The following is a 288,358-nucleotide window of genomic DNA, read 5'->3' as shown; positions in this document are numbered from 1 at the left end:
GGTCAGTCACATTCCACATCACACCTTTCAGAAGCTTCACCAGAGGTGCAGAGAACCCAGAGAGGGTGGGTCTCCCACACTTGGTGGGAGGGGAACCTTGCTGGTTGGGCAAGGAAACCAACAGCGGGCTCCAAGCCATGTGAATCAAGCACAAATTCCTTGATGACTCCAGCCAGGCTGTATAGTGCACAAGTTTTGGGTAGTGAAATTCAGGGAGAAAAGGACCAATGTAGACTGTTGTCCTCACCCTCCACTGCACACTCACCCCACATGGGGACCTGAAAAGTCTCCATGCCCAGCCCTGGCCCCAGACCATGACATCAGAAGCTCTATAGCAAGGACCTGGCTTCAGAATTTTAACATCTCACCTGGTGATTTCAAGATGTCCCAAAGTTGAAGAACAACCAAAGAGTGATAAGTTTCAAATGCTCTGTGCCTATCCCTCCCTCGAGATCTTGTTAAATGTAGTTTTTTAACTGGGGGGTCTAGGGACCATTAAGTTTCTGCATTACTTTCCAGCCCTCAGCCTGCTGCTGGTCTGTGGACCACACTATAAGTAGCAGGAAAATAGAACCATAATTCTCAGTCTTATCTTTTCCTTTTTGTCTAACTCTGCACCTTCATAAAAATCTCATATCTTCCTTTAATATGATTTAAAACTGGCACAGGAAATCAGTGCTAAACCCAAACCAATTCTCAGTACTTGAGGATAAAGCTCTGCTATGTCTTCACATCACACCTCTGGCCTGCCTGGGGCGGAGCCCCCACACCCAGGATCTGGGGAAACAGCCTGGTGCAAAAACAACACAGAGGTCCCAGCAGCTGGGCGGCCCAGCTCACGCCCCCTCGTGAGGCCTTGTTCCCCCATCACCAACTGAGAGAGTGGGCAGGTGACCTTGAAGGGCCTTTCCAATATGACTGGAAATTTTCATTTTAAATCATCTTTATAATCTTTTCCATTACATCGCCAAAGGATCTTTGGCTTGCTCTATGACTTCCAGGAAAGAGGCAGGCTTCCAGGGGTACTTTGCACCAGGGACACCCCTGCCAGGGGACTTTTCTGACGAGAGCGGGAACAGGCATACCGGGTTGGAGACCATGCCACAGATACTGGAAGGGTTAAAGGCCCAGACCAGGGGTCAGGAACTCTATTGCTTGCTTCCCTGGTGGCTCAGAGGGTAAAGTGTCTGCCTGCAATGCGGGAGACCGGAGTTCAATCCCTGGGGTGGGAAGATCCCTGGAGAAGGAAATGGCAACCCACTTCAGTACTCTTGCCTGGAAAATCCCATGGACAGAGGAGCCTGGTAGGCTACAGCCCACGGGGTCGCAAAGAGTCAGACACAACTGAGCGACTTCACTTTTAAGCCTTAAGTTCTTCATGAAAGAGCCATGGGCAGAGCCATAGATAATATGTAACAAATAGGTCTGGTCGTGCTTCAATAAAACTTTATTCAAAAACCCAGCAGTAGGCAGGATTTGGCTCACAAGCTGTAGTTTGCTGGCCCCTTGCCTAGAGCAGTGTTCCTCAAACTTTCGTGGCTGAAGATCGCCTGGGGAGCTTGCTAAAATTAAGATTCTAAGTCAGCAGGTGTGCGCACTGTGCTGTCCAGTAGAAGTACCATGGGAGTCACATGTGTAATTTAAAATTTCCTGGTGACAACATATTTTTAAGTTAAAAGAAGCAGGTGAAATTCATCTTAACAGGATATTTTATTTAACTTAGAATGTTTCAAATATTATTTTTCCCCTCTGTGGCATGAGCCGCATTTCAAGTGCCCATTAGCCAAGTGTGATTGGTGACTGGGTTCATAGATGGCAGTTTAGCTCAAGGCCTAAAAATCTACATTTATGACAAGCTCCCAAGTAATGTTGACTTTGGTGCCTAAGAGCACTATCCTCTACCTGGGCAGCTTTGCCACAATTTTCTGCAGAAGATTTGGCAAATTTTGTACCTATTCTTGGGGCTTCCCAGGTGGCTCAGTGGTAAAGAATCTGCCTGCCAAGCAGGAGACGCAAGTTCGATCCCTGGGTTGGGAAGATCCCATGGAGGAGGAAATATTTATATTAATAGGAACCCATTCCAGTATTCTTGTCAGGTGAATCCCTGAGGGATTAACAGTCTATAGGCAGTCTTCAGGAAGGTTACAGTCTATAGGGTCACCAAAGGTGGGACATGACTGAGCCTCTGAGCATGTACCTATTCTAAATGCTTGAAGTCATATCTTAAGGAATATCCAGCTCCAAGTTTATTGATACTATCACTGTGTGTTATTCCAAGCAGCATTCTCAAATGCTGTCCTCCGTTGGTTTTATGCAAAGGCCAATTAAACAGAGACCCGGACTCCTCCACATCCTACAGAGGGGAAGATGTGTTGATAGAGACTGCAGAACCCAGATTACGGTCATCCATGTGGAAAGCCCTATATCAGGCCCTTTGCATCATATATTTGTCAGGATTCTGTAGAGAAACAGAACCCACGAGAGAAAGATGGTAGATAGATAGATAGATAGATAGATAGACAGGTATAGATAGACAGACATATGATTTATTATGAGGAATTGGCCCATATGATTATAGAGGCTCAGAAGTCCCCAGTTCTGCTGTCTGCATGCCGGAGATCCAGGAAAGCTGGTGGTGTGCTTCTAAAAATGGAAGGGCTGAGGGTTCAGGTTCCAGTGTGAAGGCAGGAGACCGATGTCAAAGCTCAAGCAGCCAGGCAGAGAAATGGGCACATTCTCCCTTCCTCCACATTTTGTTCTATTCAAGCCTTCAACTGATTAGATGAGGCCCACCACACTGAGGGGGCTTCCCCAGTAGCTCAAATGATAAAGAATCCACCTGCAATGCAGGAGACCTGGGTTCGATCCCTGGGTCAGGAATATCCCCTAGAGAAGGGCATGGCAACTCATTCCAATATTCTTGCCTGGAGAATTCCATTGACAGAGGAGCCTGGCACTCTCTAGTCCATGGGGGTTGCAGAGTCAGACAAGACTGAGTGACTACCACACTGGGGATGAAAATCTGCTTTACTCCATCCACCAATTCAAATGCTAATCTCATCTGAAATCACCCCACAGACACGCCCAGAATCATGTTTACCAAGTATCTGGACACTTGGCAACCCAGGGAAGTTGACAAAATTAGCCATCACTCATGGTTATCTCTATGAAGTTCACAGCTCTGTGAATAACGTTCAAGATTAAGAAGCTGCAGCTGACAACAGGCAAAGCTGTGCCTGGGATCCATTTCCCTTTTGAGGTCATACTCAAAGGGTGGAGTTCAAAACAACTTTTAGGTATCAACACACAGAGATTGATATTTCAATAATTTTAACAATATAGCTTCAGCTTGGCTATCTGCATAATTTCAGACTTGAGATATTTTTTTTTAAGTTATTTTTCAAGGAAACAAACTGTGATGTAATCCTGTGGCAAAATGTGTAAAAATGATACTCAGAAGAAAGAAAGATCCAGGAAACAGCCAGTGAATGTTCCTTGGTCATTTCAGCCTTTTGGAGCCTTGCTTTAAAGATCATAGTACCCCCAGAGTCACATTCACATGCCACTGACCACCGAGAGTCCTTCCTGATTTTCACTCAGGCATTTCCAATTTTCCTATCCCAAAGTAAACTCTAGGAGCCTCTTCTGGTCTCAACAATCCACCTACATCCTAGCCTTAACCCAGTTTCTCAAACCAAAAGTGGTGGCCTTCCCAGCCTTCACCTTCTTCCTTGCTCCCTCACATCCAAGTCTGTTCTTGCTGCCTCAGACAGGAAGCCCCCTTTGCCTATGCTTCTCACCCCAGACACCCCGCCGCTCCTGTCCCCATCCAGGTTCTCAGAGACTCCCTTATAGACAGACAGGACCTACGTTATATACTGCCTGCCCCTCGCATACCTCCCCTGTAGCTCAAATGGTAAAGAATCTGCCTGCCATACAGGAGACCAGGGTTCGATCCTTGGCTCGGGAAGTTCTTCTGGAGAAGGGAATGGCAATCCGCTCCAGTATCCTTGCCTGGAGAATTCCGTGGACAGGGAAGTCTGGCGGGTTACAGTCTGTGGGGTCGCAAAGAGTCTGGCAGGACTGAGCAACTAACACACAGTCCTCACATCCAAAATAAGGGTTTGTCCTGTGTCCTGCTTCCCTCTCTGACATCATCTAGCCTCACCCCCACCAGGGTCACCTTATTTCCAGCTGGCTCCCTGGCATTGTCTTTGCACATCTGTCATCTGTCCATCAGGGAACCCCTACTTGGTTTGCTGTCCTCCTTCCCTTCTTTGGGGAGGAGCCCAAGGGGACCCCACTGAGCTTTGCACCACGCCTCCCCCATCACTGCTTTGCTTCTGCCCTCTAATCCATCTTGCAGTCCATAATCACCTACTTACTAATGCATGTCCTCCCTATGACTTCTCCCACCAGAGGGGATGTGGACCACGCTGTGGTCTCAGTGTTCACCCAGCCCAGCCTGGAGAGGGCTGAGTGCTCAGCGAACATTTGGAGACAAATCCAGGTATCAGGATAGGAGTAAACAAACAAAGATCCAAAGCCTGGAAGCAACAGTGAAGGGCGGATCCATCCCATCCCAACCAACTCATAAAGGCCATTATCCTGCTTTGAGAAACTAGCAATCCATTTGGCAAGGTTTTATTCATAGGGATTCTGACATAAAGAAAAATACCTGAGAGTCTCTTTTTCCAGCCAGAGTTCTGCTCCAAGCAAGAGGCCTGAGAAATGATCCTGCCCACCTAGTAAATAACCCGTGAATCCCAGGTTCCCTGAGCCTCAGACCTAGAGCACCCCTCACCACAGCACACACCTTCCTGAGGAAGGCCCATCCCCCAGGGCCTGGTCAGGCTTGGCCCGTTCTTCTCCCACTAAATTCCTCTCACACTCAGCCCAGGCCCCACTCTGTGTCTACAGGACCCCAGTGTTCATTCTCACACTTGAGCCTTTTGCATCCTGCCTTCCATGGACATGCTCGCTCAAAGCTCACTGTTCAAGGCTCTGCCTGGTTTCCCTAAAGGCGAGGAGCAGGGTGGCCTGAGGTTCCCTAGAGGCAGGTCCTGAGATGAGCGTTCATTTAAGAGAGTGATGAGGCAGGACTCCCAAGAGAGACTGGGATGGGAGGGCAGAGTAGGGCATAGACAGAGAAGAACCAAGCCAGGGGAAATCTGGGCCAGTCCCCAGGGAGTGGAGAAGCTTTCATCCTGACCTTTGGGAGACCCACAGCAGAAGTGGCACCCCACAAGCTTCACTGGTCGAGGCCATGGGTCGGGGCAGGGAGGAGGGGCATGTAGGGGTGGAGACCTCAACTCCTGGGCCCTTCCAACAAAACAGCTCCAGCAGCTCAAGGGCAATTCAAGAACAGCTCAAGGGCAACCCCCTACGGTAAGTGCTGGCCAGGAATACCAAAGCACACAGAAGCCCAAAGCAAGGTGTAGAAGCAGTAACCCAGCCAAAGGGGCCCTGGCTAGAGCCCCCACAGTCAAGAACCTCCCAGGACCCAGCTGATGGGGGAACCAGAAGAAGCTCTCCTGTGCTTTATTTTGCCCTTGGTCCCTGCACTTTGCCACCACACCTCCTCTGACTCACACTCAGATCCTAGGAGCTGGCAGCTCATCCACCTCTGTGAATATCTCTCTGTGAGGCCCGACATCCAAGCCTGCACCATGCTCCCCAGTCCATCACCCCTCTGATGTCGATGTCACAATCCAGAGAACTTGGCTTCTTGTCATTAAACATCTTTATCTCAGCAGAGGGATCAAAACCTTTCCTCCTGGCAAAATGATTCATTGAAAATATCAGAGTCTTGTGACATCACCTTGGGGGATGACCACCTGAGATGCAATCAGTGCTCATGGCTGGGCTGCCCTTGCCTGGCTGTCCTCCCAGACAGGGGCAGAGCAGAAAGCCACCCTGTTCCAAGGTTCAGGGTCCCAAGTGTCCCCCCAAGCTGCTGGGTACTGTACTGGGTTGAACCTCCAGGCACCTTCTGCTCTGCTAGGCAGCCTCTCTGTCCCTCCCATTATTGTTGAAGTTTGTTCATTTCTTTTTCTGCACTTTGGGTCTCTTCCTTCTCTATCTGCAGCCAGACTATGGGCCTCAGGTTGCCAGTGGGAACCCAGGGCAGGATGACAGTAGGAGTAGCTGGCAAGAGGGACAGGCATGGGCCTCCCACTCACCTCCCAACATCAGCATACCAATGACTCTGCAGCCTGTGAACCCCAGTGCTTCAGGCCCAGGCATCTGGTGGCCTTGAGGCAATCCAAGACAGAGGTGGATGTCACACTATGGTTTCAGGGGAAGAGGCAATGTTGGGCACATGCACCAGTTCCCACCCAGAGGAGGTGCCCAGTGGGCAAGCTGCAGCCTAGGGAGCCTCACAAGGGCTGTGTGCTGCAGGCGCTGCAACACCTGAGGGCTGACTGAGGGAATGAACTCAGTGTCTCTGAGAAATGTGGAGGAAAGGTGACAAATGAGTGGCTCCCTCTGACTGTAACTCAGTGATCTAGAAACTTGTACCCGTCCCCCACTGACCTAGAAAAAGCAGAGATATCATTTTCTGACAAAAGTCCAGCTAGTCAAGACTATGGTCTTTCCAATAGTCATGCATAGATGTGAGAGTTGTACCATAAAGAAAGCTGAACACAGAAAAATTGATTCTGAATTGTGGTGGTAGGGAAGACGCTTGAGAGTCCCTTGGACAGCAAGGAGATCAAATTAGTCAATCTTAAAGGAAATCAACCCTGAATATTCATTGGAGGTACTGATGGTAAAGCTGAAGCTGAAGCTCCAATACTTTGGCCACCTGATGCAAAGAGCCAACTCTTTAGAAAAGACCCTGATGCTGGGAAAGATTGAGAGCAGGAGAAGGGGGCAACAGAGGATGAGATGGTTGGATGGTATCATCTACTCAACAGACATGAGTTTGAGCAAAGACCAGGAGATAATGAAGGACAGGGAAGCCTAGTATGCTGCAGTCCATGACTCTTTGCAGTCCAAAGAGTCAGACATGACTTAGCAACAGAACAACAACAGCAAGGAGAATGTCACCAGGCACTGGGCTGGTCATCGGGGGCTGCAGGGTCCAGCTTGGACAGACTCCTTAAGCTCAGGTGGCTGCTTGAGAAAAAGACCTGCCCTACATACCTGCCCCCTCAGCAAGAACTGGGAAGACACACCCACACCTAAAACCCCTGTTGAAAAATTGCGTTTCTTGCCATCCCTAACTGTGCCGGTAAACAGCTCTCTGAGAAAGGAAGAGGGTGGGGAACAATTTGATTCCTGGTGTTGGCTGATTTGCTTGGGGTAAATTTCGGCACCTTGGCCGATCTCAAGCTTCCCCCTCAGAAAACTTCGAATATTCCTTCAGCTCCTGGCTCTCCTGAGCCTGAGGACCATGGCTCTGTGGTTTAGGGAAGATATGCATCGTAGGTGTTACTGACTCATCTGCACCTCTTCTTAGGACAACCTGTGTTTCACAGACATTTACTGAATGTTAAAGAATTCTTTGTGGTCGATTTCCTCAAATACAGGAAGCTGACTTTTCTCAGCAGTGAACTTCACTTATCAACCTACCAGAGAAAATCATCTTGGCAAATGAGACGTTAACATTACCCATCACCCTGCATGGCCAGCGACTCATTCTCTACTCTTAGGCAAACAGAAGTTTCCTTTACTCTCTTTCCCAGTTACTAATTCTCAGTAAACAGTCGTTTGGCATCCTAGCAGTGAAGGATACAGATCCAAGAGCACTCCATGTCTTAGAAACATGCGTCTGGAAAGGACACTGGCATCGTGCTCACTGACCCAGCCGACAGCAGAAGTGGCCCCGGGTCTCTCTGTCCCCTCTGAAGGGGAGCACCCCCTCCTCTTGCCAGAGTCCCTGTGAGACTTACACTAACCTGAGAGAAAGCTAACGTGTTAGCCACAAGGCTCTACACCACATACTATTGATTTTCTATCCTCAGGTAGAAATAGAGAGAAGTTCAGAACTGTTTGCTGATGCTGTTAGTTGCAAAAATCAAAGAGTAAAAAATACCAACTGCTATTGATCAAGCAGTTACTCTATGTTGGCACCATGCCACAGGCTTTATATATAACGTTACACATTTAACCCTCATAAAACCCCTGCAAGAGAAGTGTTAGAAGTCCATTTACAGATACGACCACAGCGGCTGTGGGGGTGACATATCTGAGCTGAGGTGGCTCAGACCAGAGCAGCCTGCAGCCCCCAGCGTAGTTCTTACCTGTAAGGTGCCCACGCTCCTCTCTGACAGGAGAGAGGAACCAGGCTAATGTTCTTCTCATTTCTGTGCAATATTTCATCTGCTCTAGTGTCCATCCCTGGCTTCCCTGGTAGCTCAGACAGTAAAGAAAATGCCTGCAATGCAGGAGACCTGGGTTCAACTCCTGGGTTGGGAAGATCCTCTGGAGAAGGGAATGACAGGAGAAGTGTTCTTGCCTGGAGAACTCCATGGACAGAGGAGCCTGGTGGGCCACAGTCCATGGAGTTGCAAAGATTCGAACCCAACTGAGCGGCTAACACGAACATGCATACGGTGTTTATCCCACCATCTTCCCTCCCTGACCCCAAATCCCCTACCTTCAGGATTCTCAGATGTTAGCCCGGGTTGCCCAAGCTGACCCAGATCCTGGAGCTGACTCTTGCTTATTCAGTCCTTCCTCCCTTGCTGTCTTCCTACTGCTTCAGAAGAAATAAATGTATGATGTGAGCATCTCTCTTCTCACTTGCCCATCTTACTCTTCTGCCTAGCCCTGTGTCTTTCTCTATAAGGGTGATGACAGAGGCTTCACTGGCCACCTTCTGGAGTCCAGGCTTGCCGTCCAGAGCAGCCTGTGGCCTTCTGTCTCTGCTTCTAGAAGCTGTGGTCTTGCCAGGGTGGGATTTTCCCTTCTGATTAAATCACCTCCGAGTCCTTCCGTCACAGAGACCTGGCAGTGCAAATATATCTTGGGCGACCCCATAAACCCTCTCAGCCCATAAAAAGGGGAAGGGACTCAGTCAATGGGCTGCGGCTGGCGGTGGACACAGACTTCCTGCAAGCCCTCCCCACAGCCAGGTGCCCCTGGAGAGATCCGTCAGACAGAGGCCTGTCTCTGGCAGCCCTCACATTGTGAGAGGCCTGAGCTGGAGGACAGTCCAGGCTGAATTCCCACTTGCCTCCCATCGTGTGCAGGGACCAGCAAAGAGAGAATAAGAACAGCGTGCCAGCATTCAGAAGGAAGGGCACAACCCAGACTCTGAAACCACAGCCCTGTTCTAGGAGCAGGGTAGTATATTTAGCAAAGCAGGATGTTTGTGGGTAAATCAACACTTTGCTGTAAATAAAATTCTGCAAACTATGGAGTTTAAGCTGAGGATGGCAGAAACTTATTTTACCACATTTTCCTAAAACAAGCTCAGTGAGACCCTTGTTTCAAAGACACCCTTCACACCGAGGGCTTGGGTGACTTAGGGATACTGTCAGGAGCTTGAACCAGAGCATGAAGAGCTGGGAGAAGCTTCTCCCTGGGTAGGCCAGCCAAGCTGACCCTATTCCTCTTCAAGCTCTTGTGGCGTGTCCCCACTGACCCACCTGAACCCCAACAACCTGGATGAAATCTTTTTCTGCCAGGCTGTCACTCCAAACAGTTCCATTAAATGGGGCTCACAAGTTCTTGAAATCAAGAGCTCCCACAGATGGTTGACCTCACACTTTGAGGCTGGCCAGTGAATGGTTTATTTCAAACCTTGTTACATACACAATAAATACACATCACATGTAAGGTGCTTCTGTGTGTCTCCCAATCTGTCTTTCCCCTGCTTTTGCTGAACCGTATTGACTCATCCTTTCAGTCAACGAACATGTGTGAGCAGGTGCCGGGCACTGAGCTTGGAGGCAGCCCTGCAGAAGACGGCCCACCAGCCAGAGCGGATCCTTGGTGGAAAGATGGCTATGCTGTGGTCACATGTATAAGAAGAAATGTGGCCACACATTCTCTGCTGCTTCCAGCACTGAGAGGTGGAGTCCAAGTCCCTTCCCCTTGGATCTGGACTCCAAGCTCTTATTCCTCTGGTTCAAGCCCTTGTCTCTTTGAGTAACAGGGGTAAGGGTAGGTTTAGGGTTAGGGCTAATAGAAATGAGATATACGCGATGTGTGGAAGTTCTAGACCGGGTAAGAAAAAGATCTGAGGCTTCTGTGTATGTCTCTCTGAACACTTGTTCTCAGACACCCTTCCTAGAATCCAGGTTCCACGTGGGAGGAAGCCCCAACCATGAGCAAGGCCAGCTGTGGGTTCTCCAATCAAAGCCTGGCCTGAGCTTCTAGACTCCAGTCAGCAATGTGAGGGTGCCCTTACGGACAGACACCAGATGAATGCACCCAGCCCAGCCCTTCCCAAAGTCCTGACCTGAGGAATTGGGAGGAAAATAAAATGGTTGTTTTAAGACACCCAATTACTCACAAAACCAGTCTGAATGATATTCTGACTGGTTTTGTGCTGCAATAAATGACCAAAGTACTATAAAGCAAATATCAGGGACATCTCACTGGGAGGCTAAAAGGGGAAATTCCAGGAAGGCTTCCCGGAAGAAGTAGTATCTCAGGTGGTGAGATGGAAGTGTCTTCTTGGGAAGACATAACAGTGCCAGTGAACTGTCAGTAGGGATGTGCAGTCTATGGAAGGAGAGGGGAAAGACCGTGAAGATTTAGCAGAGATGAGCTTGTACCAGAGATACTGAGTCCCAGCCTATGGGTCCAAGTTCCAATCTAATGTACGTGGTTTCAAAAGGTCTGTTATTCAAGAATCCAAGAATTCAGACCCTGTGACTGGAGAAGCACCACCATGGGTGGAGGGCACAGGGAAGTCTAGTTCCAAGACTTGGCCAACAAAGGTGCTAATTTGGGGTTTAGAATCTGTAAGAGCCACACTGTGCAACTTCAGGACAGCTGTTTCTCAAACTTTAATAAGCGCCAACTCACCCAGGGATCAAACTGAAGTGTAGATTCTGCAGTCGGAGGCCTGAGATGCAGCCTGAGATTCTGAGTTCCTAACAAGTTCCTAGGTGATGTCCACCCTGCTGCTGGTTTCTAGGAGCCACGCTTTAAGCAGCAAGAATTTAGAGGCATTCTCCCAAGAAGATAGGTTCCCTGGTGGTTCATACGGTAAAGAATCTGCCTGCAATACAGGAGACCAGGTTCAGTCCCTGTGTTTGGAAGATCCCCTGGAGAAGGAAATGGCCCCCCACTACAGTATCCTTGCCTGAAGAATCCTATGGATAGAGAAGCCTGGCAGATTATAGTCCATGCAGTTGCAAAGAGTCGGACACAAGACAGGACTGAGCGACTAACACTTTCTCTCAAGAAGATAAGTCATAATTTACTTGCGTGCTACCAACAGCTCAGAAAATGTAGACCTTATCCACAACCAAAAAAAAAAGAAAAAGGATCGCATTCATTATTCCATAAAATAGTAATAAAACTGGGAACATGCTTATCAAATGGTTTATTACTATGATTGGGTTATCGTTAATGTGTATTTGGGTTCTATTATTGCACAACAACTAACCATGAGCTTAGCAACTTCAGAATACACCCATTTATGATTCTCAGCTCTGTGGGTCAGAAGTCCAGGCAGGCTGTTAAGCATCTCAGCTTAGCATCTCTCAAGGGCAAGGGCATGGTCAAGGATCTTGTCTGGAGGCTCTGAGAGGAATCACTGCCAGGCTTGTCCATTCCTTATAGCTGCAGGAGAGAACATCCTGCTTTCTCTAGAAACCATGCACAGGTCCTTGTCCCCTGCTATGCCATCTCAAAGCCCTCAACAGGGAACCTCCTTCCTGTCAAATTCTTTAACTCACCTTCTTCTACCACATACCCACCCTCCCACTTTCGGGTGACCAGCCAAAGAAAATTTTCTGCTCTTCCAGTCTCTCGGATTAGTTGAGTCCCACCTTGATCGTCTATTTTCAGGCCAATTGATGAGCACCCTTTACTATATCTGCTAGTTCCTTTTTGCTATGTAAAGAAACATAACCCCAGGAATGCCACCAGGGGGCTCAGGTCCTGGGACCATCCTAGAATTCTGTAGCACAAACAGGAAATAGTGTCTCCAGCAAAAACTGTCCAACAGCAACGCAAAAGCAAAGGAAAGTGGGCAATCTTTCATCACATGATCAGAAAAGACCCAGAGACCAATTTTCCACTCAACAAAAAGGAGCCAACAAAAGGTAGGATCTCATACTTTAGCAATGCAAACTAAAAAGTCCAAAGTCAATTTGCAGGAACCCTAGAATATACTTACTTCCCTGGTGGCTCAGATGGTAAAGAATATGCCTGCAATGCAGGAGACCCGGGTTCGATCCCTGGATCAGGAAAATCCTCTGGAGAAGGAAATGGCAACCTGAGTCAGTATTCTTGCCTGGGAAATCCCATGGACAGAGGAGCCTGGCAGACTACAGTCCATGGGATTGCAAAGAGTTGGACATAACTGAGCGACCAACATTTCATCTTAGAATATATTAGCAACTATCCTGAGATACCAATTGAACCCTAAAGAGATGCATATTTCATTGCTGTTGTTATTCATTGCTCAATTGTGTCTCACTCTTTGTGACCCCATAGACTGCAGCACCCCAGGCTTGCCTGTCCTTCACTATCTCCTGGAGTTTGCTCAAACTCATGTCCATTGTATTGGTGATGCCATCCAACTATCTCATCCTCTGTGATCCCCTTCGCCTCATTCCTTCAATCTTTCCCAGCATCAGGGTATTTTCCAATGAGTCTCGACTCTTTCACATCAGGTGGCCAAAATATTGGAGCTTCAGCTTTAGCATCAGTCCTTCCAGATTTCATACCCTTTTATTGGGTCATGCCATTATGAGCAAATCCAATGGATGAAAATTAATTCAAAAGAATAGAAGTTTTCTTTACAGGAAAAAAAAAAAAAAACCTGTTGAAAACTTGTAGGAATTAACCTTGGCCTAAACAGTGTTCTTGCCTGGAGAATCCCAGGGACGGTGGAGCCTGGTGGGCTGCCGTCTATGGGGTCGCACACAGTCGGACACGACTGAAGCAACTTAGCAGCAGCAGCAGCAGCAGCAGAACACTACTCAGTGTAGTTCATTTCTGATGGTTAACTAAGACTTTTCCTTCTTTTATTGAGGTATGAAATTTACATATTACAGTGAGTGAAATGCACTGATCTCAGGTTACACTCCAATGAATCCATGTGTACATGGGTACATTTGTGTATGTAACCATGCTGCCACCACCCAGCTTTTCCAGGGTTCTTGTTCTCCATTCAAGTCCTTGGTCATCCCCACCTGAGGTGGAGTACCTTTTTCAAAACTTGACTGAGGGTATGATTTATATCCAATAAACTGCACCCTTTTAAAGTTTACAGTCTAAGGACTTTTGAGATGCACCCTCTCAGAATCAAGGTCACAGTCAGGAGATAGGACATTCTCAGCATCTCCAGGAGAGTCCTAGAGCTTCTCTGAAGCCCCTCTGTTTACCCTTGGCTTCAGGCCACCACTGATCTGAGTTTTGTCCCTGTAGATTAGTTTGCATTTTAAAATTTGTATATCAAAGGAATCATAAAGTATATACAATCTGGCTTTGCTCACTCTGCATAATGAGTTTGAGATTCATTTATGTTGTGTCAAGAGTTCGTTACATTCTATTACTGAATGGTTTCCCACTAAATGCATGTACCTTGTTTGTTTTACTATTTTTCAATTCATGGCACCTCTCAAGATATTGTGCTTCTTACAAATTGAAGGTTTGTGGCAACCCTGCATCCAGCAAGTCGATTGACACCATTTTTTCAATAGCTTTTGCTCTCTTCATGTGTCTTTATGTTGGGGCTTCCCAGGTGGTTCAGTGCTAAAGATCCGCCCACCAACGCAGGAGACCCAATCAACACAAATTCAGTAACTGGGTCGGGAAGATCCCCTGAGTGGAAACCCACTCCAGTATTCTTGCCTGGAAAATTCCATGGACAGAGGATCTTGGAGGGCTATAGGCCATGGGGTCCCAGAGAGTTGGACACAACTGATCAAAACTGCTGGTAATTCCTGCAATATTTTAAATTTTTCATTATTACTCTATTTGTTATGGTGACTGTGATCTGTGACCTTTGATGTTACTATTATAGATGTTTTGTTTTGTATTTTTAAATTCAGGTATGCATATTGTGTTCTTCCCTGGTGGTTTGGATGGTAAAGCATCTGCCTATAATGCGGGAGACCTAGGTTCAATCCCTGGGTTGGGAAGATCTCCTAGAGGAGGAAATGGCAACCCATTCCAGTATTCTTCCTTGGAAAATCCCTTGGATGGAGGAACCTGGTAGGTTACAGTCCATGGGGTTGCAAAGAGTCAGACACAACTGAGCGACTTCACCTTCACTTTCACAGGCATATTGTGCTTTGTAGCAATGACACTACTGTATGCTTAATAGACTTCAGCATAGTATAAACACAACTATTATAGCAATACACGAACCATGAACTTCCAGATGTTCAAGCTGGTTTTAGAAAAGGCAGAGGAACCAGAGATCAAATTCCCAACATCCGCTGGATCATCAAAAAAGCAAGAGAGTTCCAGAAAAACATCTATTTCTGCTTTATTGACTTGCCAAAGCCTTTGACTGTGTGGATCACAATAAACTGTGGAAAATTCTGAAAGAGATGGGAATACCAGACCACCTGACCTGCCTCTTGAGAAACCTCTATGCAGGTCAGGAAGCAATAGTTAGAACTGGACATGGAACAACAGACTGGTTCCAAATAGGAAAAGGAGTATGTCAAGGCTGTATATTGTCACTCTGCTTATTTAACTTATATGCAGAATACATCATGAGAAACGCTGGACTGGAAGAAACACAAGCTGGAATCAAGATTGCTGGGAAAAATATCTATAACCTCAGATATGCAGATGACACCACCCTTATGGCAGAAAGTGAAGAAGAACTAAAGAGCCTCTTGATGAAAGTGAAAGTGGAGAGTGAAAAAGTTGGCTTAAAGCTCAACATTCAGAGACCTAAGATCATGGCATCCGGTCCCATCACTTCATGGCAAATAGATGGGGAAACACTGGCTGACTTTATTGTTTGGGGCTCCAAAATCACTGCAGATCGTGATTGCAGCCATGAAATTAAAATACGTTTACTCCTTGGAAGGAAAGTTGTGACCAACCTAGACAGCATATTGAAAAGCAGAGACATTACTTTGTCAACAAATGTCTGTCTAGTCAAGGCTATGGTTTTTCCAGTAGTCATGTATGGATGTGAGAGTTGGACTATTAAAAAAGCTGAGCACTGAAGAACTGATGCTTTTGAACTGTGGTGTTGGAGAAGACTTTTGAGAGTCCCTTGGACTGCAAAGAGATCCAACCAGTCCATCCTAAAGGAGATCAGTCCTGGGTGTTCATTGGAAGGACTGATGTTGAAGCTGAAACTCCAATACTTTGGCCACCTGATGTGAAGAGATGATTCATTTGAAAAGATCTTGATGCTGGGAAAGATTGAGGGCAGGAGGAGAAGGGGACGACAGAGGATGAGATGGTTGGATGGCATCACTGCCTCAATGGACATGGGTTTGGGTAGACTCCGGGAGTTGGTGATGGACAGGGAGGCCTGGCATGCTGCAGTTCATGGGTTCGCAAAGAGTCGGACACGACTGAGTGACTGAACTGAACTGAACTTTTATATGCACTAGGAAACTAAAAAATTCATATGACTTTCTTTATAATTATAATTGCTTTATTAATCTGGAACCAAGCCTGCAGTATCTCCAAGGGGCCCTGTACTGCAAAGTGGTGATTCAAGCTGCTATGGACAAGCTATTGTGAATGAAGCTACTAGGAACATTCACATACAGTTCTTTGTGTGGACATTCATCTTCATTTATTTGGATAAATATCTAGAAGTGGAAAAATTGGGCCATATGACAGATATTTTAAGAAACTGTCAGCAATGTTGGCACCATTTTGCATTTCTACCAAGACTGGCTTAATTTTAGCCGTCCTAGTGGGTGTTTAGTGGTATCACCTTGTAGTTTTGTTTGCATTTCCCAGACTCAATGTTGAGCATCTTTCTGTGTGTTTATCAGTCATTTATATGTCATTTTTGAAAAAGTGTTCAAATCATTTTCCCATTTATAATTGTAATGTTTGCTCTTTTACTAATGAAATTTATATTCTGTTTGCAAAATATGTTTACAAGTCATGTATTAGATATAGGCCTTGCTAATATTTTCTCCTTTTCTGAACTGGTATCTATCTGTATTTTCTTAATGATATATTTCAAAGAACAAAAGTTTAAATTTTGACAAACCTGGCATATCATTTTTAATTGTATTTTTTATGTGTGTTCTATGAAAAATATTTGCTTTTATTGAATTGAGTGGGCATCATTGTTAAAAATTAACTGACCATCTTTGCTTGGGTCTCTGTTACATCCAATTGGTGGGTATGTTTGTTCTGGCTTTAATGCCATACTACTTGCTTACTGCAGCTTTGTAGGAATTCATAACTCAAATACTGCCTTTCTTCCAACTTTGAAAAAAATTGCTTTGACCATTCTAGGGCCTCTGTATTTTCAAGGAAATTTTAGAATTAGCTTTGCTATATCTACACAAAACCCTGCAGCAATTTTGACTGGAGTCATATTGAAGTTGTAAATCAACTTGAGGAGAATTGATGTCTCAGCATTACTGAGAATTCCAATCCATGAACATGGTACATCTCTCTGTGAATTCAGATCATTTTAAATGTTCCTCTCAGCAATGTTCTGTTGATTTCTATGAACAGGATCTGTATGTCTTTTGTTAAATGCATTTTAAGTATTCTATTTGATATTACAAATGAAAATTTTAAATAAACATCATTTCCAGTTCCTTGCTGTTAATATATACACAGGCAATTAATTTTTTACATTAACATGTATCCTGCAACTAATACAAGTGGTTTTGTAGATTTATTGATATCTCTATGTAAACAATCATGCCACATTCAAATACAGTTTTATTTCTTCCCCACCAGTTTATGCCTTTTACATCTTCTTGTTCTACTGCCATAGCTAGATTCTCAGTGCAATGTTGACCACAAATGATGAGAGAAAACATACTTCCTTATCTTGCTCCTGATCTTAGAGAGAAAGTATTCAGTATTTCAACAGTATAGACAGTATTGTGTTAACCCTAGGTTTCTCACAGATGCCCTGTATCAGATGAAAAGTCCCTTTCTCTGCTTAGTTTTCTGAAGAAAGAAGCAATCATAGTAAGAGATTTACCATTCATTTCTCAGCAATTTATTTTACTTATTTATTTATTTATGGCTGTGCCGGGTCTTCATTGCTTTGCATGGACTTCCTCTGGCTGTGGTGAGTGGGGGTTGTCCTCCTTGGTGTGTGCAGGCTTCTCGCTGTGATGGCTTCTCTTATGGAGCACAGGCTTCAGCAGCTGCCGCACATGGACTCAGTAGTTGCAGTGTATGGGCTTACTTGCTCCACGGCATGTGGGATCTTCCCAGATCAGGGACTGAACTCATGTCTCCTGCATTGGCAGGCAGATCCTTACCCACTGCACCACCAGGGAAGTCCTCTTGGCAATTTATTGATCAATTAGAAAAAAACATCAGTAGATACAGAGAGGAGCTGAACATCATTATTTATTTTAACCTAATTTCTATTTATACATCATTAGATAGTCTTTTCAAATACACATAGAAAATTACACATAATGATAATGTAAAATTTCAAAAAAAGTAAAAGATCTGAAAATATACGAAGTAAATTCTCTTACTACAAAGTAATTAAATTAGAAATCAAAAACAATAAGATAAATAAGGAAACCTCTAATATTTAGAAATTAAACTACCCACTTCTAAATCGTTCATGTTTCAAAACAAGAAATCAGAAATAATTCAGAAAATATTTCAAACTGAATGATAGTGAAAAAACAGCATATTAAAAATGTACACTATACAGCTCAAGCAGTGGCTAAAGGGAAGTTTCAGCTTTAAATACGTATGTTAGGAAACAAGAAATGTCCACCCCAAGAAACTAAAAAAAGAAGAAGAGCAAAGTAAACCCAAAGTAAGTGGAAGGAAAGAAGTAATAAAGAGCAGAAATCAAAAAAATAGAAAATAAACAATGCCAAGAAATTGCAAAGCTAAATCCTAGTCTTTTAAAAACAACAAAATAGATAAACTCAATTAAAAATTCATAACAGAACATCTCATCAATATCAAGAATGAAAGATTGGTAATCATTTTAGATATTCTAGATATTAGAAGGATAAGAAGCCAATTTTTTTTTAAGCTCCAATTTTCTTTAACATTTATTTATTTGGCTGCATCGGGCCTTAGTTGCAGTACACTGGATCTTTCATTACAGAGTGTGTCCTTCTCTAGCGGCATGCGGGATCTAGTTTCTCTGCGGCACGCGGGATCTTTGTTTCCTGACCACGGAAACAATCCACATCCCTTGCATTGGAAGACAGATTCTTAACCACTGACTATCAAGATGTCTCTAAGCCAATTTTGTAAACAACTGTTTGCTAAGCACTTTGGCAACTGAATAAAATGGGCAAACTCCTTGAAAACTACAGCTTACCAAAATTTACACAAGATGAAGGAGAAAATGGAAATAGCCCTATATTTACAAAAAAAGTTGAGTTTGTCATCACAAACCTCCCCACCAAGGAAACTCCAGACCCAGACTCCAAACAAAACCCACCAGGTATCATAAGAGAAACCTGTCAAATATTCAAAGTATCAACATCAATAGTGCACAAACTCTTTCAGGAAATAGGAGGCGGAGGGAACACTTCCCGACATGCTTTCTGAGTAAAGCATGACATCAGCACTATAACGTAACAAAAAATGACCTCTAAAAAAGGACCTTTTTTAAAGCATCAAGTTAACAAACTAACACTTTCATTAGAATTTCAAAATCGAAGTCAGCTCCACTGTAACAGAAATGACTAATTCAAGCCACTAAGAACCAACTTCAACTCCCATTGTAATATTAAACTTCATTTCATGATGTCTTTTAAGATCTTGCAGTGTTTGGTAATAAATGATTGCTTCAAAAGAAAACAATAAAATGAACTTTGGGCAAAGAAATCCAGAAAACCAAATTACTGGTTTAGCAGAAACCCAAATATAGTACTCGAACCCTGGAAAAACTATATGTGTTTTGAAGGGAACGTTATAGAAAAATCCAGGAAGCAAATGGGCCTATGCTCCTAGTAACTGGCATGTTCAGCAGAACTTATAAACCTGTAAATGTGAATTCTTTGAAGAAAGCATCGCAGTTTCTATTTTGACAGATGTTCTTGTGGTTTTTCACTGTGTAGCTAAAGTGACCTTCCTGCTCAGAAGATCTGTGATAATGAGAAGTGAGAACTTCTTTAGCTAGTTATTAAGAACCAGCTTGCTACCTAGAGGATAAAACTGAGTTCAAACAGTGACTCTGACCAAGTGAACATGCCCAGGGGTCATTCAACATGGCCAAGCATCCCTCCACAGAATAATTTCATTAGGATTTCCCGGAGAGAGAAATACACACAGCTATAGAAAACCAACAGTGACTACATTTCCCAATTGAAAATTCGGGGTCTACATTCTGACAAAAGACTTTGTGGCTGGCAGCCTGACAGTACTGGTGGTTTATAAGAACAATATAAAGCTTGTTCATGATTGAAATAGGAACACAGAGAATCTGGGGCGTTGGGCTGCCAGCATGATTCCAGTGTGGTCTGCAGCCTTGGCCCATTTGCAAGCTGCTCATCTTGCTCCATGTCAGGGACATTGAAAGCAAAGAGTGAGTGTTTAGAACTTTTATAGCAATCTGAACTCTGACCACATCCAATGTGTGCCCATTTTTCACTAATTCATGCTTATTGCTTCTTAGAAAAATGCTAGTCCAAAAGAGATTGAGAACAACTAAAATGATGCAGTCCTTCACCAAAGATTGTGTGTGATGCACTGTCCTAGAAGAGTCTCTAGGAAGTGTGATTTTACAGCTGTCAGTTCTGGTGGGAATTGCAATTAATTAGCTACTGATAAGTGGCTTCCACAGCGGCACATTGGTAAAGAATCCACCTGCCAATGTAGAGGACGCAAGAGACGCTGGTTCAATCCCTGGGTCAAGAAGATCTCCTGGAGAAGGAAATGCCAACCCACTCCAGTATTCTGGCCTGGGAAATCCCACTTCAGAGGAGCCACAGTCCATGGGGTTGCAAAGAGGTGGACACGATTGAGCACAAGCATTAGCTACTGATGAGAGTAGTTCTGATGACACTCAGGGTGTCAAACTTCCCAGATGATGTTTAAAAAAGACATGAATGAGGAATTCCCTGGCAATCCAGTGGTTAGACTCCCTTGCATTCACTGCCAAAGACTCAGGTTCAATCCCTGGTCAGGAAACTAAGATCCCGCAATCTGTGCTGCACAGCCTAAATAAATAAATGAATAGATAAGTAAATAGACATGAATGAATGCAAGATTATCTCTGCTGATCTAGTCACATCCTCCACCTTCCCCTGTGCTTCTGGAGAGAAAAGTGGGGATGGTGTCTCGGTCTTTGTGCCTAGAAATACCAGGTCTGAGACGTGCCTGGCAGCCTGATCTGCATGTGAGATCATTCCTGGAGTGATGACAAAGTGGGAGAAGGATTCTGGCCCCAAACAAGGAGCAGGAACTTTCCCGCAACTCCCGGGCTGAGAAATTTCTTGCTTCAGAGCAGAAGCCCCGCCCCATAACCACTCCTGAGTGTTTGCAGGGCAGACAGCAGTGTCCTCAGCTGGACGCTGACAGCACAGAGGCTTGGGTCGCCTCACATCTTCCAAGAGTGCTGGAAGCTCCTCCGTTTTTCTGAGTCAGCCCCAAGCTTCACCTCAGTGTGGTTACTTCTAGATGCAAACTGGAAATGATGTGGCCCTTTCTTGTTCTGCAGCCTCCACAGTGAATGTGTGTCCCGTGTCCTGGGATCCCATCATCACTGGTGATCCCTTTATTTTCTTTTCTTTTAAAAAATTGTATTGGAGTATAATTGCTTTACAATGTTGTTATAGTTTCTACTGCACAACAAAGTGAACCAGCTATATGCATACATACATCCCCTCCCTCTTGAGCCTCCCTCCCCCGCTCCATCCCACCCCTCTAGGTCATCAAAGAACGCTGAGCTGAGCTTCCTATGCTGTACAGCAGCTTTCAACTAGCTATTCATTTTACGTATGGTGGTGTATATACGTCAATGCTACCATCCCGCTTCGTCCAATCCTCCTCCGTCTCCCACTGTGTCCACATGTCCATTCTTTGTCTGCAGCTCCATTCCTGTCTTGCAAATAGGTTCATCTGCATCATTTTTCTAGATTCCATTCTATGAGTGCATGCTCAGTCATGTCTGAGTCTGTGCAACCTCATGGACTGTAGCCCGCCAGGCTCTTCTATCCATGGAACTTTCGAAGCAAGAATACTGAAGTGGATTGCTCTTTCCTGCTCGAGGGGATCTTCCCGACCCAGTGGTCGAACTGCTGCATCTCCTGCAGTGGCGGGTGGATTCTTTACCACTGTGCCACCTGGGAAGCCCTAGATTCTGAATATATGCATTAATATTCAACATCTGTTTTTCACTTTCTCACTTCACTCTGTATGACAGATTCCTTTAATTTTCCATGTAGCTGAGGTTTTATTTTACAGAGTTAACAGTCTGCAACCTGCTTACACTGCTCTGAAGGAGGCTGACCCCATTTACCCTCACATTTTAAGGACAATCAAAAAATTCCAGTGTGATATTTGATTTCATGATAAACCCATCTTGTGGCTCATCAAGTTTGCCTGCAGAAGGTGTGTTTGCCAGGGAACAAGCCGAGTATTTTTTCTGTGGTTTGGCAGGGAAAATTTCTGAGGTGGATAAATTTGGGGACACAGGGAACAGAACTCAGGCCATGAGAGGGTCCAGCTGAATATGAAGGGGCACTGGGGAGGGGTCTGGAGCTCAGAGAGGCAAAGCAGAAGCCAGCAGAGATGTGGACAGCAGCTGGGGCCTGGCTGGAGACTCTGAACATTACACACATGCTTCTCAGCAAGGCCCTGGCTACATGGCTCTGCTCCGCAATCCCATCAGCCTTGGGCTAAACATCCCACAGAAGGGAGAGCTGAGCTATTCAGGGTGTGAAGTGGGTAGAGGAATGGAGGCAGCCACCAAACATTGGCCTGTGTCCCTGGGGGCCCACACCTGCTACGTGCCCCACCTGACACTTGGGATTGACTTGTTACTGCTTCTTCACCTGGATGGGCCTCTCGGACCTGCCAGCATTTTTAGGGTGATCCATGGCCACACCACAGGCCCATTTCAGGAGATGAAGGCAAGTTCTTGCCACTCTCCTTGGCAGAGGGCCAGACGTCAGGTCAGCCGATAGGGGACCTTGTTTATGACAACCAGTGAGGTACTGGGCAACAGCCCAAGGCTCACAGTTACCTAGGAGCAGTCAGGGATCTCATGAGAGTTGCTTGAAATCAACATTATTTGTGTAATTTTATGCAGATAAAGTGGGCTTTCCAGGTGGCACTAGTGGTAAAGAACCCACTTGCCACTGCAGGGAATACAAGAGATGTGAGTTTGATCACTGGGTCAGGAAGATCCCCTGAAGGAGGCCATGGCAATCCACTCCAGTATTCTTGCCTGGAGAATCCCATGGACAGAGGAGCCCAGCAGGCTACAGTCCAGGAGGGTGCAGAGAGTCGGACATGACTAAGCACGCCTGCACACGTGCACATAAAGTGAGCCATCAACTGGAGGACGAGAGTCGCTGGAAGTCTCCAGGGGGTCTCAGACCCTTCCGCGCCAACCGTGCCATCTGAGGACAACTGTGAATTCTTCCACACAGGGGCAACTCTGTCCCTCACCCTGACCCCTAGGTGGCCGCTGGCCCATTCGTCACACAGGTGGAGCAAGCTTTCAGCAGTGGGTGTGCAGGCCTGGGTGGGAACTTTGAAGGTGACAGAGACATGGATTTGTTTAGATGTGGCCCTCAAGGAGCTTAGGGAAATCAATCACTACAGATGGTCACAAAACAAGGGGAGAGTAAGAAGGTCCAAACTAGCAGGTGGGCAGCCCGGGCTGGGCCTCCACAGCTTGTGAAGATCCACATGGGCAGTTTTCTATGGGTCCAGGGTCGGGTTGGTGAGTTTTATCCTCCCAGCATCTGTCCACTTGGCCCCTCTTTCCAATCATCCCAGCGCCCCCAAGTTCACTGTCCCCCATTAGGCATTTCTCCTCCAATCTCTCTGGCCCCGGACTCTTCACAGCATCCACCTAATCTCCCTAACTCTGCATGATTTGGGGGAAAGGTCAAGGTAGACATGGCCTACCGCTCTGCACTGTTGTGGGCCCTGCATCCCTCACTCCAGCCTCCCTGGCTGGTATATAGTTCCCCATAAGGACCCACACACTCTTCAGGGTGGTTGACACTGTAAGACTAACCAGTGCAGATCTGGCCTGGTCAGCAGTGGCTCTGCTTGACTCACTCCTTGACTCACAGGAGTGGGCCATGGTGATATGCACTGCCCTCTTTGTCTGGATGCCCCCTCCTACCACCCTTGCCCAGAGAATCAGTACATGTCCATCCAAGGGGTTCTTTCCTGTGGTCAGCTGAACAAGCCCCCAGAACCATCCACTCCTAATCCTGGAACCTGTGAAGTTCACCTCATACGACAAAAGGGACTTTGCTGGTGTGATTAAGGATTTTGGGGTGGGCCCAATATAATCACATAGTTCCTTACCCAGGGGGAGACCGACAGCAGAAAGGAAGAGGATGTGATGGTGGCAGAAAAGCCTGGAAAGATGCATCCTGAAGATGGAGGAAGGAGCCAAGAGCCAAGGAACACAGGTGGCTTCTAGAAGCTCAAACAACCAACGAAATGCATTCTTCCCCAGATACCATGGCTTCAGCCTGGTGAAACTCTTCTGGCCTCTAGAAGAGAAAAGGGATAGAACTGTGCTGTTTTAAGCCATACATTGGTGACAATTAGTTACAGCAGCCCAGGAAACTAACACACTTCCCAATCACTACCTTGGAAGGCCTTCCAGCACAGGCACCACGAGAGAAGGGTGGGGCCTCGCACAACCCCCATGTCAGTGGCCCCACAGCTCCCCAAAGGCCACAGTGACCACCACAGTGCTGGGCTTTGCAGACATCCGTGAATTGTTCCCTGAGGATGTGGGGAATTGAACCCTAGCCACATGGTTCAGCAACAATGCCATCTATAAGCATGGCCCCATTCGTGACTGACTGGCTGGCCTGGTGACAACTACCACCTGCTTGGTCAGAGATAAGGACTGGCTGAGGAAAAGCCCCTAAAGTTCTTCTGGGGTATTTCAGCTTGGAGCTGAGGGTGCAGGGCCAGCCTTCACTGACTAGTGTGAGAGGCAGGCCAGAGAGCCAGGTGCAGGCTCAAGGCTGGTCCCTGTAGGCCCTCTGGGCAACCCTGACTCCTGGCTTGCCCTTGCCAGACCCAGTGAGTCCAGAGATGCTGGCTGTGTGTGTACATATTCAAAGCAGTGTGAGTCTGATTAGCCATACTTCCTACTTGGAGCGTCCCTCGGAGAAAGGCAGGAAGAGTGGGCCAGCACCCAGGGGCTGGGCTTCATTCTCTCACCTGTATAGAAAAGAGCTCCAGTGCCTCGGACATGTCATCGGCCCATCATGCCTTGTAGCCTCCAGGGCATCAGGAGGGAAGGACCATCTGTCTTCTTGCATATATGTTCTCCATCACAGCCTGGGTGTGGGGGTGGGGGCCGGGGCCATGAAGCAAGTTGGGAACCCCAACCCAAGACTCCACCCAGAGCAGCCACCTCCTGTCTTGGGGCCCACATCTCAGTTCCCACTTTATCTGGGATAGATCATAAATTCCACACAACAGGCTCTTAAAAAAATTTGTTTACTGATGTAACCTAAATACCTAAAAACATTATGACACACACACATAGATAGGGACTTAGTGATCACTTTTTGGAGGAATGACAGCTCATGATAGATTTGGTTTGTAAGGATGAGCACTTCAAAAATATTACAATTGGAAACAATGTCAAGGTTCCAAATTTAGAACTCTTCTTTACCTAAATGTGCTAATTTGGCAAATTACAGGCTTGAGTAAATTGTGGATTGTCATGTCCGTACATGGGTTTTTGTTGTTGTCGTTTGTAGAAAAAAGGATCAGCTATAAAACAGTGAAGGCCAAAGAATATATTGACACTGTTCAGAACGGTATTTGCACGTTGCACGAGACAAATGAGAGGCCATCACACAAATAATGACTACAGAAATGCAAATTAAAATAAGGACAGCATTTCTCAATGATTGGGTTGGCAGAGCCCAGGGCTCTGTCCACTCCCATGATGAAGTGGAAAGAGAGGCCTCCACCATCAGGGGGAATGGAAACCGGCACAAATCTTGGTGAGTAATTAAAATTATGTATCCCCAACCCAGGCCAAGCCTTGCATGTGTGACAGAGAAACCTCAGAACAACCACGTGCCCACCAGGAGAGGAGCGGCAGCCCTGGAGGAAGGCAGACCTCCTGGGAAAAAATTCGTGATTATTGTGAGGGGAAAATAAGAGCAAACTGCAACCCCACATGGAGAGTGTGATGCTATCGCTTGTGGGAAAAAGTGTGTGTGTGTCCACAAGTCTGTGTGTGTGTCTGTGCATGTGTGTGAGTGTTCATATGCCTGTAGTTGTGCATATGTGTTTGTCGCATGTGTGTGCATGTGTCTACTTTTTTAAGCATAAGGTGCAGTCAGGAATAATGGTGATCATCATAGTTAATCAATTTTCACCCTGTGCCAGGTGCTGTTCTAAGCGCTTCACACTTATTCATGCATTGAATTCTCCTAACAATCCTACAAGGGGGTTACAATTGTTACCTCTGCTTTACAGGCTAGGAAACTGAAGTAAGGAATAGCCACATGACCTCCCTAAGGTCCCGTGACCTCGTAGGCAGCAAATCTGAACCCAAGTGGCCCGGTTCCAAAACCCAGACCAGAATCACTTTGTTCTGCTGCAAGCCCAAAATATGAGAGGCAGAGCAGGTTATTGAACATTTTAAGGACTATAGATGTTTTTCAGTTTCCTATTGTACTTTTAAATTATTTTTAGATTTAAAGTTATTCCTTTAAAAAAGGAAAAGAGTGACACCTTTTCCCTCACAGTAGAAGAGTGCTGTGAGATTCCTCCTCCTCCTCCTCCTCCTCCTCCTGAGATGATGTAAGTGTGCTTGATGGAGAAACATGGGTAATATCATGCAGTTATGCAATCAGGTGTACATTTCACATGAATTACAGTGCACCTGGAGACACTGATGAAATCCTGGATGCCTAGAGCTGTCAAATGCGGTTTTTCAAAAAAAAGGAATACACCAGCCCACACCCTGACTTCACAACCTATAATTAATTAGGGAAAGAAAGAGAGATCTGTCTGGTTTTGTGACTTCAACTTTCCACCTGAAATATAAAGTTCTAAGAATATCATTTGGCTCTGCTCATTGCTGCCTTTGCTTCTTGCTCTAACTTCCAGACTTTTTTATTTCTATTTTCAGTGCTGCTACCAAAATGAGAATGCAAATATATTCTGCATAATTCATAAGCTATACTATGAATGTTCAAGTGCTACTACTTGTGTCACAGCCACAAACGTAAGCACAAGTACGTCCAGACAGCTGCTCTGTCTCTCACTCTGGAGCCAGCCAATAGAGCCTGGAGTTAAACCCAAGACTTGTCCGCAATTCCGGTCTCAAATTCTATGTTTACTTAATTAACTAGAAAAGGCTAAGCTGTTCATCTCACGTGCTAAATAAGTGTGAACAACTTTGCTGGTGGAAAGCACAGCAATGTTTGTGCCAGACTGGTACCCCATACACTGTACCCTTTCCCATTTCTGGTACCAAGTATCTTTCTTGTCTGCAGTTAGGTTTAAAAAAAAAAGTACACATTGATTGAAATTCTAGGCACAAGTCCATTCATGAAATCAATGACTGCTATTTGTGGGTTGACCAGGACAATAACTTGTATCCCACCTCCAGAGATCCTGATCTAGTAGCCTAGGTGGGCTCAGGCATGTGGAGTTTAAAAACTTCCCAGGAGATCACAGTAGGGAGTCAAGTTTTGAGCTTCCACACAAAAGAGCTCCTTGAATAAATCCTATCCCCAGAAAGAGAAGCACCAAGGATGTGTGGTTGTGTCCATCAAGCACATGCTGCATACACCCCACATGCAAGCTCCCTAGGACAGAATGGACACAAGGGAACTACCATGGACACCAGCTGAGGACCAAAGCGGGTCACAGAAATGAAAACACCGCTGTGTGGGGAATACTGATCAATATTGGCACATGCTGCTCTTTGTCCAAATATAATCTCATTGAATTCCTGCTCTGGCTCACAGGCTTAGAGTCACTTCCTCTTCCCTTGAAACTGGACTGGCCAGTCTATTGCTCTGACCACAGACTGCGGCAGAAATGACCTTCTGAGATTTTTGCATCCAGTCCTTAAGAAGGTTTGTACTACTTTCTCCCAAGTAATGTCAGCTCACTGTGCTACCAGGAGGTCCAGGCTGGACAAATGAGTGACCAAAGGCCCCCAGGAGAGGCCCTGGAGATGAGACACCATTTGGGACATTCCAGCTGGTAGAGCTCTCAGTTGAACACAGCCGCAGGAGACCACAGATCCCAGCTGATGTCAAGTGGAGAAGAGCTGGCCCTGCAGAGCCCTGTCCGAACACTGATCCACAGAATTCTGAGCAATAAAATATAGTGTGGTGCTGAGCACCAAATATGGAGGTTTGTTACTTGGCAATAACTAAACCACACTAAATCTCCTCTGTATTACTGAGGCTCTGCTAACCTATAGTGCCCAGGGCATAGACACACATGTCCCTTGAGGAGGCTTGCAAGGTGGAGGTGCTTGGTCGAGCCAGATGCTGGGAATATATTCACTGAGTGATCTTTTTATGAAATGTCTCCAGTGGTCTGAGGTGACCTGTCCTTACCCAGCCAAGGTGAGGGGCCCGTAGGGACCTGGGGGAAGAAGCTGACACTCCACACTGGATGTGCAGCTCTTTACTGATTACCCGGATCCCAGACTCATTTTCTGTCCTGCTTTGTGTCCTCAGAGGTTGCCCCTTGGAACTCTCATGCCTTGTGAGAGTCAGGTGTAGGTCAGTAAGTGCAGGAGACTGGAGGGCGCATCCTCAGGGCATGCAGGGCTTTCTTTGGTGCCACAGTCGGGAGAGGCTAGGGCATCTGAGATGCAGTGATGCAGCTTCCTGCTTCTTTTCCAAGCTGTGGTGTACCACCCAGATCCCCTTCAAGACAGCAAGGTCTATTCCCCTGTGTAGGGAGGTTTGCACAATTTCACTCACCTCACATGCTAGCAAAGTAATGTTCAAAATTCTCCAAGCGAGGCTTTAATAGTACGTGAACCAAGAACTTCCAGATCTCCAAGCTGGGTTTAGAAAAGGCAGAGGAACCAGAGATCAAATTGCCAACAACCGTTGGATCATAGAAAGAGCAAGAGAATCCCAGAAAAATATCTACTTCTGCTTCATTGACTGCACTAAAGCCTTTGACTGTGTGGATGACAACAAAATGTGTAAAATCCTTAAAGAGATGGGAATACCAGACCACGTTACCTGCCTCCTGAGAAACCTGTATGCAGGTCAAGAATCAATAGTTAGAACCAAACATGGAACAATGGACTGGTTAAAAATTGGGAAAGGAGTACATTAAGGCTGTATATTGTCACCATGTTTATTTAGCTTCTATGAAGAGTACCTTATGTGAAATGTGGGCTGGATGAATCACAAGCTGGAATCAAGATTGCCAGGAGCAGTATCAATAACCTCAGATATGCAGATGACACCAGCCTAATGGCAGAGAGTGAAGAGAAACTGAAGAGCCTCTTTATGAAGGCGAAAGAGGAGAGTTTACAAGCTGGCTTGAAAACTCAGCATTCAGAAAATGAAGATCATGACAGCTGGTCCCATCACTTCGTGGCAAATAAATGGGAAAACAATGGAAACAGTGACTAGACTTTATTTTCTTGGGCTCCAAAATCACTGCAGATGGTGACTGTAGCCATTAAGTTAATAGTTGCTTCTTGGAAGAAAAGCTATGACCAAACATAGACAGCTTATTAAAAAGCAGAGACATTATTTTGCCAACAAAGGTCCATATAGTCAAAGTTATGGTTTTTCCAATAGTCATGGATGGATGCGAGAGTTGAACCGTAAAGAAGGCTGAGTGACAAAGTATTGATGCTTTTCAACTATGGTGTTGGAGAAGAATCTTGAGAGTCCCTTGGTCTGCAAGGAGGTCAAACCAGTCAATCCTAAAGGAAATCAGTCCTGAATATTCATTGGTGGGACTGATGCTGAGGCTAAAGTTCCAAAAGTTTGGCCACCTAATGCAAAAAACTGACTCACTGGAAAAAAATCCTGATGCTGGGAAATACTGAAGGCAGGAAGAGTAGGGCCCAACAGAGGATGAGATGGTTGGATGGCATCACCTGCTCAATGGACATGAGTTTGAGCAAGCTCCAGGAGATGGTGAAGGACAGGGAAGCCTGGCATGCTGCAGTCCATGTGGTCACAAACAGTCAGAGAAGACTGAGTGACTGAACAACAGGGAGGTCCCTGTCCCAAAATCACATCCCTCCAGGCAGCTGACATCCAATGACTGGTCAGCACAGAGTGGAAAGCCTTGAGCCTCTGCCCAAAGTCAGGGATGCTTTGAAGGATACTCCAACTGGGGGTCAGCTGAGGTCACTGTTGACGTTAGCTCTGTTCAGGCCTCCCTCTGTCCCACACTGCTCCCTTCCACCAGCCGTCTCCTCCAAGCCCCCCTAATTCAGCTCTCCCCCCAACTCCTCCCTCCAGGCCCATCCCCTCCCTCACCACCTCTGTTCCTCTCTCAGGTGCAGATCCCCTGGATCCATCTGGGTGGCAGCCAGCTCCTGTACATTACAGTGTGTTGTCCCTGCAGTCTGAGGTCATGTTATTATCACCCCCTTTTCACAAGGAGAGAAAGAAGGAAGGAAGGGGTGGAGGAGGAAAGAAAAAGAAAAGGAACTGGAGAATCAGAGAGACACGAAACTGACCAAGCCATCCACTGGTAGATGAGGCAGGTTTAACTTCCATCCATCTGGTTCCAAAATCCATGTGACTGTTAGGGGAAGCTGGCTGATTGAAACTGCCCACCCTGGCCAGGCACCATAGTAACCATTTGCATGAGTTGTTTTATGACAGGAGATCCTGATAAGGAATATGGAACTAATAAGCCACCACCAACCGGAAGAGTTCAGGAAAGGTCTAAAGGAGACACCACGTGTCCGTTCACTTCCCGGAATCCCTCTTGCTAGCATCCATCTTGGCTGAGCGATGCGTGTGCCACCAGGAAAGACTCTGAATTAGAATGATTGGCCAAAGACCACCCGGAAACTAATCCAATCATCATAAAACCCGAGACTGCGAGCCACACGGCAGAGCAGTTCTCCTGGGTTCGCTTACCCTACTGCTCTCCACCCGGGTGCCCTTTCCCAATAAAATCTCTTGCTTTGTCAGCACATGTGTCTCCTTGGACAATTCATTTCTGAGTGTTAGACAAGAGCCCAGTTTCGGGCCCTAGAATGGGTCCCCCTTCCTACAACATGACCAAGGTATTTATTTGATTGTAAAGAGAGTGGCCCTTCTTAGCCTGTCAACTGAGGAACAGAGTTGTAACTCTCTGAGGTGAATTTCATTTCTAAAAGTAGAGGAATAAGAAAATAATTTTTAAGTTTTCCTTTTAATGTGTGAGAAATATGCCTTCTCTCACATGAGTGGAGGAAGCTGTAGGAACCAAGTGAACAGAGGGCCACCATGATGATGGAGTTATTGGGAAATGCAGAAAGAGAGAAATGAAACCTTGGGGACAAGCTTGTCACCCTACTCCTGACGTCACCTCCACAAAGGCTTCTCTTGGATCAAAACTCTCCTCTGCCCCCGAATGATGGATCAGCTCTCTTCCAAAGTAGAAAGATGTATGCTAACAAAACCTTCTTCCCCTGAACCTCACACAGTCAATTTCCACAGAAGAGCAACAGCAGAAAATAAAATACCACCTACACTCAAAGTAAGAAAGGGGAAACCACACATTAACTTAGAGATAGCCAGTCAGGGCATCTGGGCACAGTGCCCAGCTCTGACTCCTTTGCTTGTACACACAACACACATACACACCCAACGCATACAACACATGCACAACACAAAGCAGAAACAACACATAAAACATATACAACAGACAATATACACAACCCATACAGCACACAACACACATACACCCCATCACACATACATAACACAACACATACACCCCACTGTACACAATACACACAACACATACAACATACACACAACACACATAACCCACAAAACAGAGAAACACACCACACAAAGCATATACAACAGACAACACAACACAAAATATACACAACACACACACAATAACAGAGAACACACACAATACACATACACACACTTTTGAGCAATCCAGTGGGAAGAAGCAAAGTAGATATGCCCTGACCACCAGAAACAAGGAGATCCCAGGTGGAGTGATGGAGCCTCTCAAGGGGCCAACTCAGTGGCCAGGTTTCCCCCCTGGGGACCCTTTGGTGGGAGGGATGCTGGCAGGTGAAGGCCAGCCACTTAGGGACTTTTCCAAGGAGAAGATGAAGCAAGGGAAACACAACCAGAGCCCTGGATGGCCCAGGAGCTAATTCAAGTCAAACACCACATTCTAAGGGTCCCTTTGACCGTGGAAGAGTCACAGCTATGTTAAACCTTCAGGGTCCTCTGCCCTTTCCTTCTCAGGCTGTAAAGGGAGTTAGAGTACTGGGTGCAGCCCAGAAACCCACTGGGGACCAGCAAGCTCTCAAGAGGGAAGGCCTAGTCTCTCCCTAAAATGGTGCATTTCTTTTTTTTAAATTTTTGTCCATGCTCTGCAGTATGTGGGATCTTAGTTCTCTGACTAGTGATCGAACTCATTCTCCCTGCTTCGGCAGCTCAGAGTCTTAATCACTAGACCACCACAGAAATCCCCAGTGCACACTTTGGATTTTTTAACTCAGCTCAGATTTGAATGGGTGAAGACAGAGGAGGTCCCAACAACAGACTGTTTGTGTTTTCTAGTGCAACATTGAGGGGCTTATGATGACATCTACAGAACATTAGTCAGGGGGGATCTTAATAGCAGCATTTACTGCCACCAGCAAAAGGAAGTCTCCTGGAGGATACAAGAGGGAAATTAGTGAGCCCAGGGCTTCCCCAGTGGCCCAATGGTAAAGAATCTGCAAGCAATGTAGAAGCTGCAGGAGCTGCAGGAGCTGCGTGTTCAGTTCTTTGGTCTGGAAGATCCCCTGGAGGAAGGTATGGCAAGTTCAGTTCAGTTCAATTCAGTCACTCAGTTGGGTCCGACTCTTGGTGACCCCATGGACTGCAGCACACCAGGTTTCCCTGTCCATCACCAACTCCCGAAGCTTCCTCAAACTCATGTCCATCGAGTCGGAGATGCCACACAACCATCTCATTTTCTGTCATCCCTTTCTCCTCCCACCTTCAATCTTTCCCAGCATCAGGGTTTTTGCCAGTGAGTCAGTTCTTCACATCAGGTGGCCAAAGTATTGGAGTTTCAGCTTCAGCATCAGTCCTTCCAATGAATATTCAGGAATAATTTCGTTTAGAATTGACTGGTGGATCTCCTTGCAGTCCAAGGGACTCTCAAGAGTCTTCTCCAACACCACAGTTCAAAAACATCAATTCTTCAGCGCTCAGCTTTCTTTATAGTCCAACTCTCATATCCATACATGATTACTGGAAAAGCCATTGCTTTGACTAGATGGACGTTTGTTGGCAAAGTAATGTCTCTGCTTTTTAATAAGCTGTCTAGGTTTGTCATAGCTTTTCTTCCAAGGAGCAAACATCTTTTCATTTCATGGCTACAGTCAACATTTGCAGTGATTTTGGAGCCCCAAACAATAAAGTCTGTCACTGTTTCCATTGTTTCCCCATCTATTTGCCATGAAGTGATGGGATCAGATGTCATTATCTTAGTTTTCTGAATGTTGAGTTTTAAGCCAATTTTTTCACTTTTCTCTTTCACTTTCATCAAGAGGCTCTGTAGTTCTTCTTCACTTTCTGCCATAAGAGTGGTGTCATCTGCATATCTGAGTTTTTTGATATTTCTCCTGGTAATCTTGATACCACCTTGTGCTTCATCCAGCCCAGCATTTCGCATGAGGTACTCTGTATATAAATTAAATAAGCAGGGTGACAATATACAGCCTTGATGTATGCCTTTCCTGATTTGGAACCAGTCTGTTGTTCCATGTCCAGTTCTAACTGTTACCTCTCGACCTGCATACAGATTTCTCAGGAGGCAGGCAAGGTGATCTGGTATTCCTATCTCTTTCAGAATTTTCCAGTTTGTTGTGATCCACACAGTCAAAGGCTTTGGCATAGTCAATAAAGCAGGAGCAGATGTTTTTCTGGAGCTCTCTTGATTTTTCTATGATCCAACAGTGTTAGCAATTTGACCTCTAGTTCCTCTACCTTTTCTAAATCCAGCTTGAACATCTGGAAGTTCGTGGTTCACATGCTGTTGATGCCTGACTTAGAGAATTTTGAACATTACTTTGCTAGCCTGTGAGATGAGTACAAGTATACAGTATTTTGAGCATTCTTTGGCAATGCCTTTCTTTAGGATTGGAATGAAAACTGACCTTTTCTAGTCCTGTGGCCACTACTGAGTTTTCCAAATTTGCTGACATATTGAGTGCAGCATTCACAGAATCATCTTTTATGATTTGAAATAGCTCAACTGGAATTCCATCACCTCCACTAGCTTTGTTCATAGTGATGCTTCCTAAGGCCTGTCTGACTTCACATTCCAAGATGTCTGGCTCTAGGTAAGTGATCACACTATTATGATTATCTGGGTCATGAAGATCTTTTTTGTGTAATTCTTCTGTGTATTCTTATCACCTCTTCTAAATATCTTCTTCTTCTCTTAGGTCCATACTGTTTCTGTCCTTTATTGTGCCCATCTTTGCATGAAATATTCCCTTGGTATCTCTAATTTTCTTGAAGAGGTCTCTAGTCTTTCCCATTCTATTGCCTTCCTCTATTTTTTTGCACTGATCACTGAGGAAGCCTTTCTTACCTGGGCATGGCAACCCACTCCAGTATTCTTGCCTGGAGAATCCCATGGACAGAGGATCCAGCCCATGGGGTCGCAAAGAGTAGGAAACAAGTGGAGTGACTTTTCACAGCACAGCATTGTGTTGTGATGAGCAGAATACTGTCCCCCTCAAAGATGTCTGTGTCCTAAGCTCTGGAACCTATAAATACATTAGGCTACATGACAAAGGAGGATTAGGATAGCAGGTGAAATGAAGGAAATTAAAATGAAGGATGCTAAGTAGCTGACCTTAAAATAGGGAGATTTTCCTGGACAGCTGAGTGCATCCAACATGGTCTCAGGTCCCAGCTGTGGGTGAGGACACGAGAGACCAGAGGTGTGGGAAAAGAACTTGATCTGCTGTTGCTACTCTGAAGGAGTGAGGACATGATCCCAGGGATGCAGATGACCACCAGCTGCTGGAAAGGCTCCCTGCAGCCTCCAGACAGAATTGCCACACTAACTCCTTGCTCTGAGCCCCAGGAGACCCGTGTCAACCATCTGGACTACTAAAGTGTGAGATAACAGATGTATGTTGTCTGAAGTCACCAGGTTTGTGATGATTTGTTACAGCCACAGTAGGAAACTAATGTGTGTGTGTTAGTTGCTCAGGTGTGTCCAACTCTTTGCAATCCCATGGACCGTAATCTGCCAGGTTCGCCTGTCTATGGAATTCTTCAGGCAAGAATACTGGAGTAGATTGCCATTCTCTTCTCCAGGGGATCTTCCCAACCCAGGGATCGAACCTGGGGGCATTGCAGGCAAATTCTTTACCATCTGAGCCACCAGGGAAGCCCTAGAAAACTAATACAACTGCAGAAAAATTAGGAAAGGTATTATATTGCATGAAAATTGAACCATATTACATGGACTGAATTGTAACCTTTTTTTTTCATATAACAGCACACAGAAAATGTTCTTCTTTGACAATCATATACACACTTCTACAACACAGTCTCAGTACATGGAGTACATGTGCTAGAATGTGTTTTTTCCACCCCTATTGTTACGGTTGTTTGTTTCAGAGGTTAACAGTCTGTGTGCACATCCTTGATTAGTATCTCAGGACAAATCCCTAGAACTTCAACTACTTTGCAAAGAATGAGAACTTTCTTTTTAAATGTGTGGCTTTGGATTTTCAACATCATTGCTATGACACACCACCCCTCCTTTGGCCCCAGACCTTGCTGACACAGGGCATTGACCGTATATCTTCTTGATCGTTTCTTCTGAGAGGTACTCCCTCCACCTCCTTTCTTTACCGCCAGACACTTTATCTTTGGGATCACATCGCCAGAGGCTGTGACTGGGTGAGCTGAAGCCATGGCTCTCTGGACTACAGGTAGCAGCCCAAGGGTAGGACAGATGTTCTTCCAAGGTTTAAAGACCATTAAGTTTCATTGATCTGCTCCACTTAATTTTTGAAGTACTTTGTCCTTTCTATTCCTCTTAAAGCTTTTTCTTTTTTTATATAAAAGTTAAATTTATTTATTTTAATTTGAGGCTAATTACAATATTGTATTGGTTTTGTCATACATCAACATGAATTCTCCACAAGTGTACATGTGTTCCCAATCCTGAATTCCCCTCCCACCTCCCTCCCCATACCATCCCTCTGGGTCATCCCAGTGCACCAGCCCCAAGCATTCTGTATCCTGCATCGAACCTGGACTGGCGATTCGTTTCACATATGATATTATACATGTTTCAATGCCATTCTCCCAAATCATCCCACCCTTGCCCTCTCCCACAGAGTCCAAAAGACTGTTCTATATATCTGTGTCTCTTTTGCTGTCTCGCATACGGGGTTATCATTACCATCTTTCTAAATTCCATATATATGCATTAGTATACTGTATTGGTGTTTTTCTTTCTGGCTTACTTCACTCTGTATAATCAGCTCCAGTTTCATCCACCTCATTAGAACGGATTCAAATGTATTCTTTTTAATGGCTGAGTAATACTCCATTGTGTATATGTACCACAGCTTTCTTATCCATTCATCTGCTGATGGACATCTAGGTTGCTTCCATGTCCTGGCTATTATAAACAGTGCTGTGATGAACATTGCAGTACTCGTGTCTCTTTCAGTTCTGGTTTCCTCAGTGTGTATGCCCAGCAGTGGGATTGCTGGGTCATAAGGCAGTTCTATTTGTAGTTTTTTAAGGAATCTCCACATTGTTCTCCATAGTGGCTGTACTAGTTTTCATTCCCACCAACAGTGTAAGAGGGTTCCCTTTTCTCCACACCCTCTCCAGCATTTATTGCTTGTAGACTTTTGGATCGCAGCCATTCTGACTGGCGTGAAATGGTACCTCATTGTGGTTTTGATTTGCATTTCTCTGATAATGAGTGATGTTGAGCATCTTTACATGTGTTTGTTAGCCATCTGTATGTCTTCTTTGGAGACATGTCTGTTTAGTTCTTTGGCCCATTTGTTGATTGGGTCCTTTATTTTTCTGGAATTGAGCTGCATAAGTTGCTTGTATATTTTTGAGATTAGTTGTTTGTCAGTTGCTTCATTTGCTATTATTTTCTCCCATTCTGAAGGCTGTCTTTTCACCTTGCTTATAGTTTCTTTTGTTGTGCAGAAGCTTTTAACTTTAATTAAGTCCCATTTGTTTATTTTTGCTTTTATTTCCAGTATTCTGGGAGGTGGGTCATAGAGGATCCTGCTGTGATTTATGTCAGAGAGTGTTTTGCCTGTGTTCTCCTCTAACAGTTTTATAGCTTCTGGTCTTACGTTTAGACCTTTAATCCATTTTGAGTTTACTTTTGTGTATGATGTTAGAAAGTGTTCTAGTTTCATTCTTTTACAAGTGGTTGACCAGCTTTCCCAGCACCACTTGTTAAAGAGATTGTCTTTTCTCCATAGCATATTCTTTCCTCTTTGTCAAAGATAAGGTGTCCATAGGTGTGTGGGTTTATCTCTGGGCTTTCTATTTTGTTCCACTGATCTATATTTCTGTCTTTGTGCCAGTACCATTCTGTCTTGATGACTGTGGCTTTGTAGTAGAGCCTGAAGTCTCCATTCTTCTTTCTCAAGATTGCTTTGACTATTCGAGGTGTTTTGTATTTCCATACAAATTGTGAAATTATTTGTTCTAGCTCTGCGAAAAATACCATTGGTAACTTGATAGGGATTGCATTGAATCTATAGATTGCTTTGGGTAGTATACTCATTTTCACTATATTGATTCTTTCGATCCATGAACATAGTATATTTCTCCATCTATTAGTGTCCTATTTGATTTCTTTCACCAGTGTTTTACAGTTTTCTATATATAGGTCTTTAGTTTCTTTAGACAGATACATTCCTAAGTATTTTATTCTTTTCATTGCAATGGTGAATGGGATTGTTTCCTTAATTTCTCTTTCTATTTTCTCATTATTAGTGTATAGGAATGCAAGGGTTTTCTGTGTGTTGATTTTATATCCTGCAACTTTACTATATTCATTGATTAGCTCTAGTAATTTTCTGGTGGAGTCTTTAGGGTTTTCTACGTAGAGGATCATGTCATCTGCAAACAGTGAGTTTTACTTCTTCTTTTCCAATTTGGATTCCTTTTATTTCTTTTTCTGCTCCGATTGCTGTGGCCAAAACTTCCAAAACTATGTTGAATAGTAGTGGTGAAAGTGGGCACCCTTGTCTTGTTCCTGACTTTAGGGGAAATGCTTTCAATTTTTCACCACTGAAGATAATGTTTGCTGTGGGTTTGTCATATATAGTTTTTATTATGTTGAGGTATGTTCCTTCTATTCCTGCTTTCTGGAGAGTTTTTATCATAAACGGATGTTGAATTTTGTCAAAGGCTTTCTCTGCATCTATTGAGATAATCATATGGTTTTTATTTTTCAATTTGTTAATGTGTATTGCATTGATTGATTTGCGTATATTGAAGAATCCTTGCATCCCTGGGTAAAGCCCACTTGGTCATGGTGTATGATCTTTTTAATGTGTTGTTGGATTCTGATTGCTAGAATTTTGTTAAGGATTTTTGCATCTATGCTCATCAGTGATATTGGCCTGTAGTTTTCTTTTTTTGTGGCATCTTTGTCAGGTTTTGGTATTAGGGTGATGGTGGCCTCATAGAATGAGTTTGGAAGTTTACCTTCTTCTGTAATTTTCTGGAAGAGTTTGAGTAGGATAGGTGTTAGTTTTTCTCTAAATTTTTGGTAGAATTCAGCTGTGAAACCATCTGGACCTGGGCTTTTGTTTGCTGGAAGATTTCTGATTACAGTTTCAATTTCCGTGCTTGTGATGGGTCTGTTAAGATTTTCTATTTCTTCCTGGTTCAGTTTTGGAAAGTTGTACCTTTCCAAAAATTTGTCCATTTCTTCCACGTTGTCCATTTTATTGGCATACAATTGCTGATAGTAGTCTCTAATGATCCTTTGTATTCCTGTCTTGTCTGTTGTGATCTCTCCATTTTCATTTCTAATTTTATTGATTTTATTTTTATCCCTTTGTTTCTTGATGAGTCTGGCTAATGGTGTGTCAATTTTATTTATCCTTTCAGAAAACCAGCTTTTGGCTTTGTTGATTTTTGCTATGGTCTCTTTGTTTCTTTTGCAGTTATTTCTGCCCTAATTTTAAAGATTTCTTTCCTTCTACTAACTCTGGGGTTCTTCATTTCTTCCTTTTATAGTTCTTTAGGTGTAGAGTTAGGTTATTTATTTGACTTTTTTATTTTTTCTTGAAGTATGCCTGTATTGCTATGAACTTTCCCCTTAGCACTGCTTTTACAGTGTCCCACAGGTTTTGGGTTGTTGTGTTTTCATTGCCATTCATTTCTATGCATATTTTGATTTCATTTTTGATTTCTTCTTTGATTTCTTGGTTATTCAGAAGCGTGTTGTTCAGCCTCCATATGTTGGGATTTATAATAGTTTTTCTCCTGTAATTGAGATCTAATCTTACTGCATTATGGTCAGAAAAGATGCTTGGAATGATTTCAATTTTTTTGAATTTACCAAGGCTAGGTTTATGGTCCAGGATGTTATCTATCCTGGAGAAGGTTCCGTGTGCACTTGAGAAAAAGGTGAAATTCATTGTTTTGGGGTGAAATGTACTATAGATATCAATTAAGTCTAACTGGTCTATTGTATCATTTAAAGTTTGTGTTTCTTTGTTAATTTTCTGTTTAGTTGATCTATCCATAGGTGTGAGTGGGGTATTAAAGTCTCCCACTATTATTGTGTTATTGTTAATTTCCCCTTCATACTTGTTAGCATTTGTCTTACATATTGTGGTGCTCCTATGTTGGGTGCATATATATTTATAATTGTTATATCTTCTTCTTGGATTGATCCTTTGATCATTATGTAGTGGCCTTCTTTGTCTCATTTCATAGCCTTTGTTTTAAAGTCTATTTTATCTGATATGAGTATTGCTACTCCTGCTTTCTTTTGGTCTCCATTTGCTTGGAATATCTTTTTCAAGCCCTTCACTTTCAGTCTGTATGTGTCCCTTGTTTTGAGGTGGGTCTCTTGTAGACAACATATATAAGGGTCTTGTTTTTGTATCTATTCAGCCAGTCTTTGTCTTTTGGTTGGGGCATTCAACCCATTTATGTTTAAGGTAATTATTGATAAGTATGATCCTGTTGCCATTTACTTTATTGTTTTGGGTTTGAGTTTATACACCCCTTTTGTGTTTCCTGTCTAGAGAATATCCTTTAGCATTTGCTGGAGAGCTGGTTTGGTGGTGCTGAATTCACTCAGCTTTTGCTTGTCTGTAAAGCTTTTTATTTCTCCTTCATATTTGAATGAGATCCTTGCTGGGTACAGTAATCCGGGCTGTAGGTTATTTTCTTTCATCACTTTAAGTATGTCCTGCCATTCCCTCCTGGCCTGAAGAGTTTCTATTGAAAGATCAGCTGTTATCTTTATGGGAATCCCCTTGTGTGTTATTTGTTGTTTTTTCCTTGCTGCTTTTAATATTTGTTCTTTGTGTTTGATCTTTGTTAATTTGATTAATATGTGTCTTGGGGTGTTTCACCTTGGGTTTATCCTGTTTGGGGCTCTCTGGGTTTCTTGGACTTGGGTGATTATTTCCTTCCCCATTTTAGGAAGGTTTTCAACTATTATCACCTCAAGTATTTTTTCATGGTCTTTCTTTTTGTCTTCTTCTTCTGGGACTCAGGTCAGTTCAGTTCAGTCGCTCAGTCGTGTCCGACTCTTTGCAACCCCATGAATTGCAGCACGCCAGGCCTCCCTGTCCATCACCAACTCCCGGAGTTCATTCAGACTCACATCCATCAAGTCAGTGATGCCATCCAGCCATCTCATCCTCTTTTGTCCCCTTCTCCTCCTGCCCCCAATCTCTCCCAGCATCAGAGTCTTTTCCAATGAGTCAATCCTTCACATGAGGTGGCCAAAGTACTGCAGTTTCAGCTTCAGCATCATTTCCTCCAAAGAAATCTGAGGGCTAATCTCCTTCAGAATGGACTGGTTGGATCTCCTTGCAGTCCAAGGGACTCCTATGATTCAAATGTTGGAGCGTTTAACATTGTCCTGGAGGTCTCTGAGATTGTCCTCACTTCTTTTAATTCCTTTTTCTTTTTTACTCTTTGATTCATTTATTTCTACCATTCTATCTTTTACTTCACTAACCCTATCTTCTGCCTCCATTATTCTACTATTTGTTGCCTCCAGAGTGTTTTTGATCTCATCTATTGCATTATTCTGCAAAGGCTTGCAGAGCGCGGCCGAGAGGAGCTACTCCATGTCCGAGGTCAAGGGCAGAAGCCGGGAGGACCCCATGCCCAAGGGGCGGCAGCCGAGAGGAGCTACCCCACATCCGAGGTCAGGGGCGGTGGCTGGGTGGAGCAACCCCAAGTCCAAGGAGCGGTGGCTGCGAGGGCACAGGAGGGCCTAGAGGAGCTATTCCACGTTCAACGTCGGGAGGGGTGGCGGTGAGGAGATACCCCTCATCCAAGGTAAAGAGCAATGGCTGCGCTTTGCTGGAGTAGCCGTGAAGAGATACCCCACGCCCAAGGTAAGAGAAACCCAAGTAAGATGGTAGGTGTTGCAAGAGGGCATCAGAGGGCAGACACACTGAAACCATAATCACAGAAAACTAGCCAATCTAATCACACTAGGACCACAGCCTTGTCTAACTCAATGAAGCTAAGCCATGCCCTGTGGGGCCACCCAAGATGGGCAGGCATGGTGGAGAGGCCTGATACAATGTTGTCCACCGGAGAAGGGAATGGCAAACCACTTCAGTATTCTTGCCTTGAGAACCCCATGAACGGTATGAAAAGGCAAAATGATAGGATACTGAAAGAGGAACTCCCCAGGTCAGTAGAAGCCCGATATGCTACTGGAGATCGGTGGAGAAATAACTCCAGAAAGAATGAAGGGATGGAGCCAAAGCAAAAACAATATGCAGTTGTGGGTGTGAATGGTGAAAGAAGCAAGGTCCCATGCTGTAAAGAGCAATATTGCATAAGAACCTGGAATGTCAGGTCCATGAATCAAGGCAAATTGGAAGTGGTCAAACAAGAGATGGCAAGAGTGAACATTGACATTCTAGGAATCAGCGAACTAAAATGACTAGAATGGGTGAATTTAACTCAGATGACCATTATATCTATTACTGCGGGCAGGAATCCCTTAAAAGAACTGGAGTAGCCATCATGGTCAACAAAAGAGTCTGAAATGCAGTACTTAGATGCAATCTCAAAAACGACAGAATGATCTCTGTTCATTTCCAAGGCAAACCATTCAATATCACAGTAATCCAAGTCTATGCCCCAACCAGTAACACTGAAGAAGCTGACCTTGAACAGTTCTATGAAGACCTACCAGACCTTTTAGAACTAACACCCAAAAAAGATGTCCTTTTCATTATAGGGGACTGGAATGCAAAAGTAGGAAGTCAAGAACCACCTGGAGTAACAGGCAAATTTGGCCTTGGAATATGGAATGAAGCAAGGCAAAGACTAATAGAGTTTTGCTAAGAAAATGCACTGGTCATAGCAAACACCCTCTTCCAACAACACAAGAGAAGACCTTACACATGGACATCACCAGATGGTCAACACCGAAATCAGATTGATTATATTCTTTGCAGCCAAAGATGGAGAAGCTCTATACAGTCAACAAAAACAAGACCAGGAGCTGACTGTGGCTCAGATCATGAACTCCTTATTGCCAAATTCAGACTCAAATTGAAGAAAACAGGGAAAACCACTACACCATTCAGGTATGACCTAAATCAAATCCCTTATGATTATACAGTGGAAGTGAGAAATAGATTTAAGGGACTAGATCTGATAGATAGAGTGCTTGATGAACTATGGAATGAGGTTCGTGACATTGTACAGGAGACAGGGATCAAGACCATTCCCATGGAAAAGAAATGCAAAAAAGCAAAATGTCTGTCTGAGGAGGCCTTACAAATAGCTATGAAAAGAAGAGACGTGAAAAGCAAAGGAGAAAAGGAAAGATATAAGCATCTGAATGCAGAGTTCCTTAGAACAGCAAGAAGAGATAAGAAAGCCTTCCTCAGTGATCAATGTAAAGAAATAAAGGAAAACAGAATGGGAAAGACTAGAGATCTCTTCATGAAAATTAGAGATACCAAGGGAACATTTCATACAAAGATGGGCTCAATAAAGGACAGAAATAGTATAGACCTAACAGAAGCAGAAGATGTTAAGAAGAGGTGGCAAAAATACACAAAAGAACTGTGCAAAAAAGATCTTCATGACCCAGATAATCACCATGGGGTGATCACTCACCTAGAGCCAGACATCCTGGAATGTGAGGTCAAGTGGGCCTTAGAAAGCATCACTACGAACAAAGCTAGTGGAGGTGATAGAATTCCAGTTGAGCTACTTCAAATCCTGAAAGATGATGCTGTGAAAGTGCTGCACTCAATATGCCAGCAAATTTGGAAAACTCAGCAGTGGCCACAGGACTGGAAAAGGTCCGTTTTCATTCCAATCCCAAAGAAAGGCAATGCCAAAGAATGCTCAAACTACCACACAATTGCAGAACCAGAGATCAAATTGCCAATATCCGCTGGATCATGGAAAAAGCAGGAGAGTTCCAGAAAAACATCTATTTCTGCTTTATTGACTATGCCAAAGCCTTTGACTGTGTGGATCATAATAAACTGTGGAAAATTCTGAAAGAGATGGGAAGACCAGACCACCTGACCTGCCTCTTGAGAAATCTATATGCAGGTCAGGAAGCAATAGTTAGAACTGGACATGGAACAACAGACTGGTTCCGAATAGGTAAAGGAGTCCGTCAAGGCTGTATATTGTCACCCTGCTTATTTAACTTATATGCAGAGTACATCATGAGAAACGCTGGGCTGGAAGAAGCACAAGCTGGAATCAAGACTGCTGGGAGAAATATCAATCACCTCAGATATGCAGATGACACCTTATGGCAGAAAGTGAAGAAGAACTAAAAAGCCTCTTTATGAAAGTGAAAGTGGAGAGGAAAAAGTTTGCTTAAAGCTCAACATTCAGAAAATGAACATCATGGCATCTGGTCCCATCACTTCATGGGAAATGGATGGGGAAACAGTAGAAACAGTGTCAGACTTTATTTTGGGGGGCTCCAAAATTACTGCAGATGGTGACAGCAGCCATGAAATTAAAAGACGCTTACTCCTTGGAAGAAAAGCTATAACAACCTAGATAGCATATTGAAAAACAGAGACATTACTTTGCCAAAAAAGGTCCATCTAGGCAAGGTTATGGTTTTTCCAGTGGTCATGTATGGATGTGACAGCTGGACTGTGAAGAAGGCTGAGTGCTGAAGAATTGATGCTTTTGAACTGTGGTGTTGGAGAAGACTCTTGAGAGTCCTTTGGACTGCAAGGAGATCCAATCAGTCCATTCTAAAGGAGATCAGCCCTGGGATTTCTTTGGAGGGAATGATGCTAAAGCTGAAACTCCAGTACTTTGGCCACCTCATGCGAAGAGTTGACTCATTGGAAAAGACTCTGATGCTGGGAGTGATTGAGAGCAGGAGGAGAAGGGGACAAAAGAGGATGAGATGGCTGGATGGCATCACTGACTTGATGGACGTGAGTCTGAGTGAACTCCGGAGTTGGTGATGGACAGGGAGGCCTGGCCTGCTGCGATTCATGGGGTTGCAAAGAGTCAGACATGACTGAACCATTCAACTGAACTGATTGCATTTTTCATTATATATTGACTCTTTTTTATTTCTTCTATGTGCTTGTTAAACCTTTCTTGCATCTTCTCAATCCTTGTGTCCAGGCTACTTATCTGTGAGTCCATTTTTTTTTTTTTTTGCATTTCCCTAATAGCCAGTCATTTCATGCATTTAATTTCCATTTGCATATCCTCTCTGGTGAGTTGTCTGTTGAAGTCTTTTATTCATTTCCTAGTTGGATTGTTTGTTTTTCTTAGTTTTTTATTTTTTTAATTTTAAAATCTTTAATTCTTACATGCATTCCCAAACATGAACCCCCCTCCCACCTCCCTCCCCATAACATCTCTCTGAGTCATCCCCATGCACCAGCCCCAAGCATGCTGAATCCTGCGTCAGACATAGACTGGCGATTCGACCCTGTATGCAAGACAGCAAAAAAGACACAGATGTGTATAACGGACTTTTGGACTCAGAGGGAGAAGGAGAGGGTGGGATGATTTGGGAGAATGGCATTCTAACATGTATACTATCATGTGAGTCCATTTTGATTTCAAGATTTTGGAACATTTTCACTATCATTATTCAGAATTCTTTATCAGGTAGGTTCCCTATCTCTTCCTATTTTGTTTGGTTTGGTGGGCATTTATCCTGTTCCTTTACCTGCTGGGTATTCCTCTGTCTCTTCATCTTGTTTGTATTGCTGAGTTTGGGGTGGCCTTTCTGTATTCTGGCAGTTTGTGGAGTTCTCTTTATTGTGGAGTTTCCTCACTGTGGGTGGGGTTGTACGGGTGGGGTTGTACAGGTGGCTTGTCAAGGTTTCTTGGTTAGAGAAGCTTGTGTTGGTGTTTTGGTGGGTGGAGCTGGATTTCTTCTCTCTGGAGTGCAAGGAAGTGTCCAATAATGAGTTTGAGATGTCAGTGGTTTTGGAGTAACTTTGGGCAGCCTATATATTGAAGCTCAGGGCTGTGATCCTGTATTGCTGGAGAATTTGCATGATGTCTTGCTCTGGAACTTGTTGGCCCTTGGATGGTGCTTGGTTTCAGAGTAGGTATGGAGGCGTTTGATGAGCTCCTGTCAATTAATGTTCTCTGGAGTCAGAATTTCTCTGGTGTTCAAAGGATTTGGACTTAAGCCTCCTACTTCTGGTTTTCAGTCTTATTTTTACAGTAGTCTCAAGACTTATCCTTCTATACAGCACCGTTGATAAAACGTCTAGGTTAAAGATGAAAAGTTTCTCCATAGTGAGGGACACCCAGAGGGGTTCACAGAGTTACACGGAGAAGAGAAGAGGGAGGAGGGAGTTAGAGGTAACCCGAATGAAAGGAGGTGGAATCAAAAGAGGAGAGAGCAAGCTAGCCAGTAATCATTTCCTTATGTGCACTCCACATTCTGGACAGCTCAGAGATGTTCAAGGACTTATACAGAGAAGAGAAGAGGGAGGGACACAGAGGTGGCCAGGAAGATAAAAGGGGGGAATGAAAAGGAGAGAGACAGATCCAGCCAGTAATCAGTTCCCTAAGTGTTTTCCACTGTCTGGAACACACAGAGATTCACAGAGTTGGGTAGAGAAGAGAAGGGGGATGGATGAGACAGAGGGGACCTGGTGGTGAAAAAGGAGTCCAAAGGGGGAGAGAGCAGTCAAGCCAGTAATCTCGCTCCCAAGTAAAAGTGGGTACTGTAGATTGGGTTCTTAAAGGTACAAAATTGATAACAAATACCAAAAAGTAAAGATTAAAAATCTAGAGCAGAAGTTGGATTTTCAAAAATACAATATTAAAGAAAAGAAGAAAAAAACAAAGTCACAAAAATTATTAAAAATATATATCTATATATGAAGTTTGCTTTAAAAACTAGGGTCTTTTTTTGGAAAGTAATAGGTTATAAAAATGAAAACTAAAGGAGTAATAGAGGACTTAAAATTTTTAAAAAGTTAAAAAAAAGAAAAAAAAAGAATGATTATAAAGATAGTAAAAATATATCTAGGACTTTCTCTGGTGTTGTTGTGGGCAGTGTGGGGTCAGTTCATTTTCGGATAGTTCCTTGGTCCGGCTTATATTTCTCAAGATCTATAGGCCCCTTCCTATGTAGTTGGTACTAACTACAGGGTTTTAATCTATTGCACCTGTCACTTCCAAGGCGGTTCCCTCTGTTTTAGCTTCTGTGTGCTGGTCTCTTCAGGGTCTGATTTCCGCCCTGACACAAGGGGGGTGGTGGTGGACACTTTTTAAAGGCTCACTTGTTCAGTCGTGCTGTGGGGAGGGAGGGATGCTGCAAACAAATAACACTGGCGTGTGCGTGCAGTGTCTCAGCCACACTGGGCCTGCCCCCACTCACGGTGCATGTGCCCTCCCTGCCCACACAGCTCAGGGTCTAGGTTGCTCCACTGGGAACCGTCCAAGGCCAGCCCTGGGCTGCATGCACCTCCCAGGTCTAAGCTGCTCAGGTTCAGGAACTTGGGTAGTCCTCAGAGGCGCAGACTCCATCGGGCCTGCGTTTTGTGCCCTTCCCAGGTCTGAGCAGCTCAGGTGATGAGGTGTTTGGAAAGTGTGGTCGCTGCGACTTATCACCTGCCCCGACCCTGCCGCTCATTTTTCTGGGTGTACAACTGGCTCACTTTCTCAGGTGGATGTTGACTGTCCAGAAACCCAAGAAGTCTTAGTTAGCAAAGAAGCCTGCTTGCAGTTTGGTAGATAATGTGTCTCTGGGGCTGCGATTGCCCCCTTCTGGATCTGGCTGCCTGTCACTGCAGGGGGATGCTCTGCAGCCAGCTAGTTCTGTTCAGTCCTTTGTTCCGTGCGTTAGAGCTCTTCGCATGGTAGCTTTCCCACAGTCTGGTCTGCTAGCCCAAGTCAGTTCACTCTGATTGCCCTCAGGGCATTCAGGCCTGGTCCTTACTCTAAGCAATGCAGCCTGCGCCTCCCTGCCCAGCCCCCACTTGCTAATGGCAGGTGCAGGTGTCTGCACTGCTTCTCTGCTGGGGGAGTTACAGTTGGGCTCGTAATCTGTGGGTTTTAATTATTTATTTATTTTTCCTCCCTGTTATGTTGCCCTCTGTGCTTCCAAGGATCACCACACACTCGGCAGTGAGAGTTTTCCTGGTGTTTGGAAACTTCTCTCAAGACTCCCTTCCCGGGACAGAGCTCAGTCCCTACCTCTTTTGTCTCTTTTTGTTTGTTTGTTTGTTCTTTTATATTTTTTCCTACCTCCTTTCAAAGACAATGGGCTGCTTTTCTGGGTGCCTGATGTCCTCTGCCAGCATTCAGAAGTTGTTTTGTGGAATTTACTCAGCGTTTAAATGTTCTTGTGATGAATTTGTGGGGGAGAAAATGGTCTCCCCATCCTATTCCTCTGCCATCTTAGGACCGCCCCAAAAACTTTTTCTTTCAAGAAAATCTGGGACCTAGACCAGTCACTGGCAACCTTACAAATTGCTTTGAAATAGTCAAAATCCTTTGATTCTTCCATGTGCTTTTAGCTGGAAGAAAGGCTGTTAAGAATTGTCATACAGTGTCCAAAACACACATATATTCACCATGGTCTTTCTTAGTGTCACTCACTAGAAGCCAGGCGTGCACAGAGCACCCTTTAGTGTCCATAGGAACCTGGAGCCTCTGGTTGGCAAATGAACTGATGCTCCCTTCGAAAAAGTCTGTGCATAGAGGGGAGGTGTACGGGCTTCCATCCCAGCTCAGCCTGGGAAAATGGCTAGTGGTGAGTCTAGCTGCTCCAATTCAGAAGGCACAGGCTAAATTAACTCATGGCTAATGAGATCATTCCATCAAAACAGTTCACCAGAAACTGGATGGGAAGATTCCCAGAGTCTCCAACACTGTCCAAGACTGACCATCACCTGAGCCCTCTCAGATGGCCTGAAGGAGCCAGCCTGGAGGTTCTTAGAGCCCAGCAGCCATCTGGCACTCGCCCAGCCCAGCCTCACTCTCTCCACCCCTTTCACCACCAAGCATCTCCCTAGTCTAACTTTTTCTCCTCTGATATCCCATCTTCTCCATCCCAGGAAAAATTGCTCATCATCTCAGCAGTGTAGGTGTGTGTTTGTGGTTTGTGTGGGAGAGGGGAAGGTGTGGATTGTGTGCCCACATGACCATGGTAAAGGCTCAGCAGGGGTGTGCAGTCCCAAGAGCCTGCACTTGCTTGGGCCTAGACTGAGTGTGGGTATCACCAGCACAATTCTCCACAAGTAGAAGTGTCATTTCCAGCTTCATTTTAATTCTCAAATTCAAGCCAGTCCCTTCCAGGATGAACAAGGGCTCCACCTGCCCTTGACTTCTCTAGGTTTTACACACCCTGTTTAGTATGGGGGGAACCTCATTTCACAGACAACAATACTGTACCAAACCCCCACAAGTCTGGCGCAAATTGCCCACCAGGCAAGATAGCACCAGGTACTTTGTGAAGAAGGTGAGTGCTTGGCCATCTCAAAGCCCAGTGCTGGGGCCATCACTACCCAAGTCACGACAGGCATCAGACCACCACCCTGGACCTCACGGCTACCCCATCTCCAAGCCAAGTGTCTTCACCGCACCAAGGGGGCAACTGCTCCCAGCATCAGGCTTCATGGGATCTGGCTGACCTTGAGATACTGCAATCAGTCCCTCCAGAGGCACAGAGCTGGTCCCATCCTCAGGCCCCGTTTTCCAGATGGGCAACCTGTCTCCAGCTTCAAGTGGGGAGGAGGACTCATCAGCTTGAGACTCTCTAGAACAACAGATGGTAATTTGTTGACACTGAGAGATTTAAGGGGACTCAATTGCAGTCCTACTGAAAAAGCTTTCTCTAAAATAAGAAAGCACACAGATTCCTCAACGCACAGAAATTGCTGACAGCTTTGTTTTCAACCCAGAAGGAGTAAAAAGAAGCTGACAACTTATTTTTGCAGGTTAGGCTCATTCAAGTCTATTTTTAGATATTTTTCCTAAGTAAGTGCACCAGAATAGCATTCAGTTTGAAAAATCACCATCTGTTCCCAAGCAGTAAGCCCTGTCTGGAGGGTTCTGGGGTAGGCATGCCCGGCTGATCAGAGCCGGTGTCCCTGCAGACTAGAACAAAGGGTATTTTGTGTCCCCAGAGTAGTGCGGAGAGAATGCCCCGCAAGAGTCACTGCCGTTGTAAATGTCCATCAAACAACCCCTAATCTATCTTATTTATAAATTGAGCACCACAAAAAATGCCCTCGCCTTTTAAAAATAAGTTCAAATATTCCCTTGTATTTAAATAGATTTCTTATAAAAAGATCATTCAACCTTATCTTGGTTGTTAAGATAAAAATTAACCTACAGAAAAAGCCAACGCAGGATACTATAAAAGGCCCCTTCCCCGCCTAGATTTCCGGCTTACGAGAGCCGCTCCCTCCCACCCTAGCCAAGTTCTTTCCCAAAGCCCCACTCAGGAGTGACTCACGCTTTTCTATGAAAACGCAGTTGGTGCATGAAATAACATCATGACAGTGGGAATCTGACATATGAGTAACAGGCTCTGAGCACCTCCTGGAACTAGCGTCGGCATGTGGCACCCGGGGAGGGCCAGGGTGACGGCGGGCGGTCCCTAGGCCCACAGGCCTGATCGGGCCAGCTGGGCTCTGGCTATTTTTAGCCTCCAGTAGACTTAGTTCCCGCCACCCTTTGGAATAGCCTAGCTCTAAATGTCATTTTTCTCTTATAAGCCAGAAAAGGCCTGCAAGGAAGGCTGCAGATTTAGTTGGTCAGTACAAGCGTGGAAGGTCTGACAACCAAGATGAGAAGCCCAGCCCAGCGAGCACAGGGAAGGGCTGGTTCAGGGACCCCATGGCCACCACACAGTGCCTGTTGCTGTTTCTCAGCACAGGGTGTGTGTATGTGTGTGTGTCTCTTTGCATAGAGACCCCCAAGACCCCAAGATCCGCTCATTATTTCTGGCCTCTCTGAACAGTTTCCAAAATAATTATCAGAAGGAACTCCTGCTTGCTCACATACACTCCCTTTCTCTCTGTCTCTCTCTCTCTCCTCCTCCTCCTCTCTGTCTCTTTCCGCTCTCTCTATATACACACAGAGTCCTTCTTGGGGAAGTCACTACTAAAAAATCCTACGTGCAGTAGTTATGACATAGGATTTTGTAACTCGTAGTGAAGTTCAAGGAAACTCAAGCACAACAAGCCACCTCTTATCTAAGCCTTGTTCCAGGAAGCAGCTCTGTTCTTGTTACCACCCTCTCCAGAGCCATCAGCACGTAGGCAGCATCGGACAGCCCAGAACTGCTACCTGCACCTTTGCACCAGCTCTGGGATGACTCCAGAGTCAATGTTTACCCACCCTAGTGGCTTTCAATGAAGCCAGAGTGTGGGAAGTCACGGGGACAGGGACCTCTCCCCAGCTTGATGGTGGGCAAATGTGACCCCTTAGCAGTGAAGCTAAAACAACAGGCTCCCCTGCTGAAGTGGGACAAAAGGGCCATCAGGGTAGGACTGTAGCCTGAATTTCACACAGCTCAAGTCCCATCTCCCCGTTAAAACATTTGCCTGCCACCGCTGTCCCTCAAAGCCAAGTGCACAAGGTTATTGTACAGTCTGCTCTTTGAAGAGTAGGGGCTTGGGGCTTTGGAGAAGAGTGTATAGGCAGAGGGGTGATGGCTGGATTCCTGCTTCACCATCTTTTCCCCTTTCTCATTTTTCTCATAAGCACATGCGGCTGCCCCGTAGGCTAACTAATCTTGTATCCTTTCTAAGTGTCTCATCAAACATGCAGGCATTGTGTAAGATGTTCAGGCAAAAGAAAACCAAGCATTCTCTTCTTTAGAAGTTTTATTTAGGGAGCAGGACATGCTATTTACTTATTTCTCTCTCTTTCTTTTTCTCTCTCTTTTTTAAAGTATAGTTGATTTAGAGCTTCCCTGGTGGCTCAATGGTAAAGAACCCGCCTGCCAATGCAGGAGACATAAGAGATGCAGGTTCAGTCTCTGGATCAGGAAGATCCCCTAGAGAAGGAAATGGCAATGCACTCCAGTATTCTTGCCTGAGAAATCCCAATGGACAGATAAGGCTGGAGGGCTATGGTCCATGGAGCCGCGAAGAGTTGGACACAATTTAGTGACTGAGCATACATAGTTGATTTACAAACGTGTTGGCTTCAGATGTAAAGTGATTCAGCTATATACATATGTCTATTCTTTTAAAAATTCTTTTCCCTTATAGGTTATTACAAAACATTGAGTACAGTTCCCAGTGCTATACAGAATATATAGTAGTGTGTGTTTTTTAGGATATGTTATTTAGAAAAAGTCCACAGGTGTTGCCTAGTCATCTTGCAGCAGGAAACTGCAGAATTGCTCCAGATGCAATAAAAAAACAGGGCACCTGTGTTTCTGAGTATGGACATCATTATGTTTTGAGAGGCCCTATCTGAAAGTAACTGGGCATTTATCAATCTCTCTTAGAAAATGAATAAAATGACAAATAACAAACATGGATTGAGTGATGACTTAATATAAACCAACTTAAGATGAACCAGCACTTTATTAAACACAGCAGCTCTTACAACACTGGGGAAGCATGTGTGTACCTGTGCCAAGCTTGCTTACCCCGTTAGTGGCAACGTGGATTTGTAGACCGTTACAATAACCAAGTGGTTTCCTGAGTGTTCAACCATAGTGCAAGTGCAGAGGTGAACAAGAAAACCCATTAATAACTGGAGATATAGGCACATGGGCCTGCCCAATGATACTCCATATGTATATCTGCTGTCATTAAAACCAAGTGTGGTGGGGGTCTCCTGCATTGTATCCCCACCTCCAAGAATGGAGTCCTAATAAAGGCTGTCGATTACAGCACCTCGCCCTTGTCCCAAGTCTTCCCAAAATATAGAGGTAAGATCACTCTCCACTTTGGTTGAAAGACAGGAAGACACGACCTGGGGACCACCAGGGGCACGTCCTCTTCTGTGCGTAGGGGAGAGGGAGAGACGAGAAAAGATGGAGACCACAAGTCTAGTTGTCCCAGAAGCTGGCTGGTCAGAGAATTCTTTCCCTGCCTAATTTAGTTCAAGTTAGGTTTGTGTTTCTTGCTACCAAAAGAATTCCTTCATGGGCCTTGGTGACTTATCCTGACCATGCCCCCTCCATCACTTGACCCCTTTCCCTGACAGTGGATTATGTATCTTACCTACCTGGCTAATTTAGGTCCTCACTGATAGGGCCACATACTGGAGCACACTAGTAACCCCATCACCCTCTCCTAAGCCCTCAATATGCTATTGGTCTAAAGCAAATGCCTTTAAGCTGAAGTCTAAAGAGAGCAGAATTCCCCAAGCATAAGGCTTAGGAGGCAAAGCCCACAGATTCCATCCAATCCAGGTCCCAGACCACTCATTTAACTAGAATCACTTTATTGGTTATTAGATAATGGACCGCCTCCCCTATATTAAATTTAAGAAAAGTCAAATACAGTTTTTAGGGGTCTATTACCCAGCTCATGAAAACCTCCAGAACCTTCTAACAACACTCACAAAAGTCAATCAATGAGGGATAAAAACCCCCATGAAGAGCTTCTCTCCAATCATCCTTCAGGGGGAAAGCATATCAGCAAGAACCTGGTGAGATTACTAAGGGGCTTAATCTACTGTCAGGGAATGGGGTCAAAAATGGACTTCTGAGACCTACTAGCCCTGTCATGCATCTCCCCCTGATATGGATTTTGTGGGGACAGAAAGCTCAGTGTGCTTTGTCCCCATTTATAATTGAGTTCCCTTCCTCGCTGCATACAGTGTGCTAAGGTGACTAACTAGCATGGAGGCCACAGGCTACCTGGGTCTGAGGATGTGACCTAGAGGTATGGGGTTAGAGCTGGGCACAGTTGCTGGCAGGACCTGAGGTGGCTCTTAGCAAACACCTGTGTTTGTGGACATGCTTTAACATAAGTTGTAGACACAAAAAGAGAAAATGCCTTTAGGGCAAGTTGTGGATGGACAAGGAGGAAATGCTTTAAGGTGATTTGGGGGCATCATGGGGAATGGATGACCAATTGAGTCAAGGTTGGCCCTCAGGGGCTGCTGCGATTTTTCTGGCCAGAATAGCAGCCCTCCCTTCAGTTGGAGAGGCCTCCATCCCCCACTTGGGCCTTCCCTGGAGGCTCAGGCGGTAAAGAATCTGCCTGCAATGCAGGGGATCCAGGTTTGATCCCTGGGTTAGGAAGATCCTCTGGAGAAGGAAATAGCAACCCACTGCAGTATTCTCGCCTGGAGAATTCCATGGACAGAGGAGCCTGGCGGGCTACAGCTGATGGGGTCACAAAGAATTGGACGTGGTTGAGCGACTTAACACTTTCACTTTCTTTCACATCCCCCACTTATAATGTCCACTGCTGTGGCCACAAAGGGGACATGTGATCTACAAGGCCCACCAGAGGCCACTCCTGGGAGATTCTGAGTTAGACCTGAATGAAGAGAGTCCCCTTTCTTCCCTAGTGGTCAGGCAGGCAGAGTGGAGCTGAGACCAGCCAGAGGATGAAGCCATATGCCAGAGGACACATGACAAGAAGTGAAGAGTGTCCTGAAGCCCTGAGACCCTGGTTCCCCTGTTCTGTCCAAGTTCCATGCTGAGAATCACGAAACTCCTTTGTGCCTAAGCCACTGTAGTTGATTTCCTGACATTCATATCAAAGAGTCCTTATCCCCAAGCATGTCACACTGTACTCAATGAAGATTTACAAATTTTTTAACAAGATGCAAAATTTTAATTTACTATTTAATCATATGAAATCAATAACAAGCATCATATTAACTATCTGTCATGTTGGGGGATATGAGAGGCATAGCTTTGTGGCCCCAAAATGTTGAATAATAGCAACTGTATATTCACACTACTATATATAAAATGATAAACAGAACCTACTGCATAGCACAGAGAATGGTGCTCAATACTCCATCCTCTGTAATAACCTAAATGGGAAAAGAACTTGAGAAATAATAGATACAAAAATATGTGTTACTGAATCACTTTGCTGTACACCTGAAACACAACATTGTTAATCAACTATAATATAAAAAATGAAGAAAAAAAAAAACTATATTCAGTATTGAGCTCGTAAGATGGAGCATTGCAAAATAGATCTGATGTTTTTCATAGCAAATTAGAATACAAAAGGCAAAATTAAAACAAAATAGAAGAGTGTTCATGCATGAACCAAGCTCATGAAACCCCCTTCTCTGGACAAAATTCCCAAATAGGTTTCTCTGTTTCACTCAGTAGCTTTAAAGCAGTTGTTAATCACAGACCCATTAAGAAGCCAAAACACATTTGGTTACTTCTGAAGCACGTGATTTTGGAACTCTGTTTGAATCTTCCATAGTGGTGTGATGAGAGTTATGTCACAAAGTTAATCATTCCCAGTATGCTTGTATTCAGGGTAATGAAAAACTTGTGCAAGCAGCCATGAATCAGTGAGCGGCCCATTGCATAATGGGTTTTGAAGCACGTGTCGGGGATCCAAGCCCACGTCTGCACAATGCAGGCCAGTTTGTGCCTCCTATTGACCTTTCCTGAAGCAGAACTGGAACCATGTGATGCATCCTTCCTGCCAACAGTCACTTATTGCCAATAATTAAGTTGGATGATATGGTGAAATAGACATTTTGGTTCCTTTGGAGTTCTAAAAGGAAGACTCTTTGAAGTCACTGGTTTCTGGCACAGAGCTGTGGCTGGCTGGGATGTGTTACACTTGGTCATTACAAAAACTATCCATTAAAATGAAAATCAAATATTTTGCTCAAATAGTTCCTGGCATTTGTGTTGGAAACAATAGACATAGCCCCACTGTAAGATTATTTTATACATAAGAAAAGTAAAAGCTCAAAGATGCTAGGAGCCAAATCATACGAGTAATACATCAAATCTCAATCCATCATGTTTGATGTTCTTGAGCAATATTGTTAGCGAGAAACTATTACTTAATCTTGCCAGTATTATCCAAAGAGAACACTTGCGAAACAGGACAAACATGCTGTAATTACTACATGAATAAAGAGTCTGTGTAGCATAAACTGTTTCTGTAACATCAACACAGACTCTAGTGTAGCACACCAGTAATTAGCCATGTTAACAATGGCCAATATGTTTGAGGGGCTGTGAGAATTAACAGTGCCAGTAGAGGTGTAAGGACTCTGAAAAACTACCTGTTGTTTTCAATGACACTGTAACTAAAAAATTCTTCTGAAACTTAACCCAGGGACAATTATACATTCTAGGTACTAACTGGAATATAGCTGGTTTCCCAGCAGATATTAGAAATAATCAAATCAGTGTTATTTTCATTATACTTTTTCTTGTAGGAAAATAACTCTTGGATTCTGTCATTAACAAACTCTTACTGTATTTGAAATCTTGCCCAAGATCTAACAAGTTCAAATTAATAAGCTGCTTGGTCATTATAGTCTTCATGTTCAACAATGGAACATGAATTTAACCACATAGAAGAAAAGTTTATCTTTCTCCAAAAACATAAAACACTTATAAATGCTAGAACTGCAATAATTAACTCTTGACTTTTATTATTTGAACTCTGCATTTATGGATTGACTTGCTTTAATCTTCAGCTATCAGTTTAGCCACTGATGGATGAATGAATACAAATTCTCAGCAGACCAAGCCAACTCATGATAAGGAGTGGGCAGCCTCAGCTGGAGCAGAAAATATCTGTTTCCTGAGTCCATCTTCAGAGCATACAATTAAAAGACAACACAGCAATAAACCCTATCCTTTACTGACTGCAAATAAACTTTACATTTTGGCTGCAAATATTTGGGGCTGAAATAATAACAACAGTAAATACTATATTGGTGATAATTATTAATATATTATTAATATTGATAGTTAATGATTAATATATTATTTTTATTCAACAAACATCAGTTTATTCAATAGACATAAATTCTGATGTACCAGAGGTCAGACAGCTACTCTGAATACCTCATTTATCAATAATATCGCTTGATACACACAGTTGCATTAGAATCAGCTGGATGAGTGACATCAGTGGGAATGGTACAATGAGAATCTCCAAAAATCTCCTCCTCTATGGAAACAATAATTGTTAAAATTAAAGTTTACAGAACTTTGGAATTCAACCAAAGGCTTGCAACAATCCAAAGAACATTTAATCATGAAAGATGACTGAATCTCAGTGAGAACATTAAGCTCTGTGACTTTTTAAAGATTTATTTATTTATTTTTGGCTGTGGTGGGTCTTCATTGATGCACACAGGCTTTCTCTAGTTGTGGTGCCTGTCGTATATAGAGCCTCCTTTCTAAATCCCTTGTGTATCTTGAAAGCCAACAACCTCAAAATCAGCACAGCTATGGCCTGACTACCACGTCTATAGCCTTCCCACAGCCCTCCTCCTAGAAATTTGTATTATCTGACCTGTCTGGCAGCTCCTTGGAAAATCAATTAGTGGGAAAACCCCACTCATATCAAAAGGCTTGCTTTTATCTGACCTGACTCAGAGCTCCCTCACTGTGAACAGATTTTTTAGCAGAGTACTTGTGGAAAACAACCAGTGACAACTGTTTAGCATCCAAATAGTCTGAGGCAGTGATTACAGTTGACACAAACAAGAAACTGACCAAAACACTGAAAATGAGAAAAGGGTGAATGAGATGTCCACAAGGGGCTATGTAAAGCTCTGACATATTCCTAGTAATGTAGAATGCAATGGGCACATGCAGGACTGTATACACAATTGGGAATGACTTGAGGAGGCCCTCTTACCTCTGGTTGACCTTGAGGCTCTGCACAAATGGGAAGTGAAGACTAAACCAAAGTTGCCAATTGCCTGACCAAGCGTTCATGACATGCACTAACATGCTAGTATTGTTGCCTGGGAAATCCCTGGACAGAGGAGCCTGGTGGGGTACAGTCCATGGGGTCGCAAAAGACTCTTAGCAACTAAGAGACTTAGCAACTAAACAAGAAGAGGATAATTCAAATCCATGCAAAAAATTAGGTGTACTGATAAAACAAATTGTTATACACATATTAAAAACAGTAGAAATTATTTTTCAGTTTGTAACTTTGTCCTTCCCACTGGAATTCAGACAACTGCATAAGTTAATCTTTATAAAGCTATTCTTACAGATTTATAATGCATAAAGATTTAATTTATATGGTGATAGTAGTACAGAGGAAGAGAAGGGTACAAAGCTACATTAGAGCAGATGTTTTATGTACTATTGGAATTAAGTTGGTATTAATCCAAGATAGATTTGTAAGTTAAGGTTGCAATTTCCCAAAAAACTATTATGAATTAAAATGGTACACTGGTAATTATCTGTTGAACACAAAGAAAGCAGTAATTCAGTAAGAGAGGAACAAAAAGATGTGACATGTAGTAAACAAATAGCAAAATGGCAGATGTAAATATCACCTTATCAATAATTACATTAATTGTAAATGGTTAAACACTGCTTCAAAAGGAAGAAGGAGCAGAATGAATTAAACTAACATAATCCAACTTTGCGCTGTCTACACGAGACAGGCTTTAGATTCAAAGACATAAGTAGGTTGAAAGCAAAAGGACTGGAAAACTATACCATGCAAATTAGATAAAACAAACTTTAAGATAAAAACTCTGGGAGATAGTGAAGGACAGGGAAGCCTCGCATGCTGCGTCCATGGGGTTGCATGACTGAGTGACTGAACAAAAATAACAACAGTTGGTATAGATAAAATAAAGGAGAACACTTCATAATAATAAAATTGTTAATCCACCAAGAAGACATAATAATTATAAATATATATGCATAACAGCAAAGTTGAAAATTAATGAAGAAAAAATGACAGAACTGAAGGGAGAAATACACAATTCAACAATAATAATTGCAGACATCAATTCCTCCCTTTCTATAATGGACAGACCAACTAGACAGATGATCAAGTAGGAAATAAAAGGACAAAGCAAGACTACAAACTAATGAGATTTAATAAAACACTTCATCCACTAACGGCAGAATACACATTCTTCTCATATACACGTGAAGTCTTTTCCAGGATAGATTATGCTGCTGCTAAGTCACTTCTTTCGTGTCCGACTCTGTGCGACCCCAAGGACAGCAGTTCAGGATAGATTATGTTAGGCCATAAAACAAGTCTTATTAAAATGCCAAGAACTGAAGTTATACAACGATGTGACTGAAGTGGGTTCACCCAACAATATGAAATTAAATTCAAAATCAGTATTCTAAGGAATCTGGGATATTCACAAGGCTGTTAAAATTTAGGAACACAATCCTAAAAACCCCAAAGGGTCAAAAGACAAATAACACAAGGCAAATTATAAAATACATTGAGATGAATGAAAACAAAATTGCATGTCAGTGTCCCAATACCGTCTTCAGATTCAGTAATTCACTAGAAGGAGTCACAGGATTCAGCAAATATTAACAGCTATGGCATACTACATAATCAAAAGGATATCAAGCAAAAGCAGCAAATGAAACGAGGCAGGGGCAAAGATCAGGGGAGACGGTCACATGCTTCTGAGGGTGTTCTCCAAGCGGAGTCACACAGGATAAGTTTAACTCCTCTAGTAATAAACTATAACAATATGTGAAGTGTGTCCAACATCTCATTAGAGACTCAGAGACCAGGGTTTTTGCTGGGGAGTAATCATCTAGGCATACCCCAACTGGCAAATATCCAAACTCTGTAATCAAAAAAGGAAATCAGGTGTTTAGCATAAACCATATTGTTTGTACAAACAGTTTAGATATAATTGATCAGTTCTGCAAATGGTGGGAATTGTACATCATCTAAGCTCCCAACTGCAGACCAAGGATCAACCTTGAATCAGTACTTCCCAAGGATAGCAGTTCAGACCTATTATACTAACTTCTCCACAAACATATCAAAATTTATGGGATATAACCAAAGCATTCTTAGAGATACTTTCATAGTTGTAAATGCCTAAGTTAAGAAGATCTCAAATCAAATAACCTAACATTCTATCATAAGGAATTAGAAAAATATGAACAAACTAGACCCAAACCAAGTAGAAGAAAGGATATAATAAATATTAGGGTCAAAATAAATGAAATAGAGAACAAGAAAACAATGAAGAAAAATCAACAAAATAAAAATTTGCCTCTTTAAAAAGCAACAAAATTGACAAACCCAGACTGACATAAAAAAAAAAGAGAAGACTAAGTATTAAAATCAGTAATGAAAAAGGGTCATGTAAAGGAATACTATAAACAACTGTGTGAACAAATTAGATAACCTAAGTGAAACAGAAAAAATCCAAAAAAGACACAAACTATTGAAATGACAATATATTTCCCAACAAATACTTGTACACCCATGCTCACAGCAGCATTATTTATAACAACCAAAAAGTGGAAACGATTATAAAAAAATCATCATCAGCTGATGAATAGATAAACAAAATGTGGTATATACATACAGTAGAATATTTGCAGTCATAAAAATAAGTTAAGTATTGATACATGTTACACCATGAATACGTCTTGAAAACATTGAGTGGAATAAAATCAGACATAAAGGACGACATATTGTATAATTCTATTTATATGAAGTATTTAAAGTAGGCAAATCCAGAGACAGAAAGTAGATTAGTGATTACTAGGGGCTGGGAGGAGGGGCAATCAGGACTGACTGATAATGGGTACAGGGCTTCTTTTCAGGGTGATGAAAATATCTAGAATTAGACAGTGGTCATTGTTGTACAACTGTGAACATACTAAAATCGCAGACTTGTACACTTGAATGGGTGACCTTTATGGTATGTGAATTACAGTCCAAAGGAAAGTTTACCAAGGTGGCTTTTATCTCAATATCAATTTTAGGGCTCCAAACACAGAATCAACTCAGAAGTTACGGAGTCGAGACCCAAAAACACACCTTGGTGATGCCTTTTTCAGGTTCCAGCAGCTTTGGAAATCCTTGTCCTCAGGTTGAATGAACAGACAAGAGGAAGTCTGTTTTTTCCCTCATAGGTGTGGCCTCCATTCTGAATCTGCTGAAGACCTCAGCCAGGTAGGCCTGGTCCAGGCCAGGACTTGGCTGGCTCCTTTCCCTGGTCCCTCTAACTACAATACTCCTCATATTCACTTTCCAAGACAAGCTTATGCCTGGGGGAACTTAAAAATGCCAGGTCTGTCTAGTTTTTCAGGAAATTTGACATATATTTTCAGATCTATGCAAGCGAACATTTTTTAATACCCATAGTAAATGAGAGATCACACACTCTACCTGGCAGTAGAGTACCAGGAGTACCAGCGTCATGGATGGGCTGGGAAACACACCCTGTTAGTCTTTTTAGAAGAGTGGTTGGACAATAACAAGCCACATACACATTCCCACAAAGACCATAGCAAAAACAGTACCTTTCATATTAGATGAACACCTTTCTTTGTGTCCGGTAAGCATCTGAGTCACTGATAGGTAATATGCATAACGTGCGTAATTATACCAATCAAACCATTCCAATAATTATATTTCTTTCCCCCAAGTCAGATATGGGATGTCATTTCCCGTCTTTTATGGCACAAAACACATTTCTTGTATTTTTTAAATGCTCAAAATAAGGCCACTCATGAGCAAGTTCTAGGCTTCATAAAAAGTTTGTTTCAGAACAGTGTTAATAGACAACTCAAAAGAAATGTTACTCAATGTAGGAGAGGCGGTGAGGAGTTTGAACTTTTCTCAGTTGCCAAACTGCTCTTCACTTTCTGTAAACTGCACAAAGGATTCATTCAGAAAGGTTTAGAGGCTGAAAGTGAAAGTGACTTAGACTACTTTCAAAAAGGTCAAGAAGTGCATTTGCCCATCCCAGTGCCTCTGAAACCTTGGCCTGTGAACAGCACGACTAAAAGAACACAGTTCTTTCGTGGGCTGTCGCTTGATGCCATGGTGATTTTCACTATTTCTCTTAGAATTCAGGCCCTGCTCTGTGAAATGGGTTCATAAGAGACTGTGTTTGCAGAACATTTGACAATCAGTCTTTGAAAAGGCATTAGGACTGAATCTCGGCAGTGAGATGTGGGGAGTAGACAGGCAGCCAACCCACCATGCTCCCACGGTTCAGTGGCCATAGGGAGCAAATCTCCTAGAGTCTCCTCCGGGACAGGGAGCCCACCAGGCAGCCACATGAAAGCCAACAGGGCGACGAGAAAATGGACAATCCCCCCTCCCCGGCCCTCGAAACTGGTACTATAAGTATGGCATTCAGGCCTGAGGATGAAAGCGAAACTGGTAGGGGCTCAGTCGTGACTGACATTTTGCGACCCTGCAGACTGTAGCCCGCCAGGTTCCTCTGTCCATGAAATTCTTCAGGCAAGAGTACTGAAATGGGTAGCCATTCTCTTTTCCAGGGGATCTTCCCAACCCAGGGATCGAACCCGGGTCTCCTGCATTGCAGGCAGATTCTTTACTGTCTGAGCCCCAAGAGAAGCCTAAGGATACTTTTCTCAAAATATTAAAAGAACTACTGCTAAATTATGGATTATCCCAACGGCCAAAGTAGTTACTAAATACAGACCCACTTAGGTCACTGCTCTCGGTGCTTCTTTATGACCCAACTCGCTAGTGAGCTGTCCTTGCAGCCGCGTATTTCCCATCTCTTCAGCCTGTGTTGGGGTTGAAGGGGAGCCATTGGATGACTTCCGGGACAGAGCTGAGTTGGAGCAACTGTCCTCTGCCCCAACCCCTTGCCCACTTTCTTCTTCAACCTCAGTGGCAGGGAGCTGCTTCCGGGCCTGGGAGTATGGAAGCAGCTTCTCCTATTGATCATAGCCTTATCTCTGTGTGTGGATAAACATAGAACAGAGCAGAAGAGGAGTGTTGGGGGTGGGGACCTGTGTGGCTTCCTCTGGCCCCTGGCAGCCTCGAAGGTTCCAGTTTCACACTGTAGTTAAAAACAGTCACCAGATTTCCCCAACCTCGTTTCCTTGGTGAACATCCAGGTTCCTGAACATGACCCTGAACTGGGCGGTGGTTGTGAAATGCGCCTACCTGTTCCAACAGGTCTCTTTTGAAACATGAAAAAAATCAAACATCACCACCGCTTCTGTAGAAGATGACCTTACTGATTCCACAGCCCTTTTGCAGGGACACATCCGATCTGTCTTTGTAGGGATCACAAACAACTATTGGATTCCTTTATAGGTGAAGAAACAGGCTCAGAGGGAGGAGATGCTTTTACCAAAGGGCCTCATCACTGGTTTCAAAAGAGTTGAAACTTGGGTGAAGAACACCTGTGAGATGTGGGGAGTAGACAGGCAGCCAACCTACCATGTGCTTTCCAAAAAAGCACAAAGTGAGTCTACAAGCACCTGAAACTGTGACATTGAGAAGTGAATACAAGACTCGGGGTGGCCCTGACGTGTAGAATAAGAGCAAGAGGCTCATCATTCTTCCCCAGAAGCAGCATGGGGTGCTCTTGACCCACACGCGCTTCTTTCTGATGTGTATTCTTACCAAACACGAGTCCTCAACTCACTGTTCACAGCTGCCAAGACTGGCTCCATATCCTCCAGGTGTCATGATGAGCGTCGGGGGCTCTGAATTCAGAATGCCCGCCACAGACATAGCTCTGGCTTGAGTTTCTTAAACGATAAAATGACAAACCCATTTCCTAAGGTTTTTAAGTACTGGATGTGACCAGGTAGCCAAAGGGCTTAGTTTAGAGACACTGAGCAGGCATCGCTTTAACCATCAGTCTGCTCCTGTCTTCTGATCCCTCAATATACACACTTAGTGTCTCGCCAAGTCACAAGAAAACTAGAACCACTTTGAGCAAAGGTTGACACACATCTATTGGCAGTCTTTGGTTGTGCTGTTCAGCTGTTTTCAGGCTTAAAAGTAATGACAAGTCAACAGTCTCAAGTTCAGTCCCGGACTCCACCACCCGTCATCAAACTGTGTTCGTTTCCTGCTCTGGATCCCAGGAATAACCAGCACCTCTCCTTCCCTGGACGCTATGAAGAGTAAACAACTGCAAATGGACACACCTGGAGGTATTTAGGGCTTCGTAAGTTGTAGTCATGATCATCCTAACAATACCCAGCTCGAATTCTCGTCTCTTGCACATTAATATCCTCAATGATATTGTCAAACTGTTCCCTTGAATCCAAACATGTAATACTGTGTTTTCTATACTTCAAAATGGGATTGACACCCTGGTGGCCATGAGCTCACTTTTCTGGTCCCAGGGAAAGGTCATCTCACTGTAGCAGGGCCACCTTCCTACTTTGAAGCTGGTGCTGCATGGATGAGTGTCACAAAGGCTGGCCCTGACCACTTGGGATGTGTGTGTCTTCGAGGGTCCTTGGGGCCTTTTATTCTCTCCATCAGGTAACCAGCTCTCTCATACTACCCTGGGGTTTGGTTTGAAAAACAAACACTGTGAACCAAACTGTTTGATGATTAGGAGCCAGCCCTCTGAGGGGTAGCTGAGTTTTGGGATGTTCCCATCTGAAACAGTGAGTTTTCAGGGCTTGAGATCCACAAATATTTTAAGCAGTTTTTCATCCTCCTACCTGCCAAAATATCCCCAACCACATCTCACAATCTGTAGCCTGTTTCATCAACACAGAAGAATGGCTCTTCATTTTATCAAAATATTATCAAGTAACTTTATGCTGTTATTTTTTCTTTTGTGATGCATGTACATGTCTTGTTTAAATATGAGAACATTTCTATTGTCTTCTGATAAAATCCAATAAATGTCGATATACACATTAGTTAATATTTAACTAGGTGAGTAGACAATAACAGAAGGATTAAACATTTAAAACTGTTTGCCTGCCAGGATTTTTGGACCCCAAATCAAAAAAAATGTAGGGCCTCCCTTAACTAGAAGATGGAGTGGAGATCAAGTGAGGAAATGGGCCAGCGGGTAGCCAGCTATGAGTCCATTCGAAAAACAAGCATTTTCTGTAATTACGCTATCCACAAAATGACACCCAATTACTCTAGTCCGTATCCAGAGCGCTATTCTATGTACTGTCAGAAAGAGTCTGTATGACAAGCCAAAAAAGCACAGGAAAGCCAGGTGTTTTTTACTGAAAACAACACAATCTTGAAATGACCGTTTAAATCACAGAAAACGAATCACAGGAAATCCGAGTCTTCTCTAAGCTATGATTATAAGTCGTCTCTTGACTCAGAACCACTGTTAACTTGGATACCTCTTTTCTTTCCAGATAAGTTATAAATTAACCAGCACTACGTTACCTCAAGGCTAGTAGATCTCCTGCTCTGAGATAACACGAAATGTTTTTGCCCTGAATTGTAAAAGTGCCTGGTTAATCACCCTCCCTCTCTCTCAGCCGCCTTTAACTTCATCTGAATGTATGGCTACATCCACTGCATTTCCGGCTTACAGCGTCAACTTGACGTGGTTTCAGTTTAAGGACTTGAAAACACTCTAAGTTCTGGAGGAAAACAAAACAAGTTGGGGCTCCCCTGTGAGAGCAGGTGCTCCCTTTGGAAAAAGCAGCTCTCCTACCTCTTCCGACCACCAGCCATTGGACCTCAACCTGGATGAAGTGTTAGGATCACTTTCCAGCAAGACTGCTCTGCTAAAGGGAAAAACAAGAGAAATGCAAATATCTGTAGACAGCTGAGCAGACACGTGGAAGTTACTACAGGAGGATGTCTTTGCTTTCAGATCTACTCGTGACTTAATCAGAACTTGTTAAATGGTGTTCAATCAGCAGCAGACTACAAATCCAAGGCAGGAGAGACAAGTCACTCAGCACACTCAATTTTCCCCATGAACCTAATTATTTCCTATTCAGAAAGGAAGTGACCTTTGAATATGTCATGGACAGAGAAAAATGGTCCTGAAATGTTTAGTTCAGTTGCTCAGTCATGTCTGACTCTTTGCGACCCCATGGACTGCAGCACACCAGGCCTCCCTGTCCAACACCAACTCCCAGAGTTTACTCAAACTCACAACCATTGAGTCGGTAATGCCTTTAAAGGACCATGAGAACAAGGACCAGCACTTTATTTGCAAGTTATCCTGCAGGAAATGAAGTAGGTACAACTTTGTCAGCGAAGTGTACACACCAGCAGATACAATCACCAAAGCCGAACATGAATTTTAATAAGCTCCTTTCATACAACGCTGGTCAGCTGAGCCAACATCACAGTCTGCATAGTGTCAGTGGCAAAGGTGGCAGGGCACGGGGCTGCCCATAGCACAAGGGTGTGAGCTGTCAGCAGGCCTGCCTCTTGGCAGGCTGTCCGTCAGCCGAGGGTAAATTCATGCTTCTCTCTCTCAAGGATTTTAGAATCGAGACTGAGAGTTCAATTTCTCAAATTAAAAACTAAGTTTCGATGATTTCAAAAATTCCAAGTCTATGCTTTCCAAGAACGAAGAAGCTGCGGTGAGTGTGGAAATGCATCAAACAGGCAGTCACCCACGTGCTGAACTTGACTGCACTAAAATGAAGCACAGCCACAGTGTTTGGGGACAGTGCGGCACCCCAGAGCTGGCAAAGAACAGGAGTGGGTGGGTCCCAGAAAAGGGAGGCTTTGCCTGTGCTGCTGGACTCAGCCCTGGATGCAGCCCCAGAAAGCAGTGAACGGTTTGATAAAATGAATACAAAATAAAGGTAGCTCAGATTCATTCAGGCAGCGTACTGTTCGTCTCCCTTTTGTTGAATTACATAGCTAATTCCCACATATTTCCTATCTGCCCCCCAGGCAAGGCCATATAAACTCACATGACCCCAGAGCCCCTCCATCTCTAGGTGCTTACCTGGACAGGGTTAGAAACGTATGATGGTTGTCAGGTGGGGGAGAAAGGGTTGCCGTGCTCACCTTCTTTCCTTACTGAAATCAGGTACAAATAGCTAGGGAGAAGAAGCGAAGAGCAAACTCCGCTTCACCCTTAATCTACGACCAAGGCACTTCAATGGGCCAACCTTGGTACACCATTTTACTTCTGGGTTAGGCCAGGGAGCCAGGCCACTGGCTAGGAGGGCTTCGAGGTTGTTCCAGGCCTCCAGTTGGCTGCACAAGGCCCTTGGCCCCAATCTCTGACTGGATTAATTGTCCACCATCCACACTGTATTCTCTGACTACGTAAAGAGGTCACCTGATAGAATCAGCAATAGACAGGTGGATTCTTCTAAAATCCAACATGCAATGACTTATTCAATATAAAAAGAATGGGGTAAGAGAAAAAATTTCCAAGTTTTCTTTTCACTAATTTTATTCATATTTGGTAATTTTCACTCAGAATCCTATCAACTCCTTTTTCAGTATGATGTAAGTCTGTAGGTGCATGTATATACAATCCCTTAGAAACTTTATTTGGTATAACTTCACATTTTTGGTGTATAGAAATAAAATTTATTTTCATACTATAGCACAGGAGACATACAATCAATATTTTTTCCTAGAGTGTATAATATATAAATTATTCACATTAAAAAATTAAGAACAGAAAGCCTCATATGCAGGAGGTATTTAAAAATGTATACCTAATTTTGAATTGGTGTTTTTGACAGTACACACAACTAGCTTACAAATCTGAATGAGTATGATGATACATATTTGAACAAAGTACGCAGATGGGCCCACTCCAGATACTTAATTCAGTACAGATAACTCGTTCTTCACTTTGGTCACTGCAACTCCAGGTGCTGAGGCATATGTGGATCTGAAAGGTACTTCCAGGAGTATTATTTATTACATTGGCATTTTAAAGATTTCTGTTCCTTCTATTCTCCTTTATAGCGAGGGGTCCTTTTCTCTTTAAAAGCAAGAAGACCTTCAAGTCTGTCTTTTGTTGGAATAGTCTAAGAGAAGCAAAACAGTATGTTATCTGTGCCCAAAATGAAAAAACAACTATAAAAGTTTAATGGGCTTTATCTAAGGAAACTAATTAGAAGACGATCTAAAATGGTGAAATCATCCGAACAATTTAAATTACATGAACAAATTTATCATTCTAATTCCAATATGCTTTTTTCTTCCATTTTATTGAACATACTTCAATACAATTAAGAGTTTATTTTTTAGACAATTTTAGGTCTACTAAAAACCTAAGCAGAAAGTTCAGAGTCCCATATACTCCCCTCAAGCCCCTCACTGTTTCCCCTATTATTAACATCCTTTATTAATGTGGTATATTTGTTATGACTAGTGAGCCTATACTGACACAGTATTATTAACCAGTCCATAGTAACACTAGGGAAATTCTATGCGTTTTGACAAACACATAATGTCATGTATCCACCATTAATTACAGCATCACAGAAAACAAGTTCACTGGCTACACATCCCTAATGCTTTACCTAGTCATCCCTGACCACCCTCCCCACCACCCCATGTCTTTTCCAGAATGTCACATAGCTGGGAGTCATACAGTATGTACTTTTAAGATTCAAATTCATTATTTAGCAAGATGTATTTAAGGTTCCTTCTTGTCTTTTCCTGGCAGAGTAGCTCATTTCCTTTCACTGTTGAGTAATAAACACCCCACTGAATGGATATATTAATACCACAGCTTTTATTCATTCACCTACAGAAGGTCATCTTGGTTGTTTCCAAGTTTTACAAAACTTAGGAATAGCAGCTTTACAATAAATACCACTGTGTAGCTTTTGTGTGGACATGGGTTTTCAACTCATTTGGGTAGATGCAAACTTGCATGATCACTTTAGGTCATGCGGTAAAATTATGTAAGAAATGGCTAAACTGTGAAATCCTGTTTTTATGTGCATTTCTTAATGTCATATGATGTGGACCATATTTACTTATGCTTATCTGCCTTCTGTATACCTACTTTGGTGAGGTATCTCTTCAGACCTTATATCTTCTTTTGAATGAGTTATTTTCTTACTATTTCTTACTGTAAAAGCTATATGAGTTTTAAAAGTTCTCTTTGTATCTTGGATATAAGTCCTTTATCAGATATATTTTGCAAATATATTTTTCCCAGTCTATGGCTTATCTTTCCATTCTCTTCACAGTGTCTTTTGCAGAGTAGTAAGTTAATTTTAATAAACATAAATTCTTTTTCTTTCATGAATTACACTTTTGGCATTATATATAAAGAGCCAGTGCCAAACTTGAGGTCACCTAGAATTTCTACTATGCTAACTTCAAGAAGTTTTATAGATTTTCATTTTACATTTAAAAATAAGTCTATAGGTCATTTTCAGTTTTTATAAAAGGTATAAGGTTAATTTTTTCTTTCTTTGTAGTTGAATGTCCACATGCTTTTAGTACTATTGATTTTCAAGACTACTTTTCTTCATTGAATTGCCTTTGCTCTTTTGTCAAAGATCAGCTGACTATATTTGTATGAATCTATTTCTGAATTCCCTATTCTGTTTCATCAGCCTATTTGTCTTTATTTTTGCCAGAGCCACACTTTCTTGATTACTGCAGCTTTACTGTGAGTCTTAAAAGATGAGCAGTGTCATCCCTCCAACCTTGTTCCTTACTAGTGTGGTGGCTCATCTATGTCTCTGGACTTTACATAGAAACTTTAGAACTGGTTTGCCAGTATTAAGAAAATAGCTTTCTGGTATTTTTATTGGGATTGCACTACACGTATGATCAAATTGGGAAGAAGTGATATCTTAAAATATTGAGTCTTGCTATCCTTGAATATGAGCTATCTATTTATTTAAATAGTGATTTCTTTCACCAGAGTTCCTTCTTTAGCTTGGATTGTATTGATTTCTGAGTGCTGAACCAGCCTTGCATATCTGGGGAAAAAATATTACTTGGTTGTAGCATATAATTCCTTTTATAGATTGCTGAACTTAGTTTGCTATTATTTTGTTGAGGATTTCTATATCTATACTCATGAGAGATAGTGGTTACAGTTTTCCTTTCTTGTAATATCTTTAGTTTTGTTATGAGGGTAATACTGTCCTTGGGCTTCCCAGATGGCACTGATGGTAAAGAACCTGCCTGCCAATGCAGGAGATGTAACAGATGAAGGTTTGATCCCTGGGTTCAGAAGATCCCCTGGAGGAGAGCAAGACAACCCACTCCAGTATTCTTGCATGAAGAATCCCATGGACAGAGGAGCCTGGCAGGCTGCAGTCCACAGGGTTGCAAAGAGTCGGACACGACTTAAGTGCCAGCACTCACACATGCATTGTCCTAATGGAATAAGTTAGGAAATACTCCCTCTGCTTCTATTTTCTGGAAAGACTGTAGATAATTGGTATAATTTCTTCATTAAATGTTTGGTAGAATTCACCAGTGAAAACTATCTGGGCTTGGTGCTATTTGAGACGCTTATTAATTATTGATTTAATCTGTATAAAAAACACAGGACTATTCAGATTATCTGTTTTTCCTTGCATGAATTTTGGTATATTTTGTCTTTCAAGGAATTGGTCTATTTCATCTAGGTTATCAGATTTGTGGCCATACACAGTTCACAGTATTCTTTTATCCTTTCAGTGTCGACAGGATCGGGAATAAAAACCTTTCTTGCATTTCTGATAAACTGATTTCAGAACTTTCTTTTCTAATATACACATTTAATGCTATAAATTTCTCTCTAAACATTATTTTTTTATGTATTCCCACAAATTTTGATAAGCTGTATTTTCCTTTTGATTTAGCTCAAAATATATGTTAATTCCTCTTGAAACTTTCTCTTTGACACATGTCATTTAGAAGCACACTGTTCAATCTTATTAAAAAGATTAAATCTCACTATTAATAGGTAAGGTTCCATCTATCTTTCTTTTACTGAGTTTTAGTTTAATTCCCTTGTGGTCTGACAGACTACTTTGTATGATTCCTGTTCCTTTACATTTGATAAGGTGTGGCCAAATATGCTTTTAAAATTTTTCTTCAGACTCTGAGGTTGTCCATTTGTAAGAGGTTTGTAATTTAGTTCATTCATGGCATGTGTTCATCAATGACAGGTGGCAATTTATATACACAGACTACAGTTAACACTCTAGCTCTTGCTTCTAATTCATGATTCTGCCATGCTTAAACGGAAGCTAACACAGTTTCCGATTCTCAGAAAACCCAGAACAAAACTCTTATGCCACTTTACATGCCCTAAAACAAAATGTTATCTTGAAGAAAGGAAGGGAGGAAGGAAGATTTTTTCCTCTACAAAAAGCCCTATTAATTTGTGTATAAAAAAGAAAACTGTATGTAATTATTAGTGAACAAAATTTCAGTGGGTAGGAGAAAAGGTTCAGAACATCAGGAAAAGTCAGTGAGTCTCAAACTCTGATGTTCCCTAGAGGCACATGGTCACAGCTGCCTTCCTCCCATCTCTCTGCTCTGGAGTGAGGGTTCAAACCACACCCAGAAAACACAACATGAGCCAGAGACACATCTACAGAACAAATGCTACTAACAATTATTCCAAAGGTTTTCCAAAGCAGGTAGACAGGAGTCATCATTAAGTGAAACAGAATCAGTCACAAGAGCTGGTGATAATTGAAGAAAAGAAACAAACAATTTCAACCCATTTGTATGATTTTGTAATAAGCATGAGTAGAATCTGCTCATGATATACAATTTAGTTGACTTATACAGAAGGTAAGGGGTATCTGCACTGAATTATAGAGATTTTATCACATACCTGAGCATAACATGCTTCTTCTATGGCTAATCCTGTTACTAAATCAACCTGATAATAAAAATATAACTCATTTTAGCAAGAATTACTCTTTAAAAATATGGTATATCAAAATAAATTCAAATTTAACAAGCTTATTCCAAAAGAACAGAATTCTTTGATGTAATACAGCAAATCAGAAGTATGACCAGCATAAGAAACTTAGTTTTCCTGGGTTCAAATTCTGACTCTACTATATGCGAGCTGCGTAGCCTTGCTTACACAGGTTACTTAAGCTCTTTTGCCTCAGAGAGGTGCATCTGAACCAGTAGCTAATTATAGTATCTACCAAATGGGGTTACTGGAAGATTAAATGACTTAATCTAGGTGAAGTCTTTATAAAGTACATAAGATATATCTATATATTGCCTGGCAGCTCAGACAGCAAAGAATTTGCTTGCAATGAAAGAGACCCAGGTTTAATCCCTGGGTCAGAAATACCTCCTGGAGAAGGAAAGAATTTTTAAAACCCAATCAAATGCCTTTAAAAATTTTTTAAATGTATTTACTGCTGAAAAATTCAACCCTGTTTTACTGCTATGAAGCCCAGGAAAATATAGCACTTCTGGGGCTGTAAGGAAGAAGTATCTCTTTTAAAATTCATATAATTTATCCAAGATACAACTGCTATAATGCAAAGCCCAAAGTAAATGGGTGGCTGCATGGATCCCTTGGCCTGCTTCTCTCTCCCCTGTCCTAAGGCCTCCACTCCTTTGGACTGTATCTCCAGAGTAACCCCAGGGCTCCCTACAGGGTTTACATAGGGAAACCCTATGTAAGAAGGAGGCACATGGAGAAGTTAAAGATGGTCTCCATGCTTAGTAGGAGCTTTGGAACAGGAAGCTCTCCTTAGAACATTTTTTTTTTTTGGTAGTATGATAATGGTGCTGAGAATACACAGAATACTCTTTTGTTTTGGTTTTCTATGAACTACTAGCCAATAAGTCTATTAACTCAATGGCAAAAATAATAAGCATGTTATATGCTGCAGGGCACAAGTGAAATTACTGAATTCTGTGATTATGATACGGAATCAACTACAGCTAGAAGCAGAATGAAATCACTGATGCAGCTAAAAAACACCTCGATAGCTTTCAGTAATCACAGCAGTAAATATTTTAGAATATGAAAAAATAATGGTTCATTTAAGTTAATCTCCACTACCTAGTCCAACAAAAAGCTTAGGACACTCACCTCCATTCCTTGATTAATTGCTAATTTTGCCACTCTCATTGCAACAGGTCCCTAAAATTCAAACAAAACATATTTTAAGTATTATTTATGCAAATCATGTTGTACATCTCAGTCAAATTCAGAAATTCCCTTTGCTGGATCCATAGTATAGAAGCAACAATGGCTGTAAGACAACTGACGGAAAATTCATTTTAGGAGATTTGCAAGGCCTTTGGGCTTCCCTAATGGGGAATCACCTGCGATGTAGGAGATGCAGGCTTAATCACTGGGCTGGGAAGATCTTCCACAGGAAGAACACCAACCTACTCCAGTATTCTTGCCTGAAAAATCCCATGGCTACAGCCCAAACGGTCACAAAGAGTCGGACACAACTGAGCGACTAAGCACGCAAGCAAGGCTTTTAATTAGTAATAAATCATAATTGTAACAAACTACTGCACCACCATATGATGCAGAGCCCACAGCATGCCAGAGCACAGCATAGCACACTAGATGTTTGGAGGTCAGCAGGTGGCATGTGTCCAGTAGAGGGCTTTCCATTGTTCAGCAAATCTTCCTACAAGTTAAGTAGGAAAAAGAAAAGGAGGTAAGAGTGTTTGGTACAATTAACATACCCATCAGTGGTTTGACAGAAGGTTGGGCTGTATATTGTCACCCTGCTTATTTAACTTATATGCAGAGTACATCATGTGAAATGCCAGGCTGGATGAAGCACAAACTGGAATCAAGACTGCCAGAAGAAATATCAACAACTTCTGATATGCAGATGACATCACCCTTATGGCAGAAAGTGAAGAGAAACTAAAGAGCCTCTTGATGAAAGTGAAAGAGTGAAAGTTTAATCTGGTTTAAAACTCAACATGCAGAAAACTAAGATCATGGCATCTGATCCCATCACTTCATGGCAAATAGATGGGGAAACAATGGAAACAGCAACAGACTTTATTTTCTTAGGCTCCAAAATCACAGCAGATGGTGACTGTAGCCATGAAATTAAAAGACACTTGCCTCTTGGAAGAAAACCTATGACCAAACTAGACAGCGTATTGAAAAGCAGAGACATTACTTTGCCAACAAAGATCCGTCTAGTCAAAGCTATGGTTTTTCCAGTGGTCATGTATGGATGTGAGAGTTGGACTACAAAGAAAGCTGAGCACAGAAGAATTGATGCTTTTGAAATGGTGTTTGAGAAGACTCTTGAGAGTCCTTTGGACTGTAACAAGATCAAACCAGTCAACCCTAAAGGAAATCAGTCCTGAATATTCACTGAAAGGACTGATGCTGAAGCTGAAGCTCCAATACTTTGGTCACCTGATACAAAGAACTGACTCACTGGAAAAGACCCAGGTGCTGGGAAAGACTGAAGTCAGGAGGAGAAGGGGACGACAGAGGATGAGACGGTTGGATAGCATCACTGACTTGATGGACATGAGTTTGAGTCAGTTCCAGGAGTTGGTGATGGACAAGGAAGCCTGGCATGCTGCAGTCCATGGGGTTACAATAAGTTGGACACGACTAGAGATTGACGCTGACGGTCTTGATTAACATGGGAATGCAGATATCATCTGTTTTAGGTAGTGGATCTGTATCATTCTTCCCTGGGTATCAGTAATTCATCACAATGATGATGTGCTAGTAAAGACATGTCCTCCAGGCAGTACTCCCACATTACACAAAAGCTGCAAGTCCAAAGAGTCCTTCAAGATGTGTGAGGGTCAAAACTGAGAGTCCTCTGTGAGAAGGTTTTGTCTTAGAAAACCACAATCCTCCAGATGGAATTTATTCGATCACATTTTAAATTCCTGAAAATTGTTATGAGTGATGAATTAGAATTCATGTATAGTTTAAAGCACCTTTTGAATTAAAATGCAAGAGGCTCTAAATAAGAGGTACAACAAAGGACTCCAATAAGTGCATAAATGCATGATAAATGCATGATGGCATGAAAAATGCCTTTTTTTTTTTTTGCTATCAGTTTTAACCTATCTAAATTCTCTTCCTAAATCATATGCTGAAAAATTTTAAGACCTTGCAATTTTCTGAGACTTACGCAAGTATATTAGATAGAATTCTTTCAAATGTAATTTGTATGTGCTAGTTTTCTTTTTAAGAACAACAATTCATGAAAACACAAAATAAAACAAAACAAACAGAGTACTTTTCTCAATGAGAATTTTATCCTTTCACTTTTATCACCAGCTGACCCAGACAAATGCTGGCCAGACTTCCACATGCACACAAGTCCCCAGGTCCCTTGTTAAAACGGTGATACTGATTCAGGGGTTGGGGATGGGCTGTGCTCCCAGGGGATGCCTGGACTGCTAGTACACAGACCACTTTGGGCAGCAAGGTTTAGGAAACCGGAGAAATAGGAAAATGAAAACACTATTAGATATAACGCTTATTCAATTAGCTTCTCTTTTAAAATATGAAACCAGTGTCTCTGCTATATATACAAACCATTTTCCCCCTCAGATAGAAAAACAGAAGTAGATACACACAAATACAGAAATCACACAGATATCCTAATTGTTTAGAAGTTTCCTAATTACTTAGAGACTAATCATTTAGTAACAAGATCTTTAAAAATAAAGATTATTCCATCTCAAATTCTGTTTTGTAACGTGCATATAGTTTCACAGTTACACATTTTCCAAAGTCATCTGACATCTCCCTTCAGCTGGGGGAAAAATAATGTTAGCAATTAATGTTCTCAGAGGGGTGTCCTTCAGATAAAAGGGACGATGAGGACAGCCTGGTTTACCACATGGCAGGGTGCAGCCAGATGTCAGTTTGGAGGTGGGGAGGAGGAGGCTCTAGGGTGGGGTGGGCTGCGGGCACTGAGAGAGACAGAAAGAGAAAGAGAGAGTGGGCATGTGCGCGAGCGAGATAGCATATGAGAGCGCCAGTTCTCAGGAGTGAGACAAAGAATGGAACCACAGAGGCACCAAGGGGCTAATGAGCCACCCGCCACCCTGGCAGAGATCTGTAACAGGGAGCTGAACACTCACATCCAAGGACCATGGGAGGCTGTGAAAGGCTGTGAATCTCAGAACTGGAATTACGCCCAAACCTTCCTTAAAAACACTGCTTTATTTTAATTGAGACATGCACTGGTCGTCAAGTTTTAAGCTAGAGGAAGTTGTTAAATCTGTATGGAGTTAAACTATCACTTCTCCTGATATGTGTACACCTTTAATCTCTCTTTAGCTAGATGTTTGCTTAACATTTTGAAGAAACATTAATACTAAAGTTACAGTGAGAGCTTTTCTTAAAGTAGTGAAAGTCTTGTATTAGCTATCGATTCAGAGTATAATGCTCTGCGATACCTCATACAGGGAATGAACATATATAAGGGCCCCACCCTGAAAGAGTTTACTTAATTGAGAAGGACTGAAATAGCACCAACACTAGGCAGTGTGGCTTTAGAAACCAACTCAATTGAGAGGCCTTATCTGACAGCTTGCAGGGGACAGGTGTGCCACAGCAGACCTGGGCTCTGTCTCACAGCAAAGAACTCCAAGGATGCCTCCTGAAACTGGATACAGAACCCTGAACAAATGTGAAGGGTGCATGCATTTTTCTAGAGAGAATGATGAGAGTTCCCAAAAGAACTCATGGCCTCAAAAGAGGTTACAAATACTGTTTGCGTTAGAGAGGAAGTGATTTTGACTCCAGAAATGGTTCGGTTCAGTTCAGTTCAGTCGCTCAGTCGTGTCTGAATCTTTGCGACCCCATGAATCGCAGCATGCCAGGCCTCCTTGTCCATCACCAACTCCCAGAGTTCACTCAAACTCATGTACATCGAGTCGGTGATGCCATCCAGCCATCTCATCCTGTTGTCCCCTTCTCCCCCTGCCCCCAATCCCTCCCAGCATCAGAGTCTTTTCCAATGAGTCAACTCTTCGCATGAGGTGGCCAAAGTACTGGAGCTTCAGCTTTAGCATCATTCCTTCCAAAGAACACCCAGGGCTGATCTCCTCCAGAATGGACTGTTTGGATCTCCTTGCAGTCCAAGGGACTCTCAAGAGTCTTCTCCAACACCACAGTTCAAAAGCATCAATTCTTCAGCGCTCAGCCTTCTTCATAGTTCAACTCTCACATCCATACATGACTACTGGAAAAACCATAGCCTTGACTAGACGGACCTTTGTTGGCAAAGTAATGTCTCTGCTTGGTTGCTGCTGCTGCTACTGCTTAGTCGCTTCAGTCGTGTCTGACTCTGTGCGACCCCATAGATGGCAGCCCACCAGGCTCCCTCGTCCCTGGGATTCTCCAGGCCAAGAACACTGGGTGGGGTTGCCATTTCCTTCTCCAATGCATGAAAGTGAAAAGTGAAAGTGAAGTTGCTCAGCCATGTCTCACTCTTAACGACCCCATGGACTGAAGCCTACCAGGCTCCTCCATCCATGTGATTTTCCAGGCAGGAGTACTGGAATGGGGTGCCATTGCCTTCTCCTCTGCTTGGTTAGGGGACAATAAAAGTTTTACAATCCATTGGGAATAAAGACAAATCACTAATTGTTTACTTAGTAAAAATCCTTTAATCTATGATTTCCAAGCAAAGGACTATTTGAAAAATACTTCTGAAAGAGTGAGAGAACCAAGAGACCCTTGAAACAGGTCCCTTGACGCTCTGTTTATTATTAATACTACTGCTCACGAGGATTAAGATCTGTGAGTAAACGTGCAGTGATTCCCAGATTTGAAGTGTACTTCTGAAGAAGTGGATTGTGCACAAAGGAGTTAAAACAAGGCCTCCATCACCATGAAAACAAACACAGTAAGATAAACAAACTGGTGCTATTTAAGCAGGTTATCTCAAGTTAAGTGATCTCAATGAAAGCTCACTTGACATAATGGACTGTGGGCTCCTTATTTATTTGTGTTTCAGTTTGGGGACAATCCAGCGTGAAAGCCCATGTGTACAGTTCAGGTCAGGAGGACTAGCTGGCAAACAACTTAAGTTGCTGGGAATCTCTGTTGCATGTGATAAACACGCATGTAATATATTATCAATGTACAGCTACAGTAAGGGCCTTGAATTACCTTCAAATCTTAATTCTGAAGGCTCTTAATATTAATCCAGTATACAATTTCTAGTTTTACAGCTACCTGTACACTTCTGTACTTGGAAAGCAAGCAAAGGACATTATAGGTAGGTAAGACGATCACTGGTTTTCTCAATTTGTTGTAAGGTTATAACAAAGAGCAAAAAAAAAGAAACGTAAATACCTGAGGTAAAAACTCTCTTGCTAGGTCCAAGGCCTTTCTGTAGGCGGCGTCCCCCTCCTGGTTCTGTTCTAGAACATGGCTGATCAAGCCCACTGACTTGGCTTCTTGGCCATCAAGCACACGCGCAGAGAAGATGAGCTCTTTCGCCAGGGACATCCCAATGGCACGCGGCAGTCGCTGCGTTCCCCCTACAGCGTGGATGAGACAGAAAACGCGTGCAATGACTTGACACCCTTTCGTTTTAACATCTCAAGTTTTCATTTCTTCTACTGTAAAAACAAACCAGGGCCAGAAGTTTGTATGTTAAAATTAAGTAACTGGAAAATGAGTTCAAAATTTAATCTCATTTCTTCATTACTTTATAAAATTATTAAAACTTAAAATCACTTAAGAATCTTGTATCACTATTAAGTGATTCTGACACTGTCCATCACTGGCAACATAGTTGGCATGTTCCTGAATCCAATCCATAATCATTACTATGTCAGGAACCAAAAGATGCACAGTAGTGGAGGGGGTTGGGGGCAGCCTCCTTTCCCTTAGCTCATTCACTAAGAGGAATGACAGGTCCACCAAGCTTGGCATTTCTCCTTCAGTTTAGATAAAACATCAAATTCTGAGAAATTCAACTCGTGTACTTTTAAAGACTTATTTACGGTAAATGAACTGTAAACTAATTTTAATTTAATGAAAATAAAAACAGATAATTGCTCATGAAAACAGGCTTTGTCCCACAGTTTTATTTTTTTAAGGCAAGTGCTAATCATCCTCTGTTGCAGTGTTCTATTAGATCCATGCTCATTCCAGTATCTTTAAGTAAGGAGACTGCGATTTCATTAAATAGAAAGCTAAACACAAGCAGGTCATATTCTTATTGGTAGCTTTAATTTCTACCAACAGGAAGATGAAATAGCTGCAAATTTTAAATCTTATCCCTAAGTCTTATCCTCGAAGCGGCAGCTGGGCTGACCAGGAGGCGGAGGAAAGGCTGACTGTGAAGGTTCCAGGGAGAAAAAGAAAACTGTTGGTCACACATCTGAGTGAGCTCACTGTGTGTCTCTTTGCCCATGAAGTTTAGTCTGCATTAGTTGCCAACATTTACAAACTGAGTGGGTGATTTCATATAAAAATTAGTTTTAACCTGGAAGTTAACTGCAGCTGCACCTTTTAGATACAATGCACCCAAGCTGCCACAGCCTCCACCACTTCCTATGACTCCAATACGTAGACTGAGAGGTTTTGATTTTCTTTAAACGATTTTAAAAGGAAGGTAAAATCATTTCTTATCCACATCTCAATCAAAAGTTGGGGGTGGGGTGGGGATGAGAGGCAAGTTTCAAGAAAACATATAATCCCTTCAATAATTAAGTATATTCCTATGTGTTTAGCAAACAAAGCGCTCTGGTATTGGAAGCTTATGATGTTATTATTAAACAACTATGTTGAGAACCATGACCATGTTTTGAAAATATAGGTGATTTATTAAAAAAAGAAATAAAAACAAAGCTCAAAAGGACTGACATTTTCTATAGGGATTGTTTTTGAACATAAATGAGTTTAGGCTTCCCTGGTGGCTTAAGTTGGTAAAGAATCTGCCTGCAATGCAGGAGACCTGGGTTTGATCACGGGCTGGGAAGATCCCCTGAAAGACGGCACAGCAACCCACTCCAGTATTCTTTCCTGGAGAATCCCCATGGACAGAGAAGCCTGGCGGGCTAAAATCTATGGGGTTGCAGAGTCGGACATGACTGAGCGACTAAGTACAGCATAGCACAGAGTACTGCTTCTATAAACTGCAGCTACTTATTGCTTACACTCCCCAAGCAGTTAGAGATGGTAAGTTTAAAGGCATTTTATGCGACATGGCAAAAAACGTGTGTGAAAAATGAAGCACTGACAAATTTAAATCCAACTGTAAACAATCATGTTGCTCAGTGTAGGTCTGAGAACTTACTGCATAAACTTCATGGAAAAAGACAAGTTGTTTATGGTATTTCTAATGGCAGCTGATCAGAACAGAGAGATGCAAGTAATACAACCCAGATAGTTATATTTACTCATGGAACTGAGGAGAATTTTCAAGAGACTAAAGAACGTACAGCTATAGTATTCATAATAAGCACAACATTACAGAATGACTCTTTGTTGTGTTCTATGAAAAGTTTAACATGTGTTCTATGAAAAGTTTAACAAAATTAACATGTTACCCTCAATGGTCATTGTTAGCGTTCACTTCTTATTCAATGGAAACAGTATTTTGCAAGTCCAAAAAGCTTAAGCACATTCATCACATTATTCTGTAACAATTTAACAAAGGAACAGCATAAAACTAACCTCATGAAACAGCTGAATGGCACAGAATTCTAAACTCTCAACTTTGCTAGATGAAATTTTTGCAGACTTAATTGTCTGCTGGAGGAAATGATGTGAGGCTGAGACACCTGGTACTGAAGAGACCTTTCTGTCTGCCGAAAACAGCGCATCATAGGAGCTAAGGAAAAATCATCAACTTGGCTCATCAACAACTAACACTGCATCCAAGACTTGGCTTTTTGGTTGACATCACAAGATATCTACGTTAGGAACCTCATGTAAGTGCAGTCATACAGTATTTGTCCTTTTGTGGCTGGCTTATTTCACTTAGCAAAATGTCTTCAAGGTTCATTGATACTGTAGCATGTGTTAGAATTTCATTCCTTTACAATGCTGAATATGTTTTGTTTATTTATTCTGCTGAACATGTTTTATTTATTAATTCATTAGTTGAGGAACATATGGCTTGCTTCCACCTTTTGGCTATTAGAAATAATATTGGTATGAATATGTGTGTACCAAAACATCTCTTCAAGACCCTGCTTTCAATTTGTTTGAGTAGACGTCCATAAGTGGAACTGCTGGAAAATACAGTAAGTCTGTGTTTAATTTTTGATGAACAGCCATACTTTTTCAAAACAACTTCACCATTTTCTATTCCCACCAACCTGGCAAAAGTGTTCCAATTTCTCCACATTTCTTACCAACACTTTGTTATTTTGCTTTTTGATGGCAGTCATCTTAATGGGTATAAACTGATATCTCTTGGGCTTTTGATTTGCATTTTCCTAACAACTAGTAACCTGAGCATCTTTTTATGTGCTTATTGACCATTTGTATATCTTCTTGGAGAAAAGTCTATTTAGGTCCTTTGCCCATTTTTAACTGGGTTGTTCTGTCATTGTTGAGTTCAAAGAGTCCTTTATAAACTCTGGATATTAATCCCTTATCAGACACATGATTTGCAAATATTTTCTCCCAATTCATTGGTTGCTTTTTCACTGCTGATAGCATCCTTTGAGGCAGGCAAAATTTTTAATTTTGTGGAAATTCAATTTTTTTTTTTCTTTTGTTGTCTTTGCTTCTGATGTCGTGGCCAAGAAGTAATTGCCAAATCCAATGTCAAAAGTTTTTCCACTGTTTTCTTCTAAGAGTGCTGTGCTTTCAATACTTACATTAAGGTATCTGATTCATTTTGAGGTAATTACTGTATATGGTGTAAATGTCCAACTCCATTCTTTTGCAGGTAGGAATCCAGTTTCCCTAACACTAAGTGTCAAAACGGGCATGCTTAAATAGTTACACAAAATATGTGATTTGACTTCTTCATGCTCACCAAAACTTAATCTTCAGGAAACCTCTTTGGTAAGAAATCATCTGGTCCATGCTCATATGCTGCAATCCAGTTAGCAGAAATCAAAGACTGATAATTTGAACCATATTTTTATTTTATGGAATTAAAGGTAACTGACCCTTTACTATCCTCAAGTATATAAAATTTGTGATTTCAACCTTTATAAAGATGATATGACCTGTTTGTTTGTCTCTGTCAACTAATACTGATAGCGTGAGCAAAGAGCTGTACAAATAGAAGTGACTGAACTGCAGTCCAATACCACATAGAAAGCTAAACATGATTGATGTGGAATTTCAGATTTCTACAAATATCTCAGGAATAGTTACTCCAAACAGAAAATCTGTGATGCCAACATTCTAGTCCAATTTGGAAGTACTTCTGTTTAGGCTATTTTCTATTATGAAATAAAGCAATTAACTCATTGGAAAAGCAAGGCTCAGTGCATCACTGCATCCTGCAACCTGAGAGAGAGAATGTGCCACTGATATGCAGTGTGGAAGAAATGGCACCAGAGTTAAGTTCCAAATACAGAATGGAGTACCAGAGAGAATTATTTCAACTCACCTTTCATTAATTCTGAATATTAAACTCCAATATTAGCTCAGAGGTAAAGCGAAGATAAGTGTGTTATATTTTTCTGCCAGTTGATTTTCTTATATTGGGCTTACTTCAGCAGATCACACAACCTGCTGAGTTCCGACAGGGATTTGAGTTCAAGATGACAAAGTGCCATCTCTAGATAGTCTTAACGACTGGTGAAATTAATCAGAACTAAAAATAGGGTCATCCCCAGTGGAATTAAAATAGTTCCATTCTGACTGCTGCCCTAACATATTCAAAATCAAACAGGTCTGAGACTGATTCAGACTTACACTACTGTCCATCCCAAGAGCTTCCAGCATTGACCCCTGACTCCTTTGGGCCCTGCTCTGAGACTCACAAGAGTTTTGGTAACTTGCCCAGAGTCACAGAGTTAGGTTGCAGAAACAGAATCCAAACCTACCTCTGCCTGATTCTTATCTACTATGTGGCAAAAAAGTAAAAAGCAACTTATGAAATAAATTCATGGCTTGACTTTATTTTATAAAATAAAAGGTATGCATGGGGTATATATAAGTAGCTGCATAATATTAAGCAGGCACATACATATTTAAAATGTATCCAGAAAGCTGTCTCTGTGGGACCAGCTCATAGATAATGATCATTTTTTTATTCATTCTGCTTGTCTGTATTTCAAAAATGTTCTGCAACATATAGGTAACAGGAATAAAAGTGCTACATCATTTTTCAAGAGCACAGTACAGGAAGACAAAAGAGCTGGTCACTAGGTAAAAGCCTCTCAAGCCACTTTCTGCCTGTGTTCCTGGGAAGCTCTCCAGGCAGCGGGAAGCCTCAGGTCTCCTGGGTTGCAACGCTAATACTATGAAATCATGGTAAGAGGTTGGCCATTCATGTGACATTCTTGCAAGTATCCCACAGAACTACCAAATAGGAAGAGATATATGAACATGAGCTTTTGAGAACCCATGCAACAGCTCACAAGAATCCTGCTAAAATACAAGTAATTTAACCATTCCCAAGGGTAGTAAACTTAGAGCATGTTTTACTTCCACAAAAAACAACTATTCTTAAGTCACTTCATCACCAACCAGAAAAAGCGCTTTGTTGTGTTCCACGAATCTGCATGAAGAGCCATCAGAGTAATAAGCAGAAATAGCATACCAAAGCCACACTGCTATGTCATGAAGAAGAGGGAGCATTGTGGACAGTGACCCTCCCCTTTCTATTGTAGGCATGCTCAGAAAATGCCAGTTGTTTTCTAAGGCTTTTTTGTTTTGTCTCTGTCAACAAGGAGACTTTGATTCAGTGGGATCTGTTGATCCAGTGCTGTAAAACAAGAGGCAGGAGATGACTCATTTTTAACAGGAGACATAATTTACATAACCAAAGGAGTGCACGCCACTTTACAACAGGCACCTCAAATGCTGTATACTTGTTACTTGGGACCATTTTGGAATTTCTCTTCTGGAACTCATTTCCAAAATTACACATTTGTTCACTCATTGAAGTACTTACTCCAGCTTCCTAGTCTAGGCAGGGAGCTACAGCTGTGAACTGAACAAATCCCTGGGGTACACAGTTTAGACAGAATGGCCAAGGAGGTGACACTAGGGCAAAAACAGAAGGAATCAAGGGCATCAAGGGGTGCAGAGCACACAGATCCTGTAGGGGCTGCATCTGACTCTCAGAGCCGCACAGGAAGACCAGAACGGCGGAAGCACAGTGCGAGGGGAGCAGGCCCAGGCCCCATGGGCCCCTTGGACCTGCACGGAACTACAGCTTACTGTGTGGGTGACAGAAAGCCAAAGAGCATCTGAGAGCATCTTCTGAAAATAGTGGTGTAGGAACATTAATCACTAGTGAAGATTTGGGTCTGAGGACAAGCTATGGTCATTATGAGTCAAGAAGATGGAGGAAGTAGCAAATGTTCATATGACTTGTGGCATGGCTCCAACAGGCTCAGAGAGAAATTTCAGAACAACTTCCCAAATGCTTCAAACGTCTGTCACGTTTTGGCTGCCCAACATCCACTGTTCCCATTAAAATCCCGATCTTGCTGTTGGAGAATACCCCCCAGTCCCCGCCCCTCGCCCCCAGCCCCTGCCCCTCGCCCCCAGCCCCTGCCCCAGTTGTATACAGGCTAGGACAGTAGAGAAATCCTCCAATGGAGGCCAAGAAAACCAGACCCTTCTTCTCTCTGCCCTGGCATAGCAAAGCAGGCATCCAAGACAGGTCAGTCACTGGATGTTACTTCTTAGGACTAGGAGTCCTGAATGGATGATAAATAAAAATAAATTTTCCTTTTCATATACGGCAGCCGAAGTCAGTTTCTATTATGTGCTTTCCAACATCACGAATGATACAATGACACAGTAGGACTTTTGTTTTTCTCTCTCCTTCAAAAATGGTTAGATGGAGCTGAATGGGGGTTTATTTGTTCTACTTTTCCCAAATAAAATCCATTTGTTCAATCTCTTAATTTATTGGTCAAGTGATCAACTATGTGCTAGATGCTGTCCCAGGTGCTGAACAAATGGCAGTGAATGAGACAAGCCATCCCAGATGTTACAAAGCTTACATCTTAGAGAACAAAAGGAAAGAAAAGGGCAATTCATTTGAATCAGTTCTGATGAGATGGATGAAACTGGAGCCAATTATACAGAGTGAAGTAAGCCAGAAAGAAAAACACCAATACAGTATACTAACACATATATATGGAATTTAGGAAGATGGCAATGACGACCCTGTATGCAAGACAGGAAAAAAGACATAGATGTGTATAACGGACTTTTGGACTCAGAGGGAGAGGGAGAGGGTGGGATGATTTGGGAGAATGGGAATTCTAACATGTATACTGTCACGTAAGAATTGAATTGCCAGTCCATGTCTGACGTAGGGTGCAGCATGCTTGGGGCTGGTGCATGGGGATGACCCAGAGAGATGTTGTGGGGAGGGAGGTGGGAGGGGGGTTCATGTTTGGGAACGCATGTAAGAATTAAAGATTTTAAAATTTAAAAAAAAATAAAAAAAATAAAAAATATATATATAAAAAAATAAATTAAAAAAAATAAAGTTATTCTTTCTCCCTTAAAAAAAAAAAAGGGCAATTAAACAAGGACAAGAGAGAACTGAGGTTGTGATGAGTGTTACAAAGAGAATTTAAGGCGGGAAAAAACTGAGATAAACATTCAGTTCAATTCAGTCACTTAGTCGTGTCCGACTCTTTGCAACCCCACAGACTGCAGAACGCCAGGCTTCCCTGTCCATCACTAACTCCCGGAGCTTGCTCAAACTCATGTCCATCGAGTCACTGATGCCATCCAACCATCTCATCCTCTACTGTCCACTTTTCCTCCTGCCTTCAATCTAAAAAACTGATGAAGAACTGACGCAATCAAGTGGCCAAAGTCATTAGATGACTAACTTAGTTTGGGTGGTTGGGAAGGACCTGTTTGATAAAGACGAGGCCCATGTCTGAATGCTAACAGGGAAGCTACATGAAGATCAGACAGAACACCAGTGATGAGATCAGCCATGTAAAGAATCTATGGGGAAGCCAAGCTTAGCATGTTTGAGGAAGAGAAGGAGGCCACTGTAGCTATGGTGAGGGAAGTGGCAGAAGTGAATTTAGACAGGCAGGGTTCACATTATATAGATATAGTAGAGGTTTACATCTTATTCTATGTGTGATGTAAGTAAGACACTGGAGGGTTCTGAGTGGAAGTGACATAATTCAATTTGCATTTTAAAAGCTCCTTTGCAAGCTTGGTAGAGAACAGATTATAGGGGTAAGATCAAAGTGGGGTGTCCAGGTGGAGACCACTGCTGTCCTCCAAGTGAGACACAATGGCAGCTTGGACTGATACAGGGCAGCATAGGAAGGGATGGGGGAGGGATTTGGGGTGAGGGTCCAAACTTGCTAGTAAAATGGTGTAGGGGAAAGGGAAATCAATCTAATGCTTAGATATCTGGCTAGAGTGCAATTAGAATGAAATGTGTTTACTGACACTGGGAAAAAGGGGGTGCAGTCAAGGAAAAAGGGGGTGCAATCTGGCCATGTTATGGAGCAGTCAAGCATATGATTAGATATGCAGTCAAATGTTTATTAATAATCACTATCATACAGATGGCATTCAAGGTCAGGGGCCTGGATATGATCACCTAGGGAGACTGTTTAGATAGAAAGGAGCTGAGGAGGAGTGAGCAAAACCCTGAGAAGTGCCCACTGAAATGAGTGAATAGCAGAAATGCAGGAGGAAGGTGATGCTCAGCTGGACACCCACCCCCACCACTGCCCTAGCCTTCTTCCCATGGAAGTCAAGTTTGCAGGTGTCTTCTAGGAAAGTCTTTCCTCACTGAAATAAAGACACCCAGGAATAAACAGGCCTTCTTGGAGGATGTGTCCATGTCGACATGTGACACCTGGAGCAGTGACAGCCACCTTACAACCGTGACGGAAGCCAGCAAGGGCAGAATCTTCAAACTAAAGACTGCACAGCCGAGAGAGGTCACTAGGCTGCTGAACTTAGCAATCCTGAGACTTCCCTATTGTGACTTCTTATGATTTTCCCCGGTATTTTCTTATTGTTTAAGCTTCCTGACATGTAGGTTCTTGTTATTTGTACCAAAACTGTCTGTAACTGTGGATGAATTAAGGAAAGAAACCTGAAAATACATTTTAGACAGCAGAAAGCAAACACACTAGGAAAGTAATGGCACGACTTCTTGGCAAAATTAACTACATATTTGAGATTTGTGGTTGTGAGATGGTTAGCATGGTTTCTTCTAGTAACCCCTAGCCATTTGGGGGCAAAAATGGAGCAGGTAGATAAGCTAGAACTTCACTAGACAAATGTTAAGAAGAGACGAGGTGCTAGGCAATAGCAATGGTTGACATGTATTGAGCAGACTCTGCAATAATACCATGTCAACTATCCTAAGCACTTCACACATATTTAATTAGCTCATTTAATTCTTACAGTTCCTCTGTGAGGTTGGTGCAAAGGCAGTTAAGGTCATTTGTAAGTTGTCATATCACAAAGGACCATGAAACCTAAGTTGGGTAAAGAGAGGAAGGACTTGGCTGACAGTGAAACTGCCCATAGACTTGATGATTCAATGAGGTCCCTATCTGAAAGGTTAGGATATCACAGAGTGAGATGCAGGAAGTCTAGATTCAGAATGGAGTGGTTACTGATGATGCTGGCCCATCATTTATCATTGCACCACCTGGGAAGTCCTTGGATCACAATAAACTGTGGAAAATTCTGAAAGAGATGGGAATACCAGACCACCTGACCTGCCTCTTGAGAAATCTGTATGCAGGTCAGGAAGAAACAGTTAGAACTGGACATGGAACAACAGACTGGTTCCAAATAGGAAAAGGAGTACGTCAAGGCTATATATTGTAACCCTGCTTATTTAACTTCTATGCAGAGTACATCATGAGAAACGCTGGACTGGAGGAAACACAAGCTGGAATCAAGATTGCCGGGAGAAATATCAATAACCTCAGATATGCAGATGACACCACCCTTATGGCAGAAAGTGAAGAGGAGCTAAAAAGCCTCTTGATGAAAGTGAAAGAGGAGGGCAAAAAAGTTGGCTTAAAGCTCAACATTCAGAAAATGAAGATCATGGCATCCAGTCCCATCACTTCATGGGAAATAGATGTCAGACTTTTACACAGTAGAAACAGTGTCAGACTTTATTTTGGGGGCTCCAAAATCACTGCAGATGGTGACTGCAGCCATGAAATTAAAAGACGCTTACTCCTTGGAAGAACAGTTATGACCAACCTAGATAGTATATTCAAAAGCAGAGACATTACTTTGCCAGCTAAGGTCCGTCTAGTCAAGGCTATAGTTTTTCCTGTGGTCATGTATGGATGTGAGAGTTGGACTGTGAAGAAGGCTGAGTGCCGAAGAATTGATGCTTTTGAACTGTGGTGTTGGAGAAGACTCTTGAGAGTCCCTTGGACTGCAAGGAGATCTAATCAGTCCATTCTGAAGGAGATCAACCCTGGAATTTCTTTGGAAGGAATGATGCTAAAGCTGAAACTCCAGTACTTTGGCCACCTCATGTGAAGAGTTGACTCACTGGAAAAGACTCTGATGCTGGGAGGGATTGGGGGCAGCAGGAGAAGGGGACGACCCAGGATGAGACGGCTGGATGGCATCACAGACTCGATGGACGTGTCTGAGTGAACTCCGGGAGATGGTGATGAATGAACAGGGAGGCCTGGCGTGCTGCGATTCATGGGGTTGTAAGGAGTCGGACACAACTTAGCGACTGAACTGAACTGAACTGAACATATATTTAAATAATTTAAAGTGAGCTTTTTATTTGATATTTCATAATTAATTATAATGTAATATGTAGCCAGGAGTTGGTGATGGACAGGGAAGTCTGGCGTGTTGCAGTCCATGGGGTTGCAAAGAGACACGACTGAGCAACTGAACTGAACTGAACTGGTGGAAATAACTGAATATAATTCATGGTTTTGTATTATAAATTATGTCTTAGCAATATGAATAAGGTAGAAAATTTCAAGTTTTTCTGTTTTTGTTTCACTAAAATATAAACCTTTTAGTGTTTATATTTCCCTGTCTTACGATTTCATGAAGAAAGAAGTCATGCTAATAAAGGGCATTGTTGAAATATGTTAAGTTAAAAGTTATCTAGATGCTGCATTAAGGGCATTTTGTTGATATAATTAGAAGTGACTGCTGACTATTAAGAAGTAAGTGTCACCTTTTGATTATTTCTAAATCCCCTCTCATAAACAGAAAGCTCCACTTAAGGTTCTATTTTCCTTGAATTGTAAAGGAAACATTGCAATAAAATGTTAACATTGGGGGTTCCCTGGCGGCTCAGTGGTAAAGAATACACCTGCCAATATGCAGAAGACACAGATTTGATCCTTGATCCAGGAGGATCTCACATCCTGTGGAGCAACTTAGCCTATGTGCCACAGCTACTGAGCTTGTGCTCTAGAACTGGGGAGCTGCAATTACTGAGCCCACGTGCTGGAACTATAGAAGCCCACACATCCTAGAGCCTGTGCTTTGCAACAAGAGAAGCCACAGCAATGAGAAGCCCATGCACTGAAACTAGAGAGTAGCCTCCACTTGCCACAACTAGAGAAAAGTCTACACAGAAACGAAGATCCAGCACAGCAAAAAAAAATAAACAAAATTATTTTTTTAAAAAATGTTAACTTTGGATTAAAATGTCTGTTGCAACTGATTACTGTGAAACTCTGTCAGAGGGCTTTAGGCAAGAGTTTTCTTAACAAATCTTGGCTAGATGTTTACAAAACAGACTTCCTCTCACTTCTACAATGGAAGAGAAGTGTTTTATGTGAACTAACATGACATGTTCTCATAATAGATCATGTCACAATCATACAAAAAGCATAAAAACAACTATTTTTCAATTTGTGACCAATGTTTAGAGTGTTGTAATACTTCATATTTCCTGGGATTTTTTACTTTTTTTTTAGCATGTTTTGAAACAATGAGAAAACATAAGACAAACCAACAGACACACACACACACACACACACACACACACACACACACTTACATATAGGAACAAATAAGACAGGAATACATGTGAAGCAAAACCTGACAGTCTGGCTAAATCCCAGCAGAAACTATCTAAAATATATCAGTTTGAGCTCTGCTTGGCTTATACTAAAGGAGTACTTAGGACAAACTTTAAAACGTTCTGAGACCTGGGGCACAGAAAGAAAAACTGGACATCAAACATTTTTCTTCAAGAGCAAATTAAGCCTCCTGGCAACAAATCAAAACCTTTGTGATAAGGCCTTCATTAATATTATAGAAAGTTTTCTTGACTAATATCCAATATTCTGTTAGAGAGACAGGTTAAGAACAAAACTATACTTTTAAGTGTTTGCAAACACTTTTCCCAACAAATATCTAAAGCATAACTGTATCATTTTTTTAACTTCTGAAGAATATAATTGCTATATACTGCATGAAACAAAGCTGGTGTTCAGTGGCTCAGTTGAGTCTGACTCTTTGCGAAGCCATGGACTGCAGCATGCCAGGTTCCCCTGTCCTTTACCATTTCCCAGAGCTTAACTCAAACTCATGTCCGTTGAGTCAGTGATGCTGTCCAACCATCTCATCCTCTGTCGTCCCTTTCTTCTCCTGCTGCTGCTACTGCTAAGTCGCTTCAGTCGTGTCCGACTCTGTGCGACCCCATAGACCATAGACAGCAGTCCACCAGGCTCCGTCATCCCTGGGATTCTCCAGGCAAGAACAGCGGAGTGGTTTGCCATTTCCTTCTCCAAGGCATGAAAGTAAAAGTGAAGTCGCTCAGTCATGTCCGACTCTTAGCGACCCCATGGACTGCAGCCTACCAGGCTCCTCCGTCCATGGAATTTACTAGGCAAGAGTACTGGAGTGGGGTGCCACTGCCTTCTCCTGCCTTCCATGAAGCAAAGTGTCTTACTTTTTAAAATGATTTGTCCATTTTGAGCCACCCCATGTCCACCACCAGCACAACATGCTCCTCTACCACTCTTTGTAGCTGTGCGGGCTCTGAACTTAGGTTCCCTGGCAGCACTAAGTGGTTACTGGAGTCTTCCTTCGTGGATACCTCTCTCCCACCCCAGCACAGCTAACGGGTAGGCAAATGACTTAAATCAGACCAATCAAACTATCTCTTGCAATCTCATACATGGGGTCACAAAGTGTTGGACACAAGTTAGCAACTGAACAACAACATATGCATATATGTATACATGACAGCCTTAGAGAAAATTATTGATTAGTTTTCTTTAATACAGTGATATTTACTAAAAATACAATGTTTCACGTCTACCTCACTGGGTAAATCATGTAATATGAAATAAATAAAATTTAGCAGCTTGATATTTTTTAAAACACTGAAAACAAACCAATTGTGCAGTTAACATTCCCTAACCCAAATGGGTGGTGAATACAGTAAAGCATAAACCAGGTAGTCTGCATTTAAGAAAAAATAAGTTTCACCATTTCTAATGATTAAATAAGGACTGTATCGGTTGTTTCTTGTGCACTGCAAATCATCTCAAAACTCAGTGGCTTGAAATAACAGATATATATTCCAGGACTGGCTCTGGGTACCTCTGAGGCCACAGTCCTCTGCTTCCAGGCTCACTCACATAGTTGTTGGGAGATTCCCTTGGTCCCCTCTACATGAGTCACTCCAAAGGGCTGTTTCTTCACAAGGCAGGTGACTCTTGAGTAATTCAAGAGAGAGAATGCACAAGATGGAATCCACAGATGTCTAATAACCTATCCAAGAGGTGATTTCCCATCTCTTCTGCCATATTCTATTAGACAGAACAGAGTTTATAGCCCCAGGCTTCACGAACAGAGAAACTGCACACAGCATGAACATTTAGGGGCTGCTTACCACAAGGTCTAAGACTGATTAAGCAACACATGCTGTAAAGGTCATCTTTTCTTCTCCCCATCTTTCCTTTAACTAAAAACAAGTTTTACCAGAGCACATTCTGACTGTTTCCCAAAACTTTAAAACCACCTTTCATTTATTTCAAAATTAAGGAGGACATGAACAGAACATGTTAACCATTATCTTGAAAAAAGTAATAGAGGGGGGAAAAGTAGGGAAAATACAAAATGAAAGATGTTCCTTTGGAAAGCTCATCCCATTACAAATACAGTCTTTGCCAAATACAAGCAGCAGAGAAAATGACACCCACATATCTAGCCTTTCTATAGAGTGCACTGATTTAACTGATCAGCAAAAAGCTTGGACCCTCTGATTATATATCATAAAAACTGGACCCTAATATTTTCATTAAATGGGAGAGGGGATCTAAGAAATGGTTTAAGATTCTCAATGTTTCAAATGATTTCTCTCTGGATTATACAAAACTTCCAAACAAGTACAATTGATTAAAGAAACAATATGTATAAATATTTGACTAAATGACTAAACAATGGAGTGAACATGAAGATCTGAATATTTTTAATTTTTCTTATCAAAAGCAGGTCACATGATAAATATTTGAAAATTCTGGCAAAGCTGCATCATTATTCATAATTTACTACATATTATGCAATTTAACAAATTACTTTTTATGTTTTTTGCAAGAATCCTGAGGCCACTACTATTACTATCCTTATTTGGAAAATGAGGAAATCAGAGGCTCAGAGAAGTAAAGTGACCAGCTCATGCCCACTAGGTACACCAGTGGCTGTGAGTGAATTAGGTATGTCTGATTCTGCAGCCCACTTGATTTCCTAATGGCAAGCTACTTCCCCCTAGAAAAGACCAGATGCACAGCTCCTCAAATGGTTATTCTTCATTAGGGCAAGGCCCTGGTAGGAGTTACTATGGTGAGGTAAACATAATTGCAGTTTCAGACCATGAATTTTAAATCATGATAAAGTGAAGTCGCTCAGTTGTGTCCAACACTTTGCGACCCCATGGACCGTAGCCTACCAGGGTCCTCTGTCCATGGAATTTTCCAGGCATTTCCAGGAATTTGCCATTTCCTTTTCCAGATAAATCATGATAACTAGGCTCAAATATATCCTTATTAATCAAAATAGGAATCATTACAATCAACACATTTTTGCCAATGAGAAATAAGTTTATTCCCATAGCAAAAAATTCATGCTTCAGGATCTGACGAACTCTTGGAAAGTGTTTTCTGCCTCTTGCTGGTTGCAGGAACAGTTTGCCTGCAAAAAGTTATTGAGATGCTTGAAGAAGTGGTAGTCAAGTTGGCGAGAAGTCAAGTGAATGTGGCAGATGAATAAGATTTCCCAAACTTCAAAACTTCGTAGCCCAATTTGTTCAACTTTTGAAGCATTGGTTGTGCGACATATGGTTGGACTCTGTCATGGAGAAGAATTGAGCCCTTCCTGTTGACCAATGCTGGTTGCAGGAGTTGCAGTTTTCGGTGCATTTCATCGATTTGCTGAGTATACTTCTCATATGTAACGATTTCACCAGGAGTCAGAAAGCTGTAGAGAAGCAGATGGACAGCAGACCACCAAACTGTGACCTTGACCTTTATCTGGTACAAGTTAGGCTTTGGAGAGTGTTTTGGAGCTTCTTCTTGGTCCAACCACTGAGCTGGTCTTCACTGGTTGTTGTAAAAAATTCACTTTTCATAGCATGTCACAATCTGATCGAGAAATGGTTCGTTGCTATTGTATAGAATAAGGGATGATAACACTTCAAAATGACAGCTTTTTTAAAATTTGCGGTCAGTTCACAAGGCGTCCACCTATCGAGGTTTTTCATGTTTCCAATTTGATTCAAATGTAGAATGACCGACGTTGAGCTCTTAGTTAACTTCTTAAGTAGTTATAAGAGGATCAGCTTCAATGATGGTCTCAGTTGGTTGTTGTCAACTTCTGACGGCTGGCGACTATGCTCCTCATCTTCAAGGGTCTTGCTTTCTCTGCAAAACTTCTTGAACTAACACTGCACTGTATGTTCATTAGCAGTTCCTGGGCCAAATGTGTTGTTGATGTGATGAGTTGTCTCTGCTACTTTACAGCTGATTTTGAATTCAAATAAGAAAACTGCCTGAATTTGCTTTTTTGTTTAATATCATTTTCTTATATGTGTGTGTTTACACGCACAAATGCACACTAAATCACTTCAGTCGTGTCTGACTCTTTGCAACGCTATGGACTGTAGTCTGCCAGGTTCCTTTGTCCATGGGATTCTCCAGGCAGGAATACTGGAGTGGGCTTCCATGTCCTCCTCTAGGGGATCTTCCTGACCCAGGGATCGAAGGGGTTGGGGGGTGGGGTGGGGTAGGTGGTTAATATTAAAGAAAAAGGTCAGAAGCATAAAAGATGTGGAACTGACCGCAAGGCACAAACCCTGAGATGAAGGTGCCTGGGCCAGTGGGGCCATGCCTCCTCACCCAGACCTCCTGTGTCGAATAGCCCACTTAAAAAATTTTTTTAACTGTGAACAGAAAAACACCATAATAAGCAAAATAAATTTAAAAAAAATGATATTTCAAGTAGGCAAAACTATAAAGATGAGCTAATTAGTATTAGTTCTCATAGGGAGAACCACAAAACATTTTGTGTAATGAGTAGAAGATTTTATTATTTCTTTTTTCTTTTTCTTTCCACTTTATTTTTCACTTTACAATACTGGATTGGTTTTGCCATACATTGACATGAATCTGCCACAAGTGTACATGAGTTCCCAATCCTGAACCCCCCTCTCACCTCCCTCCTCATATTATCTCTCTGGGTCATCCCAGTGCACCAGCTCCAAGCATCCTGTATCGAACCTAGACTGGCAATTCGTTTCTTATATGATATTATACATGTTTCAATGCCATTCTCCCAAATCATCCTACCCTCTCCCACAGAGTCCAAAAGTCCATTCTATACATCTGTGTCTCTTTTGCTGTCTCGCATATAGCGAGATAGTAAATAGTAAATTCCATATACATGTGTTAGTATACTGTATTGGTGTTTTTCTTTCTGGCTCACTTCACTCTGTATAATCAGCTCCAGTTTCATCCACCTCATTAGAACTGATTCAAATGCATTCTTTTTAATGGCTGAGTAATACTCCATTGTGTATATGTACCACAGCTTTCTTATCCATTTGTCTGCTGATGGACATCTAGGTTGCTTCCATGTCCTGGCTATTGTAAACAGTGCTGCGATGAATGTTGGGGCACATGTGTCTCTTTTGATTCTGGTTTCCTCAGTGTGTATGCCCAGCAATGGGATTACTGGGTCATAAGGCAGTTCAATTTGTAGTTTTTTAAGGAATCTCCACATTGTTCTCCATAGTGGCTGTACTAGTTTGCATTCCCACCAACAGTGTAAGAGGGTTTCCTTTTCTCCACACCCTCCCCAGCATTTATTGCTTGTAGACTTTTGGATTGCAGCCATTCTGACTGGTGTGAAATGGTACCTCACTGTGGTTTGGATTTGCATTCTCTGATAATGAGTGATGTTGAGCATCTTTTCATGTGTTTATTAACCATCTGTATGTCTTCTTTGGAGACATGTCTGTTTAGTTCTTTGGCCCATTTTTTGATTGGGTCATTTATTTTTCTGGAATTGAGCTGCATAAGTGGCTTGTATATTTTTGAGATTAGTTGTTTGTCAGTTGTTTTCTCCTATTCCGGAGGCTGTCTTTTCACCTTACTTATAGTTTCCTTTGTTGTGCAGAAGCTTTTATTTTTAATTAGATCCCATTTGTTTATTTTTGCTTTTATTTCCAGTATTCTGGGAGGTGGATCATAGAGGATCCTGCTGTGATTTATGTCGGAGAGTGTTTTGCGATTTTATTATTTAGAGAACTAGTCAGCAACTGTTTCATATTAAGAAAGCAGGATAAACCATTCATTATTCAGAGCATATCCAAGCAAGATGAAGCAACTCTAACTTACTGGAAATAAATTATTTTTATAAAATACATCCAACATCTAGTCAGTTTTTCATAACTCTTAAGTCATGTCACAAAGAAAACAGAAAGCCTGTACAAAAATAATCTTCTGCCTATACCCTAAACAAAATAAAACAATCATATGCTATAAAACAACTAAAATCTCTCTCTGAAATGGGGAGATAAACTACCCCCAACATACAATGGCCACCTGTAGACTTCTTGGTTACTCATTCTGCTCGTAGTTACACAGCGTTTTCATAAATGAACAGAAACCTCAGCTGCAGTTTTAATAAACATGTTTTTTATATATTGTTTCATATTTTAAACTACATTAAGTCGCTATTGGATGTAAAATATATATGAATTTTACTTTTCTAAAGTCTGACTCTCCTTCCCTCTTACCCACATTTTACAACCAACATGCACGCTTGAGTATATGAGCAAATGACCAGGATGAGACAGGCTGGTTGCTGCCCTTTACTCCTTCTGCCATGTCCTGATTACACACCCACACATGGGAGGTTCCAGAGGCAACCCCTGCCCTCTCCCTGTTCCAGGAGAACATTTGAAGGAACTTTCACACAAAATAGGGATTAACTGCCTCCTTCTCAGCAAGAACAATGAAAGTTCTGTCACGACCACCCGATAATATGTCTTATTCAACAATGGACTGACGATGGCAATCCTGTGAAAAACTAAGTTTGAGATACAAATGTTAAAATTAAGCCATACTGTCAGTATTTTAAATGAAAAACCTCTATACACACTGGAAACATAATAGGCACTGAGGAAAAATTAATGTACACTGCAGATTTTCCTAGGGAAGATATTTGGCTAGCGTAGAGCTAATTCCTCTACTCTCTTTAAAAAGCAATAAAAATTAGTTGAAAACTCAATGAGGGAGGGAATGAGAAGAGGGGAAGGAAAGAGCAACGAGAGAGAAGTGGCACAGTCGTGGAAAAGCAGAGGCCAGGTCATGCACACAACGGATTTCAAGTATGGCCACAGCACAGTGGGACTTTGAACAAATAACACAGAAGCCATGTAGAGTAAAGATGGTAAATGGACAAAACTTTGTGTCAATACTACACAAACCCTTTCCTGTTTGGAAAAGAAACTGCTATGAAGGCACCCCCAAGAAAAAAATTTAAAACCCTGAGAGACAGGGCCCCGTTTTTCATTAGGTTGTCCTACAAAATGGAGAGGTTGCCATTCTGGTTTTTATCTGATAAGAAAACTGGAGAAAGAAGGCAGAAATTATCATGCTCATTTCACCACTAATTACCTTCAACAGTAAGGATTTAATAAAAAGCAAGGCAAAAGTAAAAATAAAGAAAAGAAGATCACAGAGATCAGGATAACCGAGCAGGGAAAAGCACACCAGTAAGCCAACCATGAGCTATCGAGTGCAGCTTTACCAACTCTCTGGAAGTAGGGTGTTCCTTCGAGACCTTCTGCAGCCAAAATGGCTTCATAAAGCAAAGAAGTGGTTACCTTCGGACACATCTTGCTAACAGACACATAAAATCAATCGAGCTCAAGCACAGACAGACACTCACAGACACAGTTCAAAGCCCTAGCAGCTTGGCGTGGAGGCGCTGAGGGTGACTGCAGGGGAAGGAGCGTGGCGGTGCCACTGCTGCCCCACGCGGAGGCACTGCCTCTGTAATGCCTACTGCAAAGCACACCCTCAACACTAGTCCTAGCTTTTGTCTCTTTTCCATAAAAGTGCAAACTCTCTTCAGATTCCTTTTGGTTAGTAAAAACAGGTACTAACGTAGGTCTTTCCTTAAAAAGTGACATGAATGGGACTTTCAAAAAGAGGGATGTGCCTGTACGTGTATACCAATGCAGGAGGTTTAAGATATGGGTTCGATCCCTGATTGGGAAGGTATCTCCCAAAGCAGGAAATGACAACCCGCTCCAGTATTCTTGCCTGGAAAATTCCATGAACAGAGGAGCCTGGCGGGCGACAGGCCATGGGGTCATAAAGAGTCAGACATGACTGGACAACTGAGCACATATCTGCATCTGCTGAGAGTAGCAAATGCCGGTGTTAGGGACTTACAAGTATCACCTCATTCAAACCTTCCAGCCTCCTTATGAAGTAGGACTATCTTTATCCTCGACTAGAAAGGACACCAGAGGCCCCACGTCAGGCCTGGCAAGGCAGGAGTCAGCATGCAAACCTGGCAGCTGCTCCACCTACAACACTCTCACTCCATGCCATCTCAGGAGTCACCCTGGGCCCCAGCCACACTCCCCGATCATACCCGCGTGCCATGTGTGGTCCCCCCACCCTTTCTATCTCAACCTGGAAACAGAATACACACAGGGTCTGGTGGGAGGGGATGGGGACAAGAGCAGAGCCACGCACACCAGGGACCTGCTGTCCTAATATTCCAAGGCCCCAACCCTAGGGGACAGAGGGTGTGTCTCATGGGACATGGCCCTGGTGGAGAGAGCCTGGGAAAGGACTCTTATAACGCTGCATTAATAGACTGCCTCCAGCCCTGGTGGGTGACGCCTGTCTCCCCTCATCCTCTCCTCTCATTCTCTGAGAAGACAGGAAAAACAAGCCACACTTAGCCCTGAACCCGCAGTTCACTCACTGTGTAACAGAACAACAATCCTAATAGAGACGATTAAAAAAAAAAAAGTGATAAAGTATGTGGATGTATTCATAATTGTATTTTTATCTGTATATTTTTGGCTAAATTCAAAATTCTTTCTAAATAATATTTAGAACACTAAAAACAAAACCAAAAAAAAAAAAAAAAAAAACACATGGTGATGAGAAAGACATGGCATTCTAACAACAGAAAAATACACCAGCATCCTCACGGCTCAAAGCAGAGCAAACAAGGCACCTTCAGAAGACAGCAAAAGCATACAACAGGCTAATGACACAATCTTTAAGGAAGCTCAGCGCAAGGACTGAGGGCAAGTTTAGACAATTTAGAGAAGACATGAAATCAACGCATAAGACAAAACTGATGATAAATTAAGAAACTGGCAATGAAAAGTGAGGTTGCAGAGCTTAGAAAAACACTGGGGAACAAAATTAACATTAATACAGAACTAACAAATGAATTGGAAATAGCACCATAAGCTAAAGGCAAAATACTTGCAAAAAAAGGTAGTATATGCACAAGAAGTTAGAAGCTAAGTAAATAAACACAGGACCCTATTTAACAAAGAAAAACACTGTTCCTAACAGAATACAAGACAACAAGGCTATGGATCAAAAGCCAGATGATCAGAATGTCAAAACAGAAAGCTCGAAAAAGTGTGGGAACCTTAAAGTGGTCCATAAGTAGCTGAACCATGCTGCCAACCGCCTTCCGCAGACTTTTTACATAAAGACACTCAAGTCCTCACTTAAACCAGGATCTCAGTCTCCTAAATCCTCCTCTGCCCTCCCCAATTCTCCAGCCTCCTCACACTGCTCTTCCCTTCTCTGCAGCCCACCTACCTTTCCCACTGCCAGAACCCTTCGGACACATTCTTGTCAGGATCCTTAACCTTACGTCTTCTCCTTAATCTTGCCATTGCCTTACTCTTTTATTGCACCAAAGTGGCAGCTGGCAACCATGGGCTAAGCCAAAGCCACCCTTTTACCTTCTTGGGATTCTGCTGCTGGACAGTGCAACACTCTGCAAGAAGTCATGAGGACCCATGGAGTGGCACCTGGAGTTCAGCCCCAGTGCCAGGGAGCAACCCCGGTCAAGAGAAGCCCTGGCAGGCAGCCAAAGCTCTTGTTCCCATACAGATGGGCCCACAAGCTAGCACTCCCTTACCCCACGTCAGCACAGGAAAGTGTCTCTCATCTTCTCTCTGGTCACACGCATGCTCCGAAGGATCTCCTCTCCCTCTTGGTCACACACACACACACACACACACACATGTAATACCTCACCCCCTAACTTCTCCATTTCCTGCCCCTTCCTCATCCACTGACATCACTGGTCTTAGAAGGAAGAAGTATTCCTTCTCCAGTCTAAAAGAATCCCTCTATTTCCTTCAGATCAGAGACCGGGAGTCACTATACCATTATCATTCTCTCTGTATTACTGACCCCCTCCTGCCTACCGTGTCTTCTTCCTCTGACCGTAAGCACACTCCCTGTGTTTCCACAGATAAAATATTCACTAAAACACAGTCTTTCAGTTATAAGAAACCTGACAAACACTTAAAACAATGGCACAAACCATTATTTCAAGGATGATTCTTGCTGGTAATGATTTTCTTCAAGAATGATTATGACAGTAATCAAAGATTTTCCTTTAAGTAACCCAGCTTACTAAAAACTAAATTCATGTATTTTATTTTTTTGATTTTTAATAAACTATTGTCATGATCGGAGAAAGCAATGGCACCCCACTCCAGTACTCTTGCCTGGAAAATCCCATGGGCGGAGGAGCCTGGTGGCTGCAGTCCATGGGGTCGCTAGGAGTCGGACACGACTGAGCGACTTCACTTTCACTTTTCACTTTTATGCATTGGACAGGGAAATGGCAACCCACTCCAGTGTTCTTGCCTGGAGAATCCCAGGGACAGGGGAGCCTGGTGGGGCTGCTGTCTCTGGGGTTGCACAGAGTCAGACACGACTGAAGCGACTCAGCAGCAGCAGCAGCAGCAGGAGCAACAGCACTGTCATGGTAACTAGACATGAGAGATACCTCAGGCTTAAAAAAAGCACCTGTTTCAGCCAAAGGAAAATGCTGGCTAAGAAAAGCTGGTTTTTAAAAAATTTAAGTTCTTCTGAAAGGTTCTCCTTCAAAATAAAGAAGTACACAATTAATTTTGGATTAAAACCAAGAATGGTAAAACAAACAAACAAAAAACAAAGAATGATGTAAAAGAAATGTTTGATAAGCGGTGTCCAAGAAAAAGAAGTAAAGTAAAAGAACTTTGGCTGCTGTCTTGAGGTTCTGAATTCAAATGGCACACCTTCCCCACCTACCCCGTTGGCCACCCACCCCAGCCAGGGGCAGTCCCATGACCTACAATTGGCCAGTGGTGCAGAAAGCAGGGGCTTCATTCACCAGCACCTGCAGGTCTCCACCTACACTCAGAACATGCTGGAACCAGTCAGCCTGTGGAGGACAGAAGATGAAGGATGGAGGGGAAAGACTTAGTCACCCTAGTTAACCCAGGGGGTCTCTCCTGGACCAAATAATTGGGCCAGCTACCAGGCCTGTGGGAGGCCCCTGCAGGAGCAGACCTGCCCAAGGCACCTAGCCTAAATCACTCACACATGGGCACAGGACCTAAATAAATGGTTATTGTTTCGAGCCACTTACTTTCCGATTGTTACACAGCATCATTGTGGCAAAGACAGCTGGCACACAGACAAAATCTCTTGGGGGAAAAATCACTAAACATAAAGAGAGGCACAACTGTATTTAATTTCTCTGAAACGTGGACTGAGAATAGAGTGAATCCACAGTTAAGTAAGGGAAGTTTTGATTCATCCTATCAGAACACAATAGATGAAGAAGACAAAACACTGGTTAGACACAGACAGAGGCCAGATCTGTACCGCTGTCTGCTCTGAACACTAAGTCTTACTGGGACACAGCCACCATGAGCAGCCAGGACAGAGACCATAAAGCCTGCAAGGCCTGATGACTTTACCATCTGGTCCTTTATAGAAAAAGTCTCCCCACCTCCCCAATATACATGATTGGATAAAATACAAATAACAAGTTTCACCTAAAGAACTCTGTACCCTATTTGTTACTTTCCAACATGCAAGCAACATGTATGAAAATAAGCTATATGCTAGGTCACAGAGTAAATCTTAACACATGCAAAGTAATTCACACCAGATAGTCTGTGTTTTTTGCATACAAAGTAACAAAGATCAGATATCAAACAAAAATAATCTCCAAAGTATCTACATTTCAACATTAAAAACATAAAGATATACATACTAAATGACAGGTAAGCATAATAAACAAGATAGTTACAAAAACCATATAAAACTTCTGAACAACTGACTTATGCATAAGAAAGTATGGTAACATGCTTCTAAAATTAATGTTTAAAAAATTTAAAAAATATGTAACAAGTTGACTACAGCTCTAAGAACTAGGCTATTTGGATCAGACGATTGTTCCCTCTGTAAACAAAGATGCAGAAAGTTAGGTTTCAAGTTAAAAAAAAAAAAAAAGACAGATAGCACTAGACATCCCAAAGAACAGCAATGACCTTCCAGGCCATTTTAGGGATGAAAATGGGAATCAAAATCACAGAAGTGAGTAGAACACAGGCACCCCTACAGTTCAGGTTCTTGTTTCAAGGCTCTAGGGCCACAGGGATACAGAAGGGAAGTCAGGGCTCAGAGCATGAACAAGGAGGCCGGAGGAGACCCACCCAATGCGCAGGTGGGACTTCAGAGGGGGCTCTTAAGGGGAAGGTAAACCAGATCTCCATCCTCATAAGCATAAAAGGCTGCTTTGGTGCTGAACAGAGCAAGAGAGGGAGGGGGAAAAGAGAGAGAAACTCCCTGCCACCGTGGAGTTCCGTATCACAGAACCTGGCTACTTTGTGGACCCTGAATGTGATCTAAGGGATCCAACTGTCACTGCTCTGGGATAAACGGCAGAACAGATGTAAATCTCTGGGGTGGGGGGAGGGGGTGAGAGACACACAGTCAACCCCCACTAGAGGCCCTATGAGTAATTTTTCATGGGGAATGGCCAGCAAGCAGCCAAAAATATTCAGACACATACACACAAAGATAAGAAGAAGAACCTACAGAGACAAGGGAGTGAAAAGACCCACGCACACTTCAGAAACTGAATGACCAGCTACATATTTTAGAGCAACTACATTTACCATATGCAAACAAATGACAAACTTGAATATATTCTCAGGGAACAGAAAACTAGAGAAAGTGACATAGCAGATTTAAAAGTGAACCAAACAGAATTTCTAGAGAGGGAAAACTTAGTAACCAAAATGGAAAACTTGACATATATTTGGCAGCAGACTGACTGAACATAGCAAAAACAAAGTATAAACAAACTGGAAAATGAATCTGAAGAATTATCCAAAATACAACACACAGAGAAGGAAAAAACAGTGATTAGGTCTAACATAAATCTGATCAGAGCATAAGAAGAAAGGAAAGAAGGAACAGGCAGAGACAATATTTCAAGAGATACGGCTGGGTACTTCCAAAATACTGAGGATATGAATTCATATATTAAGAGTGCCAGTGAATTAGGAACAAGACAAATAAAAGAAAAATTTACCTTAATGAATAAAATGGAGTTCCAGGAAGCCAGACAAGGAAAAAAAAAAAACTGTTAAAACAACCAGGCCAAAAAAAAAAAAGACAGATTATCTTCAAAGGAACAAAAGCTAGACTAGAGCCAAGTTCTTCGGTACGACAAAAGCCAGGAGAGTGGGATATCTTCACAGGGCTGAAGGAAAACAAACGCCAACCTAGAAACCTACATCCCACGAACTTACTCTTCAAAAATGAAGGCAAAAACATGAGAAAAAAGAGAAAGTTGCATTTATTTCTCTCAATATGTGTCAGGTTAAATTCCAAACAGATTGAGATCTAAAAGTAAAAAATGAAGCCATCTAAGGGCTTAAAAAAAAACAACAACACTAGAGTGAATTATTAATAATTTGGGGACTATATCTTAAAATCTATAGGTAATAAAAAAACCATTAAGGCATTAAAAAAAGAACTGCATTAAAAAAGAAAAATTCCAAGGAAAATTAAAAGATATATAAAATAGGAAAAAAATTTGCAATTGGAAAAATATCACAGCTAAAGAATGAATTCTTAATATGTAACAATACTAAAAATTGAGACTGATAATTTAATAAGAGAAAAAGGCAAGAGTTAGACAGTTAAAAATTCAACTGACCTGAAGGAGGCCAGAATATGCTACAATAAAATATCTCTTTAAAATAAGGATTACTTTGAGCTGAAGGTTAACTGAGGAACAGCAGACATAAGAAAAGACCTAAAAGTAAAGTTTTTCTTTTACAAAGGAAACATATATTTATAAAGGAAATTTCCATTTGTAAAGATGTCTCCCACTCCAGTACCAGGAAAAGGAAGACAACTTTTAACAACTCGTATAGGTGGCAACCCACTCCAGTACTCTTGCCTGGAAAATTCCATGGACAGAGGAGACTAGTAGGCTACAGTCCATGGGGTCGCAAAGAGTCAGACACGGCTGAGCGACTTCACTCTCCTTCTTTTCTTTTCTATAGGTGAAGAGCGCACAGACTTCTCTGCATTATGGGACTTTCTTGCAGTCTAGCGGCTAAGAACCCACCTGCCAGTGCAGGGGACGTGGGTTTCACCTCTGGTCGCAGATGCCAGGGGGCAACTAAGCCCATGCACCATAACTACTGACTGTGTGCTCTGTAGCCCATGCGAAACCACCACTAAAGCCCAGGAGCTCTAGAGCCTGTGCTCTGCAACAAGAGAAGCCATTGCAATGAGAAGCTTGCATACCGCAACTACAGAGCAGCCCCCATCACCGCTACAGAGAAAGTCCATGTGCATCAATGAAAGCCCAGTACAGCCCAAAATTAATTACTTAAAAAAAAAATCTGTGTGCTAAATCTTACGAAACAACCTCTGTTTACCGTGTATTTCCTAGTCCTGTTCCATAACCCACCCTACTCCCCACCAGAACCCCAAGCCCCTTTTCCTTTTTTTAGCCTAAGACAGTACGCATGTTCTCAAATTCTAACTGCGTCCCTGAGCTACTCATAACTGAGTCTCTCCACATGTATGTGTGCTGCACATGCTAACAAACTGTTCCTCTCTGACTCATCTGTCTTTTGTTAATTCCTAGCACCCCCAACAGAGAACCTAGAGGGCAGAAGAAAAGAGTTTTTCCTCCTCACAGGCCCTTAAAACATGTCAAAACTACCAACTCTGCTTATAAAGAGAAATGCAAGTTGTATAGCTTCAAAATACCCTTCCTCATCTGCTTGCTTGGCAAATATCCCAAAGATCGACAATTCTGTTAGGGAGGCTGCTGGCCTGCAAACTGTTACACCCCCGTCACAGGAAAGTTTGCCACCTATGAGTAGCTACCCCTAGCCCCAGCCACTACCTCATTTCCAGGATTTTACTCAAAGACAGTCTAGTAAAAACGTGAAATGGCATGCATGACAGACACATGTGGTTTTTCACTGTGACATTATAGGTACTTACAAAAGAACAAAAACAAGCCAAATGTTTATCATAAGACAGTCTGAGAGGATTACAGTAGCACACAATGGGGGAGGGGTGGCAGGAAGACATCTGTTTTTAATAATAACTGCTTTATATAGCATGTGTATGTGTGTGTAAACTTAGTTTTTTAAGAAAATGCCCCTGTTTTCTAAATCAGTTGTACCACTTTACATTCCTATGTGCGGTGTATCAAAGTTCCAGATATTCTACATCCTTGTCAACACTTGGTATAGTCAGATTTTTTTAATTTTTAGCTATTCTACTAGGCATTAATGGTGTTGTGGGTTTAATTTGCACTTTCCTTATGACTTTGAACACCCCTTTATGTATTTATTTGTCATACACACATCTTTGGTGAAGAGCTTTCTCAAATAACTTGACTATGATTTAATTAGAGTGTTCCGTTTTCTCACTCTTGAGTTTTCAGAGTTCTTTACATATTTTAGATACAGGTCCTTTATGAGACGTAAGATTTACATGTATTTTCTCCCAGTTCGAGACTTAAACCATCTATTCTATCAACAGTGTCTTCTGACAATTGATACTCTTCATTTTGATCAAGTCTAGTATTTCCTTTTTTTCCTCATGTGGATTATGCTTTTCGTATCTTACTTAAGAAATCATAATTTCTAACCTAAGAGCATAAGGCTTGTTTTCCTAAGTTCGCTCCTTACGTTTTATAATTTCAGTTTTCATATTTTGGCCTATGATACATTTTGAGTTCATTTTTATATATGCCAAGAAGTATGGATTGATGCTCATTGTTTGCATGAAAGCGAAAGTCGCTCAGTCGTATCTGACTCTTTGCGACCCCTTGGACTACATACGGTCCATGGAATTCTCCAGGCCAGAATACTGGAGTGGGTAGCCTTTCCCTTCTCCAGGGGATCTTCCCAAGCCAGGGACTGAACCCAGGTCTCCAAAATTGCAGGTGAGCCACAAGGGAAGCCCAAGAATACTAGAGTGGGTTCAGTTCAGTTCAGTTCAGTTCAGTTCAGTTGCTCAGTCGTGTCTGACTCTTTGTGACCCCATGAATTGCAGCACGCCAGGCCTCCCTGTCCATCACCAACTCCCGGAGTTTACCCAGACTCATGTCCATCGAGTCAGTGATGCCATCCAGCCATCTCATCCGCTGTCATCCCCTTATCCTCCTGCCCCCAGTCCCTCCCAGTATCAGAGTCTTTTCCAATGAGTCAACTCTTTGCATGAGGTGGCCAAAGGATTGGAGTTTCAGCTTTAGCATCAGTCCTTCCAAAGAAATCCCAGGGCTGATCTCCTTTAAAATGGACTGGCTGGATCTCCTTGTAGTCCAAGGGACTCTCAAGAGTCTTCTCCAACAGCACAGTTCAAAAGCATCAATTCTTCGGCGCTCAGCTTTCTTTACAGTCCAACTCTCACATCCATAACTATACCAAAGTCTTTGACTGTGTGGATCACAATAAACTGTGGAAAATTCTGAAAAAGATGGGAATACCAGACCACCTGACCTGCCTCTTGAGAAACCTCTATGCAGGTCAGGAAGCAACAGTTAGAACTGGACATGGAACATCAGACTCATTCCAAATAGGAAAAGGAGTACGTCAATGCTGTATATTGTCACCCTGCTTATTTAACTTTTATGCAGAGTACATCATGAGAAACGCTGGGGTGGAAGAAGCACAAGCTGGAATCGAGAGAGCCGGGAGAAATATCAATAACCTCAGATATGCAGATGACACCACCCTTATGGCAGAAAGTGAAGAGGAGCTAAAGAGCCTCTTGATGAAAGTAAAAGAGGAGAGTGAAAAAGTTGGCTTAAAGCTCAACATTCAGAAAACGAAGATCACGGCATCTGGTCCCATCACTTCATGGGAAATAGATGGGGAAACAGTGGAAATAGTAGCTGACTTTATTTGGGGGGGCTCCAAAATCACTGCAGATGGTGACTGCAGCCATGAAATTAAAAGACGCTTACTCGTTGGAAGGAAAGTTATGACCAACCTAGACAGCATATTAAAAAGCAGAGACTGGAGTGGGTGCCCAACCCAGGAATCGAATCGGGGTCTCTTGCATTGCAGACAGATTCTTTACCAACTGAGCTATCAGGGAAGCCCCAGTATGAACAACCAATAGTTGAAAAACCATTATTTCCCCCATGAACTACTTTTATGCCAAGCTTTATTTTTAAAGGTTTAAGTTTATATTGTTTATTATTTTTGTCTCTAAAGGATCTACTGAGAATGCCTCAAAATAAAATATATACCTCTTCTCTAAAAATGTGGAGTGTAGTGATATACTTCTATAGTAATAGAAGAAAGAAAAACCAGAAGCATAAATTCTTAACAATGTTGGGCTTTTGACAACGGACACCCTAGTGAAAAGCTGTAATACAAAGGATACCTGTGGGACCTGGGAATGGCTCCAGAGGTAGTGGACACATAGCCCAACACACTGTCATGACTATGGGTTAAGACACAGGAGTTTTAAGAGCTGCCTGGTGAGCCTTACATTCTTACCGCTTCACACTTCCACAACACTAGCTATTGTCTTCACTGCTTCACAGTAAGTGTACACCCATTAGCTACACACTTGTACTCACATGTCATAATCAGTAGGCTAGCATGGCAGGTATTTTTGCTCGTGGTCAATAATGTAACAAAGCTCTTTGTCTGTAGTGGAGAGCTCCATGTAAATGACGCAAGAAAGAAACACAGAAATAAGGCAAGAATGCAATACTTCTGAACACAGTCCTAGAGTTCTGCAAGAGCTCTCCTGGCTCTGGGAAAACTAAAGCCACAGTGGCTCTGTGACACAACTAAGGAAACAATATCTCACAAACCATCATGTCAATCCCCCTTTTCCTGTTACCTCACCCCTGCGGCTATTCTTTTAGCTGATTACACAAAAGTTGTTTGTTCAGTAGATTTTTTTTTCCCCCATAGCAGTAACATAAAATCAGCAGTGTAATATATACTTAATGCTCAAATATCATATATCTTTTTGCTCATGATTATGAATGTGACAGATAAAATATACTTAATGACCATGTTTAAAATACACTTATCAACCACTGCTTTTCTTCATTTTAAGTAAGAAAGTTATTTAAGTTTAAGAAATTCCTGGGTGCCTTGGAAGCTGTAGTCTCCACTAACATCTTCTTTTAAAAAATGAGGGAATAAAACTACTGTCTCCCTGAGAAGGTTGGCAGTACATGGCCACCCCACCTCGTAGTGATACAGGGTAGCCTTCAAAAGTCAGCCTCCTCATTGTGCCCCCACCATCCTCAGGATTGGTCTACCCCAGCCTGTCTTGGTGTGCAGCTTTTCTCACGCCTCTGTAAAACTGTTTCAATATCACAATCATATTAACCCATTCCACAAAGAGACATAAAGACTACTGTATCCCTTAGCAAACATAAGTTTTAAAGTTTATCTTCTGCCAGGTCTGCTGTAAGGATCAAAAACAACAGGAGAACTTTCTCCTCCCTATTTCCACACACAGATGGCAGTTGTGTCCCCAGACAAAACTCCCCACCATCCCCCCTGGCCTCTTTCCTCCCTGAGTTGCCGGATGCCTGACCCAAGTATGTGTTTCTAAATCACTAACTAAAAATCTAAAAGAAAGAAGTTGCATATTATACTTTTTTCTCTCCAGAAAACAGTTTCTGTAACTTAAATCTCATTAAATAGGATAAAGTTTCAAGTTTCCAATATCAAATGAATCACTGATTTTCTCCTCAAAGGTGGAGTGACAGTTTCTCTTAGGACAAGCCTATCAGAATGTGGACTGACTGTGGATTGAGACGTGCTGACGTGCAACCCAAGAGCTCTTGGCTTCTGACAACTCAAAAAGGGATACAGATTTCAGTCCTGGAGGACTCCTAATAGTATGCATCAATGTGCCCCTCTGAGTAAAAAGCATGCTGTGTCTAACAAAAAGAAGAAACCACTAGTAAACAAACTGATTCTTCCTCAGTACCTGGAGAAGTGAGTGAGCCCATCAACAGGTCTGCTCTGACCTAAGAGAAAGGGCACTGTCCCGGGTTTGGGTACCGGGGGTTCCACAGTCCCCAGAGGGATGACATTTTACTTTAGTGAATTCTAGTTTCCTCATCTATTAGGGGAGGAAGATGAATGAGCTTGCTGCTCTAAGTACTTGCAAGAAATCAAACATATCAGCTCCTGGCTCGTACCACTATGTACAGTAGCAGGGGTGTTCCAACGCCCCACAGCAACAGAAAGGGTCTCAGAAAGTTTGGAGTGCACCAAACACATGTCTAAGTGCTGGACTCTCAGCTGAGACATGAAAACGAGTTCTTCTCTCCCAACTCCATCTCCAGTACAGAACTTTCTCCTCCTCTCGTAGGTTCTTCTATAATGCAGATGCTGCCAAGGTGTCATTCTCTTTGGAGCGTAATTAGTCATAGATTTACTCATGTTGGATCTTTACTACTTACAAAGTAGCTGGGTTTCTGAGAGGAGTCACTTGAGAATGGAAAATACAAGTCTGTCACTGGCTGATCGTGTATTCACTATAAAAGTCAGAAGCTGTGGTTTCCACTGATATAAGCTCCCAATCAGCCTGTAAAAGAAAAATGAAGAGGGAGCCAAATGTCGACTGCAGGCCAGGAGAGAGCCAACCTTCCCTGTGCTCCTGCTCGTCCTCAACCACCTACTTTAACCCCTGATAATTCTACAGCCCGCGTACATTTCATTTAGCAAATCTTTTGATAAATTCTTATACTGCTCAAGCAAAGAATTAATTCATACTGCCCCACTAAGTGCCAAGATTATGTGACTGTAATTGGTAAGGGGTTATACACATTGTCACTATTCTAGTTCTTTCAAAGTCCTCTCCACTCTTACACAGTTCTCTGAGTCTAGCCGAGCCACAAACACTGCTGAAGAAATCAATCAGTCTACTAATCTTTTTCTTTTTTCCCCTTTTTCTCTACTTGGTGGGGGTGGGCGGGGGGGATGGAGTGGGTCATTAAAAAAATTTTTACATGTGATCAAGGAACAGATACATACATGGCAATAATAATGCCTTGGGAAAAAAAAGCACAAAACAGCAAGCATTTATCTAGTGCTTATTATGTGCCAGGTCCTTTCTAAGTACTTTATAAGCTGATTCAACTCCCATGCCAACTCTTGGAGAGTAGTGCTTTAACCCCTGCTTCAGGCCTCAGAGGCAATCATGAGCAGAGCAGTGTGTCTCTGGGACAGGGGCATCTGTCTCTGTGAGGCTCACAAAGACTGGGCAGCAGTCCTCATTGAATTCCAGCTCTGACTGTAGGAGAGCACAAAAGAGAGGGGACACCTGGGTTACCAAGGAGATCACATACTGGAAATAAAAAGCAAAAGAACACTTGAAGTCAACACTATTAAGAGTAAGATACCACTGGATGTGGATGTAATACATGTTTTGACTAAACTGGAACAAAGGTATCATAAAACCTTAAAGGCAAAGGAATAAAGCCAGTAAAATGGACCTTAACATGGAGCTGGCAAAACAATCTTTTAATTTTTACATTTGTACTACAGGATGAAACTCTAATCACATACGGTGCAGATGAATATTTAATAAGAACAGACTTTGTTTCTAAACAAGTTGTTATTACTAGTGGCTTTAAAAAAAATCTTTCCCTTTAAATCTACTGTATGATTTATAATTTTTAAAAGTACACTAGGGAATATTACTCTTTAGAAAATAATTCAGCATATAAACTCCTTTTCATTGTTTGAAATTATGAAGTTTACAAAGACTACAATAGACCTTCAAAAATACAGAATGAAAAGCAAGCCTGTACTGAATGGACATTTCAACCTCAGACTATATGCAAGTGATTTCTTCTCCAAGGCAAATCTGGAAAAATGAATTGGCAGGCACCATTCTCATATTCCATAGAATGCACATGTCAGGCCTCTCCACAAGGCATAATGTGAAGTAAAAAAACTGCAACTCTCAAGCTGTATCAGATAATCTGATGTTGGATATTTATACTTATACATAAATCATGACTTACATCTCCTAAAAACTAAGTCTGTAATTAATATCTTCTTCTGTATTGTTAAGTTTATAAAGACATTCCACAGAACACCTGTCAAAGCAGAAAATAAATTATGGGGGTATGATCCAAAATGCAACAGAAATCTGAGAGATTATTAATTGGATGGAGGTGGCCCTGCATGACTCCTCACCCAGAACAGGCCTCTCTCTGCTTCAGCTGAACCAGATTCTTGTCAAGTATGGTGAGGAGTTGGCTTTCATGGCTTTGCAGCTCTTCTGTGATCCTAAATCTTGGTGCTAGAGAGCCAAGGAAGACTGAGGCAGCAGGCAGCTTTGGAAGCTGCTTACTAAAGTGATTTCCTCATCCCCATGCAGGCTGCATGTGAATTAACATTCAGAACCTCTTTCTGACCAGCCAATCAGAATAAAACTTTGGGGATAAAACTATTAGGTTTTAAAACTAAGAGGTATAAATCAAGTGCTAGGTCAGGGAACAGGGAAAATCTTTCAAGAGGAAGGGGCAAAGGGGCAGTGCTGAGATGGTGAGCAAAGAGGGAGGTCATCCACCTGCAGCTCAACTCAAAGTCCACTCAACAACAGGTGAGGTTTACATGGGTCACAGAGATGAAATGGGAAGGGCGAAACTAAGAAGCAAAATTCAAGTTCCATGCCAGGATGAGTTCATGCTTCCTTTGATTAAGCAATATGAGGTAGGTACTGAAAGTTTTGGAATCAAATTAACCTGTTAAACATCGTATGGACATAAACATATCAAGAGACTAATTACAAAATACTGGATTAGCTCAGGTGGCAGGTCATGGAAATCTGAATCAACAGAGTGGCAGCAGAAACAAAAATGAATTAAAAGATGGCTAATCTAAAACAGCAAGTTGTTCAAGAATCTCTTCAGTTAATACAAAAGTAAAGACCTGTCTATACTGGTAAACAATGCAATATGTTTACACTGCAAAGATTATTTCCTGAACATGCAGCACTTCTCTTAACTAACAACAATCCTAAATGGTGGAGTAAGGTCATCAATACATCTACTAGATATAATATCCTTCATTAGTTATGTAACCCTGAAGAAGGTCCTAAGATTCAGTTTCCATATCTATGATACAGGAATAATTTACCTCTTGAGCTTGATGGTGCAATATGAGACAATGGGATAATGCCTATCCCACCTGTGGATGCCACAAACGAACCTGGAATCTAGTATAAACTCAAAGGTCAACTAAATCTGATGTTCACAGCCTGCAAACTGAAATGTTTCAAACTGTCACACAAAAGTTGCAGTGAGATTTTATATTCCAAAAGTCCCTATTTGGGCCACAGGTTTGGAATTTAGACTTCTGACAGTCTTAAATTCACTAAATGTATACACTAATATGGAAGCAATTCTCAGTACCAGAGCAAACTAATTAAATGTTGGCATGCTATTAACCCTCAGAATTAGTAAATACAGTTAAAGCCATGTAAGCTGCATGGCTGAAAACACCTAAGGGTGATAAAACAAAATCATGAGTATATCGTTTGTATGATTTCTGAAAATCTTAGTATCTTCAATTTAATTGTCCCAAAAGGGTAGCTTTTCCACGAAGGTATGAATTATATTGACATTATGTATTTCATCTAGTTCTGCAGTTTACTTGCCTTTAATTTGCTGCCCAAATGTGTAATGTGTGAATGATGGCAGCACTACAAAAGAATGTAATTTTTAAAAGAAAAAGCTTTGCACAGCTGCTTGTAATAAAATAACAAAACCTAATAGCAAGGGCTGATTAGATAAATATAGTAACACATGCATAAGTCTGAAATAGATCTGAGGAAAACTGTTACAGAGGACATTTCCTTGACTATCCTGACAAGCAATTTTAATGATTAAATGTGCCTATGCATGTATATGTACACATTTAAACACTAAAAGTTATTTAAAATACTCCCTTAAAAGAGTCAAAGTTTAATTTCTTATTTTAAACTATCAAATGCTAACTTGGTACACAGTGAAGCTATCATTTATAGAAATAACCTTTATTATTTAAAGTCAAAAGCATAATGTGAATTAGCTTAGAAAATGGCTTTTCAAAAATTTCCAAAAACAATCTAACTGCTCATGAATTAAAGCACTGTAACTTATGCAGCTCTATTTAGAAAATAAATGAAAGACAAGTTTTAAGTTCTGGCATTTAATCTGCTATTTCACAGAAACTAAATATAATTAAATTTAAGTAATGTCATACAAACATTTTGCTTCATTTTCATCTTATTTTAGAAACAATAAGGGCTGATCATTGGTAATATATGGAAGTATTTGAAATTGCTTTTGGCTAGTCTATTAAATCAGTTAGTGAGGCTTAAACTGTAAAACAAATACACATCTACCCAGATTGCAGCAATTAAGCTTATGGTTTACTTAGTGGCATAAAATAACACTTCATAAAATCTGTCCTAAAATAACATTTGCTAATAAAACTGACCAAGATTATTCTGAAATTCTATACTTCTTATAATGAGATGACAAATGGGACTCTTACTGCTGCCCCTCCCCACTTCTGTTCCCTAACCATGTATGTTTAAGTCTATTAATGGAATTTTCTATTCTGTATGTCTGTTCTCCCACAAGTATCATGCTGTCTTGATTTTTTTTATAGTATGTCTTGAAATCAGGAAGTATGATTCAGTCAACTTTGCTCTTTGCCTCTCCATAAATATTTTTAAATCACCTTGCCATTTTATATTAAAAAAATAAAGCTGCTAGGATTATAGCTAAGATCTATAACCTATAGATCACTTTGGGGAGAATGATATAATAGCAATATTGCATTTTCTGACACATGAATGTCTTATGTCTTTTCATTTACTTCAGTCTTCTTTCATTTCTCTCTACCATGTTTGATAGTTTCGAATGTACAGATTTTACACATATTTTGTTAAATGTATTCCTAAATATTTCATGTTCTTTGATGCTACTATAAATGGGAGTTTTTTATAAATTTCACTTTTCAATTTTTCAATGTAGCATTATAGTACAATTGATGTTTATACATTGACCTTGTATTCAGAGACTCTGATGAATTCAATCACTAATTCTAATAACGTTTTGGATAAACTATTTAGGATTCTCTCTGAACATGATCATATGGCACTTGTGAGTAAAGAGTTCTTCACAATCGTTTCTTCTTCTTGCCTTACTGTACTGGCTAGACCCTACAGGTAGAATGTTGGAGATGTGGTGAGAGTGGACGTTCTTGCCTTGTTTCCATTATTTGTGGGAAGGGGTTCAAGTTTTCATCACTGAAAACCTATAAGCATTTTACAAAGGCCTTTTGCCAGATTGAGGAAGCACCCTGTTATTCTAATTTGCTAAGAGTTTTTAAATCATGTATCAATACTGAAATCTATCAAATGCTTTTTCTGCAAACACTGAGATGACCACAGAATTTTTCTTTTATTCTGTTAATATGAATTATATACTTCTATAAAACAGATTAAGCCCCACTTAGTTACATTACCTTTTTAAATGAAAAAAATTTTAATGTTTGTTGACTACTGACTGATTCATGTAGAACAGTCTGTCTCTTAATTTAATAAAATGTTATGCAATTTAATCGGGGTGGATAAGTGATCGCAATATTCAAGCTCCTTTAGGATTTATTACATCAGTTCAGTCGCTCAGTCGTGTCTGACTCTTTGCAACCCCATGAACCTCAGCACGCCAGGCCTCCATGTCCATCACCAACTCCGGGAGTCCACCCAAACCCATGTCCATCGAGTTGGTGATGCCATCCAACCAACTCATCCTCTGTCGGCCCTTTCTCCTCCTGCCACCAATGCCTCCCAGTATCAGAGTCTTTTCCAAGGAGTCAACTCTTCGCATGAGGTGGCCAAAGTACTGGAGTTTCAGCTTTAGCATCAGTCCTTCCAAAGAACACCCGGGACTGATCTCCTTTAGAATGGACTGGTTGGATCTCCTTGCAGTCCAAGGGACTCTCAAGAGTCTTCTCCAACACCACAGTTCAAAAGCATCAATTCTTCAACACTCAGCTTTCTTTATAGTCCAAATTTCACATCCATACATGACAACTGGAAAAACGTAGCTTTGACAAGATGGACCTTTGTTGGCAAAGCAATGTCTCTGCTTTTTAATATGCTGTCTAGGTTGGTTATAACTTTCCTTCCAACGAGTAAGCGTCTTTTAATTTCATGGCTGCAATCACCATCTGCAGTGATTTTGGAGCCCCAAAAAATAAAGTCAGCCACTGTTTCCTGATCTATTTCCCGTGAAGTGATGGGACCGGAGGCCATGATCTTCGTTTTCTGAATGTTGAGCTTTAAGCCAACTTTTTCACTCTCCTCTTTCACTTTCATAAAGAGGCTCTTTAGCTCCTCTTCACTTTCTGCCATAAGGGTGGTGTCATCTGCATATCTGAGGTTATTGATATTTCTCCCGGCTCTCTCGATTCCAGCTTGTGCTTCTTCCAGCCCAGCGTTACTCATGATGTATTCTGCATATAAGTTAAATAAGCAGGGTGACAATATAGAGCCTTGATGTACTCCTTTTTCTATTTGGAACCAGTCTGTTGTTCCACGTCCAGTTCTAACTGTTGCTTCCTGACCTGCATATAGGTCTCAAGAGGCAGGTCAGATGGTCTGGTAATCCCATCTCTTTCAGAATTTTCCACAGTTTATTGTGATCCACACAAAGGCTTTGGTATAGTCAATAAAGCAGAAATAGATGTTTTTCTGAAACTCTCTTGCTTTTTCGATGATCGCTGCAGTCCAAGGGACTCTCAAGAGTCTTCTCCAACAGTTCAAATGCATCAATGCTTAGGCGCTCAGCTTTCTTCACAGTCCAATTCTCACATCCATACACGACCACTGGAAAAACCATAGCCTTGACCAGACAGACCTTTGTTAGCAAAGTAATGTCTCTGCTTTTCAATATGCTATCTAGGTTGGTCATAACTCATATGACCCAGCAATTCTACTCCAGGGCATACACCTGGAGAAAATCATAATTCAAAAAGATACATTCATCTCCATGTTCACTGCAGCACTATTTACAGTAGCCAGGACATGGCAGGAACCTAAATGTCCATCAACAGAAGAATAAAGGAGATGCAGTACATATATACAATGGAATATCACTTAGCCATAAAAAGGGACAAAACTGTGCCATTTACAGAGATGTGGATGGACCTAGAGACTGTGATACAGAATGAAGTAAGTCAGAAAGAGAAAAACAAATATTGTATGATGCTTATATGTGCAATCTAGACAAATGATACAGATAAAATTATTTGCAAAGCAGAAATAGTGATACAAACATAGAGAACACACATGGATATCAAGCAGTGAAAGTGGTGTGGGATGAACTGGCAGACTGGGATTGACATACATACACTACTATATATGAAATATGTAACTAATGAGCACCTACTGTATAGCACAGGGAACTCTACTCAGTGTTCTGTGGCAACCTAAATAAGAAGGAAATCCAAAAAAGGGGAATATATGTATACATATAACTGATTCACTGTTATACAGCAGAAATTAACACAACAATGTAAAGCAAATACATTCCAATAAAGATTAATCTCAAAAAGAATTTTTATGTCTGTTTTTATGAGAGATACTGGTCTGTAAATTTCTTTCTTTTCCTTTGTTTGGTTCGGTAGGAAAGAAATGAGGGAGGGCCTCATAAAATGAGTTGGCACCTGTTCTCTCCTTCTCTGTTTTCTGAAAGAACTTAGGTAGGACTGGTCACAATTCTTCCATAAATGGCCAATAAATTTTACCAGTGAAGCAAGCCATCATGCTCAGAGTTTTCCATCTGGAAAAAAATTTTAATTGCAAATTCAATTTCTTTTTTAAAAAAAAGTCGAGGTATTCAGATTCTACTTCTTATAGCCTTAATTTTCGTGATATCCTGGTATAAAGTTTTTTATGATAGTCTCTTATAATTCTTTAATAGCTGTAGGATTTGTAGTGACAACTGATCTTTTAATCCTGATATTGGTAATTTGTGTCTTTGTTTCTTGATTATCAAGTTAGCTGACAGTGCTAATGGCTTTTGGTTTTACTGATTTTTTCTCTAATTTTCTGTTTGTACAAAGTCTTTTTCACTAACTTTATCTTTATTACAAGTAGTGGTTCAGTTCACTGATTCTAGATCTTTCCTTTTGCTTTCTAATATCAACTTTTGAAACTCTAATTCCTCTCTAAAGAGCACTGCTTTAGCTACATAACACAAAATTTAATGTTGTTTTCATTTTAAGATCAGAATATTTTCTAATTTTCTCTTGTGATTTCTTCTTTGACCCATGGATTTACTTAATATTCATTTAATTTCTAAATATCTAGAGACTTTCATTCATTTTCAGTTACTGATTTTTAATTTAACTCTGCTGAGGTCAGAAAATACAGTCTGCATTATTTCAACCCTTTAAAGTTTATTAAAATTTATTTTATCGTGTTCATCTTTCTATTTTAATAATATTCCATGTACAATTTTTCTATAAACTCACTGATTTTCTTTCCATTTGCTCCAGTAATTATGAAATCTTCAGCAAAAATAGTGGATTTCTTGTGGCTCAGCTGGTAAAGAGTCCGGCTGCAATGTGGGAGACTTGGGTTTGATCCCTGGGTTGGGAAGATCCCCTGGAGAAGGGAAAGACTACCTACTCCAATGTTTTGGCCTGGAAATTTCCATGGACTGTATAGTCCATAGGGTAGCAAAGAGTTGGACACGACCGAGCAACTTTCACTTTTCCTCTCCTTTTCATTTTCACTGTATCTGCTTCCATTATTTTGAAGTTCTGTTACTTTAAAATATCCCTCATTGTTACTAGTAAGATTTCTTATTCTGCAATCTAGTTTTCTGATAGTAATATAGCTATTCCAGCTTTCTTATATATCGTTAGTATGTATATCTTCTTCGATTCTTTTAGTTTTAACCTATCTGTATCTTTATAGTTAAAGCATGACTCTTATAAACAGCATATAACTGAATCTTATTTTTTTATCCATCTGTCTTTAATGACATTATAAAGAAAATTTTACATTTAATATGATTATCAATATGGTTAGGTTTAAATTTACCATCTTGAGAGTCACTATTTTTCTCATCTGGCCTTTATTACCCATTCTTTGGATTTCCCTGGAGGCTCAGACGGTAAAGAGTCTGCCTGCAATGCATGGGACCTGGGTTCCAACCCTAGGTCAGGAAGAACCCTGGAGAAGGAAATGGCAACCCACTCCAGTATTCTTACCTGGAAAATCCCATGGATGGAGGAGCCTGGCGGGCTACAGTCCATACGGTTGCAGAGTCGGACGGGACTAAGTGACTAACACCACCTATTCTTTTATTATCTTCAAGATTTTAGCATTTTTAATATTCTAGTCTATCTTCAATACTAGTTTATTAACATTTTTTTTAATGAGTGGTAGCCTTTCTCAAGTAGGGTTTTGGGAGAGAACAAAGCTAAGAGGAAGTGACATGAGTAAGTGTTTTTAAATGTCCCAATGACAGTACCCGGCTCCTGGATGAACAAGACAGAAGTTAATTAACTATGTCAATACACTCTTCTCTATCTTTCCACAACTCACCCTGGGTCAGCTATGCTATGCTTTTTCTTTAATGATATCAACTGTAATCATTCATATCTCAAAGTCAATAGCAATCAAACCTTCTTTAACACAGACTAGTGCTAAAAGTTGAAAATCAACAACCAGCATCTACATTATGCCAGACCAAGAGGTGAGCTAAAATTACATTTCATTCTTTGTAAGTCTGATCACTCCAAGAATTATGAAAAAAAAATATATATATAGTTCTAAAATTAAATAGACCCATTTTTCTCACTGAAAAGTATGGCCTGTCCACCACATAGGTCACAAGAGGAGTTTTCCCTTGGGTTTCTAACTTTTTTCTTTCTGGGAAGTTTGGGAGGAGGTGTGACAAAGGCTATCTCCAAGCTGTCACTCCTTGCTTTCCCCATGAGTTTTATACTCCTCCCTCCAATTTGGAATGGTTACTATCAGGACCTGTTTTATTGCTATTATTCCTGGATTTGTATTGATGTCCAATTAGGTTGATTCATCTATTTCCCAAAGGCCAAGTTATTTCTTAATAAGGGTACTTGGGAAACAAATTTTCTAGCCTTTATACTCAATAGAGAATAAAGTATAAGGAAATGAAATGTCTTTATTAGGACAGTGAAAATGTCTTCATTCTGCTGTTATAACTGAATGTCAGTTTGTCAGGTATAGAGTTTTGGGTTATGTGTGTTTGTCTTTGGACTTAGTTGGCAATACTTAAAGTATCCAGGGTTAAGACTAATAAAACACTGATGTGAGTTGGAAACTTCTTCATACTTGGATAATTTTTCTTCCTCTCTGAAAATTTTTATAATCCTGTCTTATCCTTGAAACACTGAAATTTCACAAATATACACCCATGGATGACTTGTTTTCATTAACCGCGCTGGCTCTCAATCGGTCATTTTAATGTAAGGACATGTGTCTTTTCTGCCTCTGGGAATTACCTTGCCTTTCTTTTTTGATACTTTCCACCCCTCTTTTTTTCTTTTCTCTCACTTCTAATAAGTCAAAAATCAAACATCATAGATTCATTTCCTAAGCACCTCTTTTGCATTTTTCTTTTTGGGGTCTTTGTCAACTTTCTTAGATTTTCATATCAGCAATCCTTTAAAAAATACATAAATTTAAAAGCATTTCTTGTAATATCATTGCTTCTGCAGTAGCAGTTTTCTTAAGGCCCCCTTTTTTTTTTTCCTTTCATGCTGTCAATTCGTCTTATAAATTCAGTGACCCCTCTGGCTGTTTGTTCATTTAAGATGGAAATACAAGAAGATAGAACTGCTCTCCTTTTCTCTGTTAGTTGGTCTTTTTTTTTTTTTTTTTCCAGAAAGGCTTCTTTTTTAATTGGAAATTATAACTCTATGTTTAATCAGGATAGGCAGGCTTTACTTGATGTGAACAGGAATCAACCTGACTGCTGAGCAGGAAACCTCCCCCCAAAAAAGGAGGGTTTTAAAGTGATACCAAAATCCTTATCAGAAGTCTTAATTTTCTAAATTTAGTTATTAATACATATATGAAGCAGAATCAGTTTTTGCCTATTTTGCCTAATAGTACATACCAGCTTGCCTCTGTTTTAAATATGTGTGCACATATGTGAATATGTGAGCATGTGCACTGTGTATTGGGAGAGTGGGGCAGGGAGACTGATCTGTATCATTTAACAAACGCTTCAATTATATCCTGTTTTTCAAAACCTCATATCTAAATTATAACCTCTGAAACAGCTGCTGACTCTGAGCCCCTCCAAGATTCCCTTAGAAAGACTGCCTTCCATTTCTTCTGAGGCCCCCAGGCAGTATATCTAGGTTCAGTTCAGTTCAGTTCATTTGCTCAGTCATGTCCAACTCTTTGCGACCTCATGAATTGCAGCACACCAGGCCTCCCTGTCCATCACCAACTTCAGGAGTTCACTCAAACTCACGTCCATCGAGTTGGTGATGCCATCCAGCCATCTCATCCTCTGTCAGCGCCTTCTCCTCCTGCCCTCAATCCCTCCCAGCATCAGTCTTTTCCAATGAGTCAACTCTTCGCATGAGGTGGCCAAAGTACAGGAGCTTCAGCTTTAGCATCATTCCTTCCAAAGAAATCCCAGGGCTGATCTCCTCCAGAATAGACTGGCTGGATCTCCTTGCAGTCCAAGAGACTCTCAAGAGTCTTCTCCAACACCACAGTTCAAAAGCAACAATTCTTCAGCGCTCAGCTTTCTTCACAGTCCAACTCTCACATCCATACGTGACCACAGGAAAAACCATAGCATTGACTAAACGAACCTTTGTTGGCAAAGTAATGTCTCTGCTTTTGAATATGCTATCTGGGTTGGTCATAACTTTTCTTCCAAGGAGTAAGCATCTTTTAATTTCATGGCTGCAATCACCATCTGCAGTGATTTTGGGGCCCCAGAAAATAAAGTCTGACAGTTTCCACTGTTTCCCCACCTATTTGCCATGAAGTGATGAGACCAGATGCCATGATCTTCGTTTTCTGAATGTTGAGCTTTGAGCCAACATTTTCACTCTCCTCTTTCACTTTCATCAAGAGGCTTTTTAGTTCCTCTTCACTTTCTGCCATAAGGGTGGTGTCATCTGCATATCTGAGGTTATTGTTATTTCTCCCAACAATCTTGATTCCAGCTTGCGCTTTTTCCAGTCCAGCATTTCTCATGATGTACTCTGCATATAAGTTAAATAAATAGGGTAACAATATACAGCCTTGACGTACTCCTTTTCCTATTTGGAACCAGTCTGTCGTTCCATGTCTAGTTCTAACTGTTGCTTCCTGACCTGCATACAGGTTTAACAAGAGGCAGGTCAGGTGGTCTGGCATTCCCATCTCTTTCAGAATTTTCCACAGTTTATTGTGATCCACACAGTCAAAGGCTTTGGCATAGTCAATAAAGCAGAAATAGATGTTTTTCTGGAACTCTCTTGCTTTTTCCATGATCCAGCGGATGTTGGCAATCTGATCTCTGGTTCCTCTGCCTTTTCATAAAACCAGCTTGAACATCTGCAAGTTCTCAGTGCGTGTATTGCTGAAGCCTGGCTTGAAGAATTTTGAGCATTACTTTACTAGCGTGTGAGATGAATGCAATTGTATGGTAGTTTGAGCATTCTTTGGCATTGCCTTTCTTTGGGATTGGAATGAAAACGGACCTTTTCCAGTCCTGTGGCCACTGCTGAGTTTTCCAAATTTGCTGGCATATTGAGTGTAGCACTGTCAAAGCATCATCTTTCAGGATTTGAAATAGCTCAACTGGAATTCAATCACCTCCACTAGCTTTGTTCGTACTGATGCTTTCTAAGGCATGTTTAATATAAATACTTTATAGGCTAAACTGCAAACTTTACATAAAACTGTAAAATAAACTGAGATTTTAGAGAAACTATGAGCACATCACAAGCTGCTTGGGAGCCCTGAGTGCATGTGTTCCCTTCAGGTCTGCTTTAGTGGGAAATTTTAGAAGCACAAAGCTAGTCAGGAGTAAAACCAGCTCTCCCGCACCATGATGCAGATTTCTTTAGTATCAGTTCAGAGAGCAGAAAAAGAAGTGTCCCCCTAACCTGCTGCTGTATTTCTAAGAGCCAGAGCTAGCAATGCATGTGCTAGAAAGGTACCCCAACTTCCCAATGTAAAACTCCATGGAACAACTAGCATTTACATGGCACTTTGCAGCATTCAAAGCAGTTTTTAAGAAGATAACAAATCTAATAAATCTTACAACAGCTTTGTAGTAGAGATTTAGCATTACTCTCATTTCACAAGGAAAGAAAAGCTCAGAGACCTAACCTGCCAAAATTAGTAACCTGCGGCATAATTAGTAAATGACTTAAACTCAGCCTCTTTAACTCCAAAGCTTCGCGATGTAGAATAAAACCTGTGTGTCCCTTAACTGTTCACCTGCTCCTTTTTTGTGCTTTCTGGTTCTTGTTTAATGGTTGTAATAGCCAAATAGAAAAACCCAAGGTTTTCAGATGTATGTTTTCAGTTGCCTGCATTTTTTATTCCTTTGGCCCTCATCTACTTGCCCTATAAGTGTAAAGCAGATGTGAAGCTACTGCTGGGAGCATGCACCCTCCTTCCTTGGTTGTGTCTTCAACTGAGTTGATTACTGGCTTCAACTGCCATGTCCCTTTCCTGCTCTCCGGGGTTCAAGGGAGCTTGAATCTCACATGGGTAATATTTGGTCACCTCTTCTCTGCTGTAGCGGGTACTCCAGGCAGGCAGGTTAGATAAGTGATGAAAGAAATCATCTCCACCTTCCTAGTTCCTTTTTCCCTACTCTGTGAAGGCTTTCCTTCCCTAAGGCTACTACCACCTTTTCCATACTAGTTCTTAGAAGACAGATAAAAGTGCAGTTTAGCTGGTTCTAGCACCCCCATCTGTTAATACCACATTCCTGCCCAGAACTCCTATTCTTGGACTGACACGTCTGTCCCACTAACTCTAAGCTTTACCCATGAAAGCTCTGGTCACCAAACATCAACTCCAGAGCACTCTGAGGATGCCCTTCAGGAAGGTAAAATGAAGACTGTAAATCCACGGAGTCAAATCTCCTCTGGACAACATTACCATTAAAAGTTTAGTCACATATTACTATTTTCTTTACACTCAAACGTACCAAGTATTTCATCCAAACTCTGTACTAAATTACGGTTGAGTACTATCCCATGGGCCTCCTCATCCTAGGTAACATTTCTATGACAAGAACATCCTCTGGGTTAAATTCATTATAACATAATTCACTCCTGTGTCAGGAAGGGCAGAAAATTTAAAGTGCTTGCAAAACCTATGAATATGAAAAGAACACACATGTACACTTACATTGAGAAAAATATGACCCTCCATGTACATATTTTTTAAAACCCCAAGCTTCTATTTTTTATGCTGATATACCAGTTGCAACTATTTCACAGTCGTCTTTTGAAAGCTGGATACCTTTCCAGCATAAGCACTGCTACATCTGGGTCTTCTGAGGTAAATCCATATATCCTCAGTTGTGATGAGTCTATATTCAAAGCCACTGTACATAACACATCTAAGCACAGAGAAGAACAGCATATACTTAATAAACAGCATTAAGATGCTGGCCTGACTACCCTATCACCAGGTTTATCCTACACCAAGGAGACATGAATCAGATAATTAACCCTTTCCAAATGTTGGAAAAGTTCCCTAAGAGATGGATTAGCTATAGAAATGCTTACCTGTCCAGAAGGCCAAATGCAAAAGGATGTAACAATCAGAGAGTGATCTAATACAAAAACCATGTAATGACAGATCTCAATATAAATGCTCAATTTTTCATTTCACTACTTCTGAAATGAAAAGTTTCAGAAAAATAAAAATTTTTCAGAAAAATTTCTGAAATTTCATTTCATTCCAAAAATGAAAAATGACTGAAAAAATTTAATTTCTTTTCAGTATATAATTCTAGTAATGTTTTAATTTTTATAAAAAGAGATGTCTTCAATGATAAAAGTATATTTCATTCTATATGAATTTTTAAATGCTTCAAATTTAGTCATCTTCTAACTCTAAAACTGTCCCTTTGAAATTAGAAGACAGAAAATGAAGTACTTATTTACTTCACTTATCTTTTTAAAAAACCCACACTATATAAAAATTCAATGAAGCAACATTTTATTTCAGCTGCCTTTCACACAATGTCCAGTAACTAATTAATTGGCTTTAAACACTAGGGCACCTGGGTAGCATTTTTAAATACAATTCAGCAAAAAGAAAAACACTGCCAAATACCTTTATAAAGCCTGCTATCCAGATGGGTACAAACTCTGTCTACAAACACTAACCAAAAAGAGACAAAAAGTCAAGGTCTATAAGCCAAGTTTGCAGACTGTCTCTGAGCCATGGAGCTGGAAAGTGCCACCAACTGTATAACATGAGCTGGCATGACATGTTTACTAAAATTAAAATACCACTTTAGACTTGGTATCTCTGTGACTCTCTGGACTGTAGGCTCCTCTGTCCATGGAATTCTCCAGGCAAGAATACTGGAGTGGGTTGCCATTTCCTCCTCCTGGGGATCTTCCTCTCTCAGGGATTGAACCTATGTTTCAGGTCTCCTGCATTGGCAGGCGGGTTCTTTACTGCTAGTGCCACCTGGGAAGCTTTTAGACTTGAAAAGGATATGCTTTTTTTAGCCAATTAAAATTCTGGTGAAGGTGATAAGCAACTAAAATTCATTCTGCTTAGTATAAGGGAAATGAGATTTCTGGATGGATTTCAAGGAAGGCTCTGAAAGATAACAGGCACACACCTCAAGTCCATCTAAAAATGCCACAGTCAGGGTCATGCTGTGGGAGCTCCACCACCCCCTGTAGGGTCCCCTGGGAGAGCACCCACCCTGGGGGAGCTCAAGGTTACATGCCCAAGGGACAGGAGGGGGCACTCTGGTTCCCTCCTTAGTGGGAACAAGCTAGGTGATCTCCTCGTGGAAACTGGAGTGTTTTCAGAAAGGAGAATGGACACTAGGAAACCAAAAACCAACAAATGCCTACGGCAGACCATCAACAGTCTGTCAATATTAATATTTCTCAGTATAATTTGATGAAGTCAAGTCATATTTACATGGTTATGGCTCTCAGAGGATTCCAACTATTTAAACATCCCTATATAGGGCAATATAATCATGACCAAGATAATCACGATGGTGTGATCACTCACCTAGAGCCAGACATCTTGGAATGTGAAGTCAAGTGGGCCTCAGAAAGCATCACTATGAACAAAGCTAGTGGAGGTGATGGAATTCCAGTGGAGCTATTTCAAATCCTGAAAGATGATGCTTTGACAGTGCTGCACTCAATATGCCAGCAAATTTGGAAAACTCAGCAGAGCCACAGGACTGGAAAAGGTCATTTTTCATTCCAATCCCAAAGAAACGCAATGCCAAAGAATGCTTAAACTACCGCACAATTGCACTCATCTCACATGCTAGTAAAGTAATGCTCAAAATTCTCCAAGCCAGGCTTCAGCAATACATGAACAGTGAACTTCCAGATGTTCAAGCTGGGTTTAGAAAAGGCAAAGGAACCAGAGATCAAATTGCCAACATCTGCTAGATCATGGAAAAAGCAAGAGAGTTCCAGAAAAACATCTATTTCTGCTTTATTGACTATGCCAAAGCCTTTGACTGTGTGGATCACAATAAACTGTGGAAAATTCTGAAAGAGATGGGAATACCAGACCACCTGACCTGCCTCTTGAGAAATTTGTATGCAGGTCAGGAAGCAACAGTTAGAACTAGACATGGAACAACAGACTGGTTCCAAATAGGAAAAGGAGTACGTCAAGGCCGTATATTGTCACCCTGCTTATTTCACTTATATGTAGAGTACATCATGAGAAACGCTGGACTGGAAGAAGCACAAGCTGGAATCAAGATTGCCCGGAGGAATATAAATAACTTCAGATATGCAGATGACACCACCCTTATGGCAGAAAGTGAAGAGGAACTAAAAAGCCTCTTGGTGAAAATGAAAGAGGAGAGTGAAAAAGTTGGTTCAAAGCTCAACATTCAGAAAACGAAGATCATGGCATCTGGTCTCATCACTTCGTGGGAAATAGATGGGGAAACAGTAGAAACAGTGTCAGACTTTATTTTTTTGGGTTCCAAAATCACTGCAGATGGTGATTATAGCCATGAAATTAAAAGATGCTTACTCCTTGGAAGAAAAGTTATGACCAACCTAGACAGCATATTCAAAAGCAGAGACATTACTTTGCCAACAAAGGTCCATCTAGTCAAGGCTATGATTTTTCCAGTGGTCATGTATGGATGTGAGAATTGGACTGAGAAGAAAGCTGAGTACCAAAGAATTGTTGCTTTTGAACTGTGGTGTTGGAGAAGACTCTTGAGAGTCCCTTGGACTGCAAGGAGATCCAACCAGTCCATTCTAAAGGAGATCAGTCCTGGCTGTTCATTGGAAGGACTGATGCTAAAGCTGAAACTCCAGTACTTTGGCCACCTCATGAGAAGAGTTGACTGATTGGAAAAGACTCTGATGCTGGGAGGGACTGGGGGCAGGAGGAGAAGGGGAAGACAGAGGATGAGATGACTGGATGGCATCGCCAACTCGATGGACGTGAGTTTGAGTAAACTCTGAGAGTTGGTTTTGGTCAGGGAGGCCTGGCATGCTGGGATTCATGGGGTCGCAAAGAGTCGGACGCAACTGAACTGAACTGATACAAGGCAATAAAAGAATAAACACCTTCTCTTTGGGCTCCACATAGAATTTTTGTTCAATTCAGATTGTGACGAACATAAACAAAGAATCAATATGTGACAGGCTCTGGTGTTGCCATATGTGGTACCTGTCAAATCAAACACTGTAGTTATTCAGCCAGGAAAATACGCTTTAATTTCCAAATAAATTTGCAAAGTAATATTCTTTACTTTAAACAGATAATAGGTTTGCCTTAACACTTTTCAAAAGACCTAAACTTTACGAAGATGAAATATTAGTATTTATAGAAAATTCCACTGAAGGTTGCTACCTTTCAAGTAAAAAGGGTAAAATATAGAGTAAAAGTAAACACCATAATAAGATCAAACTACTGAACTGAACTGAACCGTAACAAAAACTATTAAGGTGTAAGTTAGATTTTATATATCTAGAAAAAATTAAATATTAATAGTTCAAAAAGGGTAGATACACAAACCTTTATTAAAAAATGTTTCAAAATACTTTAAAAATATTTATAAAACAATAACAATAAATAATATTTATATGCTCTCCTCAAAATACTCAGTAATATGAAATTTGAAAATATCACTTACATAGAGTACTTAGAATTTAACTGAAAGGACTGTTTGTTTGATGGAAATTATGCAAAAAATAAATCGGAAGTTATAGCAGCATTCATCCAAACCCAATCATAAAATAGTTTACAACAAATTAAATACAAAAAAGCATGCTTCCAAACGGTGGCTGCGGTATGCGCATTTGCTCAGAGACAATTAACGCATGCAGCTGGTGCTAACCTTCAGTAAGTTTCAATCAAAGCTTGACAGCCACCAGTTATACTTCACACACAAGGTAATTATAGCAAATGGCATTTAGGCTTAATGTTCTGCCATTTCTTTTTCTTTCTGGAATGTAATCAACAAGATATTAAGATTGCTTCTGCTTAGCTTTTCTTTAATCTTCACACTGACAAAAATAAATATTCAATCATAAGGCATTTAATGTGAAGTATAGGTGGGGGGAAAAGACCTGAGGTTCAGTAGAATTTTCCCTATGACAATTATTTCAACAAATGATATATTTATAGACTTTCTACATAATAAAATAATTTAGCCTTTTCATAGAGAAATACAATATCTTCACTATGCTTCTCATTTTCTACAACGCCCATATTTCTCTACATACATTGTACTCACATACAAGCATCCGTGTGAAATGCTTTTGCATGCCCACTAAGGAAAAACTACAGCAGCTCCCCAGGAGGTTATGCTGTTCTGAAACCTGTGCTTCTACATGTTCTTTGTGTGTGGTAGGACAACTAAAAAGGATGATGAGCATATGGTCTAGATTTAATAAAGCAGGTGCTTTCATTTTTATGTAAAGTATTTCAAATGCTAACTCACATGTGAATGTACTTTTTAAACTATATTCTACAAAAATTGCACATATACATATATATACACACACACAAACATATGTAACACCTCATTACATGTATACTTGCTGAAATGAATTTAGGCTGATCTTTAAAAAGTCTGCCTATCAGCTATCTATGTATCTGCCATCACTCTCCTGGACCAATCAGCACATCTTGAGAATCAAAGTGGTCCAAAAGCTATGAGTGTTCTAGGTGAGCCTTGCTCCCTTCTGGGATTCCAAACTGCTTCACTAGAAATCGCCTTTGGGTACCAGCAGTCCCTTATCACTGTTGGTAAGACGAGCAGTACATCTCATTCTAATGGCCTTTTGGTTAAGACTCCTTTTCTTCTCTCTTAATTTTTATCATTACCACATTTATCACTATCTAACAAAACTATGTTGTTTATTGTTCAGTCGCTTAGTCGTGTCCAACTCTTTGCAATCCCATGGACAACAGCATGCCAGGCTTCCCTGTTCTTTGCCATCTCCCGGAGTCTGCTCGAATTCATGACCATTGAGTCGGTGATGCAATCCAACCATCTCATCCTCTGCTGCCCCCTTTTCTTTCTGCCCTTAATCTTTCCCAGCATCAGGGTCTTTTCTAATGAGTCATCTCTTTGCATTAGGTGGCCAAAGTATTGGAGCTTCAGCTTTAGCATCAGTCCTTCCAATGAATATTCAGGGTTGATTTCCTTTAACATTGACTGGTTGGAGCGCCTTGCTGTCCAAGGGACTCTCAAGAGTCTTCTCCAGCACCAAAATTTGAAAACATCAATTCTTCAGGGCTCAGCTTTATGGTCCAACTCTCACAACTATATAAACTGGCTGTAGGTCTGTCATAGCTTTTTTTCCAAGGAGCAAGCGTTTTAAATTTTATGGTCCTAATCACCATCTGCAGTGATGTCTGGAGCCCTAGAAAATAAAATCTATCACTGTTTCCACTTTTTCCTTATTTGCCATGAAGTGATGACACTGGATGCTGTGATCTTAAGTTTTTTGAATGTTGAGTTTTAAGCCAGGCTTTTCACTTTCCTCTTTCACCCTCATCAAGAGGTTCTTTAGTTCCTCTTGACTTTCCGCCATTACAGTGGTATCATCTGCATATCTAAGGTTGCTGACATTTCTCTCAGCAATCTTGATTCTAGCTTGTGTTTCATCCAGCCTGGCATTTCACATCATGTACTCTACATATAAGTTAAATAAGCAGGGTGACAATAAGCCTTGACAAACTCCTTTCCCAATTTTGAACCAGTCTGTTGTTTCATGTTTGGTTCTAACTGTTGCTTCTTGACCTCCATACAGGTTTCTCAAGAGACAGGTAAGGTGATCTGGTATTCTCATCTCTTCAAGAATTTTACAGTTTGTTGTGATCCACACAGTCAGAGTCTTTAGAAGTAGGTCTTTTTTTGTAATTCTCTTGCTTTTTTCCTATGATCTAACAGATGCTGGCAATTTGATCTCTGATTCCTCTGCCTTTTCTAAATCCTTGTAAATCTGGAAGTTCCTGGTTCATGTACTTCTGAAGCCTAGCTTGAAGGATTTTGAGCATTACCTTGCTAGCTGTGAAATGAGCGCAATTATAAGGTAGTCTGGACATTCGCTGGCACTGCCTTTCTTTTGGACTGGAATTAATACTGACCTTTTCCAGTCCTGTGGCCACTGCTCAGTTTTCCAAATTTGTTGACATGTTGAGTGCAGCACTTTAACAGCATCATCCTTTAGGATTTGAAATAGTTCAGCAGGAGTTTCATCACCTCTACTAGCTTTGTTCGTAGTGATGCTTCCTAAGGCCCACTTGACTTCCCACTCCAGGATGTCTGGTTCTAGGTGAGTGACCACATTGTCATGGTTATCTGGGTCATTAAGACCTTTTTTGTACAATTCTTCTGTGTATTCTTGCCACCTGTTCTTAATTTCTTCTGCTTTTGTTAGGTCCTTGCCATTTCTGTCCTTTATTATCTTTGCATGAAATGTTCCCTTGGTATCTCCAATTTTCTTGAAGAACTCTCTAGTCTTTCCCATGCTACTGTTTTCCTCTATTTCTTCGCACTGTTAAGAAGGCTATATTTTATTTTTTCAAAAATCTGCCTCCTAAAACGTGAACTTCATGAATGAGAGGTTTGCTCTCTTTTATGTAAGTTAGCATAGCTTCTGGATCACTTTGATTCTCAAGATGTGCTGACGGTTCCAGGACCATGCTGGCAGATGCACAGGAAGCCGATAGGCAGGATTTTCAAAGATCAGCCTAAATTCATTTCAGCATTTTTTCAGTCGCTACAAACTCTTGGTACATAATAAGCACTCAACAAAATACCAAACAGATAAATGAATACATCTCACAGATCTATAAACCAGAAATAATACTTTACTGGGAAAATCAGGTCAGACATACTAGGCACAGAATATATTCTAAAAAAAAAAGAAAACAAAATTCTGAGTATACAACATTTGCACCTGACCATCAACTATATCTCATTGATATGGAAGTGGATAGATAGAATAATCTGTATTAGTCAGACTTCTTGCTGCTGCTGCTACGTCACTTCAGTCATGTCCAACTCTGTGTGACCCCATAGACGGCAGCCCACCAGGTTCCCCCGTCTCTGGGACTCTCCAGGCAAGAACACTGGAGTGGGTTGCCATTTCCTTCTCCAATGCGTGAAAGTGAAAAGTGAAAGTGAAGTAGCTCAATCGTGTCCGACTTTTCGTGACCCCTTGGACTGCAGCCTACCAGGCTCCTCTGAACATGGGATTTTCTAGGTAAGAGTACTGGAGTGGGTTGACATTGCCTTCTCCACACTTCTTAGCTGTTGGCAATGTAAATTAACTTTGGCTGATATGCACACAACAGAATTTACTGTAGGTTTTCTGGACCACTCCAAGAATTGCCATGAATGCTAAAGAGCTATGTTTAATAGACAGAACCATGAGTCACCATGAGCCAGGATGGCAGCTCCAGTCCACTCCAGAGAGGTTAGGACAGTAAGGACACTATCTCCCAGGATTTGGACAAAGCTCTCACCACTGCCAAAAGGACCCTTCACTGTCTCTACCTGTAAAGGTCAAGCTTCAAATTCAAAAACCTAGGCAGAAACTTTTGCTAGCAGGTACCCACAGACTTAGAAAGAGGGGTTCATAGGGTGGGAAGGCCAGAAAAAATGAAAATTAAAAAAAAAACAGATTAAAAAGGTACATTACAATAGTGGTGTAAAACAAAGCTCACTTGGTATTAATATAAATAACAAAGGAGAATGTTCTTCCCTGTAATCATGTAACTCCTAATATCTGCATTACAAAGAATTCTACTATACTTGACTTGAGTGAAATAATTATTGACGTGGCTGTTCATTAACACCGTGAGAATAGATAAAACTTCACGTATTTGAAAAATTCAGATTTCTGCAATATCACCTAGTATTAGAAATGCTATACTTATTTAAAGTGGCACAAAACAAAGGCATCAAAATGAAGTATTTTAAATCCTCTACTTCTTTGAAATGGTTTTAAGGCATCTAAAATAACAAGCATGTGTGTACATTCATGAAGCAAATCAGCAAAAAATAATTGCAGAGTGACCCAAATAATAGGGTTTGGGAGGGGCTGACTGCTCCAGTTACAGAGCAACCACTGACTCATGAAAATTCAGTTGTTTGCATTTTTAAAAGGGCCTGAGCTCTTTGAGGAACAGTAGGGTGTTTTTTTGTTTTTTGGGGGAGCAGCTTTATTTTGTGTAGCCACACACACACACACACAAACCACATGAATTTTAATCTACTTTCTTTTTTCTCTTCTTAGAGGTGTGAAAGGGCCGGTCAGGTAAGCTTGAGTTTTAGAAGACAATCTATCCCTTTCTTCTTCAGCCTCCTCTAGCTCAAATGATGGGCCTTAGAAACCTCTGTCAAGATCTGCTATTTACAGCAGGAAAAACAGTTTTTACAAGCTCCCTGGAATCCGAAGAATTTGTCCCCAAAGGGCATTGAAACATGCCTAGTTAACAACAAACTACAATAAAGAAAGTAACAGAAGCAGAAAACAAATGTACTGAACACACCGTTAACCAAAAGCACTCATCGAAAATACTTACAAACAAAATTTCTAGGTATATTGCCTAAAAATCCTAGAAATGAAACATTTTTAAAAAGCCAACTTCTTTCATTCAAGGAATATTTACTAAACACCTATCATTTCAAAACAGTGCACTACAAAGATGTTGCTGACACAAGTCAACAAAATCGACCAGTTCCTTCCCTTGTAGCACTCAGTGCTGAGGATGCAAGCTGAGGCAAGAACAGATCGCCCCAGGCTAGGCATTTACAACTGGCCTCCTGTTTACATTTCTTGGGGCGAACAAAAGATGGGCTCCAGGCCGAACACTTAAAACTAGCCTCTTGTTTCCATTTCCTGAAACAGGGGATAGGTGGGCTCCAGATTAGATATTTATAAACAGCCTCCTGTTTACTGGCTATAAAATACTAAATTCAGGGGATAAATCTTGTTTGGGCAAAGGGTCAGGAGGTCATATATTTCCCATCCTTGGTGCAAGGGAGACATTTCACATGTGCAGAAAGGCTCCTTGGAGGTCAAAAGGAGGGAGCACCACTCCATAATATGTGATGCTAAGAGTGCCCCATAGGCCTCTGGGCTGGAATCCACCTTGGAAAAAGCTGTGCACGCATGTCAGGGAGGATCCTAGGGCAGGGCAGGTGTGGAAAAAGAAATCAGACAAAAAGAACTGTCCTATATAAATGATTGAACCACCTCTTTACTGAGCTCCTCCTTCCTAGGGGGAACGCCCACACCCTTTCTCCCCAGGTGTGCATCTCTGCCTTGCTTCAGTGTTAACCGTTTCTCTGTGTGTTCTCCCATTTGGTGCAGTGCTATATCTCCAATAAACTTTGTATTTGCATTTATCATTTCTTTGCCTCAGTGAGAAATGCATTTTTCACTGGGGGCAAAGATCCAAGGAAAAATAGCTTTGAGTCTCTAGCCCTGGCTGGTCTGGTGGCTAGGATTCCTGGTTTTCATCCAGGCTACCCAGGTTCAATTCCTGGGCAGGGACTGAAGATCTCACTTCAGGCCATGGCTCACTGCTGCCTCACTGAGATCACATGGAGAACATAATGAAATGGGCAAGAGATATAAATTATTAATTAAAACAAGGAGGCCATTAGACTAAGGGACTTTAAATGCCTTGGCAGCCTATGTAAGCAAACCAAAATCTAAGTCCGTAAATGCCTCGAAGTTACAAAATCAAAACACTAAGAGTAACCAAGCACAAACATCAAGACTCTGCTATAGCCAATCAATGATTTCCTTCCTTTGCTTCGACTTTTTCTCCATAAGTCTCTCCCAAACCACCTGCTGGTGGAGTGCTCCTAACCACTTCCAGTTTCAGTTTAGTTGCTCAGTTGTGTATAGTCACTTTTGCGACTATACAGTCCATGGAATTTTCCAGGCCAGAATACTGGAGTGGATAGCCGTTTCCTTCTCCAGGGGATCTTCCCAAACCAGGGATCAAACCCAAGTCTCCCACACTGCAGACGGATTCTTTACCAGCTGAGCCACCAGGGAAGCCCAAGAATACTGGAGTGGGTAGCATAACCATTCTCCAGCAGATCTTCCCGACTCAGGAATAGAACTGGGGTCTCCTGCATTGCAGGCGGATTCTTTACCAGCTGAGCTACCAGGGAAGCGCAAGACCAACTAATCACAAACATACAGACTTTCTACTACAGCCGATCAATAATTTCTTTCCTTTGCTTTCCTTTTTTCTCCATAAAAGTCTCTCCCAAACCATCTGTTGGTGGAGTGCTCCTAACCACTTCCAGTTTCAGTTCAGTCGCTCAGCCGTGTCTGACTCTTTGCAACCCAGTCACTGCAGCACATGCCAGGCTTCCCTGTCCATCACCAACTACCGGAGCTTGCTCAAACACATGCCCATCAAGTCGGTGATGCCAGTTTGGTGCTGCCCAATTCAATTCAAATTTATTTTTGCTCAAATAAACTCTTAATATTTTAGTATGCCTCAGTTCATCTTTTAAAAATTACAAACTAGAAGAGGACAAGATATTATAAAGTTCTTATTTCAATACCTAATGATGTGATCATAATATAGGTTATATAAAAGCATTCAAATCCTTTCAGATTTTGTAACTTATTTCTCACTGAATTCTCAAAGTCGTCAAATTAATGCATGAAAAATTAACAAAACCTTTATAAGTGCAAAGTCACGTGTATGAAAACAAAGAGAATTAAGTAAATATCAAAATGGCAACTCCTTATGTTTCTGAAAAGTATTTAAATTCTATTAAATAAATCTATGTAAATTAACAATAAGATGAAAGTAGACCTTAAATAATGCTAAGAAGAAAAACATTTACTAAACAAATAATTAAACTGACACACAGAAAATATCCTAAGTCCACAAACTTCCTTACAAGCTTTGTCCTTTAATTCTAGTTTGGAAAAGCTCCAGTTCTACTGGAATACATTTCCTGAGCAGGTGAAATGATGCTATTTCTAAGACTTGCTCTCTTGGCAGAATTAAGTGAAGCATATACCCCTCCTTAAGTGGCACCCCACTCCAGTACTCCTGCCTGGAAAATCACATGGACAGAGGAGCCTGGAAGGCTGCAGTCCATGGTGTCGCTGAGGGTCAGACATGACTGAGCGACTTCACTTTCACTGTTCACTTTCATGCGTTGGAGAAGGAAATGACAACCCACTCCAGTGTTCTTGCCTGGAGAATCCCAAGGACGGGGGAGCCTAGTGGGCTGCTGTCTATGGGGTTGCACAGAGTCGGACATGACTGAAGTGACTTGGCACTGGCAACCAGATGGAATGATAATATATTAGGCAAGGAAGGGGCAGGAGTAGCAAAAGAAAGGACACTTAAAAATACAAACACATTAAAAGGATATTGATGATGATGAACATACTGCATGCTCATTATCTACCAGAAAACTTTTAATGCATGTCCATTTATTCCTTTCACCCCCACAATGCCATTATAAATTACTCATAATGATTATAACTCTTTATATATTAGGAAAGCATGGAGAAGCAAGCCATAAACCCACTCCAGAGTCCACACTCAATGAGGTTTCCTCAATCTCTTTTTGAGACACTGAACTGATACACAAATGCTTTCAAAGTAGCTCATTTTAAATATCAGGCATTTCAGGACCTACAGATAATTAATTTTAAAGCAGTCCTATAGTTACTCCTTATTTTCCAAGTACTTGCAATGGCATAGGGAACCCCCTTGACTGCATTTAAAGTTGGCCAAAGTAAGTGAAAGTGTGAAAGTGAAGTCACTCAGTCGTGTCCAACTCTTTGCGACCCCGTGGACGGTAGCCCATCAGGCTCCTCCGTCCACGGGATTCTCCAGGCAAGAATACTGGAGTGGGTTGCCATTTCCCTCTCCAGGGGATCTTCCTGACCCAGGGAACGAACCCAGGTCTCCGACATTGCAGGCAGACGCCAAAGTAAAACAGAATTCAAAATACATATATTAGAACTGAACCAGCAAATCCTACCATGCACCAGGCTAAAGTTTACTTAACAAATAGCTCCTTGTTTTTCATAAGGTATCAACTACTCCAACAAGCCAAATCTTCAAGCTGAACAGAAATCCCATAATGTATCATCTAACAGGGTGACTATGACCATTCTCAAACACTTCCTCTGCCTCTGAAATGCTGATGACCAAGTGTAACTATTAACAGGTCAAGAAATGAATTAATTCCAGGGCACTGGAAATTATGTTCATGAAATGAAAAGTGGTCTTGCTGACATTGCATCATTATTTCTAGACAGCGCACTTGAACATCAAACAAACCTGACATCACGGAGACCTGCCAAAAGCCAGTGACCTAGTTTCATTAGGGTGGGAAAGGAATAGCAATCTGTCCTTTGAGACTAGTACAAAAATAACTTCTTTAAAGAACAACTTCACACTTTTTAGCAGCTTTAAATAATCTTTCCATGCAAGGGCAAATAGAACAGCCAGAGCCAACAGCAAATAGGAATTTTGTTTATGTACCCCCATAAGTTAAGATGAACTCATTATGTTATCAATATTTCCAAAGCTTGGAAAAAATTATGGATATGTAAAATTAAATAAGAAATTGTTTTCAACATCTAGTAATTCTCTTATATCAAGTGATTATTAGACTAGGCAATTATGAGACAATCGTGGGCTTCCCAGGTGATGCCAGCAGTAAAGAACCTGCCTTGCCAAAGCAGGAGAAGCAAGACTCAGGTTTGATACCTGGGTTGGGAAAATCCCCTGGAGGAGGAATTGGCAACCCATTCCAGTATTCTTGCCTGGAAAACTCCATGGACAGAGGAGCCTAACAGGCTACAGGGCACAGGGTCACAAAGAATAGGACATGACTGAGCACAAACACACACACACACACACAGCCTAATACAGGCAATCATACCACACCAGCAGACTAAGATCATTTTTGAGAAACTCGATAAAAATAATTGGATGACTTTGCCAATGCCACAGTCAAAGAAAAATATAAGTAATAAGATACAACACTTTAAAAGAAGTATCTTTATATTACATGTGTATAGAAATTTAAAGAAATACTGAACCTATGCACAGTACCACAGAAACATTATCTGACACAATAAACACTAGCAAAAATTAAAAACAATTACTTTACGAAGAGCTGAGCCAAAAACAAGTCTAAACGATGCTGGGTCTATGAAACCTATTTACTATGGGATTTTCTTCCTGAAATAAAGAATGAGAGAAACAGGATAAAATTACCTCTTAGAAGAATTACTTGTATAGCGTCTACAAACTGTATAACGTACACAAGAGTCACACTTTAACAGAAGGAACTCAAAGGTATAGAGTAAAAAGCTGGGTAAGACACATAAGGCAAATGACGCTCAAATGAATTAGGGATTCACAGCATCATAAACAGGTAAAACAGAATTCAACATAAAAACATTTAATGGGAAAATAGGGATATGTTGTACTGATAAAGTGGTATAAACCATCGTGGAGATACATAAGACTTCTTTAGACACCAGAAAACATGGAATCGAAATATATGTATACAACTGATCCCAAAACAACACAGGTTTAAACTGTGTGGGTCCACTTAAATGAAAATTGTTTTTTTCAGGAATACTACAGTATTATACAAACTGTGGTTGCTTGAATCTGTGAATATGAAACTGGATATGGAGGGCCAACTATAAAATTATATGCAGATTTCTGACTGCATGAGGGGCTGGTACACCAAAACCTCTGAGTAGTTCAAGGGTCAAGTGTACAAGAAAATGTATGACACATGAAATACAGAAAAACTAGAAAAGAATGTAATTAAAAAAATATAGTCTATAAAACTATTTCTAAACCCTACAAACAAAAAAGATGCTTACTTTTCAGAAGCCAAGGAATATTTATATTCTCATAAAAGAAAGGCAATGCAAAGAATGCTCTAACTACCGCACAACTGCACTCATCTCACACGCTAGCAAAGTAATGCTCAAAATTCTCCAAGCCAGGCTTCAGCAATACATGAATCGTGAACTTCCAGATGTTCAAGTTGGTTTTAGAAAAGGCAGAGGAACCAGAGATCAAATTGCCAACATCTGCTGGATCGTCAAAAAAGCAAGAGAGTTTCAGAAAAACATCTATTTCTGCTTTATTGACTATGCCAAAGACTTTGACTGTTTGGATCACAATAAACTGTGGAAAATTCTGAAAGAGATGGGAATACCAGACCACCTGATTTGCCTCCTGAGAAGTCTGTATCCAGGTCAGGAAGCAACAGTTAGAACTGGACATGGAACAACAGACTGCTTCCAAATAGGAAAAGGAGTATGTCAAGACTATATATTGTCCCCCTATTTATTTAACTTATATGCAGAGTACATTATGAGAAACCCTGGGCTGGAGGAAGCACAAGCTGGAATCAAGATTGTTGGGAGAAATATCAATAACCTCAGATATGCAGATGACACCACCCTTATGGCAGAAAGGGAAGAAGAACTAAAGAGACTCTGTATGAAAGTGAAAAAGGAGAGTGAAAAGTCGGCTTAAAGCTCAACATTCAGAAAATGAAGATCATGGCATCTAGTCCCATCACTTCATGGGAAATAGATGGGGAAACAGTGGAAATAGTGTCAGACTTTATTTTTCTGGGCTCCAAAATCACCGCAGATGGTGACTGCAGCCATGAAACTAAAAGATGCTTACTCCTTGGAAGGAAAGTTATGACCAACCTAGACAGCATATTAAAAAACAGAGACATTACTTTGCCAACAAAGATCCGTCTAGTCAAGGCTATGGTTTTTCCAGTAGTCATGTATGGATATGAGAGTTAGACTGTAAAGAAAGCTGAGCACCGAAGAATTGATGCTTTTGAACTGTGGAGTTGGGGAAGACTCTTGAGAGTGCCTTGGACTGTGAGGAGATTTAACCAGTCCATCCTAAAGCAGATCAGTCCTGGGTGTTCATTGGAAGGACTGATGTTGAAGCTGAAACTCCCAACACTTTGGCCACCTGATGCAAAGAGCTGACTCATTTGAAAAGACCCTGATGCTGGAAAGATTGAGGGCAGGAGGAGAAGCGGACGACAGACAATGAGACAGTTGGATGGCATCACCGACTCAATGGACATGGGTTTGGGTAGACTCTGGGAATTGGTGACGGACAGGGAGGCCTGGGGTGCTGTGGTTCATGTGATTGCAAAGAGTGGGACAGGACTGAGCAACTGAACTGAACTCAGCTGAATGGTCAATGTAACCGTTATACAAAATGAAACCTCAATCACTTTCTAAAAGTAGTGCTACAGAAAATATTATATAAATATGTTAAAGTGAAACTAGAAATTATTAATAGGGAACACCAAAAATAACTTGGAAACTAAAAATGACAAAAACAAGCTAAAAAAAAAACACCCAAAACTCTTCTTTTGGGTTACTATTAGATAAGAATAAAACTCAAATCTGGAAAATAATGTTTGCTACATGAAAAATAAATGCTAAACAGCTAATATTAGCTTTAAAATACAAACATTTTCACCACAAAGAATAGAGATTAAACCAACTAATATTTAACTTTTTAAGTTAAATAATGAAAGCACAAAGACAGAGAAAAGATATAATTATCATAAAAGTAGAAAGTTATAAATTAGAAAAGAAAAAAATAGCAAAACGGCGGTAAAAAACCAATAAACCTAAAGAGCTGGTTCTGTGGGAAATTAAATAAGAAGTAACAGAAGAGAATAAAAATACAAATTAATGAATGAATAAGGGCAAACACCCAAATATGAAAGGAAATTAAAAGAATTATAGAATACATAATATACATGTCTATGTGAGCATATTTGAAAATCTGGGTAACAGTATTTACCAAGAACTATCAATTCTTAAAAGAAAAGTTTAAAATGTCAAAATATATAAGAATATAAAACTAAAATTAATACAAAAATTTCAAGGGTGATATTTAATTCCAGCATTACTTCCAGTATATGAGAAAGCAGATAATCAGTAAGAGTTCCAAATTTTTAAGATGTTAATATTTAATTCTACCAAAATCTCACAAGATAACATATAAAACAAAACTTCAAAATAATCTTTTCTATAGAAATGAATGGGAAAAGGATCATTTCAATATGTGTGTGTGTGTGCCCAGTCTCATCCGACTCTTTGCAATCCCATGAACTATAGCCCACCAGGCTCCTCTGTCCATGGAATTTTCCTGCCAAGAATTTTGGAGTGGGTCGCCACTTCCTCCTCCAGGGGATCTTCCAGACGAGGGATGGAACCTGCCTCACCTCTTGCGTCTCCTGTATTAGGAGGCAGACTCTTTCCAATGTGCAATCTGGGAAGCACCATTTCAATATAGGCATACAGAATTCATAAAAATCATTAAGCCTGAAAGAGTAACACACCATTACCAGAGCAGTTCATTTCAAGAAAGCTAATCTCTCAATAATAGAAAAATCTAAGTAATTTCAGTATCAAAAAATCCAACACTATCAGTATGTCAAAATATTTTCTTCATAGGATAATGAATACATATCTCAGAGTTAAAGCCAGGAGAATGCATTACGGTGAAACACCAGAAATTTTTCTACTAGAGCTATAAATAAGAAGGAAGGACAGTTATCTAAAACATGTCATTAAATCAAAAACAGCAAGTCACAGAGCAAAATGTATACATATGGTAATATTTATAGGGGAAAAAACCCTACATAGATCTGTATTAACACACTGGTAGATGCACTTTAAACCTGAAATAACATGTACAAACCATTAACAATAATCACTTATTGGGATTAACATTTTCCCTTATTATTTTTATCAAAATTATGAGACATGAGACAATGTGAAAACGTTAGACACTCAGATATGTCCAACTCTTTGCAACTCCATGGACTGTAGCCCATCAGGCTCCCCTGTCCATGTAAATTTCTAGGCAAGAATACTGGAGTGCCTAGCCATTCTTTCCCCAGGGGATCTTCCTGACCCAGGGACTGAACCCAGGTCTCCTGCATTGTGGGGAGATTGTTTACCTTCTGAGCCACCATAAGCAATTAGTGTTAAGGAATTTCAGTACAGTTCAGTCACTCAGTCGTGTCTAACTCTTTGCAACCCCATGGACTGCAGCACAGCAGGATTCCCTGTCCATCACCAACTACCAGAGCTTGCTCAAACTCATGTCCATAGAGTCAGTGATACTATCCAACCACCTCATCCTCTATCGTCCCCTTCTCCTCCTGCCCTCAATCTTTCCCGGCATCTGGGTCTTTTCAAATGAGTCAGTTCTTTGCATCAGGTGGTTAAAGTATTGAAGCTTCAGCTTCAGCATCAGTCCTTCCAATGAATATTCAGGACTGATTTCCTTTAGGATAGACTGGGTGGATCTCCTTGCAGTCCAAGGGACTCTCAATAGTCTTCTCCAACAAAACAGTTCAAAAGCATCAATTTTTCGGCACTCAGCCCTCTTCATAGTCCAACTCTCACATCCATACATGACTACTGGAAAACCACAGAATTGACTACATGGACCTTTGTTGACAAAGTAATGTCTCTGCTTTTTAATAGGCTGTCTAGGTTGGTCACAGCTTTTCTGTCAAGGAGAAGCATCTTTTAATGGCTGCAGTCACCATCTGCAGTGATTTTGGAGCCCCAAAAGATAAAGTCAGCCACTGGTTCCACTGTTTCCCCATCTATTTGCCATGACGTTATAGGACCGGATGCCATGATCTTAGTTTTCTGAATGCTGAGTTTTAAGCCAGCTTTTTCACATTCCTCTTTCACTTTCGTCAAGAGGCTCTTTTGTTCTTTGCTTTCTGCTGTAAGCGTGGTGTCATCTGCATATCTGAGGTTATTGATATGTCTCCCAGCAATCTTGATTCTAGGTTGTGTTTCATCCGTCCAGCATTTTTCATGATGTACTCTGCATATAAGTTAAATAAGCAGGGTGACAATACACAGCCTTGATACATTCCTTTCGCGATCTGGAACCACTCTGTTGTTCCATGTCTGGTTCTAATGGTTGCTTCTTGACTTCCATACAGATTTCTCAGGAGGCAGGTAAGGTGGTCTGCTATTCTCATCTCTTTAAGAATTTCCCACAGTTTGTTGTGATGGACACAGTCAAAGGCTTTGGCATTATCAATAAAGCAGAAATAGATGTTTTTCTGGAATTCTCTTGCTTTCACGATGATCCAACGGATGTTGGCAATTAGATCCCTGGTTCCTCTGTCTTTTCTACATCCAGCTTGAACATCTGGAAGTTCATGGCTCACGTATTACTGAAGCCTGGCTTGGAGAATTTTGAGCATTACTTTGCTAGCATGTGAGATGAGTGCAATTGTGTGGTAGTTTGAACATTCTTTGGCATTGCCTTCCTTTGAGATTGGAATGAAAAATGACCTTTTCCAGTCCTGTGGCTCTGCTGAGTTTTCCAAATTTGCTGGCATACTAAGTGCAGCACTTTCACAGTGTCATCTTTTAGGATTCAAAATAGCTCAGCTGGAATTCCATCACCTCCACTAGTTTTGTTTGTAGTGATGCTTCCTAAGGCCCATTTGACTTCGCATTCCAGGATGTCTGGCTCTAGGTGAGTGATCACATCATCATGGTTTTCTAGGTCTTGAGGATCTTTTTTGTATAGTTTTTCTGTGTATTCTTGCCACCTCTTCTTAATATCTTCTGCTCCTCTTAGTTCCATACCACTTCTCTCCTTTACTGTGCCCATCTTTGCATGAAATGTTCCCTTGGTATCTCTCATTTTCTTAGATGTCTAGTCTTTCCATTCTATTGTTTTCCTCTATTTCTTTGCATTGATCACTGAGAAAGCCCTTTCTTATCTCTCCTTGCTATTCTCTGGAACTCTGCATTCAAATGGGTATATCTTTCCTTTTCTCCTTTGCCTTTTGCTTCTCTTCTTTTCTCAGCTATTTGTAAGGCCTCCTCAGACAATCATTTTGCTTTTTTGCATTTCTTTTTCTTGGGGATGGTCTTGTTCACTGCCTCCTGTACAGTGTCATGAACCTCTGTCCAGTTCTTCAGGCACTCTGTCTTATCAGATCTAATCCCCTGAATCTATTTGTCACTTCCACTGTATAATCATAAGGGATTTGATTTAGGTCATACCTGGATGGTCTAGCAGTTTTCCCTACTTTCTTCAATGTAAGTCCGAATTTTGCAATAACGAGTTCATAAGCTGAGCCACAGTCAGCTCCAGCATTGTTTTGGCTGACTGTACAGAACTTATCCATCTTTGGCTGCAAAGAATATAATCAATCTGATTTCAGTATTGACAATCTGGTAATGTCCATGTGTAGAGTCTTCTCAAGTTGTTGGAAAAGGTTGTTTGCTATGACCAGTGCATTCTCTTGGCAAAAGTCTATTAGCCTTTGCCCTGCTTCATTCTGTATTCCAAAGCCAAAATTGCCTGTTATTCCAGGTATCTCTTGACTTCCTGCTTTTGCATTCCAGTCCCTATAATGAAAAGGACATCTTTTTGGGGTGTTAGTTCTAGAAGGTCTTGTAGATCTTTATAGAACCATTCAACTTCAAGTTCTTCAGTATTACTGGCTGGAACATAGACTTGGATTACTGTGATGTTAAATGGTTTGCCATGGAAAAGAACAGAGACCATTCTGTCATTTTTAAGAAGTCTGTCAACTTCTAAAAGACTAATTCAATTCTCAAAGTATAGGTGATTTTCTAATGGTGAGGTATCAGGAAAGAGACATCAGATGCCAGAAGACAAGGGGTGAAAGTATAGGAAAGGAACAAACCTGGCTTCTGGAAACTGGCTTAACATGCAACAGAATCAAGAAAGGGGCTGCCACTAAAGGTTGTCGTAACTAGCGATCACAAGTGTGAAAAAAGTATATTCATAAGATGCCACTATAAAATGTAAAAAATAAAAGCAAAAAGTGAGACATTACTATAAAAACACATGCTAGTTTAGCAGTGTAATTCTATACACAAAAAGCTTATTTCATAACAGCCAATTTTGCATACAAAGATAAGAAGTCTGAATGTTAACTGGACATTTTCAGCTCAACCACAATCATAACAGATGGTGACATCTACGAGTAACAAGGAAATATTGGCGAATCTGTTTCAAATTATAGGTGGACCTTTCAAATACCGATGCCAAACATCTTTTAAGACTGGTACTCTTAAGTTTGACTTCACTTCTGAGGGTAAAAGATCCTGGAAGCAGTTTGGGGAGATTTCAGTGAATGGTAATCTAGCAACCATCAGCCTGGGTGCATAGATCTTTTCTCACAATGCTTTCAGTAATTTGATGAAAATAATGCAACTGAGTTCTAGTTTAAGATGACAACCAGGAGGCTTCTGAATTTCTCTCTTTCATAAGACACACCAAATCTACAGCTAGGGAAGGAACAATGTCCTCTGGAGGAAACCCCAAAACTACCAGAGAGATCCCTCACATTGGGAAAATTAGGAGGAAAAAAAAAAAAACCCACACGGAAACACAGGAGAGGCTGAGCCACGATCTCATCATTAACTCCACACCCAACACAGTGACAGACAATCTGGAGGCAAGTCAAAAATCCAAACTTCTTCCAGAGGACCAAAGCATTTGAATCCAACATCAAGTGCTCCAACTTTTAAGCCCTGGACCTGAGAGATGAAGCCCCAAAATATCTAGGTGTGAAAGTCAAGAGGCTCGTCTCAATGAGAATGACAGCTATGATAAACTAAGTAGTTCTGGGTTTGACAGACTCACCTGGCTACCTCACAAACCCAGAACAGAAGCAGCTGTTTGAAAAGGGCCATCTTTCTGAGAAAGAGGCCAATTTGCTTTTAAAGCTTCAGTCCAAGGAACAAGCATTCAATTCAATACCTACCTAGAGGCCTATTGAAATACTATCTAAAGACAGCAGAGACAAGTGGATACCATGTTTTCACTCTCCTGCCTCACTCCAGTCACCAGAATCTACTAAAGATGAGCTTTTATACAAACATCTGGCACTCTGATTTTTCCCACCTAGGAAATACCCTCCTTGATCACTAGGCTCTGGAGGCCAACAGAGCTTATATTCATAGTTATACACCTGATGGCACAGTAGAGAAGTAGCTGAATAAAAGGTCTAGTATTTTTGTGAAAGAGGCCAATTAGCTTACCTTCATAACTAGGCTAGAGGGGCAGTTTCTAATTAAACATACATCAAAGGGCCTACTACAATCTTCTCTAGAGACAAAGAGCTGGGAGGTGCCATTTTCCTAACCTCCATCTGCCCTGTTCAAGTCGATGTTGCCTCTGAGAAAAATCCTTGTACACACATATGTTACCCTAGTTTTTACAGCTGCCACCTAGTGAATTGTCCCTTGATAGCCAAAATCTGTTGACCGGCTGGCCCTGTGTTTATGGTACAAAAGGACAACAAACAACTAAGAAACAGTTCTTAACTGGCTATCACCAAAGGGCCAGTGTAGAGCGAGCAAACAGAAAGACCCTCTCCTAGCCTTTCCCTGAAAGAATTATGGTTGCATGCCTTAAAAGTTGTTCCTGAAGGTCTGGCTTCTAATTGACTTGAACCCAGATGCTGAGCTCCTCCCCTCTGAGACACTGACAGGTCCTAGCACACCCTCAATTACCGAGAGCCACTAAAAATAAAGCAAGATGCTTGGACAAAACTGAAATTTTAATAGACAATAAAGAGCTAGGGCAGGGCTGAACAGTAAGTATCATCTCCAAGACTGGGAGAGGTGGCTGTTTTATCTAATGTATAAAAAAATAACATGGAAAGCCAAGGAAAATAAAGAAACACGGGAATATATATTTCCAAATAAATGAATGAGATAAAAATCTCAGAAAAAAGACATTAACAAAGGCAAGTGATTTACCTGAAAAAGAGCTCAAAATACCAGTCATAAAAATGTTCATTAAGGACAGGAAAAAAAAATGCATGAACAAAAAGGAATTTCATAAAGAGACAAAAAATTTAAGATGCAAACAGAAGTGACAAAATTAAAGACTACAATACCTGAACTGAGAAAGAGAAGAATTAATAACAGGCTAGATGAAGTAGAAAAAAGGATAAGAGAACTCAAAAGACAAAGCAGTGGAACTCATCTAATTAAAGCAACAAAAAAGAATGGAAAGGAATGAAGCTTAAGAGACTTATGGGACAACATTAAGCATACCAAAATTCCCAATATAAGGGTCCCAGAAAGAGAATAGAATGAACAAAGGGCAGGAAACTTATTTGACAATGACTAAAAATACCGCTAACCTGGTGGCTCAGTGGTAAAGAATCTGCTTGCCAATGCAGGAGACACAAGAAACCTGGGTTCAACCCCTGGGTCGGGAAGAACCCCAAGAAAGAAATGGCAACCCACTCCAGTATTTTTGCCTGGGAAATCCCATGGACAGAGTGAGAGAGTCAATTCCGAGGTAGGTTGATAAGAAGTCCAGGGTCCCTGAGCAGGAGAGGAGTCTGGAGTTCTCAAAGTGAAATGAAGTCGCTCAGTTGAATCCAACTCTTTGCGACCCCATGGACTGTAGCCTACCAGGTTCCTCTGTCCATGAGATTTTCCAGGCAAGAATACTGGAGTGGGTTGCCATTTCCTTCTCCAGGAAATCTTCCCAACCCAAGGACTGAAACCTGGTCTCCCGCATTGTAGGCAGACACTTTACCATCTGAGCCACCAGGGAAGTCCAAGGAGGAGAAAAGGACAAACTTTTTTTTTCTACATTCCTTAGTCTTCCTCACATAAAACTTTTTTTCTTTAAGCCTGGAGCTAATGATTACACAAGAAAACAACTCAGCTTAAACTCTAAGGATTATATAACAACAACGCACCCCGCTTAAGGACATGTTTCTCCTTCTTGAGAACCTTCTGACTAATCCTGCTATATTAAAATGTATACTATGGGAATGGATCTGGTAAGATCTTTCTATTGTTAGCTCTAATCCCATTATCTTAAAATGTATATTGTGGGAGTGGGTCTACTAAGCCCTTTACAATCTTGAGACATTCTTTTGATTTATTGTAATGACCAGTTTAAAAAGTATATAGCTCCCTTGCTAAGACTAGAGAGGGGGGCACTCTCTGTCCCTCTTCTGATGTCTATGTCAGAAGCTTTCTCTGTCCCTTTTTCACTTTAATAAAACTCTGCTACACAAAAGCTCCTGAGTGATCAAGCCTGGTCCCTGGCTAAATCTGCTTCTTCTGAGATCACAAATATGACATCATTCACCAGTAAGCTATCAAGAGGAGCCTCGCAGGCTACATACAGTTCATGAGGACACAAAAGAGTTGGACATGACTTGGTGACTAAACAACAGATAAAAAGTCATCAAAATCCAGGAGGCCCACAGAATTCAACTAGATTGGCCATGAAAAAAAAGTGTTAAACTTCTTTAAGTTGAAACAAAATGGCACTACTTAGTAGCAAGAAAACATATGAAAGTATAAATCTTAATAAATGACTCATTAAGCTGATATGAAAGCTAAAAGATAAACATACTTATAACTCCAATAAATTGATAATCACACACAAGCTAAAAATGTGACATGAAAAATATAAATTGTGTGGTATAAGAATAAAAATGTAGAGATTTAGAGTGTATTTAAGATATTAATACATACAGGCTTGTTAAGTTGTTTTATGTAAAATTCAGGGCAACAAAGCAAAAATCAAGAGTAGTTACATAAAAGAGAAGGAGATAAGCATATAAGCTTATCAGTAACAACAACAAAATCTCCAAATCCCAAGGAGACCAAAAAAAGAAGAAAAGAAGAAAGGAAATCTCCAATGAAAAGACACTAAATGGCTGAGTGCGTTTAAAAAACAACAAAGATTTATTTACAGGCTAACTTTAGATAAAAGACTTTAGACACAAGTATACACAGAGAGAGAAAGTCAGTTCAGTTCGGCTACTCAGTCGTGTTCCAACCCCATGGACTGCAGCACGCCAGGCTTCCCAGTCCATCAGCAACTCCTGGAGCTTACTCAAACTCATATCCAGAGAGTCAGTGATGCCATCCAACCACCTTATCCTCTGTCATCCCCTTCTCCTCATGCCTTCAATCTTTCCCAGCATCAGGGTCTTTTCCAATGAGTCCATTCTTCGCATCAGGTGGCCAAAGCATTGGGGTTTCAGCTTCAGCCTCAGTCTTTCCAATGAATATTCGGGACTGATTTCCTTTAGGATAGACTGATTGGATTTCCTTGCAGTCCAAGGAACTCTCAAGAGTTTTCTCCAACACCACAGTTCAAAAGCATCAATTCTTTCGCATTCAGCTTTCTTTATAGTCCAACTCTCACATCTATACATGACTACTAGAAAAACTACAGCTTTGACCAGATGGACCTTTGTTGGCAAAGTAACGTCTCTGCTTTTTAATATGCTATCTAGGTTGGTCATAGCTTTTCTTCCAAAGAATCTTGCTTTTTCAATGATCTAACGGATGTTGGCAATTTGATTTCTGGTTCCTCTGTCACCCTGCTTATTTAACTTATATGCCGAGTACATCATGAGAAATGCTGACTAGATAAAGCACAAGCTGGAATCAAGATTGCCAAGAGAAATATCAATAACCTCAGATATGCAGATGATACCACCTTTATGGTAGAAAGCAAAGAGGAACTAAAGATGGCATCCAGTCCCATCAGTTCATTCCAGGTTTGATCCCTGGGTCAGGAAGTTCCCCTGGAGAAGGAAACGTCAACCCACTCCAGTATTCTTGCTTGGGAAATCCCATGGACAGAACAGGTAGGCTGCAGCCCAAATGGTCACAAAGAGTTGGATGCGACTGAGCAAGTGAGCACTGTACTAAAGGGAGAAATAGATAGCAACAGTAGTGAGAGATTTTAATACCCTATTTTCATCAATGAATAGATCATTGAGACATAAAATCAATCAGGAAACACTGGTCTTAAATGACATGTTACATCAGATGGAACTAACAGATCTTCCATTTAAAAGCAGCAGAATACACTTTCTTCTCAAGCACATAAAAAACATTCTCCTAAATCATATGTTAGACTACAAAACAAATCAACAGACGTAAGAAGACCAAAATCATACCAAGCATCTATTTCAAACACCAAAATCAACAAGAATAAAACTAAAAATATATGATTAAACAACATGCTCCCAGAGCAACCAATGGGTCAAAGAAGAAATAAAAATATGTCCTGAGACAAAGGTAAATGGAAATACACATATTAAAACTTGTAAGGATGCAAGAAAATTAGTTACAATAGGAAAGTTTTTAGCAATAAATGTGTACCTTAAGAAACAATGCAGATCTCAAATGAACAATTATCAAAGAACTACAAAGAAACTTCTAATCCAAAGTTAACAGAAAAAAGGAAAAATGAAAGGTCAGAGCAGAAATTTAAAAAGATAAACCTTTCTTGAGACTCTTCAAAAAAAGAGAAAAGATTCAAACAAATAAAATAAAAACAAAAGAGAAGCTGTCACAAAACATACCACAAAATACAATGGATCATAAGAAAATGAGAAAAATTAAACACCAACAAATTGAGAAAGAAAAGAAAAAAATTCCTAGAAACATATAACCTACCAAGACTAAATCATGAAGAAACAGAAAATCTGAACAGACACAATACAAATAAGGACTGAATCTGTAATCAAAAACCTACCAATGAAAAGGACCACCAATGACATTTTTCACAGAAATAGTACAAATAATCCTAAAATATGTATAGAACCACAGACTCCAAGGCGATTCCCTGGTGGCTCAGACAGTAAACCATCTGCCTGCAATGCAGGAGACACGAGTTCAATCCCTGGGTCAGGAAGATCCCCTGCAGAAGGAAATAGCAACCCACTCCAGTACTCTTGCCTGGAAAATTCCATGGATGGAGGAGCGTGGTGAGCTACAGTTCATGGGGTCGCAAAGAGTCAGACACAACTAAGCGACTTCACTTCACTTCACTTCACAGACTCCAAATAGTCAAAGAAATTTTGAGAAAGAACAAAGCTGGAGAATGATGCTTCCTGACTTCAAATTATAATACAAAGATACAGTAATCAAAACAATATAATACTGGCATAATGATATACATATAGACGAATGGAACAGAACAGAGGACCCAGAAATAAACCTGTGCCTATATAGTCAATTCACTTATGATAAAGGATACAAGACTACGGGCTTCTCCAATAGCTCACTCATCTCCACTTGCAATGAAGGAGATGCAGGAGATACTGGTTCAAATCCTAAGGTGGGAAGCTCCCTTGGAGGAAGAAATGGCAGCCCACTAAAGTATTCTTGCTGGGAAAATTCCATAGACAGAGTAGCCTGATGGGCTACAGTTCACAGAGTTGCAAAGAGTCAGCCACACCTGAGCAAATGCACATCACACACATACAAGACTACACAAAAGAGAAAGGCCAGTCTCTTCAAAACGTGGCACTGAGAAGAATGGAGAGCCATATGCAAAGGAATCAAATTGGACCATTATCTTACCCCACATACCAAAATCAATTCAAAATGATTAGGGCATTCCCTGGTGGTCCAGTGGTTAAAACTCTATGCTCCTAATGCAGTGAGCACAGGTTTGATCTCTGGTCAGGAAATTAGGATCCAGCATGGCCAAAAAAAAAAAAAAAAAAAAAAACGGATTAAAGACTTTCATGTAAGACCTGAAAACATAAAATTTCTAGAAAAAAAGCAGTAAGGTCCCTAACATCAGTGTTGATGATTTTTTGGATCTGACACCAAAAGTAAAAGAAACAAAAGTAAAATTAAGTAAGTGGGAGCTGTTGTTTAGTTGCTACGTTGCATCTGACTCTTCTGTGACTCCATGGACTGCAACCAGCCAGGCTCCTCTGTTCATAGGGTTTCCCATACAGGAATACTGGAGTGGGTTGCCATTTCCATCTCCAGAGGTTCTTCGTGACCCAGGGATGGAAACTGCATTTTCTGCTTGGCAGGCAGATTCTTTACCACTGAGCCACTTGGGAAGCCCAAGTGGGAGTATATCACACTAAAAAGTTGCTGCACAGAAAAGGAAGCTATCAACAAAATAGGTATTTCAGAATGGAAAAAGAAAGTCAAAAATAAATGATATATCTGATAAAGGATTGCTATCCAAAATAAATAAATAACTCATACAACACAATAACAAAAAACCTAAAAAATTCCCACTGCTTAAAAAAAAAAAATGGGCAGAGAATCTGAATAGACTTTTTTCCAACAAGAACACACAGTCAACAGGTATATGAAAAAATTCTCACATCGCTAATCATCAGGGAAATGCAAAATAAACCCACAATAAGATATAAACTCACACCCATTAGAATGGCTATTACTGAAAAATAAATAGCAGCTTGTGAGGATATAGAGAAAAGGGAACCTCTGTGCAGTTGGCGGGAATGCAAATTGGTGCAGCCGCTACAGAAAACAGTATGGAAGGCCCTCAAAATATCAGAGAAATAACATATGATACAGCAATTCCACTTCTGGGTATTTATCTGTAGGAAAGGAAAACACTAACTCAGTAAGATACATGCACCTTCATATAATCTCTAGTTCACTGCACTATTATTCACAATGACCAAGACAATGGAAGCCAACACGTCCATCAACGGATGATGAATGGATAAAGAAAATGTGGTGTGTATACAAACAATGGAAGACTATTCAGTCATAAGAAGAAGAAAATCCCACCATGCTATAGCATGGATGGACTTTGAAAGCATTATGTTAAGTGAATGATCTCACTTACCTGTGGAATCTTTCAAACAACAACAACAAACTCACAGATTCAGAGCCTGATGACTGTGAGAGTCGCAGGGTGGGGGTTGGGTGAAATGGCTGAAGATGGTCAAAAGTTACAAACTTCCAACTATAAGATAAGTAATTACATTACATCTTGGGGATGTAATGTACAATATGGTGATACAGTTAATACTGCATTGTATACTTGAAAGTTGCTATGAGAATAAATCATAAAAGTTCCTATTGGAAGAAAAAATAGTAGTCCGTGTGGTGACAGACGTTAGCTAGACTTGTGATCATTTCACAACATATACACATACAGAATCATTATGTTGCATACCTGAAACTAATTTAATGTTATATGTCAGTTGTATCTAAATAAATAAAAAAAGCAAACAACTGAAAGATGGATGCACAAGTATTCATTTAAGAAATTATAGTACCTCCTTTACAACCAAGATAAAGTTGCAAAGAGTGGACTTACTTTCTGCCTGCAACAGCCAAAACCTTTTCATAATACTAGACATGAGACAACAAAGAACAGTGAAGACGGAAGATGGGAAACAAGCACGGTGAGCTCCGTGTCTGCCCAAACTTATTATCCAAAAACAGTTTCCAGAACACAGCACAGAGAGGCAGAAGCAAGTCAATCCAATGCAACTTTTCACTTGAAGACAGGCTGTAATCCCAAGAGACTCAAGTAACTAGAGAGTGCAGCACAGAGATAAGACTCTAGAAATCTGAAGAAAGGAGCTCTCACTTAGCAAAGTACTGACCATTATGCATGTGAGAAAACTCTGAGTCCAGGGAAAGAACTACCTGAAAGGATGAGAGATTCAAGAAGTTCACTAACTGCCAAGCAAAAGGACTATAAAGAAAACTACACCAAAGCACATCATAATTTAAACTGCTCTCAATCAGTGATAAAGTGATAAATAAAACTGTAAAGCAGCTAAAAAAAAAAAAAAAAAAAAAAAGAAGAGAAGAATGACAGCAGAGTCCTTGCCAGAAAAGAAAGGCAGCTATGAAAACTGTGAAGCACATTCTGAAGATACTGAAAGATAGTAAATGCCAACCTAGAATTCTATACCCAGAAAAAATATTCCCAAATACAGAGTTAAAATAAAGACCTTCTCAAATATTCAAAAGCTGAAAGACTTAAGCAGCAGCAGACAGCACTACAGCAAAGTTAAAAGAAGTCCTCCTGGAGAAGAGAATGATATCAGATGGAAGAAGAGAATGACAATACAAAGAAATAAAAGAATTAGCAAGAACCATAGATGTGAGCACAGAAGATGTTTTCCTAATTACTTAAATCTCTTTAAGGAATAACTGATTATTTAATAAGAATAATTAACCATGCTGTGTGGGTTTATAGGCTATGCTAAAAGTAAAGTATATAACAACATCAGAACAAGGGTCAGGGGAAAACAACAAATGCACTTTAATAGTAAGTCAATAAAGGTGATAAAACAGAATCATACAAAATATTCAACTAATCCAGACAAAAATGAAAAGAAAAAGGGGAACAAAAACAGAACATATAGAAAACAAATAATAAAGCAAGAGATTTATATGTATCAATATCAATCACACTGAACATAAACAGCCTCAGTTGTGACATAGGGTAAAAAAGCAAGATCCAACTATATGCTGCCTACTACAAACATATTTTAAATAAAAAGACACAAACAGGTTCAGAAGAAAAGAAGTGCAAAGACTACACCAAGCTAACACCAGTAAAAAAAAAAAAAGAAAAAAACAAAACAAAAAACCTAAAGAGCTACACAAATAGCAGTCAAGAGAATTACATAGCAAAGACATTACAAGGATTGAAAAAGATCATTTTAAGATGATAGGGGTTCAATTCATCATCAGACATGACAAAAGTAAGTATCTAAGCACTTCAATAACAGAGCCTTGAAATACATGAAGCAAATACCAGTAGAACTGAAAAGAGAAACAGAAAAATTCACAGTCACAGCTGGAGGTTTAAATTCTCTCAACAGTTGATAGAATAAGCAGAGAAAAAAATCAATAAAGACATAGAAGAATAACATTATTGGCCAACTGAATTTAATTTACATATACAGAATATTAAAAAATTATAGAGACAAAAGACCTAACAAAATATGTTAGGTCTTAGCAGACCTAACACAGGATATGCTGTGTTCATGGGTCTACAGAGTCAATAATGCCAAATTATCAAATTTCCACAAATTGATTTTCAGATTGAAAGTAATCTAAATCAAAATCACAGCAGCATATATTTATAGAAATTGACATGACTCATATGGAAATGCAAAGCATCTACATTAGACACAACAACTTTGGCAAGAGGCCTAACACACTACTTGATTTCAAGATTTACTTTAATGTTCCAGTAATGAAAATGGTACAGTATTAGTATCAAGACAGACAATTAATGAGATAGAAATGAGTCCAGATATAAAGCTACACACATATATGGACATCTCATTTTTGAGAATGATCCAAAGGCAAATAAAAGGGCAATCTTTTCAACAAGTGGCACTGTAACAACAAATGTCTATATGGAAAAGCAGCATCAACTTATACCCTCACACCATATACAAAAACTGATTCAAAATGGACCACAGACCTAAATGTTTGCCAAAAACTATACAAGTTCTAGAAGCACAGCAACCCACTCCAGTACTCTTGCCTGGAAAACCTCATGGACGGAGGAGCCTTGTAGGCTGCAGTCCATGGGGTTGCACAGAGCCGGACACAACTGAGCAACTTCACTTTCACTTTTCACTTTTATGCATTGGAGAAGGAAATGGCAACCCACTCCAGTGTTCTTGCCTGGAGAATCCAGGAACAGCGGAGCCTGGTGGGCTGTCGTCTATAGGGTTGCACAGAGTTGGACAGGACTGAAGCGAATTAGCAGCAGCAGCAGCAGAAGCACAGCAGAAAAACATTTATGTCTTCGGTTTAGGCAAAGATTTCTTAGATGCAACATTAAAATCATGAAAGAACAAAATGATAAATCAAATTTCATCAAAATTAAAACCTTCTGCTCTTTGAAAGAACTGCTAAGACAAAGACAGTCAAGTCAGATCAAAGGAAAACATTTGCAGAGCATAATTCTAAAAACGGGATTTACATCTGTAATACTCAATACTAGTAAGAACACTCTGGAGAAGGCAATGGCACCCCACTCCAGTACTCTTGCCTGGAAAATCCCATGGATGGAGGAGCCAGGTAGGCTGCAGTCCATGGGGTCGCGAAGAGTCAGACACGACTGAGCGACTTCACTTTGACTTGTCCCTTTCATGCATTGGAGAAGGAAATGGCAACCCGCTCCAGTGTTCTTGCCTGGAGAATCCCAGCGAAGGGGGAGTCTGGTGGGCTGTCGTCTATGGGGTCGCACAGAGTTGGACACTACTGAAGCGACTTAGCAGCAGCAGTAAGAACACTTATGAACAACTCGAAATTCAGTAATAAAACAACGCAGTTAAAAATGGGTGAAAAGTCTGAATAGATAGATCATCAAAGAAGGAATGCAAATGTTAAGTAGATGAAAAGATGTTCAGTATAATTAGACATTAGAGTAAGGGAAATTACAACCATAACAAGATACCATATGTCCTGGAGAAGTTCTGAACTCATACTAAGCGCTGGTGAGCTTACCAGACATCAGTTATGATGCAAAAGAAACTGGAATTCTCATTACTGCTGGTGGGAAATCTAACAGACATCTAGTCCAACCAACTTGGAAGCCACTTTGGCAGATTAAAATGTAAACATACATTTTATCATATAAAGTTATCCAGTCCTAGGCATTTACCCAAATTAACTGAAAGCATATATCCATACAAAGGCTTATATACAAATGTTCACAGCAGTTTAACTAGAAATAAACCAGGTGTCTACCCACATGCGACTAGATAATCAAACTGTGGTATATCCATACAATGTAATACCAAACAGCGATTAAAAAAAAAAATTAGGTACTGAAACTCATACATGAATGAATACCAAAAGAAATACGCTGAGTAAAAGAAGCCAGGCGAAAAGATTACATAATATATGGTATGATTAATGTAAAATTCTAGAAAATGAAACATACCTGTGTGTGTGTGTGTGTGTGTCAAAAACATGCTAAAAATACATGCAGCTTACTGTGCATCAACTGTACCTTAACACAGCTGTTAAAGATACTTTAAAAAGAAGAAAAATTACAGCAAACCACCACTCAATAACAAAACAAATATCTGTCCTGACAATGTGCCAGGTAATATTATAAGCACACGTACTATCCTTGCCAATTCTCACAACAGCCCCGTGTGTAGACATTATTTTCATTTTACAAAAGAAGAAAGTGAAATATAAAGTGCAGAAATAACTTGCCTAATAAAGACTGCTTAGTGAGGGAGGTAGAATTCAAACCCTGAGACACTCAGCCCAGAGCTCCTCCCATGAACCAGGACTTCACCTACAGGTAGAGATGGCTGCTCATCAGCCATGCAATCACAAATGCCACAGTTGAGTGAGTAAGAATGTTCAATTTGTGTAAATACAAAGAATGCAATTTTACCAGCTTTCCAAACAAGCTTTCTTGTTATCATTAGACTAGAACAAGTATTTTTATAACATAAAATGCTCAGGGTCACATACTGAGGATAAGTCTGAATGGTTCACACCCTATTTTGCATGCTATAGGCATCAGAGAGTCAAAAACCAGTTACCAAAACCAGTGATTTATGAAAAGAAAATTCAATTTTATTGTCAAAAAATGGGAGAAATGTACTACCATTCTTCCTAATTTACACATATAGTATTAATCTGCCTTTATGAATTTTTTACATATTTAATTGCTCAGCATCTGCTTTCTATACTCCTTCAAGTAATTCTTAAAACTTAGTTATTTAACTTGATACATAAACACTATAGAATATCCAAATGCAAATAAGGCTATATTGATTATAGCTGGGAAAAGGAAAGTAAGATGCTGCTCAGTAAATGAATAATCTGATTTCTTAAAATACCAAGTTATTAGTTATTAAAAAAAAAAAGAAAGCAACAGACATAAATCTGAGGTCAGCCAAAATGGCTGATTAATTCAACCTCATTATTATATAATTTGAATATATAAAGCAATAAGGTGAATTTTAATAAAGAAAAGCATGCAGTAAAAGTAAACAAAATATTTATGATTAGTAAATCTCCAATTTGCTTCATGCAATCAGTCTTTGAAGTTAATTTCCTTCTGTCTCCTCCAGGAGCAGTAAAATTAGCCCTCCCAATCCATGGATTCATCCAACCTTCTCCAACCAAGGATATTCAGGGAAAAAAAAAAAAAAAATTACAGAAAGTTCCCAAAAGCAAACTGGCAACTATAATTGGCAACTACAGTCATCCCTTGGTATGCGAGGGGTATTGGTTCCAGGACCCCTCACATATAGAAAATCTGCTGATGATCTAGAGTCTTACATAAAATGGAGTAATACAACGAATACAATTGCCCCTCTATACCCATGGATTTCACATCCCTACATTCAACCAACTTCAGGTGGAAATTTCGATACACAGTTGAATCCATGGATACAAAACCCATGAATAAAGTGAAAGTGAAAGTGAAGTCGCTCAGTCGTGTCCAACTCTTTGCAACCCCATGGACTGTGGCCTACCAGGCTCCTCCCTCCATGGGATTCTCCGGGCAAGAGTACTGGAGTGGGTTGCCATTTCCTTCTCCAGGGGATCTTCCCGACCCAGGGATCAAACCCTGGTCTCCTGCATTCCAGGCAGACACTTTAACCTCTGAGCCACCAGGGAAGTCCAATTGTATATTTACTGAAAAATATCTGCATATATAAGTGGATCCATGCAATTCAGGTCCATGTTATTCAAGGGCCAACTGTCTTTACCTAGCATTATATACAAATTGTATACACTGCATACAATTACACTGGATTTATAACTACCTACATAGCATTTGTATTATATAGGTACTATAAGAAAGCTAGTGTTAGTGCTAGTCTAACACTAATGGAATACTCAGATGATTACCAGACCTATAGTGTCAAACTGCAGGAATGAAAGAGATGGTCTCTGGCTTTATGTAGCTTCAAAGAATTTTACTGTTTTATATTTACATTTAAATTTATGATTCTGAGTTCATTTTGTACACATTGTGGGATTTAGGTCGAAGTGTTTCTTTTCTTTTGCATATGGATGTCCAATTTTTTATCACCATACTTTCTCCACTGACTTGCTTATGTGAACTATCAATTATCATCCAGCCATATCTGCACAGGTCTATTTCTAGATTCTGTTGTGTTCCACAGATCAATGTGTCTCTTTCCCCCAAATCCACACTGGGTCTTCAGACCATAAATTCTCTTAGTTTTCCTTACTCTGAGAATATTCTCATTTCATCTTCATTCCTAAAGGACATTTTTTCTAGATTTCTAGGTTGACAGTTTTCTCCTTTTAGCACTATAGAAATCCACTTATTTCTGGGCTCCACTGCTTCTGATGAAGAATCCAGTCACTCAAATCATTGTTTCCCTATCAATAATGTGCAACTTTCCTTCAATTTTAAAGATGATGATGATCTGGTCTTTAGCTTTAAGCGTTTGATTATGATGTGTCTGGTCCTGGACTTCTTTGGGCTTATCTGGCTTCGGTTCACTCACCTTTTTAAATCCTTAGTTTATGCCTTTCACCAAATTTGTGAAATCTTCAACTATTTTTTCTTCAAAAATATTTTTCTGGACCCCACTCTTTCTCCTTTCCTTCTAAGACTCCTGTGACACAGATGTTAAACATTTCAGTATCATCCTCTAGGTCCCTGAAGTCCAGTTCATTTATTCAGGTTTTTTGGTTTTCTTCTCTGATACTGAGCAACTCCCACTGGTTAATCATGAAGTTTACTCACTTTCTTCTGTTATCTCTATTCTAAAACTTTCTATACTTCCATTTGTTCCTGTGGGTAAAGTCCAAAACTAAGGCCCAATATCATGTGCTGCCTAACCCTGAGGGAAACCAAGTGAACCACAAATGACCTGACCACACGGTCTCTTACCAATCCTGTTCCAAAGGATTATTAAGTCACCTAGACAAACCACCCTCCTCATCACGAAGACTAGGCAGCGTTCCTACTTATCCCTGGAGAGGACGTTCCAGGTTCCTACCAGATTGTGAGACAACTCAAACAAAACAAATCACATCCTCCCAAAGGAACCAGGGGGCACATCACCTTCTCATCACTACAAAGCCTGCCTCCCACACTTTTCTTCGATGTTCCCGAGCACAACCTCCGTATGATCCTGTGTACCATGTGGTGGCTTCCCTTGGGCTGTGAGTACATCCAACTAAGAAACCGCTATCAATCACACCTGTCTAGTGTGTTTGGCCATCTCCAGAAACCTAGGAAAGGAGTCTCTCCTTAACCAACAAAGTGAAGAGGAGGCAACTGAAACAGTTCACCCTTACTTCTTAAAGCAGTAACTGCTTTAAAACCTTAGATAATTCCAACACCTGTCATTCTGGATGACATCTGCTTGATCATCGCTCATGTAAACTGAGACGTTCAGGTGTTCACATGCTGAGTAATTCTGGCCTGGACATTTTTGTTTCAGCATTCAATCAACTTGGCTGTACTCGGGCTGCACATTCCAGCCAGCCTTCTGTGAACTGTGGTTTCAGTGTTAGTTATGTTTGCAAGGCCTTTGGCCAGTCTCAGATCTGGGCAGTGGCTCATCACTTGGTTCAAATAGTGTCTAGTTTGCTGCTCAGCGTAAGAGACACATGCGCAGCTGAGGAATGAGTCCAGGAGCCCACTAACACATCTGTGGGGTCCCATTCCTGAGTTCCTCACTCTTTACTATTTCCCTGGTACTTTCTGGGTCCTAGAGGGCGCCCCTTTTTTGGTCCTCCAGCCAGAACATTTGAACTACAGCAACAGGCTCCTAGTAGGAATGGGTTTCTGCCTCTAACGTGGCCCTATTCATTTCTATCCTTGGTAGAGCAACCAGGCAAATCTTTGAAGGCCTAAGATCACATTACGTGCTGCGTGCTAAGTCACTCAGTTGTGTCCCATTCTTTGTGACCCCATCAACTGTAGCCCACCAGGCTCTTCCCATGGGATTCTCCAGGCAAGAACATTGGAGAGGGTTGACATTTCTTTCTCCAGGGAATCTCCCAACCCAGGGACTGAACCTGCGTCTCCTGCTTTGGCAGGCAGACTCTTTACCACTGAGCCACCTGGGAAGCCCTAAGATTGCACTGTAACTCTGCTAATAACCTGTGTGGGTCTCTCTCACTCAGGGTAACAGCTACCTCTATGCTCTGACTTCTCTGATACTCGTCAGACAGCATCTCCGACCACTCTCCTCCCATCTCTTATGGTTGCAGTGGTGGGGTGAATGTTCCAGGCATGCTCCCATCTTAGCCCTTTATCCTATATGCCCCTCTGTCTGAAATGCTCTTTTTTCCTATCTGTATGACAATTTCCTCAATTCCTATCAGTCTTAACCCCAATGTTACCTTCTCAATAAGGCTTCCTCTGAACCCTATTTTAAAGTGCAAGCTCTCATCCCTCCTCAGATCCCTTCCCCTATTTCTTTTTCTATAGCATTTTATACTTCTGCCATAATTCACAACTTCCTATTTGCCATGTCTACTGCCTGTGTCCTGGAATGTCAGCTGCAAGGCACCAGTGATCTTTCCATGTTTGTTCATGGCTATATACCCAGTGTCTACACCAGATGGCTCAACAAATATTTGCGAATTGAGTGAATAAACATACCCGGAACCTAGTGTGTGAGCAAAGGGAGCAGCAGCAGGAGAGAAGGTTTAGAGAAGTGCTGGGGACCCACAATACAGGTCTTATACACTGGGTTTATGACTGACAGAATCCACACTGTTTTCTCAAACTCACAATTCCAAGTTTCAACTGCCTTATTCCTGTTTGAGTCCAACAACTTTGTAAGAGAGCAGTTATGATGCCTGTACACGTTTAATCTCTTCTACCAGATTTCAGATGGGCACTTCAAGGGAACACTGCTGAGTCATCTATATTTATACGTGTATCTGTATCTATCTGTTTCCTCTACAACAACTAACCATATGACTTACCAACCAATAACTTCTGAAACACCGTAAACAGACAGAAAAGAGTAAAGTGGTCATTGAACAGATTTTAAAGTACAAAGAAGTGAGACTGCACAGTGTATGAAGTGTGTTCATGAATGCACTAGACTTCAGAGAGCCAAACAAGCACTGGCCTTTAGAGGTCACTAGCAATCAGTCCACTGATCCAGCAGCGCTGTCCACTGCACATAACACTGGTAAATGTTTGATATCATACAAGCCTCTTAAGAAAAGCAGTCTTATTTTTGTTGTTATGCTTTTCTTCTTCCTCAAATAGTATGACCTTATTAATCAGATTTGGCACAGAAAGGTCCTATGCTATTTTTGAAAATCAAATTCACCCTCACAGGATCAAGATGAGTCACTGTTGAAGATATTCAAAAGAATAAGGTCAGATACTGATGTAAATACTAAGATTTCAACAAAGGTTATAAACAAAACTTTCCAAAATGACTACTGTGTTCAGAACAACACACACACTGGATTTAAAAATCTGTCATTACTTCATAGACACACCTTAAAATAGAGTTCCTGGACACCATGCCAAGAGACGCCTAATTGCTAAACACAGCCTACAGTGGGACAGGCAGTGATATTTCAAACCCCTCATCCTGGGGAGGAGAAAGAGACAAAACTGGGGCCTCTTGCTCTGGTCCTGTGAAATCTGAATGCTCTCACTTCCTTCCTTCTTTTTGGTTTTTAACAGAAAATAAAATAAAAACTCGTTTTTCTTTCTTCCTTTCTTTTTTTAATTTGGGAAGCAGTCAATACCAAAAATAATTAAAGATTCTTTTCCTGTAAACCTTCCAAGAGGAGGATACTGGAAGTGTACGTACAGTTAAGTCACCACCTTAACCAAGTGATCAAAGTTACTGTCACCCAAAGTGGGACAATCTAACTCTTAAGTGCCAACACATTAGAAGAAAAGGAAATATAGAACATGGCCTACTTACTATTCTCTGCAAAAATTTTTTATCATAAACCTAAATATGAGGAAATAACTCAGTCAAATCCAGAATGTGTAAACTTCAAGAAGATAATTTGTCTGACTCTTTTTAGAAAGATTACTGTTCTAAAAAACAAAAAGAGATGGAAAACTTTTAAAAAACAAACAAAAGTGTAACCTGTGACATTTAAATAAATCCTGAATTAGAAAAGCAAAACAAACCAAAAAAAACACTATAAACAACCTTTTGAACCTGGGATAATCTGAATATTAATATTAATTTTAATACTGTTAGGTGTTACAATAGGGTTGTGGTTAGAGTCCTTTCTTATTCTTATGAAAAGCACATTGAAATATTTAAAGATTCACCTCTTAGTTTGAAATGGTTCAGCAAAAAAAAAAAAAAAAAAAGCGGGAGCGGTGGGGGGTGGGATATGCATATGAGAGAGAGACAAAGAGTGGAAGGGTCTCTCTCATGAGGAGAGACCTTGGTGAAAGGTATAAAGAGGTTCATTTCACTGCCTTTCATATTTCCTAAAGTTTGAATATTTCAAAAAAAAAAGGCTAGAGAGAATGAAAGTCAACCACAGAGCAATGGAAATACTAGACATCTTGTCCACAGTGGTGCATATCCAAGCAAAAAGCAAAGAACAGTTTTCTTAGCTATAATAAAGTTTCCTGACATATACCCCAAATCCTCTAGTAGAAGCTGTTAAACAGAGACAGGGAATAAAAGACACTGCCACTATTTTCTGTGCACATTTAACAGAAATTTTCTAAACTGTCAAATAACAGAATCCTAAGCCCCTGAACTTGTTTTATTGTGGTTTTATAAACATGTTTAAGGGCAGTATTGTTTGGGGAGCTATTTCCAAAAGATAATTTTATTTTATAGTACTGGAGCATTCTCCCAGTTAGGGAGAAGACAGGAAGTTTAGCTGCTTTCTTAAAGGTGAAAATACTGGAGAACAGATAGGGCTATTTAGTATATAAACATACCAAATATAATTTAAAATATCATAGGAAGATTCCAGGGTAACAATATTAATGACTTTTAAACTTTACATCATTAAATTTTATTTTGTATTTTTTATATTTTATAATATCTGTCTATATAAATATATATATAACAAATAAAGGTACTGGTACACTCCATTTTTATCTGACAAACTACAGCTTGAAGAAGTTCAATTTGCGTTTAGTCTGTTTCTACCTTTCTTTACATCTTACTTTTTTTTAAACTATGTAATTTTAATAGTCAAGTAAAAACTGAAATTTAGAACACTAAACCTAAAACTTATAGTGATGGTCCACTCATTAGAAATAGTACAATCACTTTAAAACAATCATTTTATAATTTAACTTGTTGCATTATAAGAAAAATTATAAAATATACCATAAAAATAATCATGTTGTTATTCAGACTCAAGTTCAAGTAGAAACAAAAACCCAAAAGTAAATAGCAGGTTTTGATCGTTTCTTAGTAAACCGTTATCATAAAAGGTTAGAAGTGATAATAATATGCAAACTAAGAGCATCAGGTTAACTCTTGCAGCTGATCAAACATACAGGAAATACGAATGGGGAGGTATAGTTTCACTTGGATTAACTTTCAAATGCTGGCCAGTATGAAACCATGAACTTGCAATAACTTAGAAGAGCATTATTTCTCAGAGTTACAGACACAGATCTTCTAGACTGAATGGAATCCATACATTTTACCCAAAAATATTTATTCCATCCATAGGATTAAAAAGGAAAGAAAAGTCTTATTTTTTTTTCCCCACAATACTCTTGCTGTATTTGAATTCTTCCTAGTTATCTTCTATCCATCTTCTATCCACAGCCACCGTTGTCTGAAACAGATGGAAGGCTGGGACCTCTGACACTGAAGACAGGCTCACTGATAAGGGTCAGGAGCACCTGGCTGCTCAATGAGCATCTACATCACGAAGCAAGTTCGGTACCACAAGGAAGGGAGAAAAAAATTCAGTGTAGCCTGCTACGTCTATTATAGTAATAAGCTCTTCATAACAGCAGCAATGTTCACAGTCCAAAAAAGAGGCAAGGGAACACCCCAGAGATCATTTTAGTCATAGAAAATCCACCAATTTAAAAACAGTTTTAAGAAAAAATAACACAGGGGACTTCCCTCCAATGCAGGGGGCGCAGGTTCAATCCCTGGCTATGGAGCGAAGATCCCAGGTGACCTGTGGCCAAAAAACCAAAACATAAAACAGAAGCAACACTGTAACAAATTCAGCAGAGACATTTTAAAAAAAGTCCACATTAAAAAAAATATATTTAAAAGCAGAAGAAAAAATAAGCAGTATTTTCATAGAAGGATCATCTAAGAGAAAGGGAAGGAGAAAAATGAAAATGGAGAAAATATTTGTGGATTAAAAAAAATTTATATGCATAAGACAGAAGAGGATTTTCTCCATAAAATTTTCAGAAATAACCCCTTTAGATATACTTTATAAAAATGCTTGCTTAAGCTATTCTGCTGTTATTAAAACAAACAAAAACAGACTTTACTTTGGGATACTTTAATAACCATAATACTAATACAACAGTGAAGCAAAAACTTCTGCATGCCCCTCTTATTATCTAAATGTGAATATGTGGCTTTATACAAAATTAGACTTTCAATAAGCTCAATATTACATAATTACATGCACTATGAACTTGAAAGCTTTATTATATTAAAGGAACAACCGACATATATTACTTCAGATTCACTTAGAAATAAAGGGAAGAAAAAAAAGACAGAAAACTATCCTTTATAAATATATGGAAAACGTTAAAATATTCCAAATTTTATAACAAATAAATTCAATAAAAATTTTTAAAATAACAGTATTTATGAGAATCCAAACTCAATCATATTACAAAACATAGGTTCTGATTAATGGATCCACTATTGCAGAAGACCCCAAAAACTGAAGTATACTGGAAAGAAAAGGCTAATTTCTGGACCTAATACGACACAGGCAGCTCCCAACAGAAGACAGAAGGAGCTAAAGCTTTATAAATCCTTTCGGCTTTTTCACAAGTCACAGTAAAAAAGAATAGCATGGTAAAACAGGTAGACAGTAAATGCTTTTACTTTCAAGAATATCACTTTTTGCACATTACCAAAGTAGAAAACTTAGTGAATCATATACATTGATCTGGGTAGTCTTTAATTTCACTGAATTATGTTTTAATTTCTATCTACACACCCTAATCAAATAAATAGTCTTATAATAAGGTTAAACAGATAATTTTAACTCAGGTACAAAAGAAGTGTTCAAACACTGCTCTAAATTTTTAATTATTATTTCATTCATAAACTAGTAAGTTATCAAGGAGTACAGCCTCAGATGAAGCCTACTTTTTGAAAGAAAAGACTTCAACAGAATGGTAATGTCTCCAAATTCTCTTCAGCAGACAAAAGAACAAAATTTTCAGATTTACCTTGTGATGAAAGATTTCATTATCAACGCTGGAAAAGTACTTTATTAATCTGCCAAAAGCAGCAGCTCAACAATCTTTTTTGTAGTAACAGAGAAGAAATAACACCTCTTCAGATCCAAATTCAGCCTACCAAACAACCCCAACCTTTGTCCAGCTGCACAGAAACACAAGCAAGCTGGCAAGAAGCCTGGGAACCTCCGCCCCCTCCTCCACTGGGGTCTGTGTGTTTAAGGCGCTGAGGACACACACATTTACATACTCACATTGAAGTTTCAAAATACAAGTGTAATCGTTCAAGAATCATGTGACGAGTGTAATAATTTTAAAGTTAAGAAATCATACAGAAAAGCACAGGACAAGCACAAAAAGAGGGCAAGACAGCAACAGGCAACGCGTCTGCAATCTCCACACCTACAGAAACCAAAAAATGCCTTTTGAATAAGGACTCTGTTACAAGCAAACAAGATCACATTAGTCTCTTTACCCAAAATGTTTGTTGCCTTTTCAACTAACACCTTTTTTCCTTATGCTCTGTTTCCAGGGACAGATCAAGATGGGCATGAACAATTCATACCTCCACCAGGAATAATTGCCAACTTTGTCTCAACCAGGCCCATTTTTGCAGAGGATGCTGAAAAGGAAAGAAGAAAATTAAGTAACATCCATATCATCAAATTCAAATACGATGACTTGAAAAAGTTAGTAAAATAAGCTAGAAATATTGTTTACTAATTAAATTTGTGTCATAAATCTTAAATCATTCCAGAAAGTATTCAGTTATGGAAATAAGTAAACATTCTAAATGATATATATTAAGAGATTCACACAACTTTTTCTGATAAAAATTGCTTGGAAGCAAATTAATTTTTGATGTAGAAAGACCAGGGGTGTTAACTACATAATTTGAGCTGATACTGCCAAGTCATGTTTGAAGGCATAGATCTCATTCATTATTCAGGATCAGGAGGGAGACTGTGTCTGACAAGTAAGAATTCTTTAGCTGCCTGAACAGTCCTCCAGATCAAATAGCTTAATATATCATATCAGATATGGCAACTCTTCAAGACCAAATCTCTAGTTACTTTTGACAAATGGTTTTACTGTTCTGACAGCTGGATAGGGTTCCTCTTTCCATGTTTGTTTTCACAGCTACTTTAAAACATCTTAATTATTTCTTTATTTGCATATCCAAATGTGCTTAGACTAAGTCCTATCTCCTAATCCCCAGAACTTGCATTCTTTCAGAAATGGATTGCATATAACTTGACTTTTCAGTTTAAAACCCAAAGATCTGGCAAGAAAATAGAAATCTAAAATAAACTGAAAAGGGAAAGTACACAGAAATTGGTAACTGCAAATTCCAAGAGCCAGTTACCATAAAATTATTAAAAACATAATTATCATGATTCTACATTTAATAGGCAGCTCCATCAGAAGAGATAGTGGGAACCAGGGAAAGAATAGTGACAAATATTTGCTGCCTGCTGCCCTCAGTCCTCTTCTGAGAGGCCCTCTTTCTCGCCCTGATGAGGGACAATGATACAGACAGCACTGTGATCATACAGAACATAGTGTCGAGGATAGCAGGGGCAGCATGCAGTACCCTAGAAGAATAACAAGAAGTGAGAGCTGTGACTTGAGACTGCCTGGGTTCAAATCCCAGCTTGGTCACTGATTTGCGGTTTGTTTCTTCACCTGTCTCAGCCCTAGCTTCCTGAAGCACCAAAAGCGTATCTATCTCACAGGGCTATTAGGCAGATTAAGTGAGCCTAAGTATATGCCAAGTATTAGGTAAGCATCGGGTCAATACTCAGCACATGGTTAGCACTGATTGTTTCCTTTATTATTTTCATAATCACCTTATCCAATTCTCAGAAAACTTTGCAGGAACAAAATGAACCTCAAAGACATTAAGTCCTTATTACCGTAGCCCTAATAATAACTAAATGGTTGGACTAGGCACATGCCGGAGATGAAATCATTTAATCTTCACAACAGAAACCTTCATTTCCCCCACTGTAGAGGAGGAAAGTGATCTAAAAATGACAGAACCTAAGATCCAAATTCAGTTCCATCTGACCCAATTCCTGTTCTCCTTTACTCCTGCTAAGACTGAAACAGATACTATAAAAGACTGTTTCCTTAACTGGGAATTTTAAATACTTCATTAAGCTCAACAGGTGACTTTTTTTACATGTTTTATTCAACAATATGTGGGAAAAAATATTTAGAATTATCTGAAGGTAAAGAATCCACCTGCCAATGCAGGATATGCAGGAGACACAGGTTCTATTCCTGATTCAGGGATAGATCCAAGGGATCTTGGAAGGGGAAATGGCAGCCCTCTCCAGTATTCTTGCCTGGAAAATCCCACGGACAGAGGAGCTTGGCAGGCCACAGTCTAGTGGGTCACAAAGAGTTGGACACAACTGAGCACACACAATAACTACAAATCTCATTTTTTAAAAGTTATGTTTTTTATTTTTTCAATTATGAAAGTATAAAAACATCTACAGAAGACTTGGAAAATAGAGAACAAAGTTACATATAGTTCCACTATATATGACAATTATTTTAAGTAGATAAAATTAAGATTTTTAGTTGGAGTTTCAATACCAAATTCTCAAAAATTAATAGAAAAAAGTTAAGTTTTAATAGGACTAATTCTCACCTGCTACTCTTATATCACACGCTAAAGCCAGTTCAAGTCCACCACCTAAAGCAAGTCCATCAATTGCTGCAATGGTTGGCACTGGAAGATTAGCTGAAACAGAAAGAAAGACTTCATGCTTCTTCAGTAAAGGTATTCTATGCAATTATTTTACATTTTTTAATGTCAATATAATTTTAAATGGAATATTATCTATAGAATTTTGTATTGCTTTTACTTTTAACTAAACATTTACATTTTAGAAAATGTAATGATCATATAGTGTTCTACCAGATAAAATATGCAGTAATATCTTTCAATCTTATCACACTATTGAAATACTTTCATAAATACTTTCTGTTGAATTAACAGAATCACAGTTCTGACTTTGTAATCTTTGAACCTAAAGTCTTTTATGAGATGTTTGGTTCATATAAATTTCAAGTTGAAATGACTTAGGTATAATGGATAATTCATGACCCTTTTACAGGTTATCTTGGTTCTTAGAATGATAGAACCCCATTCAGAGAAGTAATAATAATTACTGAAACAAGCCAGAAGCAGTCTCAGTGGTTGCCAAGGCATCAACCCAGTAGTTCTACCATTTGGTAAGAATACAATGAACACACATACACATACACACACGATGAATAATTCCTAGAAAATACCACATACTTCAGACGGAAGAGACACTCGAACCTGCCTGTAAGTATGACTGGGAAGGGATTAGCCAATCACAAACTCAAAATCAGACTTTCTTTAGTTCAGAAACAGATTACTATTTTACTGAAACTTTTATAAATTATAATATATGTTTTTTATAAATGGTTCAAAAACTGACTGGTTAATTATTATATAAAGCAGAATCCTTTCTATTAATCCTATTTTTGACCATGGGAATGTGAAGTTTAGGCTGAACAACCTTAACATATGAATAGAATGGGGATATTAAAAAGGTACCATCTCTTAATGTATTCTCACCACAAAAAAGAAATAATATTGTGTGAATGATGGAAGTGTCAGCTAATGGTACAGAGGTAATCATATCACAATATGTAAATATATCAAATCAACACATTCACCTTAAACTTACACAAGTTACATGTCAATTATGTATCAATTTAAAGTAAATAAAATAAAAATGAATAAAAATAAAATATTTAAAAGATACCATCACTAGAAGTCTATCTTCCATAGGTATTCTGATATGTGAAATTCCTCAGACAGAGATGTTTATTCAAATGTGTTGAAGTGTACTGAGTTTTATTCATACGTGAAGAAATTTATCAAATTTATTCTAAGAGAAACAGTCTGAAAAGGCTGGGATAGAGCACATATAGATGCTGCCATCTGAGGCAAAAGCACTACTGGTTGAGCAGGAATGAATGAGTCTTTGCAACAGGGCATATTTCACTGTTTGTACCTGTCTGAGCATTTTGGGGGGAGGTGGGAGCTTGAAAATACAGGGCAAATTCAAAGGTGCTCCATACAACGTGCTTTACAGCACACCTGATGAAAAAATGAACAGACAGCGATGTCAGTGTTTACAGTCAGGAAATGAATGCAATGAAATAATAAAATTTTATTTTATCTGACAAAAAAGTAAAATTGACGATGTACTATAATGGCAAATTAATCTGAGTGGTTCCCACAATCACCTCAAGCCACGACAAGTAAAATGGAATTAGTGTTACACAGGTTCCAAACCCCCTTCCTTTCTACAAAGCTAGCTATAGAAATTATCCTATTTCTAGACTCCTTCAATCTGCTACCTCCCCAATGTCCCCAGTCTCAAGTCTCTCTCATCAAAATCTTTCCTGAAGTAGGCCTCACTGTGGCCTTGGCTCATCTTCCTCTAAGATAAGCTTCTGGAGGGAAAAGAATAAACTTCCACTCACCTCCACCTCACAGTTCTAGTCCCACTCGTCTCAGACAGACTGTTTTTGCTTCACTTCCCAGTGACACTGTGATACTGTCCCATAGCCAGTGGGCACTATCCAGTCCCTATTAAACTTACTGCCTCTGAAGATCAGAGACTTTAATCCTGGACACTCCTCCTTTTAGAATTCCTCTCTTCCTTTGCCTGCTGGGTCCCTGCCCTCATCTCTCCTGCCTTTCTTTCTGCCTCTGGTTATAGAACTCAGTCTTCTTCCCCTATCAATAGAAGCTCTTCCCAGGAGGTCTGTTTCCTTTCACCATCTATAATACCAATGATATCCAAATCACCACCTGAAATCCAAACTTCTCTCTAAACTGTATCTCTATAGTTACCTGCCTGTTGGACATCTCTACTTAGATCCTTTATCATGTTCAAATCAACTTCCTGTCAGTCCTTCGAGATTCTATTTCACTTCATTCACCAAGCTACTCAAAACAGACACACAGAAGTCATCTCAAATGTCCTCTTTTCCAGGAATCTTACATCTAAATGTTTTCTAAGTCCCATCTAACAGCTCACAAATTGGCAAATCCCCCTCCCTCTGCTACAGTTAGAGTTATGGGCCCCTCATTTCTTACAAGCAGGAAGCCTCTAACAGACTTCCTTCACCTTCACAGTAAAGGACTGAATTAGTCAATCTTAAAAGAAAATCAATCCTAAATACTCGTTGGAAGGACTGATGCTGAAGCTGAAGTTCCAATACTTTGGCCACCTAACTCAAAGAGCTGACTCATTGGAAAAGATCCTGATGCTGGGAAAGATTGAGCGCAGGAAGAGAAGAGGACAGAGGATGAGATGGTTGGATGGCATCGACTCAATGATGAGTCAGACATGAGTCTGATGCTCAGACATGCATCTAAGCAAACTCCAGGAGATGGTGAATGACAGGGAGGCCTAGCACACTGCAGTCCACGGGATCACAGAGTCGGACATGATTGAGCAACTGAACAACAATCCTCAATGTGTCCCTATCATACCTTCTATATTTCTTGTAGGATAATTTTCTAAAATGCAAACATTCATGAAACTCCTCTATTTAAAATAGTACAATGATTTATTCCACATTCAAGATAAAAACAGTGAAAAATTCAGCATGGCACAGGAAACGGCTGCCCACCTACCCAACCTCACCACATACTCATGTTCCAGGCCCAAACTACTTAAGGCACCTTCAGAATCATTTACATCCAAACCTGTGTACAAGCTGCCCCTGCCTAGAATGCTAGCTAGCCCCTAATTATCCTTAGAGGTAATTATCTTTATGCTTCCTTGGTACTTTATACCTGGTTTTTCAACACAGCATTCACACCACCTTATCGCCCATTCAGAAACAAAGATTTAACATCACATAAAGCTAGTCAATAATATCCTTCTTACCACTCTGCAACAATCCTCAAGATTTTTCATTGTCTCTTCTATCTCCATTAATCCTGATATTGTCTCTCTTTTTCTCTATTGTCCTATATTGTCTCTTTTATTAACTTCTTTCATTTTATACTTAAATGGAACAATATGAATATATGCAGCCCTATGAAAGTGAAAGTGAAGTCGCTCAGTCGTGTCTGACTCTTCGCGACCCCGTGGACTGTGGCCTACCAGGCTTTTCCATCCATGGTATTCTCCAGGCAAGAATACTGGAATGGGTTGCCATTTCTTTCTCCAGGGGATCTTCCCAACCCAAGGATCAAACCCAGGCCTCCCATATTGGAGGCAGAAGACACTTTAACCTCTGAGCCACCAGGGAAGCCTGTGTTTAAATGGAACAATATGAATATATGCAGCCCTATAGAGCTACAGAAAACAAAAAAAACTGCAGAGGTCCTCAGCTGGAGAAAGCAATAGGAACGGGGGAGTGTTTTCTCCTCACTGTGGAAAACGCTGGTCAACAGTAACTGCCTTCAGGACTCACTAAATCTGCTGGAAGCTGACTCATCAGAAAATGAATTAACAGAAGTGAGTTTAAAGGGCTTTTAAAACATCAAACCTGGCTTCCCCTGTGACTTAGTGGTAAAGAATCTGCCCACTAATGCTGAAGATGCGGGTTCAATCCCTGGGTGGGAAGATCCCCTGGAGAAAGAAATGGCAACTTATTCCAGTATTCTTGCCTGGGAAATCCTAAGGACAGAGGGGCCCGGTGGGCTATGTCCACGGGGTTGCAAGGAGTCGGACAGGACCTAAGAGACTAAAATACACACAAACATACAAACCAAACCCAGGCTTGAAATATGTGTACTACCAAGTTTCAGTTTCTGAAAATTTCAACTCATGGTAAATAGGGATTATTTCAAGTTCCTTAGATTTTTTTTAAATGGGAGCAAACTGATGTGATGAATATAGCAAGAGGAATTTTTCTTCACATCAAACTGGGCACTGAAAATGTAGACTAAACAGAAGTGTAAAAGGAATAAATTAACTGTAAATTACAAAAGAATTACTTGATAACCTCGTAATCCCTAAAGCATAATGGAGAGAATACAAGAAAAGGACAATTCTTGGTCATCTATAATATTCTTAACACTGAAACACAAAGACATGATTGTCTCAAAAAGAGTTGACAAGGCTTTGCTCTACATTTTTATTAGTTAATATTCTCAAACAAATATTACACTTAAAAATCACACTTAGCTAATAGGAAGTTAAAAAGTATCATTTTTTGGTAAGTATAAAATATCATTAAAAGAAGAAAAATAAAAATGAAAATGCAATTCATGAATATGCCCTTTCCCTTCACTGTGAGAAGTCTATAAACAAATAGTTTGTTTAGTTCAATTGCTAAGTCTTGTCTGACTCTTTGCAACCCCATGAACTGCAGCACACCAGGCTCCTCTGTCTTCCACTCTCTGTCAGAGTTTGCTCAAATTCATGTCCACTGAGTCAATGATGCTATCTAACAATCTCATCCTTTGCCACCCCCTTCTCCTTTTGCCTTCAATCTCTCCCAGCATCAGCATCCTTTCTAATGAACCTGCTCTTCGCATCAGATGGCCAAAGTACTGGAGCTTTAGCTTCAGCATGAGTCCTTCCAAAGAATTTTCAGGGTTGATTTCCTTTAGGATTGACTGGTTTGATCTCTTTGCAGTTTCTTGAATGTTGCATTTTAAGTCAGCTTTTTTACCCTCCTCTTTCACCATTATCAGGAGGCTCTTTAGTTCCTCTTAACTTTGTCATTAGAGTGGTATCTTCTGCATATGTGAGGTTGTTGATATTTGTCCCAGCAATCTTGATTCCAGCTTGTGATTCATCCAGCCCTGCATTTTGCATGATTTATTCTGCACAGAAATTAGATAAGCAGGGTAACAATATACAGTCTTCCTGTACTCCTTTCACAATTTTGAACCAGTCCGTTGTTCCATGTAAGATTCTAACTGTTGCTTCTTGACCCACATATAGGTTTTTCAGGAGACAGGTAAGGTGGTCTGGTACTCCCGTCTCTTTAAAAGAGTTTTCCACAGTTTGTTGTGATCCATATAGTCAAAGATTTTCGTGTAGTTCATGAAGCAGAAGTAGATATTTTTCTGAAACTCCCTTGCTTTCTCCATGATGCAATGAGTATTGGCAATCTGACCTCTGGTTCTCTGTCTCTTCAAAACCCAGCTTGTACATCTGGAAGTTCTTGGTTCCCGAACTGCTGAAGCCTAGCTTGAAGGATTTTGAGAATAACCTTGTTAGCATGTGAAATGAGCACAGTTATAAACCAGTATGAACATTCATTGGCACTGCCCTTTTTAGGGACTGGAATGAAAACTGACAAATACTACACTATTAAAATAAAATGATGGGGGAAGGGATATGTTCAACAGACAGGTTTCAAGTTCCACAGGAGGTGAAGTATGAGGGAGCGGTTTATACAATGCAGTGGCAAGAAAAGAGAAAGAAATTAACAAATGGAAACTTGCTAACCTGGGAGATGAAAGCACTCACTGGAAGGAAGGGTTTAAAATGAATCAGCTCATGCTAAAGGCTTTCTTAATTCTGAAGTTAGAGAATGTAACACTTTTCTGTTATACACTTTAACTTTTTAGAAGTAATGAAAATTATTTTTAAATGTGAGAAGAATTTAAGATATTTACTCAGTTAAAAGTTTTTAACATTACATGTTTAACATTACAACTTCTATAAAAATATAAAGTAAAAACAAGAAATGTGGAGTCCTTAACATAAAAAAAGAACACAGAAAACAAGAGTATTAATAAGTACTATCATGTCATTAAATAGGCAAACTACTTGGTACTTTTGAATATTAATATAAATTAGCATTCCGTACAGACTTCCCTGGCAGCCCAATGGTTAAGAATCCACCTTCCAATATAGGGCACACAGGTTCAAGCCTTGGTTGGGGAACTAGGATCCCCAGCTGCTGTGGAGCAATCAAACATGCCCACCACAACAAAAGATGCCGCAATGAAGATGCCGTGGGCCACAACTAAGACCCAACATAGCCCCAAATAAGTATTTTTTTAAAAAATTAGCATTCTATAAAGCTGACTATAAAATTTTTCCTACTAAAGAATTAAGCAGAACAATTTAATCAGTATTCAATGATCAATTAAATTTCAATCATTTTATAGCCCTGAAGTTTTACATAACCCTAAATTTTCCCTGAAGGATGTTTTTCTTGTAAACTTTTTTCAGGAAAACATGAGTCATCTCAAAGTAGATGCTAGTTTCATAGTTACCTAATATGCTTGTTTTTACACACAGTATTTATTCTACTTGGGAGCACTTAATAACCTTAGAGAAAACTCAATAAAATGCACATTTAAGAAGCAGATTATCAGTTTCAAAGCATTGAGAAATATCAAATCGGCAGTTGCAGAGTGCGACGGAGTGAAACGGGAACTGCCATGAGCAGTGTCTATTCCCAATAGCAATAGGAAGAAATGATGACTCAATGTGTTATGCAACCAACAGGATCAGATTCTATTTTGAGTTTAGTACCAGGAAATGAGCCAGGTATGACAAAGAAGATAATAATCGTTTGAATGTTCCTAAAAATATAATTAAAGCAAACGATCAGAGTTTTGCTATTTTAAAAGAAAATAAATGAGCTGCAAGTGGAGGCCCTGTCTATCTGAGTCTGCAGGACATCTTCTGTGAGTATAACTAGAATCAGAGGCCATGAATGTAGGGGGAAAGGCAAGTGAGGGTCTCCTTTCAGCTCTGAGATAAATATAATACATAATGTAGGTTTTCAGATGTTTCTAGAAAAAAATAAACAATGTGATTATTAAGGGAATATGCTAATTTAAGTTATGAGTCTTAAATTTGGTTTTGCTTGAAGAACAGTGTTCTCACAGAAAATTGACTATTTCCCCAAAAAATGCCCATATAATAATACCAGAAGTCTGACTTTATTGAAATCATTCAAGAAGAGAGAAAAATATCTGACCTAAACAGACAGATTTTTCTAACAGAAAAATGTATAAGAACAGGAGATTTTTCAATCACATGAAGAAATGCTAATCAGAATTTGAAAACTTTCAAAATTATTTCCTTACAAAATTTTAAGAACAAAAAAAAGATGTTTGTTAAATAGATGAATTTTGTGATCTATCCTTTTAACATAATTACATGTATTTCAATGCAAATTCAGCCCTGTATTTACAAAGCCAAACTAAAGCTTTTGCAATTTTACTTAATCGGAAAAAAAAAAAGGCAAAGGCAACTAGAAATGACTGGCATTTTGAAGTATTCGTCTGGAAGAGCATTTACAAAAATATTATCCACATCACATAAGATTTTACTATTTAAAATTCTGGTGAAAACCTATTTTAAATATTTCTTTATCATTAGATAGAAATTCCTTCAGGTCTCAACGTTAAGAGAACTGGGCCTGCACCCTCAGTTTTTACTTCAAAGGGAACTGTAAAAATGTTTTCTAGCTCTTCATGAAGTACCTTCTAATTAGACAAAGACTGGTCATAAGTAGCTAAACACCTCTGCTCTCCAACTGTACATTCTACTGATATATGGCTAATCTGCCCAATGGAGGGCCCAGTAGTGAGGCAGCCACACCATGGAGCTGGAGCAGGGGGGTGTTAAGTTCAGGAATAAGGGCAGTTATTAGATTGAGATCATCATATGTTTGTGCATCCATGCTGACCTGCTGATGCCTAATAATAGTTAACTGCTTTCAACCTACATATCCCACACCCGAAGTGAGCAGTGGGGACTTGTAATAATGACTAATCTTTTAGAAATCTGAAAAATTCTTTAGAATAAAACGTCTCAAAGAGAGCTGTGAAGTTGTATTTTTTCCCCCTTTGAAAAGAGAAAAAGACCTAAATTTTGTTCAAGATTTTGGAGTTTTTAAAAAGAGGCTTTCTAAGAAGCTAGGAACAGTAAAGTAAGGAATTTAGTGACTCAAAATATAAATCTTCTTTCTGATCTCTACTTTAATAGAACAGCTTTCAAATGAATCTAGTACATTTTGGTTTCTTATAGAGTCTCTTTCATTAAAAAAAAGCAGAGCACAGAAGTCATCATTTAGACCACAAAGATACTCTAGTTGTGGAAAATGAAAGTACAATGGGGCAAAAGGGGAAAGCAGTATCAAACAAGTAGGGTATATTCTAATCTGTACTACTACTGATACTGCTGTAATGACCGATTTCAAGATTTACATGGCTATTAAAAACCAGCTCACAAAATTCCTGAAACTTTAACAATCCCTGAGTCCATACTATAACAGAGCGCAGTGAGCGGTAACCTTTAGCCATTGGTGTGCCTAACTCCACATTCTGTTACCAGGGAAGGGGTCCTGTTCAGCTATTGGTCAGCACATCAGTGGGCCCCACCAAAAGTAACCAATTATCAATGAGCAACCATTAGTACTGCTCAGCTACCGGCTGGCATCACAGTGGGCCCCACCCACGGGCAACCAATTGCCAATGAGTGACTATTTGTGGTCCTGCTCAGCCATTGGACAGCGCAGTAGTGGGCCCTGCCCACAAGCAACCAACTGTTAAGGAGAGACAGTGAATGAAATTCAGCCAAGGGTCAGTTGCATGGTAGTCATAAGGTAAAGCAGAGAAGGCAATGGCACCCCACTCCAGTACTCTTGCCTGGAAAATCCCATGGGTGGAGGAGCCTGGTGCGCTGCAGTCCATGGGGTCGCTAAGAGTCCGACACGACTGAGTGACTTCACTTTGACTTTTCACTTTCATGCACTGGAGAAGGAAATGGCAACCCACTCCAGTGTTCTTGCCTGGAGAATCCCAGGGACAGAGGAGCCTGGTGGGCTGCCGTCTATGGGGTCGCACAGAGTCGGACACGACTGAAACGACTTAGCAGCAGCAGCATAAGGTAAAGAGTGAGGAAATGTTGCAAGTCTGTGTGGCCAACGCACAGTGAGGCCCATCAATACTAAAACATTTGAGTTTGGAAGAGAGAAAGGTTTATTACAGATTCACACAAAGAGATGGGTGGCTCATGGAGGGCCCTGGGCACTCCAGCTTACCCACAGGCTGAAGGCTGGGTGAGCTGGAGGGCCTCCAGGAGAAGGCCTGAATCTGCCTCTTACCTCACTCACCACCTGATGACTACCACACCACCAACCAACCCTTGGCTCAATCTCTTCCCTAACAGTCGCTCACTGAAAGTTGGTTGCTTGTGGGTAGGGTCCACTGAGGCACCGACCAATGGCCGAGCAAGACCTTTTGCCTAGGAACAGGATGTGGAGTAATGAGGCACAGCAACGGCTACCTGCTAAGGCCTGTGCTCATCCTGCCCTATTACAGAAAGAGGGGGATCCCACCCTTCTCCCAGAGGCCCTCCAGCTCACTTGACCTTGGGCCAGCAGGTGATCTGGTGGGCCCAGACAACAAGCTGGGGTATGTGTCCTGCAAGGGCATCAGATTCCTCACCAAGACCACCCAACAGCGTTGGCCCGGGCCTTGAGAGAACAATGAACCTCTCCCCCATTCCTGTCTCTGCAATCTAATAGGAGCGGCAGACTGTCTGGGTTGCAGTCTGTGGGACCTGGCCCCCACCTCGTATGGACAGTCTGAGGGCCAGCTGGGTTGGACACCTGGCTCCTTCAGGGATGGCAGCTGGGCAGAGTTGGGGACTTTGCCCTTTCTTGTCAGAACAGAGTGTAACATTCATTTTACAGGAATATAGTTACCTGGCCATGACCTGACTTCAAGAACAAAGGCTTTGACTCCAAGTAGTATGCAACAAGTAACCATGCCCCTCCCTCACCTTTCCTATTTAAAACAGCTTTGCAGAAAGCTTTCAGTAACTTTGGGGTTCTTAGGGCATAAGCTATGCATGGCCCTGTAATAAACCTTTCCCTGTTCCAAACTCCAATGTTCTAGTATTGTTTGACCTCACTGTGCATCAGGCATATGGACTTGCATTTTGGGTAACAATATGAACAGGTGCCAGAACACGTGTATATGAAACAGTCCCAAGAACATAATGCTTGGGACTTCCCGGGTGGTCCAATGGTTCAGAATCTACCTTGCAATGCAAGGGATGCAAGTTCAAATCCTGGTTGGGGAACTAAGATTCCACATGCTGCAACTACTGGGCCCATGTGCTCCAAAGCCATGGAGCACCCAGAGAGCTTGGGTGCTACAACTAGAGAAGCCTGCCAGCTCTGGGCTGGAGCCGGCGTGCCACAACTAATGAGCCTGTGAGCCACAACTGGAGAGTCAGTGAGCCAGAGGAAAAGATCCCATGCGACACAATGAAGATCCTGCATGCCGCAATACAATGAAGATCTTCAAAACAAAGACCCAATGCAGCCAAATAAATAAATGATTTTTAGAAATCAATTGTATTAAAAAAAAAAAGGGAGATATTACCATGCTGAATCCTTCTCCACCATCATCCATTAACATCCACCAGACAAGCCATTTCTTCCCATGGGAAAAACAGCTCTAGGAAATCCTTCTCCACAGAGAATGAATTATGTGAGGAGAACATTAGGATGAGGACCAAGAAGAACACTGGTGGCCTATGTGCAAATCTGGTCCATAAACCAATTTTGTTTGACATCCAACGGGTATCTTCTCAATAAAAACCTTCAAACTGGAGTGGGTGCATGCTAAGTTGCTTCAGTTGTGTCCAATTCTTTGCAACCCTAAGGAGCAAAGCCTGTCAGGCTTCTCTGCCCATGTGGATTCTCCGGGTAGGAATACCAGAGTGGACTGCTATGCCGTCCCTCTACAGGATCTTTCCGACACAGGGATCGAACCTGCACCTCTTATTTCTCCTGCATTGGCAAGTGGGTTCTTTACCACCAGCACTACTGGGGAAGCCCTCAAACTGGAGATACTTTCTAAAAATCTGGAATTCTGGCTTCTCTTGAAAATAAGAAAAAGGAATATCAGCAAAAATGCAGAAAATTGTTCAAGGAATCACATAAGAAATGTTTGCAGAACTCAAGCTCTATGAAGCTACTAAAAACATTGATCTAATTTGACAAATATAGAGAATATAATGAAGCATAATAATAACAAACTACCGTAAAATCACCAAACCAAGAAACAGGACCTAATAACCTATCCCCCATTCTTTCACCTGCCTTCTTAAACCCAAAGGTAATCACCAAAGTCTGTTTACCATTTTAGTATTTTTCCCTGTATACATATGTGTATGTGATTTCATTACATTTATACACATCTCTAAACCATATGCTCTTCTGCATCTTTTAGTTTTATAAAAAATTATGTTGTTTTAATTCAATATTTTAAAGACTTCTGTTTCGTATTTAAGTTTATTTATTTGTTTGCAATACTGTCCACATGCAACTGTACAAATATACCAAAACATCTATCCATCTATTGAAATTTGGTTGTTTTCAGCTTGTTATTATGAACAATATCACTACTATAGTCTTTTTCTTATAAGTCTCCCCAGAACACACATGTCCAAAATGCCTACAGATAAGCATAGTTTCAGACTCCAAGTAGCAACTCATTCATTCAAAAAGCCAAAATCAGAAGTCTTAAAAATGAAATAGGATAGTATCAAATGCAATGCACGAAGAAAGGTAATTATTTCATGATACTTTGAGACTCATCCACCTCTATGTGTTTAATGGACCAAATTGTAAATATATTTGTTACTACAAGTCTAGTAAAAATAGTCTTAAAGATACCCTTCTAGGTAAATACCCCATAAAAATGTGAACTATTCAGTCTTTTGAGATGTGGATGCCCAACTCTAAGACAACAACAAACTTTTCTTAACTATTATACCAATTTATACTCTCATTGGAAGTATATAAAACTTTGCAGTAAGTTCCCTGCTATCTTTGGCAATGTCAGGATAAGAATTTTGGCCAACCTGGTAAACATAAAACAGCATGCTACTGTGGTATTAATTTGCATTTCTGTGACTACATATGAGATTGATCATCTTTCCATATGCTTACTCCCCATTTCTCTTTCCTCTTGTATAGAAAAATTTCTGTCTTACTGATTTCCCAGCTGCATATATGTATGCATGCATTGACCCACGTGTGCATGTATATATATACACAAAAATCCTTTGGCAGTGTTTCAAGTCTTCTCTCCCAGTTTGCGTTTTATCTTTCTACTTTCTTTACAACATCTTTTAATGAACAGATGTTCTTAAGTTTAATTTCATAGGACTTATCAACCTTTCCTTTTGCTTTGTATTCTATGTTTAAGAAATTTTTAATTCTGTCAAGATCATGCAAGTTTGTTTTACTTCATAAATGCAGTGAAGTCTGCCATCTTCCAGTGACCTCAATGACCTCTCGGTTTTGGGTCCTATATTCCACTCCACTGGTCAATCGTCTATCCCAAAGCCAATAACATTATATTATTAATTTTTAATTTTTAAAACAGGTCTTCAGTACTAATAACGTAAGGACCTTCATTTTCTCCTTCTTTAAAAATACTGACTCTTTTGAGGCCTCTCTATGCTCATCAAGTTCCTCATAATAGTAATGTATTTTTAAGTTAAATCTGTACATCAGATCATTTGTGAGAATCATTTCTTAGATACTGAATCTTCCTATTCAAGAAGATAGTACATCGGTATTTAATTTTCTAAATGCCTTTCCAAAAAGTTTCATAATTTTTCCATACAGCTTGAATATATTTTTAGATTCATTTTTTTTTCCTACTGTCAATAATATCTTTTTTTGACATATGTTTTGTCTGACTTCTATCATTTGGACTCTAAAGGCGGCCAAGCCCAGAAGAGTTGATGCTTTTGAAAAGTGGTGCTGGAGAAGACTCTTCAGAGTCCATTGGACTGCAAGGAGATCAGACAAGTCAATCCCAAAAGAAATCAACCCTGAATATTCACTGGAAGGACTGCTGCTGAAGCTGAAACTCCAATACTTTGAGTGCCTGATGCAAAGAGCTGACTCACTGAAGAAGACCCTGAGGCTGTGAAAGACTGAAGGTAAAAAGTGAAGGGGGTGGCAGAGGATGAGATGGTTAGATAGCATCACCAATTCAATGGACATGAATTTGAGCAAACTCCAGGAGATAGAGGACAGAGGAGCCTGGCGTTCTGCAGTAAGAGTTAGACACGACTTATGACTGAGGAACATCCTTTGTCTGTTCATGGTAGGAAGAAAGACAATTGATTATTTTTTTATATGAATCCTATATTCAGCTATCTTGCAAATTCTATTATTTCTAATTTGTAGATCCGTTTAGTTCGATGGAGACAATAACCACTTGAGAAAGTGTTACATTTCTTTTTTTTCAGTCATTATTTTATTTCTATTTCCTGCTTTTACATATCAGGAAAAGAAAATGTCAAGATTTTCAGAACAATGCTGAAGAGAGGTGACTGGAGGCCTCTTGTTGTTTTCCTGATTTTAGGAGATCTCTTTTACATTTTACTAACAATTGTCAGTCTAAGAAAGCTTCCTTCTAATTCCAGTTTGCCTTCAGCTTTAACTAAGATAGATTTGACATCTAATTCTTTTTATCAACCTGTTGAGAAAAACATGATTTTAATGTGCTATGTCTGTCTGATTTTGGTATCAGGGTGATACTGGCTTCACAGAAGGAGTTTGGAAGCGTTTCTTCCTTCGCAAATATTTTGGAATAGTTCACAAAGGACAGGTGTTAGCTCTTTTCTAAATGTTTGGTAGAATTCACCTGTGAAGTCATCTAGCCCTGGAGTAATCTGTTGGGAGTAATTTTATTATGGATTTAATTTCATTACTGGTAACTAATCTGCTGATAGTTTCTACTTCTTCCTGGTTCAATGCTGGGAGACTGGACATTTGTAGGAATTTTTCCATCTCTTTAAGGTTGTCCATTTTATTGGTGAGTAATGATCTTTTGTGTTTTCTGTGGTCTCAGTTATAACTTCTCAGTTCTGATTGTACTGATTTGGCCCCTCTCTTGTTTCTCTTGATGAGTTTGGCTAAAGGTTTATCAATCTTTTTTTTCCCTTTTCAAAGAATCAGCTTTTTAGATTTCTTTAATCTTTTCTTTCTTTAGGTAATGAGAGGGTAACAGGCAGGAAGGCTGGGGTCTCCAAACAGAGGAAACAGGCTGCAAGGGTCAGTCATTTTTTGTCTCTCTCTTAAGCGGCAGGAGGAAACAAATTACAAGTGTTTTTTTCCCATTTGCGTTGCCATGATGACACCTGGTTCCACCAGAACTTAACTTTTCTCAAACCTTGAGCTAACCAATGTATTTTTCTTGTGGAAATGTTTGTCTTAAACTATGTTAATGACCTATGTATTTACCCTAGACTCTGTCTTCAAGTCAGATTCCTCTAAAACTCAAAACTTTGACAAACCAGTATGATTTGCTCATATAATCGTTCTCCTAATCTATGTTAATGAATCTATATATTTACTTGGAAATCTGCCTTTCTTCAAGATTCACGTCAATCACTTTATGGCCTGGGACAGCTCACCTTGCACCAAGTTCAGTTCAGTTCAGTCGCTCAGTTGTGTCCCACTGTTTACTACCCATGAATCGCAGCACGCCAGGCCTCCCTGTCCATCACCAACTCCACGAGTTCACTCAGACCCACGTCCATCGAGTCAGTGATGCCATCCAGCCATCTCATCCTCTGTCGTCCCCTTCTCCTCCTGCCCCCAATCCCTCCCAGCATCAGAGTCTTTTCCAGTGAGTCAACTCTTCACATAAGGTGGCCAAAGTACTGGAGTTTCAGCTTTAGCATCATTCCTTCCAAAGAAATCACAGGGCTGATCTCCTTCAGAATGGACTGGTTGGATCTCCTTGCAGTCCAAGGGACTCTCAAGAGCCTTCTCCAGCACCACAGTTCAAAAGCATCAATTCTTCAGCGCTCAGCCTTCTTCACAGTCCAACTCTCACATCCATACATGACCACAGGAAAAACCATAGCGTTGACTAGACGGACCTTAGTCAGCAAGGTACTGTCTCTGCTTTTGAATATGCTATCTAGGTTGGTCATCACTTTTCTTCAAAGGAGTTAAGAGTCTTTTAATTTCATGGCGGCAGTCACCATCTGCAGTGATTTAGGAGCCCAAAAAAATAAAGTCTGACACTGTCTCTACTGTTTCCCCATCTATTTCCCATGAAGTGATGGGACCAGATGCCATGATCTTCGTTTTCTGAATGTTGAGCTTTAAGCCAACTTTTTCACTCTCCTCCTTCACTTTCGTCAAGAGGCTTTTTAGTTCCTCTTCACTTTCTGCCATAAGGGTGGTGTCATCTGCATATCTAAGGTTATTGATATTTCTCCCGGCAATCTTGATTCCAGCTTGTCTTTCTTCCAGTCCAGCGTTCCTCATGATGTACTCTGCATATAAGTGAAATAAACAGAGTGACAATATACAGCCTTGACAACTCCTTTTCCTATTTGGAACCAGTCTGTTGTTCCATGTCTAGTTCTAACTGTTGCTTCCTGACCTGCATACAAATTTCTCAAGAGGCAGGTTAGGTGGTCTGGTATTCCCATCTCTTTCAGAATTTTCCACAGTTTATTGTGATCCACACAGTCAAAGGCTTTGGCATAGTCAATAAAGCAGAAATAGATGTGTTTCTGGAACTCTCTTGCTTTTTCGATGATCCAGCGGATGTTGGCAATTTAATCTCTGGTTCCTCTGCCTTGTCTAAAACCAGCTTGAACATCAGGAAGTTCACGGTTCACGTATTGCTGAAGCCTGGCTTGGAGAATTTTGAGCATGACTTTACTAGCATGTGAGATGAGCGCAATTGTGCGGTAGTTTGAGCATTCTTTGGCATTGCCTTTGGAATTGGAATGAAAATTGACCTTTTCCAGTCCTGTGGCCACTGCTGAGTTTTCCAAATTTGCTGGCATATTCAGGGCAGCACTTTCACAGCATCATCTTTCAGGATTTGAAACAGCTCAATTGGAATTCCATCACCTCCATTAGCTTTGTTCGTGGTGATGCTTTCTAAGGCCCACTTGACTTCACATTCCAAGATGTCTGGCTCTAGATTAGTGATCACATCATCATGATTATCTGGGTCGTGAAGATCTTTTTTGTACAGTTCTTCTGTGTATTCTTGCCACCTCTTCTTAATATCTTCTGCTTCTGTTAGGTCCAGACCATTTCTGTCCTTTATCGAGCCCATCTTTGCATGAAATGTTCCCTTGGTATCTTTAATTTTCTTGAAGAGATCTCTAGTCTTTCCCAGTCTGTTGTTTTCCTCGATTTCTTTGCATTGATCACTGAAGAAGGCTTTCTTATCTCTTCTTGCTATTCTTTGGAACTCTGCATTCAGATGCTTATATCTTTCCTTTCCTCCTTTGCTTTTTGCCTCTCTTCTTTTCACAGCTATTTGTAAGGCCTCCCCAGCAGACATTTTGCTTTTTTGCATTTCTTTTCCATGAGGATGGTCTTGATCCCTGTCTCCTGCACAAAGTCAAGAACCTCATTCCATAGTTCATCAGGCACTCTATCTATCAGATCTAGGCCCTTAAATCTATTTCTCACCTCCACTGTATAATCATAAAGGATTTGATTTAGGTCATACCTGAATGGTCTAGCGGTTTTCCCTACTTTCTTCAATTTGAGTCTGAATTTGGGAATAAAGAGTTCATGATCTGAGCCACAGTCAGCTCCTGGTCTTGTTTTTGTTGACTGTATACAGCTTCTCCATCTTTGGCTGCAAAGAATATAATCAATCTGATTTCTGTGTTGACCATCTGGTGATGTCAAGTGTAGAGTCTTCTCTTGTATTGTTGGAAGAGGGTGTTTGCTATGACCAGTGCATTTTCTTGGCAAAATTCTATTAGTCTTTGCCCTGCTTCATTCTGCATTCCAAGGCCAAATTTGCCTGTTACTCCAGGTGTTTCTTAACTTCCTACTTTTGCATTCCCATCCCCTATAATGAAAAGGATATCTTTTTTGGCTGTTAGTTCTAAAAGATCTTGTAGGTCTTCATAAAACTGTTCAACTTCAGCTCTTCAGCATTACTGGTTGGGGCATAGACTTGGATAACTGTGATATTGAATGGTTTGCCTTGGAGATGAACAGAGATCATTCTGTCGTTTTTGAGATTGCATCCAAGTACTGCATTTTGGACTCTTTTGTTGACCATGATGGCTACTCCATTTCTTCTGAGGAATTCCTGCCTGCAGTAGTAGATTTAATGGTCATCTGAGTTAAATTCACCCGTTCCAGTCCATTTTAGTTCGCTGATTCCTAGAATGTCGACGTTCACCCTTGCCATCTCTTGTTAGACCACTTCCAATTTGCCTTGATTCATGGACCTGACATTCCAGGTTCCTATGCAATATTGCTGTTTACAGCATCGGATCTTGCTTCTACCACCAGCCACATCCACAACTGGGTACTGTTTTTGCTTTGGCTCCATCCCTTCATTCTTTCTGGAGTTACTTCTCCACTGATCTCCAGTAGCGTATTGGGCACCTAATGACCTGGGGAGTTCCTCTTTTGGTATCCTATCATTTTGCCTTTTCATACTGTTCATGGGGTTCTCAAGGCAAGAATACTGAAGTGGCTTGCCATTCCCTTCTCCTGTGGACCACATTCTGTCAGACCTCTCCACCAAGACCCACCCGTCTTGGGTTGCCCTGCAGGCATGGCTTGGTTTCATTGAGTTAGACAAGGCTGTGCTCCTAGTGTGATTAGATTGACTAGTTTTCTGTGAGTATGGTTTCAGTGTGTCTGCCCTCTTGATGCCCTCTTGCAACACCTACCATCTTACTTGGATTTCTCTTACCTTGGTCATTGGGTATCTCTTCACAGCTGCCAATGTCATCTCAAAATGCATGTTGTGGGTGAGGGGCCTGGTGCCAGTCTCTGAGGTTTGAGACATTCCCTTTCAATAACCTCAGATATACAGATGACACCACCCTTTGGCAGAAAGTGAAGAGGAACTAAAAAGCCTCTTGATGAAAGTGAAAGAGAGTGAAAAAGTTGGCTTAAAGCTCAACATTCAGAAAATGAAGATCATGGCATCTGGTCCCATCACTTCATGGGAAATAGATGGGGAACCAGTGGAAACAGTGTTAGACTTTATTTCTTGGGGCTCCAAAATCATTGCAGATGGTGACTGCAGCCATGAAACTAAAAGACGCTTACGCCTTGGAAGAAAAGTTATGACCAACCTAGATAGCATATTCAAAAGTAGAGACATTACATTGCCAACTAAGGTCCATCTAGTCAAGGGTATGGTTCTTGCTGTGGTCATGTATGGATGTGAGAGTTGGACTGTGAAGAAGGCTAAGTGCTGAAGAATTGATGCTTTTGAACTGTGGTGTTGGAGAAGACTCTTGAGAGTCCCTTGGACTGCAAGGAGATTCAACCAGTCCATTCTAAAGGAGATCAGCCCTGGGATTTCTTTGGAAGGAATGATGCTAAAGCTGAAACTCCAGTACTTTGGCCACCTTATGTGAAGAGTTGACTCATTGGAAAAGACTCTGATGCTGGGAGGGATTGGGGGCAGGAGAAGGGGACGACAGAGGATGAGATGCCTGGATGGCATCACTGACTCAATGGACGTGAATCTGAGTGAACTCCTGAAGTTGGTGATGGACAGGGAGGCCTGGCATGCTGCAGTTCATGGGGTCGCAAAGAGTCGGACACAACTGAGCGACTGAACTGACTGAACTGACTTTCTCAAATTAGCAGACAGCTAGCAGCTAGCTTCCCTGGTGGCTCAGAGGTTAAAGCATCTGCCTCCAATGAGGGAGACCCGGGTTCGATCCCTGGGTCGGGAAGATCCCCTGGAGAAGGAAATGGCAACCCACTCCAGTATTCTTGCCTGGAGAATCCCATGGACTGAGGAGCCTGGTGGGCTGCAGTCCACGGGTTCACAAAGAGTCAGACACGACTGAGTGACTTTACTTACTTACTTACTTAAAGACTAACAGGGGGACACTCTTTCTGCCAGTTTCTGATGTATATGTCAGAAGTTTTCTCTATCTCTTTTATACTTTAATAGAACTTTAGTAAAATACAAAAGCTCTGAGCGATCAAGCCTCGTCACTGGCCCCAGCTTGAATTCTCTCCAGAGGCCAAGAATCCTGGCATCTTTCACAGCTCGGCAACAACCTTTCAGTATCTCCTTTATTTCTGCTCTGATCTTTATAATTTCTTTCCTTTTACTAACTTTGTGTGGGTTTTAGCCTCCATGTGTTTGGGATTTGGGTTTTTTTGGGTTTTTTTGAGGGTTTAATAATACAAGTAAATAGTAATTTTATTGTTTTGTAGCTGATGCCTATCTCACAGTGTTGTGGTTGCAAAACATGCTTGATAAGATCTCAAATTTTTGTAACTTTACTGGGGCTAGTTTTGTGGCTCAGCATGTGACCTATCCTGAAGAATGTTCCACATGTACCTAAAAAGAATGTGTACTCTGCTCTTTAGAGCACAGGTCTAATGTGTCGATTGAGGCCAATATTTCCTTATTCATTTTCTGTCTGGATTATCTGTTCAGTGATGTAAGTGGGGTGTTAAAATCCCCTACTATTACTGTGTTACTACCAATTTCCCCCTTTCATGTGTCTAGGTGTGCCTATGCTGGCTGCATACTCAACTGATCCCACGGTCATTATGTAATGTCCTTCTTTGTCTCCTGTGATAGTCTTTGTTGTAAAAATCTACTCTGTCTGATATAACTATCCTGACATTCTTTTCATTTCCACTTGCATAGAATAACTTTTTCCACCCTCTTACTTTCAGTCTGTGTGTGTATCCACGCTGTGCTTGTATCCATTCAGCAACTATATCTTTGATTAGAGCTTTCAGTCAATTTACATATAAAGTAATTACTAATAGTGAAAGTCACTCAGTCCTGACTCCTTGCTACCCCATGGACTATACATATATACAGTCCATGGAATTCTCCAGGCCAGAATACTGGAGTGGGTAGACGTTCCCTTCTCTGCGGATCTTCCCAACCCAAGGATCAAACCCAGGTCTGCCGTATCGCAGGCAGATTCTTTACCACCTGAGCCACAAGGGAAGCCCAAGAATACTGGAGTGGGTAACCTATCCCTTTTCCAGCGGACTTTCCCAACTCAGGAATCAAACCAGCATCTCCTGCATTGCAGGCAGAGTCTTTACCAACGGAGCTATCAGGGAAGTCCAATTACTGATAGTAATTACTGAATTATTGTTATTTTGAAAATTGTGTTTGGGCTTTTTGTGAAGTTGTTTTTTGTTCTTCTTTTGCTCTATTCCCTTGTGATTTGATTATCATCTTAAGTGTTACATTTGGATTCCTTTCTTGTTTTGTGCGTGTATCTATTATATTACTACATTTTTGGTTTACAGTTACCATGCAGTTTAAATATACCAATATGTATGTTTTGAGTAATTATTTTAAGCTGATGATCCCTTAAGTTTAAATGTATTTTAACAACTCTGCATTTCCACCTGCCCCAATATGTCACTGTTTTTGACATCATATTTTATATTATTTTATGTATCCCTTTACTACTTATTGAAGATACAGGTGATTTTACTACTTTCATTTCTTAACTTTCATACTACTTTTATATGTGGTTGATTTACTACCTTTACTATATATTTGCCTTTACCAATAATATTTTTTCTTTCATAATTTTCATATTTCTAGTTGTAGCCTTTTTATTTTATTTTTTTTTTTTGAGGTGTGTTTATTACACTTGGGATAAGTAAGTGGACTATCCAACTGACTAAGATTCAAGGAGGGGTGATCAGAGCTGACTTAAGAGGAGGACAGAGAGTCATATATGGAAATTTAACAAGGATCTAAGGAGGCTCCCTGGAGTAACAATGTTCATGGATCAGCGAATATACAGGCCTCCTGAGTTGGTCTGTTTTTAAAAAGAAAATTTGCTATATTATTAGGTAAATTCAAAAATCAACTAATACTGTCTCCAGGATTGAGGGGATATTAGAATCCCACAGAATGCTAAATCAGCAACCCCTTTCCCTCACTAATCTACCTGAAAAAAAAAAGACAGTCTGAACAAAACCCTCTTTCATTTTTCCCAGTTTTTTTCTAGGATGAACCCTGACAGATAATTGAACAATTGCCCTTTGGATAGTGGCTGCAGAGAATTGAGCAAAGGGCCTGGGAATTCTGAAATACAGATCAGATGACTTTCTTAAAACTTAATCTTGAGTTCTCTAACATTCTTTTACTGGTCAATATTACTAAAATTGTATCATGCCTGAAATGTTTACTACTACAGTGAAAATCATTCCAGGTTGCAATTTTTCCCCTTCTCAAATATATCACTATTTCTCCAGATTTATTTTTCTTAATCTCATCATCCATCATGATAAAAACTTGGCCTTTTCTTTTTCTCTTTGAAAAACCCCTCCACTACTCTGTGTAAAGTTGGTTTGCTAGTGCTATAAGCTTTTCTTGTCTGTAAAAGTTTTGATCCCTACATCAAATCTGAATGAAAGCCTGTGGGTAGAGTATATTAGGTTGTAGGTTTTTCCCTTGCATCAATTTAAGTGTATCAAGCCACAACCTTCTGCTCTGCAGGGTTTCTGCTAAAAAGTCAGCTGATAACCTTAAGAGAGTTCCCTTTTAGGTAACTTGTTACTCTTCCTTGCTGCTTTTAATAGTCTCTCTTTATGGTTAGTTTTTGCCATTTTAATTATACAATGTATCTTGGTGTGATCTTCTTGGGGTTGATCTTGTTGGGGGCTCTCTGTTCTTCCTGGTCCTTTCCCAGGTCAGGGAAGTTGTTAGCTATTATGTCTTCAAATACATTCCATTCCCCTTTCTCTCTTCTTCTGGGACTCCTAAAACGCAAATGTTCAGATGCTTGGTGCCCTACAAGCCTCTTAAACTGTCCTCATTTCTTCTTATTCTTTTTCTGTTCCGTTTCATTGATTTCCACTACTCCATTTTTCCAGCTAACTTGTTCCTCTCTATGATCTAATCTACTGTTGATCTCTTCTAGCATATTTTTTTTTTCAGTTACTGCATTCTTAAGCTCTGTTTGGTCATTTCATATTTTAGAACTCTTTGTTAAAAACTTCTATATTCTCAATCTATACATCCAATCTTTTCCTGATTTCTTTGAACATTTTTAGGATCAATTACCTTGAACTTCTTATCTGGTAAATTGCTTATCTCTACTTCATTTAGTCCTTATGGAGTTTTATCTTGTTCCTTCATTTAGAACATGTACTTCTGTGGCCTCTTTCTGACTAATTTGTCATTTCTATTGCTATGTATTTGGTAGTTTGGTTACATTCCCCAACCTTGGAGAACGGCTCTTTAGTAGGAGACATCCTATGTGTTCCAGCAACACACTCCAACAGTGTGTTGGAGTGACATACACCCACCGGAACTGTATGCTCAAGGTATGCCCCTCATGGGGGCTGCATGGGCCCTGCTGTTACAGCAAGCTGACTACTGTGAACAGTCTGGCAGGCATAGCTGGCTCCAAGTCAGCTGTTTGCCAGGTCCTTACTGCTGCTGGTTGATGCTAGGCAGGGATGGGTCACAAGGTGGTTGGCTGGCTGTGGATCCCTAGGGGGTCCCAAGGCTTGTAATGGATCACTGGTGGGCAGAGCCAGGTTGTGGGGCGGGTAACTGCAGAGCTGGGGTTCCTGGATCTAATGTTGATCGGCTGGTAGGCAGAGCCAGTTCTTGACATAGCTGGCTACAGGGCCCAGGGTATCCCAAAGCTGTTGTTGTCCTGTTGGTGTGTACGGCTGTATCCTGGGTAGGCCTGCTGAGGGGTCCAAAATGTCTTAGAGCTAGTGTTGGCTTGCATCAGGGCAGGTCCTGTGAACAAGCTGGTAAAGCTTGTCTGAGGTTAATATCAGTCCCTGGGTGGGCAAAGCCAGATCCTAGAGTCTTTGGCCCTGGAGGTCCTGGAGTGTATCAACACGCTAGTGGGCAGGGCTGGGGCCGAAGGTGACGTGAAGCTGGTGCCTGCCCAATGGTTGCTGAGGCTGGTCTAAGGCTAGTGCCAGCCAACTGACAGGCAGAGTCAGGACCTTAAGTCTCTGACTGCAGAGCCCTTAGGTGGGCATCTATCGCCAGCTTACTAGTGTGCAGGGCTTGGTCCCAGACCCTCTGGAGGACAGGGCCAGGTACCAGAGTAGTTGTGGGCTCAAGAAGTCTTGAAGCAGCTGGCATGGGGTCACAAAAGAGTTGCACACAACTAGCGACTTCGAAGCTGGTGGGTGAGGCTGTATCCCAGCCTAGTTGGTTGCTCTGCCTGAAGTACCCTAGTACTAGCTATGACAGGCTGGTGGGTGATAAGCTGGAGTGTGCTGTTTTGTGCTAAGTTGCTTCAGATGTGTCCGACTCTTTGCAACTCTGCGGACCGTATGTAGCCTGCCAGGCTCCTTTGTCCATAGGATTCTCCAGGCAAGACTACTGGAGTAGGTTGCCATAACTTCCTCTAGGGCATCTTCCTGACCCAGGGATTGAACTCCCATCTCTTACGTTTCATTGGCAAGCAGGTTCTTTACCATGAGCATCACCTGGGAAGCCCTCACAGTATACCATCAAAGATAAAGCCAAGAGAATAAGACAATCCACAGACTGGGACAAAGTATTTGCAAACGACATATCTGATAAAGGAATGTTATCTAAAATATACGAAAAATTCAAAGCTCAACAATAAGAAAAGCAATTCAATCAAAAACTGAGCCAAAAGCCTTAACAAACACCTCACCAAAGAAGGGAGAAGGCAATGGCACCCCACTCCAGTACGCTGGCCTGGAAAATCCCATGAATGGAGGAGCCTAGTAGGCTGCAGTCCATGGGGTCGCTAAGAGTCGGACACAACTAAGCGACTTCACTTTTACTTTTCACTTTCATGCAGTGGCGAAGGAAATAGCAACCCACTCCAGTGTTCCTGCCTGGAGAATCCCAGGGACGGGGGAGCCTGGTGGGCTGCCGTCTATGGGTCGCACAGAGTTGGACACGACTAAAACAACTTAGCAGCAGCAGCAGCAGCACCAAAGAAGACATAAAGATAGTAAACAAGCCTATGAAAAGACACATCATAGGTCATCATGGAAATGCAAATTAAAACAATAAAGAGATACCACTACACACCTATCAGAATAGCCACAACCTGGAGTACTGACAAATGCTGGCATGGATATAAAGCAACAGAAACTCATTCACTGCCAGTGGGAAGACAAAATGGTACAGCCACTTTGGAAGACAGTTTGGTAAATTCTTAACTAAACAGACTCTTAACCACACAATCTAGCGATCATGTTCCTTGGTAGTTACACAAAGGAACTGAAAACACAGTTAATCAAAAATCTGCACACAGATGTGTACAGCATCTTTATTCATAACTGCCAACACCTGGAAGCAACCAAGATGTGCTTCAGTAGGTATATGGATAAACAAACTGTGATACATCTTTACACTGGAATATTATTCAGCAATAAAAAGAAAAGAGCTCGCAAGGCATGAAACAACCTGGAGAAAATGTCAATGCGTATTACTTAGTGAAAAGAAGCCAATCTGAAAAAGCTACATATTATATGATTCCAAATATCTGATACTCTGGAAATGCAAAACCATGAAGACAGTAAAACGTGGTTGCCAGACACAGCAGAAGGGATGGACAGAACAAGTACAGAAGGTTTTTAGGGCAGTGAAAACACTCTGCATAACACTATAATGATGAATACATGTCATTTTACATTTGTTCAAACCCATGGAATGTAAAACACTAATAATGAACCCTAATGTAAACATATGGACTTGGATAATTATGATATATCACTGTCGGTTCATCAGTTATAACCAATGTGCCACTCTGGTGTGAAATATTAACAATGGGGAAAAGGTTATGCATACTGAGGGCTGAGGATATATGAGAAATCTCTTTACCCACCCTCCATTTTGACATGAACCTAAAACTGCTCCTGAAAAATAGTCTTTAAAAGAAAAAAAAATTGAGTTGCTGCAACATGGGCCATAACAGCCCCACAAAGCCTAAAATATCTGTCAGTCCTTTTAAGAAAAAGTTTGCTAGCCTGTGGTTTAAACAAAGAGATTTGATCAAGACAGTTTTTACTTGCCCCTCAAAATCTCAGTAAGTCCCCAAAAATAGACATCTTAAAAGATTTATGCCCATTGTAATATCATAGTGAAAAGTATCTCTCCCAAGTTAGGGAACCCATGGAAGGGAAACGAGTATACTGGATCAGGATCCAGAACAGAAATGCTACCACTACAACCACTGAGAAGAAAACACCACTACTAAAAAAGGAATAGTTCTTCATGTAAGAAGTCCCAGAAAATTCCAATTTCAGATTCAATAAAATAGAAAGAGGCTGAGAAGAAACATCAAGGTAATGTTTACAACTGAACCAGTCTTAACAATTCGTCCTAGCATATATATATACAGTTACGGACAGCATAAACTTTTACTTCCAAGATCAAGTTCTCTGACCACAGTGGAAAACAAATCCACGCTCTGCCTCAGAAGACATCTATCTGACCATGCAGTCGTGTGGAAAGAGAAGCAGAGGAGAGCCTCTAATAAAACTGACAAGGGATAAACAAAAGGTAGGAAGATGACAAGAACTATTTTAGAAATCAAAACATATATATTTTAAAACTTAGCTCTAAAAACAAAAGGTAACCAACAATAACAAAACCCCAAAGATGTCACATGGTCAAATTCTACTACTCTTTCAAGTAACAGAAGATTTCCCTGGATAGCACAGAAAAAGATGAAAAACTTCTCACTTTAACACAAAACACATAATTAGAAGATCCCATCTCATTTATGCTTATATCAAAACATATAAAATTAAATCCAGTGGTATATATTAAAAACCACCATAACCACTAACCACAATGACCAGGCAGTATTTATTCTGGTAACACAAGGCCAGTGTAGCATCAGTAATGCTAGTAATACAATTAAGTATAATCAAAGCTGAGACAAATTCTAATAGATACCATCTTGACACATACCAAAAAGGCAGCTGACAAATTTTAACCCTTATTCTTGACAAGAAGAGTAATAAACTCCAAAACAAGCTGAAATATAAGAAAACCCCCTGAACTTGATAACTACTGGCAAAATATTAAATGCATTCCTCATACTCAGATAAAGGGATGAAGATGATCACTTCAACAACTGAATATTGCGCCAAAAGCCTTAGCCAATGGGAAAATACATGAAAAATATTAAGATTAAAATGTTGGAAAAGGAGAAGATAAAAAACAGCATTATTTATATATAAGGAACTTTTTTGCTTTCTGGAAAACACAAGAAAATTGAGAAATAACAATAACTAATACAAGTAGTAAGCTAGCATGATACAAAACAAGCACAAAAAATTTAACAAATTTCCTATGGACCTACAACAATAACCAGACTTCAACAGAAATATCAGGAAAAGATTCCATTCAAAGGAATAAGTGCTATAAAATAAGGATAAATCTGAGAGGGGAAAAAAGATACAAGACTGAAGCCAATGCGAAGAAAACTTTCTTAAAGAACATTAAAACATGAATGATCCCCCCATAAAATGAGAGACATGCACATGATGAATGGAAAGACTCTGTATCATAAAAACGCTAATTCTTTACAAACAATATTTACAGAAATTCCAATCACAGGCTCATGAGACTATTTTTCCTCTTCCATTTAAAATTAACAATCCTAAATTCATTTGGAAGAATTGAGGTGTGAGGAATAGCAAAGAAATCTTCAGTTTAAAAAAACAAAACAAAACAATGAAGAGAACTTACTACCCTCTAGATATATAAAGCTCCTGGAATTAAATTAGGGTGGGATATTAAGAGACAATACCTGTAATACGTTTAACAACAAAAGATCAATACAAAACTGACTTTTAAGTAAATAGTTATTAAGTGATACTATAGAAAAGGAGATGAAGAATGTGAAAAGGCAATCTACAGAAGCGGAAAGGCAAGTTTAATTTGAAAAGATATAACATTACACTAGCATCTGGGAAAGTGCAAATTAAAATGTTAAGATCTATTTTTTCTTTAACTTTGGCAAACTAAAAAGGTAGCAACATTAAATGTTGCAAGAACATGAAGAAACAGGTACTGTCATATAATTGATGGAATATAAATTATTATAATCTTTTTGCAATATAATCTGGTAGCATTTATTAAAATGTAAAATGAACACATGATACTTAGAACTGCAATACCATATTTAGAAATCTATCTTATATATACTAATGTTCTAAAAGAATTTGTACAAAGGAATCACTATTTTATTATAAAAAACAAAAGCAGTTTAAAACAACATGAAAACAAAACAGCCAAAACAACAAAAACATCCAATGTTCATTAATGAAGAAATAATTTAAAATTCTGGGTAAGACCATGGATTACTATGCAGTGACGTATTAAAAGGTATTAATAATAAAAGCAAATTTATATGTACTAAAATATAAACCTTACAAAGAAGACTGTAATTCTAAAGAAACAGTATAATCCCACTTATGCAAAAAATAAATCCAAATCTGTATGTCTGTGAATGCAATTATTTAAGAAATATACTTATGTCAAACGCTTATGCCAAATTATTCTTTGTTTTCTAATAATTACCTCCATAAGTATCATCATCATAAATATGAGGCAGGTTTAATAACAAAATATTTTTCACAATTTTTCAAATTAAACATTAACATACATTCTGTTTTACAACCAGCTATACACCATGATTATCTAATTATGTAAATATTTTAGCCAAAGCTTATACATAAAGATGGGAAGATCCCCTGGAGAAGGGAAAGGCTACCCACTCCAGTATTCTGGCCTAGAGAATTCCATGAACTATACAGTCCATGGGGTCACAAATAGTCGGACAAGACTGAGCGACTTTCACTTCATAATACTTAAAAACAGTGTGCAACTTTTAAAATCCAATATTTAAGGTCACTTTAACCATGTTAAAAGGACAATTTAATTGTACTTACCAATTTCATTAATCATTGCTCTTATTTTGGAGACAAAAGGACCAACTTCACTGGAACTCATTTTGGCTCTTTCCTTAAGATCAGCACCTGCAAAGTATTTTATTTACGAATATAACCTAGTTAAAATTTTAAAGCAATGAATTGAACATTACATAAGATTCACATAAAACTTGAAGATAGACTGGATTTATCTATCAAAGCAATCATATTCTCTAAGCATTTCTTCATCAGCATCAGACTGAACAAAATACTTGCTTGTCTATACATCTACCAAGCACTGAAAGGAATCCTTCTCAAACTCTCATGTCAGGACCCCTTTATACTCTTAGAGGAAGAGGTACTGTTAAGATTATACATGTATCTATCCATAGTACTCTATTAGAAAATGAACCTAATTAAAATTTTTAATTATTTATCCACTGAATACAAATAAATCCATTCATGTCAACATAAATGACTACAGATTGATGCCACTTTCTTGGTTCCTGACAAGATGCTGGCAGTTCTATCCACCACTGCTTCTGCCCCATCAGTGCAAATGCCAACCCAATGAAACGTGCAAATCACACCTTACTGCTATGAAAATCACTGTTATTTTATGGATGCCTGACTTGGTGACTGCAGATCATATCTGAGAATCACTGACTTGAAAATATATACAAACCAACAATTTCATAATTATGAGTTTACCATAGAATCGTAACTTTGAAACAGTTAATAAACATAATTACTTCCTTAAGGGATTAGTTGGGGCTTCTCTCATAGCTCAGTTGGCAAAGAATCCACCTGCAATGCAGGAGACCCCGGTTCGATTGCTGGGTCAGGAAGATCCGCTGGAGAGGGATAGGCTACCCACTCCAGTATTCTGGCCTGGAGAATTCCATGGACTACAGAGTCCATGGGGTCACAAAGAGTCAGACACGACTGAGCAACTTTCCCTTCATTTTCAAGGGATCGTTCCTTTGTGGCTCAACAAAGACATTTTTTTTTAGTAAAATTAAACCCTCTGAAAAAAGGTAGGTCCTCATTTAAATAAATAGACAAATAAAAAACAAAGTAAAATTACAGCATAGAAGGTACCTACTCAGCTACCTACACTCATACAAGCCAATTATGAGTTGATCAGGACTAGTGCAACAAACAAGTAGCAGCTGAAGCTGAGACATTCTGAGCCCATACACTTCCTGTGGAACTGAGAACTGCAGTTGATAAAACCCATATCCTAGAACCCATATCCCCTCCTTCTGGGGCCTCCCTCCCATCCCCACATCCCACATCCCTCGCACCTCTCCCATCCTACCCCTCTCGGTTATCACAGAGCCCCAGGCTAAGCTCCCTGTGTTACATGGCAGCTTCTCACCAGCCGGCTGTTTTACACACGGGAGTCTTGCCTGGAAAATCCCATGGACGGAGGAGCCTGGTAGGCTGCAGTCCATGGGGTTGCTAAGAGTCAGGCACGAGTGAGCGACTTCCCTTTCACTTTTCACTTTCATGCATTGGAGAAGGAAATGGCAACCCACTTCAGTATTCTTGCCTGGAGGATCCCAGGGACAGAGGAGCCTAGCGGGCTGATGTCTATTTGGTCGCACAGGGTCGGACACAAGTGAAGTGACTTCCGGCTTAAGTCAAGCAGTGGGAACTCAATATGGTGGGGCTTCCCTTATAGCTCAGTTGGTAAAGAATCAGTCTGCAATGCAAGAGACCTGGGTTCAATTCCTGGGTCCAGAAGATCCCCTGGAGATGGAAATGGCAACCCACTCCAGTATTCTTGCCTGGAAAATCCCATGGACAGAGGAGCCTGGCGGGCTACAGTCCATGAAGTCACAAGAGTTGGACATGACTTGGTGACTAAATAAAGACTAATATGGTAGTCTTGTTTTTTGGATGTCTGATATATGTCTTCATAGTTAATTTTTCCCATGAAGAATTAAAATTTAGCATCAAAGAAAAATGTTAGTAGTGCCAAAGGAATTCTAAACTAGTAGGATATATTTGTTAAAGAAATAATGGTTCGATTCACTATCATTTAACATGAAGAATACAATTTTAAATTCAGAATGTAAAATGCTGCCCAGTGCATGTTAGGTAACACATACTGGCTAATAAGCAGCTACATGTAGTATGATATAAGGGAAGGGAATAGACAGGAGAGGAGCCAACGCCATGAAGTAAAAGCAGATAAGACAGACAGGGAATCTGAGGAAGTCGTCCTGAAGGAGCCCTCGTAACTGAACCACGGGATCCATCATGTCCTCGGACCCCAGGGCACCACGAGGGTACCCTATAACACACTAACGAGAGCTCCGACTGGGGTCTTACCAACATTCTGACCCTGTGACCATGCAGCATGCCTGAAAACCATTCTCAGGTTAAAAAGACAAAGCTGCTAGAAACCATGCCAGCAACTAAAGGGAATCAAGGTTTCCTCTTAACATATGTAGCCCATTTACCTGCACACTAGACCCAGCAGAGAAGTATAGGAGACGTGTCTGATTATGGAATGCAGCTTTATCTACACAACTGTGTGAGACAGAAAATGAATGGCTTTAAAGTGGGGAAAGAAACTAACTGCCAATGTAGAATTCTAATCTAATCAAACCTATCCTTCAAAATGATGGTGAATAAAAACATTTTACAGGCCAACTCACAGACACATCCTCAAACACACCATCAGGCCCAAGCTAAAAGAGGCACTGAAGGGAATGCACTTCAGGCAGACCATCAGAGAAGAGTTTTAAAACTTATTTGATACTGCTTATAAGAGATATTCTTAAAACATAAGGGCACTGACTGGCTAAAGTAAAAGTGTAAAAAAATGCAAACACTAACCAAAAGAGAACTTGTAAAGTTATCTTCATCTCTGACAAGAGAAGTAAGGCAAGAAATATTGCTCAATGAGAGGGTTATTTTATAATAAGAAACATGATCCATCACAAAAGACGTAAATATTCTAAAATGGCACACATAAAAAGACAGCTCCAAAATAAAGCAAAAATTCACAGAACCAAAATGAAAAAACTGTCACACCTACAACTACAGTGGACTTTAATAGACCTTTCACAATAACTGATAAAGCAGTCAAATATTCCTATCAAAAAATTTAAAAAAAGGAAAAAAATCCCAAACCAGGAGAAAAGAAATAGCAAACACTGGAGCAAAATACTTTTAGTAGAAAACAAATGTATGAGAGAAAAATCAAAGCAGTCAGCTTTTGGAAATAACCAAAATAAATAACAGATCTTTTAGCAAGATGGATCACAGATAATCAGAGAAGGCACAAGTCTCAACTGAGAATGAAAAGGACAGTAATACTAAGGACTTCACAGACAACACAACTATTAACAATTCTGACTCCATGAATTTGAAAAATGACATGAAATGAACAAATTCCTAGGAAAACACAACTTATTAAAATTGACAAAGAAACAGAAAATCTGAAAATGCAAATAAATACTTTAAAAACTGAATATGTAAAAACTTTCCTACAGAGAAAACTGTATGCCCATATGGCTACAAAAGTAAATTATTCCAAAAATATAATGAAAAACATTTACCATCAATCTTAAATGATTATATGAAAAACAGTAAAACAAAAACTTGACAAGAACATCATAAGAAAAACAATGAGAGACCAATTTTTCTCATAAGGTCTCAAAATCATAAACAAAATAGCAGTATATCATACCTACTAGTAACATACATGTATTAAGACCAATTTATACTCAAGCCAAGATTTAAGACTGGTTTAATATTAGAATTTTTAATTTAAGAAATTAAGAAAGATGAAAATCATACAAATTTTCAGTAGAAAATCAGCTGACAGAATTCAACACTCATTCCTTAGCACCTTCATTGATGTCACAATTTACTTAAAATTCAGTCATTTAAAATACACATTTCAGTATTTTTTAGTAAATTTAGAGAGTTGTACAACAACATTCAGAAAACTAAGATCATGGCATCTGGTCCCATCACTTCATGGGAAATAGACGGGAAAACAGTGGAAACAGTGTCAGACTTTATTTTTTCGGGCTCCAAAATCACTGCAGATGGTGATTGCATCCATGAAATGAAAAGACACTTACTCCTTGGAAGGAAAGTTATGACTAACCTAAATAGCATATTAAAAAGCAGAGACATTACTTTGCCAACAAAGGTCCATCTAGTCAAGGCTATGGTTTTTCCAGTGGTCATGTATGGATGTGAGAGTTGGACTGTGAAGAAGGCTGAGCGCCAAAGAATTGATGCTTTTGAACTGTGGTGTTGGAGAAGACTCTTGAGAGTCCCTTGGACTGCAGGGAGATTCAACCAGCCCATTCTAAAAGAGATCAGTCCTGGTTGTTCTTTGGAAGGAATGATGCTAAAGCTGAAACTCCAGTACTTTGGCCACCTCATGCGAAGAGCTGACTCATTGGAAAAGACTCTGATGCTGGGAGGGATTGGGGGCAGGAGGAGAAGGGGATGACCGAGGATGAGATGGCTGGATGGCATCACGGACTCGATGGATGTGAGTTTGAGTGAGCTCTAGGAGTTGGTGACAGACAGGGAGGCCTGGCATGCTGTGATTCATGGGGTCGCAAAGAGTCGGACACGACTGAGCGACTGAACTAAACTGAACTGATAACTATCACAACCTAGTTTTAGAATATTTCCATTATCACAAAAATGATTCCTCATACTCATATACAGTCACTCCCTGTTCTCACCTCTAGTCCCAAACTAATATATTTTCCTATAACTTTGCATTCTCTGGACATTTCATATAAATAAAACCCATACAATATATAGTCTTCCACTTCTTTCTTTCATACCACATAGTGTTTTTCAGGTTCATCCATGATATAAAGATGAATCAGCATCTTTTGTCTTTTTATTACCATACAGAATTCATTGTAGAGACAGATATTTTGATTATCCACTCATTCACTGATGGACATCTGCACTATTTCTACTCTTTGGGTATTACGAAAAATATTACCATGAACACATCCGCATTCAAGTCTGTGTAGAGGAACTTTTTCACCTTCACCCAAAGACTCACTTGGGTAGAGTGGAACTGCTGAGCTATATTGTAAATTTCTATTTAATTTAAACAGGGACGGAAAAAAAAAACAACAAAAAACCTGCCACTGCTTTCCATGATGGCTGCACCACTTTACATTCTTAGCAATGCATAAGGGTCTCTGCTGTCCTACAAGGACACTAGTCTGCCTTTTCATCACAGCCATTTTAGTGACATGATGTATTTATTATGGTTTTAAGTTTGCATTTCTTGAATGACCAATGTGGCTTCCCTGGTAGCTCAGATGGTAAAGAATCTGCCTGCAATGTGGGAGACAGGGTTCAATCCCTGGGTCAGGAAGATCCACTGGAGAAGAGAAAGTCTACCCACTCCAGTATTCTTATCTGGAGAATTCCATGGACAGAGAAGCCCATGGGGTTCCAAAGAGTCGGACAGAAATGAGTGACTAATTTTCATTTAATGACAAATATGACAAACCTAGACAGCATATTAAAAAGCATTATTACTTTGCTATAAAGGTTCATATAGTTAAAGCTATTGGTTTTTCTAGTAGTCATGTATGGATGTGAGAGCTGGACCATAAAAGGATGAGCACTGAAGAATTTATGCTTTTGAACTATGGTGCTGGGGAAGATTCTTGAGAGTCCCCTGAACAGCAAGGAGACCAAACCAGTTAATCCTAAAAGGAAATCAACCCTGAGTATTCACTGGAAGGACTGATGCTGAAGATGAAGTTCCAATACTGATATGAAGAGTTGACTCACTGGAAAAGACTTTTTTTTTTTTTTTTAAAGACTCATGCTGGGAAAGACTGAGGGCAGGAGGAAAAGGGAAAGACAGAGGATGAGATGGTTGAATGTCATCACCATCTCAATGGACATGAGCTTGAGCAAACTCTGGGCAATAGTGAAGGACTGGGAAGCCTGGTGTGCTGCACTCCATGGGGTCACAAGATGAACAGTACTTAGGAACTGAACAACAACAATGCGGTTATTAGTACCTTTTCAAGATGCTTAATAGCCATTCACACAGTTGACTGAAATGTCTATTCAAATCTTTTGCTGTGCAATTTATTTGATTCTTAATCGGTTGTAAGAGTTATATCTTAAATAAAAGTCCTTTTTCAGAAAAATCATTTGGAAATATTTTCTCCTATCTGTGGCTTATCTTTTATTTTCTCCTATCTGTGGCTTATCTTTCAATAACTCTTGAGTTTTCAATTTTAATGAAATCCAGTTTATCAATATTTCTCTTTTATGATGCTTTTGTTGTCCTCTGTAATCAACACACTCATTATTAATTAAGAACTCATAGCAAACTAAGAACAAAAGAATCTTTTTTCATTTGTTAAAGAGTAAATACAAAATACCTATAAGCAACATCACCTTTAATGGTCAAAAACTTCCTCCCAATTATCAAAAATGAGGCAATGTATTCTTTATCATTTTTACAAATGTAAATAGGTGTATTAGTCTGTGTAATAAGAAAAATTTTAATTACAAAGATCATAAGAAAAAAAATAAAACTGTCCTTATTAGCAGATGAGTTAATTATACATGAAGAATACTCAAAAGAATTTATAAATCATAAAAATAAGCTGGATATAGGTTCAATATACAGAAAGCAACTGTCTTTCTATATACTAGAAAAAGAATTTTTTAAAGATATCATCTACATTAACATTCAAAAATCAAAGAGCCAAGGAATAAATATAATAAAAGATGCATAAAATCTTGACACAAAAATATACAAAAAGACTTCCCTGATGGTCCCCTGGTTAAGAATCCACCTTCCAGTGCTGGGGACGTGGGTTCAATCCCAGGCTGGGGACCTAGGAGCCCACATGCTGTGGGACAGCTAAGGGCTAGGCACCTCAACTAGAGATGTGCACTGTAAACTATAGGGCACATATACATCTTGGAGTCCACACGCCACAACCAGAGAGAAGTGCATGGCACAAGTAAGACCTCACATAACCAAAATAAATAACTGGTTAAAAAAAACTTACAAAGTCTAAATTATATAAGTCCTAAATAAATGGAGGGGCTTCTCTGGTGGCTAAGTGGTAAAGAATCCACTTGCCAATAAAGAGACCCAGGTTTGATCCCTGGGTGAGGAAGATTCCCTGGAGAAGGAAATGTAAACCCACTCCAGTATTCTTGCCTGGGAAATCCCATGGACAGAGGGACCTGGTGGGCTTCAGTCCATGGGGTCGCAAAAGAGTCAGACATGACCTAGTGGTGCAACGATAATAAAATAAATGGAGGAATATATTGTGTTCACCATGTGTTAGAAGACTCTGTTCTAAAAGATGTAAATTCTCTCCAAATTAATAGATTCAATATGGTACCAATCAAAATCCTAACGCTTCTTACAAGTTGACAAAGTAGATATGCAAAAGCCCAATAAATAAGCTTGAAGAAGAAAAAGTTGGAGAATTTATGCTAAAATAAAATTATTATAAAGCTATAGTAAATAACAAAATGTGATGTTTACTCAAAGATAGAGAAACAGAACAAAGGAACAGAACAGCAAGTCCAAAAAAGACCTGCCTGACTTATGACAAAGATGGTACTGCTAGAACATTTCAATAAATGAGGCTGGGACCACTGCAAAAGAGTCAAGCACGACTTGGGGACTCAGTTCCATTCAGTCGCTCAGTCGTGTCCAACTCTTTGCGACCTCACAGACTGCAACACGCCAGGCTTCCCTTTCTATCACCAACACTTGGAGCTTGCTCAAACTCATGTCCATTGAGTCGACGATGCTATCCAACCATCTCACCCTCTATCGTCCCCTTCTCCTCCTGACTTCAAACTTTCCCAGCATTAGGGTCTTTTCAAATGAGTCAGTTCTTCACATCTGGTGGCCAAAGTATTGGAGTTTCCGCTTCAGCATCAGTCCTTCCAATGAATATTCAGGACTGATCTCCTCTAGGATGGACTCATTGGATCTCTGTCAAGTCCAAGAGACTCTCAAGAGTCTTCTTCAACACCACAGTTCAAAAGCATCAACTCAGCTTTCTTTATAGTCCAACTCTCATACCCATACATAACTACTGGAAAAACCATAGCTTTGACTAGATGGACCTTTGTTAGCAAAATAATGTCTCTGCTTTTTAATATGCTGTCTAGGTTGGTCATAGCTTTTCTTCCAAGGAGTAAGTGTCTTTCAATTTCATGGCTGCAATCACCATCTGCAGTGATTTTGGACCCCCCAAAATTAAAGTCTCTCACTGTTTCCATTGTTTCCCCTCCTATTTGCCATGAAGTGATGGGACCAGATGCCATGATGTTAGTTTTCTGAATGTTAGGTTTTAAGCCAACTTTTTCAGGGCCAAAGGCACTGTTGATGTGATTTGTCTCCGCTGCTGTATGATCCATTTTGAACTCAAATTTAAAAACTGCTTGGATTTGCTTTTTGTCTTATCATTATTTCTACAGTCTAAAATCATAAACATCAAGTAATAAGTCATTAGCAAAAAAAATAAAGCTAGAAATGAGTATTAAAATGATGTATAACATAACCACATTTATTTAAGAATGTATTTCGATATAAAACGGCAAAGTTCAACAATGCAAAATTGCAATTACTTTTGCACCAACCTAATACATTTCTAACTGTGGCTCACAGGACAAATGGCAGAACCTGGACTCATGAAGGCCTGTATTCTTCCCTCCTTACTCACGACTACCAATAAATCCTAATTTCCTTCCCCAAAAGACAAATGAAAAAAAAAAAAAAAAATTCCTGACCCCCATACACAATTACCTGATCCAGCTACCACCAATTTTCTCTTTTTTTAAATAAGCCAGACTCCTCAAAAGGGCTGTTCCAATCTCTCCTCTTACAGTATGTCTCTAAGTAAAAGGAACAAAAAGACAGTAAAAAATATGTATAATAAATAACCTACATAAAAAGTAATAAACGTTCAGGAGTAAAACAATCAGGAAATGTGAAGCTGGAGTAGAAGATGTGACCCACGTCACAATATTAAATAGTATGATCACACTGTTCTTACTGACATAGTGTAATAAAATTCAGTGAGATCTCTGTAGTTTGTAAGTTCCTGATAAATATTTGGTTCTAAGTTACATATTTTAATTACTTATATTGCTCCTGTACTGCAAACTCTTTTCAACTAAACATGCAGTAATTAGAAATGTAATACCCCAAGAAGACAATGCACAGTTAATACATTATTAAACAATTCTGAGAGAGTATCTATTTCATTTAAACATTATCCACTAAAATGGTCCTCTCTTAAAATTCTTGGGCTTTTTTTAAAAAAATAAATTCCTTCTTTTGAATATGCTTTAGGAGTATTATGTAGTAAATTTCTACTTATTTATATTTGCCGTGGACTAGTCCAGTAAGACTTTCAAAAACTTATGGGAAGCAACTATAATATTGTTTGTTGTATACTGCAGGATATCTAGCTTCCTTGGCTCCCAGTAATCAAATGACAGTAAAGCCCCTCAATCATCATGACAAGCAAAAATGCCTGCCCAAATTCCAGTATGTTCCCCACTGAGTGTTACAATCCCCCTTGAGATCTATTATCTAATATGGTAATATTCAGTGGTCTTTAACTCTTTTTGTTTACATTACTGCTGCACAGAATTTTGAAACACAGTATACTCCCTTGAACATTTTTATACTGACAACTAAAATTTTTCATAATTTAAGTTTAAATAGATGCTAGGTAAAGGCCCTAAGCCTGCGTACCACAGCTAGAGCCTGCAAACTGCAACTACTGAAGCCCACACGCGCTACAGCCCCTGCTCCACAGCAAGAGAAGCCGGCACCGCGGTGAGAAGCACACACACTCCAGCTGGAAAGCAGTCCGTGCTCTCCACAACTAGAGAAAACTTGTGCACAGCACCAAAGACCTGGTGCAGCCAAAACTCAACAAATAAAAATGAATATACGTATAGTTTTTTTAAAAAAAGTTGCAAAGATTGCAGTACACTATAAACACTGGCACCTTAAAATACAATCATCATTATCAATGTACCCAGCAGAATCTACATATCACAGTGACTGATTCTCAAAATCATTCATGTCTAAAACAACACACAAATCCTTGCTTAACAGAAATACCACATCATTTACTTTATGAACAATTTTATGAAGTGTTATATTCCTATAACACTTTTCTGTGATTTTTTTGCTGGTATCATCAGCTTTTATTCTTAAAAATTTTCTTTTGATCACTCTGCCACATTCCTATGCAACAAAACATATACAAATAGAATTGATTTTTATTAAATTCCTTGTAACCATGAAACACTACAAGTTTTCCTCTGGATTGACTTTTGATTACAAGTATAATTAGCATACAGTTGATTGAAGCAAAAATGCACATCTGACAACTAGGTACTAAAAGTAAACTTTCTTGGAAAATGTTATCTCAATGAGACAGATGAGACTACCTGCCCTCCTTTTATTATTTCATATATGTATAAATGAAATCACTTATTGCTAGAATATTTCAGCAATGTCTCCCAATTCTTTCAACTCCTTTAGAGTCAGCTCTTGAAAAATCACACAGTAATCAAGAAGCATTTAACAATTCCATAAAAACTACACTGTCTTTAAATCATGCTGAAAACAAAGAATTGGACACTGCCAAAATAAGGATCCTAGTTGAAATTCTTAACGTGGGTACTGTAAACAGTTATTTTATAGCAATTCATAGCTTTCTACCTCCCTGAAGCAAGGAAGCAAAAAAAAAAGGAGGTGGGGGGGGGCAACTATGAAAGAGAAGATGGTAAAGTTAAACAACAGATCAGACTGAAAAGTTCTAAGAAAAAACTGCATATAAGTTGTATTATCAGCTAGATTCCTTTAAAACAATCTGTATCTCAGGAATGGCTAGAGGAGATCCCAACCGCAGTCTGGGGGAATCACTGCTTTAAGTCATTTCCCTCAGAAATGTAGTTGCTGGGTCATGCAAAGTGCAATGATCTTTAAAAGTTAATACCAAACTGTGTTTCCAAAGTATTTCCACCTCCATACACGATCACCATCAGTGCATTGCTCTACATTATCACCACTGCCTGGAACTGTCACACTTAGTTCCGCTCATCTAATGGGTGAGAAAAGGTGGCTTTAAGCAGCACTTTTCTCAGTACAGTAAAAGATGAGATATCTCAATTTTGTAGAACATTACTGTACAGTGAACAAAGTCGTCATTTCAGAACTGTTTCAGTTTATGGACATGTTCTATCAATCCAAAGCACCGTGGTCTTCTGTGCTCCCACTCCAAATAGGCTTTAATCTCTTCCATGGAACCAAAACATCAGGTCAAGATAAGCAAGGATTTCCAGGTGCCTCAATCTGCATCTTAACCTCCAAAAAGCACCAGATGGAGTAGGCACTGTCCTGGGGAGCTGCCCATCTCAGATCAGAAGATGTATCTGTTTTCCTTTCTTGTACTGCTCTTGCACGGTGGTTGTAGTAGCGTTATCCTAGTCTCACAAAAACAGCTGAGAAAAGGTTTTTCTTTGTTACTTATCAAATAATATATGTAAGATTGGAATTATCTGTTCCATGAAACATGTGAATACAATATTCCTCTGCAGTCATGGAGACCGAGAGTTTTCAATGTTATAAGACTAGTCAAGTTTTCAATTTTTTAAGTAGGTTTTGGTTAAGTTTTATTTTCCAATAGTTTACCTAGTCCACTTAAAATATCAAATTCACGGACATCAGTTATTCTTAATATTATTTTACCAAATTAATCTCTGTGAAATGTATACCTATGGCATCCTTTTTCAATCTGAATATTGTTTAGTTATTCCCTCACCATTGATAAATCTTGATAAATCAGAAATTTTACTTTCTGATTTTCCAAGAACCAGCTTTGGACTTTATTATTCTTCGTACATACTTAGTGTTTTCCATGTCATAAGTTTATGTTCATCTTCAGTTTCTTCCTTCTACTCTGAGTTTATTCTGTAATCACTTTTGTCATTTTTTTTAATTGGATTCTTAATTTATTCATCTTGAGCATTTATTCTTAAAGTACAATCTTAACTACATTATACAACTTTTAAAGTATTTTGTTAGAATTTAATTCTGAATATGTTCTAATTTACATTAAGATTCCTGTGTTGAGCTGTAAGTTATTTAGAAGTTATTTTAAATTTCCCCCTGTAGGGGACTTTTTCTAATTACCTTTTGTAAATGACTTGTATCTTAACTGCCTGTAGTCACAGAACTCAGTCTTTGAAATCTGTGGAGGCTTTATAGCCAAGCAGATGGCTAATTTTCATGAATATTTCATGTGCACTTGAAAGAGATGCACAGTCATCAACTGCTGAGGGCAACGATCCACACAGGTACAATATATTAACCCTCAGTAGGCCAGGAAAAATAACCAACACCCTTAATCAGCTGGGCTGATAAGAGTCTCTGTATTTTATTTAATATTTAGGTCATTTTATAAATAATTCACCGGAGTTTCCCAGGTGGCACAGTGGTAAAGAATCTGCCTGCCAATGCAAGTGATGAAGGTTTGATCTGCGGGTTGAGAAGATCCCCTGGAGAAGGAAATGGCAACCCACTCCAGTATTCTTGCTTGGGAAATCCTGTGGACAGAGAAGCACGGCGGGCTTAGTCCGTGGGGTCCCAAAGAGTAGGACATGACTGAGCAACTAAGCACCCAGCACATAATTTACAGAAAAATAAAAGGATATAGTAAAAAAGCAAATTAACTGAAAAGTTTAATCGAAGTTTAAATACAGAAAATCCATATTGTTATTTAAACCCGAGGGACGGCAGAGCCTGGTGGGCTGCTGTCTATGGGGTCGCACAGAGTTGGACACGACTGAAGCAACTTAGCAGCAGCAGCAGTAGCATGTACAGATATGTGTATGTATCATAAATGCATACACACAAATGCATAATGTGTGTATATATACACTCACACACACCACACACACATACACACACACACACACATAAAAAGAGCATGAAACTGGTCACCAACTGACATGCATGAATCTGGGACATATAGTTTTATAAAATCTGATTCTAGATTTCAATTATATCTCTACTAGACAATCATCACTTCTGCTTCTTCTTGAATCTGCACCATAGAAATGCAGTGCTTTTTTAAAATTTTGATGTCCCATAAACTTGCTGAGAAAGCCATATTATTTGTTCCTTTTGTTAATATTTATTTTTAGACTTATAAACATACATCAAAATGATCCAAAATGATCTTTCTTTCCTAAATCATATATTCACTTCCTATCACCTTTGTATATACACTTTAATTCAACACTCTTCAATTATAAGCTGTATCAAGTAAATGTTCATGTACAACATTACATGTAATGTAAAAATAAGTCACATATTCTCTTAGCAAAACTGAAGAGTCCAACTTCTTATCACAAAATACTGCAGAAACACACTGGTCACTCATCAGTTCTTGAGTTCAAAGAAAATCCATCTAGGATATCGCTATTTGGTGACTCATAGTCTAAGACTTCACTCATATGATCAAGTTCACCATAATAATTAGGGCCTAGAGTCTGCTACCTCTGTTGACCATTATTTTACCCATTTAATAGCAGAAATACCTTCCTCTGCCAACATTTCTACTTTCGTACCATTACATGTAGAAAATGAAAACTATTAAATTCTCAGTTGTGTTCAATGAAAACTAAAATGACTACAAAGATGGTACCTCCAGACTTCATTTATATTTTCTTAAAATATGTGCAACTCTTGAGGTAATGTAATAAAATCAAAGATAATACAATAGTAATGACTTGACTACTATAACATCTATCTATGATTCCATCATCCTTTCATTTTAGTCTTAATATAGTTGGGAGTAATTAAAGAGTGATGATAAAAATTATTCTAGGATAATAAAATTACCTATAACAGATAAAGTGATAGAAGAACCCACAGCATCTTAGATTCATAAAAAGGTCCAAAGGATCCATATGGTATATACTATAAGAGAAAAGGAGTTTTAATTTTCTATTTTAAAGTAATTTTTCTGTTCTTCAGAAGACCTCTAAGACAGAAAGAAAGCCATAAAGCATCAATCCAACAAATCCAAGTAGAATTGTTCAAAAAAGAAACTAGTAAACTAAATCTGGGTCCAAGGGACTCTGATGATAATAAGGGTTAAGTTTATTAAGCTATTCAAATATTCTTTCTTTCTATTCAAATAGACTTTCTTTTTTCTTCTTTAATCTATTAATAACTAAGAAAGGTACTAAAAAAAAAATCCAATTATGGTGGTGGATATGTCCTTTTTTCCTTACAGTGACCTGAATTTTTACACTATATATTTTGAGGCTATTTCTAACTGCACAGAAGTTCAAAATCATCATTCTACCAGGAAAATTTAAACTTTTGTCATTATCTAGTGACCTTCTTTATCTCTAATAATTACTATTCTGATAAAAATTTGTTTGAAAATCTATTTTATTTGATATCAATACAGTTATACCAGCTTTACCATCTTTCTTTTAGTCAGTATTAGAGTGGTATGTCTTTTTCTACTCAACTTTCAACACCCTTATGTTTTAGGTGTTTCTTATGAGTAGCTTAGTGATAATTTCTTAAGTCAGCTACTACTCGTCTTCTAATTAAAGAATTCAGTACACTTGCATTCACCATATAGGTAATAAGTCTGAATGTATTTCTACAATTGCATTTGGGGATGTTTAGTAATAAATCTGAATGTATTTCTACAATTGCATTTGGGGATGTTTAGCCCTGTAGTTCTATTCCTTCTCCCACCATCTCCCTCTCTATTTTAATCCTGAGGGTTAAACACTCTAGGGGTTCCAAAAATTTTGTGAGATTTACCTCTGAGAGCCTAACCAGTTTCTCAAAGTAAATAAGGGAGAAAAATCCCCTCTCCCTTCTGACAGAGCAAGAGGAAATGGAACCATTTTGAAATACCAGAGCACTCTGTCCTTAACAAAGTCTGCCTTCAGGGGAAAGTAATTAACCAAAGCCTAACTGACCAGCAGGAAGGGAAATACCCAATTCCAGTCCATTCAGTCATCCAGTCCTCCAGTCCCGCCTATGGGGTTAAAAAAAAAGCACTGAGAAACACTTGTGAAGTTCCATTTCAGACGCACAGGCTCACTAAAAGCCTAACACTTAATCATAGCACTCCCCTTCCCTGCAACACCAAGCCCTATTGAAAAGCCTTTTAATCTTCTTGATGGCCCAACAGAATGTACTGGGTAAAGGACCTACTGTAAATAGACCAAGGTTGTAGTGTTTTCATTGTCATCTGTTTCCAGGAATCTTTTGATTTCCCGTCTTATTTCTTCAGTAATCTCATTATTTAGTAATGTATTATTTAATCTCCATGAGTGTGTTTTTTGCAGTTTCTTTCCTGAGTTGTTCAGTTCAGTCCAGTCCAGGCACTCAGTCGTGTCCAACTCTTTGCAACCCCATGGACTGCAGCACATCAGACCTCCATGTGCATCACCAAACTCATGTTCACTAAGTCAGTGATGCCATCCAACCATCTCATCCTCTGTCATCCCCTTCTCCTCCAACCTTCAATCTTTCCCAGCATCAGGGTCTTTTCAAATGAGTCAGCTCGTCACATCAGGTGGCCAAAGTACTGGAGTTTCAGCTTCAACATCAGTCCTTCCAATGAACACCCCGGACTGATCTCCTTTAGGATGGCCTAGTTGGATCTCCTTGCAGTCCAAGGGACTCTCAAGAGTCTTCTCTAACACCACAGTTCAAAAGCATCAATTCTTCAGTGCTCAGCTTTCTTTATAGTTCAACTCTCACATCCATACATGACTACTGGAAAAACCATAGCCTTGACTAAAAAGACTTGTTGCCAAAGTAATGTCTCTGCTTTTTAATATGCTGTCTAGGTTGGTCATAGCTTTCCTTCCAAGAAGTAAGCATCTTTTAATTTCAATGCTGCAGTCACCATCTGCAGTGATTTTGGAGCCCAAAAAAGTAAAAGTCTGCCTCTGTTTCCCCATCTATTTGCCTGAGCTGATATCTAATCTCATAGTGTTGTGGTCAGAGAAGACAGCTGATATGATTTCAATTTTCTTAAATTTATTGAGGCTTGATTTGTAGCCAAGATGTGGTCTATCCTGGAGAATGTTCCCTGTGCACTTGAGAAGAAAGTGTATTCTTCTGCATCTGGATGGAATGCCCTGAAGATTATCAATTAGGTTCATTTGGCCTCATGTTTCATATAAGGTTTGCGTTTCCTTATTGATTTTCTATATTGATGGTCTGTCCATTTGTGTACGTGGGGTGTTAAAGTCCCCTACCATTATTGTGTCACTGCCAATTTCACCTCTTATGTCTGTTAGTGTTTGCCTTATGTACTGAGATGCTATGTTGGGTGCATAAATATTCACAATTGTTATGTCTTCTTCTTGGATTGTTCCCTTGATCACTATGTACTGTCCTTCTTTTATCTCTTGCATTATTCTTTAAAGTCTATGTTGTCTGAAATTAGAATTGCCACTCTGGCTTTCTTTTGGTTTCTATTTACACGGAATAACCTTTTCCATTCTTTTACTTTCAGACTATATGTGTCTCTATGTCTGAAGTGGGTCTCTTGTAGGCAGTATATAAATGGGTCTTGCTTTTGTATCCATTCAATCAGTCTGTATTTTTGGTTGGTGTGTTTAATCTGTTTACATTTAAAGTAATTATTGATATCTGTTTTCCTATTGGCATTTTCTTAATTGTTTTTGTGGGTCTTTCCTTTCTCTTGTGATTGCTGCCTAAATAAGTTCCTTCAGTATTTGTTAAAGCTGGTCTGGTAGTGGAAAATTCTCTGAAACATTTGCTTGTCTGTAAAGCTTTTGATTCCTCCATCAATTCTGAATGAGACCCTTGCCAGGTATAGTAATCTTGGTTGTAGACTTTATTCTTTCAGTACTTTAAATATATCCTGCCATTCCGTTCTGGCCTGCAAAGTTCCTGCTGAAAGATCCACCGTCAATGGTATGGGTTTTCCCTTTATGTTTCTTGTTCCTTTTCCCTTGCTGATTTTAACATTCCTCCTTTGTGTTTAATCTCTGTTAGCTTGAATAATGTGTGTCTAGGCATGTCTCTCCTTGGGTTTATCCTGTAACTGACTCTGCAAGAACTGGAGCAATTTTGAGATACCCCACGTCCATGGGCAGAGAAGCCCCACGAAGATGGTAGGCGCTAGAGTGGTGGCTGCACAGTGCTGGAGAGGCAGCTACAAGGCACCAGAGCAACTTTGAGGAGATACCCCACGTCCATGGGCAGAGAAGCCCCAACAAGACGGCAGGTGCTGGAGCGGCAGCTGCGTGGCACTGGAGTGACTTTGAGGAGATACCCCATGTCTAAGGGCAGAGAAGCCCCAGCAAGACGGGAGGAGGGGTGAAATCATGTTTAGAATCAAACCCCACACCCACCAGAGATCCTCAGAGGGCTCAAACAAACCTTGTGTGCACCAGGACCCACAGATCCCACAGAGACTAAGACAGAGCTGTGTCTGAGCATCTCCTGTGGAAGTACGGAAGTACGGGCAGTGGACTGCTGCAGGTCAGGGGCTCTGAGTGCAGTAGACCCGGCTACAGCATAAGCCCTCTTGGAGGAAGTCGCCATTAACCCCACCATAGAGCCACCAGAACTTACACAGGACTGGGGAAACAGACTGTGGAAGGGCACAAACAGAACCTTGAGTGCACAAGGACCCAGAAGAAAGGAGCAGTGACCCCACAAGAGACTGACCAGACTTGCACATAAGTGTCCATGAGTCTCCAGTGGAGGCATGGGCCAGCAGTAGCCTGCTGCAGGGTTGGAGGCACTCAGTGCAGTGGTACATGCATGGAACCTTTTGAAAGAGGTCCCCATTATCTTCATTACCTCCACCATTGTTCAGGCTCAGGTCAAATAACAGAGAGGGAACACATTGCCGTCCATCAACAGAAAACTGAATTAAAGATTTACTGAGCATGGCCCCGCCCATCACAACAAGACCCAGTTTCCTCCTTTGTCAGTCTCTCCCATTGGGAAGCTTCCATAAGCCTGTTATCCTTCCCCATCAGAGGGGAGACAGAATGATAACCACAGTCACAGAAAAATAACCAATCTGATCACATGGACCACGGCCTTGTCTATCTCAAAGAAACTGAGTCATGCAGTGTAGGATGAGCAAAGACAGACAGGTCATGGCGGAGAGTTCTGACAAAATGTGGCTCACTGGAGAAGGGAAAGGAAAACCACTTCAGTACTCTTGCCTTGAGAACCCCATGAACATCATGAAAAGGCAAAAGACAGGACACTGAAGATGAACTCCCCAGGCTGGTAGGTGTCCAATATGCTACTGGAGATCAGTGGAGAAATAACCTCAGAAAGAATGAAGAGATGGAGTCAAAGCAAAAACAACACCCAGTTGTGGATGTGACTGGTGATGGAGTGAAGTCCAATGCTGTAAAGAGAAAGACTGCACAGGAACCTGGAAATATTAGGTCCATGAAATTAAGGCAAATCAGAAGGAGTCAAATAGGAGATGGCAAGAGTGAACATCGACATTTTAGGAATCAGTGAACTAAAATGCACTAGAATGGGTTAATTTAACTCAGATGACCATTATATCTACTACAGCAGGCAAGAATCCCTTAGAAGAAATAGAGTAGCCATCATAGTCAACAAAAGAGTCCAAAATGCAATACTTGGATGCAATCTCAAAACTGACAGAATAATCTCCGTTTCTTTCCAAGGAAAACAATTCAATATCACAGTAATCCAAGTCTATGCCCCAACCAGTAACACTGAAGAACCTGAACTTGAATGGTTCTGTAAAGACCTACAAGACCTTCTAGAACTAACACTCAAAGAAGATGTCTTTTTCATCATAGGGGACTGGAATGCAAAAGTAGGAAGTCAAGACATACCTGGTTCAGTTCAGTTCAGTTCAGTCGCGTAGTTATGCCCAACTCTTTGTGACCAACTCTTTGTGACCCCATGAATCGCAGCATGCCAGCCTCCCTGTCTATTACCACCTCCCGGACTTTACCCAAGCTCATGCCCATTGAGTTGGTGATGTCATGCAACTATCTCTTCCTCTGTCATCCCCTTCTCCTTCACTAGATGGACCTTGTTGACAAAGTAATGTCTCTGCTTTTAAATATGCTACCTAGGTTGTTCATAACTTTCCTTCCAAGGATTAAGTGTCTTGCAATTTCATATCTGCAATCACCATCTGCAGTGATGTTGGAGCCCAAAAAAATAAAGTCAGCCACTGTTTCCACTGTTTCCCCATCTATATCCCATGAAGTGATGGGACCAGATGCCATGATCTTCGTTTTCTGAATGTTGAGCTTTAAGCCACTTTTCCACTCTCTTCCTTCACTTTTATCAAGAGGCTTTTTAGTTTCTCTTCACTTTCTGCCAAAAGAGTGGTGTCATCTGCATATCTGAGGTTACTGATATTTCTCGCGGCAATCTCGATTCCAGCTTGTGCTTCTTCCAGCCCAGCGTTTCTCATGATGTACTCTGCATATAAGTTAAATAAGCAGGGTGACAATACACAACCTTGTACTCCTTTTACTGCAGCCATGAAATTAAAAGACGCCTACTCCTTGGAAGGAAAGTTATGACCAACCTAGATAACATATTCAAAAGCAGAAACATTACTTTGCCAACAAAGGTCTGTCTAGTCAAGGCTATGGTTTTTCCAGTGGTCATGTATGGATGTGAGAGTTGAACTGTGAAGAAAGCTGAGTGCCAAAGAATTGATGCTTTTGAACTGTGGTGTTGGAGAAGACTCTTGAGAGTCCCTTGGACTGCAAGGAGATCCAACCAGTCCATTCTGAAGGAGATCAGCCCTGGGATTTCTTTGGAAGGAATGATGCTAAAGCTGAAACTTCAGTACTTTGGCCACCTCATATGAAGACCTGACTCATTGGAAAAGACTCTGATGCTGGGAGGGATTGGGGACAGGAGGAGAAGGGGACAACAGAGGATGAGATGGCTGGATGGCATCACGGACTCGATGGATGTGAGCCTGAGTGAACTCCGGGAGTTGGTGATGGACAGGGAGGCCTGGCGTGCTGTGATTCATCGGGTCGCAAAGAGTCAGACACAACTGAGTGACTGAACTGAACTGAACTGAACTGCTTTTCCTATTTGGAACCAGTCTGTTGTTCCATGTCTAGTTCTAACTGTTGCTTCCTGACCTGCACACAGGTTTCTCAAGGAACAGGTCAGATGATCTGGTATTCCCATCTCTTTCAGAATTTTCCATAATTTATTGTGATCGACACAGTCAAAGGCTTTGGCATAGTCAATAAAGCAGAAATAGATGTGTTTCTGGAACTCTCCTGCTTTTTCCATGATCCAGCACATGTTGGCAATTTGATCTCTGGTTCCTCTGCCTTTTCTAAATCCAGCTTGAATATCTGGAAGTTCACAGTACATGTATTGCTGAAGCCTAGCTCAGAGAATTTTGAGCATTACTTTACTAGCGTGTGAGATGAGTTCAATTGTGTGGTAGTTCGAGCATTCTTTGGCATTGCCTTTCTTTGGGACTGGAATGAAAACTGACCTTTTCCAGTTCTGTGGCCACTGCCGAGTTTTCCAAATTTGCTGGCATATTGAGTGCAGCACTTTCACAGCATCATCTTTCAGGATTTGAAATAGCTCCACTGGAATTCCATCACCTCCACTAGCTTCGTTCGTGGTGATGCTTTCTAAGGCCCACTTGACTTCACATTCCAGGATGTCTGGCTCTAGATGAGTGATCATACCATCGTGATTATCTGGGTCATGAAGATCTTTTTTGTACAGTTCTGTGTATTCTTGCCACCTCTTCTTAATATCTTCTGCTTCTGTTAGATCCCTACCATTTCTGTCCTTTTCAAGCCCATCTTTTCATGAAATGTTCCCTTGGTATCTCTAATTTTCTTGAAGAGATCTCTAGTCTTTCCCATTCTGTTGCTTTCCTCTATTTCTTTGCATTGATCCCTGAAGAAGGCTTTTCTATCTCTCCTTGCTATTCTTTAGAACTCTGCATTCAGATGGGACTATCTCTCCTTTTCTCCTTTGCTTTTTGCTTTTCTTTTTACAGCTATTTGTAAGGCCTCCTCAGACAGCCATTTTGCTTTTTTGCATTTTTTTGCCATGGGGATGGTCTTAATCCCTGTCTCCTGTGCTACATCACGAACCTACATCCATAGTTCATCAGGCACTCTATCTATCACATCTAGTCCCTTAAATCTATTTCTCACTTCCACTGTATAATCATAAGGGATTTGATTTAGGTCATACCTGAATGGTCTAGTGGGTTTCCCCACTTTCTTTTATTTAAGTATGAATTTGGCAATAAGGAGTTCATGATCTGAGCCACAGTCAGTTCCCGGTCTTGTTTTTGCTGACTGTATAGAGCTTCTCCATCATGGCTGCAAAGAATATAATCAATCTGATTTTGGTGTTGACCATCTGGTGATGTCCATGTATAGAGTCTTCTACTGTAGACATACCTGGAGTAACAGGCAAATTTGGCCTTGGAGTACAGAATGAATCAGGGCAAAGGCTAATAGAATTTTGCCAAGAAAATGCACTGGTCATAGCAAACACCCTCTTCCAACAACACAAGAGAAGACTCTACACATGGACATCACCAGATGGTCAATATCGATTAGATCTGATAAAACAGAGTGCCTGAAGAACTATGTACAGAGGTTTATAACTTTGTATAGGAGGCAGGGATCAAGACCATCCCCAAGAAAAAGAAATGCAAAAAAACAAAATGGTTTTGTGAGGAGGCCTTACAAATAGCTGTGAAGAGAAGAGAAGCAAAAGGCAAAGGAGAAAAAGAGAAAAGGCAAAGGAGAAAAGGAAAGATATACTTATCTGAATCCAGAGTTCCAAAGAATAGCAAGGGGAGATAAGAAACCTTCCTCAGTGATCAGTGCCAAGAAACAGAAAAAAACAACAAAACAGGAAAGACTGGAGATCTCCTCAAGAAAATTAGAGATACCAAGGGAACATTTCATGCTAAGATAGGCACAGTAAAGGACAGAAATGGTATGGACAAGAGACGCAGGAAATGGCAACCCACCCCAATATTCTTGCCTGGAAAACTCCATGGACTGATGAGCCTGGTTGGCTACAGTTCATGCGATTGCAAAGAGTCGGACACGACTGAGTGGCTTCACTTCACTTCACTAACAGAAGCAGAAGATATAAGAAGAGGTGGCAGGAATACACAGAAGAACTATACAAAAAAGATCTTAATGAGCCTGATAACCACAATGTCGTGATCACTTACCTAGAGCCAGGCATCCTGGAATGCGAAGTCAAATGGGCCTTAGGAAGCGTCACTACAAACAAAGCTAGTGGAGGTGATGGAATTCCAGTGGAGCTATTTCAAATCCTAAAAGATGATGCTGTGAAAGTGCTGCACTCAATATGTCAGCAAATATGGAAAATAGCAGTGCCACAGGACTGGAAAAGGCCAGTTTTCAAAAGGCAATGGCAAAAAATGTTCAAACTACAGCACAATTGCACTCATCTCACAGACTAGCAAAGTAATGCTCAAAATTCTCCAAGCCAGGCTTTAACAGTACGTGAAGTATGAACTTCCAGAAGTTCAAGCTGGATTTAGAAAAGGCAAAGGAACCAGAGATCAAATTGTCAACATCTGCTGGATCATTGAAAAAACAAGATAGTTCCAGAAAAATATCTATTTCTGCTTTATTGACTATGCCAAAGCCTTTGACTGTGTGGACCACAATAAACTGTCGAAAATTATGAAAGAGATTGGAATACCAGACCACCTGACCTGCCTCCTGAGAAACCTGTATGCAGGTCAGGAAGCAACAGTTAGAATTGGACATGGAACAACAGACTGGTTCCAAATTGGGAAAGCAGTACATCAAGGCTGTATATTGTCACCCTGCTTATTTAACTTATATGAAGTGTACATCATGAGAACTGTGAACAACAACTACTGAAATTGAAAATACTCTAGAAGGAACCAATAACTGAATACCTAAGGCCTAAGAACGGGTAAGTGAGCTGGAGGATAGAATGGTTGAAGTAACTTCTGAAGAGCAGCTAAGCCTGCTAAGTCACCTCAGTTGTGTCCGACTCTGTGCAACCCCACAGACGCAGCCCACCAGGCTCTGCCGTCCCTGGGATTCTCTAGGCAAGAACACTGGAGTGGGTTGCCATTTCTTTCTCCAATGCATGAAAGTGAAAAGTGAAAGTGAAGTCGCTCAGTCATGTCCGACTCTGTGCGACCCCATGGACTGCAGCCTACCAGGCTCCTCCGTCCATGGGATTTTCCAGGCAAGAGTACTGGAGTGGGATGCCATTGCCTTCTCTGAATAAAGGAAAAAGAATGAAAAGAATTGAGGATAGCCTCATAGAGTTTTGGGACAATATGAAACCCACCAACATTCAAGTTATAGGAGTCCCAGAGGACAAAGAAAAACAGAAAGGCAGTGAGAAAAATTTTGAAGAGATTGTAGGCAGGTGTATTCTTTACCACTGAGCCTTTACCGGGGAAGTTCCACATTAAGAAGCTATAAAATGAGAAGTAAATTTAACCTAAAGCAAAGAAAATAAAATATTAAAAAAAAATTAATGACATAGAAAACAGAAAAGAAAAAAGAAACAGTGAAACCAAGCCAGTAAAGGATCAAGAAAAGTAATAGATGTTTTGCCAGAACTTTTGAAAAAAGATACAAATAATCAATATCAAAAATGAAGGAGGAAACATCACTATAGATTCAAAAGACATTAAAAGGATAATAACAGAATATACCCTTCACAGATCGCTGCCTTGTTGTGCCAAAGGGGCTTGCATAATTTGATGGAAGCTATGAGCCGTGCCATGTAGGGCCACCCAAGACAGATGGGCCACAGTGGAGAGTTCTGACAAAACACTGGAGGAGGGAACGGCAAACCACTCCAGTATATCTGCTGTGAGAACCGCATGAATCTATAAAAGGACACGACATGACACCGAAAGATGAGTCCCCGAGACCTGAAGGTGTCCAATATGCTACTTGGGAAGAGCAGAGGACAACTACTAACAGCCCCAGAAAGGATGAAGCAGCTGGCCCAACGTAGAAACAGTGCTTGGCTGTGAATGTGTCCGCTGATGAAAGTAAAATCCAGTGCTACAAGGAACAGCACTGCATGGGAACCTGGAATGTCCAGTTTCTAGAATCAAGGTAAACTGGAATGTGGTCAAGCACAAGACAGTAAGAATAAACATCTACATCTTAGGAATCAGTGAACTAAAATGGACAGGAATGGGCAAATTTAATTCAGATGACCATTGTATCTACTACTGTGGGCTAGAGTCCCATAAAAGAAATGGAATAGCCCTTATAATCAACAAGAGAGTCCAAAATGCAGTACTTGGGTGCAACCTCAAAAATGATATAATGATCTCAATTCGTTTTCAAGGCAAGCAATTCAATATCAGAGTAATTCAAGTCTATGCTCCTACCACTGATGCCAAAGAAACTGAGGTTGATCAGTTCTATGAAGACCTAGAAGACCTCTTAGAACATCAAAAAAAAAAAAAAAAGGGATACTCTGTTCATCACTGGAGATTAGAATGCAAAAGTAGGAAGTCAAGAGACACCTGGAGTAATAGGCAAGCTTGACCTTGGATAACAAAACTAAGCAGGACAAAGGCTAACTGATTACTGCCAAGAGAATGCACTGGTCATAGCAAATACCCTTTTCAACAACACAAAAGATGAATTTACACATGGACATCACCAAATAGCCAATACCAAAATCAAACTGATTATACGTTCACTGTGGCCAAAGATGGAGAAGCTATATACAGTCAGCAAAAACAAGACCTAGAGTGGACTGTGGCTCAGATCATCAGCTTCTCATAGCAAAATTCAGGCTTAAACTACAGAAGGTGGGGAAAAACACTAGGCCAGCCAGGTATGACTTAAATCAGATCCCCTATGAATCTGCAGGGGAGGTAACAAATAGATTCAAGGGATTAGTTAGATCTGGTAGACAAAGTACCTGAAGAACTACAGATGGATAATATCGTACAGGAGGCAGCGAACAAAACCATTCTAAAGAAAAATAAAAGCAAGAGGGTAAAGTGGTTATCTGAGAGGACCCTGAAAATAGCTGAAGAAAGAAGAGAAGTGAAGAAAAAGGGAGAAAGGGAAAGTATACACAATCAAATGCAGAATTCCAAAAACAGCACCAAGGGACAAGAAGGCCTTCTTCAATGAACAGTGTATAAAACTAAAAGACAACAGAAGGGGAAGAACTACAGGAAAATTGGAGTAATCAAGGGAACATTTTAACCAAAGATGAACACAATAAAGGACATTAACGGTAGAGACCTAGTAGATGCTGGACATCAAGAAGAGATGGAAAGAATACATGGAAGAATGGTATAAAATAGATCCACATCAACCAGATTTCTACAGTGGTGTGGCCAGCCACCCAGAGCCAAACATTCTGGAAAGCAAAGTCGAGGGGGCCTTAGAAGCACTGCTATTAATAAAGTTAGTGGATGTGAAAGAATTACAACTATTCAAAACCCGAAAGGATGATCCCATCAAGGTGGTGCATTCATTATGTCAGCAAATCTGGAAGACCTAGCAGTGGCCACAGGATTGTAAAAGGTCAATCCTTATGCCAATTCCCAAGAGTGTTAGTACTAAAGAGCACTAACCATCAGACAATTGCACTCATCTCCCATGCTAGTAAGGTCATACTTAAAATCTTTCATGCTGGGCTTTAGCATTATGCGAACCAAGAAGTTGCAGATATCCGCTGGGTTTAGAAAAGGAAGAGGAACCAGAGAGTAAATTGCCAACATTCGCTGGATCACAGACAAAGTTTGGAAATTCCAGAGAGACATCTACGTCTGTTTCATCGATTAGGCCAAAGCCTTTGACTGTATGGATCATAATAAACCGTGGAAAGCTCTTAAAGAGATGGGAATAACAAACCATCTTACCTGTTTCCTGAGAAACATGAATGTGGGTCAAGAAGCAACAGTCAGAACCCTGTATTGAACAATTAATTGGTTCAGGATTAAGAATGGAGTATGACGGGGCTGTCACCTTGTTTGTTTAATTTACACGCTGAGCACATCATGAGAAATGCCGGGCTGGATGAGTTACAAGCCGGAATCAAGACAGGTGGCAGAAACATCAACAACTTCAGATGAGCAGATGATACCACTCTAATGGCAAAAAGTGAGGAGGAACTAAAAGAGCCTCTTGATGAGGGTGAAGGAGGAGAGTGAAAGAACTGACTTTAAACATTAAAAAAACTACAATCATGGTATCCAGCCCCATTACTTCATGGCAAATAGAGGGGGAAAAGGTGGAAGCTGTGACAGATTTCCTCTTTGGGGGGCTCTAAAATCACTGCAGATGGTGACTGCAGCCATGAAATCAGAAGAAGTTTGCTTCTTGGTAGGAAAGTTATGACAAACCTAGACAGCATGTTGAAAAACAGAGACATTACTCTGCCAACAAAGGTCCATATAGTCAAGACAATGATCTTGCCAGTGGTCACATAGGGTTCTGACAGCTGGACCATAAAGAAGGCAGAGCACCAAAGAATTGATGCCTTTGAACTGTGGTGCTGGAGAAGACTCCTGAGAGTCCCTCGGACAGTAAGCAGATCAAACCAGTCAATCTTAAGGGAAATCAACCCTGAATACTCATAGGAAGGACTGTGCTGAAGCTGAACTCCAATATTCTGGTCATCTGATGTGAACAACGGACTCACTGGAAAAGTTCCTGATGCTGGGAAAGACTGAGGACAGAAGGAGAAGAGGGTGTCAGAGAAATCAGATGGCTGGATGGCATCATTGATGCAATGGACATGAACTTGGGGAAACTTCGGGAGATGGTGAAGCACAGAGGCCTGGTGTGCTGCAGTCCATGGGGCTGCAAAGAGTCAGACACAACTGGGAGACTGAATAACAACAAAAAAGGAATATTACAAGCAATTTCATGCCAATAAAATTGGAAACTTGGATAAAACAGATAATTTCCTTAAAAGACACAATTTATCAAAATTTAAATAGAAATGGATAACTTGAATAGTCCTATATCTACTAAAGAAACTAAATTCATAGTAAAAATCTTCCCAAAAAGAAAACTCTTAGACCAGATGGATTTGCTGGGGCATTTTACTGAACAACAAAGAAATAACACCTATAATACACAAGTTCTTCCTATAAAACAGAAGAAACAAATTGGAATGTTTCCCAATTCATTTTATGAGACCAGCAACACCTTACCACCAAAACAGACTGGAATATTACCAGAAAAGAAAGCTACAAAGTAGTTTCCCTTATGAACAAAGCTGTAAAATTCATCAACAAAATTTTGGCAAATCAAATCCAGTAATACACAAAAACATTAATACATCATGATCAAGAAAGATGTGTTCCAGGAATACAAGGCTGCTTCATATTTGAAAATCAATCAATTCACCATATTAAAAGAAAGAAAAATCATATATCATCAAAACAGATGCAAAAACAAAAAAAGATTTGATAAAATTCAACAATTCATGACTTGAAAAACAATAAAACAAAAAAACAGCAATAAAACCTTCCCCCTAACATTCTCACCACTTGTACTCAACACTGTAAAGAAGGTCCTAACTGATGTAATAAGAATCAAACAAAAGGTCAACATAATGGAAAGGAAGAAGTAAAACTTTCTTTTTACTTACAGATGATTTGAATATCTACAGAGACAATCCCAAAGAATCTACAAAAAGAGATTCCTAGAACCAAAAAGTGAATTTAATATGGCTACAAGATACAAAGTCAGTATATAAAAATCAATTGTATAAGAGTCTAAATTATGAAAGGTCACTTTGTAGTATCATCAAAAATATGTAATATTTAGGAATAAATTTAGGCAAGCAATTTCAAGACACAGAAACTGAGACAGTGAAAAGCATAGAGAGTCTGGGTATAGCTCACACTCATATGGTCAAGTGATTTTTTTTAAGAAAAGTACTAAGATAATTCAATGGACAAAGAGTTTGTCTTCAATAAATGGTGCTGAAAGAATTGGATATACATAAAAACCCTAGCATATAATAAAAACATATTCAGTCTTTGTCATGGGATCCTAGTACAGAGCTCTTAAAACCCTTGGAATTTCCTGAATGACAGAGTATTTTCTATTTTTATTCATACTGAGCCCCTCTCAACCATATCAGAGCTCATGTTAATGAGATAACTATTGGAAAGCCCCTTAAAAGTTTCAGGATGGAGGTTGGTCATGATTACAGATTAGAACTTTTTATCCCTACCCATCAACCTCTGGAGAGGGTAGCAGAACCAGACATTGAATTCAATCACTAATGGCCAATTATTTAATCAACTGTAGCTGTGTAGTAAAATCTCCATAAAACCTATTAACAGTTGGGTTTAAAAGCCTCTAGGTTGTTAAACACATGGTTGGGAGGGCATCATACCCACGAGGGCATGGAAGCTCGTTAACACCCTCCAGTCCAATCTTGCCCTATGCATTCTACCATTTTGGCTGTTCCTGAGTGGTAGCCTTTATAATAAACCAGTGAAGTTGCTCAGTCATGTCCGACTCTTTGCAACCCCATGGACTGTAGCCTACCAGCCCATGGATGGTTCCTCCATCCATGGGATTTTCCAGGCAAGAATACTGGAAAGGTTGTCATTTCCTTCTCCAGGAGATCTTCCCAACCCAGGAATTGAACCCAGGTCTCCCACATTGTAGGCAGACGCTTTACCATCTGAGCCACCACCAGTAATAATAAGTAAAGCAATTTCTTGAGTTCTTTGAGTCAGTCTAGCAAATCCTATTCCTGACATGATATGGGGGTGGCAAGGGGAGGACTTGTACACCAATTCACTACATCTCTGACACCAACTGGATGTCAAACAATTCAACTCAATTCTAATGTTAACTCCCTAAATCAGCAAAGACCATACTGTTAAAGGTTCAGTCCCATAAAACTGCTTTCACTTTACATGCCAGTCATAAGTACTGAAGATTAACCATACTTCCTACCAATCACCTATAAATCAAGAGTTCCCTACAAATTCCTCATCAGATTCAAAAATTCATCAGAAAAACTCACAGAACTTAAGAAGCCACTTTGCTTACATTTGTTGTTGTTGTTTAGATGCTAAGTCATACCCAACTTTTTTGCAACCCCATGAACTATAGTCCTCCAGGCTCCTCTGTCCATGGGAATTCCCAGGCAAGAATACTGGAGTGAGTTGCCATTTCCTTCTCCAAGGGATCTGCCCAACCCAGGGACTGAATCCACATCTCCTGCATTGGCAGGCAGATTCTTACCAGTTTATTATTAAAACACAACTCAGGAATAGCCAAATGGCAGAGATACATAGACAAGGTACAGGGGAGGAGGGGCACAAAGGTTTTGCCCTCCAACATTTCCATGAGTTCACCAACCTGGAAATTCTCCCAAACCTCATTGTTTATAGGTTTTTATGGAGTTTTCACTACATGAACAATTGATTAAATCTCTGGCCAGTGGTGACAGAACTCAATTTTTGGCCCCTCTACCTTCTTGAAGTTGGAGAACCAAGGCTGAGAGTTCTAATCCTCTAATCACATAGAGAAGATACTCTTACTATAATGTGAAGGAAATCCCCAGGATTTTAGGAGCTCTGTGCCAGGAACCCAGGGCAGACATCAAAGACATATTTTATTTTGATCAAATTACCTAAATTCACACCTTGCAACAAAAATTAAGAATGTGTCATAGGCTTAAACATAAAACATAGTAACTAAGAAATTTCTGGAAGAAAACACAGCATGAGAAACTCTTCTGTGACTCTGAAGTAGGACAAGATTTCTTAGTTCACAAAACTGAAAAAAAAACAAATTGAGTAACTGGACATCAACTGAAAAATTTGTGTTCTTCAAAACAAACTGTTAAGAAAAAGACAAGCCAAAGAGTAGGAAAAAATACTTTAAAAACACGTATCAACAAAAGGTCTTATATCAACAATATATTAAAAACTCTGTGACTCAATACAGTTTTTACTAAAACATGGGCAAAAGACCTAAATACACTTCTCCAAAAAAACACATAAAGGTGACAAAAAAGCAAGAGAAGAGGTACTCAAAATCATTATTCATTAGAGAAATGATATCTAAAACCACAATTACACACAAGTGCACACCAATTAGTATGTCTAAAATTCAAGACTGACAATATCAAGTGTTGGCAAGGATGCAGAAGACCTGGAAGGCTCATACATTGCTGTCAGGAATGCAAAATGGCTAGAAAACAGTAGCAATTTCTTATAAAACAAAATGTATAGTTTTTATAAACCCAATAATTCCACTCCTTAGTATTTATAAATGAGAAATGAAAATATGTTCACAAAATGATTCATATGTGACTGTTCATGGAAGTGGTATTTCTAAAAGCCAAAATACTGGAAAAACCCAAATGGCCATTAACTGCTAAACAGATAAACAATTCATAGTATATCTATGCAATGGACTACTCAACATATAAAATGAATACTCAGCAATATAATAAAAATCATACTCAACAGTAAAGTGAAACCACTGAAAGTGAAAATCACCATATATCATGGGTGAGCCTGAAAGCATTATGCTAAGTGAAGGAAGCCACACACAAAAGGCCACCTACAGAAAGATCCCTTCTGTAAGACATTCTAGAAGAGGAAAAACTATGGTAAGAGTAACAAGTTCAGTGTTTTAAGGGGGTCAGAGTAGGAGAAAGGGCTGACTACAAACGCACATAAGAATGATTTTTAACAGCACCACCCATCAGGAAGCTGGCACCAGCCCCAGGACAACCTGACCCTGAAGCCAGCTGCAGAGAACCCAGCCCTAACCACGAGTGATCTGCAGCCTCTACATGAGGCAGAGCCTGGCTGTCAACCTGGCCAGAGGCCAGCACCACTTACCAGCATGGTAGTTAGCCCTGCCACAACCAAAGGGTTCACTCAGCCCACTTAGGGAGCATCCCTAGAGCATATAGCTTTGGTAACCAGAGAGAGGTGCGCTGATGGACCCTACAGGACACTGCCTACATGAGGCTATTTATCCAAAATTGGGAAATGGAACCAATCTACCTAAGTGCTTAGTCACTCAGTCGTGTCCAACTCTGCAACCCTATGGACTGTAGCCTGCCACCTGCCATCAACCTAATACACAGAAATAAAAATTAGGGAACTGGAAAAAATGAGGTAACAAGGGAATATGTTTCAAAGAAACAAAACGCCAAAAAAATTAAGTGAACAGGTAAACAAACTCTCTGATAAAGAGTTCAAGATAAAGATCACAGTTCAGGACTTCTTTCAAGGTTCAGTGAATAAGAATCTGCCTGGAAATGCAAGAGACATGGGTTTGATCTCTGGTCCAGGAAGATCCCACATGCCACAGAGCAACTAAGCCCATGTAACACAACTACTGAGCCTGCACTCTAGAGCCCACAAGCTATTAACTACTGAGCCTGCACACCACAACTGCTGAGTCCATGCTCTGGAGCCTGTGAGCTTTAGCTACTAAACCTGCATGGCTAAAGCCCATGCCCTGTAACTAGAGAAGCCACTGGAATGAGAAGCCCAAGCACCACAGGAAAGAGCAGCCCCCGCTCACCATAACTAGAGAAAAACCTGCATGTACCAATAAAGACCCACTATGGCCAAAAGTAAAAAAATGAAAAAAAATTTTTTAAGAAGATGTTCGATGAACTGAGGAGAGTACATGTAAAGGACTTTACTGTCATCGTTTGCAGATGACATGATACTCTATATAGAAAGTCCTAAAGACACCATCAAAAAACTATTAGAACTCATCACTCAAGTTAGTAAAGTTGCAGCGTACAAAATTAGTATACCGAAATCTGTTTCCTTTCTATAAACCAGCAACAAACTAACAGAAACAGAAGTTAAGGAAATAATCCCACGTATAATTGCAGCAAAAATATCTAGAAATAAATTTACCAAGGAGGTAAAAGATCTATACTCAGAAAACTGCAAGAGACTGAAGACAACACCAACAAATGGAAAGATACACTGCACTCATGGGTCTGAAGAATATTGTGAAAATGATCAAACTACTCAAAGCAATCTCTAGACTCAGAGCAACCCCTATCAAAATACCCACAGCATTTGAACCAGGACAAGTAATTCTAAAACTCGTATGGAAACACAAAAGACCCCAAATAGCCAAAACAACCTTGAGAAAAATAGAGTTGGAGGTATTACACACTCTGATTTCAAACTATATTATAAAGTTACAGTAATCAAAATAATATGTTACCTACCCAAAAAACAAAAATATTAATAGATTAATGGAACAAAACAGACAGCACAGAAATAAACCCATACTTTAATGGGCAAATAATCTACAACAAAGGAGAAAAAAATATGCAACAGGGGAATACATGGTGTAAAGAAAACTAGACAGCAAATGTAAAAGAATCAAATTGGGTTATATTCTCACACCATATACAAAAATAAACTCAAAATGAATTAAAGACTAAATATAAGACCTGAAACCAAAAATCTAGGAGAAAACTTAAACTCCAGGCAGTATGATCTTCGACACTGGTCTTAGCAATATTTTTTTGGATATGTTTCCTCAGGTAACAGAAACAAAAGAGAATATAAACAAATTATACTATATCAAACTAAAAAGCTTTTGCACGTTGATGGAAACTACCAACAAAACAAATGGAAAACACATTTGCAAATTATATTATCTGATAAGGGATTAATATCCAAAATAAACAAAATACTCATACAACTGAGCATCAAAAACAAATATTCTGGTTAAAAAATGGGCAGAGGACCTGAACAGCCATTTTTCCAAAGAAGGCACACAGACAGGTCAACTCACTAATCATTATGAAATATAAATAAAAATCATAATGAAATATTACCTCCTATCTGCCAGAATGGCTATTTAAAAAAAGAAAAACAAATAACAACTGTTGATGAGAATGTGGAGAAAAGAGAATCCTTGTGCACTGTTGGTGGGAATACAAATTCACACAACCACTATGGAAAACAGTATGGGCATTCCTCATAAAACTAAAAACAGAACTCTCGTATGACCCAGCAATTTCCCTTCTTGGGATCGTTCCAAAGAAAAGAGTGTAGAAATCATCATTCATATTTTTAAATACACAGACTTGTATATTTCTTCTTTCCAAACAAAAAACTAAAACACTAATTCAAAAAGGTATATGCATCCATATGTTCAATGCAGCATTATTTACAATCGCCAGCATAAGGAAGCAACCTAAGTGTCCACAGATAGATGAATGGATAAAGAAAATGTGGTGTATATACATATGTGGTCAGCAGAATATTGCTCAGCCACAAAAAAGAAAAAATTCTTGCCATTTCCAAGAACGTGGATGGACATAGAGGGCATTATGCCAAGTGAAATAAGTTAGACAAACGAAGACAAATATTCTAAGATTTTACTTACATGTAGAATTTATAAAACAAAACAAGTCAACAAACATAACCAAACAAAATTAAGTCACAGACAGAGAACAAACCAGTGGCTGCCAAAAGGGACAGGGCAGGAAGATGAATGAAATAGATGAGGAAGAATAAGAGGTATAAACTTCGATTTACGAAAGATATGAGTCATAGGGATAAAATGTATAGCATGGAGAATTCAGTCAATAATATTTAGTAACTGCATGGTGACAGATGGTAACTAGACTTATCACAGTGATCATTTTGTAATGTATGGAAAGAATGAATCATTATGTTGTGCACCTGGACTTAACACAGTGATACAAGTCAGTCACACTTCAATTAAAAGTGAAAAAAGAAAGCTTTATGTTGTATATCACAACTGTCCTCATGGTTTAAACACCTGTCAAAACTGACATATGTACTTAAAACAGCTACACTTTACTGCAAGTAATTCCTGTGTCTATAACACACGTTTTTTTATTTCCAAAAAAGAACCTTACACGGAATTAATACAAATTTATATCATTTGACATTACTTTTATCAAACTCTCTAAGGGACTAACATTTAAACTAACAAATATAACAACTTGAGATCCTAAACAATACTGAACAGATAACTTCATTAATCAGAGGACTCCACATATCTAACTGTCATGACATCTACATCCACTTGAACAATATATCACTCAATAAAGAACACTGGCAATTTTAGTGCCAAGTTTTTAGTCAGAACGTAATTTACTAGAACTCAAAAGCAGAAGCAAAAGTACCTTTACTTTAAAAAAAAAAAAAACATACTAGTATAATTCAGTGAATCACTCAATTTAGAGTTCTACATCAATTACCAAGAACTGTTTATAATCTATTTCAGGAATTTCAAGACAAAAAAAATATCCTCAGCCTCAGTAATTTCTCATAAAATTTTTTATAAAAACAATACATACATACTTTTCTACCTAGTGTTAGAACACTAAAAGAACAAGAAAATGAACAGATGAGCAGGATTAAACATTTACATCCAATACAATAGCCTAATTAAAAGGTCTTTCTCATGATTTGATTACAAATAATGTTAAAATTTTGACTCAAACATTGAAACAGTAAAATTATTTCAGTTTTTTTGGTATGTCTGTTTCTGTGCATGTAAGAAACAAGATAAAATTACTCAGTACTTCACAATGAACTCTAACTATCAAAATGGTATTTCTCAGTATTCTAAGAAAAATATATGCAAATCATAAACCCAGAAGCAATGTTCAAATCCATAAGAAAGAAAACGTAACACTGATTCCCAACCTAGAGTCATGCCGTGGATAAGGGATAGTATCTGAAAGCATGTGTAAAAAACATTTACAGTCATAATGGCTATGATATACATTTTTGTGCATTTAGATTTCATTGTGGCTAATCAGAGAAAATCCATTTAACCATATTACTGTAACCAGACTGCCATTATAACATTACACATATTCTCAGTCACCATAGGTGACTTTAAGTGCATGAAATTTTAAGAACTTAGAGACCTCATAACCCAAAAGATTAAAATCACTGATTTAGTAAAAACCTTGCCCCAGGAGTCAGAAGGAATTCCAGCAAAGCCACCACCTTTAAACAGGCACTTAGGTTCACAGGGGTTCTATTAAATGAAAGCATCTGAACTGTGACACACGGTTTTTACACTCTGAAATTTTTCCTCTCAAACACTGCAACAATCATTCAGAAACTCAATTAATGTTATGATTTTGGTTACCTAATACGGAAAATACACTAAATACATTTGCTGTTTTTCAAAATTATTTTCTTTGTGTATATTCACTTAATACAACTTCTTAGTATACTTATTACAGAAAGCTGAACTACATCTGTAGACATAGTTGGCACAGGTGCAGTCATAATGGGAATATCTCATTCAATAATGGTAGCTATCTCATACAACAGCCCTTCTGAGTATACAGTGGAAGTGAGAAATAGATTTAAGGGACTAGATCTGATAGACAGAGTGCCTGATGAACTATGCACGGAGGTTCGTGACATTGCACAGGAGACAGGGATCAAGACCATCCCCACAAGGAAAAGAAATGCAAAAACGTAAAATGGCTGTCTGAGGAGGCCTTACAAATAGCTGTGAAAAGAAGAGAAGCAAAAAGGAAAGATATTCCCATCTGAATGCAGAGTTCCAAAGAATAGCAAAGAGAGATAAAAAAGCTTTCCTCAGTGAACAATGCAAAGAAATAGAGGAAAACAACAAAATGGGAAAGACTAGAGATCTCTTCAAGAAAACCAGAGATGATACCAAGGGAACATTTCATGCAAAAATGGTATCGATAAAGGACAGAAATGGTAGAGACCTAACAAAAGCAGAAGATATTAAGAAGTGGCAAGAATACACAGAAGAACTGTACAAAAAAGATCTTCACGACCCAGATAATCACGGTGGTGTGATCACTCAACTAGAGCCAGACATCCTGGAATGTGAAGTCAAGTGGGCCTTAGAAAGCATCACTACGAACAAAGCTACTGGAGGTGATGGAATTCCAGTTGAGCTATTTCAAATCCTGAAAGATGATGCTGTGAAAGTGCTGCACTCAATATGCTAGCAAATTTGGAAAACTCAGCAGTGGCCACAGGACTGGAAAAGGTCAGTTTTCATTCCAATCCCAAAGAAAGGCAATGCCAAAGAATGCTCAAACTACCATACAATTACACTCACCTCACACGCTAGTAATGCTCAAAATTCTCCAAGGCAGGCTTCAGCAATACGTGAACTGTGAACTTCCAGATGTTCAACCTGGTTTTAGAAAAGACAGAGGAACCAGAGATCAAACTGCCAACATCTGCTGGATCATCGAAAAAGCAAGAGAGTTTCAGAAACACATCTATTTCTGCTTTATTGACTATGCCAAAGCCTTTGACTGTGTGGATCACAATCAAAATTCTGGAAGAGAATTGGAGTTGGAAAATAGTGAAAGAGATGGGAATACCAGACCACCTGACCTGCCTCTTGAGAAATCTGTATGCAGGTCAGGAAGCAACAGTTAGTACTGGACATGGAACAACAGACTGGTTCCAAATAGCAAAAGGAGTACGTCAAGGCTGTATATTGTCACTCTGCTTATTTAACTTCTATGCAGAGCACATCATGAGAAACGCTGGGCTGGAAGAAACACAAGCTGGAATCAAGATTGCCAGGAGAAATATCAATAACCTCAGATATGCAGATGACAACACCCTTATGGCAGAAAGTGGAGAGGAACTAAAAAGCCTCTTGACGAAAGTGAAACAGGAGAGTAGAAAAAGTTGGCTTAAAGCTCAACCTTCAGAAAATGAAGATCATGGCATCCGGTCCCATCACGTCATGGCAAATAGATGGGGAAACAGCGGGAACAGGGGCTGACTTTAATTTTCTGGGCTCCAAAATCACTGCAGATGGTGACTGCAGCCATGAAGTTAAACGACACTTACTCTTTGGAAGGAAAGTTATGACCAACCTAGACAGCATATTAAAAAGCAGAGACATTACTTTGTCAACAAAGGTCAGTCTAGCCAAGGCTATTGTTTTTCCAGTAGTTATGTATGGATGTGAGAGTTGGACTATAAAGAAAGCTGAGTGCCGAAGAATTGATGCTTTTGAACTGTGGTGTTGGAGAAGACTCTTGAGAACCCCTTGGACTGCAAGGAGGTCCAACCAGCCCATCCTAAAGCAGATTAGTCCTGGGTGTTCATTGGAAGGACTGATGTTGAAGCTGAAACTCTAATACTTTGGCCACCTCATGCGAAGAGGTGACTCATTGGAAAAGACCCTGATTCTGGGAAAGACTGAGGACAGGAGGAAAAGGGGACGACACAGGATGAGATGGCTGGATGGCATCACTGACTCGATGCATATGAGTTTGGGTGAACTCTGGGAGTTGGTGATGGACAGGGAGGTTCCCGTGCTGCAGTTCACGGGGTGGCAAGAGTCGGACACGACTGAGCAACTGAAGTGAACTGAACCGAACAGATTTAAATAAAAAGTCAGAAATCAATCAGTGCAACCTCCAGCACATGTGGGGATCACTTTATATATACATATATATATATAAAAACTTTTTTATTTTATATTGGGGTATAGCCAATTAGCAAAGTTGTGGTAGTTTCAGGTGAACAACCAAGGGACTCAGCCATACATATATATGTATCCATTCTCCCCCAAACTGCCGGAATCACTTTAATAATGCTTAATTACCTGTTCCTCTAGTATATTAGAAAAAGGATACAGAAAAAAGAACCAAAGGCAGGAGCCAGAGCTACTGTCGGTGAATACGAGAGTAGTCTGAGACAATTTCAGAGAAATTGCTCACAACCCAATAACCTTTGAAAAAAACAATCAGTGAATTACACAACACACTTTAAAGGCTAATTGGTGGTGGTGGTGGTTTAGTCGGTGAGTCATGTCTGACTCTTGCGACCCCACGGACTGTGACCTGTCAGGCTCCTCTGTCCACGGGATTCTCCAAGCAAGAATCCTGGAGTGAGTTGCCATTTACTTCTCCAAAAGGCTGATTAAATTCAGCAAGTACATGGTGAGTCTCTACTATATGCTGTGATGTGAGAATATATAAGAAGATTTTCAAGGGAGAAAAAGAGAAGTTACTATCTTCAAGAAATTTGAAGCAAGATCACTTCATAAGCTTCAAGTTTCTGGAAATGAACAAGATGCCACTAGAACACAGATGTACAGAGAAGAGAAACCTTTGTGGGGGCAGAAAGGGAAGACGTAAATAAAATGAGTAACTTTAGGGAATGGGGAGCTAAGAGAATGACCAATAAATGAGTACACTATTTGTGAGGATTTTTCTTTTGAATATGACTACTTCAGAATAAAAGTTAACACTCTAATTATGTGAAAGGCTGTATTCTTCAACAAGAATGAATAAATGCTGCTCCTGCTGCTAAGTTGCTTCAGTCGTATCCAACTCTGTGCGACCTCATAGATGGCAGCCCCCCCAGGCTCTGCCATCCCTGGGATTCTCCAGGCAGGAACACTGGAGTGGGTTGCCATTTCCTTCTCCAATACGTGAAAATGAAAAGTAAAAGTGAAGGCGCTCAGTCATGTCTGACTCTCAGCGTTTTGCATATTATGAAAACAATTTTAATAAATGTTAGTCCTTATAAAAACTATGAACAGCTACAATATATTGACTGCTGCACTGTGCGTTATGTACACTGTCACATCAAGCCTCTGACAACACCAGGAGGATAGCATTACTCAAGCTGGACACACGTAGAAGCAGCAGAAACTTGACTGCAAATCGTCCTCACCCAGGCAGTGGATCAGTCAACTCTAATTACCAAACTGAAGCTAAAACTAATCCTTTTATATATGGTACATTATATCAAAAACTATAATATAATTCATTTACACTGAATGTTCTTAAATACCATAAAATTTTACAGCATTTTAAGGTGGAAGCTACAGAGTTAGAAGCTTGAAAAATCTAATAATGACAAACTAAAGAATATCGGCCTAAAGCAAGACACTTCTTAAAAACAATCTGTTTAAAAATACTCCCCCATGTTCCCAGGACTGCTCTGGGAGTACTCCAAATGCTCCAAAGTACTTGAATGAATAAAATACTACATGTTGTTCCCTCAAATCTTTGAATAATCTCAAGTAGATTATCCCATTTATACGTTTACTGGAAGAAATTTTTTTCACCCCTCAACTTCTACCTTCATTTACTTATTAATAAAATACAATAATACTGTATATTATCAGCATTTATTTATCTTAATCATCTACATTTTTGACTAGTTGAAACAGATTCATTCAATCTCATGACTTAGAAATACTTACAAATATGGAAAATGCAAGACAACTTAATCTTTGGCCTTTGGTAACACAGCACAAACAGAAAAAAATAGAAACACTTCACTGCTGTAGACACCAATTTAAAATAACAATTTGTGGACACATATTTGAGTGGGCACTACTACAAACACAAACCTCCGAAGCTTATGTCTACATCTAACGTTTTACACTTGGGTAGTTACTACTAGTCAGTTGAAGTACTTTTTAAGTAACTTATAAACACAGAGCACATTGTTTTGAGTAGGAGACACAATTTTTCCTTGCCAGCTCATCTTTCATAAAGATCATTCAAGTACCACAAACAAATATTCTAATTGCTCAAACTACTTTTTCAACTTCCAAAACAACTTCTCCACATGCTGCAAAGATTTCTTTCTGAGAAAACATTTGTAACAACAGTAGAAAAACAAAGAGGAATTGTTGGTAATGAAATTCAAACCACAGAACACTTTATAATGGAAAATAGGCTACTACTAAGGAAACATTAGACTAGTTTTAAAAATTTAATCTTTTTACATACCAGCACAGAATATCCCAGGGACTTCACTTCTGACTATTATGGTCCGTACTTTCTTATCAGATTTTAAAGCATCCACAGCTTTTGAAAGCTAAACAGAAACAGGGAAGATAAGTAGGAAAAGAGGAAAAATCATTTTCAGGTTGGTGTCAACACTGTACCATAATCTAAACAAATAATTTAATCTTTACACTCACCATTTTTATAAGGTTTTTACTCAATGAATTTTTGGCATAGGCTCTGTTTATTCCAAGCACCACAATTCCTAGTTAAGGGGGAAACAAAAAAGCATTTGAGTTAGTAAGGTATTCAGGGAACAGTTCAGTTCAGTTCAGTCGCTCAGTAGTGTCTGACTCTTTGCAACCCCATGAACCGCAGCACACCAGGCCTCCCTGTCCATCACCAACTCCCAGAGTCCACCCAAACTCATGTTCATTGAGTCAGTGATACCATGCAACCATCTCATCATCTGTCATCCCCTTCTCCTCCTGCCCTCAATCTTTCCCAGCATCAGGGTCTTTTCCAATGAGTTAGCTCTTTACATCAGGTGGCCAAAATAGTGGAGTTTCAGCTTCAGCATCAGTCTTTCCAATTCAGGGTACAGATTCCCATATATGCACAGCTAGTTAACTTGGGACTTTGGAATCTACCACCTCTCTGAGGTTCACTTCAAGAGCTTTATCCTAATTTTCATGTTTACCATCCTTTTCGAGCATATTTTTGAAAAATGTGGTATACATATTTATAAAATCAATCTCATACGTAACATTCACCACTTTTATCCAGCCTTTTAGAGAACTTTGTAACAGCATGTCCCCTTCAATTTCTCTCTTTACGCACCACCAAGGTAATATGCCACATTTTACAATTTTACCCATTTTAAATTTTACATAGCTTAATCAGACTAAAGAGTAGGAAGGCCACATTTACTGATAAAAATTCTAAATTATGGAATACTATTTAAAATATAGTTTTATTATCCTCAGGATACATAGAAGTACACAATAGCTAACAACTTCTTGTCACAGGCAAGCATTATGGGATCAGCTTTTTTTTGCTAGTGTGTGTGTGTGTGTGTGTGTGTGTGTATCAGTCACTCAGTCATGTCCGACTCTATGCAACCCCGCAAATCGTAGCCCATCAGGCTCCACTGTCCATGGAATTCTCCAGGCAAGAATGGGTTCCCATTCCTTTCTCCAGGGTATCTTGCTGACCCAGGGATCAAACCCCCGGGTCTCCTGCATTGCAGGCAGGCTCTTTACCATCTAGTTCTCAATATTTACATCCCAGGTTTCTGTCCTGACCCTGTCCCATGTACTTAACCCGAAGTCTCTTACATTTAGAATTTTCAAGTACATTTGTCCTAAAATTACAGGAATTTCAATAAACTGTTTTACATGGTACCCATCAAATAAGAAAACGAAATGTATGTTAAGTCTAACTACATTCACTGCATTTTCAAGTATTATTACTGGTAAAAGAACTTCTGTCTGACTTGGTATCAATGAGAACTGAATCTTACAATATACTCTGTCACCACACTGTTCCACATCCCAATAGAGGATTATTTTAAGTCAAAAACAAATAAGTAAAGTGGAGCTCATCTGTAAAACTACCACTTTTGCTCAGTATCAAATTTATCTTGGTATATTTACCCCTTTTCAATTCAGGCTGTTTCCTCAGTCTCTTATCATAGACAATAAGTCTGTCTATTTATCCCCTTATACCATCTGGTTTTTGTCTCTATTTACTTTGTAGAATGGTTTCTAGTTTTCTTACTTCTCTTAAATTCTAACTCTTTTATATTTTAATGATCACAGCAGAAAAATTATATACTGACATGTTATTCTGCCATAAACTACTTCTTTTGTTTTCATTACTATATTTAAGGATTTTTTTTAAAAATTACATTTGTCAGCTGCTTACATTATCTATACACTTCATTTCAGGTCAGTAAGGGGACCTCAATAAATACATTATTGAGAATCATTGGTCACATTATTCTGAATATTATAAATCTTTGACAATATATGGGGAAATATCATTATATATCAGATTTCACCCAATCATAGGAACCAAAGTTAAATCAGTTTAATGATCATTTGTCATTTGTTTTCTGAACTGACTGTTCTTACTGTTTGCCTATCTTATTAGAGTTGTCATTTGCATTTCAAATAATAAATTTTTAGATTACAGATATTAATTCATTATTTATAGAACAGATCTTTTCCCTATCATTCACTTTTAAAAATCAACTTGTTTATGGCATTTTTTTGCACCAAAGTTTTAACTCTTTATATATTATTGCCTTTGCAACTTTTGACTTAGTATCTTCCTTAGAAAGAGTTTACAATGAAAACACATGTTCACGCAAACACACCAGAATGATCAGAGCAGCATTATTCAAAATATTCAAAACCTGGAAACAACCCAAATATCCATCAGTTGATGAGCGGATAAACAAAATATAACAAATCCATGTAGTGCAATATTTAGCAAGAAAAAAAAAAAAGCATCGTCAATACATGAGCAACATGGATGAACCTTGAAAACATGCTGAGTGAAAGAGGCCAGTGACAAGTGAGCACATACTGTGTAATTCCATTTATATGAAATGCTGAGAGTAGGCAAATCAGAAGGGACAAAAAAGGTAGATTAGTGATTGCCTAGGGCTGCTGGAGATGGAGAGATCACGCAGTGACAGCTAAAAAGTGTTGTTTCTTTTTAGGGCAATGAAATGTTCAATGCCTGATGGTGGTAATAGATGCACATCTCTATAAATGTACTAGAAGCCACGAAACTGTGTATTTTAAACAGGAGAACTTTAAGGTATATGAATTGTATCGCAATAAAGCTATTCTTTAAAAAATGGCAATATTTACTTCGACCCAGAAATAAAGCCAAATTAGAGGAAAGAACAAGGGCAAAAAAGAAGGAACACATGTGTGGTGGAGCGTGAAAGGGGACCAACCTTTATCCTCCATGGCAAAAAGTCAGTAGACAGATGATACCTAAACGTGAAAATTCCAGAAGTGGAAATATATGTATGTTATTTCAAATGAGACGATATGTGCCCAAAACAATCAGTCAAAGGGTTTTAAATAACTGTTCCTGGAATATGGGAAATGGGGTGGAGGAAAGGACTGTTAGTTCTCAAAACAAACCATATTGAATACTGTTCATATACTAACTCTATAGGTAATTAAGAAAAAGTAAAACTAAACAAATTCAAACAAAACAAAGGATTCTCTACCCCAATGAATAAAACAATCCTCTGATACTGTCTCCTTACATTGACCACTTTCATTTCTGCTGCTCTCAACTCCACAGGAGTCTTATTTTCTCTAATATGCACAAACATTTTTGGCTGGAACCACTTACAAAACAGTCCATTATTTTCCTTCTGATTTTAAAAATCAGACAACTGTACTCTAAATAACTATAAAAATCACTCTATATCAGTTACATTTTCTAATTACATACTGAGAGTATGTGGAAAGTGCAATTTTTTTAGTGCTATTTTACATAAACTTTTTCTGGCAAATTTATGAAATATTAATAGACTTACATGGTTCTCTTCAATATTCTAAGTCAATACTCAATCTTGTTCAAAAATACTAACAGTTATGTTTTCTATTCCAATGTTAATTTTTCACTTCCTTCTGCTGTTTCACTTTAGCTAGGACTTCTAGTCCAATATAATACTAGTAAAAATAATAAGTTCCTTTATTTTGTCAATACGTTTAGTGAAAATGCTTCTGAGCATTTCACCGTTTAGTAAAATGTTTGCTATGCATTTCTAATAGCTTTTTTTCAAATTGGGGAAATTTTTCTATGTTCAAACTTACATTTTAAAAAGGTCACTCAGGCCACAGTGTAGAAAACAGATTAGAAGGAAGCCAAGAATATACTAGACCAATATCCCTTATGAATACAGATGTAAAAAAAATCCTCAACAAAATACTAGCAAGTCAAATTTAGCAGTCATGACCAAGAGGGATTTATCCCAGGAATGGAAGGGTAGTTCAGCACAAAAATTGAGGAAATACACCACACTAACAAAATTAAAGAAAATATTTTAAAACTATATGATCACCTCAACTGATGCAAAAGAAACACTAGACAAAATCCAACATGCTTTAAATGATTTTAAAGAAATTATAACTTAAAAACCTCAACAAACTAGTAACAGAAGGAAATTTCCTTAACCTAATAAAGGACATTTATTAAAAAAAAAAAAAAACACTTACAATTAACATCATATTTAATGTTAAAAGGCTTAAAGTCTTCTCTCTGAGATAAAAAAATTAGATAAGGATGTTCATTTTCATCACTTTATTTATTTAATACCATAATAGAAATTCTAGCCAGGGTAAGTAGGCAAGAAAAAGAAATAAAAGCAATTCAGATAGGGAAAAAAGTGAAAGTGAAAGTTGCTCACTCATGTCCGACTCTTTGTGACCCCGTATACTATACAGTCCACAGAATACTCTAGGCCAGAACACTTGAGTAGGTAACCTTTCCTTCTGACTGAACCCAGGTCTCTGCATTGCAGGTGATTCTTTACCAGCTGACCACAGGAATACCAAGAACACTGAGTAGGTAGCCTATCCCTTCTCAGCAGATCTTCCCAACCAAGGAAATCAAACCAGGGTCTCTTGCACTGCAGGCAGATTCTTTACCAACTGAGCTAATGAGGAATCAAGAATATGAAGCTCCTATTTCCATTCACAAATAATATGGTCTTACACACAGAAAATCCCATAAGTGAACTCAGAAAAGCTGCAGTAATATACTTACAATATACAAAGAATCAAGTTATATTCTATCACAATATCAATGATACACTCCAAACATGAAATATAATGAAACAATTAGTAACAGCATCAAAATATATATATACATAATACTTAGGAATAAACTTAACCAACAAATTTCACTGAAACTACAAAAACTGACAACTAGAAGAGATCAATAATAATGAAATCAGATACAACGAATCATGTGCATGAACTATAATTACAAATAGTGGACATAATACTTACACAACAGAATGATTCACTGACTACAAAACAGCATATAAAGATTAGTAATAAAATCTATGTAAGATAAAACTGATAATCAATCTTAGAAGGAAACAAAGATCAAATCTTCACACTGATTCAGCAAATCACTGGACATTAATATGACAACAAAATGCAGTTCACTAGCAATGACATATACAAAATTACAGATAAACCAGACTTCATCAAACTTACCAAAGAAGTGAAAACACCCACAAACAGAAAATATTTGCAAATGATCAGCATCTGATTGGCTAATATTGACAAATATAAAGAATGGTATACTAGCAACAAAAACAGACTAACTCAGACTGATAAACTAGCCAAAGAGTTGAATAAATACCAAAAGAAAATATTGAAATAATACATTGATATCTAATATTGAAATATGACAATAGACAATGATAAATTTCGAAAATATGCATTTGTATCATTCCTTTTTATTTTCCATATATAAGGGATGTCATATGATACTTCTCTCTCTCTGACTTACTTCACTCGGTGATCAACACCGAGTGGTCAACACTGAAATCAGATTGATCATATTCTTTGCAGCCAAAGATGGAGAAGCTCTATATAGTCAGCAAAAACAAGACCAGGAGCTGACTGGCTCAGATCATGAACTCCTTATTGCCAAATTTAGACTTAAATTGAAGAAACTAGGGAAAACTACTAGACCATTCAGATATGACCTAAATCAAATCCCTTATGATTATACAGTGGAAGCGAGAAAAGGATTTAAGGGACTGGATCTGTTAGACAGAGTGCCTGATGAACTATGGACAAGGTTTGTGACACTGTTCAGGAGACAGGGATCAAGACCATCCCCAAGAAATAGAAATGCAAAAAAGCAAAATGGCTTTCTGAGGAGGCCTTACAAATAGCTGTGAAAAGAAAAGCAGCAAAAAGCAAAGGAGAAAAGGAAAGATATTCCCATCTGAATGCAGAGTTCCAAAGAATAGCAAGGAGAGATAAGAAAGCCTTCCTTAACAATCAATGCAAAGAAATTGAGGAAAACAATAGAACGGGAAAGACTAGAGATCTCTTCAAGAAAATTAGAGAGAGCATGGAACATTTCATGCAAAGATGGGCTCCATAAAGGACAGAAATGGTAGGGACTTAACAGAAGCAGAAGACATTAAGAGGTGGCAAGAATACACAGAAGAACTGTACAAAAAAGATCTTCACGACCCAGATAATCACACTGGTGTGATCACTCACCGAGAGCCAGACATCCTGGAATGTGAAATCAAGTGGGCCTTAGGAAGCATCACTATGAACAAAGCTACCGGAGGTAATGGAATTCCAGTTAAGTTATTTCAAATCCTAAAAGATGATGCTGTAAAAGTGCTGCACTCAATATGCCAGCAAATTTGGAAAACTCAGCAGTGGCCATAGGACTGGAAAAGGTCAGTTTTCATTCCAATCCCAAAGAAAGCCAATGCCAAAGAATGCTCAAACTACTGCACAACTGCTCTCATCTCACATGCTAGTAAAATAATGCTCAAAATTCTCCAAGCCAGGCTTCAGTAATACGTGAACTGTGAACTTCCAGATGTTCAAGCTGGTTTTAGAAAAGGCAGAGGAACCAGAGATCAAATTGTCAACATCTGCTGGATCATCAAAGAAGCAAGAGAGTTCGAGAAAAACACCTATTTCTGCTTTATTGACTACGCCAAAGCCTTTGACTGTGTGGATCACAATAAACTGTGGAAAATTCTGCAAGAGATGGGAAGACCAGACCACCTGACCTGCCTCTTGAGAAATCTGTATGCAGGCCAGGAAGCAACAGTTAGAACTGGACATGGAACAGACTGGTTCCAAATAGGAAAAGGAGTCCATCAAGGCTGTATATTGTCACCCTGCTTATTTAACTTCTATGCAGAGCACATCATGAGAAACGCTGGACTGGAAGAAACACAAGCTGGAATCAAGATTGCCGGGAGAAATATCAATAACCTCAGATATGCAGATGACATCACCCTTAGGGCAGAAAGTGAAGAGGAACTAAACAGCCTCTTGATGAAAGTAAAAGAGGAGAGTGAAAAAGTTGGCTTAAAGCTCAACATTCAGAAAACAAAGATCATGGCATCTGGTCCCATCACTTCATGACAAATAGATGGGGAAAGAGTGGAAACAATGTCAGACTTTATTTGGCGGGGCTCCAAAATCACTGCATATGGTGATTGCAGCCATGAAATTAAAAGATGCTTACTCCTTGGAAGAAAAGTTATGACCAACCTAGATAGCATATTCAAAAGCAGAAACATTACTTTGCCGACTAAGGTCTATCTAGCCAAGGCTATGGTTTTTCCAGTGGTTATGTATAGATGTGCCAGTTGGACTGTGAAGAAGGCTGAGCGCCGAAGAATTGATGCTTTTGAACTGTGGTGTTGGAGAAGACTCTTGAGAGTCCCTTGGACTGCAAGGAGATCCAACCAGTCCATTCTGAAGGAGATCAGCCCTGGGATTCCTTTGGAAGGAATGATGCTAAAGCTGAAACTCCAGTACTTTGGCCACCTCATGCAAAGACGACTCATTGGAAAAGACTTTGATGCTGGGAGGGATTGGGGGCAGGAGAAGAAGGGGATGACCGAGGATGAGATGGCTGGATGGCATCACGGACTCGACGGACGTGAGTCTGAGTGAACTCCGAGAGTTGGTGTTGGACAGGGAGGCCTGGCGTGCTGCGATTCATGGGGTCGCAGAGTCGGACACGACTGAGCGACTGAACTGAACTGAACTGAACTGAACCAGTAAGATGGCTTTAATTTTTTTAAGAAAGAAACAAGTATTGACAAGGATGTGGAGAAATAAGAACTCTCATATACACTCTCATACAGTCTGGCAGTCTCTCCAAACACCAAACATAATGTTACCACGTGACCCAAAAACATACATTCAAACAAATAACTGTTCACAAAAAAGGTCATATCCATTCAAGGAAATAGTATTCAGCCATAAAAACAAATGAAATGCTGATTCATGCTGTATAATAGACGAACTGGGAAAACATTAAGCTGAAAGAACTCAGACATAAATCACATATGGTATGATTCTACTTCTCTGAAGTACCTGGTATAGACAAACTCCATAAAGACAGAAAGGAGATTAGTGGGTTTTGGAAACCTTGGGGAGAATGGGATAAGGAGGAAGTGACTAAGAAGCATGGCTTTGTTTTGAAAGCAATTTGAAAGGATTTAAGACAGTGGTGATGGCTGTAAACATGGAATAACCTAAAAACCCTTGAAAAGTTAAAATGGTTAATTTTCTATTATGTGAATTTCATCTACACAGACCAAAAATAATAATAATAATAATAATTACAGTAGGGGATACTAAACAAGATGCTGCTGCAGAGATCCAGGTGAGAGATCACACAGGCTGTGGAGCAAAGATGGAAAGCAGACTGCTTCTAAAGATATACTGAAGGTAGAACCAACATAAATATTATCAATAACATTACAAACTGTTTATATTCAATCTCTAGATAAAGCACCAGGTCAATCTCTAGATAAAGCACTGGATAAGAGAACAAGATGCAACTATCAAAAGCTCTGATGATATAAACTAAGGTTACAAATCACAGAAATTGTACAGTTAGAAGATTAAAGATGTAGACCAGCAAACAGTTTCTGACCGTACACCAAAAAAAGTTCAGATACTGTCTATATACATAATTATGTAGGTAACACAAATCAGAAGTGAATAAAATTATCATTCACAACAAGGACTCAAAATATTAACTCTTTACTTTTGATAAAAGAGTTTGAAAGTAAAGAGGCAGCACCCTCCCATGGTGCTTTTTTTGTTGTTGTTGTTAAACCAATGAGCACATATTGCTACTTTAGAATTTTGTAAACCTCAATAATTTAACTATTTTTAATAACAAATCACATGTAATATTCAAAGTACTGAAAACTAGAGAACAGAATACTTTTGATAAACCATATATAATTCAGGCTCCTTAAAATACTATAAAAGTAGTGAAAACTTTAACACTAAAAATATAATGAACTAACCCAGAATCTCTCACTTGAATACAAAGAGAATATGCAGCAATTTTTATAATATCCAAATTTTAGAAACATTAGAAAATCATTAACAAATGATGATTATAAACCTAAAAAATGCAAGTCAAATAAAAAACTACTGCAAACAAAAGCATATTTATTTGAAACACATGAAATTAATACATACAGAAACAATAGCCTTTGTATAAAGAGAAATAGAGAAACAGCGGGAGAAAGGAAACCACTTAGAAGATACATTGAAACAAATTATTTCATTTTTATGAACCAGACAGGAGGCAAGGTGACCTGGGAAACACATAACATAAATGTGCAAGCCCTATGGATAGGCACTTTTTAAACTGAAGAAGAATTAAGCAAATGGAAACATGTTTTTATATTGAAAAAAACATTATGCAAATATACTAATTTTAAATTTAACACAATGCCAATAAAAATACTAATAAGCCTTTTCCTGAAATTATACATGGACATTCCAAAACTCTTGTAGAAAAATAACCATGCAGGAAAAGGAATGAAAACAAAGGAAAAAAACAAAAAGAGTAAAGATGAAGGAGTGAGCACCTGGCCCTCCCGAAACACAACACAGCTTTAATCATAAAATAATGGATAACACATCTACAGAGATCATAGAACAGAACAGAAAGACAGTATGGAAATTCAGCTTGTGATAAAAATACCCTTCAAAACAGTGGAGTAAAGATGATTAAGCAGTGTTGGGACAACTGTATACCAACTTGGGAAAAGATAAAGCATCTGTATCTCACTGCCATGATAATTCCTTTATTTTTATCTTGGTGGTTTCAAAAAATGGTGATTTTCTATCATTGCTACCATTTTTCGATAAAAATAGGTTCTTCCCTACCACACTATTTCGTGTAATCTCTATGGTTTCATCGATTCTTTATTCAAGGTGCTATATAATCTATTGCATACTGTTCCATTAATCCATTAACGTTCAAATTACCCAGATATGTATGCTCAGTGAGAGCCCTGTAAGGCTGTGCCCTGCCATGATCCTTTTACTATTTGAACACTTCCTTGCTTCCTAGCCCACAAAGATATTCCAGACTCACCTTTCACTTTCCCTGCTCCAGACCTGAAATCAGACATTTCTCCAAAGAGTCCTGGCTTCTTTCAATGGGGGAATAGTCTTTAGAAACCAAAATCTGGATATCAGATATGTTTATGGCTATCATGATATCATTTCATTTAGACAATTTTAGTGGTCAGAAAAAGAAATAAATGTAAATATGTATACATACAATATACTTATGGTTTTTATAAGTTTGTCCTGGTAAGTGAAAGTGAAAGTGAAGTCACTCAGTAGTGTCCGACTCTCTGCAACCCCGTGGACTGTAGCCTACCAGGCTTCTCCGTCCATGGGATTCTCCAGGCAAGAATACTGGAGTGGGTTACCATTTTCTTCCCCAGGGGAATCTTCCCGATCCAGGGATCGAACCCAGGTCTCCCGCATTGGAGGCAGATGCTTTAACCTCATACATACAATACACTTATGATTTTTATAAGTTTGTCCTGGTAACTCTAATTCAAACCCAATGCAACAAGTTTCTTCCTCACTTCCCCCCATCCCATATTTGTACCTTCTCTCTCCTTCTCTTTTCACCATAATGAAAAGTCTACTTCCCAAGACCAACAGGTTTTCATTTGCTCTATTCTACAATAAAAGGAAAACGAATTCAGAACTATTAAGCCCAACCACTGCTAACAACAGACTATTAAATAAATGTCAATGTTCTTTCTGACTTACAACTGACTGATAACAACTTATTCCAAACAATAATGCAATAATGTATGTGGTGATTGTAGCTTACAGAAAAGTGTAAAGAATGACAGCAATGGTATGGAAGGAAAGAAACGGGAATATGCATTTATACCTTTACCAGTATGAAGTCATATAGTGTTATTAAAAGTAGATGTAGATTAGTTGTAAATATGTACTGCAAATAACATGGCAACCAATAAAATCTCTAAAAAAGGGTAACTGATAAGCTAAAAGAGGGAAGAAAATTGGCAGAAAATTAGTGAAAGTCAAAAAATGAAAGAAAAAAACAAGGGCAATGAATAGAAAAGTTATAAATACATAATAATCCCAACTATTTCAATAATAAATTTAAGTATGCATGGTCTAAAATACACTAACTAAAAGACAGATACTGTCAGAGTGGTTTAAAACAATACCCAACCATATGACATATACAAGAAATCCACTTTAAATATAAAGACACACACTGATTTAAAAAATCAAAAGATGAAGAAAGATAATCAGTGCTAACACTAAAAAAGGGCCTCCCAGGTGGCTCAGTGGTAAAGAAATCACCTGCCAATGCAGGAGTCTTGAGTTCAATCCCAGGAAGATCAGCAGAAGGAAACAGCAATGCAATTAAGTATCCTTACCTGGAAAAATCCCACAGACAGAGGAGCCTGGGGGGCTACAGTCCATGGGGTCACAAAAGTCAGATACAACTTAGCAACTAAACAACAACAGCACTAATAAAACCTGGAGTGGTAATATTAATTTCAGAGAAAGCAGACTCAGAACAAAGAATAGTCTGAGTAAGAAAAGGGGGTAATGTTGGAGGGGTCACTTCTCCAACATAATAACCCAAGTGTATTCACCAAACAATAGAGCTTAAATTTGCATGATTTAAAAACTGACAGAATCACAAGGAGAAATAAACAACTTCATCATTACAGCTGCAAATTTCAACTCGCCTCTATCACTAATAGATCCAGCAGGCAGAAAATCAGTTAACGGTATAGCTGAACTGAATACCAACCAAAAAATTAACTAAATCCAATTGAATACTATATCTAACTGAATATAGAATACGGCATCCAATAACAGCAGACTACTCAATCTTCCCAAGGTCGTATGGATATTCACCATGACAGACCATACTTTGGGCAAAAAACACACCATTACAAATTTAAAATAGAAATCATACTGAAGTACACTCCTAGATAACAATGGAAATAAACTCCAGGAATCAGTAACAGAAAGACAGCTGGAAAACTTCAAAATACTTGGAGATTAAATAAGGTACTTCTAAGTAAAATATAAATAAAAGAAGAAATCTAGAGAGAAATTTAAAATATTTCTAACTAAATGAAACTGAAAATACAACTTACCAAAATATGTGTGTGTCCCCCCAACCCCTTAGGAAGCATCACTATGAACAAAGCTACTGGAGGTGATGAAATTCCAGTTGAGCTATTTCAAATCCTAAAAGATGATGCTGTGAAAATGCTGCACTCAATATGCCAGCAAATTTGAAAATTTCAGCAGTGGCCACGGGTCTGGAAAAGGTCAGTTTTCATTCCAATCCCAAAGAAAGGCAATGCCAAACAATGCTCAAACTACCACACAATGCACTCATCTCACACGCTAGTAAAGTAATGCTCAAAATTCCCAAAGCCAGGCTTCAGCAATACGTGAACCGTGAACTTCCAGATGTTCAAGCTGGTTTTAGAAAAGGCAGAGGAATCAGAGATCAAATTGCCAACATCCGCTAGATCATGGAAAAAGCAAGAGAGTTCCAGAAAAACACCTATTTCTGCTTTATTGACTATGCCAAAGCCTTTGACTGTGTGGATCACAATAAACTGGAAAATTCTGAAAGAGATGGGAATACCAGACCACCTGACCTGCCTCTTGAGAAACCTATATGCAGGTCAGGAAGCAACAGTTAGAACTGGACATGGTTCCAAATCGGGAAAGGAGCAAGTCATGGCTGTATATTGTCACCCTGCTTATTTAACGTATATGCAGAGTACATCATGAGAAATGCTGGACTAGAGGAAGCGCAAGCTGGAATCAAGATGGCCGGGAGAAATATCAGTAACCTCAGATATGCAGATGATACCACATTTATGGCAAAGTGAAGAAGAACTAAACAGCCTCTTGATGAAAGTCAAAGAGGAGAGTGAAAAAGTTGGCTTAAAGCTCAACATTCAGAAAACTAAGATCATGGCATCCGGTCCCATCACTTAATAGCAAATAGACGGGGAAACAGTGGCTGACTTTAATTTGGGGGGGGCTCCAAAATCACTGCAGATGGTGACTGCAGCCATGAAATTAAAAAACGCTTACTCCTTGGAAAGAAAGTTATGACCAACCTAGACAGCATATTAAAAAGCAGAGACATTACTTTGCCAACAAAGGTCTGTCTAGTCAAGGCAATGGTTTTTCCAGTGGCCGTGTATGGATGTGAGAGTTGGGCTATGAAGAAAGCTGAGGGCCTAAGAATTGATGATTTTGAACTGTGGTGTTGGAGAAGACTCTTGAGAGTCCCTTGGACTGCAAGGAGATCCAACCAGTCCATCCTAAAGGAGATCAGTCCTGGGTGTTCATTGGAAGGACTGATGCTGAAGCTGAAATTCCAATACTTTGGCCACCTGACACGAAGAGCTGACTCATTTGAAAAGACCCTGATGCTGGGAAAGACTGAGGGTAGGAGAAAGGGACAACAGATGATGAGATGGTTGGATGGCATCACTGACTCAATGGACATGAGTCTGGGTGAACTCTGGGAGTTGGTGATGGACAGGGAGGCCTGGCGTGCTGTGGTTCATGGGATCACAAAGAGTAGGACACGACTGAGCGACTGAACTCAAAATATGTATGACACAGCAAAAGCAATGCTTAGAGGAAAACTGATAACACTGATGCACTTATTAAGAAATGGAAATCTACACTTCCACCTTAAGAAACTAGAAAACAAACAACAAATTAAATCTAACATAAGTTTGGGAAAAAATTAAAAATCAGAAGAAATCAATGACATAAAAACAGAAAATCAGTAGAAAAGAAATCAGTCAAATCAAAACTTAGTTCTTTAAAAAGATCAATAAACTGATAAACCTCTAGCCAGGCTCTCCATGGGAGAGAGAGAAAGAAAGAAAGAAAACAAACTACTAATTTCAGAAATCTTTTGAAAGAAAATACAAACTACTAACATAAGAAATTCATCACTACTGAATCTCTTTGATGCAAGCATAATAAAGAAGCATTATGAACAACTGTATGCCAACAAATTTGCTAAGTTATATGAAATAAACCCACTTCCTGAAAGGCACAATCTACCAGGACAAGAAAGAGATAAGTCAAATAGGCCTACATCTATTAAAGAAATGTAATTAACAATTAATAAGCTTCCAAAACAGAAAACTTCAGGTGCAGATGGTTTCACTTGTAATTCTACCAAAACATTCAAAGGAAAAAATGATATAATTTCTCTTCCAGATACAATGACATACAATGATATACAATCTCTTCCAGAAAATAAAAGCTGAAGGGGCACTTCCTTGCTCATTCTATGAAGCAAGCATTTTCCTTATACCAAATCCAGACAAAGATATACCAAGAATGGAAAACTAAAGACCACTATCTTTCATGAACATAAAAGCAAAAATCCTCAATAAACTGTTATCAAATTAAATGCAGCAATGTATAAAAATAATTACACCCCAAAATCAAGCGGGATTTATTCCAGGTGTGTGTTCAATATCTGAATATCAATTAACATAATCAATCATATAATAGGCTTAACAAGAAAAGTCATACAATCATGTCAATAGATGCAGAAAAAGAACTGGACAAAATTCAACCAGATAAGGGCTTCCCTCATATTTCAGTTGGTAAAGAATCCGCCTGTAATTCAGGAGACCCTGGTTCGATCCCTGGGTCAGGAAGATCTGCTGGTGAAGGGATAGGCTACCTACGCCAGTATGCTTGGGCTTCCCTTGTGACTCAGCTGGTAAAGAATCCGCCTGCAATGCGGGAGACCTGGGTTCGATCCCTGGGTTGGGAAGATCCCCTGGAGAAGGGAAAAGCTACCCACTCCAGTATTCTCGCCTGGAAAATTTCATGGACTGTACAGTCCATGGGGTCACAAAGAGTCAGACATGACTGAGCAACTTTCACTTACTTTCACCCAGATAAAAACACTTAAGTATGAATAGCCAGAGGTTCCTTCAACCTGATAAAGGACATCTACCAAAAACCCACAGCTAATATCATACTTGGTAGAAGAATGAATGCTTTCACCACATATCAGGAAAAAGACTCGATGTCTATTCTTGATACTTTTATTCTACACTGTAATGGAGGCTCAAGGAAGGAGATTACACAGAGAAAGAAATAACAGGCATTCACATTGGAAGAGAATAAGTAAAATTTCTTCTATGTGCAGATGACATGGATCTTGTATATATACATAAATTTTAAGAAACCAATTAAAAATTATGAGAATAAGCAAGTCCAGCAGAGTTGCATGACATAAGGTCAACATACAAAAACAATTGTATTACTGTAGAACAGCAATGAGCAATCTGAAAACTAAGAAAAACAATTCCATTTACAGTAACATCCAAAAAGAATGAAATAGTTAGAAATAAACTTAACAAAAATCGTGCAAGACTTATACACTGAAAAAATACATAACACTGCTGAGTGAAGATATTCCATGTTCATAGAATGATAAATTTAACACTGTTATAAATGCAATATTCCCCAATCGATCTACTTATGCAATGCAATGCCTATCAAAATCTCAGTTGACTTGACTTTCTTGAAAAAAACTGAGAATTCTCTAGAGATTTTTTGATATTCAACAACAAAAATAAATAAATAAATAAACTGTTGATCGGTTGTTGGTTTAGTGGCTAAGTTATGTCCAGCAAGTCCACGGACTGTAGCCTGCCAGACTCCTCTGTCCATGAAAATTGTACTACACCATAATTAAAAACCTAAGTTCTTCAAAATTAACAAGAATGAAAAGACAACCCAGAGAACATGAGAAAATATATTCAAGTTACATATCTGAATAGGGACTTGTATCCAGAATATATAAAGAACACTTACAATTCAACAACAAAAGAACAACCCCATTAAAAAGGATTTCAGAAGACATTTCTCTAAATAAGATATACACATGGACAATAAGCACATGAAAAGATACTCATACTCAACATCTTTAACAATTAGGGAAGTCCAAATCAAAGCCACACTAAGATATCACTTCAAACCACACACAGTGGCTATAATCAAAACCCAAAATACTGGTCATGATATGAAGAAATTAGAACCCTTACACTTTGCTGGTGGGAATGGAAAATGCTGCAGGCACTTTGGGAAACTGGCAGTCCCTCAAAATGTTAATCATAAAATTACAATCACCATAGGATCCAGCAATTGCACTCCCAAGTGGAAATAAAAAAGGGTATCCATAAAAATTTATACCGAATGTTCTAAGCAGCACTGTTCACAAGATCCAAAAAGGGGAAATGATCCAAATGTACATCAATAACGAACAGACAAAAAAAAATCCAAACAACGGAATACTATTCAGTCCTAAAAAGAAATGAAGCACTGATACATGCCACAACATAAGAGAATCTTGAAAGCATATTGCCAAGTGAAAAAGCCATAAATAACCACATATGATTTCTTTATGTGAAATGTCCAAAGCAGAACAATCTATTGGTTGGAGGGAGTTTCAAGAGAGAGGGGACATACATATACCTATGGCTGATTCATGATGATACATGGCAGAAACCAACACAATATTGTAAAGCAATCATCCTCCAATTAAAAATAAATAATTTTTTAAACCAAAATAAAATATGTTGTTGAAAAAAAATCTTTTTGAGACAGAAAGTAGATGACAAATGGGTCTTAGTTTGGAGGGAGAGGGAATACTGAAAATGGGGAATCACTGTTAAAGAAAACACGGTTTCTTTCTAGAGTGATAAAAATGTTCTAAAACTGGATCGTGGTGATGGTTGCATAACTCTATAAGTATGCTAAATACAACTGTACGTTTGTAATTTTATAATGGGAATTATCTCAATAAAATTTTTAAAATATACATGTCTATTTAAATCGAGAACTTTACTGAGAATTCACACACCATAAAATATATGAAAATACATTTTTTGAAACATGAGAAAAACATGAAAGGAATCAACCTTTTAAAGCAGCAGGAAGACAAGCTAGCTGAACTCTGCAACAATCCACTTGAGAGGTGATACAGGCTTGGACAAGAATAGTGCTGGTGAAGAACATGGAGAAAAGTGGAAGGATTACAAAGACACTCCAGAAGATGTGAATGCATGAGGAAGGAGCAAGTATTAAGAATAAGTTGCATTATGCATTTATTTGTTCTCTTTCTGCCAGAAGCTGGTGCAAAGTTCAGAAAAAACTATTTTTAAAATGGGTCACAATTACAAGTAGAAGTCTATTGGACTGGGAGAAGGTTGGTAGGGACAGGAGACAGGTCATTCCAGAAGGTGTGTGCAGAGCACTGACACAGGAGCAGGAAAAGGTAAGGCTTAGGTGCAGCAGAAAGGAGATGAATGATCCGTAAATATCTGCAGTTGTGAGAGCTTGCAGACATTAGAGACCACTAGAGGTTTCTAACTGAACAGAGATGCAATTCTTGCTTGGCCCTGAAAAAATAACTCCAGCACCAAGGCAAAGAATAAACTGGGAAGGAGAATGACTGGAGACCTATAAAAGAGGCCACTGTAGAAAACCAGGAGAGACCTTTGTAAACCATAACCAGTACCACTGCTCTAAACGCTGAGGAGGCTGGACAACAATGCAAGAAATAACGACTAAAGAAAGTTGGTGTCTAATTGAGCTTCCACAACAAATTACAAATATGGAACTCAGAAAACCTATGAGAGCTGATATATTCTGCACTTATCTACCTTCCGCAGCCTAACAAGGCCTACAGGGCAGAGAGCACTTTGGGGCTCCTCTGACCCAGCAGAGTCATCATATTGCCTACAGACTACTGAGAGGACAAAATTTTGGACTCGCCGCTAATGAGAAGCAAAGACACCACACAGACGCCTTCACTTCCATCAGCCTTGCCATGCTGTTTTTCTTTGCACTGCTTATTGCTGGTTTGACAGCAGAGCTGCTGCTGCTGCTAAGTCGCTTCAGTCGTGTCCGACTCTGTGCGACCCATAGACGGCAGCCCACCAGGCCCCTCCGTCCCTGGGATTCTCCAGGCAAGAACACTGGAGTGGACTGCCATGTCCTTCTAAAATGCATGAAAGTGAAGAGTGAAAGTGAAGTCGCTCAGTCGTGTCCGACTCTTAGCGACCCCATGGTCTATAGTCTATCAGGCTCCTCCGTCCATGGTATTTTCCAGGCAAGAGTACTGGAGTGGGTCGCCATTGAGCAAAGCCTATATAATGTTAGACAAAACTAAGTTGTCACCTGGCAAATCCTGAAAGGAAGCAGGTCAATTTTCTTAAAAAACTGTATTTACTAGTAGTTGATTTTTACATTTCAAGTGACTGAAAACATTTGAATTTATACTCTGACTTCTTTCCCTTGATCCAGTTGAAACCTAACTGAAGGACTTTTCAGAAATTTTATGAAAATATATTTTCAGTGTGCATTATTTGCTGCTGCTGCTGCTAAATCGCTTCAGTCGCATCAGACTCTTAGCGACCCCATGGACTGCAGAGCCCTACCAGGCTCCTCCGTCCATGGGATTTTCCAGGCAAGAGTACTAGAGTGGGTTGCCATTGCCTTCTCCGGTGCATTATTTAGGTTAAAAAAATACAGAATATGGTGCATATTACTAGCTGTACCTGCAATGTTTTTGTATCTAATGTACTGTTGGTACACCTAATGTAACTGAAATCCTGACAAGACTAAGCTTACCCAAAAGATGGGAGGATTAACAGCTCTAGTCACTCCAGTACTAATCTACTTTCCAGTTGAATTTCTCAGTATTCTGCCCGTCATGCCATACTACAACCACATTTGCCCTATGTCATTTCTCCAGAACACCATACATGTTCATATGCCATGGCTTTAGCCATGCTCTTCTGTCAGGAATAATAAATAAATGAAATAACTCATCATATACTTCAGAGCACCCACTGAGAGCTAGATTGATACTTAGTGGGCAATTAATATCACACTCCCATCTAATCTCCATAGCAGCCATACAAAGTCAGTATTACTTTTTCTATATTACACACAAGAAAATAGAAGCACAGAGCAGTCTGCCTCAGTAATGTCAAATTCCATTCCAAGGAATGCCTTGGACGGAATATGCATCTGGCAAAATCCTAACTTGACCCTCAGAACCTCCCCTCTGGAATCTTCCAATCTCACCGAATATAGTTGATCATATGCCTCTTGCGGGTATTAAAACCTTCTGCTCTCATCAAGCCTTTAAAGTTAGCATAATCTTTCAATCACCAGCATCTCTCTTGATATATTAGGAGCTTACAGATATCAAACATGACTTAACTGGTTTTGCACTTCTGTTTAACAGATTATCGGTGCTCAATAACTACATGTCAAAATTCGAAGACTACCCTTCTGGCACGCTGCTATTTCCACCTTTCATGATCCATTTAGCGTCTCCCAACAAGGCAAGTGAAAGGAGCTGGGCTTTAACAGCATTCCTACCGACTGGCACACACCCTGGATCATAACCCTTCCTCCCACTGTATTATTTTGCTAAAGCATCTGTCTCCTCCCACTAAAGGAGCTCAAGGGCAACATCAATATCATCCCCAATTGTGTCCCCCACCCCCCAGGCTTAGCAAAGGAACTGGAAAACCAAGAAAATACTCAAAATTGTCTAACTGAAATGAAAATAGTCCACAAAACTATCTTTCTAAGATAAAATGAACAAAAGGAAATTTTTTTTCAGATCAACAGCTTTAAACTGACGAATACTCAGAATAATAAAGTGCACTTTCACTGCAGCTTCTAAAACTCTCCCCTTCACAGCTGAGTTAACCGAAAGCAATTACAGAGCAAGAACGAAATCTGGAAGCAAATATCATTCAACCGGTTTATTAATCTTGGCTCATCTAGAGATGAAAGCGTAAGCTGCATTTCTGTCTTTGGCGCCAAGGGCTACTTTTGCAGGTAAGCTGCTCCGTAGTACATCTTTAGGCATGTGCTTAGTTGCTCAGTCGTGTCCGATTCTTTTTCACCCCAAGGACTGTAGCCCGCCAGGCTCCTCTGTCCATGGATTTCCCCAGGCAAGAATACTGGAGTGGGTTGCCATGCCCTCCTCCGGGGGATCTTCCCAACTCAGGGATCGAACCCACAGACAGAACCAGGTCTCCCGCATTGCAGGCAGATTCTTTACCGTCTGAGCCACCAGGGAAGCCCTCTTTAGGCATGGAAAGCACTAAATAGCTGCAAAGCGTGAGTGGGGGAAGGGAGGACACCCCTCCTCGAGCTTCTCCGTAGACACTGACGTCAGCCCAAACACGCGACCTTGAGACCCTTTCCTAGGACCCACGGTCACCCGGGTCACACCCCTCACCTCGGTTCTCCTCCTCCAGGTACCGCACCCGCAGCTCGTCCTCAGTCTTCACCTCTGCGCTGTAGCCCCTCTGCCAGGCCGCTCCCCCGGCCGCGGGCGTCCAGCCCCGGGCGCATATCGTCGAGTCGACCCGCGGGCACGTCCAGGAGCCGGGCAGCCTCCACCTGGGGCCTAGCCGCGCACAGCAAGCGGCCACCAAGCGGGCACGGCTGGCCTGCAGAGTGCCCAAAGCCCCAGGTGCCGCGGAAGCCGCCACCGCCATGTTGTCTGTTTACGGCGTGGGCCCGCAGTTGCTGCCCCGCCCCCGTCGCGCGCTAGCCAGCCCCGCGCACGCCGCAGGGCACGCCCAGGCCCCGCCCCCCCGCTCGCCCCGCCCAGCCACGCCTCCGGGGTCTCCTCCTGACAGGCTCAGACCGGGAATCCTCGCCCCGCCCAGCACCGATGACGAACTTGCCAAACGCTCAGGTCTCCCTTGTCTGACACGAGGTGTCCTAGCTTGTGCACTCGAGGCAGCGGGAAAGTAATTCTCCAAGGCTGTGGAATATTTTTAGGGAAACAAGAATTCCTGGGAGAGAGCCCCTCCCTGCACTCTCTGGGGTCCTGAGTTAGCTGCGAAGGTAAACCGAAACGTTTGGTCTCAGGTTTGGCTGACAAGGTAGCGGCACTGCTTGAGACTCCAGTTTTCTCATGTATGTTAAGAGTCTTGTTATTGTTGTTTAATCGCTAAGTCATGTCCAACTCTCTGCGACCCCATGGTCTGTAGCCCACAGGCTCCTCTGTCTATGGGATTTCCCAGGCAAGAGTACTGCAGTGGGTTGCCATTCCCTTCTCCAGGAAATCTTCCCCATCCAAGGGTCAAACCTGCGTCTCCTGCATTTGTAGGCAAGTTCTTTACCACTGAGCCTCCAGGAAAGCCCCGTAAGAGTCGTGGGTTATCAGTTAAACGTGCCTGTAAACATAGGTGATTAGTACCATAGGGAGTTCAGGAAGGGCATGAAGTTCAGTTCAGTTCAGTTCAGTCGCTCAGTCGTGTCCGACTCTTTGCCACCACAGGAACTGCTGTACACCAGGCCTCCCTGTCCATCACCAACTCCCGGAGTTCACTCAAACTCATGTCCATTGGGTTGGTGATGCCATCCAACCATCTCATCGTCGTCGTCCCCTTCTCCTCCTGCCCTCAATATTTCCCACCATCAGGGTCTTTTCAGATGAGTCTGCTCTCCGCATCAGGTGGCCAAAGTATTGGAGTTTCAGCTTCAACATCAGTCCTTCCAATGAACACTCAGGACTGATCTCTTTAAGGATGGACTGGTTGGATCTCCTTGCAGTTCAAGGGACTCTCAAGAGTCTTCTCCAACACGCAGTTCAGAAGCATCAATTCTTCTGCACTCAGCTTTCTTTATAGTTCAACTCTAACATCCATACATGACTACTGGAAAAACCATAGCCTTGACTAGATGGACCTTTGTTGGCAAAGTAATGTCTCTACTTTTTAATATGCTGTGTAGGTTGGTTTGGTCATAACTTACCTTCCAAGGAGTAAGTGTCTTTTAATTTCATGGCTGCAGTCACCATCTGCAGTGATTTTGGAGCCCAGAAAAATAAAGTTAGCCCCTGTTTCCACTGTTTCCCCATCTATTTGCCATGAAGTGATGGGACTGGATGCCATGATCTTAGTTTTCTGAATGCTGAGCTTTAAGCCAACTTTTTCACTCTCTTCTTTCACTTTCATCAAGAGGCTCTTTAGTTCAACAGCCAATAAAAACAAGGGTTCTCAGCCCACTAACTCAGGCAGGTGGCACGACCCTTCCCAGAGTCCAGTAATCTGGTGCCATCATTTTAACAAAGAGGCTCAGCCCAACCTTGTGCAGAGGTGGGATTTAGAGCACAGAGGCCTTTCCCTCAACAAGACAGGCAGAATATCAACTTAAAATGTAGGTGCCCATCAAAGTGATCTTCCCAGGTGGCACAGTGGTAAAGAATCCACCTGCCAATGCAAGAGAAACAAGAGACTTGAGTGTGATCCCTGGGTCAGGAAGATATCCTGGAGCAGAAAATGGCAACCCTCTCCAGTATTCTTGTCTGAAAAATTCCATGGACAGAGGAGCCTGGCGAGATACAGTCCATGGGGTGGCAGAGTCAGACATAACTGAAGTGACTTAGCATGCACGCCTCCTATGTTAGACCTTCAGCTTTATACAAAGTAAAAAGATAAAGCCAACTGGGTTCCATTTTTGTGTCTGCTCTGAGAATGTCACTGAGGGCATCTTTTACTCTATCTTCTGTTCAGTTCAGTTCAGTCAGTTCAGTTGCTCAGCCGTGTCCAACTCTTTGCGACCCCATAAAGTAACACTTTTGCAATCTTGTGAAGTTGAAGGAAGGAACTTCCAAGGAAAAACTGCTTCCCCTGGTATCTTTTCCCTTTTCTTATAATCATGTTCACTTCTGCTGAGAAACTCAGAATTTAATTTACAGTTCAACTACCACAATACTTTTAATTATTTACTGTTTAAATTATTTACTGTATAACATTTATTCAATATTAATTTCAATATTTTATAAAATTTATTAAAATTATAATTTTTCTATTTATAAAATAATTTTAAATATTTAATATTAATTTTAATATTATTTAATCAATAGGTAATTAAATATCTCTTTACTGTTCTTTTACATTAGTTGCCAATTGTTTTGATATCTTTATGTTGGTTCATCAATAGATTGTAAACTTAAGGAGTTACAGAACACCTGACACAGTACTATTTGAAATAATACAATTTCAGAAAATACTTATGATTGATTAGGACAACTGCAGAAGGCTAATCATAGATTGTTTGTGTTATATTAGAAATTGGAGTAGGGACCTCCCTGGTGGCACAGTGGATAAGAATCCGGCGGCTAATGCAGGGGACACAGGTTCGATCCCTGGTCTGGAAAGAATCCATATGCACTGGAGCAACTAAACCTGGGTGCCACAACCACTGAGCCTGTGCTTTAGGGCCCGTGAGCCACAACTACTGAAGCCTGCCCACTCTAGAGCACATCTGCCTCAACTACTGAGCCCATGTGCTGCAACTACTGAGCTTGCATGCTGTAACTACTGAAGCCCATGCACCTGGAGATAGTGCTCCACAAAAAGAGAAGCCACTGCAATGAAAAGCCCAAGCACATCAATGAGGAATAGCCTCTGCTCGCTGCAACTAGCGAAAACTCATGCAAAGTAAAGTAATGAAGACCCAGCACAGCCTAAATAAATAAATTTAATTTAAAAAGAAATCCAAGTATAATGGATGGCCTATGGCTTTGATAAGCACAGAACCAGTTGAGAAAATACCATTTGGGAACACTTGCTTCTTCCCTAAATGTTGTGACTCTGGTCCTTATTGAAAAGAGTCATGAGGATATCCCCATGTGCAAAGAAAATTTGATTCTTAAAAATTAATGCAAATAACAAATATCACCATGACCATGACAACTAATACCTTGTTGTTGCTATTTGGTCACTAAGTTGTGTACCACTCTTTTGTGACCCCATGGACTGTAGCCCTCCAGGCTCCTCTCTCCAGGGGATTTCCCAGGCAAGAATACTGGAGTGGGTTGACATTTGTTTCTCCAAGAGATTTTCCTGACCCAGGGATCAAACCTGTGTCTGCCACATCGGCAGGTGAGTTCTTTACCACTGAACCACCAGGGAATCCCCAGACAATTAACATAGTATTGCCAAATATCAGGTCAGACAGACATGACTTTGGATCCTATCTCCACATTGCTTTGCTTTGAGATACTCAGGCGTTATTTAAATAATCCATGCTTCCATTTCTTCGTTTGCAATATAGCTAGTATGATAGCTATTTCACCTCACAAATTCTTTTACCTCAATTTCTCCATCTATAGAATGGGAAGGATTATGTCCATTTTATAGGATTAATAACATAAGTATGTGTGGAAGTTAATAAAAGGAAATCTCAACTAAAATCAGTCTGAAAGGCCTATGGAGGGAGCTCTCATACCCTACCATTCATTGTCAATTACCCCAGCCGGAAGCTAATCAGTTACTTACCCCAGGAAGTAATTTGCACTCACAAATAGGAAGTACAACTACTTTACTGCCCCAGGGGAGGAAGAATAAATTCCTTCTTGCCCAACAAGTTAAGCCAATGGAAAACACCACAGCTCAACCAGTGAGGAGCCAGCATCACCTCAACTTTTACTGTCCTGCAGTGAAATTTTATTTTTTCTTTGCTGATAATGTCTTTTCCTTGTCCTGCCATCTTTACTATAAAAACCTTCTTTGCTGTGTAACCTCTCCGAGTAGCTCTTTGTTTGCCAGATGAGATGCTGTTCGATTCGTGAATCCTTTTATAAAGCCAATTAGATCTTCAGATTTACTCAGTTAAATTTTGTTTTTTTTTTTAAATAGATCATGTCCACTTAATAGGATTGATGGGATAAGTATGTAAAGCTCTTGACAGGGAAATGGGATCATAATAGATAAAGTTAACCACCATTTATCAGCCTCTTTTTTAGTCCATTTCAGATTTTAGATATGTTATTTAATGGCCAGAAAGCTTCCAAGTTGGTATTATTATTCCCTTTTGAAGATGAGGACACTGAGATTAAGTTACTTACCAAACTTTATGGCTAATAAGTCATGAAGCTGGAATTGGAACCCTGATATATATAACCTCAGTCCCCATGTTTTTAATCAGTGTTTTGTACAGCCTCTTAATAATGTTAAGGCGTCCAGTAAAATTTAATTTCTTTTGGTTCCTTCTACTTTTCAGAAAAAAGATGTGCTCTGGGAACAATGAATATTAGTTAGAAGAGAAAGGTAAGGCTGCTGCTGCTGTTAAGTCACTTCAGTCGTGTCCGACTCTGTGCAACCCCATAGACGGCAGCCCACCAGGCTCCCCCGTCCCTGGCATGCTCCAGGCAAGAACACTGGAGTGGGTTGCCATTTCCTTCTCCAATACATGAAAGTGAAAAGTGAAAGTGAAGTTGCTCAGTCGTGTCCGACTCTTCGCGACCCCATGGACTGCAGCCTACTGTGCTCCTCCGTCCATGGGATTTTCCAGGCCAGAGTACTGGAGTGGGGTGCCATTGCCTTCTCCAGAAAGGTAAGGCTAGTGTTGCTATATTCTGTTAAAACTACAACTACTGTCATTGTGTGCTTAGTCACCCAGTTGTGTCTGACTGTGACATTATGGATTCCAGGTTCCTCTGGACAAGGGATTTTCCAGACAAGAATACTGGAGTGGGTTGCCATTTCCTCCTCCAGAAATTACTATCATTGCTTTACAGTATTTGTGAACTTGCCACTAGGTAGCTCTCATCTAATAGTCTTTTTTATTCCTCCACATTCTGACATTTTTCTAATGCTTACTTCTTTGTTCAGTTGCTAAGTTGTGTCCAACTCTTTACAACCTTATGGACTGCAGCACACCAGCCTTCCCTGTCATTCAGTATTTCCTGGAGTTTGCTCAAACTCATGTCCACTGAGTCGGTGATGCCATCCAAATATCTCAAACTCTGTCACCCCCTTCTCCTCCTGCCCTCAGCCTTTCCCAGAAGCAAGGTCTAAGCATCAGTTCTTCAGCACTCAGCCTTCTTTATGGTCCACCTCTCATCCGTACATGACTCCCGGAAAAACCATAGCTTTGACTGTATGGACCTTTGTTGGCAAAGTGATTCTCTGCTTTTTGATATTCAGTCTAGGATTGTCATATATTTTCTTCAAAGAAGCAAGTGTCTTTTAATTTCATGGCTGCAGTCACCATCCACAATAATTCTGGAACCCGAGAAAATAAAATCTGTCACCATTTCCACTTTTTCCCCATCTATCTGCCATGAAGGGATAGAATCAGAGTCTATGGTCTTAGTTTTTTGAATGTTGAGTTTTAAGCAAGCTTTTTCACTCTCCTCTTTCGCTTTCATCAAGAGGCTCTTTAGTTCCTCTTCACTTTCTGTCATTAGAATAGTATCATCGCCATATCTGACGTTACTGATATTCCTCCCAGCAATCTTGATTCTAGCTTGTGATTAATCCAGCCCAGAATTTCGCATGCTGTACTCTGCATAGAAGTTAAAAAGCATGGTGACAATATACACCCTTGACGTCCTCCTTTCCTAATTTTGAACCTATCCGTTGTTTCATGTCCAGTTCTAACTGTTGCTTCTTGATCTGCATACAGGTTTCTCAGAAGACAAGTAAAGCATCTGGTATTCCCATCTCTTTAAGAATTTTCCACAGTTTGTTTCGATCCACACACACAGTCAAAGGCTTTAGCATAGTCAATGAAGCAGGAGATGTTTTTCTGGAATTCCCTTGCTTTTTCTATGATCCAACAAATGCTGGCAATTTGATGTTTGGTTCCTCTGCCTTTTCTAAATTTAGCTTGTACATCTAGAAGTTTTCAGTTCACATACGGTTGAAGCCTAGCTTGAAGGATTTTGAGCATTTCTTTGCTAGCATGTGAAATGAGTGCAATTGTGCAGTAGTTTGAACATCCTTTGGCATTGCCCTTCTTGGGACTGAAATGAAAACTGACCTTTTCCAGTCCTGTGGCCACTGCTAAATTAATTCAAGAAAGAAAGAAAGAAAGAAAGAAAGTGAAGCTGCTCAGTCGTGTCCAGCTCTTTGCAAGCCCATGGACTGTAGCCTGCCAGGCTCCTCCGTCCATGGGATTTTCTAGGCAGAAGTACTGGAGTGGGTTGCCATTTCCTTCTCCTTCCCGACCCAGGGATCAAAACCAGGTCTTCCGCATTGCAGGCAGACGCTTTACCATTTGAGCCAAAGCATATAATAAATATCCGTGAATATTGGATAGTTATTGGTATAAATTAATGATTAAATAAATAAATGGGAGAGAAGAGACATATCTCCCAAGCAAAAGAATTTCAAATAATCTGTGTAGACACCTTGCCCTCAAGGAAGGAGTGCATTACTTAATGTTCGCTGCATGCAGTAACTTCTTCCAAAGGGTACAGTGTGGAAAGGGGAAGAGAAAGACTAATTTTACAGTGGAAAACCCTGACAGACCCCCCCCCACCAACAGCCAAACAATCAAGGTTAAAATCAATAGCAGTAAGCCATATTGACAGAATTAATATGTACCCTTGATATGGTGTAATGAGAATGGCATCTTCCCTCCATGGTCTTCCTCCCAAAACCCATAACCACATACTAATTGTGATTTAAAATGTCAGACAAATCCCAATTGAGATTCTCCAAAATACCTAACCAATACTTAAAACTGTCAAAACAATCAAAAATAAGTCTGAGAACCTGTCGCAGCCAAGAGGAACCTAAGGACACATGATGATTAAATGGAATATGGAATCCTGGCTGGATCCTGCAAGAGAAAATGAACATTAGGTAAAAATTAAGGGAATCCAGATAAAGTATAGCGTTTACTTGACAATAACATGTCAGTATAGGTTCATTGGTTATAACAAATATACATTACTAAAGTAGCATATTAATAAGAGGAGAAGCTTGGAGCAGGGTTCTGTTATCGATTTTTCCATAAGTCTAAAACCATTGTAACATTTTTTAAATTACTAAGACAAAATAAAAGATAGATGCCACAGTCCACCTGGACCCTAATTCAAAACCAATAAGTCTGTGCTGCTCTGAACTGAGCTGGAAGTCTACCCTGGTCACTTGGTCTTGGACACTTCTGGAATACCTCCATGCCTCTCACCCAGCTTTCTCCTCTAAGCCACCTGTTTATCTTTCCCTGCCCCTTAGATCCTTTGAAGTTCCCTTCCTGCATCACGTTCTCCCAGACAGACCCAGGGGAAGTTTAAATGATGCCATCCCCACTAGACGGTAAATCTCTGCTTGGCTGTTAGCATGTCTAGGATGAGAATTGGCATAAAAGTCTAAGATTTGAAGGCCAATCCCATTGCTCTTTAGCTCTCTTAGCCCTCAAAGTTATAGTGTCTCTCTTACCTCTTAATCAGGTAAAAAGAGCTTCTGCTTGGTCAGAGTATAACTGGAAAGCTGTGGTTTAGCCCATTCTCTTCAAGTCTTGGGGTTCTTGTGCTTTGTTCCTTAGACTCTTTCCCAGTAGGTAAGAATTTGATTCTGTCCTCTACATCTGTAAAGGAGTCTGCATGTGTGTGCTCAGTCACTTCGGTTGTGTCCAACTCTTTGCTCCCCTGTCCATGGAATTCTCCAGACAAGAATACTGTAGTGGGTAGCCATTCCCTTCTCCAGGAGATCTTCCAGACCCAGGAATGGAACCAGGGTCTCCCACTTGCAGGCAGATTCTTCCCCACCAGGGAAGCCCAAAGGAGTCTGAAGAGGGTTTATTAGTCAACTTGGATCACTATAGCAAATACCACAAACTGGGCTAGAAGTCCAATATCAAAGTGTCCAGAGATTTGGTCTCTTGTGAGTCCTCTCTCCTTGGTTTGCAGATGGTCGCCTTATAGCTATGTCTACCTCTCCTCTGCTTCCTTGATGTCTCTGCCTCTTCTTCTCTTAAGTCCTATAGAATTAGTTAGTGCCCCACCTTTTTGATGTTACTCATCTTCATTACCTCTCTAAGGACCATATATCCAAATACAGTTTCATTAGGGGTTAGGTTTTCAACATATGAATTTGAGGAGACACGACTGAGTCTATAGCAGACACTCCTCTGCTTCAGTTCCCTGTAACCAGCTCTGCTGATATACATCCACCTACTCTAGCTCCACAGCAGCAGTATTTTAAGCTGAATATATTTGAGATTTGACAGATGTAGAAAGGAGCTTTCTTGGAGCTTCCTTTATCTGACTCAGCAGGAGCTTCTGAGAAATGAGGCTGTCATAAATCCCATCTTGAAAGCGGGTCGTCTCCCAGGAGAGAAATCAAAATAAACTAAACTGGCTGTAAATCCCTTCTTTGGGAAGTTTCACAGCCATGAAGAAGAAGGAAAGACCACTCCACTCACACTGCTGAAATAAACATTACCACAGATGTTCTTATCTTCAGTTTGGTTTTCTTAAAACCCATTTGTCTTGCCTAATGAAACCTTTTTATTCATCTCATACAAGTCTGCTCCCATTCCCTTTCTAAGTTAGGTCTAACTCTTCTAACTTTAACCATTTAGGAAATTAACTACTTCTTTGGTTAGTTCCTGTATACATACGCATAGAAAAAATATCTTTTTTTCTCCTATTGATCTCTTTTGCCAGTTTAATTTGTGGGCCCCGGCCACTGAAGTAAGACAATAAAGGGAAGTTTCTCATCTTAAACATCTGGGTGACTTTTTTACATTTATTTATTTATTTACGGCTCTGCTGTGTCTTCAGTGCTCTACGTGGACATCTCATTGTGGTGGCTTCTCCTGTTGTGGAGATGGCTCCACGGTGAGCAGGCTACAATAGCTGCAGCATGGGGGATGAGTAGTTGTGGTGCATGGGGTAAGTTGCTCCAAGCATGTGAAATCTTCCATGACCAGGGACTGAACCCATATCCCTTATGTTGGCAGGCAGATTCTTAACCATAGGTAAGTCCCAATCAGGGTGATCTTGAGGTCAGTCTTCATTGTTTATATTTTCTCATGTGCAACATTTCTCAGAGCATGGTTTGCAGGCTCCTGAGGTTCCCAAGATGCTTTCTGGGGGTTGAAAAGTTAAAACTATTGTACTAATAATACTAATGTGTTATTTGCCTGTTTCAACATGCCAACATTTGCAATGACTATACAAAAGCAGTTGTCAGTAAAACTCCTGACATTGTAGAGTCAATCAAGCTGTACTGTTCAGTCCAGTTCAGTCACTCAGTCGTGTCCGACTCTTTGCGACCCCAAGAATCGCAGCACGCCAGGCCTCCCTGTCCATCACCAACTCCCAGAGTTCACTCAGACGCATGTCCTTCGAGTCAGTGATGCCATCCAGCCATCTCATCCTCTGTCGTCCCCTTCTCCTCCTGCCCCCAATCCCTCCCAGCATCAGAGTCTTTTCCAATGAGTCAACTCTTCGCATGAGGTGGCCAAAGTACTGGAGTTTCAGCTTTAAATCCCAAGGCTGATCTCCTTCAGAATGGACTGGTTGACCTCCTTGCAGTGCAAGGGACTCTCAAGAGTCTTCTCTAACACCACAGTTCAAAAGCATCAGTCCTTCGGTGCTCACCTTCTTCACAGTCCAACTCTCACATCCATACATGACCACAGGAAAAACCATAGCCTTGACTAGACGGACCTTAGTTGGCAAAGTAATGTCTCTGCTTTTGAATATGCTGTCTAGGTTGGTCATAACTTTTCTTCAAAGGAGTAAGAGTCTTTTAATTTCAAGGCTGCAATCACCTTCTGCTGTGATTTTGGAGCCGCCCAAAATAAAGTCTGACACTGTTTCCACTGTTTCCCCATCTATTTCCCATGGAGAGATGGGACCGGATGCCATGATCTTCGTTTTCTGAATGTTGAGCTTTAGGCCAACTTTTTCACTCTCCACTTTCACTTTCATCAAGAGGCTTTTGAGTTCCTCTTCCCTTTCTGCCATAGGGTGGTGTCATCTGCATATCTGAGGTTATTGAGATTTCTCCCGGCAATCTTGATTCCAGCTTGTGTTTCTTCCAGTCCAGCGTTTCTCGTGATGTACTATGCGTATAAGTTAAATAAGCAGGGTGACAATATACAGCCTTGATGGACTCCTTTTCCTATTTGGAACCAGTCTGTTGTTCCATGTCCAGTTCTAACTGTTGCTTCCTGACCTGCATACAGATTTCTCAAGAGGCAGATCAGGTGGTCTGGTCTTCCCATGTCTTTCAGAATTTTCCACAGTTTATTGTGATCCACACAGTCAAAGGCTTTGGCTAGTCAATAAAGCAGAAATAGATGTGTTTCTGGAACTCTCTTGCTTTTTCCATGATCCAGCGGATGTTGGCAATGTGATCTCTGGTTACTCTGCCTTTTCTAAAACCAACTTGAACATCAGGAAGTTCATGGTTCACATATTGCTGAAGCCTGGCTTGGAGAATTTTGAGCATTACTTTACTAGCATGTGACATGAGTGCAATTGCGCGGTAGTTTGATCATTCTTTTGCATTGCCTTTGTTTGAGATTGGAATGAAAACTGATCTTTTCCAGTCCTGTGGCCACTGCTGAGTTTTCCAAAGTTGCTGGCATACTGAGTGCAGCACTTTCACAGTATCATCCTTCAGGATTGAAACAGCTCAACTGGAATTCGATCACCTCCGCTAGCTTTGTTCTAGCGATGCTTTCCAAGGCACACTTGACTTCACATTCCAGGATGTCTGGCTCTAGATTACTGATCACACCATCATGATTATCTGAGTCATGAAGATCTTTTTTGTACAGTTCTTCCATGTATTCTTGCCACCTCTTCTTAATATCTTCTGCTTCTGTTAGGTCCAGACCATTTCTGTCCTTTATCAAGCCCATCTTTGCATGAAATGTTCCCTTGGTATCTCTAATTTTCTTGAAGAGATCTCTAGTCTTTCCCATTCTGTTGTTTTCCTCAATTTCTTTGCATTGATCACTGAAGAAGGCTTTCTTGTCTCTTCTTGCTGTTCTTTGGAACTCTGCATTCAGATGCTTATATCTTTCCTTTTCTCCTTTGCTTTTTGCCTCTCTCCTTTTCACAGCTATTTGTAAGGCCTCCCCAGACAGCCATTTTGCTTTTTTGCATTTCTTTTCCATGGGAATGGTCTTGATCCCTGTCTCCTGCACAGTGTCACGAACCTCATTCCATAGTTCATCAGGCACTCTATCTATCAGATCTAGGCCCTTAAATCTATTTCTCACCTCCACTGTATAATCATAAGGGATTTGATTTAGGTCATACCTGAATGGTCTAGCAGTTTTCCCTACTTTCTTCAATTTCAGTCTGAATTTGGTAATAAGGAGTTCATGATCTGAGCCACAGTCAGCTCCTGGTCTTGTTTTTGTTGACTGTATAGAGCTTCTCCATCTTTGGCTGCAAAGAATATAATCAATCTGATTTTGGTGTTGACCGTCTGGTGATGTCCATGTGTAGAGTCTTCTCTTGTGTTGTTGGAAGAGGGTGTTTGCTATGACCAGTGAGTTTTCTTGGCAAAACTCTACTAGTCTTTGCCCTGCTTCATTCCACATTCCAAGGCCAAATTTGCCTGTTACTCCAGGTGTTTCTTGACTTCCTACTTTTGCATTCCCGTCCCCTATAATGAAAAGGACATCTTTTTGGGGTGTTTGTTCTAAAAGGTCTTGTAGATCCTCATAAAACCATTCAACTTCAGCTTCTTCAGCGTTACTGATTGGGGCATAGACTTGGATAACTGTGATATTGAATGGTTTGCCTTGGAGATGAACAGAGATCATTCTGTCGTTTTTGAGATTGCATCCAAGTACTGCGTTTTGGACTCTTTTGTTGACCATGATGGCTACTCCATTTCTTCTAAGAGATTCCTGCCCACAGTAGTAGATATAATGGTCATCTGAGTTAAATCCACCCATTCCAGTCCGTTTTAGTTCGCTGATTCCTAGAATGTCGACGTTCACCCTTGCCATCTCTTGTTTGACCACTTCCAATTTGCCTTGATTCATGGACCTGACATTCCAGATTCCTATGCAATATTGCTGTTTACAGCATCGGATCTTGCTTCTATCACCAGTCATATCCACAACTGGGTATCGTTTTTGCTTTGGCTCCATCTCTTCATTCTTTCTGGAGTTACTTCTCCACTGATCTCCAGTAGCATATTGGGCACCTACTGACCTGGGGAGTTCTGCTTTCAGTATCCTATCATTTTGCCTTTTCATACTGTTCATGGGGTTCTCAAGGCAAGAATACTGAAGTGGTTTGCCATTCCCTTCTCCAGTGGACCACATTCTGTCAGCTCTCTCCACCGTGACCCGCCCGTCTTGTGGCTATTTAATAATTTCCTGGATGAAGCTAAATTAAACTATTACTTTCTTCAAATCTCAACTTTTAAATACAGATCTTTTAAATATTCTCTGACAAGATGTGAATCATGCATAAACCACTTTGCAGCATAAAAAAGCAGATCTAAAAAGTACTTGGTGATTTGTTGAGCTGTGAGCAGAACTAGCTGATTCATTCATGAAATACCATTTTTAACTTAAAGAACAATGAGTAGCCACACTGGTAATTCAGAATTCAGTATTTGGTAGACATTTTTAAAAAGTGAATGAGAGTTTTTCACTTCAAGGAAATTGACAGTATTTATCATCTGCAATATAATTTGAAATTTCAGTGAAAATTGGAATTTTAAAAAATTTATAACTATCATCATGAGTGTAAGAGTTTCTTAGTACTTAAAGCCTTGCCTAATGAGATCAGTAATGATATTAATGACTGTGATTTTTAATATTGCACAATGAAATGAGTCAACATTTAAAAGTTCTGCATGACTTAATGAACCACTATTTTATAAATGACCAAAGCTGGTATTGTAAACTCATGCATGGATTAAAGGTACAATATAGGACAATGGATTTTAATATAATACAATATGAAATTTACCAGTTTCAGATTCCACATGGCAACAAATCTTTAAGAAACTACTATTTCTCAAATTTTGGTACAGTATTAAAGAAGAATATCCACAGTTATCTTGAAGGCTATTAAAATATTTCTACCTCTCCAACTATATGAGGCCAGATTATCTTCTTAATGTAAACCAACCCAAAACATTGCAATAGGTTGCATGGATAAGCAAATATGAGAATCTTGCTATTTTTCTATCATCAGACATTGAAGATTTGAAAAAATGTAAATAATGCCACTCATTAATTGCTTTTATTTTGCCAAATATAGTTATTTTTTATGAAAACATATTATTTATGTTGACCTGTACTGTATTTATTTTTGCTATTTTAAAATAGCTGGGCTTCCCAGGTGGCTCAGTGGTAAAGAATCCACCTGCCAATGCAGGAGATGCAGGAAATGTGGGTTCAATCGCTAGGTCAAGAAGATCCCCTGAAGGAGGAAATGGCAACCCACTCCAGTATTTTTGCCTGAAAAATTCCTATGGACAGGGGAGCCTGATGGGCTACAGTCCATGGGGTGACAAAGTATCGGAATCAACTGAGTACACACACACATTTTAAGAAATCAATAAATTTTGTAAAATGTCAACTTTAATTTTTAATAAGGTAATATCAATAGATATAAATGCATGATAAAACCCTGTTGGGGTCCTCAATAGTTATTAAAAGTACAAAGAGTTCCTCAGTCAAAAAGTTTTAGAAGCACTGCTTTTAGTATGAGTCATGTTTCTCTGTTTCTTCATATATCTAATAATTCTGGGTTATATTCTGCACATTGTGGTGATATATTATAGAGATTCTGGATTCTGCTGTTGCTCTGAATAGCACTGATTAGTTTGTTTTGGCAGCCAATTAACTTGTCTGAACACAGACTCTGTCTCTCTTGCCGTGGCAGTAGCTGAGCTCTTCTGTTACTTCTTTTAGCCTTAGCTGTGTTGCTTGCAGTCTGCCAAGCTCATGCATCATTCAAAGGCCAGTCAGAGATGGGCAGTCTATACACAGATAATTTGGTGCATCTGGTTTGTAATTCTCTTTTTCTGAGATTTCTCCCCTTAACTTTTAGTTTGTGTGGTTGCCCTTACATTTCTCCTCTGATTCCTCAGCCAGTACATTGAGGCACATTGTACTGGGGCAACGAGTACAAATGTGCAGGTTTCTGAGTTTTAGCCATCACACGGACTGAAGCTTGCCCTCAGGCAAAAATCCATAAAAGAGGGAGAATAATTAAGTAATGTACCATTCTTCCCAGTGTCAACTCCACTCCAGTTTTTTCCTGTTCTCACTTTCTTCCTTCAGTTAGTTGTCTGTGGGTTTTTGTTGTTGCTTGTTTTTGTTTAGAGCTTCAGTTGTTATCTGCAAGAGATTTGGTCCAATATGAACTTCTGTGCCATCATCAGAAGCAGAATTCCAAACAAAAGGCAAAAGTAGCTCAGTTGTACTTCTGAGAGGAAAAAAAAAATGCTTCCTCATATCACAACACCAAAGATCTTTTAGCAAGTCTCTTAGAAAATAGAGTTTAAGAGGGAAGGGAGACTTTTCCTGTTCCTTCTGTATACACTCACCCTTAGGGGGAGAGTATGGAAACCCCTGTAACTGATGTCAGTTCCCTGAGAGTCAATCTACCAGAGCCAAGCAAATGCCCTGGAATCTTCTGGTCTTTGGAGTCAGAAGGCACCTTCAGCTCCAAAAAGAAAGCTGACTTTGTTCATAGTAAATATGAGAGTAAGAACATGTATGTTTAGCAAGCACACGACTTAGGTGATGTTACCGGTGCACGGGTTTAATTAGGGAAAATGTAATCCTGAGCCACATATCAAATTTTGATAGTTGGGGCTTTTCTTTTTCAAGTCTGTAGCCCAGGACTGAATTCTCAATTACTTTGAATACTATCTGTGGCCTTTCTGTATAGTCCCAGGATCAGCACCCAAATTACTGCCACACTGTAAAATCCAGGAAAATAGCTCCTCATACACTTTATTGCCTATAGTATCCCAAGATCCACTACAATGTCTAATACAAATTAGATTTTTGATAATATTTGTTCTTACTGAACAAATAAAAATGAGTCTAGGCTTTCCATGAAGTTACTTAGAACTAGAACCAAACCCCCCAAAATTGCTAATTAATGTTAGAAGTATCTCAAGATTCAGCATTTGATTTTTTCAATTAGAGTTGTAGAGCAGATAGTTCAGTTCAGTTGTGTCCGACTCTCTGTGGCCCCATGGATTGTAGCACGCCCGGTTATAAAGGGCGCAGGTACCCAGTGGGTCCTCCCCTCTGCCTCTGTGAGCACTGAGAAGCCAGCGAGCCCCCTTAACAAGGAGGATGTAGCATCACACAAGAACGATGTGCCCTTGGTTGCTGTTTGGCCTGCTGTATGGTGTGCCTCTTCCCTTTGTATGCAGAGAGAAGCTGGCTTGCCCCCAGGTTCTTGTTAGATGTACCCCAGTACATCTAGCCCATTGTACTCGCAGTTGGCAGTGTTTCTGGATAGTTTTCAGTTATTGTGCCAGTTTGTTCTAATGCCCAATATGTTGTCAGAACAAGTGTGTGCATGTGCACATGTGCAAGAAGTTTGTATCATTTTAGATTTGGAATGGGACAGATTTTTATCCCCAAAGCCTAGTTGCTAATGTGAAACAGAGACAAGAAAGCATAGTTGTCCAACATAGTGACTTCCAGCTCACAGGAGGAAACTGCTAGGGGAAAGACTGAAGGGCTTGCTTAGGTTATTCAAAGGCCATCTTGCTGTTGTGAGGTTTTTTCAAGTATCCTGGATCTTCCCATAACCTCACAGAAGGGTTACCAGATGTTAGATATATATCCCCAACATTTAAATGTACTGTTGGTTTTGTGTGGTCTTCTTCTAAGAGAGGAAGAGCCATTATTTTTATTTTATACCATATGGTACCAAATTCCTTCTGATGATGATGTCTGAAATTTTTATAGCTGTTCTGGTTGTTTGGATTTTTTTTTCCCTCAGTCCCTTTCCATTCTTTTTCTTCCAGGTATGTAATAAATGAAAGAGCTTTTTTTTTTTTTTTAAATAATAACAATAAAGTTTGATACTTTTACAGACCTTACTGCTTGGCAGGCATTATTTATGTTTATCACTTTATTTATCCTAGCAACCTCCTTATGAGATAGCTATATTATTATTATCAGTCTTATTTTACAGAAGAGTAAACTGAGGTACAGAGAAGTACCATGACAGAGATCACAAAGACAGTAAGTGGAGAAGCAAAGACAAGATTTGCATTGCCGCTTAGATGATGACTATGCCAAAGCCTTTGACTGTGTGGATCACAATAAACAGTGGAAAATTCTGAAAGAGATGGGAATACCAGACCACCTGACCTGCCTCTTAAGAAATATGTATGCAGGTCAGGAAACAACAGTTAGAAGTGGACATGGAACAACAGACTGGTTCCAAATAGGAAAAGGAGTACGTCAAGGCTGTATATTGTCACCCTGCTTATTTAACTTATATGCAGAGTACATCATGAGAAACACTGGGCTGGATGAAGCACAAGCTGGAATCAAGATTGCTGGGAGAAATATCAATAACCTCAGATATGCAGATGACACCACCCTTATGGCAGAAAGCAGAGAAGAACTAAAGAGACTCTTCTTGATGAAAGTGAAAGAGGAGGATGAAAAAGTTGGCTTAAAGCTCAACATTTAGAAAACTAAGATCATGGCATCTGGTCCCATCACTTCATGGCAAATAGATGGGGAAACAGTGGAAAGAGTGAGAGACTTTATTTTGGGGGGCTGCAAAACCACTGCAGATGGTGACTGCAGCCATGAAATTAAAAGACGCTTACTTCTTAGAAGGAAAGTTATGACCAACCTAGACAGCATATTCAAAAGCAGAGACATTACTTTGCCGACAAAGGTCTGTCTTGTCAAGGCTATGGTTTTTCCAGTAGTCATGTATGGATGTAAGAGTTGGACTATAAAGAAAGCTGAACACTGAAGAATTGATGCCTTGGAACCGTGATGTTGAAGGAGACTCTTGAGAGTCCCTTGGACTGCAAGGAGATCCAACCAGTCCATCCTAAAGAAGATTAGTCCAGGGTGTTCATTGGAAGGACTGATGTTGAAGCTGAAACACCAATACTTTGGCCACCTGATGTGAAGAGCTGACTCATTTAAAAAGACTCTGATGCTGGAAAAGATTGAAGGTGAGAGGAGAAGGGGACAACAGAGGATGAGATGATTGGATGGCATCACCAACTCAATGGACATGAGTTTGGGTGAACTCAGAGAGTTGGTGATGAACAGGGAGGACTGGCATGCTGCGGTCCATGGGGTTGCAAACAGTCAGACACGACTGAGTGACTGAACTGAACTTAAATGATGATGATACTATCAAAACGTTCATGGCATGAGTTTTGGGAATGAAATAACTTTTTTTTTTTTTTGGATGATCAATGGATCTGCAAAGTTTCCCAAAAAAGAAATAGAAAAGAGAATTTAAGAAGGAAACACTATATACTAGGGGCTTCTCAAGTGGCTCAGAGGTAAAGAATCTACCTGCTAACACAAGAGATGCAGGAGACTTGAGTTTGATTCCTGGCTCGGGAAGATGCCCTGGAGGAGGAAATGGCAACCCATTCCAGTCTTTTTGCCTGGAAAACCCTATGAATGGAGGAGTCTGCAAGGCTACAGTCCATGGGTTGCCAAGAGTCAGACATGACTGAACACACATGCACATACTATATGCCTATCAGAATGATTGAAATAAAAAGTACTAATACCACCAAGTGCTGGTGAGGATACAAAGCAACTAGAACTCTCAGACATTGCTGAGGATGGAGAATAGTACAGCTGCTGTGGAAATGGGTTTGACAGTTTATAGTTAAACATATACTTCCCACTTTTGGTTGCAACTTCATTCCTAGCTTTTTACCCCAGAAAAATAAATAGTTCTTTTTACACCAAAATTTGCACAAGTTTTACATGTAATGACCAAAACCTGGAAACAATTCAAATGTTTTTCAATAAGTGAATAGATAAGCAGACTGTGGAACAACCATACCACAAAATTCTGTCCAGCAGTGAGAAGAACACACAATTGATACACACAGAACTGGGATCAATCACAAAGGCATTATGCTGAATGAAACTTCTGAGCCTGGCTCAAGAGATTAAACATGGTATGGTTCCATTTGCAAGACATCCTTGAAAAGACAAAAACTATAGTGATGGATTGACTTAGAGTAGAATGTCTTTCACTCTGCCAATTCATTGCGTTTCTTAATTAAGATTTGATTAAACTTTTATTCATTTAATTCTGATCTGGTTTAAGTTCCTCATTTTTGTGATGAGTGACAGACCTGAGCAGTATTTGGGGTTTTTCAAAAGCTATTTTGCTTGATCATCATGTTCCTCTTCATATGCTCTGGGCAGAGTTGGGATGTTGGGTGTCAGAGTCCTCCACAGTCAGCTCCCAGGAGTGGGCAGTTGCAGCCTCACTTGATTTGTGCCAAATATATCTGCTTATCCACATTAGATATAGCTCCCACTAACACTAAAGCCATCTCCTTTGATTTGGGATTTTGATTTTTTTTCCTCTATAGATTTGATCAGGCCTCTATTGAGTTTTGACCTGAATTTATTTTTAATGTGTTTTCTACAATAGACCACGAGTCAGTTTTCATAGTCCCCGTAGGTTGAAGATTTCCCTCTTAAATATTGCTTTAATTTCAGAGAACATTTCTCTAGTCTGACCTATTTCCTTCGTTGGGAGTCATCCCCATATTCATTGCCAACTGGACACTCATCAGCCAAGAGGTCCCAGAGGTCACAGCACAGAAAGTGCCAAATGTAACTGCTCCAAGCACTTAGTTTATTGAGTCACTTTAAAACACAGAGATAAGCTAGGCGGAATGTATAGGGTTAGTTAATGAACTCAGGGTAAGGTGCAAGCAAGGTGGGAAAGCCATGCTCTGAGTCCTGCCAACACAGTATTCCTGTTGGGTGTCTATCTCTGCATCATCAGTGTCTCTGATGTAGTGCTCTAAGGACTGGAAATAAGATTTGAACAAGGAGGTACAATCAGAAAAGGTGCCTGTGGCCAGCGAGACAAGGATGTCCGGTCCAGCCACATTTGCCAGTTACCTTGCTAAGAAGCTATAGGTTCTAGTTGCGCTTAGATGAAGGCCACATAGAACTTGAAAGGTTGAATTGAAACCTCATGAATATTTAGTACCCCAGTGCCTAATGGATATTTATAGTTGTGAGTTTAAGATTTCTCTGAGTCTTTGCATTCCTTCTCTCTCTGTGTTTAGCATACACAGACTCTGCTTGGGAACTTCTCTTTATCTGCATATCCTAGGAATTTTGCCAATACCTTCCACTCCAAATGCTTATTATCTACTTATCTACACTTATGTCTTACAGCTATACTTATTTATATATCTTTTCTCCTTTCCACTTATTTCCTTTTTTGCCCATTTATTTTATTTCTTCTATAGCATCATCGAATATTAACAAACAACTCAAAAATGCACACTACACAACATTACCCCCACCCCAATGCTATTGAGAAATGGAGCTGGAGGTAGCGAGTCCATGTCCATGTGTGTGTTATCTCGGGTTTTCTCCTATTACTTTGATCTCTGTTTAGGGCTATTAGCTAATGTGGCTTTCCACCTGCAATCCAATAAGCTTGCCAGTGCTGGGCTCCAAAACAAGACTTGTTCCCTCAGTCACTGTCATTACTGGACAACCAACTGGCTGTTAGAACTATTAGGTTGGCCAAAAAGTTTGTTCAGATTTTTTTTCTCTAAGGACATTATAGGAAAAACTTGAACAAACTTTTTAGCCGACCCAATACTTGCCTCCCAATCTTCAGGCCGGGACTTGGTCACCTAACACTCAAGGCACAGAGAGGCAAAGAAAGCATACTTTTCAGATAGTTAGATCTAGATCCTAAAGAGAGACAGAAAAGGAAGGAGCTAAGCCACAAACCCTTAGTTTTTTCCTCCCAAACAACGAATGAGATGAATCCCTTCTCCTCCCTGGGGTGAAGAAAAGAGTGGGGAGGAAAGACAGCAAGAGCGTTGCCCCAGTGAGCTCCCTCCAAGTAGAAACCAAAGGAGTGATGATGGGAAGTCTTTGCTTTCAACCTCAGGCCCTTAGTCACCACAGTCTTATTAAAGTATATTATTCCAGTGAGGTATTTTATCAATTGCTATTTCTGTTCAGGCAGTCCATTTATTGCCTCAAAATAGCATTCAAGTCCTGATTTTTACGTTTAAAGTAGGTCCAGCTTTCTACTTAAGAATAAGAACTTTAAATAGCCTTATGTGTATAAGCACACCGTGTACTAAATTTTCTCCTCTGGCTCTGTGCTTCTTCAAGGTGCTTCATAGGCACTGATGCCTCATATGGCCTATTATTCCCAGTCAATATTTTGAGATAGTAAAACAGAATTTACTTGCTCTCCATCCTCAGAGTTTCTTAAAAATTGTTCCTTAAGCAGTGTATCTACTAAGGAACAAGTTAATACAGTCAAGAATGAAATTTAAGTCAAAGGAAAATGAAATAGATTTAAAATCAATGTGAAATATATATACATATGTTTATATTCACTTAAAAATGAGTGGTATTAAGTCCCTAAATTGCCTAGTCAGTACATTTTGTAAATGGAAAGCACCTTAGGGACTGTCTTATCCAAAGTTTTCATTTTATAAGGAGGGAAACTGAATTCAAAAAATATGATTCATGTCAATCAGAAAAATTTTTTAGAAGCAGCATGTAGTCCTGACTCTTTACAGTATACCAAAATATTTACTCATTATTTAATATGGAGTTGGCTCCAGCATCACAAAAGAAGTTGTGAATAAGCAAGAATCTCAATGAATTAATGCCAATGATATAGACACTCATTTTTAAAAGAAGATCATTAGACTTTTTTAGACTTTTTATTGTAAAAAATTTCAGAAAAGTAAAGTAATAAAATACATCCATCACTTAGTCAGTTACAGGAAAGTCTGCCCCAAACAACCCCAATGGCTTCACAGTGGCCTTGAAAGCAATAAAATATTCTGCTATATGTTCAACATAAGTTGGTGGGAAGATCAGGGCTATAATTTGTATCTCATTTGGGCATCACTTGGGGGTCCAGGCTGACAAAGACTCCATAATGTTATGATACCTAAATCAAAACAAGAGGCTTCTGGGCTTCTTGTGGGACAGGCTAAAAGCAATCTGGAGAGATGATACAGGTGATTAAATGTTTGCCCCTGAACTACCTTATTATTTCTGCCCACTTTCCTTTGGCAAGATCTAATTTTCTTTCCCAACCACTCTTAGGTTAACTTCAAGAACATGGGGGAGAAAGTAGGGGCAATCAGATACTGGTGAACATTAGTAATGTCTGATTCTGCTCTATTTGCCTTATTAATATGTTGGGAGCAGGTTAAAATGTTTCAGTGTAAGGTATCAGTTCAGTTCAGTTACTCAGTTGTGTCCGACTCTTTGTGACCCCCATGGACTGCAACACGCCAGGCTTCCCTATCCATCACCAACTCCTAGAGCTTGCTCAAACTCTTGCCCATAGAGTTGGTGATGCCATCCAACCATCTTGTCCTCTGTCATCCCATTCTCCTGCCTTCAATCTTTCCTACAATCAGGGCCTTTTCTAATGATTTGGGTCTTTGCATCAGGTGGCCAAAATATTGGAGCTTGAGCTTCAGGATCAGTCCTTCCAATGAATATTCAGGACTGATTTCCTTTAGGATTGACTGGTTGGATTTCCTTGCAGTCCAAGGGATTCTCAAGAGTCTTCTCCAACACCACAGTTCAAAAGCATCAGTTCTTCAGTGCTCTGCCTTCTTTATGGTCCAACTCTCACATCCATACATGACTGCTGGAAAAACCATAGCTTTGACTATACAAACCTTTGTTGGCAAAGTAATGCAATTACAGAATTGCAATGTGAATTATAGACAGTATGGCAGTTCAACTCTACATATTTCAGTATGTATTTTTAAAAATTAAGCTTTTGCTTTGTAATCATGTGATTATTATCATACCTAACAAAATTAATAATTTCCCATATCTCCAATATCAATTCATAGTTGTTTTACAATTATCTCAAAACTTGCCTTTCTGTGTACACACCAGGATCTGATTCAGGACTGTATATTGCATAATTATGTCCAGTATAGTATCTCTCTTTTTTTTTTTCAATTTTCATATATTTATTTCATCACAAATATTGAAATTCTAGAGACAAATTATAAATTAGATCTCCCTTACACACACACTTTCCATTGTACATAAAGTTAGACCTTGTACAAGCACACAGAGGTATATATAAAATATATATGGGGGGCATATTGCATATGCTGTTTTATAATTTGGGTCACAGTTTTCTGGTTTTGTTTTGAGTAAAAAAATAAATTGTGGTTGCCTTTTTATGTGAACTGATACAGAACTTCTAAGTGCTTTTTATCGGCTTTGTAACATTCTATTGCATAGTGGACCATATTTACTTAGTTTATCCCACATCGATCTACATTTTTCTCCAGTTAGTAATTGAGAGGTATACAATGAATATCCTTATCATCTTTGGTTACTTGCCTGACTCTTTCCTTAGGATTACTTGCCAGAAACAGAATTATTCAGTCAAGTGACATACATAATTTGAAATTTTACATAAATATCTTAATCCTTCTCAGAAAGAAAATACTAAATTATATTTCCCTTAAATGTATATAAGCATGCTCAGCTCTCATGAGAGTGCTCGTTTCCCACAATCTAATTATTAATAGATATTATTGAGTCATATAAAGTTTGTCATTTTGCAATCTGAAACTCTATTACATTTTTTAGCATTATTTGATTATTTGCACACTTGACCTTTTAATGTATTTATTAGCCACATCTCTGTAAAACTGCATATTTATTTGTTTAGTGATGTTTGTCTCTCCCTGTCTGTTTTGTGAAAGGCTTTTACATTTTCTTAAACTTCCCAGACCAGAAATTGATCCCCTACATTGGAAACATGAAGTTTTAACCACTGGACCACCAGAGAAATGCAAGCTTTTACATTTTCAAGTTACCCCAATGTTCATCGCAGCACTGTTTATAATAGCCAGGACATGGAAACAACCTAGATGTCCATCAGCAGATGAATGGATAAGAAAGCTGTGGTACATATACACAATGGAGTATTACTCAGCCGTTAAAAAGAATTCATTTGAATCAGTTCTGATGAGATGGATGAAACTGGAGCCAATTATACAGAGTGAAGTAAGCCAGAAAGAAAAACACCAATACAGTATACTAACCCATATATATGGAATTTAGGAAGATGGCAATGACGACCCTGTATGCAAGACAGGAAAAAAGACACAGATGTGTATACCGGACTTTTGGACTCAGAGGGAGAGGGAGAGGGTGGGATGATTTGGGAGAATGGGAATTCTAACATGTATACTGTCATGTAAGAATTGAATCGCCAGTCCATGTCTGACGTAGGGTACAGCTTGCTTGGGGCTGGTGCATGGGGATGACCCAGAGAGATGTTGTGGGGAGGGAGGTGGGAGGGGGATTCATGTTTGGGAACGCATGTAAGAATTAAAGATTTTAAAATTAAAAAAAAATAAAAAATTAAAAAAAAAATAGAGCCATGACAAAGAAAAAAAGACAAACTTAGAAGGTATTGGTGGCACACATGATGAAGAAAGTGTTAGTAACTTGAAAATGTAAAAGCTTGCATTTCTCTGGTGGTCTAGTATCTCTTAATAAAACACAGTCGCCTCTTATACCCCCCTCCCCACCCTTCTTCATACGTTAACCTTTTGAAGAGACAGTTATACTGTGTTCTGTGTACTGATTTCTATTGTACTGTAGAAAGTCCCACATCCTGATTTCATCTGTTTGTGTCCTTGTGAAACCACTTCCACTGTTTCCCCATCTATTTGCCATGAAATGATGGGACCGGATGCTATGATCTTAGTTTTCTGAATGTTGAGCTTTAAGCCAACTTTTTCCCTTTCACTTTCACTTTCATCAAGAGGCTCTTTAGTTCTTCTTCACTTTCTGCCATAAGGGTGGTGTCATCTACATATCTGAGGTTATTGATATTTCTCCTTGCAATTTTGATTCCAGCTTGTGCTTCATCCAGCCCAGCATTTCTCATGATGTACTCTGCATATAAGGGAAGTAAGCAGGGTGACAATATATAGCCTTGACGTACTCCTTTTCCTATTTGGAACCAGTCTGTTGTTCCACGTCCAGTTCTAACTGTTGCTTCCTGGCCTGCATACACGTTTTTCAAGAGGCAGATCAGGTGGTCTGGTATTCCCATCTCTTTCAGAATTTTCCACAGTTTATTGTGATCCACACAGTCAAAGGCTTTGGCATAGTCAATAAAGCAGAAATAGATGTGTTTCTGGAACTCTCTTGCTTTTTCCATGATCCAGCAGATGTTGGAAATTTGATCACTGGTTCCTCTGCTTTTTCTAAAACCAGCTTGAACATCTGGAAGTTCATGGTTCATGTGTTGCTGAAGCCTGGCATGGAGAATTTTGAGCATTACTTTACTAGTGTGTGAGATGAATGCAACTGTGCAGTAGTTTGATCATTCTTTGGAATTTCCTTTCTTTGGGATTGGAATGAAAACTGACCTTTTCCAGTCTTGTGGCCACTGCTGAGTTTTCCAAATTTGCTGGCATATTGAGTGCAGCACTTTCACAGCATCATCTTTTAGGATTTGAAATAGCTCAGCTGGAATTGCATCACTGCCATTACCTTTGTTTGTAGTGAAAATACAAATAGATGGGGAAACAGTGGTTGACTTTATTTTTGCGGGCTCCAAAATCACTGCAGATGGTGACTGCAGCCATGAAATTAAAAGACGCTTACTCCTTGGAAGGAAGGTTATGACCAACCTAGACAGCATATTGAAAAGCAGAGATGTTACTTTGCTGACAAAGGTCCATCTAGTCAAAGCTATGGTTTTTCCAGTAGTCATGTATAGAAGTGAGAGTTGGACTGTAAAGAACGCTGAGCACCGAATAATCGATGCTTTTGAACTGTGGTGTTGTAGATTCTTGAGAGTTCCTTGGACTGCAAGGAGATCCAAACAGTTCATCCTAACGAAGATCAGTCCTGGGTGTTCATTGGAAGGACTGATGTTGAAGTTGAAACTCCAATACTTTGGCCACCTCATGTGAAGAGCTGATTCATTGGAAAAGACCCTGATGCTGGGAAAGATTGAGGGCAGGAAGACAAGGGGATGACAGAGGATGAGATGGTTGGATGGCATCACTGACTCAATGGACATGAGTTTGGGTTGGCTCCAGGAGTTGGTGTTGGACAGGGAGACCTGGTGTGCTGTAGCTCATGAGGTCGCAAAGAATCAGACATGACTGAGGGACTGAACTGACTGAAATGAACTGAAGCCACTGCACTTTCTTCTTTACCTGTATTTATCCTAAACCAGAAGGCAAGTAGATAGGCTTCATTAAACTCAGATTAACCATTTGGGACAAGGAACCTCCTAAGGAAAAGCACAAAGTTTGTATTTTTCCACCAAAAGAGAAGCCACTGTGTGGCTGCCCAATCTCTGTGATGCTAACACAGATCACAGTCAAGTCTTTCCATGGAGTGTTGCCATTGCCCCTTTTCTAACAATGAGCAATCTGTACAGTGATGTTTTGGCATCTTGTCAGTTCCCCACTAAGCCTCACAGGAAAACATTTTAAGAAGCAATATTCATTTCCATTTGCAATGAAATGAATATCTCTCAGGCAGTGACATTTCAAATACATACAGAGATGTTATGAAAATTAAGCAAGTCAATGTAGAGAACTCGCTGTTTGAACATCTCAAGTCAGCAATGGAAAAAGTCCAAATTCTATGTTAAATGCCTCTCCATCCAATTTTCTTATGTGGTTGTGCTCTAGCTTTTTGTGATACCATAGCTTCTTAGTTTCACTGTTTGCCGCTCTGGCCTCTCCTTCTGCATGTTATTTACAGATTTCTTCCTGATCCTGGGCTTCCCAGGTAGGGCTAGTGGTAAAGAACCCACCTGCCAATGCAGGAAACGTAAGAGATGTGGGTTCAATCCCTGGGTGGGGAAGATCCTCTGGAGGAGGGCATGACAACCCACTCCAGTATTCTTGCCTGGAGAATCCCATGGACAGAGGAACCTGGTGGACTACAGTCCATAGGGTCACAAAGAGTTGGTTTGGACCTCGGGGTGCTGACCTAGGTGCTGTCTCTTCGTTCCTGAAGCACCCTCTTGGGAAGATATCATCCACATCATAGCTTTAACTGCAACCTATGTTCTGATAAGTCACACATTTCAGTGTATTAGTCAGAATTCGGTGGAGAAATAGAAACAAGAACCAAAAGAAAGTATAGGAGATATATTTAGGGAGAGAGGGAGAAAGATTAGTTATAAGAATTGACCCATCCAAGTATGGAAGCTGAGAAGTGCCAAGATGTGCTGTCTGCAAGCTGGAGATCCAGAAAAGCCAGGGGTGTAAATTCCAGTCTGAGTCCAAAGGTCTGAGAATCAGAGGAGCTGATGGTAAAATTCCCATGCCAAGGACAGGAGATTCCATCCTGGTTTTGTTCTGTTGAAGCCACCAGTGGATTGGCTGAAGTCCACCTGCATTGGGAAGGACAATCTACTTTACTTAGTTTACTGATTCAAATATTAATCTCATCCAGAAACACCCTCACAGATACACCCAGAAATAATGTTTAGTCAAATACTCATGTGCCCTGTGATTCAGGCAAGTTGACACATAAAATTAACCACCACACTCAGTATACCTGACCGCTAGGCTAACAGTGGCCTCTCCACCTTCAACTTGTTAAAAGCAATGTAGTAACATTGAAACTGAGCTCATGCTTCAACTTCATCTTTCCAAAAATAGCTCCTTCCAACTGTGTGTAACTATTCAGGTGTTTCTCTCAAACTTCCTTCTACTTCTTCACAGGAAAAAGTAACCAGGTATCTACTCCATGTTAAATATAGCCTGATCCACTCAACCATGGAAACAGTAAAAAGATCAGTGATTTTCAGGAGCTCGGGGCTAGGGAGCAATGAACAGGCAGAGCACAGAGGATTTTTAGGTCAGTGAAGCTATTTTGTACGATATTATGATGACGGATTCATGTCATTATACATTAGTTCAAACCTATGGAATGTCAACACCAAGAACAAACCTTCAGTTCAGTTCAGTTTAGTCACTCAGTCATGTCTGACTCTTTGCGACCCCATGAATCACAGCACACCAGGCCTCCCTGTCCATCACCAACTCCTGGAGTTCACTCAGACTCACATCCAGCAAGTCAGTGATGCCATCCAGCCATCTCATCCTCTGTCGTCTCCTCTATCCTGCGGTAATATTATTACATATCCATATAGGTTCACTCATTGTAACAAACATATCACACTGATTGGGAATGTTGATCATATGGGTGACTGTGCTGTGGGGTCAGAGGGTACATGGGAAAACTCTATCATTCAGTTCAGTTCAGTTCAGTTCAGTCGCTAAGTCGTGTCCGACTCTTTGTGACCCCATGAATAGCAGCACACTGGGCCTCCCTGTTTGTCAACATCTCCTGGAGTTCACTCAGACTCATGTTCATCGAGTCCGTGATGCCATCCAGCCATCTCATCCTCGGTCGTCCCTTTCTCCTACTGCTTCCAATCCCTTCCAGCATCAGAGTCTTTTCCAATGAGTCAGCTCTTCGCATGAGGTGGCCAAAGTACTGGAGTTTCAGCTTCAGCATCATGCCCTCCAAAGAAATCCCAGGGTTGATCTCCTTCAGAATGGACTGATTGGATCTCCTCGCAGTCCAAGGGACTCTCAAGTGTCTTCTCCAACACCACAGTTCAAAAGAATCAATTCTTCGGCGCTCAGCCTTCTTCACAATCCAGCTCTCACATCCATACATGACCAATGGAAAAACCATAGCCTTGACTAGACGGACCTTAGTCGGCAAAGTAATGTCTCTGCTTTTGAATATGCTGTCTAGGTTGGTCATAACTTTTCTTCCAAGGAGTAAGCGTCTTTTAATTTCATGGCTGCAGTCACCATCTGCGGTGATTTTGGAGCCCCCCAAAATAAAGTCTGACACTGTTTCCACTGTTTCCCCCTCTATTTCCCATGAAGTGATGGGACCAGATGCCATGATCCTTGTTTTCTGAATGTTGAGCTTTAAGCCAACTTTTTCACTCTCCTCTTTCACTTTCATCAAGAGGCTTTTGAGCTCCTCTTCACTTTCTGCCATAAGAGTAGTGTCATCTGCATATCTGAGGTTATTGATATTTCTCCCGGCAAACTATTCCAGCTTGTGTTTCTTCCAGTCCAGCGTTTCTCATGATGTACTCTGCATAGAAGTTAAATAAGCAGGGTGACAATATACAGCCTTGACATACTCCTTTTCCTATTTGGAACCAGTCTGTTGTTCCATGTCCAGTTCTAATTGTTGCTTCCTGACCTGCATACAGATTTCTCAAGAGGCAGGTCAGGTGGTCTGGTCTTCCCATGTCTTTCAGAATTTTCCATAGTTTATTGTGATCCACACAGTCAAAGGCTTTGGCATAGTCAATAAAGCAGAAATAGATGTGTTTCTGGAACTCTCTTGCTTTTTCCATGATCCAGCGGATGTTGGCAATGTGATCTCTGATTCCTCTGCCTTTTCTAAAACCAGCTTGAACATCAGGGAGTTCACGGTTCACATATTGCTGAAGCCTGGCTTGGAGAATTTTGAGCATTACTTTACTAGTATGTGAGATGAGTGGAATTGTGTGGTAGTTTGAGCATTTTTTGGCGTTGCCTTTCTTTGGGATTGGAATGAAAACTGATCTTTTCCAGTCCTGTGGCCCACTGCTGAGTTTTCCAAATTTGTTGGTATATTGAGTGCAGCACTTTCACAGCATCATCTTTCAGGATTTGAACTAGCTCAACTGGAATTCCATGACCTCCACTAGCTTTGTTCGTAGTGATGCTTTCCAAGGCCCACTTGACTTCACATTCCAAGATGTCTGGTTCTAGATTAGTGATCACATCATCATGATTATCTGGGTCATGAAGATCTTTTTTGTACAGTTCTTCCATGTATTCTTGCCACCTCTTCTTAATATCTTCTGCTTCTGTTAGGTCCAGACCATTTCTGTCCTTTATCAAGCCCATCTTTGCATGAAATGTTCCCTTGGTATCTCTAATTTTCTTGAAGAGATCTCTAGTCTTTCCCATTCTGTTGTTTTCCTCGATTTCTTTGCATTGATCACTGAAGAAGGCTTTCTTATCTCTTCTTGCTATTCTTTGGAACTCTGCATTCAGATGCTTATATCTTTCCTTTCCTCCTTTGATTTTTGCCTCTCTCCTTTTCACAGCTATTTGTAAGGCCTCCCCAGACAGCCATTTTTCTTTTTTGCATTTCTTTTCCATGGGAATGGTCTTGATCCCTGTCTCCTGCACAATGTCACGAACCTCATTCCATAGTTCATCAGGCACTCTATCTATCAGATCTAGGCCCTTAAATCTATTTCTCACCTCCACTGTATAATCATAAGGGATTTGATTTAGGTCATACCTGAATGGTCTAGTGGTTTTCCCTACTTTCTTCTATTTCAGTCTGAATTTGGTAATAAGGAGTTCATGATCTGAGCCACAGTCAGCTCCTGGTCTTGTTTTTGTTGACTGTATAGAGCTTCTCCATCTTTGGCTGCAAAGAATATAATCAATCTGATTTTGGTGTTGACCATCTGATGATGTCCATGTGTAGAGTCTTCTCTTGTGTTGTTGGAAGAGGGTGTTTGCTATGACCAGTGAGTTTTCTTGGCAAAACTCTACTAGTCTTTGCCCTGCTTCATTCCACATTCCAAGGCCAAATTTGCCTGTTACTCCAGGTGTTTCTTGACTTCCTACTTTTGCATTCCCGTCCCCTATAATGAAAAGGACATCTTTTTGGGGTGTTAGTTCTAAAAGGTCTGGTAGGTCTTCATAAAACCGTTCACCTTCAGCTTCTTCAGCGTTACTGATTGGGGCATAGACTTGGATAACTGTGATATTGAATGGTTTGCCTTGGAGATGAACAGAGATCATTCTGTCGTTTTGGAGATTGCATCCAAGTACTGCATTTTGGACTCTTTTGTTGAGCATGATGGCTACTCCATTTCTTCTAAGAGATTCCTGCCCGCAGTAGTAGATATAATGGTCATCTGAGTTAAATCCACCCATTCCAGTCCGTTTTAGTTCGCTGATTCCTAGAATGTCGACGTTCACCCTTGCCATCTCTTATTTGACCACTTCCAATTTGCCTTGATTCATGGACCTGACAGTCCAGGTTCCTATGCAATATTGCTCTTTACAACATCGGACCCTGCTTCTATCACCAGTCACAGCCACAACTGGGTATTGTTTTTGTTTTGGCTCCATCCTTTCATTCTTTCTGGAGTTACTTCTCCACTGATCTCCAGTAGCATATTGGGCACCTAATGACCTGGGGAGTTGTTCTTTTGGTATCCTATCATTTTGCCTTTTCATACTGTTCATGGCGTTCTCAAGGCAAGAATACTGAAGTGGCTTGCCATTCCCTTCTCCAGTGGACCACGTTCTGTCAGACCTCTCCACCATGACCCGCCTGTCTTGGGTTGCCCCACAGGCATGGCTTGGTTTCATTGAGTTAGACAAGGCTGTGCTCTTAGTGTGATTAGATTGACTAGTTTTCTGTGAGTATGATTTCAGTGTGTCTGCCCTCTGATGCCCTCTTGCAACACCTACCATCTTACTTGGGTTTCTCTTACCTTGGGCATGGGGTATCTCTTCATGGCTGCTCCAGCAAAGCACAGCCGCTGCTCCTTACCTTGGACGAGGGGTATCTCCTTACTGCCACCGTTCCTGACCTTCAACGTGGGATAGCTCCTCTAGGCCTTCCTGCACCTGCGCAGTGACCACTCCTGGGAAAACTCTATACTTTCTGCTAATTTTACTATGATGTAGTGAAGAAGGCCTAGCGCCGAAGAATTGATGCTTTTGAACTGTGATGTTGGAGAAGACTCTTGAGAGTCCCTTGGACTGCAAGGAGATCCAACCAGTCCATTCTGAAGGAGATCAGCCCTGGGATTTCTTTGGAGGGAATGATGCTGAAGCTGAAACTCCAGTACTTTGGCGACCTCATGCGAAGAGTTGACTCATTGGAAAAAACTCTCATCCTGGGAGGGATTGAGGGCAGAAGGAGAAGGGGACAACAGAGAATGAGATGGCTGGATGGCATCACTGACTTGATGGACGTGAGTCTGAGTGAACTCCGGGAGTTGGTGATAGACAGGGAGGCCTGGTGTGCTGCGATTCATGGGGTCGCAAAGAGTAGGACACAACTGAGTGACTGAACTGAACTGAACTGAACTGAGCTGCTCTAAAAAATAAAGTTTATTTTTTTAGAATTAAAATATTTTAGCCCAATCCATTAATTTGAACAGTCCTTCTTTGCCTCTTGGATTACCATCTCTTCCTTTCTGCCAACATGACGTCCAGTGTTGGGAGAGGTCTCCAGAAGTCATGGCAGAAGAAAGAGCTGAGGTTGGCCATGGTAGTCCTCAGTCTCTTCTGGGGTCTGGATCAGTAGTCTCCTCTAGATTGTGCCTTAGGTGAATGCCTTTGTTGGCTTCCTATATTCCTTCTTGGAAAAAAAGAAGGTATTGGGCACAGGATAGAACATAGTCATTCCATAGAGCAGCCTCACCTGGATGACCATGTGCTACCCCACTTCATCTAAAATATAACTAACTGAAAAGAAGGCTTAAAAAGCCCCAAGACTGAAGAGAAAGGTGATCAGGATTTCAAAGGGATGTGGTAACTTGCTGATATATTTTCTTATCTTCTCAGCATCTTTCCTATCTAAAATCTGATGGAGAGCTGGGAAGTTTTTGTTTTAAATAAAAAACCATGAGACAGAAGTCATCTACCTTATCTATGCCTTTCCCCCCACAAATAAAACATCTTTGCTATTTATATATGAAAGTAAAATCTCTTAATTCAGTTTAATCTTTTTTAAAATAATGCAGTATAATGAAGAATGTTTTTATACATATCTGTGGGCTTCCCTGGTGGCTCAGATGGTAAAGAGTCTGCCTGCAATGCAGGAGACCCGAGTTCGATCCCTGGATTAGGAAGATCCCCTGGAGAAGGAAATGACAACCCACCCCAGTATTCTTGCCTGGAAAATCCCATGGACAGAGGAGCCTGGTAGGCTACAGTCCATGGCGTTGCAAAGAGTCGAACATGACTGAGCAAC

At 40.2% G+C, this 288,358-nt stretch overlaps 1 protein-coding gene and 1 long non-coding RNA gene across 2 annotated transcripts; both read right to left on the bottom strand.

Moving 5' to 3' along the window:
- LOC108636577 lies at positions 48,630-50,099 on the bottom strand. The gene is made up of 2 exons (XR_001918475.1): positions 49,843-50,099; positions 48,630-49,140 (listed from the first exon to the last, which is right to left on the bottom strand). It is a non-coding gene; the product is annotated as an uncharacterized LOC108636577 (long non-coding RNA).
- Positions 66,626-255,886, bottom strand: AUH (AU RNA binding methylglutaconyl-CoA hydratase). Its single transcript, XM_005684235.3, has 10 exons — positions 255,576-255,886; positions 235,340-235,407; positions 235,146-235,233; positions 195,275-195,361; positions 167,013-167,105; positions 164,916-164,972; positions 77,481-77,668; positions 72,246-72,296; positions 71,016-71,063; positions 66,626-67,236 (listed from the first exon to the last, which is right to left on the bottom strand). The coding sequence occupies exons 1-10, from the start codon at positions 255,835-255,837 to the stop codon at positions 67,159-67,161; spliced, it is 1,020 nt and encodes a 339-aa protein (XP_005684292.3). The 5' UTR covers positions 255,838-255,886; the 3' UTR covers positions 66,626-67,158.

Source organism: Capra hircus, chromosome 8 (genome assembly GCF_001704415.2).
Source record: "Capra hircus breed San Clemente chromosome 8, ASM170441v1, whole genome shotgun sequence".
Lineage (NCBI taxonomy): Eukaryota > Metazoa > Chordata > Mammalia > Artiodactyla > Bovidae > Capra > Capra hircus.
The sequence above is the reverse complement of the archived record's forward strand: the minus strand, read 5'-3'. Positions and strand labels throughout refer to the sequence as shown.

Bases quoted from the DNA above. Each gene is read 5' to 3' on its own strand.
- AUH (XM_005684235.3), bottom strand. From the start codon at position 255,837: ATGGCGGTGGCGGCTTCCGCGGCACCTGGGGCTTTGGGCACTCTGCAG. The intron at 235,234-235,339 runs GTGAGTGTAAAG...GTTTCTGTTTAG, and splicing joins GTAAAAACCTTATAAAAATG to CTTTCAAAAGCTGTGGATGC. The intron at 67,237-71,015 runs GTATGTGATAAA...TGCTTCTCTTAG, and splicing joins AAGAAGCATGTTATGCTCAG to ACTATTCCAACAAAAGACAG.